Source organism: Myripristis murdjan, chromosome 11, assembly GCF_902150065.1.
Source record: "Myripristis murdjan chromosome 11, fMyrMur1.1, whole genome shotgun sequence".
Classification (NCBI taxonomy): Eukaryota; Metazoa; Chordata; class Actinopteri; order Holocentriformes; family Holocentridae; genus Myripristis; species Myripristis murdjan.
Window position 1 is genome coordinate 25,357,230 of NC_043990.1, and position 288,358 is coordinate 25,645,587.

At 40.8% G+C, this 288,358-nt stretch overlaps 7 protein-coding genes across 17 annotated transcripts; 2 read left to right on the plus strand and 5 right to left on the minus strand.

Moving 5' to 3' along the window:
* The first annotated feature begins 2,943 nt into the window (after positions 1–2,943).
* slc66a2 (solute carrier family 66 member 2) lies at positions 2,944–38,334 on the plus strand. 3 transcript variants are annotated; one of them, XM_030063739.1, is made up of 6 exons: positions 2,944–3,203; positions 7,344–7,501; positions 9,699–9,832; positions 15,549–15,599; positions 26,254–26,470; positions 37,472–38,334. In XM_030063739.1, exons 2-6 carry the CDS (start codon positions 7,371–7,373, stop codon positions 37,680–37,682), a joined length of 744 nt encoding a protein of 247 aa, XP_029919599.1. In that variant the 5' UTR covers positions 2,944–3,203; positions 7,344–7,370; the 3' UTR covers positions 37,683–38,334. The 3 variants fall into 3 exon arrangements, with proteins under 3 accessions (XP_029919599.1, XP_029919597.1, XP_029919598.1); XM_030063737.1 differs by lacking the exon at positions 2,944–3,203 and having other exon boundaries at positions 6,674–7,501; XM_030063738.1 differs by lacking the exons at positions 2,944–3,203; positions 15,549–15,599 and having other exon boundaries at positions 6,674–7,501; positions 37,472–37,682.
* A 7,337-nt stretch (positions 38,335–45,671) lies between these two features.
* On the minus strand, positions 45,672–69,999 carry kcng2 (potassium voltage-gated channel, subfamily G, member 2). Its single transcript, XM_030063220.1, has 3 exons — positions 69,969–69,999; positions 62,209–63,109; positions 45,672–46,499 (listed from the first exon to the last, which is right to left on the minus strand). Exons 2-3 carry the CDS (start codon positions 62,995–62,997, stop codon positions 45,672–45,674), a joined length of 1,617 nt encoding a protein of 538 aa, XP_029919080.1. The 5' UTR covers positions 62,998–63,109; positions 69,969–69,999.
* A 13,212-nt stretch (positions 70,000–83,211) lies between these two features.
* ctdp1 (CTD (carboxy-terminal domain, RNA polymerase II, polypeptide A) phosphatase, subunit 1) lies at positions 83,212–168,613 on the minus strand. 4 transcript variants are annotated; one of them, XM_030063217.1, is made up of 13 exons: positions 168,284–168,613; positions 164,547–164,630; positions 162,078–162,171; positions 161,362–161,490; positions 160,135–160,285; positions 158,680–158,770; positions 158,077–158,243; positions 153,020–154,072; positions 145,593–145,734; positions 144,314–144,544; positions 141,714–141,867; positions 122,944–123,152; positions 83,212–83,449 (listed from the first exon to the last, which is right to left on the minus strand). In XM_030063217.1, the coding sequence occupies exons 1-13, from the start codon at positions 168,580–168,582 to the stop codon at positions 83,440–83,442; spliced, it is 2,814 nt and encodes a 937-aa protein (XP_029919077.1). In that variant the 5' UTR covers positions 168,583–168,613; the 3' UTR covers positions 83,212–83,439. The 4 variants fall into 4 exon arrangements, with proteins under 4 accessions (XP_029919077.1, XP_029919076.1, XP_029919075.1 ...); XM_030063216.1 differs by lacking the exon at positions 83,212–83,449 and adding an exon at positions 89,988–91,154 and having other exon boundaries at positions 153,020–154,069; XM_030063215.1 differs by lacking the exon at positions 83,212–83,449 and adding an exon at positions 89,988–91,154.
* Positions 168,614–171,734: 3,121 nt separating this feature from the next.
* On the plus strand, positions 171,735–178,937 carry adck5 (aarF domain containing kinase 5). Of its 4 annotated transcripts, none has more exons than XM_030063348.1 (15): positions 171,735–171,945; positions 172,734–172,825; positions 172,941–173,090; positions 173,183–173,258; positions 174,112–174,312; positions 174,392–174,532; positions 174,807–174,920; positions 174,997–175,128; positions 175,220–175,303; positions 175,403–175,484; positions 176,098–176,176; positions 176,271–176,362; positions 176,754–177,006; positions 177,479–177,595; positions 177,699–178,937. In XM_030063348.1, the coding sequence occupies exons 1-15, from the start codon at positions 171,916–171,918 to the stop codon at positions 177,799–177,801; spliced, it is 1,746 nt and encodes a 581-aa protein (XP_029919208.1). In that variant the 5' UTR covers positions 171,735–171,915; the 3' UTR covers positions 177,802–178,937. The 4 variants fall into 4 exon arrangements, with proteins under 4 accessions (XP_029919208.1, XP_029919209.1, XP_029919210.1 ...); XM_030063349.1 differs by having other exon boundaries at positions 171,736–171,939; XM_030063350.1 differs by lacking the exon at positions 171,735–171,945 and adding an exon at positions 172,389–172,427.
* Positions 178,938–179,001: 64 nt separating this feature from the next.
* cpsf1 (cleavage and polyadenylation specific factor 1) lies at positions 179,002–197,962 on the minus strand. Of its 2 annotated transcripts, none has more exons than XM_030063346.1 (38): positions 197,794–197,962; positions 196,590–196,755; positions 196,462–196,489; positions 196,235–196,368; positions 196,046–196,126; positions 195,327–195,478; positions 195,088–195,234; positions 194,750–194,889; positions 194,525–194,635; positions 194,296–194,389; positions 194,109–194,196; positions 192,371–192,526; positions 192,041–192,092; positions 191,864–191,937; positions 191,694–191,768; positions 190,919–190,999; positions 190,160–190,255; positions 189,858–190,037; positions 189,108–189,249; positions 188,774–188,952; positions 188,309–188,448; positions 188,001–188,181; positions 187,694–187,900; positions 187,165–187,254; positions 186,768–186,911; positions 186,495–186,647; positions 185,724–185,840; positions 185,311–185,401; positions 185,046–185,130; positions 184,092–184,233; positions 183,645–183,797; positions 182,814–182,990; positions 181,888–181,954; positions 181,740–181,787; positions 181,469–181,624; positions 180,913–181,042; positions 179,302–179,440; positions 179,002–179,218 (listed from the first exon to the last, which is right to left on the minus strand). In XM_030063346.1, the coding sequence occupies exons 2-38, from the start codon at positions 196,731–196,733 to the stop codon at positions 179,171–179,173; spliced, it is 4,422 nt and encodes a 1,473-aa protein (XP_029919206.1). In that variant the 5' UTR covers positions 196,734–196,755; positions 197,794–197,962; the 3' UTR covers positions 179,002–179,170. The 2 variants fall into 2 exon arrangements, with proteins under 2 accessions (XP_029919206.1, XP_029919207.1); XM_030063347.1 differs by having other exon boundaries at positions 197,888–197,931.
* Positions 197,963–200,494: 2,532 nt separating this feature from the next.
* parp10 (poly(ADP-ribose) polymerase family member 10) lies at positions 200,495–209,462 on the minus strand. 2 transcript variants are annotated; one of them, XM_030064019.1, is made up of 11 exons: positions 209,361–209,462; positions 207,929–208,104; positions 206,103–206,345; positions 205,747–205,977; positions 204,585–205,612; positions 204,210–204,422; positions 202,854–202,989; positions 201,789–202,772; positions 201,509–201,642; positions 201,242–201,416; positions 200,495–201,100 (listed from the first exon to the last, which is right to left on the minus strand). In XM_030064019.1, exons 2-11 carry the CDS (start codon positions 208,101–208,103, stop codon positions 200,802–200,804), a joined length of 3,618 nt encoding a protein of 1,205 aa, XP_029919879.1. In that variant the 5' UTR covers position 208,104; positions 209,361–209,462; the 3' UTR covers positions 200,495–200,801. The 2 variants fall into 2 exon arrangements, with proteins under 2 accessions (XP_029919879.1, XP_029919880.1); XM_030064020.1 differs by lacking the exon at positions 209,361–209,462 and adding an exon at positions 208,991–209,222.
* Positions 209,463–213,754: 4,292 nt separating this feature from the next.
* LOC115367634 (CMP-N-acetylneuraminate-beta-galactosamide-alpha-2,3-sialyltransferase 1) lies at positions 213,755–258,518 on the minus strand. The gene is made up of 7 exons (XM_030063476.1): positions 258,272–258,518; positions 233,983–234,689; positions 230,366–230,559; positions 217,500–217,679; positions 215,793–215,838; positions 214,816–214,935; positions 213,755–214,613 (listed from the first exon to the last, which is right to left on the minus strand). Exons 2-7 carry the CDS (start codon positions 234,271–234,273, stop codon positions 214,440–214,442), a joined length of 1,005 nt encoding a protein of 334 aa, XP_029919336.1. The 5' UTR covers positions 234,274–234,689; positions 258,272–258,518; the 3' UTR covers positions 213,755–214,439.
* Between the last annotated feature and the right edge of the window lie 29,840 nt (positions 258,519–288,358).

Below are 288,358 nucleotides of genomic sequence, written 5' to 3' on the forward strand. Positions count from 1 at the left end.
CACCTACTTTTCCAGTAGAATTTCTAATTTGGCATTTATAGATCTGGCTTTTCACACACTGACAGTGAATTGTATGTATATTTCTAATAAGAGTGTTGTACACTTGCATGGCAAGAATAACTTCCATCCATCCATCCATTTTCTATCCTCACTTAACCTAGTTAGGGTTGAGAGTGGGCTGGAGCCTATCCCAGCATGCACAGGGTGAAAGGCCCAAGAATAACCCAGTATACTAAAATTTTCATCAACCTTCTTTTGTTATTCTATCTTACAGGAACATAAAAAAGATAACTATATCAAGGTTGAACTATACACCAATAAATGGGAACACAGTATATACAATCTATCTACTTATACACTCAGTGGCCACTTCATTAGGTCCACCAGCACAACCTAATCCAATCCAATCCAGCTGTTGTGCCATAAAGTTTCCTTTCCTGCTGCCTATAATGCTCAGCTTTTCCTTTTGTCCCAATAATACAGTTCATTCACATCTATGTTTGGCACTGAGCTCATAGTTAGTGCTGCAATTTATTAAGAGCTGTTTCCACTATTCTGTCCCCCTCATGTATATAAATAGGGAGGACAAAAAAATTAGAAACACCTCTCAATATAATGTAGTCCAGTACAAGACCTTCGCAAACTACAGCCTCAATTAAAAAAACAAAACAAAATTACAAATTACAAATTCTCCAGAATGTCAGCAAAAAGTAAACACTGTAAACTTTCTTAGAAGGTAGAATTTATGGCAGAGCTGTTGCCTTGAACTGCATTAGAATGTACAGGAGGACCTGATAAAGTTACAGATAAGCTAGTAGCCCTATATGTCAAGAAAATTCTTGCCAATAATTTTGGAGTAAAGGACATACATTCTTCTAAAGACAAATATAAAAAAAACAAAAACAAAGAATAAAAAAAATCAAGATGAACTGAAATCATTTAGAAGCTTTTATTTATTAGTGCTTGGGCCAAATACCCAATAACAGCAGTGCGCATGTGCTTGCTAGGCTGTTCATGTGATACTTTTCAAGGCACATCACTTAGTGACGGTAAGGAAGAAGCCCTAAAGTGACTCTAGATGGGGTCATATATACACTGGAAACATATAAACCTCTAACACGGCTGTGTGGCTATTGCATATTGCAAATTTTAAAATGTGCCAAGGGCAACATGGCTTTACCAGGGTGATAAACAGAGATGAGTAAGTGTGAGGGGAGGAGACACACTGGTGCCAGTACAAAGAATAAAAAGGAAAAATATGAATACATAGAATAGAATACACGTCCCTTTTAGCACAACAAACTATAAAGACGGTCTATGTACAGCATGATGCATGATGTCAAGTTGCTCATTCATTTATATAACACACAATGAGACATAAAAACCTGCAAAGATTTAGTCTGTATCCATACAGAAATGGAAAGAAGTCAGTGTTGTTATTCAAATCAAGGAATCTTGTGGCCTTCAGTTTGCAAATGCACATTATTCCACTGTGATACACAGAACCCCCTGTTGGCCCACCTCTGGGTGCTTTGCACCACTTTCAGCGTACTCATTTCAATGCCATTGATTAGTTCTTTCATTGATTGTTTGGATTTCATTTTATGCAATCTTTAGCCTTCCATTAGGCTTCTTTTTGAGCAGCTGATATAGGAACAGCCATAAAGGACCTCAAATCTGTTGATAAAGCAGTGCTACAAAAGCTAAAACACTGCATCTGTCAGGTTGTGTTTCTCGCCATATGAGCATTTCAGAAAACCACACTGCCTTCAATAATGAATTATTCTGATAAAAGGATAAGTCCACGCTTAATTGCAAAATGATTTGTGTGGGGCTGTGCTGCCCTCTGGCTGCATTTTAACAATATTCCAAAGCTTCTATACCTGTGGACAGTATTTGTGTAAATCAGACTCAGATCCACTAATCCCCAGCTAAGCCAAATTGGTTTAGAGTGTGGGTAATGTCTTGCAAAAAAGATGCAAATTTGGGTAAACATGAGCATTGCAGTATAAACTTTAGAGCTACAGTGACATCAGATCAGTGTTCCTGTTTCAACGATGAGGGCACGCTCTGGGAGGTTGCGGTCAACAGCTGCCAAAGTTTACACACAATTTCATTTTATTGCGCAGAGCCAGTTCATCTGTTCCACGAAACAGAGGCCTGCTGTCCCATGATGCAGAGCAGCCGGTCACTTTGAAATGGGCTGCTCTTCCATCCCAGCTTGTGTCATGAGATGAGCGACATTCTTCTCCAGGTCATCGATGCGCACTCCCATCTCATCTAGTGAGAGAGTTAGGGAAAATCTGACAGTACACACTGCCATAGTTTATTGCACCTCTACCTGAAGACTTTAATTTAGCCTAGATGTCAGCAAAAAACAATCTGAACACAGAAGCAGTTAGCAGTTGCAACAGTGGCAGAAGTGTCTAAGTGTGTGAGTGTTCTTAGCCCATCTAAACCTTAAAGATAATCATACAACATCAGAGGTGCATTAATAAAACAATAAAATAAAATAACCACCTCTTTATTGCGGTCATGCTGATCAGTTCCACCATTTCACATCCTGTAGCTAGGGACAACATGGTGCTGACAATGCTCCCGCCTCTCTCAATATACAGACATAATCAGTGGGACTTTCGCAACCAGGATATTTTCAAAAGAACAGGAATACATGTTTTTGCCTTTATAAATAAAATAAAAAAATAAAATAACTTACACTGTGACCCATGGTCTAAGTGAATGTACTTAAAAATGTGCAAATAACTATTCTACCTCGATGCTGTCAGACACATAAATTATAACAATAATGTAATATCACTTGCTATCATCAAATTAACCGATATGCGGACACAGGTGCGTGCGAACTGGTAATTAATAACGTCGTATGTGTGAGCCAATCAGAGTTCAGAATCAGGGGCAGAAGTACAAAAACACTTTGAAACAACGTATTAGCTCATTTATTCAAATTAAATCACGGCAGGGAGTTAAATATGTCATGACGAGCATATTTCAAGTTGGGACATAGCCTACACTTGACAACAAAAGGATATGTTTGGACTCTAACTGTTCGGAGATGGCTTGAAATCTTCCCTCAAGACGCTGCATGGTTTTCTCCATCTAAAGAGAGAGTCAAAACCGTAGTGAAGGGGCGTTTGTGTCCTTGGTGTGACCTTTAGGGATGTGGAGCAGCCTCGACATCACAGGTATGTCCAAACTTACCGTCTCCGTCATGTCTTTGGCAGCCTTGCAGTCTGTTTGGGACATCGTTGCTCCTCCACCACAAACCCCTCGCTGTGTTTTCAGGCAGTGTGGGAATTAATTTGAGACGTGTGGCATGCCGCCTGACTGTAACTACGTTTGGAATCGAATGACTTAAGGCAATAGCTTCGGGCCACAATGTGAAAAATCCTCAACTCAGTTTTTCCCACGAAGGTGCTGTGACTCCCCTAACTTTGGAGTGAGCTGTGTCTAACCAGCCACTATGAGAACAATTGCACTTCCGGTTGCCAATAGTCATTCTTTTCGAAATAAATGCATTTTCCCCTGCGGGCGTAATGCAAAAACTTCAAAGAGAAAGTTAAGAAGATAAATAAAATAAAATAAAAATATTCATAAAACTGATCAAGTACTATTAGTTATGCTAAGTACTTTTAGTTAGTTAGTTATTAGTTGTACTGATTGAACAATGTAATTATGTATTAATTGATTAATTATAAGTTGAATTATATATTATGTTAAATGTTTTCCATGAAGCTGGACCAAGAATGACAGTACAGTAATTATACATTATGAGTATACATCTATTTTTTTTGGATCCATCCATATTCTACTCTATAGATATTTTGCAGATGTATATCATTATACATAGTCTATGCAAAGGTTCAAATGTGAAATATCTATGGTTAGTCTATAAATATATTTTGTATATTATATTTTTATTACTCTTATAGGATATGCATAGATTTTTTTTTCTTATATTATTTGTGTTTATCCACTTTTACTATTTATTTGGTTACTTGTGTTTAATTCGTCTAAAGATATGTATTTCTCCTAGTGATGAAGTATGTTTCGTGTAGACTGCTGGTATTTTCTGTGCAAAATTTGTGATCAATAAAGTATATCTATCTATCTATCTATCTACTGAAAGTAGCCTAGCTCTGGAAAATAGAATTACCTCAATTGCTAATGCAAAATATAAATTTCCCCCCACTCTTACATGCTCTTTCATCTATAAATAAAACACAAAGATCAAATGCATTTTTTTCCTGTTTTTATTTGTTTTATTGTTTTTATTGCTCTTACTGTTTTGTCGTTTTATGGTCATTTATGTACAGCACTTTGTTTCAGCTGTGGTTGTTTTTAAAGTGCTCTATAAATAAAGTTGAGTTGAGTCTTTTAATCCATTGTTCATTGGTGTGAAGACTACTTATTTATTTCCCCTAAGCGACATGTAGGCTTTATTGTGGAGGTGACTAGTCTGACTTCTGGTCTTATTGTGGCTGCCTCTGACTGACTTCACTTCGACTTCCATCACTTGGGAGTGTGCATGCTTGCATGGCCACACCTATTTCTGTAGTGGTTAACCCTTTGTAAACCGGTTTTGCTTGTTTAACCGCAATGGTCTGCACTCTCATTTCCACACTGTGATGATGATGGTGATGATGAGCAGGAGCAAATGGCTGCAGTGCACTGTTTGACGTGGAAGCACTGGTTTTTACATAAGAGATTATCCTGGCTCTCAGAGATGGGTGAGAGGCTGTCTGCCACAAAGGTTATATAACTTTTAGTAAGCTCTTTTTACCAGTGGTTATAATCTGGATTTTGTCAGTCATCTGCTCTATTTCTTTTGAATTAGTTGAATTTTGCATTATTGTATTATCTTGTGTGGAGTTTGACATGGAAAAGACAGGTATGCAGCAAAACACCTGAGGACAACCATGGTTACATTTAGGACCTTGCAGCTACTTTAAAATATTGGATCCAAGTTGAAAATATGCAGTCGAGATTTGTCACTACCTCAGTGTTCCTTAAATCCTCTTTGGGACACCAGACAAGGTCTTTCCTCTGTGGATGGGGCGTAATATGATGGCTTTTTTTAGATGGTTATTTGATTTTGCCAAACAGTGTAATCCTCATGGTCCTGATAAATTACTGAGAACATGAGAGGTCGAGACATCTTTACAGTGGAACAAAAGCAGGTTCTGCTGTTTCCGGCTACACTATCAGTGTTCATGAGGGTTTATGCATAAATTAGCTACTGTATGCATAATGAATGTGGCAGAGACCGTGTAGTCAAATGACGTGATTGCACCTGAAATAGCTGCTGTTGGTCACATTAGAATCGTTTGAAGTTGTGTGTCACTGTTTGAAAGAGTGCAGTCATGCATTCTTGTATTCAGAATGCAAAGGATGCCTCTGCTGAAGACTAGCTGGGTGAGACTTGTGTGCTATTTCCGTCTCTGACTAGCAGGTTTCCATTGGCTGGAATGCCTTGAATTTGATCCACAAATCTCCCTCTTTCAGGTGTTGACAGCACAGTGCAAGCAGAGATCATCTATATAGGAAGATATTCCACATTCAGATTATTTGAGGCCACCTCCAGGGAGCGATGTAGAGCAATGAAAGTGTGCTAAATAGAATAAAATGAACAGCGGTCAGTAAGTCTGCCTACATGAATGAAAATATTTTCCTCTCTGGGGGGAAAAAGACTATATAACCTCAATACTAGTTGAAATCCTCTGCAACTGCCATAATTTTACAACCAACAATGCCTCGTCAGCTTATAATTATGCTGATGAGGCATAATTATGACCCCCTCCTAACCCTAACCTGATTTAAACTAACCAGCAGAGGCAACAAGTACTAGCCAATCAGAGGCAGACTTCGTAAAGTGCAGGTGGGAAAAATAAGGCATCTCAACTGATGCATTGTGGTGTGTCGGTTCATGTGTGTTCTGTGTTAATGATACAATGTGTCTGTTCATGCAGAGGCCATATGGAGAGAAAACCCAACCAAGGCCACTGACAGCTGTGAGACAGAGGAAAAGTGCCATACCACATTGTCTCATCCCCCTTCAACAGGTCCACAGGTTCCCACACACTATGCTGTGTTCATCTGAACTCAGACATTGGCAATTTTTTTTTTTTAAGATTGCCCAAACTGGAGTGGTATGGCCTTTTTTTTAGGGTGCCAGCTGCCCTTAGATCCACCACTGATTTAGCCTCACTGACCGCCATATATTCCACCTTGTTTGGCAAATGCTCAGCACTGCCCCTGATGCTCAAAAGACTTTACTGCACTCTTTTTCTCTATCTCACAGCAGTCAGTGGCAATGGGTAGGCCTTTTCTCCTCATAGGCTTTGGTACTAGCTAGTTCAATCAAACATAATGCTCAGGTAGCTGAGGAGCAAACCTTGTGTAAACACAAATTCATCAGACATATGAAATGGTCAGTGCCTAGTCAAAAAAGTCACATAAATTAACCATGTTCAGTCCACACTGTTGTAACTCCAGGTTATAAGCAGAGTGCTGAGCCACCAGATGTGGCCACCAGAGGGCGCATCACGCTAGTGAAAACTTCCTACAGGATGTGCAGTATCTTTTTCAAGTGCAGGATCTTTGAGGAAGGCGTGACTTCTGACGTATCAGGAAGTATTGCTGTGCCTCTGTTTTGTGTGGCCAGTCAGTCAACTGGAATACAGGCGCCTTGGTGTAGATTAAGTGCACGTTTCCCGTTTTCCTCCGGTCTCCTCCAGTCGATTTTAAGGGCTTTTTTTTTACTGTATCGGAAATCTTGAATGTTTTCTGCTGCTGAGTTATGTTTTGCAACCGCTCAAACCGCGTAGACAGCATCAAGCAAAGTGCTGGATGAGAAAATGGGACGCAGTTGGTAAAGAGCGGCTAGGTATTAAGCCACGGCTGTCCCCTTCGTTGCCAGTAATGTACCGCTGCCTTTGTCGAGCATCGCTGTGGTAATTCATGCTCGGACAGTTTGGACCATTGTTCTCTGCCGTTACTGTATCATTTGCCTGGCTCGTCATTTCCGATCCACTGCCCGACTTGTGATGGCGTGGCACTAGCTGCTTTTTATCCGCATCCGTGCTAAGATAATGAACACGAATTCTCGGAGATTACTCTGTTTACTATGCCAAAGTCAACACGGGAAACCACAAGAAGCTAAATAGCTCTCAATACCCTCACAAGAACAACCGAGTGGCTTCACTCCCCAACTTCTCGTCGAATAAGTGTCGCTGTCAGTTGTTGCTCCAGGCAGAGTGGATGAGCACCTGAGCTGAGCCATGGAAGATGAGGTGTTTGACCAGGTCGTGTATGTGTTTAACCAGCTGGTGTCGTGGGTCGCGGCTGGTGCCATGGTGTTTGGCGGAGTTGTGCCATACATTCCCCAGTACAGAGACATCCGCCGGACCCAGAATGCGGAGGGCTTCTCCACCTATGTGTGTTTGGTCCTCCTGGTGGCCAATATCTTAAGAATACTCTTCAGGTAAGACCTTTGTAATACCTCCAGGAACCCAGCCTAGCCCTTCATGTTCGGAGAGGAGTGCATCCAGAAATCAGTCAATATAATGCCTCCTTGCTTATCGTCGCAGGTGAATACCAAGAAGAGCATGGCTGAGAATGTGTTAAGTTTTGCTGGGTGGTGATCCATAAATCAATCCTTGTTTAAATGAAATGTTAACTCTTAGAACTGATACCCCCTTCTCGTGACTGCTGCCATGGTGTGTGTTTTTGATGGGGACAATTTTGGGAATAAACGAAGAAACAGCGATATAAGTGAATGCATGCCGAATTGAACAGTTGCTCCCAACAATCTAGAAAAAGGTCTTCAGTCATGCTCTGCCAGAAGTGTACATTTGCCCACAAGTCAGGCAGCATGTTGCGACATGTTTGAATAAAGAGTTTGGTTTGACATCTTTTACATAATGAGGCCTGACAGAGCTATGCAAGGTTACATGGCCTTACATGGCCCTTGGAAGTTGATGACAATTTGTAATTTATGTAATTTAATCTCTTTTAGAGGCTGTTTACAGGCAAGTATTTGTTGGCAGATGAAATCTCATTATGGATGCAGGGCTGCCCTCTTTTTTCCTCATATTTATTTGCTGTCTAAGCCCCTACTGTCTTCTTTCTGTTATTTTAGTTTAAATGAATGTTATTTTCCCTGGTACTTACAGACAGGAAATGAGTGTTAGCGATGGACTGGTGGAAAGGAGCAGTAGCCCGACATGCTGAAGGTCCAAAATACACTGGCTAACTTCTTGTGTGCCCATTTTCCATGTGTTTTGCATAAAAGTGAGAAAGTTGGGTACAGTGATGCCCAAATATCACGAAAAATGGATTTATTCATTATTTTTAAGTATTTGTAGGCCATAAATTAGTACTTGAGGAAATACATTTTCCTCTAATTAATGTGTGTGAAATTAGTGATAATTGTAATAATAAGGCAATAGGTGCATGTTGTTAATTTGCTTATCAGTAGTAGTAACAGTGACCTTCCATGTGCAAGGAGGGAACCAAATGTTCACCTTATACAGCAAATGAAAAAAAAAAAAAAATCTAATGTATAACGTGTGTGTGCTCAGTGGAGCCATACAGCGTGCAGACCTTTGTCCTGTCCCAGCACTATCCCGCCTGTCACTGCTCTCCACTGGGATTATATTGGTTTAAGTTGTTAGGATATTGTCCTGTTGGCTTCTGTACCTGTAAAATGATGAGAACAGACACCAAGGACACCCATGTGTCTCCAGTAGATCATTGGCTCTAGTGACGCTTTAGTGTGACATATTGTTAGTTGTAGCACTCAGTCTACAATCACTCAACATAGTCTGTACTTAAAGAACCATACAGTGGTTCAGCATGTTTAGCGTAACATCAACAAAATGTATACACTTCATGTTTCTGCTAATTGTTTCCCAAATCAAGCAGTTGTATTTTACAATTCCATATCATTTCCCCCCTTTTATCCAGACACTGGTTTCCTTTCAGTCCACAAGGATATCAGAATTAATTTTCAGAGACTTAAAACTTTCTTCAAGTGTTCCATCACCATAATAAAGTCGTCCACATTAGTTTTCCTAAAAGCAGCAGCTCTGTTGGGTTTTGATGACTTGAAATTGGGTGGAGTGAAACATTTTGTCTCTCGGGGAAACGTTTGCTTTACACAGCTGTTGTGGTTCATGAATGATGATGACTTTGTTAGTCACAGAAGCAAGGCATTGTAAGTTGGGTGTTTCAACCAAAAAATCTAATTTGAAAATGGTGGGATTTTGGTTTTATGTTATGAAATATAGTACGCCCTGCATGATTTGCAAAATGGTTTGCTGTAATGTAAAATGTAGGTGAATTGTAGTAAATGGGCCAAATATTCAAAATCACTGTGTTAGCATGGAGCTGCAGAGACAATGATTTACTGGAGTCACATGGATAGATCTTTTTGGTGTCTAACATGTTCTCATCACTTAATGGGTAAGATGTATTCCTTTGACTAAATGTGAACCCAGATGCAAATTTTTGCCGTGCGCATTAGAGAACGTGTCATTTCATTGAGTGCTGCAGAACATGCTCATGCTCACCAGAAAACCAAGCATGCATGGTTTTCCCCATTGGAGAGGCTGGATATTGCATTTCATATGTGCTACATTTTACATGGGTTAATACATACTGTTTGCTTCCTCTGACAGATTTGGACGCTACTTTGAGACGCCGCTGCTGTGGCAGAGCATCATCATGATTGCTACCATGCTGATCATGCTGAACCTCTGCACCAACGTCCGTATGGCCACTGAACTCAACACCAAGCGACGCTCTTTCACAGGTTAGAAACCCTCCGCAGGGTCCCTTTACTGTCCTACTGACATCAGTCTGATAAAGCTCAGTTACACCACCACTATGAGTGTGTGTGTGCTTTAGCTGTAAATGTTGTATGCCTGTACAAACTTGCTGTTCTTGTGTACCTTTTGAATTAATGGTATTAATATTCACTAGTGTTTTGGCAACAGAAGAGAGTGTTTGTGTAGGGGAATATAGTGTGAGAGCTGTGTTGGTATGTTAAGAGTGTTTGAGAGGGTGAGTGAGAGACATATAATGTGAGTGAATGCATGTGTATGAGAATGACTATGAGTGTGACTTACTGCAAGTGCATGTAAATGTGTTTGAGATTTAGTGTGTGTGTGAGTGTGTTCAGAGCATGTGTGAAAGTGAGTGTAGGCGTTGGGACAGTTCAGATAAACCTGTTTACACATTTTACACAACCACTGAAAACCCTTCCAGGAATGAAATGTATTGGACTTCCACTATTATAACTGAATGAGGAATATGTGGATGAGAGAAACTCCCAGCTAAGTTCCTAAATTTTACATGGAACACGTATATTAGTTATATTTTGTTGCTAATTTAAGATGAATCTAATGACTGGCAAAAATAAACCATCAGGTTATAGAGCAAAGTTGACTACATCTGAAACGTATCCTACGCAGCAGAAACAAGCTACAACAGTGGGCAAGCAGCTACATAATACAGCGGATGGGCTAACTGTATCGTCTCTACAAATTAAACTGAAGCAAACACTCACAGCTGTCTTGTCAGAAATTATAGCAAGCCTAGAACCTACACAAGCCTCACTGGAAGCTGTACATGTTGAGGTGGAAAAGTAAGGACTTTGACTGCAGGCTCTGAAAAAGGCGCCAACTAGCCACAGTGATCCTTTGAACACACTTGTATCCGCATTGGATGCATGTGATACAAGACTGAACAGCAAGCTAAGATGGATGATCTTGAAAACCAGCCCTGTCAAAATAATCTGCAGATCATGGGGATTCCTTACAACTCTGAAGAATGATCTGAAAAGTGGGTTCATGGCCAAATTACATTCTCAGAAGTACCAGAGTTGGACAGAGCACACCATACCCTGACAGAGACCAAAAGAGGGCAAATGGCTGTGGCCTATGCCAGCATACTTTCTCCACTTCCAAGAGAGGGAGATGGAACTGTCAAGGAAGCATGGACAACTCTACTTCCAGGGGGCGAAGGTCTTCATCTTTCCCGTCATGAACACCCAACTTGCCAAGAAAAAAGCAACTTTCAAGAAAATTAAGGCCAAGCTTTTTTTTGGACACTATTAAATTTTTTCTATGCTACCCAGCTGTGCTACATGTTTGTTACAAAGACGTGAACCATACTTTCAAAACACTCTCGAGGAGGTGCAGTGAACTTTTCCACATTTTGTTACAACTACAAATTTAAATGTATTTTATTGGGGTTTTATGTAATGGACCAACACAAAATGGTGCATCATTTTGAAGCGGGTGGGAAATATTACATGGTTTGCAAAATTATTTACAAACAAAAACCTGAAAAGTGTTGAGTGCATATATATTCAGCCCCTGTTACTGTGAAACCCCTAAGTAAAATCTAGTGCAACCAACTGCCTTCAGAAGTCTCATAATTAGTAAATACAGTCCACCTGTGTGCAGTTTAATCTCTGTATAAATACAGCTGTTCTACAAAGGCCTCAGAGGTTTGTTAGAGAACATTACCAAACAAACAGCATCATAAAGACCGAGGAGCTGTGGGAAAATGGAAAAAGTATGGCACAACTGCAAACCTACCAAGACAAAGCTGTTCTTCAGCAGGGACAGGAAAGCTGCTCAGAGTTGATGGGAAAATGGATGGAGCCAAATATAGGGCAATCCTTGAAGAAAACCTGTTACAGTCTGAAAAGACTTGAGACTGGGGCCGAGGTTTACCTTCCAGCAGGACAACAAGCCTAAACATAGAGCCAGAGGTACAATGGAATGGTTTAGATCAAAGCATATTAATTTGTTAGAATAGCCCAGTCAAAAGCCCAGACCTAAATCCAGCCGAGAATCTGTGGCAAGACTTGAATTGCTGTTCACAGGCAGTTTCCATCTAATTTGACTGAGCTAGAGCTATTTTGCAAAGAATGAGCAAAAATTTCACTCTCTAGATGTTCAAAGCTGGTAGAGACACACCCCCAAAAGACTTGTAGCTGTAATCGCAGCAAAAGGTGGTTCTACAAAGTATTGACTCAGGGGGATGAATACTAATGCATCCAAGAGATGACTGTTGTCCTAAATATTATTTGTGTCACAATAAAATGTATTTTGCACCTACAAAGCACTATGCATTTTGTGTTGATCAAATGGTAAAAAGACCATTTAAGTCAATCTGAATTCCAGCTGGTAACACTACAAAATGTTTGAAAAGTCAGTCCCCAGACCTCAACCCAACTGAGCTGCTTTTCACCTGCTGAAGACCAAAATGAAGGCCAAAAGACCCACAAACGAGCCACAACTGAAGGCAGCAGCACTAAAAGCCTTGACAGAGCGTCTCAAGGGAGGAAACTCAGAATTTGGTGAATAAATCCTGGAGTCCATATCGAATATAATTCTTATAATTATAGTTATGTATGTTATGTATGGTTTGTCCAATTAGTTTTGAGCCTCTGAAAATGGGCTGAAAGTGTATAAAACTGGCTGTAATCCTTAAAAGGTTAATTCCGTGTTTTTGTTCAACTCCTTAATTTAAAGCTGAAAAGCTGCACTTCAATCACGTCTTCATTACTCCATTTCAAATCCACTGTGGTGGTGTACAATGCCAAAATTATGAATATTGTGTCACTGTCCAAATACTTATGGACCTAACTGTATGTGTGTATGTAGGGTAGAGGGTTGGTAGGGCTGGAAAGAAGGCGATACTGATCATAGAACAAATGAAAATATTTGTAAATGCTGATGATACACATTGGTCAAGATTTTCACAATAAAGTATTGTTTAAAAAATGAGATGCCATATCATTTAACAGTGAACAGGTTTTGTTTATGGCATGTTGAACAGATCAGAATGTTACTGTTTGGCTAAAGGGTGTTTTTGTTGATTCTAAATCTCAATCCTCTGAAAAACCTCACTGGTGAGGCCATGTTGTAACTTAGTGCTTCTTATAACAGCACAACCCACAAGATTTCCTGCTGTGTTCATGATTCATAACATCCTGTTACTGTACATCATAGACTAATGCATTTGCTGATCATGCTTAATATGATCTTATCGCTCTTAGGTTCAAAACAGAAAGCATCCATTTTTTTTACCTAATAAGGAGTTTAGAAGTTCAAGAGAAATTTATTTTTTATTATTATTACAGTTTTCAGATGTATAATCAAATATTATAGTTTGTTAAAAACATCTTCAGCCCTGCTGGTCTCATTGTGTTCAAGCTGTGCTCAAACCCATAGAACTTTATTTCAAATTCTAGTGGAGATTTGAATGTTTCCAAAGATCCCAAATATGTTGTGCTAAATTACAGTGATTTAGCTTCAGTGAAGAGCTGCAACCAGCAGATACAGAATATGTATGTGACATTGTTGTACCATGTGGAAAAAAAATGTTTTTTCTAACTTTGAAGATACTTGAGGAGAAATGAATGGGAAAATCAGAGTTCAAACCATCACCAGTAAAATTTTAAAGTTGTTAGGATGGTGACTCCAATCATAACTTTTCTGCAGACTGCAGAGAGAGGACAAACTTGCATACAGAACAAGTGACATGAAGATATTATTATGCAAGCTGAATAATGGGGTAGGAATAAGCTTGCTGTTAGTCACATGGCAAACTGTGTTCATCAGGAGACAAATTACACTCAGTCAGCCTCATACTGAGTGATGCTCACTTGCCTGGTATGAGGTGAAGCTTTGCAACTGCAGTTACTAATTTGTCACAAAAAATATTTTTGCTGAAGATGGTTTAAATTACAATTAGACTGAAGTAAAAAGCAATTTTTGCTTAACAGATTGTGCTTTTATTAGCTTTGCCTAAAATTAATGAAACTAAAACTGTACTAAAATTAATGAGATCATCTCATACTGACTGAAGCTCAGCTGTTTAATGTTGATATCAGTGTGTGTTTGTGACTGCAGTGACTGATTTCAGCCTCAGAGCAATTAACTAGTTTACATCAAGATAATCAAATTTTTCTACAGTCATCATACTTTCTAAATTAACTACAGACACCCTCCAATTAGAGTTAGTAACTTAATATACTCCTGAGTTACTGATCCAGAAGCCTTGTTGTGGTCATTGTGTCGCCAACTCTTATAGTATAAAACAAACTGAAACAGTGACAAATTATTCAAAGGCAGTGACTTTGTCAAAGTCCAAAACCTGCTACTACCTGCAGTAAAGTCTTCTGATAGTCAAATGCATCCTGTTAAGTCACCTGATCCCTTAGACAGAGGCAAAACAGTTTTGTACTGACATTATGCCCTTTTGGTTTTCTAAAGTTGTAACTTTAGATATTAGATATTTAGATATTGCAGTCAGACTCTCATTGTTTCGTGTACATCTGTTCCAAAGCCCACTGTGGCTTGACAAATCTGTCTTGTGTTTATAGATTATACTGTGACAGAATTCTACTGTGCTCTGTATTTGTAGTTTCCATGGTTGAATGTTCACTCATGCGTTGACCTGAAGGCAGGCTGAGGTCAGGGCATTTGACCGTGGGTGCTAATGTCTGCAGGTCATAATGTCGGTTAGATGTCACATGATAATCCAGGAATGCAGGAAAACACCAGTCCTCCCTTTCATTTGAATGGGTGTAGTGTGTTAAGGCTGCAGGATTTTATATCGCATGGGATTTAACAAAAAACAAAACAAAACAAAACAAAAATACGCAGCCCTCTGGCAAGACGTTGAACCAGAATCAACTTTTGCCCAAACATAATCCAGCATCACAGTGTGGTGGCCAATCATGCTGGCAGTCCGAAGGAAGACACCCAGGAGAAGAAACGTGTTTACGATGTACCATTGTATCATATCATATCATTGTATCAGACAAAAATGCTATTTTCTGATTGTTTCACAACAGTTACATCATAGAGCGCAAATAAACACACCCATAGCGCTCCACAACCCTACGGATTTTGTCTGAATGCAGCCTAAAGGCATGGGGTCTGAAAAGTGTAGAATCCCAAGCTTGTCACAAGAAGGTTCAAGCCTTAGCCTCCATTCAGAGACAGGAAGCCCTTGTCCCAGGAGCAAAACCCATTATGCAATATTTTACTCACAGAGCCAACAAAGATGAAACCCAACCAACATCAGCATTCCTGTACAGACATTGATTCAAAATTGTCCAAGTCACTAACTCGGCTTCATGTTTTCTTATTTTGCATGGTAGTAATATCAGTTATCATAAATATTAAACTTAATATTGGTATTGAGGTCAAAATTTTGGTATCATGACAATATGTCAAAGATACTTTAACTAGTCGTTTTCTATTGGAAACTTTGTAATTGGTGATTACACTGACCAGGGCATTGACGAATCCATTTTTTTTTTTTTTTTTTTTTGCGGTATCAGTGATACCAGCTCGAACCATTTAGTATGTTTTGCTCAGAATGAATTAATCTGTGAGAGACTGAGAATGCGTTTCACACAGACCAGGGACTTTACAGAAGAGAAACCAAGCTCTCTCTGTCTCTTTTCCTTTCCCTGTTATTTTGTTTTCTTGTGTCTGTAGCAACAGACAGTAAGGACGAGGAGGTCAAAGTCCCTAAGAGGCATTTTCTGGGTATGTACAGTACTTAATGTATCTGCCATGAAGTTGTAGTTCATCTGCCTCCCCCCCATCTCTGTGTCTTGTGCATGACTTAGTGTGGCTGTCCCTCTAGCCCAGTCACAACTAACAGATGACTAACACCACTAGATCATGCTTTGATGAAGCATGACTCCATTTTACTCGCATGCAATCCTGTTGTATCCAAGTGATTCACAATGATATTGAAATACCCTCATTGCATGTTACCCACCACAAATGGAGCATAAGCCTGTCTTACAAAACTACTATGTAGGTGTGATTTTGCATGTAACATCCATGCATAATTCTCTCATTCATATCCATCTATGTATTTATTTAATTTCCAGAAAAAAAAGAGCACCCATGTATTCCAGAATAGTGGAATGTGACCTAGACTAATCTGTATTAACCATAGGCTATTAGAGATGTGGAATTTATTTGTTTGTTTATTTGTTGTCTCTTACTCACCTCATGTTGTTCTTGACAATCTGAGTTCATGCTTAAATTTTGTTGGTTTAAAATGTAATCACTGAATTGTTCAATATTAACTCTTGTGTAATATATTTTTGTGTGTGAGTTACAGGAACCTGAAAGTGGTGCATGTTGGTGCCTAATCTGCTTGCTTTATTCTACAGCCCTGCAATGTGAATGGAGGCCTGTTCTATGCCAGCTTTCTGATGCCTTAAATTTAAGCCAATTCAAATGCTAACAAATTTGTCTTTTCCTTCTAACACTTTAACTATTTTTTGGCACACTTTGAACTTTGTTTCAGCACATTTCATAGACCCTGTTTACACTTGATTTTAACATGCATTTCGGGTGATTGGCTCACAAATGAACAGAAGTAAAAGTGGAAATGACCACATTTTGTGATCTGGGTCACTCAAACCTCTTGCTGAGGTGGTCTGTGATACATTTGTCCACATATCATTGGTAAAGTAAATGCTAATGCATCATGACACATCAGTGTTCAGACAGGTCTGAACATTCACTTGTCCCGGATGTACACTTGTGTTCGGAGCACCAAGACAAATGTTAAAACTAAGTGTAGACAAAGTTTAATAACCCTTTAATATGGAATAAGTGAGACATTAAAAGCACAGTTAGACTACCACTGTTAAGACATCAACTCTGGTCAGGATCAAGGTTGAAACCTTGGACAAAAACATGCTGCCTTGACTCGCTTCCTAGCAATAAAGTGCGATTTAAAAGGATCTAAAGGTGGGCAGTATAGAGTCGGTGATAAGCTGAGTCAGTGGTGACAGTAGAAAAGCTAACACTGTAGGTCTACTTCATGTACAGGGTGATGAAAAGGGCTGCCAGTCTCTGTCATCATGTTGTCATCATTTTCCACAATGCACTGGCCAAGAAGATGGATTAGGTTTTTCCCCTTCGAAAATGTTAATTTAGTTTTTTCAGCAGTTTGATTTTCAACTCTTATCCCTTCTATCCCTTATCATCTTAAACTTTTTAAAGCTGTCTGATTTGTTATAGTATCAGTTTCAGTAGGTTTGAACATTACAGGCTCACAGTCTGTTTAGCCTGTTAGTTTGCTATGTAGCCAATAGATTTGCATATTATATGATCAGGAGAACTGTATGACATCACACCAAATGGGGAAAATGTACTGTATCAAGTAATTGCCCATGGTCTAATCCAATGTTACATTCTTTAGTACAGCTGTTGTGCCTTGTTCAAACACTAGATGGTGCTCGGAAACAACATTTGCATGATGTGAAATAGTGAACACTTGACTCCTTCCAGTACAATATATTGTAGATAATCTTCTTAGCACCGAGTGATATTGAAGTGTTATTGTGTAACCTTGTGTTGGTTATGTTCTATCAATTTTATAATATAGTTACAGAAAAGCATGACAAAATGCTCATGAAGGCTGTGGCATTCTGTGATTGAGTGGGTTTGTATTTCTGACATTTCTTTGGGTTGTCAGTAGGCTCAACAGAGCGGGAGCAGGTTAAATTTGCTTGTCTCTAGTGCCCAGGCATGATACTGCTACCTTTGATAGCCCAAATCTTGAAGCTGCTTGCCCTGTGCCAGAGGTTTGAACTAAGCATCTATAGATGATCATCAATCACAGAGCTTTGCCAAGCATCATTAACACTGACACAAAGCCATGTTCTTCGATTGCAGCTTTGCTGGTGTGTGCCTGCTCATTGATCTGGTAGTCATAATATGAATGCAGTGCATGGTTGTAATCCAGTATTGATGGAGAGAATGAAAGTACCCAGGTGGATGGAGGAAGAAAAAAAAAATGAATTAGATTGGTAGCCTCACACAGGGGCCTTGACCAGCAGTGGTCAATATCAGGCCCATAGGATGGGATTGGAATAGGAGATTTTACAGAGGAAAACAAGTCACTGAGAAAGTGTCAGGTGGAAACACTACACATTGCAGACCACTTTCTACAACTGACCATAATGCTGTTTAGTCACCAGGTCAAAGCCTGAACTTGAAGGCTATATTTCTCCAATTGTGGAGTTCATTCTCTTTGTTTGTTCTAAATCATTCAAGCATGTATTCTTTCCCTCACAATGGCACAGAGGCTTGGCATTATTATCACAGCAAGCGCTCACATCAAACTTAATTACAGGCTGACGTTTGTACCAAGGAAAAATAACCATCACATACTGTTAATAGTGCTTCCTAGGATGCCTGAATAGGACATTGGCTGTACTAAGTACAACTAAAAGCAAATTTTCAAGGAGAGGCTTCAGACTTTCTAATGTGTACTTGGTACCCAAGATCCAAACATGCAGTTGAGGATATATGTAGGTTTAAGGAGTGTGCCCACGTGTCAGCCAAATTGCAAATTGCAATTGCAGTTTAAAGTAACAGAGAGAATTAAGCTGCACACCTCCCATCTGCATTAGACACATCTCCTTAAGTACCATCACACCTCTGGACACATCTGGGCTGTATATCTGTGTCATAGCCAGGGTAGTTTTCAGACAAGGGAGAAATCGTAGTTGTTTGGTCTAATAGTAGCTCAGTGTAGTTTATGTGAGAGACTGCTGGCTATAAGCCTTTAAGGGGATTAAAAGATCAGATCATTTGGCCATGTCAGAGTTAGAAATGTTGATTCAGGTGAGGGTAAATTAGTTTTCAAGGAAAACATCAACAGAGATAAACTGAAAAGGCAAATGGAAAAAAAAAAAGTTTAATATGTGCATGAATGCTTGAATGCACCTAAAGCTGATTCAGGCTTTACTTTTTGTCTTTTCAAAGAGCCTAGAGAGAAGCAGTAAACCATAAATGGATTTTTACAAATACAACAAACCACGTGAGAAATGGTGATATTAGAATTTGGTATAGCCAAGGTGCCCTTCAACCAATTAGCTTCCCTGTGACTGAAAACCCTGGGAAGAAAACTTCTTGGTCACCGGATCCTAAATAAGTGGCCCGTTTTTCCCCTCAGATGGCAGCTGTTCAAATTACCAACAAAATCTCGTTCACTCTGAGCTCTGTTCACTCCTAAAATATTTTTGTCATTGCCAGATAGTCTTTGAATGGAAATGGCTGCGGCCTTTGCATTCTATTTAATCAGCACATCTGAACAACTATAATTCTTGAATACACCTCAAAGATGTAAAAATGCTTTTTGAATAACCAGACTGCTTGTGGCTGGCTCAAAGATAATCAGCTTCCTAGAATATATGTTGAATATGGTTGTATTACAGTGATTGAGCAATCCACTGCCGCATAGGTGCTGGCTTAATGTTACAGAGTCATATGGCCACAAAATATTTCCATTTTATTTTTTCATCTGTTTTAAACTCATTCTTCCTTCTGGTCCCCTGACATCTGTACTTGTACCTTCATTTTGTTTGATAGCTTACAATAAATCACCTCTTTAGTCTGCAAATGCAGTTATCCCCTCCCTGGGGCAAGTAGACCTAACTTCCAGCTTTGCACATTTCAGTCCTGTTATAGAAGAGACAGAATTTAGGCTAGGAAGTAATACAGTTGCAGTGTTTCAGCTTGGCTGAGAAAGCCTATTTGTCATTTTGAAAAAGTTCCACATCTGAATTTCAGAAAATGAGGCTTGTTGAAATCCAAGATTCAATTTCCTTGGCTATTTTAACTGTCTCCAGAATAATGTTTTTGTTTTCTCCCACAAGGGCTTTTGAGTGACAGTAAGCCATTATTTCAGCTACCTCCATAGACTTTCCAACTTCTAACTAAAACTGGCAGGGAGCAGTTGGTAAACAAGCGATTGAAATCTCCAACTCTGACCCATGTCTGCCTACACATGTACCACAGTTCTGTGTGACTTCGAGCTGAGCTGTGCACAGGAGGTTAGGCCACCACAGGGAGCCTATTGTATGCACCTTCAGTCTGTTCCCACACAAAGCTGCTGTGGCTGCCACACAGCTGAGGATAAAAGAGGAAGATGAGGATGCCCCAAGGTAAACGAGTGGCACAGTTAGAGAGGCTATGTGGCAGGGTATGGTAGAGGTTCAGTACTGTGATAAACACAACTTAGTAGTCCATTTGAAATGGTGCTGCTGTTAGACCTCTGTGTGATACATAGCTCTGCCTACAAGATGTTGTTTTTAACTGTTCTGTGTTGGAGGCATATCAGATTTGTTTCCACTCATATCTTCAGCCTTTCCCCAGGTATAGAATTGAGAGATGATGACAAAATAGCACTATTGAAACAGGTATCTGTGGCAACGGCTCCACAGTTGATTGAAAAAAAAAATGGGAATAAAACATCTCAGTGTTGACCACAACAATTTACAATTTACAAAGGCTGCAGTTTTTGGTTTGCTTCTATGCAGCTTCATAAGCAAGATATTTTTGTTCTTTGCAGAATTCCTGGCAGCCAAACTTAATGATAAGATATCTTTCATTGCCCTCACCACACAGAACAAATCTCCTCTAATCTCCATCACCTCCATCATATTTTTACAACTTGGTTCTACTGAAAAATTGGCCATTCACTATGATCAGATATATAGCAATGATCTGAGGTGGTGTGGGTGTTGGTCCATTCAGTGACATAAGTGAAAATAAAAGGGTGAATTGTTTCCAATTTTGAGTTGAAGTTTGAGAAGAGTCAGCTCAATTACTAGTTGAACAAACACTGGGACTGTATTAAAACTATGTTTTAGGAATGAAGAAAAGTAGTTTCTTACACATGCATATAAGATGCCTCTGGCAGCACTGCTGAGTAAGGAGAGTGTTTGTGCTCCAAATATATCAACACATGGTGGCCCATAGGATGGACAACAGTTGGGCAGATGGATACCTTCTAACTTAAGCATATTCCTGTGGAAATATTCCTGCCCTCCCCCAGGACCAGTTATTGTGTACACAATGACCCACATTAGTCCTTATGGAAAATTCTGAGTTATCCACAGCGAGCAATTGTCTGCCATGGTTGTCAGACTCTGACAGTAACAGTACATTTTCACAAGCCTATGGTCACTATCTCTCAGGTTATGAATTAATTGATGAAAAATTAGTTGCATAGCACGCATAGCAGGCCCATTGGTACCACCACGAATGCTGGAGTCACTGGTCCAAGCTTCCTTTTACAGTGCTACACTGAGGCCATAGGGCTTTGGCACAGTTAGAGAGTCTATGCAAGGGCCCCTTGCATTGACAGAGAATTCCATTCTAGCCCCCCATAGGAATGAAGACTGCCTATGTCCCCATAGCTTTATCCAACAGATTGCACAGGAAGAACTTTTTTCAGGCCTGGAAAATCAAGATAGGTTGTAAATCATGGCCTTCACCTGGCCTGCAGCTGTGTAAGACTTCTCACTAAGTGAAGCAGTGAGCTGGCAAGCCTTGAATGGGAGCTTAGGTAGGTGACATGGCTAAATAACTCAGCTTTGGCTCAAATACAAATGAGGGACCACCCTGTGAGTGGAGAGGACAATAGAAGTTGTTGAACGGCTTGACAGCATGGCGGCTGCCTAGGTGGGTTGAGAGTTGTTGGCTGAACAGGTGAACCCTAGAAATATGCCATTCTAAGCATAGATCAGGGCCAAGCAGGAGGTCAGGCTATGAAATGTTGGATTTGGTTATTATCATGTACATGTAATTGTGGAATGGTTCCTTTGATGTTGGCCCAAATGCAGCTCCCTCAGCTCTGTCAGTCTTTCCTCTCCATTGCTATCACTGTCCTCACCTGTCGTGATCAACCATTGGTGAGTGTGGATCTTCCTGAGCTCCTCATGCTGTGGCGATGCCTCATGCTATGGGTAGAAGGTGGGAAATCGTACTTTGTGCATGGGCTAGAAGGCTTGGGCAGAGCTGTGCTGCACATGGGGGAAAAATTGGTGCCATGGTGTAGCATGGTGAAGGGGAAACTGGAGCATGAAACACAGAAAAAGGGATTGGCAAGTGCCAACTCCCCATTCCCTTGTCCTAGACATAAAGCACTCTGCATGGGTGTCCTGTTAGGCATGTGCCTCCCACACTGGAAGCACTGTTTCCTCTCAATATCCAACATGTTCTGTCAACAAACAAGAGAGCGCCTAGCCTAAGCTGCAAAATTGTGGTTGATTGGTAGAACAACCAGCTGACTCAAACCAACACAATGGGGAAAGTTTAGGGAGAGCTGAGAGAAAATCTGGACATGCATTTGTCATTGCTTAGAGCAAATGTTTGGCTGTGCAGTATAAATAACAAGAAGCACTGAGGCTGAGAACCAATTACCTGTCATTTGTCTAAGACATGACTTTATTTACTTATCCTTTATTTAGCCAGGAAGGTTCCATTGAGATACAAAATCTCTTCTTCCAGGGAGTCCTGGTAAAGACGGCAGCAGAATTAGTTTCACATAAAAAAAAAAAAAAACACACACACACATAATGCATAAAAGCAACACAGGGGAAATGGTTAAAGAAGAGAGGTATGCAGGCTATACCAGTGATATCTAAACACAGTCCACCTCATGTCAAGGAAGTTATGTAAAACAGCAGCATGTTTCCTTCACAGCAGTTTGTAAAAGACCTTTAAAAATATTTAAAGAAGGGAGTACTTCCCAGGTAATGATATTTTGCAGCTCATTCCATGCCCAAGTTGCATAAAAGGAGAAAGCAGCTTTACCCATCTCTTGAGTGCACCCTGGGGACATTTAGAAGAATCCAATTAGTAGATCTAGTTCTATAGTTGCTTGTATGAAAGGATAAAAAGCTTGAGATATAAGTAGGTAGTTTACCTAACAATGCCTTTGCAGTAAATAGCAATGTGTATTTTTATCCTTTGGTATAGAGATGACCATCCTTGGCTGGTGCTATAATGCTACTTGAGAGAAACTTAAACATGAATAAGAACTCACTTCACCAAGAGTACCAACTAGTAGCCACATAAGAGTAGCTACTATGTAAATCAGTCGTGTAAACTACAAAAGGATGACTGCAAGCAAGGGTGGACTTAGTGTTTTGGGAGCCCCAGGCCAAATGGGGGAGTGGGGACTCTCAGCCCTTTTTAATGCATTAAACAGTACATTACCTACAACTTGGAGCTGAACAAACTATGCATGCAAGAGAAGCTGTTTTTCAGTCAGGACATTTCTTTTAAATTGATTGTCAGATTACTTCTGTTCCTGTCTTTTTTGGGCCCCTATAGCTGTACACTGCAAAAAGTCAAAATCTTACCAAGATTATTTGTCTTATTTCAAGTAAAAATGTCTTATTTCTAGTCAAAATATCTCATTACACTTAAAATAAGACATAATCAGCTCAGACATTACTTGTCTTTAGACAATTTTGACTTGTTTCAAGTGAAAATTTACTTGAAACAAGTCAAAATTAGCTTGAAACAAGAAACAAATTTTGCCAATGGAACAAGCAAATTTTTACTTGTTCACTTGTGTCTAACCCTAACCCTAACAAGTGAAAATTGTCTAAAGACAAGTAATTTCTGAGCTGATCATGTCTTATTTTAAGTGTAATGAGATATTTTGACTAGAAATAAGACATTTTTACTTGAAATAAGACAAATAATCTTGGTAAGATTTTGACTTTTTACAGTGTAGCTTATATTTCTTTCTTAGTGGTGGGAGAAATGGGAGCACCCAGAGGAAACCCACACAAACACGGGGAGAATAAGCAAACTTCACACAGAAAGGCACTGTCCCAGCCAAGATTTGAATCAAGGACCTTCTTGAGACAGCAATGTTAACCACTGAACTACCTTGCTGCCATTGATATGGTTTTCTTAGCCAAGAGAATACGTTTTTTTCAGTATTGTGCTGTTCAAGTTGTGCTGTTCGAGTTGTGTATAATAGCTACTTGCAGAATCTTACATTTCATTGAATCCACAACATGTACAGTTTTGAGCGTAAAGCTGTGCATGACTTTGGTGGCTCAGTTGGTTTTGAACAAAGTACTCTCTTGCCCCAGATTGTTCCTTACTTCTGTGCTTGGCTGTTATCAGCAAGGGCCAGGCTGGCTCTAGTTGGACCAGATCCATGCTACCCTTGTCCAGCTGCCAGAAGGGGTCTACAGCCACATTAGGCTTCTCCATCCATAGCACTTGTGATCTGGAAGTGCTGTACATTTACCACCGCTCTCAGAGGTATTCTCAATGCTGATCACATTCTAGAGAAAGAGATGCCATAGCAGACCTATTCAGCTCTTCTGATTTATGTAGCGTGCCACATTATGTTGGTGTAAAGAACTGGGTTTCAAGGTTACGCCATTGGACATTCTTTGTGTGGTGGATTGCTACGTGTTCTGACACTCTAGTATGTCCATATAGAATCGAAACACCTTTGAATGTTTTTTTCTTTTATGTAATTGTTACATTCATACAATTTACTGAACATGTCTGTCACAAAAGAACCATTGAATTGGCTCAATACTGCAAAACCAGCATACCTTGCTCTCATACGTGCCTGCCATGCATATTCACTTAGAAATGCCAACTAAATGTCACAATCTATAACCAGCAATTCTCGAATGAAACAATATTTCAACAAATCATAAACTCAAATGTCATAAACCTTTATGTTGCTTCACTTTTGATTTTGCTCAACCTCTTAGAAGTGCTACTTTTTATTATTCAGGTATATATATTGTTGGTCTGGTTAAGCCAAACTTTGCTTAGACAAGTGCTTCTGTATGTTCATAATCTCCTCACGAACCCTGGTCCTTCATACATAGGCCACCAAGAAAAGCATGATAGATGTGTCTTTCAGATGAAGAAAGTCTCATTTAAACATTATTAAATTAATAGGCTTTTATTGCATTTAAGGCTTGTCGAAATACCATCCAAGATACAGCACCATGGCAACATCTTCCCCATTCACTTATTATTAGATTTTCAGATTTTATTCTCTTCAACCCCCCACCCCGTTCCGACTGGGGCAGTAGCATTATGTGCATTGTTATCACTGCCCCTCCACCACAATGTACAGTCCTTATGTTTTATCATAGAGGTTACACAGGTAAAAGGTTGGCAAGGAGGACATTGAATTAAATTTTTTAATTCATTTATTTCTTACACTATTAACATCGATGTCTAGTTATTGCATCGTAAAGTGCCATAAGTGATCAACATTGTGCTGTTGTGCAGCCTTTAGATTTTATCAATATAATCAGTATTGGCTCTGCTGTTTGTTATACAAATCCAGTTTTGCTTTGCACAGAATTTTTATTTAATCAGTTGCTTCAGAAGAACAGGGTGAAAGCCCACAAGAGACATTAAGGCAGAAAACAAGGTTTAAATCATTAATCATTGACGAGAGTCCCACCCAGCCCATTACTACTGTGCCCTATGTGGAGAGGGCTGTAGCCTGTGCCAGCTGTCTTCCTTTCTCCAGGCTTTTCATCACATTTGATTGCTTTCTATTGGTGTACTGAGATTTTAGATAAAGCTTCCTCCCAGAAGACCTGGAGTCTAAAGCTTCTGTTTTGCAGCCATCTGAATGAGAACCAGTCCAGATTGTGTGTACAGTCCTTTAGTGTATTTGTGGCAATGACGTATAGTTCTTTCTGAATACGAGATGATTGTGGGAGTTGTGAAAATTCGCAATGAAAGTGTGAAGATTCAAAGTTAGTTAATTTTTTTTCCTCAATAATACAACTTTTAACTCCATTTACTAGTTTGTAGTATTGCTTCATAAGGAACATACATAAGTTTGATTATGGCCAGGTGTGGATCCAGTGGGGTGTTTCCCCCCTGACTGACTGATCTCATCCTTCTTTGAATCATGCATTGCCTCTTAATGGAAGGAGAAACAACCACAAATTACTCATTTGTTGTGATGATTGAAGTGAGGAGTAGGATCCCAAAAAGGAATCTGTAGAAACTGTGAAAATGATGAGAGTCAAAATCATTATCAAATATTATTGACAGTACTATTTTGATGTTGAAAAATGTTTTAAATATTGATTTACAAATGTCAACTAACAGTCTGTCACCAAACTGGATATTTAGCAATTTGAAAATCTTCATCTGTAATATGTCTAACAAAATACTTTTTGTTTTGTTTGTTTGTTCCTGATTTTAGTTTTGCAGGGACAGTGCACATTAATCAGCATTTCTGTAACTGTGCCAGTATCAGCAAGCTGGCTAGTTTTCCACTCTTGTCCCTGTAGAGGCATAATGCTAATAACTGTTCTTCTCTCTGGACTCATCTCTTGTGTCCCTGTATTTTGCGTCCTAGACTTTGACTGGAGCTACTTCTGGTCGTGGAGTCGCTTCGTGGACTACCTGCAGTGTGTGCTGGCCTTCACGCTGCTGGCAGCCTACATCACCTATGTGCTGCTGGACTCGGCGCTGTTTGTGGAGTCCCTGGGCTTCCTGGCCGTCTTCACAGAGGCCATGCTGGGGACGCCACAGCTCTACTGCAATTACCAGAACAAGTCCACAGAGGGCATGAGGTACAGATTACATACTGAACCTATTCACTTACTGACTTCATTTACTCACATGAAGGATTCTTATGTTTTTAGATGATTTTTTTTTTGCATTTTTCTGTCATTGGAGAGATGACAGGAGGGAGAGGCAGGAAAGACTGGACTAGGTATATTAGGATGATGTGACAGAAGTCCTGAGCTGCATTTGAACCCAGCACACAGCAGGTACATGTTATGTTCCTAAGCCAACTAAGCCACAAGGATGCACTGAGAATTTCATGTCAATGCACAGCATGAGAACAAGCAGAACTTTCTTTTGGGATCATCTTTTCTTTCCTTTGTATTAGAAATAACCTACTGTTTGGACTAATATGGAGGGAGTATATTCTGTTAACTAGTTTAATTCATAGGAAAAGGGAGTCTCAATCAGGCTGTCAAAAGTTCACATAAACCTTTAGGCCTAAATAAGACATATAGCCAGTAGCTGTCAGTGTGATACATCCACTCACATATATGAATTAAGAAACATTTGAAGTCTAACGTAATTGTCCACTCATCTACCATATTTTCCTGTGTATATTCATCATTTTAACAGAGGCTAGTTATTTTAATGCTCCGTTGCATGTAGAATGATTCTAGAGTGTAGTCTTAATTTTTTTCCCAGAGCAGAGCCTGCTTTCATGAGTCACATTTTATTCACAGACAAGTTGTTTGTTTCTGTATGCTTTTGTTAATTTGGAGGTTCTTTTGTTAAAGCTTCAGCTGGCGGGTATGCAACAGACAAACTTATGTTGCTAAATTTTTAGTCGAGTCAAACGACATCACTTAGATGAAACTGCTTCTTTTGACTCATTTGAACGCAGAAACAGCGAGGTTATTTGCTTTTACTTTAATCTCTCCAACCTTTTGTGCCTTAAGTATAATTTACAAAGCCTCGGTTGGATGAAGATAAAAATAAAGACTTTAGTATTGTATCCTTGTCTAATGATAATGTTCCTATTCTGGTGATTATGTACTGTTTTATTTATGAGTGCTACTTCCATTATTGTCTTCAGAGGCTCCTGTGAGGGTGTTTTAGTATGTGTTTCTGAGTAATGGCTTCAGATTATGTTGTTGCACACACATATACACTTACTCTAACACATGCCCGCAGACACACTCAGCTTTTCCACGTAAAAGAGACACCTTTCACCCAGCCCGCACCAATGTGGCTCCTGTTGGCCTCCCCTCAGCACGCTGCCTGTTGCTGTGAGGGTCTCCAGCAGCACACCACATCACATTAACGGAATGGATGAGGTGTGTGTGTTGGGTTGAGGGGAGGGGGCATTGGCATCTAATTCTTGACAGGTCATTAAAAGAGAAAGTGAGAAACAACAGTGCACCGCATCATTAACACTGACATGTACTTATTAACTATTTCTGGCACCTGTCTAGCTGTACACATGTGCTGTAAGGACATGACTCCTGACAACTACTTGTTATGCTAACATGATAAATGCCCTCTTAAGTTTCTTTGAAAATCAATATGGTAATGAGGCACTTTGTCTTGCTGTATCTTTCGCTAATGTATCATTTTGGCCTATTAATGTTGATTTGTGTCAAGTTGGAGAGCACATTAATTAGAGGCCCAGGCATACAATTGATTTTTAAAGAATAGTCAGTTTCATAATCAGTCTTACTGACATGTAAGCTACAAGGCTGGAAATATCTTTCCATAAAAAAAATAAAATAAATACACAGCTGAATTTGTGTATCATTTTTTAAAAACCATTTAAGTCCTGTAGCAGTCGAATAAAAGCAATGATGCATAAGTACCCAAAAACCATGATGACACCACATGATAACAAGATGAGAATAGAAGATGAAATCAGTATAATGAGACATCAAACAATCTTTAAACAAATTTTAAGAGCAGATTTCAAAAATTTGAAACTGATACCATATACATATCTACAAAGTTGTGCGAGCATGTGATTTCCCACAGAACTTAACAGGCCTTATTTAAAAAAAATCATTTGCCAGTGTGTGTCCTACCCCTCTCAGCAGAGTGTACCCGTCTCTGCTGGTTGGATTTCTGCAGCAGCCAGATAACAGAGCTCCAGCAGGGCTGCCTCTCCTCTTAACCAGCCATGACAGCTCCCACGCTGGGCCTTTTCCTACCCTTCCTGTCCCGTGCTTTATTCTGCTGTGACTTCCCACCGACCCGACACTTTGTCCACCGAGCTGTCTCCGCTCTTAAAGGCAAACTCCACCCTCACATGCTCTTACACTGTTAGACATCATTAATCTGTGATGTTCAGTGCATTCAAAGAGTTATTTAGTGATGAAGTGTGGTAATTTCCCTTTTTGCCGCACATCAGTCGGCCTCATCTGCCTCTGCTTAGGTTAGTTAGGGGTTGTGAAAGGGTGTGAACTTGTTTCTTTCGTCAAGTTTGGAGCTCATGGGCATATGAATATACCCGGTTCGCCAGCTAGTTTGTCAGCACTGGTCTATGTCTGTGTTTGCAGATACACCCTTACTCAATGCATGTTTTATGGCTGCATTGCATCCTGGTCTGTTGAGGCTGCTGCCAGTGCAGAAGGTGATATCTGCCTCTTCAAGGCTGGATTTCTCGATGTATGATCGTTGAATGTCGGTATTAAATGGTGAGTCTAGAAAGAAGCCTGTGCTCTGTGATTCTAAGGCAGTGACACCAGTCTGCTATCAAATGCTTTTGTAGCTGCGCTGGAAATATCTCAACGTTATCTGTTTTCTATGTTTGGCCAGATATCAGTGGAAATAAGGAAAATGTGCCAAATAAAAAATTGGATCCAGAAATGTAAGGTGCATCGCCAGTAGTTGTTTGTACAGGTGTTAGTGTTCAGGATGGATCTTTCCTTCAGTGCTCTCTACCCAGCTGGTGTGAAACATGAAGGCCTGCCGACTCTGCTTGTCAGTTCTTTGCTGCCTGCCCACCTCTCTCTCTGCCATCAGCCGGTCCAGATAAATCTGCCATAGAAAGGAGAGGATATTGTCATTTCCAGCTCTGTTTATTGTTTGTGTCCTGTCCTCCCCTCTGTGCACAACCTGTTGAGTCTGTATATGCCAGGCTGTTGCTAGGTTACTTTACCTCGGCACTGTGTTCAAGGTTTCTGTGTGTGTGTGTGTGTGTGTGTGTGTGTGTGTGTGTGTGTGTGTATTTCTATTCTTACATGGATAGAAAAATCTTTCTGGGCTTTGTTGGGTGTCTTTTAGACAGCTATTATAGGGTTATAAAGTGAGTTTAGGTGGAAGATTAGAGTTAGAATTAGGTTTGGGTTTCATTAAGGGTTGTTGGTAGGCGGAGAGAGGGGTTAGGGAGTGAATGCAGTCAGTGATAATCCTCACACTACAGTATAGTAATACAGATGTTCATGTATGTGAGACAGTGTGAATGAGTAAATGTGCGCACGTCACATGCACATGCACAAGAGATAAAAAAACAAAAAAAAAAAAAACAAAAAAACAAAGGCAGGAGAGGTAAAACAGAGTGCCTTGAACAGAGAACAAACAGATCCCAGCACATCCTCATGGAAAGGCATCAAGCTCACTTCCTCCTAATTACACGCAGGCCCATATGCTCCTGATTTGAGTGGAACAGCGTATTAAATGTCTGCGCTCCTCTAGCATATTCAGGGATGCAGTAGGGAGTGTTCCCACCCTCCCAAATAGGCAGAGGATGAACTCGGAGTGGGATTTAAGTTGCCAGAAGAGCAAATCATGTTGGATGGCCTCTCCGTGTTCCTAGACCACCACCATCCCATCACACACAGCTAACCAGGCAGCAGCAAATCCATTTTGAATAGAGAAAAATTGATGGATAATTCACCCCAGGCTTCTGCATTAACCTCACTGATGCTGTTTGACATCAGCAACTGTGCTGTTATCATAACGGGTCCTTAGAGGTTTGCTATAGTATCACTCATATATAGGTGATGTAGTACGACTCTCCATCTGATCCCCAAATCTCTTTCATTCGATGTGTTAACTTTTTCCACTTGTGCTAGCTAGATATATAGATATATACATGCATACATACAGATATAGATATAGAGATATGTGTGTGTGTGTGTGTGTGTGTGTGTGTATATATATATATATGTGTGTGTGTGTGTGTGTGTGTATGTGTGTATATAGATATATAGATATAGATATAGATATAGATATATAGATCGATAAATAAATAGATATATAGAGATATATATAGAGAGAGAGAGAGATAGAAATATATATTATAGATCAGTGTTTCAAACAGCTGAGTCGAGTTCCCGCTGAATACCGAAAATCTTCAATTAAAAACCACGTCAATCACATCAAAACAGTCATGCATCAGGCTGTTTAACTAACCTATTTTAATCCTTGCCTGGTGACACATTATATCAGCCTCTGACACTTTTTAAGTTTTTCTCTTGCAAGCAGCAGGCGGCTGTCCTCCGTTTAGCCTGCGGGGGAAAAAAAATGACCGACTGCTGCTGCATCGGTAGCTGCTATGAGGAGATTGTTTTCCTGTCACGTTACTGGTATTTTGTTTGTAAAACTGTGCACACGAAGCATTCAAGGGTTAGATACTTTATTCTCCACAAATACTGATGAGAGCTTGCACCCATTTGTACGCCTTTGCCTTTGCTGTTTGCATTGTTTTCCCATTTGTAAGTTTTGTTAGACAGTTTAATAAACTGAGTGCAGCTCTGCACAGTGTGGACTGTGACATCTGATGATGCACCTCGCTACGTTTTTGCATCATGAAGTAATACATTTTAAGACTTCTACTCTGTAGATTATCCATCCTAAAACTCTCACTTGTAGCATTTTAAACGCCACATTAATTGCAAACCCTTTTCATAGTTACTGTAAACAAATGAGACAATGGTTAAAACTATTTGTTGCCTCCATCTCACATCAGTGATTTTGCTAGTGTTAGTGCTTCTCAGAATTAAGACCAGAAATCTTATCATTTCCTGGCACAAAGAGGATGCTGCTACTTTCCCTGCTTGAGCCCACAGAGCAGTGTGATAAGGCTCAATTTTAATTAATGATCTTCACTGTACTATAGAAGTCACAAAACCATATTTACAGCCCAGAAAATACAAATTAAGGGCTGATTTGCTGTTTAAGGAAAGCAAGATTTTAAATTGAATTGACTCACGTTAATGGTTTTCAGGCTGCTACCATTAGATGGCCCTGAGCCTGTGGAGCAGGAAGAGCCGGCCGACACTGACCGGCCTGCCATGAAGCACATGAAATACACCGATGCACAGGCCACACACACACAAAACAGGGGAGACAGGGTGTGCAGACCGCCGACTGTGCCCTTATAAGGCCTCTGGTCTTGAGCTGCATCCCACTACTCTAGATAACAGTGGCAGAGCTTTATTTAGCCTGCAGGCTGCTATCCACACTCACACAGACACAGGCAGCCACGTGCTGGGAAAGATGTGTACTGACTACTGATGCTGGCGGGCCGTAACCTCTGCGGCCGAGTGCATGGTGATGCTGCTGCTGCTGTGTGGAACGGCTACAGAATAGATCAGCTACATCTCTCTGCTGTGGTTCAGCTTTTCATCACCCGTCTGGCCCGTCCAAACTGTCCACCTTCTATCCACTCAGACAGCTCAGAGGGATGACTTCCTTTCCTGTCTTTGAACAAGATGAATCCCACAGTTTTTCCTCTATTTCAAAGTGCAAAGTGTTTTAAGATGTAGCAGTGCAAGTAAAGTGAAACAACAGTCTCAGCAACATTTTATATGCTGTATATATTCCGCTCACCATATGAGATTATTTACCATTCAGCAATGGTTTGAACAAGCAGTACAGATGATTAAGGCAGCAAAGTGATGAAAAGTTTTCCAAAAAGTGACACTTGCACCTTCAAAATGTTTTATTGCAATTAAAAAGGAAAAAACACATGGGTGCTTTTGAAACCTTTTGTGCTTATTTCAGGACTATTGCATGATGAATTACAGCAAGTTACACATGCACGGTTTGTGTACATGTGATTGTCTGTTTCGTTCCATTGCCGTGGATGTGGATTGCCCACAGGGTTAACGTGCAGCTTTAATTTTCAAGAATTTTGGTGTCTGTTGACCTCAAAGGTAATTATCCAGATTGATGCCTTGTCACAGGTCCTTAATGATTCAAAGCTGCATTGATATGTCCGACTTCTGTGTAGTCGCTCTCCTTTACACTCAACTGTCTCACTTTATTCAGCCATTTACTCAGTGTTCCCTCAGAGTAGCTTTGAGAACCAGGTTTAGTAACAGCTGAATTCTCAGAGATTAAATACCAAAAGGAAAGAAATAGAAAGAAATGATAACAGTAAGAGTGTTCAGGGTGTGATGTGTAGAGGTCACAGACATTTGGAATTTTCTGCATTTAGATTATGTGTTTACATGTGAAAAATGACTGCATAATTAAATGTACTATTTAAATGTATAATGTTTAATTAAATGTATACCAAAGTAGTTGGAGCACACTGAAATGGGGGTTGGGGTTCAAAATAGGTTGTATTTCTTTACATCCATCCATTTTTTTTTTTTTTTTTTTCATCTAAAATGGCTGAAATACGCTGTCCACAACCAAAGTAGACAGCCTGCGTTTTAACCTTGTGGTCATTGTGTCATTTTGTACACATAAGAATCTAAAGCGAAAAACAGTTTGCTGCTGTGTAATACTTTTTGAGCTCACCATAGACATTGCCTAATTCAGTGCATCTCTACCTGCCCAGCCCTGTCATTGCAACTTTGCGTTAGTTCAGCCATGGTTGTTAAATCCTGGATGCCATGCCAGCTGATCATCAGCTGATACAAGCAAACAGCAACCACGTTTGGCACTTTAAATAAGGTCAAGCAGGGTCAATTTAAGCTGTCAGTTCCTTACTCATCCATGCGGTTCCTACCTGCCACACTGATGTTGCTGCCCCAGACTCCTGTCTGCTTCTTTTTTAATCAAATATACTTGCAATGGTATGTTTCTGCAGGCTTTGTCTCTTGAAATTATGTATATTCCATTAACTCAGTGATATGAGTCTGCTGAGTTTTGTTATGTACCCCTGGGAGGATTGACTCTGCTCCATGCTGAATTTCAAGCATGCTGCTTAGATCCATACAGGGAGGACCCTGGACAGCACAGTCCGTACCACCAGTACACCTTTATAACCATTCATGCTTCATGACAAGACTGACATATCAATGTGTCAAAATACGTTTTGCACCCCCAAGAGGTGTATGTGGGTCAAAAAATGGCTATATCCCCTTTGCTTATTCATCCAACATGTCTAAAAATGTCCTAAACAATTAAAGCAGACACTCTGAGCTTTAACTTCATGGTCATTGTGTCGCTTCATACTCAAAACAATATGAATACCAAAGAAGTATTACTGTACAATACTTGTGGAGCTCACTGTAGATTGTTTAGTCAGTGCAGCTACATGCCTCCGCCCTTGTCAAATCAGCCTGGAGCTTACCGTGCTTTCCCTCCTCCCGACTCTATATGTCTCAGCAAGGTGACAAATAAGTAGCCAGGCATGTTCTCACCCTGTCCCTGGCCCTCTTATTAGGGAACCAGCAGAGAAATCGATCAAACCCGATCGCTGCCTCTCATCATTACCCACTGGTACACATCGTCATAACTCAGACAGCAGCCACTGAGGAATGGGGAGGAGATGTTTCTCTTTCCACAGAGCTAACAAGCTCCTTACTGAGAGAGAGAGAGAGGAGCGGGGAAGGTGGAGGGAGGTGGGCGCAAACAGGTAGAGAGTGGAAAGACAAAGATGGAAAGAGTTGGTGGGAAGATGAATGGACGGGGAGAAAGAGAGAAGTAGAGAGTGGGCTTATGGTGGCTGGAAAAAAATAAGACAAAGTATGTGAAGGCGGGAGAGAGGGAAGCCAGTAGGGACATTTGGAGAGGCTGCAGTAGGAAGAGCTGGTGCAAGTAAGAAAAGAGTGTGAGAAAAACCGGTTGCAAGCTTTGCACAAACTGGCCTTGCAAATGAAAAGGGCCAAGGTGAAGCTGGAGTCATGAATAATGCAGGAGGGGATTTGACAAGCCCCGGCAACAAGCTTTGCCCCAGCAAGGCTGACAGACAGACAGGGACACAGTTGGGGTTAAGGTTGGACCTCTCCCGCACAATCAGCCTGGCTGGGAGGAGAAACACCAGGTTACCTTCCATCCTACCTTTACATCTGTTTAAGAGGCTCAGGTGAAGGAAGGGAGTCTGCTAACACGAGGATTCTAGATTCATTGTCAGTTATTTGCTTTATCAAATTTGCACTTTCCTGCTATTGAAATTCAAATCTTTGTTCTGTGATGTCTCATTTCATAACAGCATGTTCCTTTTAAACAATTCATAGATAGAAGAAGGATGGAGTTAGGGCACATGACAAATCACAGTTCTGCTTTCATTGGCGCCACTTGACTCTACTGTTATATAATGGTTTTGACCCCATTATAGGCTTGGAGCACAACCCTGTCCCCAGAAATGTCAGCCCAAATTATTTACCAGTAAGTATAAAATGTGTTCAGCTATAGGGCAACAGGCCTTAGCATGAAACAAATTAGAAAGGCCTTTGCTACACTTGCCATCATTGTGTAACCCAAATTCAGTTTAGCTTTTGGCTCTGTGACAAGATGATCTCCTGCAAGGCTTATTCAGATCGGCAGTGCTGACCAGCCAAATGGACATGCTCCCAACACAAAGCAGCTCGCTGTGAAAGGACCAGATTTCAAATGTCTCATTGTGTATTCATGTTGGTTTAGTAAGCACATTTGAAGACCCCTGCATGCATGTGTGTGTGTGTGTGTGTGTGTGTGTGTGTGTGTGTGTGTGTGTATGTGTGTGTACCCATACACATACATTGCTTTGTGCTGGCCTGTGTGCTTTGTTTATGCCGTGCCGACTCAGTTCCTCCTTTGTCAGCATTGCCTACATGCAGTCCTGTCTTAAGCTGAAAGTTTCTGGGAGAACAGCTCTCCCAGCAAGAGCAAGCTTTGAGGAAACAAAAGTCAATAGTTGTATGGATCCCGACATGACCTGATAGCCCAGCAACACTTTAATGAAACCTAAGCAGAGTTTAGAGGAAATGCCTCCACATTCCTGACTGCAGCCATGTGCTGTGCATCTTTCCATTTTTGGAAAATGATAAGTATATAAAGGTGTGTGTGTGTGTGTGTGTGTGTGTGTGTGTGTGTGTGTGTGTGTGTGTGTGTGTGTGTGTGTGTGTGTGTGTGTGTGTGTGTGTGTGTGTGTGTGTGTGTGTGTGGACCCTGAGGCTCAGTTCTTTTCCAATTTCTCTTCCACTCTCATTAAACTTCCTTTTCCATCTCATTAGTTGAGTTCACAGTGCTTCCCAGTGCCAGTGAAAGGACAAAGAATATGCTTAAAGGCACTCTGCTGTCACAAATCACAAGGGTTCTTTTCTGCAGTTGCTAAAACAATAGTTCTTTTGTTAGGCTGTAACTCATCCCATGATGGCCTCACATGAGCGCCCTATGAACAGCCAGAGTTGTGCACCGGAAGCGCCTTTACAAGTTTTCCAGTTGGAGATGTGACAGGATGTGGAGTTGATAAGCTGCCTGTACCCTGAGGAGGTTTCATTATTTCAATTTCACATGGCTGTTATTGGGCCAGATTTGCTAAGTCATTTTCCATTCCTCTCTTGCCTCCCCGCCACAACTGATATTGCGTTTCTCCGGCCTCCTTTCACCTGGCATTAACATGCATGCTCGGTGATCAGATTGCGATCATATTGAGCAAAAACAAATCAAATCGAGTTGAAAATGCATCTAAAGCCTGATTTCTCGAACCACACACAGACTTTATCAGAAAGAGTACGTGGCCACATGAACGACAGAGTGAATGCAATGCGTCTCCAATGCACATAGCAAATACAGAAACAGATTTTAGCACACAGGTTGAACAAGCAATCAGGTTGAACATTCAATCAAACAAGTGGCCGGCAGCTTTAGGGTGTATTCACACCTGCCTTATTTGGGGCAGTTGTTTCAAAACTGGGAGCATTTCCCCCCAGAGACCAGTTCATTGAAGCATATGCCAACACAGCAATCACACTTGGATGTGGGACCAATCCCCCAGTGGAACCCTAGAGCAGTTAGGTTACAGTGAGAATGCAGTCTGACCAAACAGACTCTCTATAGCCTCGAAACAACTTGTGTTGAGATGATAAACACGTCCAGGCCTATGATATCACCTCACCGAGCTTACCTGATGTATCTTCTGCAAAGGAACTGTTGAGAGAATATCACTGTATGTTTTAAGAGCTCACTACCTTCTGCTGGGGTATCCTGATGCAGCTCATCTTCATAAGATATTTAAGTAGATTATTTCCAAGATGGAGAATTGATCCATGTTGAAAGTGAATGTTCCACTGACCAAAAAAAACAAATCAACTTGCATAACAACCAGAGAATCACAACTGTTGCGATGATGGATCCACATTGATGATGCTAGTTACACAGATGCTCCATTTTCACTGGTTAACGACTCCTCTCTCAGTTGCTGACTCTTTATTTACTTCCATGAGTTTGCCTGCATGGAAATTCTGATTACAGAGCAGTTTCCTTGCACAAAGCTTTTTTTTTTTTTATCATAAATTTTGCTCTGCTTGTACATGCTTCCGTGTGAAAACAACTGCTTGTAACAAATTGGCCCCTGTTTCGGGGCATCGCAAATGAACTACAAGAAAATGCCCTTAGATAAGCAGACCTGACATACTTTCTTTCAGGATTCTGGTTGATATGGAACAAGCTAGACAAAACCTTTACTGTCAGCTTTTAAGGATGTGAATATTACAAAAGGAAGCAATGCGCTTAGCAATCATCAAGGTAAAGGTAAAGAGAAAAATGATTTCAGTCTAGAGGCTAGCTTTAACTTGAGTCAGGAGAAAGGAGGGGCTGTGTCTCTGCTGAGGTCCGGTATGACTCAGTCTACCAAGTACAAAATTGTATCGCTCTTCTTGTTCATCTTTCCCTCTCCCACTCTTCTCCTCTAGCATTAAGATGGTGCTGATGTGGACCAGCGGCGACACCTTCAAGACAGGCTACTTCCTGCTGACCCAGGCTCCTGTGCAGTTCTGGACATGTGGCCTGCTGCAGGTTGTCGTGGACTTCACCATCCTGTTCCAGGTTTACTACTACAGCCGCTACCCACAGAAACCAGTGTCCCACACCGTGTCCCATACCACCAGTGCCAAGGCCCTCTGAAGGCATCTGCACGGCCTGGGAAGAGGACTTCTACGCATGTTAACACACACATACATCACTGAGGAGGCACTTTAACAGGCGCCACACTGAAACTGCGGACATGCAGAAACACTCACCAGTGCCAGAGCACCTTTTGGAGGATGCAGTCTGCTCACGCTTGCCTCCATATATACACAACTACCCATACACACTCATAAATAAGGCATGAACATACACAAACACTAGGCAGTGTTGGTGTCTGTTGCACTGCCTGGAGTATACTGAAGGACACTTGTTACATTTAAACAAACAGGACCTTTTGTTATTTATTATCCTACTGACTTTTCTGTATGCGACAGTGTGCTTATGGGTCGATATGCAGACCGCTAAAAAAAAAAAGATTATGTCCTTGCATATACCTGTGCATGTAGGGAATATTATGCACATGCAATGAATATATGCAGTGTATGTTAACTGCAGATGTATGCACTAAAAATCTGCTGATGCTCAAGGAAACGTGGACCGACTTTTCTGGTCCACACACACCGATGATTGTTGCATGGACCCTCTGCCTTAACAGATGCTCAAACACGGCTGGCTGCTTTACCAGCAATATAAATACGTACAAATCAATCAAACTGCGTAATACACAACTTTACTGAATGTACAAAAATAGCGTTATTTTTCTGGCTCTTTGTCTGACACAGTGGAGAAATGCTGGTCAGTCTACCACTGGTTGGACAGATGGTTGCTGTGTGCTGTGACACAGAAGAATAATAGACAAAAGAACTAAATGAACCTCGAGGCAAGTCAACAGCAGCTGTACCAAAAAAAGGAAAATCCCAAAGGCTTGGATATCCAGTGTATTGGCTGAGTCTGGCTGCAGTGTGTCGACATTCCTCTTGGCCTAAATATTGGCATTCAGACTGACGGAGAGCAGGAGAAGGACAGCTAACAGAGATATGAGGGTAGTCCTCCTGTTTGAAGCCAGCACTGCTCTAAGATGCTGAGAAGAGGCCAGCATACTAAAATGACAGTGGAAACACTCATGACAAGGGTTCGACCAATATGAGGTATTGAAGGCCAAGATTTTTTGGACTGAGGCTGCTGAAAGTTGATATTTTTGTATAATTTTAACAGTTTTCATGGAAAATACTACCAAAAACTACAAGAATCATCATCATTCCCAAAATTGTATTCTTGTCAGAGTTGAAAACCTCTGACTCTGGCATTTAGACTATCACAGTACACTGTAACTCTCCTCTCTCAAAGCCTTACTGATGAAAAATTTTTTAGGACTAGCAGCTCCTTAAATGACCATACTGGCGGTTTCAAATGTTTAGCCCATTTACTACAATTTGATCCACATCATACATTTAACCAAAGCATTTGCCAAATAATGCAAAGGTATGAAAGATTTCACAACATAATCAAATATAATGTTTTGGTTTAAACACCCACCTTAGAATGTTCCGTTTCTGTGGCTAACAAAGTCGTAAACATTCATGAACCACAGAGCTGATAACTGGCTGTGCGAGCATTTCACCCAGGGTCTATTTTCCCCAGTGGAGGGACCATTTCACTCCGCCTCAATTTCAAGCCATCAAAACACAACAGTGCTGCTGCTTTTAGGAAAACTAATGTGGAAGACTTCATTATGGTGATGGAATACTGGTGTGAAGAAAGTTTGAAGTCTCTGAAAGTTCATTCTCATATCGTAGTGGAATGAATGGACACCAATGGCTGGAAAAAAGGGAGGAAAAGTGATATTGGAGTTCTAAAACATGGCTGCGTGCTTTGGATTAGCAGAAATATGACGTTTGTACATTTTGTAGATTTTATGCTAAACATGCAGAATCACTGGTATGGTCCTCTAAGGTTGGGTGAGGTAGATTTTACCAACCAAGACCCCTGAAGCTGATGAGGAAAATCATAAACTCACCTCCATCATATCAGCACAGCAGTGGCCAATATCCAGTTTTTATTGAAAGGCCAGTATCAGCTCAATATGTACCGCAGGTCTAAAAGAAACATTCATTTCCTTTCCAGAAGTAATAGCAGCCATGCAGTGTACCCACACTGGTCATTTTTTATTTTTTTATTTTTTATTTTTTTGGTTGATGTTTTGTAATCTTTCCTTGGGGAGGCAAAAATACTGCACCAGGAAGAAGAGGACTGCCAGATATTCAGTGGAAATATGTACCAGTTTGACAGTAGACGGACCAGACCTGATACAGCTCTCCTCTTCTAAGCCTCAAGCAATAGAAACTTCCTTTTTGTTCAACTGGGATAGGAATGGGTTTTCTATTAATATTTCTTTCTTTTCCGTTTAATATTTCAACTGGTCGTCAGAAGAACTGATTTGATGGAATGAGTCCATTGCTTCTTTAACAGAGAAGGTGCACGCCATTTACCATGAATATTTATTTTGTTATCCTTTTTATAATCTTAAAAGGCCTGTATAATCAGATAGTGTATGCCTGCCCTTTATCTTTATATTGATGTACATGGTGGTGTCGATGATGATGATGTGCTGTGTGCCAGTTGTAGTGTATGGATGAGGTGAGATACCTGATACCTAGCACCAAATGACCTCAGAGTTTCCACATAGATTATGACTGTTTCATTCTGTATATCTGATATTACTTTGTTGTATTCTTTGGTTTATTTGTTACATGGTGTGCACCAACCAAATATTTTCCCATAGAAACAGCCAATTCTTATGTTCTTAGTTTTTCTATGTACCAAAAATGTGTTTCTGTTATGTTTTTCTTTTATTTTACATTGTAACTCTTCTAGGTTTTTATTTTATATTTCTGTGAAGCCAGTTCTCCACTGACACTTAAAGCAGTTTTATCACCAAGAAAAGGGCAAAAGCAGAGGTGGCAGTGTCACCCAATAAAGAGGTAACGTAAAGACTGAATGTTCTTGTCCCGTTTGTCAAGATGCTTGTGTCAGTTGTATTTTACGTCAGGACAGCCGCTGTTGCTCCCTTCAGCACCGCAGGTCTGGCTGACATCACTTGTCAGAGAAAGAATAAGCCCACCAGCCGTGGTCCTTCTTTGTAATGTTTTGTAATGCACTGTGCTTTTACATCAAGCATTCCCCTGGTACAGAGAGGGAACATTGCTCTGATGGCTACAGAATGGTTGCACCAGCCAAAAAGAGAGGAAGAAAGAATAACAAAGCCACATCATAATTTTCTCTTTTAGAGCATTTAGGTTTAAATCTGTCAAAATGTTGACCATTTGAATGCATTGGATTTTGATTTTGTATTCATGTGTGTGGCTGCTTGATTGCAGTCTGCAAAGCAAAATAATCAGTACTTTCCTGGGGAAAAAAATGCAACCATACAAAATATGACCGGTTTGAACAGGAACCACTGCCCCACAGTTAAAATGCAGACAAAATGAGCTCCTTTTACAGAAATGTACTTGAACTTCACTTGCAACTAATTCTCAGGGTCATTTTAAAAATGTTCTATGCATCTGATTCATAAAGAGAAACGCCACAATAAAGCTGTGCATTCTGATGCAATTTGAAATCTCAAGTGCCTCAGGAATTTGAGTGGGTGTAAATGAGCTTCAGCTCCATGTGAGATAAACATCCTACATGGGCTGTCACCAGTCAAGGCTTTTCCATTTCTGCAGTGCACTGCAGTGTGCACAAACGGCTGATGACGACTCAAACCTCTCCAAATGTGCATCGCCGGGATGTGGTGCATCTTTCACATCAGGTTGCAAGTTTACATGCAACACTGTCAACGCAGTTTCTTAATTATGCTCATTTCTGAGATTAAACAACACTAAACCTCTGCACCTACATCTTTAGAAAATTACCCTTGGACTATATGTGTCCAAGAACACTATCTTCCATGTGCTGCCAGCTTCGAAAAAATAGCTAGATCTATCATAGACATGATAGATTAGACCTTTGGTATTCTTTTTGGTGGCTTTGGGAAAGATGCTCTGAGGTGCACTAATGTAAACAACATGAAGTTATGGCCGTCCTGTGAATTGCTTAGCTTCCATTTTGCTTGAGCAAGCAGTGCTGAAAGTGTGACTGTTGGTATTTATTAAATTTGCAGTTCCAGTGGCGCTGTTAGGCCTGGGCATCCGGGGATCGAGTCCTCAACTGCCAGCCAAAATAAAGCAGTGCACACAAAAGCAATAAGAGTGGTCCCGCTGGCACAGCAGCTTCAAGATCAGAGGAAGGATGAAGAAACAAGCAAGTCTTCTCCACGTTTTTAAGGAGAAAAATAAAGGTAGCCACACAGTTTAACCAGTCAACACTGTGAGTTCAAAAAGGGATTAACTTAGTCTTAGAAAGGACAGAGAATAAGGGTATTTGTGTGAGTGAAGGTGGCCATCCAAAGCTTTTTAGTAAGGCTTTGGTTTCTGATAGAGCAAAATGCCTCATTTTCAGTGTTTCTATTTGCTGTGATATGCCTCACACAGTAAAACAGTCAAAAAATACACATATAGACATCCCAAACAAAAATTTGCAATAATTTGCAAATTTTCTCTTTTCCCAATTTCCACAAATCTTGTTTCATTATAAAGGTTCGAAATTGCATGATAAAGATTTTTCTGAATAAAATGCAATGATTTAATTGTAGTTATTTTTTAGCAAAATAAACAATGTATAGGCACAATGACTGATAACTACATATTTTAGTAACATTTTATTTTTGATAAATAATAAGGCAATGTCTGATGGAATTTCGTTTTTTGTTTTGTTTTGTTTTGTTTTGGTTTGGTTTTTTTAGCCTAATTGATCTCCAAATGAATTGTGTGTATGTGCAAGTTTTTTGCAGTGCAGAAATCTAGGCAATAAGAACGATAATAATTGTACTAGGAAACAATAAAACACACACTGTGCTGTAGGGGCAATCTTAATTAAAAGTCATCATGACATGAAAGTGAAGCAAGGTTGTTGGCAGCAGCCAGCGGTTCACCGGGCTAAGCCCCTGGTGTCTCCAGATCCTAGCAACGCCCCTGTGCAGAGCCAACATCGCTCCTGGAAACATAATCCATTCATTATTAATAACAGACGTGGAAGAAGCTGCAGACGGAAATTCATTTATGATGGCAGACATGGAAATTTATGAACTAGCCAACACAGTCTTGCAAAGTCGGTGAGCTCTTGTGTAAAATAAATTGCTAAATCATATGTTTTAGTACGCTGGTGGTTATGTTCAGTATTACTTCCATTACATTTACCAGGAAGAGCTGATTCAGAGTCAGTGGATTTTAGACACAAAGCATACAAAAATCAGTGAAAGCTGGATTTATATTCAAATAATATTTTTATTGCACTATCCACTCCTCAGCAAAAGAATGACATTTCCAGAGGGATTTCTTAAGCCTTAAATATTGTTGCTATAATCATAATATTTTTGAGAAAAGAGTGCTCTCTTGTAGGGTAATGCTTCCATGCTTTTTAAAGGGTTAATTGATGCAGTGACTGCGATTCAGAGTTGGCCAACTTTACGATGTACAATGCACAGTCTTTGAAGTGACATGAACATTAAAAAAAAAAAAAAAAACAAGAACACACTTGAGATGTGCTAAAACCTCAGCTGCACTTTTCTAGCACTTTCTCCTGGCTCTGAAAGCTTCCAACATGACAACAATTTGGCGGAATGAGTTTGTCTGTGCATCTTGTGCATACCCTTTAATATAAAAGGCAATCACCTTAAAATCTAAAAACATACAAAAAAATAATAAATAAATAAAAATAAAAATAAATGTTTATGTGCCATTACCTGAAGGATGTGTGTAAGCCTGTATAAATTGCTTGGAATATCCGAACTGTTATTACACTTGTTTCAGACCTATTGTTTTATTGTTTTTAAATTGTGTTAGATCTATGTATCACTGCCTGACGCTGGATCCAGGGTGTTTGTCAGGATCACTTTAATCAATAAGCCCTTTTGAAAGGAATGAACATAATTAGACTGTAGATAAATGTGTTGGCTTGCTGGATCGGTACCATTTGGTTTAAATGACTAATCTGACTTTTTCAAGATTTCAGATTCAAGCTGTGTCTGCTGCACATGTTAACACTTAAGCATATTGTAAGCAGTTGTAATGTGACTGGCATTATCAAACAAGCACTTGCAGAAGCTGGCTGGATGGTTGGCTTGTAAAATAGACATTAAATGTGCACGTCCAGTGACAGCTAAAGGTTTGGATTTGTCAGTTGCTGATTTGTAAAAGACTTCACTAATGCTTATGTGTTGCAAATCTACTAGCGACAGAAGAAAAATCAATCCCAATTTTTATTTTCATCCTTATATTGTTATTGTTTAGCGGTTACGTAAAGATAAAGGGCCACACCTGTCCTGTTTTGACATGTCATTCACAGTTGTGATTGTGTGTCTGTCATAAATATGAGTTGTATGCACAGATGTTTTGTTAGGTTATTTACTCAAATTCACTCCTGATAAAGTTTGTAAAAAAAAAAAAATAAACTGCTCCATAGAGGCTACTATAAAAAAAAAAAAAAAAAAATCCTTGTCAATACCTGGCCAGCAAGAACATTTATTACAATGACTGTTTTAGGTGCATTTATGTTAACGCTGCGATCTATTGTACTCAGAACTCAGGAATAAAAACGACGCCCGACACAGAATGGTGCAATGAAACAATCATTCAAGTCGGAACTCCAACTCAGAAACTCGGGTACGATCCACCCAAGTAAACACATGATGTCACAGTAAATACTGTGGTGCACACGGTGAACCCTTTATATAGCGTTTGTGTTGTGAAGTGTGCTGTAACAACCATTTAGTTGACTTGTGCTTGACAGAAAGCTATGTGAGCATGTGGTACTCTTCCTGTCTCATACCAATCTGTATAAACGAGCATCAGTTTGCTGCAGGCGTCCATGTTTTCCCGGGCTGATGCAGTGGGACGCATTTAGATCGGAAGTCAGAAATACCAACGCAGAAGTATCTACTTCCGACTTGCAATGGAACTGCCAAGTCGGTTAGCTGGAGCTAGCTGCTTAGTTTAGGCATACGCTGGGCTTGCTCTGGTTCTATTTTACATGAAAGGAACATGTTTCCTTGTTCCATGTTGCAACTTGTAGCCAATCGTTTGCCTCCAATATGAGCTACTTGAGTTTTGTCCTCTGAGAGTTGTTCAAGTGTGCAATTTTCTTCTATGGATTTACACTCATTTTAGCTAAATAATATGCTGGCAAAGTATGCATTACCTTTCAAGTTTGCAACTGATATTTGTGATGAGCTGGTATGGTTTAATATAGCCTACTGAAGAGTTAGGTTAAGTGTTAGCATGTGCACTGAACAGAGCAATGTACTGTAGACACCAACATGACTGTGGTGCCAGTACTTATTATGTAAGGAGAAGAGAAACTCCCCCCCTTTGTCTATTGTCTATTGTGTTGTCGAGGAATGGGGTCAACCTCATAGCACATAAATGTGCTGACATCCTCACCTATGGGATGTTTATATAACAGGACCCAGTTTAGCTAAAAGGTCTGACATCTGACAATTTTAAACAGGCCCCTCCCATCAAAATGCAGCTACATGAGGAACATGAACTATTAGTCTGAGGTCTGAATAACACCGTGTGATGTTTTGGTCTCAAATTCCCTCTGTACGGATGGATTTCAAGTCTGAATCGCAGCCAGTGATTGCAGTGTCTTGATCAGTTTTTTTTAATCTCAGTTGACTGGAGGTTTGATTTCAACTATTTAATCATAAATATCATATTCTACCCATCTTTTGCAGTCAAATATGTAAAAAAAGACTTTTGCAGTTCCTCTAAAAAAAAGAAAAAAGAAAAAGCGTAGGAAACTTGGATACACTCTGGTGCACAAGCGCTACACACGATCAAAGCAGTGAACCCAAGCACCAGAAAAGAAAATCTCATCCCTGTTCCCAATCCTGCAGCTTGTCAACTTTGAAGTCCCAACGCTGCACGTCGCAGCCTCCCAGGCTCGCCACTTGAACACAGACAAGCAAATAGTCAGACAGAGCATTTAAGTTTGCATGGACCTTCTGCTCTCGACAGCCTTGTGAGCGGCCATGGACTTCCTTCTCTGTGCGGCGGCGATGGCAGCTTCGGTGATTCCATGGTAGCTGTCCATATCCTGCGAGTCCTCGCTGTTCTGGGACTTGGTGCTGTCCTGGGAGTCCGGCTTCTGCCTGAGTGCCCGGATCTGCTCCTCCTTCAGCTCCAGATAGGAGCGAGAGAAGGTGTGAAAGATGGACGTGACAGGGAACGCCATAAGCAGGATGCCACTCAGGATGCTGCTGAGCGCCACCACCTGGCCCGGGATGCTTCTTGGCACCATGTCTCCGTAGCCCACCGTGGTCATGGAGATGACCGCCCACCAGTAGCTGCCGGGGATGCTGGTGAATTCCTGCTTGGCGCCCATCTCGCTCTCAGCTAGGAACACCAACGGGGAAAAAAGGGCCATGGCCACGCACAGGAACAGCAACAGCAGGCCGAACTCACGTGTACAGCGCCTGACCGTCAGGCCGAGCGTCTGCAGGCCCAGGGAGTGACGGGCCAACCTCATCACGTAGAAGATCCGCAAAGCCCGGAGGACACGCAGGACCAGCCCCACCTTCTCCAGGTAATTGTTCCCTGACCCCGCAGGCTTATCTCCCACCGATAGAGAGTCCACAATGAGGGTGATGTAGTAGGGCAGGATGGCCACCGCGTCGATGACATTGAGAGGCGTGCGCAGGAACATGCACTTGCTTTGTGTCTGGATGAAGCGCAGCAGGAACTCCAGAGAGAACCAGCCAACACACACCGTCTCCAGCACAAAGATGTTGTAGCATCTCTGGGAGCATTCGCCCTGCAAAAGAAAAAGCACATAAATACACAGACAGTCATTGATGAGTGTGTTGTGTCACTCAGCAGCACCAGTGCCTTTTAAATATGCGAAATGCTGATATGCACAGAAAAAGATCACCGAGGTTTGAGTAAGGGTGATGTGAAAGCACAGAATAGAGTCAGCAATTTAGAACTCATTTCAAAGGCTGCTATTTGAATCATGGATTCAACATCGGAAGAAAAGGCTGGCATCTTGGATCTCACAACAAAAAGTTGATTCTGTTTTGACAAAAACACATAAAACCCAGCATAAAATGGTGTTGGGGGACTGAAATGCTGTTCAAAGCTTATAAAAATGGCTGAGATCATCTCATCTAGCACAATTTATCAGTGAGGGGAAACATAAATCAAGCCTGAGCAATCAAGAGGAATCAGTCATGCCTGAGTCTACTATAGTATGAATTCTTAAACTTGAGCTGAAATATTCTCCCTTTTGATATTTTTTTCAAGACTGCTTGAATAGATTTCATAAATATTTGAAAGTATAATTACAAGTGATTGCTTGGTTATTAAATGAATGTCGCCCCCGAAGGAGAATGGAAGTAGAAATGAAAATGTATGAGTAAGTTTCACATCTTTGCAGATTTATCTAAGTGTTATAAATGACTGAGCAATTTTTCCATTTTATTTTGCCCTGTTCACAGGGGGAACTCAGTTAAGCCCACAGTAATCAGAATTATCTGGGGACAACTGAGCGGCAAGGAAAAGCAAAACGCTCTGGTGGCGGCCTCAAAGCCCTCAAGGAACACCCACTTCATCAACACCCACCAACACTCATCCTCCTCAGGATGTGAAATTGTTAAGTTTAGGCATTAGGTTACAGATGGTTAAGTAAAGGCATAGATGAGAGTTAGTTATGGTTGGCAACAGTTTTGTTAGGGTTAGGGTTAGGGTTAGGGTTAGGATTATTGTCAGAGTTATGGTTAGAGTAAGGATGAGGGGGGTATTCCAAGAGATTTTGAGGTCTTGGGTGTACAGCTGGACCAGTCTCAAGAAGAGTCCAAATTTCAATAACTTCACTCTTCAAAATAAATAAATAAATGAATAAAATACACTGCACACTGCATTCTTGCACAAAGGACATAATTTTTATCTACTTAATAATGTTTCAGTCCCAACGGACCTTCGTCAGAATTTTCAAAAAAAGACATAAAGAAATAGAGCCACAAGAGGCAATGAGCCAAGTCAAAGCACAAAGACAGTCTCCGACTTACCATGACCTTTAGAAGCAGTGGGAAACATGCCACATGAATAAACTGCCACACTATTGGCAAGTAGGACCGGGCCACTGGGGGATTCAAACCCTGAACCTCTGTAGCTCCAGAGAAGGAGACTTACTGACTGCACCCTCCGGGGAGACACGTTTTCCATACACCTTCATACAACTTGAGGCAATGGCATCGCATGCCAGACTGAGGTATTTTTGTCTTTTCAACATTTCCAACGACCAAAATGTTGATGATAAAATTCTGAAAAAAAAAAAAAAAAAAAAAAAAAAAAAACTGAATTCTGCTGGTTTCAGGTGTATTGCCAAATACTTTGACATTTTGTTCCAACACTGAGCCAAAAAGAAAATGTGGTGCATCCAGTAGAACACACTGAATATCACTGCAGACTCAATATTTGACTTAACACCATCTGAAACCCTTGATATCTACCATCACCACCATTTTGGAAGCATTTCAAAGAACCGTTTTGGAGATGTAGATGTTAACTGTTGCATAAATGTTGCATATTTTAAAAAATATCGAGACAGACTTATGAATTGACCATATTTTACAATATAGAAATATTTTATAACACATCAGTGGATGTTCTGAAAAACAAATCCAGCTCTCCAGAACCTACTGCGTAATTTTGAAAAATGATTGTGTGAAAAACAAGAATTGTCCTGGTAAGCCATGCCCGCTTGTGTAAAAAATATTTATATTCCACCAGCTCTAGTTAGAAGTTCAGACAACCAGCGCTGATGTCTCATGATTGAGTCAGGAGGCCAGTGATCAAGAGAAAACTCACATCTAAAGCAGCATTAAAGATGGGATGAGGAGAGGTTTTCAGCTGATGAGTGTATGCAGCAGGTAAGTGTGGCTTACAGGCCGGGGGTCAGGAGATGAAGGTTAGCTGAGGCAGATAATGGAGAGGGCACAGTGCTGGCAGTGGCAGTGCACTGAATCTAGCAAGCCAGGCAGGTAAATAGAGGCCCAGGATAATCCCAGCAAAAAAAAAAAATACATGCAGGTAGCAGTCAGACTGAGAGAAGGAAACAAAGATGACAGACAAATGGAGCAAGTTCAACAGTGTGGCAGAAAAGGAGTGGGGAGCAGGGCTTGTATACTGGGCTGACTGGGGATGAGCAGCAGCTGGCAGCTCCTCGTGCAGACAGACTACCTCTGTCCTGCCAGGGAAGGTAGAGACAGAGGAGGAGAGGAACCCAAACGTTTGAATAGACAAATATTTACAGTTATAAATTTAGATAATATTCAGAAGCAGTGGAAAACATGCCCCATGTATAAACTGCCACATTGTTGGCAAGTAGGACTTGGACCACTTGGGGATTCAAACCCTCAACCTTTGTAGCTCCAGAGAAAAAGACTTACTGACTGCACCACTAAAAAAAAATTCAACTCTATAGAATTTACAGTATAATTTTTTTTTTTTTTTTTTTTTTGAAGTTTGGAGTGTGAAATCTATGAAAAACAAGAATTGCTTTTTTCACTAGCATCACCCACTTGGATAAGTCATAACCAAATTTTATGCATTGACTGAGCCATGATCTTAGATTGTGTAAATCAAATCGATTGCGCTGTTTACGCGATGTAAAATTTTTGCATTTGCAGCGCCCCCTAGTGTAAAATGCCTGAATGCTTGGATGCATGCGCTTAGTGAGCGCTCCTGATCAAAGTGTCTCAATTTTCAGATCGATATCTTAATGCATTCATGAGTTATGGCAAGTTTCGTAAAATTGGCGTTGCCTTCAAATTTCTAAAAGCACAATTTGGGGAAACAGTGTCATGTATCAAAAACCTGAAAAAGTAGTTTTTGTGTGAACTGGTCAAGATATGGTCTGTGCAAAATTTGGTGAAATTTGAAATTTGTTGGAGGAGTAGATAAGAAACTGTTTTGAAAAAGTATTATGTGAAATGTTCCCAGTGGCACAATGTTTTTTTTTTTTTTGTTTGTTTGTTTTTTTTTAAGTAGATCCAAGTGTATTGAACCAGGGAATCCAGGCAAAAAAAAAAATGTTGCCAGCACTTACAGTTCAGGACTTTGAGCCGAAACTTAAATATTATTACTGTGCCACCGTCAGACCCAATAGGTAAAAGTTTTGTTGCCTGAGTAGTGGGTGAGATTTCCAACCTGTCTGCAAAGTTTGGTGACGTTTGCTGCCATGGTTTCGGAGATGCAGACACTTCTAGTGGAGAATGGAAAGAAAGAATCAATCATTTTCGGCAGCTCCTGCGGTGTGTGGGAACTCTTTCTTTAATGAGTCCACGTCCAAGTGTCCTACGCGCCTGCACACAAGACCAAAATCTGGATGTGTGAGATACTCTCAATCAATAACCTGTGTTTACAATCACATCATCGAGACCTCTTCCTTCTTGCCACCTTTAGAATTGCATATGTGCTTACAAGTCTGCCATCATGGATGAAACATATTGTACAAGGCATTCCAATAGATAATTAAAGCATATACACTCTCATATACTAATAATACACCATAATGAATACACTTTATTACTTTACTTGGTATAAGGAGTTTATGGATGGAATGAAGCGTGGAAACCAAGGAGCTGTGAGGTCATTCTCTTGCTGCTCTGCCAGTAACCAAGGACAACACAGTCACTCTCAGGTGGGAAAATGCATATGATGTGACTATATGTGTGAGTTAGGCATCCTTTGCTCAGCCAACATAACACCTTCAGCATTAATATGTCATGTCCCCAAATAGGCCACATGGCAGGAAATAATAATAAAATAGGCTTCCTTTCATATTGTTGCCTTTGCATTTTTTAGAAGTACACCCTGGGTTTTGCATACACCGAGGCATTTCACCTTGAGTCATGAAACTTGCTCAGCCTATTAAGGGCCATATAATTCTCTGCCTCAAGTAAGAAAACTGGGGTGATTTTCACTCAACGGCAGCAATACTCTCGGTAAATAAAGTTTGGAAAATAAACTGAGATAATAATGAAATGGAATAAGAATAATGTTGTGTTTAACTAACAGCCGTCTTGTTGTAAAGAGGTATAACTGTGCAGACTGGGCGTATAAAGTAAGTTATCTGCATGCTGAGGGGGAAGACTGAAAACACAGCATGAGGATGTCTTTTTTCAACACATTTAAATGTGATTTAGCCCGAGTCGCTTCACAGAGGCTCCTCTGGCAGACGTCTGGAGTGAAATTAAAATTCACAATAGGGAGTCAGGTATCTGCTCCAACGCAGCAGCAGCAGCCTGCTACACTGAGCTCCATAGGCATCTGGACAGCAGCTAACAAGCGCGAGGCCTGGCTTCATACTCTTGCCATTGTGAAATATGAAATGATACAATATGAGGTTAAAGCACAGACTGTCAACTTCAATATGAGGCGATTTTCAGCCAAATTGGATGAGGGGTTTACAAACTAGAGCACGTTTTTGCTCATAGCCTCCAATTTCAGGATGCCAAAACTATTTGGACATATTCGACTAGCCTCTTCCTCTGTGAAGTAAAGAAATCTCACTGTGTAATAACTATTTTCAGTATCTTATTTCTGGTTCTTTTTCCAGCCTTTGCGCACTTTGATCTCTGATAATTCAGCAGAAACTCCATGTGACTACAAATTACTGTGCAGCACATAGTTGTGGCCTGACTTATCAATCCCGCTTTGAATCATCACGCTCCAGGGATCCAGTCTTGGAATTGAGATGTACAAATGTAGCATTTTTCCCCCCCCCCACTTCCTGCCAATTTTCCTGTGATGTTAAATAGACAGAATTGAAGGGAGATTAAACCGCAGCTGCACATGGCAACGTCGAGGCTCTGTCGTCGCTGCGTGATGATTCAAATCGAAGTTGAAAATCTGCCCTGTAACCACACGGCTGTCATTCCGCATCCCAAGAAACAAGAGTATGAAGACAAAACAAATTAAAAAAAATGTGTTATTGCCCAAATGCTTACGGCGCTCACCCGTTCCTGCAACCTGCGAACCATTATGTTTTACTGGTGCTCTGTTATCCTGCTCCAGTAGAGGCTGCATATCTGACTGTGACACATTTGCAACAGATGCTGGCCTTTCTCTCAAATTTGCCCAGCGTATTTGTGTTGGTGTTGGTGGGCAGCTTTCTAGCTGAGTGCATTTTCCACTCCCGCCGCCCATCTCCATATTGAATGGCCTCTGATGCACGCAGCACCACCGAGGATCAAATTAAAAACACACAATTATCCGTTTCACTGCTCATGGGACTATGACCTTATCACAGCTGAAGACAAGCGTACAAACCAAACAACACGGGACGCCGCCGCTAACCTCTGATCCCACATGCGCGTCTGAGCGGGTGTGATTTACAAACAGGCTTACTTCAAGTGCTGAGCTGGCTCCGACTTCAAGCACACCGGGGCTTTTAATGGATTTACTCCATTTATTTACCACTCTCGTTCAGCTCACCTCACTGGGTTTTACTGGGCCGGATGAAAATGGATGGTGACGCCGCTGCCCGTATTGAGTTTCTCCCTGAGAACATGTCTGCCTCTTCGCATAACAGGAATCCCATTACTGAAATGATGCGGACTCCACCAACAATGCGATGAACGGTGTGCGTATCCTCAGGATTTCTGAGGTCAAGACATCCAACAGCATGCATAGAAAATATTCACACCCTCCAGTATGGATGGTGGAAATGATGAAGCCTTGAAGATTCATGACCTCATGAAGGCCGTATGAACAGTCTCCATTATAGGCTTTTTCCCATACAAAAATAATTACCTTTTGAACTACAAGCTGCTGAAAAGACTTCTGTCAGCTTGCCAGACCGAAAAAAAAAAAAATCTGAAAATGCACCTTCTGTTGGAAAAAGACTACTTACATCCTGTCTGCAACACTGAACTTCCTGAATAAAACAAAAAAAAAATGGGGGAGGGGGAGAAAAAAGCCACATTTGTCAAAAGTATCTGTTTTTTTCTATCTTGTGGTTCACATAATTGGATGTTCTAGCGCATGAAGTGATTAGCTGCCAGGCAAGTTGTGCTCATTCATGATAACTGGGTTGAAACCAATTAGACATGAGCTGAGAATGGCTCTATTACCAACAGTTAGGAGGTGCTAATGAAATCAAAGCTGGTGTATGGAAGGAAAAAAAAAAAAAGGAGCTCTTTTTACTGTTACCAGGCCTTCAGTCTTTATTGTCTCTATGCTTGAGAGGTTAAGCCAATATTTAGTAAAGACTGTCCCATGGATTCACATACTGTACCTGTGAAGTGATGGAAATATATAATGCATAACACCAAAATCATCCATGTGTCCGCAGAAGCTCTTTAGCTCTTGAGTGATAAAATGAAAATGTCCTCTACAACAGTTTTTTTTTTTTTTTTTTTTTTTGCATTTTTATACAATTTACATAAACTATTACTCAAAATTAACATAATTTGTTTTGATAGGAAATGAAAGGGGTGGTTGATGGGAAACTGCGTACAGCTACAAATCACTGCACGGTGGATGAAGACATGGTTGCTCACCTGAAACAGTTCCAAAAATAAATGTGGCTACCTCAGGGGTGTTATATCATAACATATTTCAATTTTAAAAATAATAAGAATACAGTTGATACACTGAAAAAAATGGCCCCAAAAACACTGTTCTTACTTTGGATAGTGCTGGTTGCCGACTATCAAACAACACAATCTGTACATGAATAATTTTAGTGTCTATTTTCTAGTGAAATGAGCAGTGGGCCATCTCCTCCCAAAACTGACATATTCCTGCACATTTTATCGGCACATTGTTTCCTCACACCTGTGCACTGCATTTCTTTGCAATTAAAATGAAATGTTCTATCCTTCCCCCAACTCATCTCCCACAGCACACACCATAAACACAACTTCTGTTGAACATAAAGTCTGTGAAATTGAATATTGGATTTCAGATTAACGCTGCCTGGTAAAACAAATCTGAGGAATGGGATGGTGCAGAAATAAAGGGCGAAAACAGACAGAAGTTTTTATCATTATAATGAAAAGCAAAGGTTTTTTAAAAAAACAATCAAAGTCTAAATTTAAAAAATCCTAAAAAAAAAAATAATTGTATCCCATCAGCCATTAGTCAAAAATGTATATAAGAAGGTTTGAAAGTTTGAAAGTTGTGGTGTATATGATATTAGATGCAGGGACTTTGCCATAGTTTAGGGATCAGTGAACTCTCTTGTCAAGTAAAATTACATACTACTGTGTTTAAAAAGAAATGTGGAGAAATGTAGTGACATTCATGTACCAAATCTTTCAACACATCAAGCAGATAGAAGAAAGGCTTCCTGGAGATCAAGGCTTTCCTAAGCAGCACCATTCTTTAATAATTTCTCTCTGTGTGAGAAACAGAGACTGAAGAGAGGCGAGACAGAGAGAGAGAAATTCCAGGTCTGGGGCACAAACACAAAATCAATTAACACATAATTATAGGTCAAAGATTTAAAAATTATTGAGATTTTCTTTGGCAAAATTGTTGAATGCACCACTGCCAAGCGGATGAATCGATCCAATTTTTCAAATCATGTGACACATTTATTTATTTTTCAATAGCCTCAAATAACAGCTATAACTCACACACACTATAAAACAGGCCGCTGGTCTCGAGCCAAGCAGCTTTGCTGCTCGTCAATATTTATTTATTAGGGCCGGCTCTCTGGAAGGGCCAGCAGAACTTCATGGCCAGCTTCCTGCTCTCTGCTGGCACCAGAGCCTGGTGACCTGGACACATCTCTGCACGTGCTCTACTTCCACTGTCCAACCTCCAACTCCATTTATTCATGTTACCTCCATCTGTCAATCTCCTCATGGCTTGCAAGGCATTTTTACACATCCAGACACATTTCTATATATCTCCTCTGCCATCTGCAGATTATTTATACGTAGTTATTTATATCCAATTCTCTGCTGCCGTGACGGCACAAATTCCCCATGGAGGTCATTAAAGTTTCATCTAATCCGATCTAATTGACCTTAACCTGAGGTGCCAACGATTACCAACATATTGATGTTTGTTATCCTGACGTTTTTGTTCTCTCTCTCTCTCTCTGCCCCCTCTGCTCTCTCTCTCTTTCTCTCTCTCTCTCTGTCGCTATGTTAAGATGCATCAATCCCCCAGTGCACTGCTGCTCCAGCCAACCCTGACTGACACAGAGGGAAGGAGTAGGAGAGAGTGTGTGTGAGTGAGTGAGTAACAGCGGTCTAGTCTAAGGTTCTACTTTTGGGCTTTATCGCTCAGTTTTGTGCAAAGCTTTTTCCATTTATTTTGATTTAGCACGATGTCAACTCCTCTGATCCCTAAGCACTTAAAAGCTCTCATTACCCAGACATGAGAGGCAGAGTGTATAAACAGTAGCATTTATTAGCATTTATTTGATTTCATTAGCAACGCTGATAGAAGTCAATAAGGCTGAAAGACATTTCCTCCGTAATCTTGTTTAAAGTGTTGCCATTAAGCTCGGATTTTAACTTTTTGGTGCATGAAACCGTGTAGAAGTTGAAGGCTCCACCACCGGGGCCTGCCATGCCTGGACTGGATGATGGTGTAGTGCAGCCATCCCAGGAGGACCACAGGTCACCATCCGCACCCATCCTCTCTGCATGTAGCAGATCAATGACTCAGTTCGTCTCATGGGCTGCCTTCAAACCTCATCTCTCTAGAAATCAGAAAAATTCTGCCTCTGAAGTGAGAAAATAAAAGTCCACTCGTTTCAGATGCCGCCTCTCTCTTGAAACTCTTGCAGTGTCTCTTGTATTGCCACTGCAGCCACATCGCTTCAATAATATCACTAAATGACACTTGATTCAGTTCTTTCAGTTCTAGAAACAAGTCGATTTTATCTTTTCATTCAGTAGCAGAATTTCCCCCTACTTGTTAAGGGGTGGAAAAAAAGCATTTTAATACCTGGCTAGATTACAAGGATGGATAAGATGGGTACTGTTTACGGTTGAGTCTCAGTGCCGTTTCCTGTCAGTTGTTGGTGTTGTTGAGAGTGTGTTCAGCAGATTGTCCTCACACATCCACCGGGACGAGCCATTACAGAAAACACAACCCTTCTTCAAGCATTTTGCAATTACCAGTAAGTAACCGCGGTGGGTATCAAATTACATTTCCTCTCCTGTTTCGGTAGGCCCTCTATTAATATTACATGAGAAACTGGCCAGCTGGAAATGACATCTGTATAAAACCTGCTGCAACATGTGGAGGACAGGTTACCATTGACATGATGCTCAGTTGTAAGGCAACATCAGCCACACAGCGGCCCAACTTTTACTCCAAGTACTTTTGAAAAGTGATACTTTTTAACTCTTATTTACATAGTACAGTAACACTTTGTTGTAAGTAGCTCATTAACAGTCTTAATCACATTTATGACAGAGAAGCTGAACTTGGTTACCAAAGCCTTAACTTAAAGATATTCTTATATAATTCATATAAGGGATAGTTTGAATGAAGCCCTCAAACATAAGTGCATAGTGACCTTTTTGTGCTTGATGGTATCTTATCACCTAGGGTGCAGTATCAATGAAATATCCCAGGTAAAAAATAGCATAGCTGTAATATTTCTACAGCATCCTCAAAAAAATGACTCTAGGCTCACTATAGATCTGTCCAGTCTAACTCATGCGAGAAGCACTGGGGGAGCAAACACGCTGAAAAACATAATTTAAGCACAAATCGCCTTGATGTGATGGATGGCACATCTCACAGAGCACGAACGCCGATACTCCGCAGTCACAGATGCGAGGTATGAGTGATGTGCATCTTATCTAAAGGACCGAGACAGAATTCTCTGTACGTCCCGCTGTAATCGGGCATTTTCTCGCTCGTCCATCCGCACGGTCTGAGCTCACTTCAGGGCTGATATATAGCCTTAGCAGGGGTGTCCTTTAAAGCAGCTGCGATTTACGAGTATGGATCAGAAGGGAGCGTATGGGCAAGAGCAGAGCCACTGAGAGGTTAGATCTACAGCCGCGGGGGCTCCTGCCGGAGATAAATGAAACAAGACCGGAGCTTCCAAAGATGCTTATGCGGACAAAGTAAGCAATTTTGTTGGGGAGAAAACACAGAAATTGACAAAACACTTGAGAGCTTTAATCCCCTATTCATCTAGAGAGTGTGGAAGCAGGGCCATCAAGTCTGAAATGCAATATAGCATTTTTCCTTGTGTGTGTGTGTGTGTGTGTGTGTGTTTTGTCTGGAGAGCGAGAATGGGTTTTTTGCCGCTGAATCCCTCCCAGAGAGCTACATTAGATCAGACAAAGTGCTTTCCACTGCAGACAGCCCCTTACTTTTTGAGAGGAAAAACAGGCTTTTGTTTCAGCGGCTGATGCAGCGATAGTGACCAAGTGTACAAAGACAAAGACGGCAGCTTTCTCAGCTTATGCCACATTACCCCTCTGCTCCATGGCGTAATACACAATTTGGACCTAGATCTTCATACCTGACAGCCTCACATTATGACAGTTTCTGCTGTGCCTCCACAGTATTGATAGCAATCTAGGCATCTGAATAACTGAGAGTCTTACAAATAACAAATATGAAACATTAAAATCAAGAAATGGGCATCTGAGGAAAGTTAATTTCATTAAGTTCATTAGCACTGGAAGGACCTTTCGCAGATGTAAATGGGTGGCTATCAACGCCTTCCTCTAATGGATATTAGGATCCTCCATAATGGAGGAAGATGAGTGGGTGGACTCAATTGAAAGAGCCGCTGTAATTAGTGCGAGCAATTCACTCAGTTGAGCCTGAATTTCATTGAAGTGTTTAGCCACATAATTGCCACGGTCGACATTACCGCAAATGAGGAAATGAGGCCCACTCACAGAGCACCTACGTAGCTTCGCAGAGCCGGGCTCCGAGCTCCTCTCCTAACATGGTCACGAAAGGAGAGGACATTCCACAGCCGATTCTGTCTGACACCTCGGTACACACCATGGCTGCTGATCAAGTGCTCCTGTGTCGCTCTGTAATACCACAGCAGCACATCCGAGGGTCACATCACACCTCCATTTGGTCTTCTTGGGTCCGAACCATAGTGTATAAAGGTCACGTTGACGTATTTTCCCATTTGGTGAAGCACGGCTTGTAAATAAAAGCCACGTGACTCACAACTAGCTGGGTTATTGGAGTTTTGATGAATTGTCTTCCTCCCAGGTTAGAGATTTCGGTGTGGGGTGGAGCTGAACCAAATGATTCCAGTGTAACTTTAACAAAGCATGATGGACTTCTCTGTGTTCTTTGCTCTAATTTACTTTCTCGCTGACTACAGGCATCCAAACTATAGTTCATTTTGCTATACTAGACTTCCCGAGCATCACTTCCAGATAGTGATATTCATCTTACACCCATAACACTTTGCATTCTGTGGTTGTATCCAGAATAATAAATGTGATTTCATCCATGCCGGAGAAGTTATTTGATACCACGCTGGTTCACCCAAATGAACTGACCTGCACGTGTAAGTGCTGCAGAGATAACACTCATGCTGGTGTGAGCGTGCCCCTAGTCACACTTGTTGCTCTGGTGCAAATTACAGCACGCTCAGTCAGGGCTGTGGATTCCTACAAGTGTATAATTACAGATGGCAGTTCATATTCGGTAATTAAAGATAAGATGAGACTCGCACAGGTCATGGTTCTGCTTTCCCTCGCTTTGTTTTCCTGATTGATTTCCCCTTTGAAGCCGGAGCTCTTCACCGGCAGCACCTCCCTCCCTCGCAGCCGGCACATGCAGATATCCCTTTGATAGCGGCAGAAGCCGCGGGGCTTTGCTTTAATCATTCTGGGCTTTAGCGATGTCATTCGAGAGGTGATTTAGTCGGTCACAAAGACACTCTGCAGCGCAAACTCTGAGGTCTCTCAAGTCTGAGAGGCAAAACCAGACATGAAAAGGCTCAGAGGGAGACATCATCAGCTTTAATTTGGTTTTTCTCCACTTGTCACCCGACGTGACAACATGTGGATTTAGTGGGATTGAGAGCCTTGGGTAGTAATATTTCAGTCCCTGAGAGACAAACACTCAACTCAGCAACAAGTGGATGCGCTATCACTTTTAGACCTAATTAAGGACCAGAGGCTACAAATTCAATGAATCATTATTTTATTATTCCATTTCTACTTAATAGGTTCTTGCACTGGCATTGTTGGCTTAACTACCCCCCTCTTTCTATATTCATGTTAACATTCTGCTTTTCTCTAGGGTTATATTTATTTTATTCTTTTTTTTTTTTCTTTTTTTTTTTGCTGTGTTGTCCAAATTTTCGTATGAGAAAAAAATACAGTTTCTGCCTAATGCAAATGTTTTTCTTTGGCAAATTGAGTTTGCATGTGAGCTTGCAATATACACTATATTGCCAAAAGTATTCGCTCATCTATCCAAATCATTGAATTCAGGTGTTCCAATCACTTCCATGACCACAGGTGTATAAAATCAAGCACCTAGGCATGCAGACTACTTCTACAAACATTTGTGAAAGAATGGGTCGCTCTCAGGAGCTCAGTGAATTCCAGCATGGTGCTGTAATAGTAATGTAATAGGATGCCACCTGTGCAGTAAGTCCAGTTGTGAAACTTCCTCGCTACTAAATATTCCACAATCAACTGTTAGTGGTACTATAACAAAGTAGAAGCGATTGGGAACGACAGCAACTCAGCCACGGAGTGGTAGGCCACATAAAGAAAGAGAGAACACCTTTGGGATGAATTAGAGCGGAGACTGAGAGCCAGGCCTTCTTGTCCAACATCAGTGTTTGACCTCACAAATGCACTTCTGGAAGAATGGTCAAAATTTCCCATAAACACACTCCTAAACCTTGTGGAAAGCCTTCCTAGAAGAGTTGAAGCTGTTCTAGCTGCAAAGGATGGGCCCACATCATATTAAATCCTATGGTTTAAGAATGGGATGTCACTCATGTTCATATGTGTGTGAAGGCAGCCGAGCGAATACTTTTGGCAATATAGTGTATGTGAAAGCTAAGCATACATTTCATTTGAGGCTGGAAAAAGTCTTAATGATATTTACATTGTTTGATAATGCCACTGTTATGGATGCTGTTGATGGGATTTGAAAGTACTGATGTTCTGCTTCCTTTGTACCGGAACTGATATGTTTGCTAATCTGCAGCCACGGCACTGAAATAAACATCACACTGAACACACCTTAATCCAGTACTGAGCCTTAAAATCAAACTTTTCATCCACTCTTTTCAATGTAAATCAACTTTTATCAGGGACTTTCTTGAATTTAGTGTCATTCCCTTTACACCAGTGGTGTGATCTATTTTTTTCCACAAAATGCACACATGCATCTAAAGAAATCCTGAAATGAAATAAAATTATGGCACTTATAATAATGAAGGAACGAGACAAGGTACCGCTAGCCTGGTTGAAATGTCACCTATTAAATAAGGAATCACTAACTCAGCATCCACTACTTGTTTGCCTGCGTGCAATTATTATAATGGAAACAGATTTTTGGGAGAGTGGGAATGAGAGTGGGCTGGAGTGTGTAAAAACATAATTGAAATACAATTTGTATAACTGGGTACACAAAATAATTGGACCAAAATATCAAAGGTGCATTCCAAAATGCTATTTAAAGTCTAATTTGAGGCAAAAATCCATCTCTTTGAACATAGCATCAAAGAGATCACTGACACCCAGTGTAAATGAATGTATGTTTTATTTAGAGCACCTGCCTTGCTAACTGGTCAGCTTGGGTAAACAAGCTGTAACTGTACTCAAAGCGGATTAAGGCTTCATGGCTACAATTTGAATAATTATCATGTTATGTAACAATAATGAGGTTTTATCCATATTCATTTTTGGAAGCAGGTCCAGCGAAATGAATGGCGCTGGGAAAATGTCATCCTTGGGATTTTGCAAATTTGGAATTGAAGTGCAAATTTGGAGATAATCTAGAAGAGACTACGCACTCACGAGAAGATAAGCGCATCATCTTTCGCCTGTCGTCGCGTTCTATATGCTCTGTCAATTATTAAATGCATTTTAGGGAGCATGGATTTCATATTGTCATGAAGGGAGGCTTGCTGCAGCAACAGTGAGCAGAGATACCGAATAATCTGCTCTTCAAGTGAATGGAGAGGAAGCCTTGTTGTCCCTGAGCCATCGCCTCTGTCTCTGTCACGATGATTTATCGTAAGGCCCTGAAAGACTGTGCATGCGAGATGTTGCATCAACATAATCTGACTTCCTCTGTAGCTTATGTAAAGCTCTACAATTAATGCCTACTAATTGTGTTATGATGTGATTTGAATGAGAAGAGAGGGTTTTTTTCTTTCTTATGTCATGTTTTACCGCTGTGATAATCACCATAAAAATCTGCTCTTTTCTGTATGTAATGATTTAAATTACCATATTGCAGTTATAAGCCACTGACACCATATGAACTGCAACAGCAAACAAGACGCAGTGTGGGGCTTCTTCTTCCTCAAAAAAAAAAAAAAGCAATGTTTCACTTATTATTTGCTCATTTCAAAACTATTACTTGACTTTTTACTCAGTGGGAGCAGTGATTCATTGCAGCACTTATTGGGCACTCTGCAAAATTGTCAGCTGCATCCGCTCTGAAGCCAGTCGCCGTGCCTCTTTGCCTCTGTATGAATGACCATGGTAACCAAATAGTGGCGATGCCCAAAGTTGTTCTCATGTCTTTGCTCGATAAAACCAAAGCAGTGAGAGGATTTCCACCCATAAACCGCTGCATAATGGTCTTTCTGAGTCTTGGTCTTCCCAAGGATAATCGCCGCAGCACTTGAAGGACGATCTATATCGGTTACATTCTATAAACAAGAGTCAAGGAGGAAACGTGCACCACTTTCACTACATTTACTTGCACTAACAAGAGGAAGGCAGCTGGAATAGAAACGGAAAGAGAGAGAGAGAGAGACGGGGCCATGCTAAAGATACCTAATCGGTAGCTTTGAAAGAGACTCTGAACACCTGTGAGCGCCATGCTGGAGTAAAAAGGAGTTTTGTAGGGGAAGATGAAGAAGCTCTGAGATAAAAAAAAAAAAAAAGGAAAGCGAATGGACCCAAAGGCCTTCCTTGACCACGGGAAAGAGATTTGTGTTTGAGATCTTGTCTGTGTTTATATGTAAAAAACCAAATGAACAGTCAGTGAGAGACTGCACCAGAGGGACGTGCTACCCAGTGTGCTGGGGTATCCTGCTCAGGAGAGGCAGTGCAGTGGGACAAGCTAACCATCTCCTTCCCTAACCTGACAGCCAAACTCCTCGTCATCCCATCGTTTCTGTATATGCACAGTGACCTGGTCCTGGAAGCTCTAGACCACGGTGGACATTACAAGCTACCGCATCATCCAAACTGGCTAACTAGGGACCTTCTTCCAGGCTGTGTATGGAGGAGAAAGCCTGGAGCAAGATTAGTCACTGCCCAGCTCTGATGGGAAGTAAGGCAGAGTGAACTCACCCTCTCCTCCTCCTCTCTGAGGTCCGGCATGGTGCTGACACACAGCGTCACGGCGGTGATAGCTACAAACAACACCGACAGACAGGCAAAGATCTTCCCGGGCAGGCCGGAATGGGGATTCTCCACCATGTCCCTCAGTCTCCGCATGCAGCCCGCCATACGTCCCTCATCCTGGCCCCCCACCCCGGGGGGCTGCTGGGACTCCTCGCAGGACTGCGGCGAGGTGAGCTCCACCTCCTCGTCCTCCAGCCTCTGCTGCTCCTTGTACTCCTCCTGCCTGAGCCGCAGCTTCCTGAGGCAGCACCACTCCAGGTTGTTCTCCTCCACCCCCCAGTAGAGCAGCTCCTCCTGGAAGGACAGGGCGCACATCTCCCTCAGCAGCCGCAGCTTCCCCGCCGCCAGGAAGGTGACGATGGTGCGGAAGGCCAACGGGCTGCGGTCGAAGAAGTACTCATTGCGGCTGCCGTCGTAATCGTCACACACGTCCATGATCTCCGCCTCGTTGCTGCAGCTGCGCAGCTTGCCCAGCCGCGTCAGCGGGAACTCATCCAGCGTGGACCAAGGGATGCGGTACTTGATGCCCCCCACGTTGATGATGGCCGCCCCATCAGCCAGGCCCAGCTCGTCGCTGTCCAGCTGGCGGGGCTGGGGCTGGAGCAGGAGCTGCGCCCGCTTGTAGAACAGGCCCTTCTTGGAGCTGACCTCCTGCGGGTTCTCCAGAGGATTGAAGTGGAAGGTGGTGAACTGGTGCTCGGTGCTGCCCGCCAGGAAGGCCACCTCCTGGTACATCCCTGCCTCTCTCCAGGGGGACCCTGTCCTGCACAATGCGACGGAAAGGGGGCTTCACCGGGTCTGTGAGGTGGCTGGGACCTTGTCACCCATTCAACAACACAGCAGGTCTCTGTGGGAGGGAAAAGACAGGTCAGCAACTGCACTGATTCATTTTCTTGCCCTGCTCTTTCCATTTTAGAGAGATTATAGGCTGGAGCCAGTGCCAGCATTCAGTGGGCAGAAGGCAGGGAAATATCCTGCCTCATTCAAGCCTGTGGGCAATTCAAAGGCTCAAATGCACCTGATTTGCATGCCTTTGGGCTGTGGGAGGAAACTCAGGTCAACATAGCGAGAAGATGCAAACTCCATTAACACTTAACATGACATTGATGATAAATTAGTTGCATATTATATGGATTTGACATCCAGAGTTCTATGTGTAGTTACTTTAGACCACCTTCCAGGCATACTAATTAGGAAATCAATAGATAAACACAATCTGCTAAACAAATCCCACGAGCCAAAACAATTTGGATTTTCAGACATCTGTCCAAAAAGAAAAAAAAAATCCTCTCAAGTCTAATTGCTATGGAATCGTGAGGGAGAAGCAAACCGATGTCAAACTGTGGCCTGAACCCCATGCAGAGGAATTAATATTGTTGTTTTTCCTATTTAACGCACCACCAGACCCTGGAGTGAGACAATTTACAGCACTGTTCAGTAAAGTTCACTTATTTGAAATAAATTGCCAACAGAATGCAGACCTAATTCGAGCCAGTGTGCTGGGTTGGACGTGAACGAAAGGAATTTATGAACTAAAGGAATTTATAATTTGCCACACAACACATGTGTACACCGAGTAAACAGAGGCTAAATGGGTCATCCAAGCTGTAAAGTTTCACTTATCTCAAAGCTGTGAATGAAAATAGAAAAATCGTTTGGATTAACGAATATTCAAAAGGAAATTCAAACACACCGCAGAGCATACAAAACAAAAAGATCAAAACTGCAACTCCACATTACTGAAAGTGAGATATTCAAACTGCTCAGATACAAGAGACAATTTTTTTTTTTTTTCTCAAAAAGGTTCAATGATACATAAAAACACATCGACCATCAAAACAGACAAAGCATGTACCGCTTCATGTCATTTCTTATGCGTCTTGATGCTCCAATACGTGGTGCTATTTATGTGGAGAAACACTTCTGATCCTTCTGGAAGGCAGCAGCATGTAAAGTATTCAGTGTGATTTCTGAACTCATGTTGTATTGTGGGTGGTGAAAATGTTTCAACCACATCAACAGCGACTACAAGGAAGCGCTTTAGAAGAACTAACGGCACTGGGCAGTAGCTCACCTGGTCGTGTGCATGCCACTTGTTAAGGCAGCGTCCGGGGTTCGAATCTGACCTCAGGTCATTTGCTGCATGTCATCCCCTCTCTCTCTCTCTCTCTCCCCTGCCTTTCCTGTCTCATACTGTGACTGTCGAACAAAGCAGAAAATGCTTTGGAAAAAAAGGAACTAATGGCACAAAATAACAGGCCACCTGGAAGAAAGGCTCAAAACTTCACAGGAGAATGATGCATTTCGCCTTGGATGCAGTTTAGGGCACGGCGGAGAGGAAGAGAGGGAACGGCAGGCATGCATTTATTTTATATTGTTGTCACATTAAAAAAAAACTCAAATTTTGCTGATTTTTAGATTTTAACTTCATCAAAGGTATTACATGTCACTCTATGGGCTGAGAAAATACTCAAATTTTTTAATCTTTTCAAACCCCATTGGATAACTCTAAAAGAGACAGCGGTGAAGGTAAAAACAAGACTTGCTTTCTTTGTTCCTGAAAAAACGGACACTTTGGAGACACAGAATTTTTACCCGGCAGCAACAGACTGCGCAACTGTCTTCGCTCTCTGATTAAGCAGGAAGAATGTGTCAGACTGTGTGGATTGGCTGGGTAAGGCTCTTCTCACATCTTTTGAAACAAGCGCTTCAGATCCAATTACACGTTTGTGACGCCGCGCTCTCTTTACCAGGCGGGACATTCCTCTGTTTTATTTAGCACGGGGAATCGGGATGCAGAAAGCCTGCAGAGGGGAACAGTGGTCACTGCATGAGGCATGAGCATGTGACATCAGGCAAGCAATCCCTTTCTTCCCAAGGATGACTGTGCTGGACCTGAGGCACTGGGGCTGATGGGAGAAGGGTAGGCACATCATCAGCAAATGAAAGGTAGGACCCTGCGAGCTGGCAGCGACATTTCTTGTTGTACTGGCGGGGCCAATCAGTCTGAGACAGGCCGGTTTCTCCAGGGGAGGAGGGGGGTCGCAAAGTGGCGTCTCCATAACAACTCACCCAAACGCTCCTGACAGGCGCAGTTCACTGAGAATGACACTGCAGCCAGGGGTGACCTCAGGAGCAACGAAAAAATGAATTCAGCTCGTGTGGGATCTTGTGTGGAGCGCACCCATTGTGCTGAAGATCACCATCATTTAAAATGAAGCTGAATGGGACATGAAAATCGTACATTTAGAATAATCAAATGAATGCATGAGCGAGGCGTTTGATGGAAACGCCGGCATATACAGAGCCCTCCAGAATTATTGGCACCTTTGATGAGGATGAACTAGTCACCAGAGGTGCAATCAAGACAAATGTCCCCGCCAGGGCTAATTATTGGACTTCAAGGTAATTATGTGAACCTTTCTCAGAGCCAAAAAGGTACATGTATGTTCCCAAGCAGTAAAAGCTACATACATGCACTGTTTCCTCTAAATGTTAAGGTACAATATCTGGAGACAGTGCTTGTTAGGCTCTATACCATGAATTAATACATAAATAAATGACTGAATATCTATAGGTAATACAATTATCCAGTCAGTAGCTATGATAGAATATCATAGTTATAATATTGGAACAAGACTGGTGTCTGTAAGGTACAAACCACAAGGGGATAAATAAGTTCCCAATGTCAAGGGTACAAAAGCTGCACCTCAGAGGGTCCTGCCCCGGTGACAATTTTCTGAGAGTGTAAATAATACAGTCTCTAGCAGAAAATTTGAAAAAATCACAGTATATAAAGCACTGTTGGACTGCAGTTTGTGAATATGTTTCTTTACACTGTCTGAATTATTCAATCTTCAAAAGACGGCTTTTATTATTGTAATTACTGGCAGCCTTGGTTGTACAATCACGGCTACAGTCTCTCACAAGTTTGCAGTTGCTTAAAAATCCACTAACTTCCAGTTCCCCTTCATCCAGGCATTACTTCGGCGTGCTGTGTCAGTGTTACACCACAAATACAGCTTCTCGCCTTTGAAAATCGTCCTCTTTGGCTTTCAGCGATAGATAAGCTGTTCTATTTTTCACTGTCTCATTGTCTGACCTTATGCTCCACCGTGTAAAAGCAAGGTAATGAGTCTCGCCAGCCTAAAACTGTGAATGTTCGAGCACCGTGTATCAGAATAGTCGTACTTTGGGTAGTTTCTGCCAGTGCTCTCCTACTGATCTCGGTTGGCAGGATTTGCGAGGGAGAAAGTTTGAATGTACACATGATCCTTATGCACAGTCAGATGATTATTTTAGATTACTGTGCTCCCTCAGAGCCTCATTAAAAAAAGAAAAGCGCACCGATACATTAAACAAGAGGCGAAGTGTGTGGTTATAAAATGGTGGTTAAAATGTGGCGGCTAAGAGCAGGCGGCACAGGCACACACGTCACTGTATGATGGGATTATGCCCATAACTTGACTTGGTATCTGTCATACTTGATTTCCTCTTCAATCTCAAGATCCACGGCTTCCAGTGAACATTAATGGTTAATACGCTGCTTTCAGTGGGGACGTTAGGTGCTGCCATGAAGCAAATGTCATCTCATGATTGAATATGCCACCCAGTATTTCTAATACTGCTCATATGAAGATAAGATTTGCCTTTATTGCACAAAATGTATCTGTTTGCATGTACAATCAAACTACAGTTAACATGCAGTATCACACACACAGATCCATATACACCACACCATACACACCGAGAATACTGCACACTACCAAATCAATATTGCACATTCCCTTAGTATCCAATGTGATGTTATTGCTGCACTAAGAATATTTGCATGACTTCGGCTTATGAGAAAAAATTCAATATTCACTCTATTATTTAAACTGCATAAGCTCAGCAACAAAATCTGTTGATTTGGGGAAAAAAAAGTCCACACTGTATTGTGCCTTCGTTTAGTCCTCATGGCGTGAGGTGAATATGATGTTACATTTTGTCCTTTAATCCTTACATGTGCCTTTTGCCTGTTGCTGCTAGATTGCTCATACGGATTTAAAAAGAAACAGTAAATTGCAAGAGACCCTGGACTTCTATTTCCTCCCATTAGCCTTGATGCTCGAGAGGCTGGTTTGTGACTCAGAGGTCTCCAGTTCACATCCTGGGACCGGCTGGGAAAATGTGAGTGTGTGCTGTGGATTGAAGTGAGCAGCTCTCTCCTCCCTCGACAATCACTATCAAAGTGCCTTTGAGCAAAACCCTTTACCTGCGACTTCTCTGCAACGACTGTGCGAAGGTGTCGGTGTGACGGAGTCAATTTTCTCTGCATGACTCGAGGGCGAGAGAGACAAGAAAACCTGATAGGGTCACCACCTGAGCTCGGGATGATTCTTTTACCGCCAGCTGCTCACTGCAAATGTAATTTGCATCAATCTTTGCATACACCCTCACCTCATGCACAATTGCTACATCCACCCTCCCACCCTAACTAAATCTACAGCCTCTCCAGTGATGGAACAAGGATGAGGATGATGTTTTAGGATGTTAAGGCCTGTCTGGAATAAAACCGAGCTGTCATCCCACTTGCTGCGAAGTCAGATTGATGGGTCTCCTTACTATGTCTTTCTGTCTGTGACATTCAATACTGAAAGATAAGCGGACCGCTCAGATTTTTTTTTTTCTTGTGAAATCAGCACGGCAATCAGTGGAGAGTGAACAGTCTCATAACGTGACGTAAAATGTCTGCCTTGAATCGCGGTAATCACAGAGAGAGGAGTTTTCAGAGCATAATCACCGGCCAACGAGTCTGAGAGGCAGCTTTTGTTTATGATTAAAAGTATCTGTCAATTTCTGCAGCCACGTTCCTCCTCACAAAAGAAGCTCTCATTTTAATACTGATCTGATAAAGCTCCTCACTGTCCTTATCGAAAGTGGTAAAACATAATAGTACAATGTAAAAACTGCATCTAATAACGTCATGACCCACTTTCACAAGTCTAATTTTGAGGTGGGTTAATGAAGTTAGGCGAGACGTGATATCCCCACGTCCCAGCTAATTTACTCCAAATTAAAAAGTATATATGTACAAAAAGCTGCTCAAAAAATGATGGAATATAGAGCGAGCCTTTGCCCTTGGGATTGTATATAATGAGTCTTCTGACTCATAGACTTTAGTGCTGCATATCTGTGACCTATTTGGAGACTGAGGCTTCCCTATACAAAAAGTTGTTACAAAACACAGCAAGGGAAAGTCAAAGCCTTCAGAACACACTTTCAAACGGGGAAGTTAGGTAATAGTTGGTGCTTAGCGGTAGATACAGCTGAAAGGTAGATTTATCTCTTGATGAGAATGAAAGCATGGTGATGTTCCTGTACGAGCGCCGTTATTAGGACAGAGATAGAGTTTAGAGATCGCAGCAGAATACAAATAACAGAGCAACAGCCGCCCACCCACAAAACACATGGAGAGTGTGTGGCATCTCTCCCTCGCTCGCTTCCCCTTCCTCTCTGTCTCTGTGTCTCTCGGTAAATGTGATGGAGCAGAGCAGTGGTTTCCAACGTGCACCGTCGTGACTGAGGAGTCTGCAGGCTCACCGGCTGCTGCAGGGTCCGGTTGGAAGGCAAACCTGCAGGCTTTTGGGCCACAACGGTGCATGTTGAACACCAAGAACAGATTGTCATACCTTGTGCAATCTGTTCTCATTAGACTGTCATATCTGGCTGCAGGGGCCAATGCAACAGCAGTGTGCGCTTTCATACATGAATTACTGCACCGGAGCAACACAAGCGTGTGTCCGCACACACATCAACAAGTTAATGATGCAGTGACATATACATGAACAATCTATATAAGTGAGGGGGAGATGCCTCTGAAAGCACAATGAGAGGGTTTCTCAGCGAGGTCCCACATACTCAAATATTGACAAGGCTTGCCAGTAAATCCCATTAAGTCTCGGGGCATCATTCAGAAAAGGCTATGGCTCGGCTAATGGGACGCAGCTTCACGTCTGCTGCACAACAGGGCTGCCCTTGCACAAATTTGATCAAACTTGAAGGAGAATATTGTTCTGAGTCAAAAGCATGGGTATGAAAAACAAAGCTGGCACTCATAGTCAAGGGAAGGTCTTGCCTGTAGCAAAATGATGGTTACTATAAAAACATAGCAAGCATATCATATTCTCTGTAACACTTGAAAAATGACACCACGGGAGATACATCATATCATGAAGTACCATAAGATCACTACTGAGCATCCCAGCACGGCATAGGTCCCTGTAGGAATATTACAGTGACAACACAGGAGCTTAGAAAATACCACCAAGTACCATCAACTCCTTTTTTGACTGCTTTAGACGCACTATAGCAACATTAGAGCATTTTATTAACTTTGTCAAATAGTTAGGGACATTTTGAACCCCACAAAAAAAAAGAAAAAAAAAAAAAGAAAAGAAAACAAAGACCAGGCAATCTGCACTTGCTGTGAGCCACTGTGCGAGTTCCATCTCTGTTTACCATAATGCATGAGCGACTATGAGAACATACAACACCTATTGAGCACTCAGTCACTGGGTCATTACAGTTTCATGCACATCTGGTCAAGCCGCGGACATAAACCATGCCGAGACCTCTGTGGCTCTATGGAAAAGGAACAAGATTATGAGATATATATGTATGTCTTGCAAAATGAAAATAATTCTCACTGTAGTCCGACTTACCCGCTGTGATGGGTTCGCGTCCATCTGCTTCAGCTCGCTCGCATGTTTGCACCCCTCAATATGAAGCATGCCTTGAAGTTTTCCACGCAGATGCACTGGGACACTGTAATGCAATTAATGCCGGCCGAGCTCAATTTGCAGGTGTGAGTCGGCTATCACATTGTGCGCCACACTTGGGGGGGGGGAACCCGCACAGAGTTTCAGGGCTTGATAAAGTCGCGCATCACTGGATTAAACAACATTAGAATGAGCTCATAAGCGCCGGGAAACCAATCAAAAAAAGGTCCATCTGAGACGCCAAAGGGGGAAATCATTATTCCACAGCAAGGTCTCCGTCAGGTTTCACCCCCTCTGCATCAGAGCCGACGTGGCAGGTACTGGGAGAAGTGCAGCTTTCATGAGATTTGTCAGTGAAAAGGGTGTTTCCAGTCCAGTGGCCGGAGCACCGCTCGGACTGCTCAGGCGCGTCCTGGCGCTGCGCTCCGCCGTGCGCTGCGCTGCGCTGCGCTCTGGCAAACTGTCGTGAAGCCACGACTGCCTCAGCAATGATTAACGGCTTCAGGGGGAGTGTTGCTCGTGTATTTTTATGCTCTCTAATAGGCATTAACCGTTTTCTTCCCTGCTACTGTTATTTGGCTCGGTGCGCGTGGGGTTTTATTTTAAATTTATACGGTGAGAAATTTGGCATGTCACCAAACCCTCTGGTAAACTCCTTGCATTTGATTATCATCTGGCACCAAAACTTCCAAACGTGCTTGTGCAAATAGGTTCAGTTTCAGTGTGCTAAAGCGGAGTAATGACTGATAACTGACAAGATGAGATTATCTGGTCAGGGAGCACTGGTTCCAAATGCTCCTCTGACTTTTATAATGACACAAACAAACAAACAAAAACATATTGTATAATAATTTATTGGTGCATAAGTGGGATATGCGCCAGATTTATACTAGCAATTGAGAACCACAATGGAAATAAATGTTTTATTTAATATTTTACTGTGCTATACACTGTCAGATGGGTTTTTCTGAGTATTTTCTGACTCCCTTGTCCCATCACTCATTATCGTACAGTATTTGTGGACACTGTAACACTGCAGCAAACACTCCCATCCACCTTGCAGGGCCGTACACACAGAAACCTGAGGCCAGGCTGATACAGTGGGTATGGCTTTTGCATATAAGTTTGCAAATGATGGGGAACAGTAGGCTGCTGAGCTAAAAGCCTGTCATTCTGCCTGGCTGTTGCCTTTAATTTCAGCTCAGTCTCTCAACAGCGTTAGTTAAAGTGAGCATATTCCAGAGGAGAAACAGCAGAGCGACAATATTTGCATGCGTTTGATTGATTCCAAAGTACACACCGGTGATGGCAGTAGAAATATCCATTTGCAGCAGCTTTCTAAACACCTGCTAACAGCTCAGGGTTAAAGCCGGGAATGCAGCGACATAAGAGTGACACTAATTCAACAGCAGCTTCTAAATCTAGACAGACACTGCTTTCAAATGACTGCAAAAAGTCAAGGCCAGTGATTAATCTTTTATACATACATATATATATATATATATATATATATATATATATATATATATATATATGTGTGTGTGTGTGTATGTATGTATATATATATATTTAAATATATAAAAGGGAAGACAGGTTGGCTTAGAGGCAGTTCTGTGGTGGTGGGGGAGGTAACCTTCACCCCCGCCTTCCTCTCCCTAAGAGGCAGCCCGCAATTTTTGTCTTTTCTTGAAGTTTAATACGAGACAAATCATGTCTGGCCATAACAAATAAAATGAAAATTGCAGCCGGAAATAAGAAAATTGTCCTGCCCCCAGTGATTGCTATGACACCTAATCTCAGGGTGGCACACCCTCAGATTTACACTAAAATTATGTGCAATCTGCAAATATTCTACTTCTTATTATTTGTGACACTATTTAAGGTAACTGCATACAAACACAAACACAAAAAAGGGAGACTTGACGTCACATCAGCCATATTCAAAGATCAAACTTCAAAACATGAACTGTTTATGTTCCAGCACTCGTTCTGTATTTTCTTTCCTTTTATTATTCTTAATTGAACAAGCCGATTCATCATAGATCAAGTAAAGACCACAAGACCCTGACTCGCTACTGGTATGTCACACTGACCTTTGACCTCCGTATGCGTTGGGCAAGAGAGGAGACAGTTTTTACAGAAATACCTCAGGCACCACATCATCAACCACTGAGTTTATGTCTGTGTCATGTTTCAGTGCAAAGAATGAGCAAATCCTCAAAACTTCACTACAAACCAGTCTCCATGTCATGTGAGGAAGTGTCTCCATGCCACCAGGGGGCATTGAAGAGGCTTAGTGAGCGTGGCTGAACATGATGACGTACAGGTCACTGAAATGAGTAAAGCAGCTAGTGTATTAATGAGGTGTTAGGAGTGGGCTAATTGCATTTTCCTTTAAGCAGGAACATTATTCCTCTTGGATGAGAGGCTCTCACTTTTAAGACTGCGTCCAGCAATCACCCCGGGATAATGAGCCATACTGGTCACATCCATTTGAAAAAAAAAAAAAAAAAAAAAGCCATTTAGAAATGCATGAATTAAGTAGGTATGCATTATGTAGGCTTGTCACACTTTTGGTATTCTATCAAGCACAGACCTTGTAGAGAAAGGTAGCACAGAGGGAGAGAGAGAACATGGATCGAGGACAATCTAAGGTTATCCTGAATGGAAAATGCTAACATCCCTAAATGCACTGATTTGAGATGACAGATTATGGAGGGGGAAAAGCCACAAAGGTTTTGTTAGAAGACGCTGATTAAATTTTGAAGACAAATGAATTGGGTTTCTTTTTTTTTAATCAGATTAGAAAAGCTCAAACAGTCAGCCAAAAAGCACTTGAGAAGTCACCTGTCGGAGTGACAAGGTGTGGTGAGAAATCGGCGAGTCCGCGTCTCTCTTTGTTTGCGTGTCTTAGTTAAGTTGCCGTGCTTCCACAGAAATAATTCTAGTTCAGATAGAAGGAAAAAAGATTCTCTCAAGCCTTTTGTGTGCTGACAGACATTATTACTCGTCCTTCCGTTCCCTTGTATTCATCTGTCTCTCATGCTGAAAAGCCTTTTCCAGACTTTTCCTGCACTATTGCACTTGTTATTCATAGTGTTCTCAATTCACTCTACCTCAGAGGTAGGGATGGACTTGATTTTCTGCCTGTCCACCTCAATGAAACGGAGGTTTGCCGTTGGATTAGATCATATTTAACTTCACCATTCTGAGTCTGTCAGACACTCCAGCTTTTTCATTCAATACATGTAAAACGATTACCTATTCATGGCGGATGAAAAAAGCAAATCTGCACAATTTGTAGTTTCTGAGATGGGTAAATATGAATTGCACTGATACAGCTATTTATCCCGCACCACATGACTCTGACACTGATGAATTACCATGCAAGGAATATGCTGCATTAGCCACGGAGGTACATGCAGCAACAAACTTTTATTTCATCATCTCAGCTTCTGCCCCATACCTCTGCAGGGGAGTGAAGTGAATAACGAGCAGCAAAACTTGCGATTAAATGAACACGTTTCCAAACTTGTGTCTTGCCAGGGCCGGCGACTACCGCTTGTGCAGGAGACACAAACAAAAATGAGTCAGGAACAGACGAGGCTCCTTTTCTTTCGGACAAAACGGGACTAAGAAGTGGGAAGTCGGGGTTTGCAGTAGGTTAATGATGCTTGCTCTCGGCAGCAAATGTGCATCAAAAGAGTCTTTCTTCCGTCTTTAGGGATCATTAGGCTTGTTTATGCTTCACAGCAAAAGAGGGCTGGACGGGTGGAGCTCATTAAATAGCCTATGTAATATAACGTGACACAAAACAAAGTATACATGATTCCCTTGTTATTCTGTTGCCAGGTGATTTGTTAAAAGCGTTGTAAGTGAAATAATGGGCTTTTAGCATTATAAGGAAGAGAATATTGTTTTCCACGACTGCGATTGTCTCCTCTTTATGTGTGTGAGTGAAGAGGGCTCTGCATGTTGTGTTGGACAGGCTCTTTGAGTCGGCCCTGGCAAGCAGCTGCCGCCCTGCTGGGGGTAGTGATTCACAGGAGGAGCCCATTTTTCAGTCTCCAGAGACGAGAGCTCGCAACAGGTTGTCTTTCAAGTGTGTGCTGGCCACACTGGCTTTGTATACAGCCCTCGCTGGCGGAACATACACAGCCTCGCCGTATGATGTAAATTATGAATCAGCTAATAGCAGGTTCAGCCTTATGATTATGACCTACTGGTGTAATAAGACTCCCGTTTTGTACACAATCTCATTACGATCCAAGGTCAATAGATGGGGCTTCATTATTAATGACGCAACCCGCTGATGAATTCCCAGTGTCTGTGCAATTATAGCTTGGCGCACTGGGGTTGGGCTGGCAGCTCGCTGACATCAATCCGTGCGGATACCTTCTTGCCTTTGAGAGGACACATCCTGTTGCCTGTCTGGAGCACAGCTGCAGTCATGAGCAAGACATTATCCAAACTTTGCTGACTTTGTAGGCCCATTAAAGGCCCACTCACACCAAACATGCAGTTTATTCAAACCAGAGTATTTACCTTGGTTCACTTGGCCAGATGAGAAAAATATTATTCTAGCCCAGCTGGTACCAAATAACCCCTGTGAGACAACTCCAAATGCAGGGGCGTGACTATGATCTAAAAGGCATGGAGTCATTTAAATTTCAGTCATTTAAAATCAATTTCCTGCTTTTTTGCTTAGCCTCACATGTATCTTATATTGATGTGGGTAGATGTCAACATTCAACTTGGTGCCGTCTTTATACTTGCATGTTAGCTCAGTGCTCGCTATCCAGCCTTGAGATCCATTGATTTGGTTGAATCATTAAGGCTTTATCCTGTCACAGGGGTTTTCGGCCCAGCGCTCACGGAACCAAAGACTTTCAACGCAGCTGTTCAGTTCCTCAGTTAGCACATCCGATTCAATTATTCAATGCTGATTAGTCAATGCTAAGTAGTTGACTAATTATGGTGTGGTAGCCCAAGAAAGAACAAATACATGGAATTTGTGGGGGTCCCTGAGGACTGGGGTGACTGATGACCAATGACGCCTCCGCTATAGAAATGCTATATATAGATCTTAGTGATCTCTTTTAGAGGTTTTACAGTGAGCACACACTCCTTGCTCTGCCGGCGTGTTTGGGAGGGAACTGTGGTGCAGTTTGTTAGGAAGAAGAACAAAAGCTGAACCAACTGTAGGAAACTGCCTCCAAACACAAAGTTTTATGGGTGTAAGAAAATATTTTTTGACAAATTACAAAAAGAATTACGGTCTGGGCTGACTTTTTTGGGGGGTATTTCTTCACCATTTTGCTGGGGCTGGGATGGGATTTGTTTTGGCTGAAATGTTCTTAACCTGGATAGTACAGGTTAATAAAATTGTCCAGTAAACAAACTACGTGCATGTCACTACTTGTCTTTTCCGGCCAACAAACACACCTGTTCAAAACATACAAAAAAGCATTAAATTTAGATTACATCACGCTTATATTGTAATTACAGTTATGTTATACCATACTAACACCGTCTCATGTTAGTGTGTCGTGGTGCGGTTAACCAGTGTAAGCTGACACACATGATTACTTGGGAAATGTTTAAGCTTTTGTCTTGGGACAGATTTATAGTTTCATTGTACCTATTTTCACTTGCTCACACAAGCATGAGCAGATTACAGCGGTAAACACACACACACACACACACACACATGTGCACATGCATTTTGTAGAGCATAATGAAATAGAGCTGCTCCATTATTCTTTCATTTTGCCAGGAAGACGAGTCGCCACTGAAGCATCAGCTAACAGGCATCCAAATAAAGAATAAAGACAAAGAGTAAAGTAAAAGTAAATAGTTGCCAATACATAAATAAAGACAAATATCAGCATAAATGCGATTTATTTCCACATCAGCCTCTTTGCTGTTTGTCTTTCTTAACTGCATTTCCTTTTATGTGAGAAAACACAATAAATTCCTTTTTTGCGGAGAAGCTCTGACTTATAAGACTGCATTCAGTAATCACCCGGGCATAATGAGCCATAATGGTCACATCCATTTGGGAAAAAAAAGAGGCAATTTAGAGATGAATGCATTATGTAGGTATGAATCATTGTGGGCACTTTCTGCTTTTTATTGGCTCGTCTTTGAAATGTCACTCTCGTCTTGACTTTAAGCAGGAAGTGGGTTCATGAAGTATCTGTCGAGAGCACACTTTGCGGAGAAGGCGGTGGGGAGAGAGAGAGGGGGGGATGATGAATGCGCTGTAGCCAAGGTTGTCCTCGACGGAAAATGCTAAAGACAAACACATATGGTGATTGACGTGCACTTAGTCATGCATATTTATTATCTAAACCTTTTTCCCTTGAAGCAGTAAAATGGAGAAAGGGTAGATCAGGAGGATTATATTATCTGCAAGACTGTTAAAAGCCATTGTGACATTATAACTCTCTTCAAAAGACCTGCCATAAAGCAGATGGTCAGTGTGATGATAAGTGTCGGGCTTTAAACAGATGAACACTCAAAAAAAAAAAAAAAAAAAAAAAAAAAAAAATCCACCTTAAAGGGTGTTTTCCAATGTGCCTGGCAAGCCAACCCGCCATCATCCTGGAAGTAGCATGCAACATTTACCAGCACCCGCATGAATCTGCCTGTGATAGCGAGCAGCTTTTATACTAAATGCACACTATCCAAGATGTGTACACAGCGACAGGGAAGTGAGGCATTTGATCATTTCCTTCTAGGGAAACAATGCGGGCTGCGGAGCTGACCGGAGGCTCCACAGACAAAGAAAAAGTTGTTTATTGTTTGTTTGTTCGCTGGGAGAGAAGCGAGCGTGTTTGAGATCTAGAGAGGTGTAGCAAAGCTCGCAGTAATCTCAGTGCAGTGGATTTTTGTCGGCAGCTGCGCAGACATGAGGGTGTTGGAGAGAGTAAATAATGTATAATCTCCTGGCAAGCCTTTTCCAAGGTATCACATCCCATCAGTGAGAAAGTCTTTCTTTCTCTTTATTGGGCCCATCAGTTTGACAAGTGCTCTGGTTGCTGTTGTGCAATATTGAAGAGGAGCGAAGATAAGAGCGGGGGAGAAATCTCCTGCTCATCGGCATGCGAAATAGAGGAAGACACATCATCCGACGGTACTGTAAGTAATATATTTTTCTCTTTCATCTTACTGTCATTTGTTCCTTGGATGGGAAAAAAAATCACATCTTGTCAAACCACAAATTGAGGTGAGTGAGGTATGAGGGGCCCTTTAATTTGAATGATGTGGAATTTTGCACGATGATGTTTAACAATAAAACTCTAACAGCGATCTTTTGAAAATTGGAGAAAATGGCCTCAATAGTTAATTTTCCATCATTATGCAAAAAGAGCTACTACTATAATACCAGTGGTTTTCCAACTGGGGGTCTGAGGACCTCCAGGGGTCCTTGAGAGGGTTCCAGTGGGGCCTCAGCAAAATGAGGCCTTAAAATTGACTATAATTTAGCTCCTTAGAATTTATGAACTTATGTGTGAATGGTTATTTTAACTTGATGTGTCAATCTCACCACTTTGAATCTATTTGCCAGTCTCCATGTATGACATTGGAACAATTTAATACTCGTGTGTTTTCATATCAGGGTCCCTGGGGTAAAATGTCTTCAAATGGTGTCTGGTTGGTTTAATGCAAGTCGACTTGGGTGTCCACAAAATTAAAGGGTTTGAAAACTCTTTAATTTTGAAAACCCTGCACAGGTAATTTGAAGAGAAAGTGCGGAAAGAAAAATGTCAAAGTGACCACCAATCAGTTGACACAGTGACGTAAAACTTGTGCAACATGGTGCTTAGAGCGATTCCCAAATGATTTCTACAGATGCATATAATGCAGCACCAGCTGGACGAAGATACCTGCACTGATCATGTGAGTCATGTAAGCTCCATCTGAAGAATAAAATATGTGAAGAGGATGGTGTGGTTGAGAAAAACTGCATCCTTTTATCTAAAATGTTTGCATGGAGCGCTGGAGGAAATGATCCACCGAGGCCACATAAATAACATCAGCGTCTATCTTCACATCACTTAAGTTGACCAACGGCGCCATTCCCCCAAAACCTTTACAGACACACCGACACAACAAGGCGATATTAAATGTCACTCGCACCAATTCTCTGAGGGCGCTCTGAAGATCACAGTGGCCGAGAGTGAATTATGTGGTTTAAAGTCCAAATGCTAGAAATCTCAAAGTCACAGGGAGTGGCGGTTTTATCTCCAAGGCTGTCAGCGCATCTGTCATTTCTGCCCTTCACTGTCAGGACGGTCCCAGCGCTGCACACAGTAACCACGCAGTCAGAGAGAGGCGGCGGTGGGATTCACGAGACGGCATTATCTGCCACATTTGTTAGCGCTGTCACCAGCTTTACGGGAGATCTCATAAATAGAGTGGGCTGAGGATGTCGGAGGACGTCTGTGTGGTGTCCCAGTGCCATCCAGCTGTCTGTGTCCTCCTCCAGCCGCCCTCTCGCTCCTGTCTCTCCGCCCAACCACTGGCATGGTATGACACTGACAGAGGGTCAGAATTGCACAGAACGCCGTGCAGTGACATGCAAACGCAGGCAGAGCTGAGCAGAGGCTTCCGATAGCAAATCAATTCAATTTCAGCCCTCATGAAGATTTTATTCTGTTTCAGTAATTCTGTTTTCTATATTAAGTGGATTCATGCGATGTATAATGAATGACCATGAGGCTCCAGAGCTCTCAGGTAGATGCTAAGCAGTTGGTTAGGTGAATGCTCTCTCATGCACAAGCAGCAAAGTTACCTTACAAGTGCACTTTAGCATTAAAGGGATAGTTCACTCATTTTGAAAAAAAAAAAAAAAAAAAAAAATTCTTCACATTACCCCTAGCTGATATGTAGTGGTGCTATTTTGTTACTGAGTGCTGGATACTGACTGGATGCTACAAATGCTAACTGTTAGCTTCCTGCCATTGAGGTGGATCCCACCAGATTGGCCATTTGGAGAACGGGGATTTTTCTGGTGGCCTGGCCTGCTGGTTGGCCTGCAAAGTCAGGCCATTGTTCAAAGCAAAATAAACAGCTGGCCTGGAAGCCTCATTCGTGTTTACAATGAATAGAAATGTCTAATTTTACTGCCATAACATAATCAGCACAACAGTGCTGCCAAAGAAGAAGAAAACCCATTTACCAGCCTGTCCAACAGACTGTACCTCTAGGCTAACTCAGACTTACCAAAGAAATAGATGCTGCAGTGAAAGAGTGAGATAGACTCATCACACAGGTGAATCCTAATTTCTTTTGCACCAAAGCAACTTCATACATTTTAATAACTCCAAATTATATGATGTGAGTTTCCACCCAGTGAGTTTTCCAAGTCACAGCAAAGGATGTTTTCAACTTTGCAAACGTAACCGTAGAATCACAGGCTCTTTTCAAAGAAGCTGGAGAGATGAAACGCAGCGAAACATGTAGAATGATAAGCCAGGCGTCCGCTCCCTCTCAGAGTGAGGTGGGAAGCTGCACAGGCAGGAGATAGCTGCTGCACGGAGATATGGCTGTATGGCTGTACTTACACTACCATTAGTATTTTAAATAATGCGCCTTCTGCGATTAAAAAAAAAAAAAAATCGTAAGTTTTAATAATAACCAAATAACCAAATGCAGAGTTATAAAAACCTATTTGAGCAATTAAAATCTATCAAATTCATTACGACAGCTGCATAAAGATTTTAATTGCCGGCCATGAAGTATCCTACTCTGCAGCTTTGTGTGAATAATGAGACAGCACACCAATATGTCTGCTTAAAAAAACACTTGTAAATGCAAATAAATTATTAAACCGCTTAGACCCAAATAAACCTAAATTCAAGGCGCTTTCAGTGTTTTCCCGAGACGCTACAGAATTAGCCTACTGTAGAGTTGAGATGGTGGTGGTGTGTGTGTGTGTGTGTGTGTGTGTGTGTGTGTGTGTGTGTGTGGCAGCCAGTGCTGAAATAGTAAAAATAATGGAACTGAGTTGTGTGAGTGCACACATGGAAACAACAGTGAAAACAGAGATGCAGAGTGTATTTTTTTTCTGTAATCTGGAGGTAGTGCCAGCTCCTCAGAGGGAGCAGAGCTTCACGGGGAGCAGCCCAGCACGAGCGCCGATGAAATGACAGGCAAAGCAAGACAGACACCAGGCACAAGAATTAAACACATGAATATGTCATAAAATATAGTTTTTATTTTAGCAGCACAATTGGCCAGCTCTTGACACCTTATCCACTTTTGGCTGCAGTGTTAAATAGTAATTATGGATATTTTTTGTGCAAAACCATTTCATGAACCTTAGTAAAACCAAAAAAAATATTGGATTAAATATTGTATATGTACACTGGGCACCATCTTATTTTTCGCAGGTATGAATATTGTGCATCCCTTTTTCTCCTCGTCTGTAACAGGGTAATAAGGTGAGAGAGATGCATGTCTTCTCTCAGACATTATTTTCTTATTCCAGAATCACAGAAGGGTGTCTTGTGAGTCTGCTTCGGCCTCTGTCGCCTGCTCCTGCTGTGCCGCTGACTCAAATGTTATTCTGCTTGTAGCTTCATATGATGATTTCAGCCAGTTTGATTTTGGAGTTGTGGCGTTACACTGCTGTGATTGGGAGATGAAATGAGAGCAGCTTTGTGGTGCGCTTTGATAATTTTTCTGTGTAGAAGCTCAACTGTGTGCGTGCTTATTCAAAAGGTAGTCTTAATTTGAAGAGTTGCTGTCATTTCCTGCATAGGAGCCAGGGGGAAATGAAATATATTTTTCAAAATGGGTGAACTACCCCTTTAAATGAACTTCAAGAATGCATAACAAAAGCACCAGCTAACCAAACCACTTGTTGCCATTGAATTCAAGAAGCGTACCTATTGGTTTACAGCAAACCAGTAGCTTACCCAGCCATGAGGCCTGGGACGCATTAACATATTCAGGGCTGAGCTCTGAGTGTGACTCTCCAGTTGCTCTGGTTTTATACAGGCCTGCTAAAGTATGACACAACAGCGAGGTGCAGCTCCTATCACAGCTATGCAGTAACCTTGAATTACCCAGGTCTCAAGCCTTTCCTATCCTTGGCCAAGACAAGAGAGGGCCCACAACGCTCACACTGAGGCCTGGGGCCACTGGCTTTATGAAGGCTGCAAATCAAACTGACATGGATATGTAATTTTTTAGTTACAGTATAAAATTCCTCATGAAGTTTGCATTGCTTCCATTTTTTATTGGGAAAAAAAGCGCGGATGAATTACTCTGACGGCCTGCCTGCCTCTTTCTTCGGGTACAATGAATAAAATATAAACTTGCCTGTATATCACCGGTGGTGTGGATGACATAATGCACCGTGTTATGAGGGTTGGCATCCCAGATGCTGTGTGAAATAGTAATTAGTAATATACTTCCCTCAATATGAATATCAAATTAAATGTCAGCCGCCTGATCAAATCATAATGATGTTTATGTCATCGAGGAGAGTGCTGTTAACTCATAAGCTGTGCAAATGAACTCTCCTGGTACCATCAAGAGGCTTTAAATATGGAGATGATGAAAAAACTCAAAAAAAAATAAAGGTTTTGCACATGTTTTATTGTGTATCTGCTTGTTCGGAGTCTTTTTGGAAAAGCATACAAGGCATAAAGAGACACGGGTGTGAGCATGATTGGAATAATATGACTGGTGATATCGCTCATCTTCCCGCTGCAGGCCGTGTTTCTAAAGGTCATTTTGAAAGGGCTCATAAAAGCGCTGGCCTCTGAAGAAGCCGCGAGGCACGGATCCTGCCCTGCAAAGGCTGCAGCACCGGGGAGGCACAGGTTGAGCTCTAGATTCATTTGATGGAAAAGGCTAGGGAGATACAATTGGCTCATCATGAAACTGCCCGGCGACCCAATCATCTACATCAGTGAGCACTGTCACATTTCGGTGTCACAAATAACAAGCCTGCCATTAATAAATCCAAGGAGATAGTGGAGCCGAGATCAGCTTCCATTTTTTGCCATGTCACTGAGAGTGATTTCTCTGAAAACCAGGCCCATCATTTCCCTCAGCTGAATCTTTTTTTTTTTTTGAATGGCTGACAAGACTTGCATTTCAAGACACATGGTCAGATAATTTACCTCCAAATAATATTGATTTCTCTTTATTGTGAAATGACTGCTATTGCAATCCTTTTGTGCTGACAGCTTCCAGAAATGTATGAGCAGCAAAATTTGACTAAACTGTTATTTTTGGCTCTATTTGTCATTCACTGCAAAATATTCCATCTGAATATGCTGTTTAGTGTTGAGTCTTATAATCTTGTTTTACTGAAAGGGAATGGGAAAACATCTGTTAGTGAGATGATGCATTATCGTTGACAAATGACATCATCTTGTAATAAGGTTGATTATTCCACCAACATCAAGGCAAGACAATGTCATGGGATTCAAGAAAGCTCCTGAAAACATGGATTCTTTCACCTTCTGTGCATGAAAATAAGATTTTGAGACTCAATACTAAATCATTGGCAAGGGTGGATATTTTTATGCACCAACGGAGCTGCTTCTTGTGATGCTCCAGTGCTGTTCTCCTGAAAATCCCCATTACATAAACAATGCATATAGGCACAGTTATAATGCAGTCTGGCAGTATGTAAAAATACATGCAGCTCTTCTTTGATGTTTTCAAAGAGAAGCTGCAAAAATCAACCATGGCAATGGACAGAAATATCCTGGGCATTAGTGAGGGCTGTATTTCTGGAGGAGCGGAAATTGGCTGAGCTGTGGTATTTTGATTAATATTCTCAGTCTCTAATGACTGGCACACCAGGCCAGCTATTGGCTGATGAAAGATAGGTGACCCTGCGAGAGGCATATATATGAGCTTGATGTGGTGAGAAGCAGTTATTGAATATTCACTGGTATTGTGACTTACAGGGTATCTGTTCTCTCTGTGGCACTCAGAATATAATAAAGCCTTCAAGGGAAAGATGACCCATTTTGAAAAATTTGATGTTATTTCAATACTGGCTGAATGCTTCAAACTCTTACCGTTAGCCTCCTGCCATTGAGATGGACTTTTCCCCGACTAAAGGAAGGAAGGAAGGAAGGAAGGTAGATAGGTAGGTAGGTAGGTAGAGTACTTTATTGATCCCCAGACGGGGGATTATGCTCTTGCAGCAGCTACAATATCACAAAGACAATATCATCCAATAAGTAGAAGACTAGGGGTAAGAAGGCCCTACAGCTCTGCTCAGTGGTACACTGTGGGAGTCTGAGAGTCTCCTGCAGAACGTGTTCCTGTGCCTCTCCATAGTGCTGTGCAGGGGACAAGTGGGACTGTCCACAATGGCCAGAGCCTGGACAGTGTCCTCCATCACAGGCTGACCGCTCTCTGTCCACCTGCCCGGTCAGAAAGTCCTGTAACGGTGAACACAGTAACAAATCCTGAAAGAATTAAAAGCAAACAATAGACACTGGCCACAACAGGCTAACCGCCTTAATTGATTCAAATTGGCAAATACAAAACGTTTGATTTCATGGTGTGAAGTAGAATTTTCACAGCATGAAATTGTGTAAAGAAGAGGTTATTAAAAAAAAAAAAAAAAAAAAAAAACTCAACAGTGAAGCTATTTTCTTGGTGGCCCTTGATTACAACGGCTGGCAGGTGCCTAGAAGCTACATGAAATATGTGTGATAGATGGGAGCAGAGGAAAAGAAGATACTAGCCACAGCATAACTTGTTAGTTATATTTTAGTGCTCCTTAGAAAGTTGTTATGTATGTCCTCCAACATATGTACATGTATTCAAAGAAGAAAACAAACAAGCATACTACTTCTGTCTCTGTGATGGCTGTTAAACCATCTTTGAATGGATTATGGTGATTATTTTTCAGAATATTAGCTGGGGGGAAGTCCACCTTAATGGCAGGAGGCTAACAGTTAAGATTTGGAGCATCCAGCCAGTATCCAGCACTCAGTAACAATGAGAGGAAGATAGAGACACTACTGTCCTACATAATAACAATCTGGGTAGTGAAATAAAATCTCATATTTCAAAATGGGTTAACTATCCCTTTAAACCCACTATTCAGGGAAATTAGCTACACTTTTTTTTTTTTTTTTTTTAAGCTGGACTTGGCTTTGGCACACAAGGGAATTTGACACCTACTGTTCAACTGGCCCAGTGATCACACAGCTCTTTGTCTATTAGAACACTTAAACAGCTTATTGAAATAGTGTCCCATTTATTTCTGGAATCTACTCTGAGCCAGAGAGCGCAGAGTTATACCAGCGCCCTTTTTTATAAGCTGGTTTCAGTCTGCCTCAGCTGGAGGCCTGAGGAGAGATTGCTGAGGAAGCTGCCGAGAAACCCACTTACAGGATGACGAGCCTAACAAAACTCTAAATCCAAACTTTCAAAGCAACGCATAAATTATTCCGAGTGTGTCTGCAAGCGGTTCGATCCCCCATCTGAACTGATTTACCGTCTTTCATCATGCACTTTTGAACTCATGCACCATCTATCTCGTGGTGGGTAAACAGGACTAATTTGCATTGGGCTTGACTGATCACCAGGTTTTTATGTTTCTGTAAGGAATTGCTGCTTAATGTGTCTCGAACATTTGAGGGATTACATGGCTGCAAACACAGGCATCAGAGTATGGAAGGATGGAATACGGAAGGATGCAGTCAAGCTGCTAATGCTGTGAGACTGTGACAGTCCCAGTTTTATTACTGAATACGCCACAAGCTTCACTATCATTCACTAGAACATGAATTCAAGAGACAAACTAAGACAGGACTGTATTGATGATTTAAAATACAGATGAATGATGCTCTAATCACGCAAGCATATGCCAAGGTTTCTGTCATATATTTTCATGAAAAGCCAGGCTTGTTTAATGGATTAAAGAAATAACTTTGGATGCTCCTGTAATAGGTCGCTAAACTTGGAGTAATCAGTCCCTTTCATTCTCTTATTAATGGAAGCTCCCAGGATGAATCTCTTCCACTTACAGCTGCTTCCACTTCCCTCCGCTGCCCTACATACACCAAAACCTGGGGCTACTGAATCCCTGAAGCCCCGTACCCAACTCTCTGAGAAAATATTTGGCTACCTTTGATCTAAAAACCTCTTTCACTTTGTATAATTCATACTTGCACATGATCTTCCGTGATTCAAGATCTGACTAAAAAAATCCCCCCATAACACATATTTTTGGCCAAACATTTGATGTTAACCTGATGAGTCATATAGTTTGTTACACAGAACCATCTGAGAAGTCATCATTGGAAACTGCCAGGCAAAAGATACTAAGCAGGTGATTGGATGAACCATCTGTCTATCACTGTCTATCATGGGCTAAGTTCAACCAATCATAGCAACAAACAGGAAACAACAGCATGCCGCAGTTGCAGGAACTTTGTCAGCAAGCAGTCAAGTTGGTGTAGCTACCTATGAATTCAACGAATATTCAACGAAAAAATACTCACCAGCTAACTGCGCTAACCTCTTGAGAGCCACGATTGTTGACTTTCCTCGCCATCATCACTCATAAACCATGGCCATGGCCGCCAGTAGGACACTGATCAGTCCAAACCGCTGTGGTTCAGCACATCTCTTGAAGCCTGGCATTCTCAGGTAATTGTGATTTGACAAATCCGGCTGCCTTGCAAGGTAGATTTGATGTCACATCCCATTAAGATGATTCTACTGCAGCTAGTTAGAGAGCAGAAATCATTTCAGTGGTAAACATTATATGTTTTGGTGTCAGTCCATCAGATTCAAAGAGTAAGTTCCTATCTCTGGACTAACCCTAACCCTATTTTGCACATAAGTTCATCAATCATTCAGGAAGATGTCCAACCTAGAAGAGCCTAAGATACCAATTTCTCCACTGGCAGAAGCCTCAATAGACCAGAAAGCAATGTAGCCACAAAACAGGCAGTTTTGCAACTTTTTCCTCAACTAACTCTTACATTCACACAGCACAGAGAATGTCCTGCTCTGGTCCAAAGTCAGTCTAAGAAATGGAGCACATCAGTGACTGAAATAGAAGTGGACGGTGCAGTAGAAATGGCTGAAAATCTCACAGTGGTCAACTGTAAAGCACGCACCAGTGTACGCCACAGACTGAAATGGTATAATACAACTACCATGTTGTATCTGACAGGAGGGATCCAGCAGAAGGTCAGGTAAATGGCTGACAGACCCCAAGGGTTATTTCCCTCCTTGTGTCAGTGAAAGACAACATGAGCATCTGTGTTTTCCTCCCAGGTCGTCTCTCAACGGTAGTGCAACCTCTCCAGCCACCTACCCTGAGCACAACGACATGCCGAGATAGCTGGAAAAGATCTGACCTTCCGGTGCGAAAACAGGCCAGAGCTCCTCACTGGATTGAATGTCTGTCAATCACGTCGCACCTTCAGGGAGAAGACAAAGGACGAAAAGCATGGCAGGAATATGATGAGACAGATTAAAGGATTGTTGAGAGAGCACCAGTGGGGCTAGCTGTCACTCATCAGTGAAAGAAACCTTTAATGCCATTTTATCTGACCTTTGGGGGAGGAGGCCTGGGGAAAAGATCATGGAGTCATCTGCCAGAGCGCAGAACCGCATTTGTTTGACTGATCTCCCACTGCATTCCCAGTCTTGTCAAGGGAGCAGGAGCTTTATAGGTAGCTCTCAAACCCTAGGTAGCTCCCCTGACCCTAAAGGACACATGTTGGACTGTTTCAGTGTGGTATTGGGCCCACAGATACACATTAGAAACAGACGAATGTGGTTCCATTTCTAAAGTTGCTTCTTTTAACTACATCCGTGAGTGTACCCTTACACAGCCATTTTGTGTTAAGGCATTTGTGTTGTGTCGGTAATCAGTGAGAGTCTTTGGTGCTAAATCTTATGTTGCACGGTTTCGTGTTTCTGCACTGCACTTCCCAAATATTGAATGTCAGTCAAACAGTCTCTGGTGCCTTTTTCATTGGATTTTCTATTGATGAAGTTTGTTTCTCAAGAGATGGGTCTTTACCTCAGTTTCATCCCAGGGAAGAAAATCACCAAATCATTTAGATTTTTGAGAAGTGTTTTCCTATTGCTAGCTTTTCTAAAGGTAAAGAATTTGGCAAATCATTACAAAGTTGACAGTTTAAGTATCCTACTGAAAATAACCTGCCTAGCTGTCTCCTAATGGGCAAAAATCATACTGTAAGAAGATGTTTTTTGTTGTTGTTGTTGTTTTGTCCTGCCATGATTGAAGATCAGGGAAAGGGCTATGGATTGGTCTCCATCCATCTGTCACATGTGACATCTGAACCTTTGCAGATGAATGTGTTACAATAATATGTGTAAGTAGCTTGACTTTCTTTGGTCCGCAAAGACTTTCCCTTCAGGGACAATACAGTTTCTTCAAAACAATTACTTTCAACCAGTATCCACAAACAAAAACAATTCCACCCAGGGTGACAGGGGGCCATCATTGTCACTGCTGACTTGTTAGGGATACAAATGCATAAAACATCTCTTCCTGTCTGAATGGAGATTCTTCCAGGAAAGAGCCGCTAGACACAGCAGCAACTGTAAAAGCTTTCATGAACTGGCTATAGGTCATACCATTATGGTGATGAGTTAGCAACAGACAGCAGTGAAGTAGACATTCATTTATAAGGAACTGCTGTTCAGACCATTCATTGACCGCTAATGTCCTGTGGATGGGAGCAAATTTATCCGAGACGAGACACTCCCATTAGGGTAGAAATGCTTCACCACAGATGAGCTTCTCTCTGTTTATTGGTGTTTACCTTGGCTTCTAATGTGGTCGATGGTGATAAGCCATGCTGGGAAAAAAAACACCCAGCATCATACCAGAGCCAGATTCATGGTCATAACAGACTTTATATGACCCTGCAGCTGATTCCTGTGTTTACCTGTGCTAAACCATAACCAGCGCTGTCCCTGAGGACCCATTATCTCGACTAAATGAGAGGAAATAAAGCGGCAATGCCTGATTTAGTACAAAGACACATCCTCCTCATTTTTTTTTATTTATTTGTAATGGAACATAATTCCCTGGCAAAATATATAGGATCTTGGCAGCCCTATTGCAGAGAATAAATGTAATGAACAAGCCATTGTAATTAAACATTGGAGATATGTTGCATTAAATATGCTGCATTATCACCAAACACCCATCAAAAGAGAAATGAGATATAAATGCCATGCTTTTATCAGGCAGAAATAATTCTTTGAGGCTAGTCAACTGAGATGACTGACGTACCTTCCAGTAATGACAGTTTGTCTCAGTGGAATAACAAGCAGGGGAAAATAAAGATTGTTCTCCAGGTACACACATTTTCCTCACATGTATCAATCTGAGGAGCGAGATGAATTTATCTTGCATGACGCCTAATGATTCTGTTATGGATTTCATAACACAGATTTCCACCACTTCCATTAATGGAGTAGTTGTCCACAAAGTATCATTAAAAGTAAAGCACTAGTGGTATTTCCATAATAACATGCACATTATGATTAAAATGTTAAATCTTGGCAGCTCTACTGCAGAAAAACCATTAGCAGCCAAAGGTTAATGTATTTTTTCATTTTAAAGTATGCACATATCCATGTGGTGATCATATTCAGGGAACGCTGGGTTAAGCAGAACATTTTAAACATCTGATGGAAGATACTAAATTCTCCCATACAGAGCATCATCTTCAAAGTTTCTTGGGATGCAAAAAACTGACTCAAGTTGAATGCATTACTTATAAAACACATCTTTATTAAATGAAAAGTATCTTCTCTCAGGGTCAAGTAGGAAATAGACTTTACAAATATTTTACATTAGTTTTTGATTTTTTTTTTTTTTTTTTTCGATTGAAACTAGGACAAAACCACCACAAACAAGAAAACATCAAGAAAGAAAGGTGATACTGGACAGTGGTATTTAATGGTGAAACAGACACGGGCAGTGTGGGACAGGAATCACAGTGGCCTACACCCAAATGGATATCTGAGATTACCAAAACAAACTGAAATTACCACTACATATGAAAAAAAAAACAAAACAAAAAAAAAAACCAGACAAACAAAAAAAAAAAAAACACCTAGGCTTTACTGTCCAGACATCTGTGTTGAAATGGATTGAATTCAAAGAAATGGATCTGTCGAGGGCTGACTACAGAATGTAGACCACAGTCTTCCCTACATCAATGCAAATGGAAAAACAACGAGCAACCCATACGGTGTCATAATCATCTAATAATAAAATATACAGGGATGCAATGTGCTCCATTCAAGCTTCACTAGGCGACTTTTTTCACGCTGGTGCCGCCAAATTGCAACGAGAAGTGACAATGTGAAAAATTGGATCTTCAGTGGAACGAAATCCTTTAATGTGACATCAATTAACTGCACACAGCTCGCTCATGATTACCAAGCCAGCCGCTCTGCGATGCCTCCCACCAAAGGACACCAAAGAGATGACAGAGGCAAAAGATCTAACAGTGGTGTGTCCAACTTTCTCTGGACAAATTGCGCACTCACCGCTGCCCAAGAAACTGCTCTGACACCGGAATTTAATTTGGGCCAGTGAAGCGAATCCGCTGCATCTCAACTAGTGAGAATAGCACCGTCTTCTCTGTCGGAACTCCACTGGTAAGACAAGTTTATTTGCCTAGTGCAGCTTCGGGGTAATAGGGCACAACCTGTTAACAGCTGCAGTATGCAGGGGCAGTGGGCTGATTAAAGTGGCTTCACTTCACAGTACCAAATGGTATCGGCCTGATGAGGGAGAAGCAATCAGCACTAAAGAGATACTTCACCCATTTTGAAAAATATGACATTATTTCACTCCCCTCTTCGCTGTTCTGCGGGACAGTAGTGGTGCTATCTTCCTTTCACCATTACTGAGAGCTGGATACTGGCTGGATGCTCCAAATGCTCACCAGTTATTTTTCAGAAAGTTAGCTGGGGGGAAGTCAATCTCAATGGCAGGAGGCTAACAGTTAGCATTTGGAGCATCCAGCCAGTATCCAGCACTCAGTAACAATGAGAGGAAGATAGCACCACTAAGGGGCTACATAACAACTAGCGGGGATGTAACATCACATTTTTCAAAATAGTTGCACCATCCCTTTAACAGCTCATTATTGTCACCCTACATGTCACTTATGACCTGTCTGATGTGTCCTGCTGCTGTATGAAAATAAACATTGACTGGGCAGGAAGTTCAGTTCACAGTGGAGGTGCACCAAGGGGCTGTACTTCACAAAAAAGCTGAGAACTACCTACCATTACCGTATCAAATGTACAAACATGATGTGGAGGAAGAAAACAACTCAAGACTCAAGAAAACACATTCAAACGTCTAGATCTGCTGGTTGCAATATTTACCCCTAAAAACTGTTAAGGAGGCAAAAAATAAAATAAAAATGGAATTCAAAAGTAAAATGTTTAGCTGCAGGCTTGGCAAACCTATTTCAAACTCTTTGGCATGTAAGACCAATAATTTTCATATTTTTTTTTATAGTTTTATTTAACCTTATTATCGGTATAAAAAATTCAAATAGAAAAGAAAAAAACAAACAAAAAAAGTATCAAATTTCATGTCATCTATGTTATCTCACAATAAAATGTTAACATCAAAGTCTTTGATGCCAAAAAGGCTCTAAATCAACCCTAAAAAAATTTCTCTAAGCCTTTATTTACACAGCAACATGTCGTAGTAGACTAATTTCTGTACATAACATTCATTTTTTATTACAGCACACATTCATGGCTCACGCATCCTAAGTACACACAGACTCCAAAGAACAGAAAAATAGGATATTTAGGTACCACTTGTGTGTGAGTGTGTGTGTGTGTAGGGGGGGGGGGGGTTCTTGGGGTGGTGGGGCTGCTTTTTGATGTCATGTCCCTGTGACTGAGTCCTGTCGTTTTCCAGGTCACATAAAGTCATTGAGCTCTGCTTCCAAGGCGGCAGCCATCTCGTCTGCCTCCGAGCTGCTGCCTTCCTCTTCCTCATTGGAGTCCTTGGACGACTCGTCGGCAGAGACCTCCGCCTCCTCCTTCTCCTCCCCATCTTCCTCTTCCTTGGCTTCATCAAGCTTGCGTTTGTGCCCCCTGGAGAAATGAGACAGGACGATTTAGAAAATGGAACTGTAAATCTTTCATCTCGGGGACTCCCATACTGTACTTGCCGTTGCCTCAAACCCGCATTTGCATTATGCCATCTGCATTTCCAGATTACAGGCGCATGCAGAGACTGTCTGGTCTTGCAAATACACAGTGGCAGTGCCGCGTTGTTTCTGATGTAATCTGCAAAGCAAGTTATGTAATTTTTTTTTTTTTTCTTCCACAGCGAGCGACCCAGAGAAAAGGTGGTCCTTGATGTCTCTGTGAACACAACCACTGAGGAGGCTTGAGTAAAAGATTAAAGCCTGGAACAGACTGACGCTTTTAAAATCTTGGAAATTTCTCCTAAATGTGCAATGACTTGGAGTGACAGCAATTTAGAGTTTGGAGATATTTTCTTGTCAAACTTTTTTTTTCTTTAGAATGAGATATGCAATCAGCAAAAAGATAAGGAATGGAATAATCTGCCATGTAGCATACGGCTTGCTCACAACAGCGTGGCCCCTTGAGAATGACATAATGTAATAAACAAGGGTCTGTGTTCCCCATCCAGACTGTACGGGTGCGCTGTGTAGTCTAACTCCCCTCCAGCTGATGGCATTCACAAAGGATCGAGAGAGGCTGAGAGCAGATGTGCAGCCCCTCTCATGTTTAAGAGTCAAACAGTGCTGGGGTGACGAGGGATTCGGAACAATGAGCGCCGAACGAGCCAGATATGAACTGAGGAGGAAGGAGCAGAGCAGGAGGGGGGAGCAGAGGATGGTTCGTAAGAGGAATGAGAATGCGATGAGACATTGATCGCTTTTCCGCCCGGCATTAACACAGGTACTGTCTGGGGCGGACAGAGCAAAAACGTGTAGACGGTGTGTGTAAATACGCCGATGATGCACTGAAGATCGAATACTACAGGGACAAACTTCCAGAACTGAAGCAAATGCAAGTCAAACAGGCATCAGGCAGCCAGTAACATACTTGTCAAAATGGACTGTCAGGATACTGGTGGATAGGGAACAGGAGAGAAGTGTGTATTGTTACTTTAAAGGATGTTAATATTACTAGAGAAAGAGATTGTGGCAATCTCTGAGGGGAGGAAAATGATTCAATTTAGACGTGTGTGCTGGACTTGCATTTTTACAATCCAGATATCAGATGAATTTGAGTGCTAATCCTTGTTTGTTTTGATTTTGACATCTTTAGTGAGAAGAGGTCTGGATTATCTGTTGATGAAGTTTGTTTCTACAGGTGATGCTTTTGTGCTTGGTTTGCTTATCACTGCTTATACTCACTACCCACTTCTTGTAATTATTAAAAACAAACTCCTGTTGCCAGAAATGTAAAATGCATCCCTTCCTGTGTGCTGGAGGATTTTTCTGCAGGAAAGAGTTACCACACACTGGGTGTTTAGAGCTTCCTGGACTGGCTACAGGTTGTGTTACTATCCTGGTTCATCAGTCAGTGATAGTCTTTTATTTATATGGAAAGAGAAGAGATTAATACTTGAGTGCCAGGTGGAGAAGGAGCCTCTGAGACTAGAATCACTGAGTTCAAGAAGAAAAAAACAAAACTGAATCTACTGCCATGTGGTGAAAAGGGCTGTGTAACATGGCTGTAAACATGCCACCCCCTCTCTCCATCTCTGCTCTGGCTTCTGTGTGACATCTCCTCTGCAGACGGGCTTGTTAGCATGACGCTAATGAGGCAGGTAGGGGTCTTGTGTGATTGCGGCGGAGGCCTGACACGGGTCCTGCCGAGGGGACCTCTCTCATTAGACCACGCCGCTGTCAGAGGACCTCGCTTACCTCCCCCAGCAGCAAAGCTCTCATTGCGGTGTTATTTAAAGGTTAGATGTCAGCTAACATTGGTGGAGAAGATTGGTGAAATGACAGTTACAGTGGACCCCTGCAGATCGCTTGGTGTGTGTGTGTGTGTGTGTGGCACTGCTGCACAGCTCTGATCCTCCAACTGAACGAGCGCTTTCATTTTCAAAGCCATAAAACCAGGGCTCCATGGTCAGAGGGTAATGGTGAGGCTGAGCAGTAATGGCTCAGAGACGAGCGATTAATGACGTCTATTTTGCAAAGGAGAAAATGAGACAGTTGGCAATTCCTGATGTACCACCATCAGTGATACTGTTTTTGCAACCTGAGTCGATTGGTGACACTATATGAGTCACTGTTGAGTGTGTGTGTGTGTGTGTGTGAGAGAGAGAGAGAGTGAGTGAGTGAGAGAGGGACTGCAACTGAGTGTGCATGTTTGTACTTGTGTACCCCTCCATCCCTCTCCCATCTCCAAATATTAACAGTGGAGACAGCAGGGGGGGAGTTCCTTCATTGCTTTCTGCTTCACATCATTACACCCAATCTGAAGCCTCGTCTATTAATCCCACCACCCACAGACCCAGACTGTACAGAAACACCTCAAAACTCCCATGGCGCTCCAATTGACTCTATAACAGGTTTCAGCAGCCATCCACTTAGACTTCACCTGTCTTTGTGGGTTATCCTAACTACACTGCTAAAAAGAGCTTCTTTCAGGGTAATTCAGGGCAACTGGTAATGTCTTGACTTTAAATTTCATTTGATGTATTATTTTGTCATGATGATATTCAACGGACAGGCTTTACGCAGTCTAAAAATCACATTTGTCAGTGTCACTTTGAAAGATAACAACCGTTGTACTGTTTAGGTTCCTACTCAAAAGCGAGTTATAAAAATTGGTACTAAATTTGTTATTCAGCATATTCACACGGTGGCCACTATATTGTTACGTCACACACAGGTTGGGAAGCTCAAATTCTGTACACAAAAAAGACTGTACTACTGTGGAGCACGGTGCACATCTTACAAACATCTGAAGTCTGACAAAAATATATATACAGTATTTTACTGCCTGTCCACTGAACAAAAACAAAGAAAAATTGGAGTGTGAAAATTAGAAAAGGGGAGGTAAAAAAAGCATATTTGGTCATCTATTGGTTATCATTAGGAAAAATCAGGCAACAGCATTGAACCATATAATAACTATAGTTAGAATGATGAAGGGCTGAAACGGCTCCTTGAGGGTTAGAGTTAGGGTTAAGCCTCAAAGCTTCATTTCATCTACAGAACTCTATACGGCGGGCTGTGGAGCGCTCAGACAACAATCACTGTGACACGAATGCATGTGATTTGACTGCGAGTTGCAAACTATGGCAGCAAGACGGAGGAAGGGAGAGAAAGCACGAGAACAGGCAGGCTCGTCTAGAACAGTCTCAGACTTTTGACACTTTTGACATTTCAAACTTAAATAAAAAGAAAATGCAGCTCAGCTATCCATTGTACGATGGAACTTGCGCACTACAAAAGCATATCAATGCTACGGTATCCCAACAGGAAACATCCTGTCTACCAAGGCCTGATCAGGTCACGGGGCACTTCCGTGATGAAAGGGGAATTTGAGGATTTTATTATCATTATTAGAATTGACCTATCACTTAGAAAAAGACAAATTGGATCGACTCTGAATCCATTATCCTGCTGTTATGAAGGGCTTCAACTTGCACGAGTGTTTACGATGCTGTTAAAATGGATGGGCAGGCACACACATTCTGTAATGCTGTGTGTGATGGATGACAATGTTAATCTTTTATCTTCCTACTAAACAATTAACCCACCTCTTCTCATTTCCTGCCGTCTTACCTTTGTCTCTAGGGTAATCATTACCATCTCACCTTTCCAGAGGCCTGAGGGGCTTGCCTTTCAAAGACGTCAGTAGTGTCTAACACACAGTCTATTCTGCTTGCCTCTAAAAGAATTAGAGCTCCACTGGAAAAGTCAAGAGCGCAGATGAACGGCATCACAGCAGTGAACCACAGGAACTCACGGATGTGACGCGGAATTTGTCTCTTCATCTTTAAAATTACACACCACAGCAACTCTGAACATAAGGTAATGAAAGAGAGTGAAGTCTGAAGTTAGATGGAGGCATGGGAAAACACACCCAATTTAAGGGCCAATTCATACGCCCCCCTCCCCCAAATCCCATTTCTTCTTAAGCAGATGACTAATTAGACAGTTCCATTATTAAGAAGCTCCAAGGCTCCTTTTCAGAGAGAGCAAAAGGTGAGGCTAATCTAGATAAGGAGAGAGTTAGAGACAAAACCATACAGGGAGAGATGAAAGCATTAGGGTTCCCCAGGTAAGGGAACTAAATGAGAAAAAGATGAAACAATGTGGGTTCCAAAGTGTCAGGCTAGCTTGCTAATTGAGAGTTTCCCCATTATTCACTTTCATATGTTTCATATGGCGAGGCTGCTCAGATAATCCGACCTCAGGAAACATTTCCTTCATTTAAATTTCCTCATTACTGGCTCTCACCTCGGCCAATAATGCCTCGCTGCTGCCCTTATGGGAATGTGACACCCAGCCAGCTCCAACAAGGAAGAAGCTGTGAGAGAAATGACGTTCACACCAGCACAACTTGGAAAAGAAAGTCGCTATCCGATGTTGCAGAGCTGCACATGTAGTTTTATACCTTCCAGCAAGAAGAGTATCCACTACAGAGGTTATGGCGTGTAGTTGTGGAAAGCTGACAAGTGAATGGGACTGCTCAGGGCCTGGAGTGTCACTGGCTCTAAGCCCAGAGAGAGAATTTAACATGAAGCTCTCATCACTGACATCAGAGCCAATGCAGGCCTGATCTGTCAAATAGTATTCATCACGTATAGCTCCTGTCACTTATACAACTATTAAAGGGGTATTTTACGGCTGAAAAGATGGTCTCTTCATAAAACTGGGCTGTCTATCCAGTAGAAAGGTGCCAGTATTTTTGAAACTGGTGATACATGACCAGAGACGAGGGAGAAAAAGGGCCGTGGTGCTCCCTTTTGCTCAAAAGAGAAATCCTACAACAACCACAATGTATTGGGCTTGTTGTCTTCCAAGGTGATGAGACAGCAAAGCCTTACCTTGCTGGAGCAGGAAAAAGTTATTTTAAACAATATCTGTTGGTTCACAAAAACCTTTGATTTGCAATGGTGTTGATCTACATTGCTCCTGGGTGCAAAGACTCAAAGAGGAAATGGCGTGCTCTCTTGACTGGACTGTCCACAAACTGTAGTTTGAACATCCCTACAGCTAGCACATGAGTGGACAGCTGTGGGTGAAGGCAACATGGGGGTGAGGTAGACATTGGCCATTTGTTTATACTACCCACACTGTAATGATACAAAGCTGGTTGAAATGTGCAAAGTATTCCTTTAATACCTCATTCCAAGATGGGAACGTTCAATTTGGAACCGTAACAACAAAACCATTTGGCACATCAAGTACCCTGCAGAAGTTTTTGGAACCAGTACTCATGCATGGAGCAAAATCCATCCCCAAAATCCCTGCTTGTTCAATTGAATGTGGCCTACTCATCTTGCACTGTCAGAAATATCACATTTGTGCGTAAAACAAAAAGATTAGCAGTGGACACAGGTGTTGTGGTCATTACTTTCTAATTCTATTATCTCTATGTACTTTGGAGGAACATGATTGAATTTGAGGCGTCAAGAGGACATGCTACATAGCACCCAGCAGTGAATAAATGGCCTGGAGCTACAGCTGCTTCAATAAAACATTATTAGCGATACATAAATGATATAAAATGACTAATATTGCTCGGGAAAACTGTATGCGCTCCCAGTCGAACCACATTTATGAGATTGTGTGCTTCTGTCACACAATCCAGACAGTGCTCACGCTGCCCTGGGGAGCATTCAGAAGGGCTAAGTTGGGGAAGAGTTTATAGAAATGGCTGGGCTAAAGTTTAATCTTGTGATGCAGTGCACACAGCATGGCAGGGTAACTACTCCCACTGATAAAGCAGCAGCACAGACAGGCTCTTCCTTCAGTCCAAAGCTCTCAACTTTACCTACAGCGTTCCAGTCTAGGGCTGGAGAGGAAGTAGGGAGGGGGTTGCAGAAAAAAAAATTAGGAGAGAACGAGAGACAGGAATTGTGGGGGAAGCCCTGTAAAAGCAGAGACTTCAAAGCTTGTCACAGCTCTGTGGAGCTCTGCTTAGAGCAAGGAAAGAGTCGGGGAAGGAGGGGCTGAGCGAAAAGGGGATCTACAGCAAAAAGGCAATTGGAGGAAAGAAAGTGTGAAGTGGAAGGAACAGATATTGGGACAGGAGAGAGAGAGAGATAGAGAGAGAGAGAGAGTGAAACGGCAAAATAAAGAACTAGCTAAACCGTGAGGAGATAAACCCAAGTCCTCCTGGCTTCTGGACTTTCACCTGTGTAGGAGGTGTGGAAAAAGACTGCAAGGTGAACTATGAGGTCTCAAGCTGCTCGAGTTAAGAACCAGATAACCAAACAGCAATAAAACCAACGTGGTATCCATCCTCACTCCTTCATGTGGCTCAATCCATAGGATTCAATTACATAAGGTAACAGCTGTGCTTTTTCTCAGCACCAGCCACCTACAAATGAGTCTGCAAGAGAGTTAACAAGGGCAGAGGGGATACTACTCAACAGTGTCAGTTATTTCTATCTGTATAGTATGCTTACAATGTAGCAATTCTTGATTCCTATTTACAGTAGATCTGCCATTTGTAGACAGCATATCCACGCCACTGTTTGTGACATTCTAAACTCACAAACAAAGCACTGATGTGGGGGTGGGCAGGACTTTGAGGGGACGATGGGAACTTTGCTTAGTGATCAAACACAAACAGACTTTCACTGATGTCCAAGACCTGTGCGACCGGACCAAAGGACCCACATAGTAACACCATTCGAGAACTCACATGCTCTTAAAGCCCCTCTTGTGAAAAACACATTTTTGTATGGATGGCCGAATTTATCTCTTTACAAAGTTTGACAAGACTTATACACACAGAGGCAAAAAATAAATAAAGAAATAAATAAAAAATAAAAACCCACTGACGCCGACATCCCAGAACTAACAGTCTGAGGAAGGTGTGATGTGGTGTGTCAGCTGTGTGAATCACTGTCACTGTCATTTATATCTTCACAGTCCCCCGTGTCTGCATCAGCCCCCCTCTCCACCCCCTCCCATCTCGCGCTCAGCCACGGGCTGAAAAATCAGATTAAAGCCCCGCAGCTTTCTTTCATATGAGTTACCATCTTTTCTCTGTCTGTTCATTGGCAGCAGCAGCTTTGACAAGGCTGCAGGGTTCCCTTCACGGCAGCTTGAGAAGGATTTGGACCCAGAGCTTTGGACCCGGCAGCTGGCTCAAGAGCAGGGAAAAAGAATACATTGGTACATGAAATTCTGACTTCTTTATCTTCAATGGCGGAACAGCCATTTTGTCCATCAAGCCTGATCCTGTAAGTGTCCCTGAACCTCCTGCCTGCTAAATCATTTTAAGAGTGTCAACTGAACTGCTAAAATCTACAACATACACAGCAAATATCGATTGATTTAGCCACACACCTCCTCTACGACAGTGAGAGGCCCAGCTGTGTGATTTTCTTTTCTTACAGTGCAGTTGAGTATCCAGCAGTTCCAAAGCCATTTAATTCATTTATAAGCTTTAAGTGTCCACGTTCATAAAATATCTGAGTCTAGTTTTTGCTGAGGTTTTCAGAGGTTTTCACACCTACTCTACGAAAAATATGTAAGCACTCCTGCTGCCACTTACATTTGCTTTCTCTCCAGTCTCTCACAAATAGTAAAACCTATTCAAGCACAGTGACAATGACAGGTGACACAAGGTCTGGGTGATAATTCTGTATGCAGTAAAATGAAAAAAATTGGTGGGTGCCTTTACTTAAAGTACTAAAAAGTGAAAACTGCACATTTTTAGCATGGGTTGTCCTAAGATGGCAGTATAGTAGAAACTAACCTGACATTTGCCTTGCGTTCACTGTAAAACGGCCGGTTTGCAACCAAACCAAGCATCACATTGACTTCATTGCTATGTGTGCCGGCTCGCCAGCCTAACAAGACAACATTTTCTCATTGCACCCAATCATCTGCTGCAACTGGTCGAGAATGTTGCATGATTGGCTGCATTTTTTTTCCCCCATGTATGTCCTTTGGTCCATGTGTTTCTGGTGTCTTTGTTTATATTGTGCTCTTGCAGCCTCGCTGAAGTTATGACTGGATAAGTGATAGCAAACTCAACTGATAGCAAACTCAAAAAGAAATCTCAAACAAACTGAGCACCAATGATCCCAGCTTTTGACAGGAAGGGGAAAGCTGCATGACGAATTGGGGTTAACTGCTACAAGGCTATCCCCCCCCCATGTGTTCTTGTCTCCTCCTATCTCATGCTTCACCCTGTGATATGCAAGTCCCCAATCTGGTGTGGAGCGTCATAAAAAGGAAAAACTTGTAGAGGGTATATAGACATTTTCCCCACAGTGCCATGTTTGACAGCAGTGCAAAATCAATTTTGTTTCTACTCTGCTGCTGCCTTAACACAGGCAGTGTGAGTGTCATGCTCTACCGACTGAGTAGGTAGATCCATGTTCACTAGGAACGTGGTTCACTTGGTTCACCTCTTTATACCATTTTTCCAAGCACGGGAAGAGCCAAGCCAATCACCACAGATGTGTTTGCTGTAGGTATGTTACAAAACGTTAATGGTGCTGGGATCACACAAATACACAAAATGTATTTGTGTTCATAGACAGCTATGGAAGGATTCTGTGTCTCAAAAACGTTGAAATGAAACTGATAAGGCATTGTTATCGATTGCACAGCAATATAAACCTTTGTTGCAACTCTGATTCACTGACAAAATGAAAACATCACAAAGAGCTATAGAAAAATGCAGCAAAAGATTATTTTAGCTTATGCATCGATATTCAACACTTAAGCACAAGAGCGCTAGTACTTTCTAGGTACTCAGATGTAGAATTGGATAGGGTGGGGGTGGATAGGGAGGGAGCTCCTTCGTACATGGATGTACAGTGCACCAGCCTCCAGTTGGCTGCTGCTTATATTATTTAACAGTATGCTGTTACTATAAGTAAGCTGTGCTCGACCGTTTTCACTATCATAAAAGAGTGGTGTTGTTTTGGTGAAACAAGTAAGTCAAGCTGACAAACCATCACCATACCACAATTATGCAAATTTTTTTTGTACCATACTGGACATAAAGACCCACACATGTATAACAGGTTAAAGGGAAATTATGTAACCAGTGATTTCCATAGAACCAACAAGAACTGCAGAATCAGCAAGACTCATCTCCTCCTACACAAGTCTCTGACACAGCTCACCTCTCCAGCCATTTATGATGGGCAGCAACTGGCTCATACAATACAGTCACAGGCTCACAACACTGATGAGTGAGCTGGCTATGATCGTAAGCACAAAGTGATCATGATCACTTTTTGCTATGGGCCAGAAAAAGTCTTCCTTTTTTTGTTTTTGTTTTCTTACCATATCAAAGTGTGCAAGTGAGAAGGCAACACCAAGGGTATGGAATAAGGTCTACACAAGCAAGGCCAATTACATACTAGGGACCAGGCTAAGACACACTATGTACACCAGCAACAAAGGTCTTTCCATATGCTGGAAAAAATGGCTAAATTAAATACTGTGGGAGAAAAAAACCCTCCACACTCTGCCCTTGAATATTCATGCTAGCCTTGACAAAGATCCTCTATTTGCTTGGAGTTCAGGTTGTATCAGATGGAGAGTATTTTTGGGTTTTCATTTCCAGATTATATTTCCCCAAGGAAACTGTGAAGGGAAAAAACAACTGGTTGGAGAAATATGGAGCTCTTGGAGGCAATATTCAATTATACTACTGTGGAGACCTGTTGGGAAGATTGACGAGTTGCGTTTTCCTACTCAAATTCATATGGACACCTCAAAAAATGGATGAGAGCATAGAGGGTGGGTCTTATTAGTTTCCTTCAGTGTTACATAATTATAAGGGATGTTATTCCAGGCTTTTCTACTCTGAATGAAATAGAAAGCCTGGAAAAGAGGTTACTGATATGCCAGAAAACTAGAAGTACTTTGGATGTATTGGATTACCCTCTGAAATATATTTATTGTCATATCAGTCTAACTGTAATAGTTGTGTTGCTCAAACAGGAGAGCATTAACATGAGGACCACTCTATGACAGTTCAGCCTCAGCTCGCATCTGGATGACAGGATGAAAGCTCAGCACCATTCCAGTTGGCTTGGGGACACGACAGAAACCGTGCTCTTAATGAAAGCATGGCAAAAGTCAGCAGAGCCTTGCAGGAGCAGTCATGTCAGCGGGGCAGATATGATAAAACCATTGCTCCCATCTTCCCACTCTCCAGCCTTCACTTGATCAGTCCATCCAGTGGGCACGGGCGATAAATGAGCAATGTCTTAGCTCAAAGTGTTTCCGCTACAGCCGGGCTAATTGCCCCTGTGTGACAGGGTGGCTCCTAATGAGGTACTCCTCTCTCTACACCTCTAGTGCTGGCAGCCTTTTGCTGGGGAACAGAACAGGCATCTCCTTCTTACTGTGTGGCCCCAAGCAGAGACCACACTTTGGTTCTCCAATCAGTAATGGTGAAAGTGTATGTGAGAGCAGAAACATGTACTTGTTTCACAAGCCTTTGGAGAAACAAATTAAATTTTAGACATCTGGACTGAAGACATGTCTTTAAAATAAACCAATCAATGAATTATGTAAGGAGAAATCCATTGTGGAAGCCTCAGCAGACCAGAAAGCACTACAGATACAAGACATGTTGTGTTTTGAGTAAGCGGTGCAACTCTCAGGGTGTCATCGGCTTTTTCTTGTCTGGAAAAAAAGACTTTTTTGCTGTTGCTATTATCGTCACTATTGCTCTCTGTGTGCACACAGAAGCTACTGCTGAATGCAAGACAAATTCATACATTTTCTCTGGAGGGCCCCTATAGTCATTTTGGGAGATGCTTGAAATCTCTAACTGAAGGTGACTGGTTGAGGGAAACTGAGCACACCAGGAAAGTAAATCACAACACTACATCATAAAATAATGGACTGCACTGAATCTCTAAAACTGATCATAACATTGTAAGATGATCTGAGGGAGGATTTTTCAGTTCCTCATTTTCTGAGACCAACTGTGCCAGGACAAGTTTTAGGAATAACTGAAGTCACAAGGTCAGTGGAAGATCAGATATGGTATGATGATGCTTTAGGTTGAAGTTGAGAGTTAGAGAATGAATGAAGTGAGTGGAAGTAGAAGTCTAAACACTCCCATTTTTTCAAGACTGCAGCCACTGCTTTGTGTGCACATTTCAGTGTTGCAGCAGAGAACCTGTACCATCTAACGTGTCTGTCTGCCAGATCGTGGCTGCTTCTCAAAGTCCAAGCTGCAGCTGAGATAGGGGGCATTTCTCGGCTGCTATGGCATCGAGGGCTGTCCATTTGGAAAGATCCTTTGAATACAGTCGAGAAATGCAGTAAAATATGTTTTCTCCAGTTGTATGTATTCCACAATCCTATGTGTACACAGTAAGTTCATTTGAGAGAGAAAGAGAGAAAAAAAGATCATGCGGCTCCGGTGGAATTAGTCCCTAGACGTAATTTAAAATGCATATTATTAAGTAACATTAGTCTAATCTTCCTCCATCTCCTTAAAAAGCCCTTAAAAAAGGAAAAGAGTCTTCTCCATTGCACACTGCAGATATGAGAGCGTGATGTCAACACTGACATTTCCAGCAGCGTATGTGACGCACAAGTTAGGTCTTTATTGACAGTTTCAAAGGAGAAGCCTTCGTAGCGTTCATAATGCAATGTTACTGAGGACCCGTCCTTCCCTGGCTGCAGCCTGGACTTTGAGAAGCAGCTCATATCTGGGCTCTAACGAAAACCTTTCTGCTACTAGTGGCTAACTTCCAGTTGTTTGGACACCAATCAAGGCCAATCAATGCTTAAAACCAGAACACTCCACCTCACAATGAAGCCCAGCCACATTAGACAAATGCACAACCTAATGACAGGCAGAGGTAATTTAATATGAGTGGCAGGGCTGACAGATTGTGATGTAAAAAGCCTTTGAAAAGTGTTGAAAGTGCCTGACCATAGCCTGAGGTAAAGAATGCCAAGGATGCAGACCTCTACCTGGAAGCTTCTCAGAAGTACTGAGAGGCAATTGTGCATGTTGGTATGTATGAAGAAGAGTCTCAGTGTGTGCACAGTGTGTGGCTAGTTGTGTGAGTATGGGTGGTGATAAACAATGAGCTTGCCCCCAGATGCCCCTCCTCACTTCATAGTTAGATCAATCACACCCAAGCATATAAACAGAAAAAACGCCTGCATCACTGGCTCAGAGCTGAGAGCTGAGAGCTAAAACTAGGTCAGACTACTTGCAGTTTTATTTTTTCCTATTTATGTATTCCTTCTTCCTCCTCATTTTTTATATACAGTATGTGAAAAGCCTGAGTAAGCACTCATACTCCTCACAGTCTACCACCTATCCCACACTACTGAGCTCTGTTTATCAGGAATAGGTGGTGCTGGGGTCATCTCACTAGTTCTCCCTGCTGCTCCACTGAGAAAAACATGCTGTCTTTTGGATTTGGTGCACCTGCGGGGGCAGCCAAACAAGGCAGAGGTTCTGTCAGTGTCCCTTAAACCCATGCCACATTTATAATCTGCTTTTTTTTCTGCCTGTGGCAACTTTCACAGCATCTCTGGGATTCAGGTGTCAGACTTCAGTGTCAGACTAACAGGACACCTGTGTGCCAAATGTCAAAATGGCCCATGAGCCAGGTTGCTTGTCACTATTGGACTCCACATGAGATGAGATAAGGCATTCAAGTGGTCCCACATACAAGCACACACAAGCATGTCTTTATTAGTATACTTGTGAGGAAGTGCCTTTGTGCCCCCCACCCAATAAAAAACTGGCTACTTTGGCTACTGAATTCACTGGTTCACTTCAGTTCCGTTCAGGTAGGCCTCCCGACTGAAGCTAAACTACATAAAGAAATAGGAGCCACAGCCAATCACAATCAACTGGTGGTGTAACTCCAGATCAAGTGGATAAAAAGGTGGGTTTGAGCTGCACTGCTCCTCTTCGTGCTGTGACTGACAACGGAAATGCTGTCAGCTGTTTGCATAGTTGAAACAACAACTGGTGATCACATCACCTTATCTCTGGTTAGGTCACTCAACCGTATTATATTGGCTATAGAGTTGTCTAAGAAACATACAGTAAGGAAAACAAAACATGCAGAGCTTCCGATGCATCCACCACCACTTAATACTCTTCTGGGGGACATAAACTTCCCTTTCATCTCTTCAAGCTAAACCTTAGTCATTACCCTAACCTATGTCTAATTCTAATTCTAACCTTCACCCAAAGTTTCAATCACTAATTCATCTCCTTGCAAAATGTTCTTACTTTGGAGCATCTCATCCAGGGTTCTCCACTTGGCCCTGGCCTAATATTCAGTGATTTTCCATAATTGAGAGCACTTCCTTCCTTGTTAATGTTATTTTTCTAAAGGGGTGAACAGTCTGATTTCCACTTCACTGGGACTGAGAACTATCATCTACTGAAATGAATATGTAAATCAAGTCCTAAAAACCATTATGCTACATTTCTGTGAAGACACCCCTTTGTAAAATTCCCTTGTACTCCTTTAGCTCCCCAGATAATTTATGACATTCCTTGACTTTCCCCGTCTGAAATACACCCCTCTAAATCCCATAATGCTCCCCAAACCTCATTCTGCTTATTCACCTCGCCTCCTTGTTTGATTAACTGACGTAACTGGGGGGGATTAGACACGGAAGTGACATAGACTCTGATGTCAAAACTCCATTATAAAAATACCATTTCAAGAGTAGGACTGAATGAGATGACATCGATATCATGTATAATTTTAAAATGCTTATTAAAACAGTTCAAATGTGTTTAAACATTGTGGTTTGTATGATATAAAACTAATAAAGATGAATGGCTGCTGTGCTGATTGACTTTCATTAACTCAGTCATTAACATAACTCAGCCATAGGAAATGTTTTATTGTAGCTATGGAGACGATCTCCAGCTGTGAAGGTGATTAATCCTACTCTTGAAGTAGAATTTTTATAGCAATGTTTAAACACTGCAGTCTACGGCACTTCCATGTCTAATCCCCACAACGATGTCGGTTAACCAAACATGGTGGAAAGGTGAGTAAGGCAAATGGACAGTGGAAACCTTGTTCATCTTGTCGCTCTATGTCACAAACCATAGAAGTACACACCCAAGTATAACATCTCACTCTAACACACAAATCTTCTCACTCCCGTTTGTACAACTAATCTGACAGCTGACCTTATAACCTCGACAAACTCATCCTCACCTCCCCTGCAGTCATTCGTCTGAATACAAACTCGGGAAAGAGCTGTCTCAGTACGGGAAATGGAGGCTTTGTTCGCTGAATCAACACCACCATGAAATCAACTGTGCCTGCAAGGGCTGCCAAGGAGTATTTGCACCTGACAAATCACATAATTGTGGAGCCTAGACAAACAGAAATGGCTCTGGCTATGTGTCACAAAAAAAAAAAAAAACGGAACAGATTGAATACAGTCTGCCGCATGTAGTTGTGTACATGGTGCTGAGGCAGAGCTGTTTTAAGCAACAAGCAAAATTCAATTAGTTTGTTTGTTTTCTCATTTCACTTGGAATGTCAGACACCTGCATAAATTCCAGCTTTAATGGTAGACATTTAATTAATCTGCACCCGGCATCAATGTGCCCTGCAGCAGAGGATAGATAATGAAAGCTTACCTTTAAAGAGACAGGCAAACAAACAAAACACACACAAAAGAAAAAAATAACAATTTTGTTTTGCAACAAACAACAGTACTCTGTATATTTGTGGATAAAAAAACTGATTTCATAAATGCTACCAGAGTAATTTCAGCATTTATTGGAGAAGTAAAGTGCCATTATGGCTGTCTTCAGGGAAATGGTCTGTCCTTAAAAACATTTACCCACAACAGGTTGGAGAACCATTGGGGACAAAAGCTCTAATTGGAAAGCTTGTATGTATTGCAACTTTAAGTACACATATGGTGATAATAGTTCTGTGATCCCATTTCTACTGCATCAACTCCTCTCTTAGAGGATAAGGAGTACACTGCTCCAATCAGTCCCATTCAGTCAAGTGTTTAATGGTAACTTCTTAACATTCGGTGCTGAGCTCAGAAACAGTGCAGTGCAATGAACAGTGGAAAGAACTAGTCCATTCTTCAGGCAACAGCCTCCAAAGCTTTAGAGATGACCTACACATCCCCTGGGAAGGACCGGAGTAGCACATAAGAAATAGTGGCTACCACTAATTACATAACACAAAACCCTGTGAGGGAATTGAGGTTTCATACTGAATGACTGAAAGCAGGGAAACAAGGACAGAAATAAAATAAAGATCCTTGGTTTAGTAATATTTCATGAGAACATGCAGTCCATATACAGGGCTTCTGGTAATCTGCAAAATAAGGGCAAGGTGCCAGACAAGAAAGCCAGCTACCAATGCTCAAGAAGAATAAAAGCTACTGGGAGGGAGGGAGAGCAAGACAAGACAGAGAAGGAGTGAAAAGAAGAAAAGGAGAGGGAGTCCAATTTACAGTATGCCAAGATGGTCTATATTTTTATTTTTCCCTTTCATCTCAGTCAATGCACAAATTGAACAAAAGATGGCAAATGCTGATGAGATGCAGAACCAGCCCGACTGTGTTGTTTTAGCAGTGCTCTTGGCAGGAGTGTAAGGCAAGCGGCGGGATTTAAATAATCGGGTTCTTCAGCTGTCCCACTGTATTCCGCTCTAAAAGCAGGGCCACGAATGCAGAACAGTTCATCATCAAGAGACAAAGCCCGATTCCCCATTAATCAATATGCTCCGACTGCGCTCTTGAAAATCTGCCCTGCCACTGACGTAATTGTAAATGCTTGCATACAAATGTGGAGAAATAACCAGGGAGCCCATAAAATCTAAGTACTGTGTACCATATTATGTAACCCAGCCATTCCTAAATAAGGCCGAGGTTGTTTCACCAAGTAATGGCTGTAAAAAGGCATGAATACATTATGAAAATCATGTTTTGTGTGTTTGTATGCGTGTGTATGTCTCACCATTCCTGCAAACATCCTTTTTCAAATAAATTCTCTTGCACCGAATGTGGGAAGCTCATTCCATCTTATGCTTCTAAGTATCATTTATGCACAGGGAATAAGAGAATATCAAGTGAATTCATATCTGCGCAGCCAGGAGGGGATACTTACACTGCAGTTTCATCAAGTGATGAATGTCAGACATGGTTATTTGGCTCCTCAAACTGTTTAGTGAGCGAAGTCAACACTAATGTTTTATATGAAAGCATCTATTATTTTATCTGAAAATTTTCAGCCATGGTTGGCAGTCTGGGTTCACTGCAGACAAATTAACCATCACCGACACATCACATTTTATGCTAAGAGGTTTAGAAACTACAAGACGACACTGAGGTACTGGGACTGGGTATCAAATGGTGGGAAAGAGTGGCAAATGAAGTGTAAAATCCACGTGCTGCAATGTCTGGTCAACATGTGCCAGAGGTGTAATGAAGTCATTAAGAAGAAATACTTTGTTACAGTACTTAAGTTTTAGTGTATGTTTTTAATTTTGGAAATGAAGCGGCTTGTCCTGTTGTCCAGGGCGTAAATCCGACACTGAGAGCAATACATGATTTGGGTAGATGGTGCAAAAACCAGCCATTTGCACCATCGCCTTGCTTATCATGTTGACACTTTACACTGAAATAGTGCTTTTTTTATTCCCCCCTTCGGGCCCAGTGTCTCCTTCTTTGCTTTCTGTGATGCAAAACCTCTCTTTTTTATCTGTCTGCTGACCATTTAACTCTAACAATATGCTGGTATAATCTTTCCGCTTTCCGGATCTAGCCTCAGGATAAATAAACTAAACTCATGTAGTAGTGAGTGAGGCAGCCATATTTAGCATTTTTCTTAGTGATGAGATTTCATGTCAAAATGATTTCAGAGGCCTCCAGTAATATTCATTCATTAGTGACTGAACAATATCAAAAAATGTAGGGCTTACTTTGAGCTACAATTTGTCACAAAAGCCGCCCAAATGGTACTTGCACCAATTTGGTTGCAGCAAATGGCATGCTTGTTTTTGTGCAAAACTGCACAAGGTACAATTTTAACAAAATGCACATCATATTTTACCCCTTACACTGTAAATTTGCCCAATTTGCCTAAATTAAATTCTGGTGTTGGGCTATGCACACCTCTCTGTGCGCAGGGATTGTCAAATCAAAACTGAAGAGCAACACAGAAACTGTTCATCCAGAGAAAGCTGGACTCAACAAACGTTACATCTTTCATCTCTCGTGAGTTTGGTGGCCTTAAGTATAAAGCGATCACAGACCTGTTTTTATGGTAAACATAGAGCACACTGTATGCAGCTGGCTGACATTTATCATGCATGATTTTTGGGCATTGAAGTTAAAAATTTCCAAATAGTTCGCTTTTGCTGCCCGGTGCAGCTTGAAACTCGGCAAATGGATTTTGTGGCTTGTGCGGTGAAATGACCAGACAAAACAACGGCACAATCTGTCAGGCGGCTTGCATCAACACAGGTGTTAAAGTTCACAAGGGCAGAGATGTGCAGTCTGAATACAGTGAGTGGTCTGAGGAAGCAGCGGTCGTATTGTGCTTCATCCCCCAGGAAAAAAAAAAACAGCTCTGCCTTCTGAAAGAAACAACAAAAGGGAAGTGGTGGCAAGTGATGACAGCTGAATCCACTGCTGTTCTCTGGATGTCCTAAAGCAATGCTGAAGCATGATGGATGGTGGATTCTGGCGTTAAATGAGCTTACAAACGTGTGGATGAGCAGATACTACGTTATCTGCTTCTCTGGGGGAGGACGCGCGTTTTACATTTAAACAAATGTGAAAATGAAGGATCTTCGATGGTAAGGCCAGCCATCAATCGAGGGGAAGAAGATGAAAAATATTCAGACAATTCTCTGTTTACAGTAAATGAAGCAATAGAAAAAAGACAGAGTCAAGTGACTGATGAAGAATAATGTGTGTATTTTGCCTTGCTGACAAACTATAAATGTACAACTGTCATTATGTTCTAACACTTTTTTTCTTGTAATAAAGGACTGGAAATATTTGCATAATACTTGTGTGTACAATATGAATTAGAAATGTTTTATAAATGTATTGGATACTTTCATGTACTTTAACTGTATTATTGTGGACTTTGGACTGATTATTACACAGGCTAATGCACTGGAACAATGGCACTGTAAAAATATAGTGCTGCTTTGATTTGACTTTGCTTTTGCTTCATGACCATAAGAAAAGTGAAATCAGTGTTATGTGACTGCTTTCACAGTGATGGATATATCAGTGAGCAGAAAAGGCGTATCCCTACTGGACAAAGAAGAAGTAGCTAGTAAACAGACTGGAGACAGCCTCCTCAGGGAAAAGATGCCAGCTTCTCCCTCTCTCTTCGACTGAGCAACAGCTACTTACTTGCAAAACAGGGGAAAGAACTGATTCCAGCAGTAATCTCAGTGATTTTCTAGCCGCTCCTGACAAACTGCGCGATGATACAGGCGGTTATACTTTTCACTGTAATGAATCACAGATGCCAAGAACAGCGGGTTGTAGTTGCTGCTGGAAACGCACTTACCTGTGGAAATGTGACGGTGGTGCGTGGAACATCTGACAATTATTGATGAAAGTCGGAAAGCAGGAACAATATGAAAAGGATGATTATGCCAGATTTTACAAATGTAGGGTGGAAAGGTATCATTATGGACTCCATACTGCAGCCTTGCAATTCCACTGTGTGCACACTTCTCGTACACAAGCTGCTATGGGAGATTTCTTGTATAAGTTAGGGAGCTGCGGGGAACATTGAGTCTGATGATGTACATTAGACGTAGAATGGACAAGTAGTGAAATTTACACTGTGTTATAGTATAACAGAGAAACAAGAAAAAAGTTCCTCTATGCTATACAGCATCCTTTGTTGGATTACAAAGTAACTACATAGAGCTGTAAAGATTCATTATCTCAATTAAAGTGTAGCCTATTAAAAAATAGGCTACACTTTAAATTGAGTTTCAGCAGTAGCATTCTAAGCCTTGTTATTATTTTATATTTCCTTTGTAGCATCAAGCTCCTTGAACTTTATTTTGTCCTGCTTTTTCATTTCTCAGACTCTTTTGCATTTTAAAAAGCCATGTATTTCTTAGGGTTTCATTCAGTTTTCAGACTTAGGAATGTATACCCTCTGAGGTGCTGACAGACGGTTAATTGTAGAAAATTCACTTCCTCTGTTTTATTGGGTATTTGTTTAATCACCACATGTTTTCAGCCCTTCAGGGTTATGATATCACTTCCATGTATCACACTGAGGGCCAAAGTGCCAAAGACACCTGGGGACAAAACGAGCATCCATCAAAACAGAGGACTGTTTGAATGGAATTTTATTTCATTATATTGTCAAGCACCTTTTTCAGACAGTCTTGTGATTTCTGATTGGGAAATCTTTGAACAAATATGACCTAAAGTTCTGACTTTGTTCTGGCAGCATACACCATACTTCTATTGGGAAAACAATAAAATACAATCCAACATCTAATCTCTAACACACTTGGTCATAAGACAAAAGGCATGATTAGACATGCTCATTAATGTGGGTCAGTCTGTAATGATAAAAAGCCTACATGCAGTTGCTGAAAGAAACCAATAAATGATAAAAAGCTGATTTGCCTAAACTGTAGCTGACAGCCTTCAGTCAGAATGGCAGCTTATGGCCCAGGAGTAATTATTCCCCACTTTCATAGTCCTGATGTAGAACTCAGCTAAGAGGAGTGCTGCCGTAGCAGAAAAAAATCTGTGCTGTGCAGCCCTGCTTGAAAACCTAAAATCAGTCTCTCCAAAATCTTGATGCAAAAACACACAGGTGAAGCTCCTATACAAGCAGACGGAATAGAAGATTATCTGAGAGGACATTACAGGCCTAACACTAAATCATGAGGTCTCAGGAGGCATGCATGTAACCTTTCAAGAAGGAGATGAGAGAGGGAGAGAGAGAGAGAGAGAGAGAGAGAGAGAGAGAGAGAGACAGACAGACAGAGAGACAGACAGAGAGAGAGAGAGAGAGACATCCATACTGTTAAACAGAGTGCTGTGTATTAGACCTAGACATACACAGAAACATGTATTCAGAAGAACATAAAAACTGTGCAGTACCACTTGGTCTGCTACAGGCTATAAGAAATCTCATGATGACTAAAATCAATATCTGACTGTTAAGTAAGGCATTTCATTTTTATTTATCACTGCATAAGGTAAATCAATATGGACACAAAATTGATGTGAATGCTTTAATAATTAATGTACACCTATAATGAATGCTATTGAATCAGCACAAATCTTAGTACTGCTTGAAGTCTGCTGGTTCAGATGCCAGAGGCAAAATACTTCTCATGTCGTGCTGTGTGCTCCCTGAGGTTTAACACGAGTGGCCCATCTGGGCGAACCCATTTCCAAAATGTGCCTCGGCTTTATTGCTGAGGCACCAACAACATCAACTGTGGAGCAGCGGATACACACCATTTCGTGAAACACGTCCCTTGGCACTTGTTACTTAAACACAGCATGTTACTTAAGATCAGGCTGCACGTTTACTTGTGCCGGCACATGCTGACGAAGCACTTAAAAGGACTTTTACAACAGTGGATTGTACATACGGTCCCTCAGAACTGTGGTCTCTGCAAAAACCTCGGCTTTCTTTTGATTTTATGGAGCAGAAAGCCTGCCTGCGAATCAAATTCATGAGCATGAAATGATGGTGTCAATATTCATGAATGCAAAACAATAACAGTCATTCTATAAAAACCCACAGAGGGGAGAAAAGAGGGCAGTTAAATAATATGCAAGCGTGGCAGTTGTGAGCGGCGCGAAATGACAGTGGAAATTCTCTGCTGTGATTGAATAATCAGCGAGCGTGCATCTCATGCTATAAGCTAAATGGAACATCTATACTGAAAAGAGTGAGAGGGCGAAACAGGTCGCATTCCCCGGCTCCACCACATGACCACAGCTTACAAAACAAACCACTATTTGGGTCATGATCACGCTGAGCCCCTCATCCCTCGCTGCATGTGCCAGGCCAATCTGCAGAGAATTTGTGGGACTATTTCACATAAGATGAAATTCATTGATTCTTGAAGCAGCAGCAGAAAAAAAAGTAAAATGAAAATAATGAGAGATGCTGCAATAGGTGGCCAATTGCAGAGTGCCACTTTGCTTGCGATGGCAAGGTGGAGGCTTGCTTCATTATCAGTAGCCTTCATAAAGACCTGTCCATCAACCTGTAGGGTGAGGCTATTCTTAATGATCTCGGAGACCAAAATAATACACAGTAAAATTCTCTTATACGCAGGTGGCTATTTAAAGCCTGCACCCCATAGGAATTACCTGCACATATCCCTGCAATGCCAACCCAAAGCTTTCAATTTTAACTTTACAGTGGAGAGAGACAGGAAGATATAAAAAAAAAAGAGGGGGATCTCTCATGGGCAATTTGACTTACTGGTCTTTGAACTGCAGGAACAAAAGAGTCTCAGTCTCAACATTTACTGCAGTCAAAAAAAAGAAAAAAAAATTAAACCTGAGAATGTTTCTCCAAACAGATGCAGGTAGGAGTAAACTGTCTGGAAAAGAGGAGTATAAATGAATAAATATGAGATTCTGATTGTAGCTCCTTCTTGATATCAAACAAACGGTTGGTGCAGTCAAAAAAGACGATGACTTCAAGCACCGCGGCCCGGCAGCACATCTATCTCCTGGCTAATGAGAGTGCACAATTTGAAGACGCAGAAGCGGTGTATGCAATAAGACAGCTGCAATAACACCCTGGATGCAAAATAGGAGATTAAATCATAATGAAGATATTACACAAATATGCAAACAGAAAACAGAACCCTGCTGTTAATAAAAGCCTTTGAGGAGTTACGCTCAGTTTTCCCTTTTCCTTTTTAGTCTCTTGCCGATTCCTGTCTAGAATCTAAAAGGGTGGATTAGAGAGGACCTGAGATGCACAACTTTATGGAGAATTATGCATTTATTTTGTTTGATTTTGGGACAAAGTTGGCTGAATGAGATACTCGTCTTTCTCCAGGCTGCAAACAGAGCAGCCTGCCACTTCTAACGCAATTAGACTACCATCGAGTCACAGCAGCACTGCTCCTACGGGGGTGCAGAAGATCTCCCCAAGGTCAGTCCTTCTCAAACTAAGTACCATTGTTTCTGAGTTTTGCTGAACGCATTTTATTATTTTTATCCAGACCCATGTACAAGTAGTGCTTCATGAAAATTTGATCTTGCTGTCAACAACAGTTTAGAAAAAAGTTCCTCCAAATCCCTGTGATATATGAAAAGTGGAAATCACATTGCTGCCACATGTTACAAAGAAGGTAATGTTGTAGCCACTGTTTTTAGAGTTTTTAAATCGTGTTTTCTGAATCTTTGACAAAAACAAGGATGATTTTAGTGCAAACATTTGAACAGACACATTGCAAAAAATTATGATTTTGATATGTGCCATCATATTCTGCACAGTGACTATTAGACTGCATGAACCATATGTTGGCTGAGAGCGTGATGATTTTGATGGTGCATGAAGATTTTGTGTAAATCCATGACAGGAACTGGTAGACAGCGGAAAGAGAGGAAGGTCTGTTTTGTATGACAGTGGTGCAATGATAAAAGAGTAAAAAAAAAAAAAAAGCACAGCCAGCATGGACTCACCACCACACATGTATACTGACACATAAATGAAGACACTTACTTACATATTCTTAAAAATGCCAGACCTCCACAGTAAAATCATTACCCCTGCTCCTTGACAAGCACAGGGAATGAGGCATAACCAATCCATATAAATTCATGGCTTTGATCAAGTTTATGGGTAGAGCCTTCCTCTAATTCTCTAATGTACGTTGAGCACCTGTGCACACATAGGAAATGCATGATGAACAAAGTGCATAAAGCGAGAAATGCAACATTAGAGGAAGAATGATGCAAGAAAACATCATCAAAGGATGAAAGCATGCGGTCCAATTCAATCAAAATTCTCACTGGTTGTGGATGTTATATAATCTTGTTTACAGCAAACAATCCATCACTGAGTACTGTATTCATGTACATTCATGTTGCAATTTTTGAGTTTTTGTGAGCAACAGGACCGTGGCCGGCCACTTAGTCCTTCGATGAAACTCGAGCAGCATTTTCACTCAGTGTGTGCTGGTTGTTCCAGTGCCTCGATTCTCGACCATGAATGGCCAATAGCAGCAAAGCTTGCAACGACTAAAGGCTAGCATGCTCGCGGCAACAAAAACATGACACGCATTTTGCAGGCCACATACTAATGCAGGATGCAGCCTCCTCTTTTAACACATTGTATGATGCAGTGACAGGGCGGCTTCAAAACAAACAACATTCTGCCTCGATCACACTGCACAATCTCACATTAAAACAACAAAACAAAACACAAAAGACAGATGAAATGATGTACATGGTGCTTAATATAAAAGGTAAAAAAATAACCACTTCATTCTCTCTTGGAGGTGAACTCAGTGCTGCACCGAACCGCGAAGCTACCACAGCACCCTTGGGTTCAAAAGTAGCATCGAGTTCAACAAAGGCGGTAAGAAACAAAATAACAAACACATTCTGCTTTTTCCTACTGTGGTGCCTGACAACCTGAATGGAATCCCCTCTGTCCCATTTGCCTCCTCTATCACCTCCATTCTGGCAATGTTATAATAACACACTCGCTCAAGCTGACAATTTGCTACTTTCATTTTCACTCGTAAATACACTCCAGGAATACATGGTGAGGGGGTGAGGGCGCATCTGAATGATCTCACATCACCTAGTGAGACAGGAAATTAAAAATGACGAGATGCAGACAACAGCCTGTGTGTTTGAGCAGTGGAGTGGAATTAATTGCTAGAAAAGTCACGAGCCAAAAATATGTGTGAGGTAATACATTAAACAATAGGAAGAGAAAGCATTGGGTGAAAAAGCAAGAGGTGCCATGGGAGGATATTGAGGTGAGGCATGGAAGACTAACTCTATAATGTACTTGTGAACTTGAACATTCATACATAATTGACAAGGAATAAGTAGACCGGATGAGCTGGAACGCAAATGTTGTGCTGGAATCGAAAAGGTAACTGACTGATCCACCTTTTAGTCGCCACGGCACTGTGGTAAAAATACTTCAGCCGGTGGAGACACAAAATGACAAAGGGATGTACTTAAGGGTTCCTTATGTGGAAAAATATGCCAGAAATCTTCTTAATTCAGGGATGGATTCTAACAGTAGTCAGCCATGGAGGCACTATACAAGTAAGAGAGATTATGCAAAAACTGGGCATACCACGAGGTGCTGTGTTGTAGCAGATGTGATCAATAAGGGCTCTACAGACTGAACAGGGAGGTGAAGAGCTAATTCTATGAATCAAATTAACTGGCCTGTTGGTTCACACTAGGGCTAAAGGCAGAGTGGACACAGAGTGCGCTGCATGATATATTGTTTAAGCAATGACACTGAAGGAAGTGCAATGTCATGGCAAAGTAACTCATGCTACAACTTTTTTTGCTGATTGATACAAAAGGCAACCTCGCAAGGTTCCCATTTTCTGTGACTAATGTTAAATCTATAAAGTCTGTCCATCTGATTTAAGGGTTCTTGGATGCACAGAATTTGCTGCTATTGACAGGAATGCTCTGTTCCCAATGTGCTCTGGCGGAGGGGGTGCACTTGATCACTTTATCAAACGACCAGCAACATAGTGAACTAATTGCTGTGTATGCAGAGCCTGTGTGTCGTCTGCCTGTAAAAATGCACAAGACACAGCTTCTGTCACAGATAATGTCACCCAGATGCTTGAGGCAGGCGTTCAGTTACGCAAGATGGCTTTTGAGTGTGTGTACTCCCAATATCAGCAGCATCTCGTCCCGGTGCTGGTTAGAAGTCAAAAAGTTAGTGTCAGGGCGGCTGGTGTGCAGCGTAATGTAAGAAACGCTTGGAAAAGACAAATCTTCACAGGATGCGGATCTATCTGTGATTCCATCTTGCCGGCATATGGATAAATCTGTTTCTTTCTTAGGTGTGAGTTTTACCATCCTCAGCCGCACCGGGAGGCCTGTGTGTACCAACTGTTTAGCTGGATAAGGTGCGCGTTTGTGTGCAACAGCGATGTGGATGCCATGCACTTCAAGACTCACCCCTCCTGAGACAAAAAACTATTTACAGGCCTGCGCAGGCTGCACCGAGCCTTCCTGATTTTTGCTGTTTGTGTGCTTACCCAAGATGACTGGCATGACTAAAAATTGTGTTTGTAGAATTGTACTAAATGCAATTGGCTTTGAAATTTTAAGTTATTACACTGGTCAGCTTCACAAACAAAACAGCTACCGAGTGTGAAACTAGGACTTTTTTTTTTTTTTGCTTAATAAAGCCTACTCTCCTCCAGCTCTGCTGAAAATTACACAGCCCACACTGAACACTTCTCTCTAGTCATGGTTTACCCAAATGCTCTAGTTGTGTTTACTTTTTTTCATGCTGGATTGTGTGAGTTGTGGCACATAAGTCCTGACATGAGTGATGGATCAAACATCAGCAAGATAATCTCAATTATATTTCATTTACTATGACTTTTTCATATAGCATGAGAAAATTTATGACAAACAAAATCTGCAGAAATCATAAGGTACAAGTCTGGCATGTAACTGTCTCCATAGATTGACTTCACTTTTAACAGTAGCACCTTTCTTCTGCCTCGAAGCCGAAAAAAAAAAAAAAAAATCTGTGAAATCCCTTGTTATGGATGTGAAGCAATGTATTTTCAAAATGTGCTGGGATTTTAAAGGTTGTGCAGTATGTCCCCAGTAGCAGAGAGCTGGTAGAGGTCATAGGGAAATAAAAACAAGACAACTACACCAGTGACTACCAGTGCATACACTATAAGTCTAGACAGGTTTGCTCATCTTATTAGTAAAATCCTCAGATATATATCTCAGCTGGCACTAGAAGAGCCAGTCAATAATCCCCACCTGGATGCAAGTCTCTGTGTTTGTTGTTTGGCTTTGTGATCAGCCCACTGTGTGCAGGCTCAGAGTTTTCTTCTGTGAAACTGGGTGTAGCCTCCAAGAATCCCTCATGATAAAGAACTAGCCTGTGCATAACATGCCCAAAGAAAAAAGGGAAGCACTGGAGCCAAAGAGATTGAATTGAACTAATGGAATGAACACACGAACCTGATTGCGGTATAAATGTCAACACAAATAAACTGCTTCAGTTACCCACCCCAGCTGAGACCCAAGTTTAAGTGACATTTTGAACCACTTAAAAATAAATCCCTTGACTAGAGAAAGACAGTCAGCTCTCAGTGAAATAATTTTAATATTCAGTGTACCAACAGAAAAGTACTTACTGCTGCAGTGTATCCGAGTAATACTTGCTCTGTGCCTATTGTACCACTGCTTGATGAAGCCTATTATAATACAAACTATTTCCATTAAGCATTTGATGTACATTACACCAAATGAATTAGACCACTCTATGCTAAATATAACACTGTACTAGGACAGCTATTATGTTATGAACTGTTACACTTCTTGACCCAAATATTGCTAACAATGAGTAGCACAGCGGTTACCATAGATCCTTTTCGTTTTCTGCCACTGAATTCCTTCGAAAGAATGGGCTGAATGAAAACTATAATCACTATTTTTTAATCACTCTAAAACATGTCCTTGTGCAGAAAGCTGTGCATGTCCGAGATACGTCCGAGTGCACATCTGGACATGTCTGCCACAGCTCTTGATAAAGGAAGAAAAAACTAACCTGTGATTGAAGAGTGTTTTGATGTTGGCGAACCCATGGTAATGCGGTGATTTCGTCATAAAATTTGGGATCAGTGGATATCCACATTGTCAATTCAACAAAATATCCTTCTAATACTTTGCACTGCCTCAAGGTGGGGTGCAATCACATCAAAACTGAACTTGCTCTTGACAACATGCATGCCTCTTTCCTCAATCCTTTCTTTGTGTATTCAAATGCGCAATATGGACTTAGTCATAGGAAAGCGAGCACAATTCATGCCTAAGTATTTAAAATGCAGGGTTTAAGCCCCCAAAGAGAGCCCTGAGGAACACCACTGACCAACACCTGCACATAGATGTATGAGACATTGTAAGATTAAGCAAAACAAAAGTTCATGAGGAGACCTCTTGAATTTGTGTGCCTCCTAGAACCTGGACCTGTGCCTGGATGCCTGGAGCTGTGACTGCATCCCTGTAATCTTGTGGATGTGATGAGATGGTTTCAGTGAGCTGGTGGGAGAGGAGTGGCTTTGGAAGAAATATTCAACAACCTCTAATATATAGCCTAACCTCCAACCTCCTTTATCCTTAAATCCATCGCTGCTCTTTTAAGGAGCCTTAAGTGCCGCTGGCTGCTCATCATAAATCTACCATATCCGTCTCTCAACACTAACAGCTAATGACCACCGACGCATCCATCAGTGGGCTGAAACAGTAGCTTTCAGGAGTTTCACTCCCTGCTCAGGCCTTAAGACATGCATGTCTGACTTGCATTAATGACTTCAATGTCAAGCTGAGAGCTCCGAAGCAACCACAGACAGACGGGAACTTCAGGAGGTTGGGGTTAAGCCGGTTCAAGGCTGATTTTGATTGCACAAGGTCAGCATTTGAATTCTGCCTTTTGCTCAGCAGGTAATTAGAGGAGAAAGTAATGGAAGGGTGTACTAGTCTGCACAGGTGGTTCCCATGGAAACTGGCCATATCCAGAAGTTAAATAAATAAATAAATAATAAAGAGTGATTGATTGATTGATTAAAGACATGAAGATGGAGGAACGTCAAAAACCTACAGTACGGTAAATGGTGTTAAGAAGAACTAGAACTTTTGATGAGTGCTACCATTTTATCATTGTGCCAAAAATATATCACCTTTGGTTGATCTTTGTTAAATTATTTTCAATCACATAAAGCGTCTTTGTTCCTCAAAAGGACCTACAGCCTGTTTTCGGTTTCATCAAGTAATTATTTGAATTAACCTGGAGGTAATTGGATGGCTAGATAGACATTAGCTGACCTGTGGGTCCCGAGCACCAGAGCACCTGTCACCTAAAAGCTAATGGCAGATTTACACAAGAAGACAAAGGCTTCCTCTAAATGTGCATATGTCGGTGATGTGTGATCCAGTGTTTGCTTTTGTGTTGGTGGATGAATAGACCACAGTAGAGCTGTCAAGGAGCGCTAGAAGGAAAGCAAAGACTATTTGTTTTTTTGTGGCCAAAATTGCTGTAGATTTGTTGGAGCGAACAGGAAAGGAAGGCGGGAGGGCAGTAGCAGGTATTAAATGACGGCAGGAACAACAGACATTTTCATCACTCCTGTATCTTAGCAACGGTACTGTGTATATTTTGTGCTGAGTGTGAGGAAGTGGTGAGGGCATGGAGAACGACAGAAAGCCTGCTATTAGGCCAACTCCCCGAGGAGTTCAGGTCCCACAGAGTCAGGTCTAAATCGGGAAGCCACCATATGAATTATTCTGCAATCCATAAATTGCCACTAATGGCCTATTTGGGCCACAACACAGTCAAATTCTTTTCTCTGTCAGACAAGAGAATTACATTAACTCAGTCTGGCAGACTTAAAAAGGTGGATTTCACATTATATGGTTTTCTGTGCCACTATCAGACCAACAATGAGGCTTAAAAATGTCCTGTAATGTTTGTACATGGGAAAATTGATGTTGTGATCTCAAAAATACTCTTACAGCCAATATACATTACTGTGTCCCAATTAGAAAAATAATGTGTTACACTGAAACTAGTTTAAAAAAAAAAAAAAAAAGTATGAAGAAAAGGACAAAAACAAACACTTTGAACAAACAAGACAGCGATATTGGTGGCAGTGTTTCAGAGACAGATATAGGCTAAGATCTTGTTTTTAGTACTGATTAGTTCTAAGAGGCAAACCATATTTAGGGGAATAAATTAAAAATAAAGTACACTGACACCTAAACCTAGTTTCTCTTAAAAGAGAACAAGAGAATAATTTTGAGAAAACTATTTGATCCTGTTAGCGGAAACTTTATATTATGTCTATCTGAAAGCCCAGCTATCTTTCCATTTTTCTCTCGTTTCCCTTGTGTGACAAGCTTCCTAATCACTTGACACTGCTTTGCACCGTTGCACTGATACCAGAGCTCGGGCTTCCAGAGGTTTTTGCAGCGATTAAGCAACACAACTCTGACAGTGTGTCTACTTGGGGAAATGAGTCTGACAAGACCAGGTGCCCAACAGACAACAGACTGATGTGTCCAAGAAGAACAAATCCATCAAGCGTGCTAAGGATCAGGCAGCCATGGATATCAAGCCAGAGCCCAGACTCTCCGGACCAAAAAACCTGACAGGGGAGTAAACACTCCTCTCCTCTGATGTCTTGCATCTTTCGACAACTTAACAGAATTCACCCAAGAGAAACACACACGGAAGAGGAGAACAAATGAGGGCCGTTTTTAAGAGTGAATACCTGCGCAGAAAGATACCACAAACAAGGTAACTATCTCCTTTCTGCAGCTTTGACAATCAAAGCACGGAGTCTGAACATGGACGTACAGACAGGTAATTCATCTGGAGAAAGAGGTGTGGTGGTCTGACATTAGGGCTGTTGTCAGACAAGTTAGACCTGGTGGGTGTTATTGTTTGTTAGGCCCAGCAGTCTGCAACAGCTCCAGTCCTTCATCTGCACATTCATAACCTGATGTCAAACCACTGAGACTCACTCGACAACTCTCTGTTTGGATTACTGGAGGCAAACATAGCTACATTCACAGATTCATAGCCACAGTTCACATCATTGTTTCCTTTTCTCTATTTTACCTTACATTTAGCTTCGCATTACTTTTCCCTCTAAAACTGATACTATCATAGACATAATTTTAGGTAGGGACAGCTGGGACATGGCCCAGCAATTCTGAATCTTGTAAACTACTGGTCCTATTGTACACAGTTATGACTGTATGATGAACAATCTCTCGTAAAACCTGGTCAATTCTACTTTTGCAAATGGTCAAATAAGTAGATTAGTTTATATTAGCAGGTTTGACAGGATTCTTATTTTTTCTAATCTGCATTAGAAGCAGCTTGCAAAGGGGCAAAGTCTCTCGATGGCTAAAAATATTACCGAGGGATCACCGAGGGAGTCATCAAGTTTCAAATCCTGCTGGTACTAGCTTTAATTAACAGATAACCAACAGACTAACAGATAACAAAATAATTACAACTTGCGACTCTGGTGTTAGCTAGGGAACCAGGCAGCAACAACTCAATCCTGGCAGTCTCTCAGCCCGGCTCAGCCCTGTCCTACAGCAGTAAGAGACATTCATGTCCAGATCGCTCCGTCTGTCTGCTGTCTGCTTGGAAACGTCTCCATGGAGATCAACTAGGCTGTCTGGCTTCACTATAAATGAAGCATGGGAATACTGCTGAAGTAGTGTTACAATAACAGATATGAGAAAAGGAAAATGAGCTGTTGGGTGGATTTTTCTTAAACAGGGTCACTCAGTGAATTGAAAGATTTTAGAGTAGAGAGTAGCCAGCTGGCTGGGAAAAGTAGCCTGCTGGGTGGCGGGTCTGGAAGTATGGCCACCAGGGAAATATCTTTGTACCACAGGATCAATTATGGTGCTCTCTCGTAAATTTTGAGGGCTATATTAATCCTCTAATCAGCAGAACTGTCATGGAACAGCAGAGCTCTTTAAGTCGTAATAATACATAGAAGGTGCATCATTATTATTTATTAACAGCCGTCTCTACATGAGAACCTCTGCTATTTTGAATAGTACATACATACAATAGGTTTTAGTTAATTATATAAGTCACTAATTTTCAAGAGTTATTATTACCTTGAAAATTGATCATAAATATGTTTTTTTTAATAACATGAATATCACCAAGACCAAATTTATAAACTGGAAGATAAGCCTGTATGAACATGAAATACATTAAATGAAATCATTTCTTCAGCCTTTTGGGTCAGGGCACATGTGTATTTTGTTGAACATCATTTTGTTGCAATAATGAAACATACTAAAGGAAGTATGGCATAAGCATAAAAATAGTATTGGACTTTGGGCTTTTATTGCTAAAAGGGGGGCTTGCCTTGCGCTTACAGGATAGGTTTGGGTTTTTTGAAGTCTATTCACTTTATCCCAGTCATGGGCAATGCTGAGAAATGGAGGTTGCATTTTCACCTTGGTCCATCCAGTGCGGCGTACTGGAGACTGCACCTAAACTCTTTACAAAATCAAGTTGTTGTTTTTTTTTGGGCCACTGTTGCTAAATTCACTCTTTGTTAGGACTGCTCGACATAGCCCTTGACTGGAACAAAGGCCACAGACTTCAAAAAACCTGAACCTATCCTTTAACACTCGGCTTGGTGCTGTCACTTAGCAGCGTGGAAATTAAGTTTTATGTGATGGATAGATCATACAGCAGATCACTGACGATGTGGATACAAGCTCATCACGACTGAATGAAAGTGCAACAGATGCCAGAGAGGCAAACAATTAAGACTAAAGAGCTGAGTAAAAATGCAGCAAAGTTGAAAACACTTATTACTATTTTTTTTTTTTTTTTAAAGTATCCAACCATAAAGGCCTTGCTGTTGGGCTATCTGGCTGCTGGCTGGCAGATGCGGAACACCTAGCCGTGTGTGTCTCACCTTGGCACACTACCCGTCAGACTGGCCTCACTGGCTGGTGTCTGGATCCTCTCCTCCATGCTCAGTGCCTGAGGACCAAGACTTCCTCCTGTGATCTGCCCAGCTCCTAACTGCTGCTCCTCTTCATCCTCCACCTCCTCCTCCCCTGGTTTCTCCTTCCCTCGCCCCTCACTCTCGTTGTCGCTCTCCTCACCTAGGATGTCGTCCACCTATATGAAAAGAGCTTTGGTGAGCTATGGCCTTGAATCTGTCAGGACAGGGTCAGAGGGCTTCAGTTTCCAACAGGAACTAACCAATCAGTTAATTCTTTTATATATCTGCAAACTATAACATGTATACATGCCATGAATGCTAGATATGTAGATATAAATACATCCATATCCAAAAGTACATATATACTATACTATATATACTATACTTTTGGATATGGATCATTCTTTTTGCTTATGGAGTCTACACTGAGTCTACTTAATTACTTTCCTTCCCTCCATTGAACACCAATCAGATGCCATTTGCCCCCCATTATTTTGTGCAGGAAATTAAGTAAATCAGAGCCTGTGAAAATAAGCCAAAGCTAATTGTATGCACATGACACAGACATACAAAATGTCAGTGCAAAAGTTTTGAGATTAATCACAAAGTTAAAACTTGAAAAAAATCATTTCTACTGGGAGTATCATAAAGATGAAGCAAATATATCTTGGAGATATAGCAAATTCCCTTGATGTATTACAGAGCAGATTCTAATTATGGATCTAATTATATCAGGAAAATGGTCCTCTCTCTGTAAACTACTGGGTTATATAAGCCTGGGAAGGTGATTATTTGTGAACTGCTAGCTCGATGTATGCGGAATATTTAATTTGAGGAGTGAGAAACGGTGTTTCCCAACAATGGAATGGTGACAGTATCCACAGCACAGCAAACATCTGTTCCGAGGCAAAATCCTGTTGAAAGGTCAGCATCCCTTCAAGAGCCCATATTTCACAATGCCCCGGGGTTATTACTCTACTTTCAGCAGGTTAGCCATTTGACAGTCACCAGATCAATGTAGATGGGGATGGAGGGAACCTGAGCTGAATCCTGCCACACTCAACATGTAGCCCCTCATCCATTGACTCATTAGCAGCACATAATACTTTGCCAGCAGCTGAGGGAAACCTGGGATAAATGTAGTGGGACATTTCTCTTGAGGCTAGAACTAGGATCATTATTGGTATCAGGCCAGGCTCATTAAAACAATGTTGTTGGTTATTTGGACAGCCACAGAGTGTCTTGGTAATGGTAACAATGCCCGAGGCGACGCTGATCTGGAAACACAAACGGAATAAATAAATAAATAAATAAAAACTCTAAACATATTAGGTCAGTATTGTTTGGCCCCCGATTCCATTGCTCGAGTCAAATTCAAATTACATTGACCCCACAGGGCAACAACAAATTACTCGGCGAGAAACAAACAAGACAGCAAAGTGTTTTTTGTCTGTTCCGCACTGACAACAAAAACACACAATCTACGGTTTCATTTTGACACAAATTGCTTTTTTTCTCCATAGAAGAGTTACCCTTCCAAGAACGCTACCAGGGAGAATTAAGCAGGCCTTGTCTTTGCAGCCATTTGTGATTAATAAAAAGTTTGGGTCTGTTTTCTATATATGGACATACACATTTATTTGTAAGCACTGACATTTGGAAAATATTCATAGTACAGATTTTTGTTATTTATAACCGATGCGTTACAAAGTGTGTACTGGACATTGAAAACATATCATCATGTGAATTTCATGTTTACCCGGTAGTACCCATTACATTAGGAAAACCCATTAAATATGAAGCAAAAAAAATGATGTTAATCATTTATTTAGAGACATTAACAATTGGCTGGAGTCAAATTGACCCCAAACATAATGGGAGGGTTAATATGTGTAACAGTCGAGGGCAGCATGGGTTTTAATGATGATGCTTCCACTTGCATGTTTGGGCAAAAGTGTCCTCAAGGGTCCATAAGATCAATCCAAATGTTCAGGATGGACCAGGGGATGCAAGAGCATGGGGGGAAATTGTAGGTATGGACTGTTTATTCCATATTATTGTCCTTGTGGCTACCTGTGTCACATGAAGTTGCCATTTTCTACCTGAGTCTGCTCTCCCGTACACCTCTACTTCACTTCAGCCGCTCCGTGGTCCTCACACTGCATTGTTTCCACTGACTGCTGTCTCATAGCACAGAGGAAGATGGACTGTGGAGCTGTGCTTGGCCCTGATCACTACTCTCTAAAAAACCAATTCACAGCCCAAAATATAAGTAAGAGTCTGCAACCCTTAGCAGAGACAGAGGGCTACACAATTGCCAGAAACAGCATGGCCATCTTCACACACCATCTTTTTCCTGGCAGTAATAAGAGGCCAAGCAGAGAGCTCGCCATGAAACCTTCCAAGACACAGCATGGCAGTACCTCAAAGCTTGCTCAGAACCAATCTACTGATCTAGTCATCGTGAGCACAAAGTAAAGTTCGTACAAGCCTGATTTTGTTAAGTGAGGCTGTACAATGTTTTGGCTAAATGGCTGAGTAGCTACCCAATTACGGAGAGCGGCACCATTTATGACTGCCCTGTAGTCTACTGGAGCGATTTATCTGCTCAGAGAAAGATGGAGTCCTTCAAGCAAGAAATTCAGTGTGAGTAGTTTTTAGAGCACTTAAAAACATATTGTTTGATCATCTGCCATCAATGCACAAAATAAAAGAACACATACTTTTAGAAAACCTGATGATCTCACCATTTATATGACCTATTTGAGTTGCATTTCCATTTTTATTCAATACATGACTGTAACATACAGAGGCTGAGCAGGAGGGCAGTCGAAGATGAAAATTGACAGCATATCATAAAATGCAGGATGAATAATGCCACAGCTCATTCCTTTAATGCCCTAAATAACTGCTCTCTTTGAATCACTTCACTATATTATGTGTCCCTTCAAATGAAAAATGCAGATGTACACAAATGAAACATCAGCAGACCAGTCTGGTAGAAAAAAAACCAAATCAAAACACCAGATGTGGAGTCAATTTGACTCCACCGTGAGGAATAATAATAATAATGTCTGGTGTGATTATTTGAGCAAAAACCTGTCATGAAAAACACTTTTTGGTGATGGGTCAAAGGGCGTGCCAATCAGTTACTGACAGACAAAGCCAGCTTGTCCAGCAAAGCCATGGGAGTTCACTTTTTAACACTGTGCATGCATATTTCTGTTTCACATCACAACAGGCCTAAAGCATTTGGTTTAAATCAGGATGCAAATCAAATCTATTATGCACCTGCAGAGTCTAACAGACTGCTACTGTGCCTTGCAGAGGGCATGACATGCTATCACCCTGAGCTATGGGACGTAATACAATGTGAACATTATCCATATACCACAGTAAAAAAAAAAAAAAAAAAAAAAAACAATCATTAAACTAGATTGTAGGTAAGGTGTAGATGGGAAGATGTTTTTTGGCTCAGACTTGTACTGATTGTGGATGAACATGACTGTCTAGAGTTACCGTGGCTGAAAACCAGTGAAATACAACTTCAATGTCATCGTTGTAATGATTCATTACAATGACGATTCATTATAATAATGACTCATTACAACTTTGACACTGAAGTTATAGTTCATGGCTCATGGTTAAGTGGTGAATTGTTAAAATGACTTGTGAGAGACAAGTCTGGTCTGGTTATCTCAGAACAGGAATCAAATACTATTTCTCATTATTCTCTGTCCTGGACAGACACAATTTTCACATAGGCCTTTTCTTTTGAAAAGCAAATTCTTCTGGAATACATTTTTGAGGTGAAAGTTTGAACAAAAATCTGTCATGTCAGATAAAAATGTTCAGTGACTGGTCAAAAAACAAAATAATCATGGTGACTGACAGACAAAAGCCAGCTTGAATAGCTTTGCTTGAATAAAATACTTGAATACTTTACTTGAATCAAAAATAAATTCGCAACAGGGTTGCAGCAGTATATTATAAACTGCCTGAAAAAGAGGTGGGTATACTCCATGCACTTGTATATACAGTGGTATAACAAATGGATTACTTTATGAGTAACTTCAAAACTGAGAATTTGAGTCTATCTACACTGAGCTCAAGACAAAGTCCAAGTTAACCAAGTTCAATTCAAGGTCTAAGTGGGAAAAGGTTGTAAAGCATGTTTCTATTAGAGTAGCCTGTTATTGTCAGATGACTTATCTGTTCACTGGCTAAGCAGTGGAAAACTTCACCTATTTTGAAGACAGGAATCAACAGCAAAGCCTCTTGTAAACAGCTGTCCTTGGAGTTGAAAATAACTTGTTTAGAGGCAAATAGAGGATGAAGTCTAAAGAGCAAAAGTTCGCCTGAGTTCTGACTCTGAGGGGGAAAAAATTCATCTCTCAGTACATTAGCATACAGTATGTATTATGGACTCACTCTTAGAGGATGCACAATAACATACTTGTGAGAAGATGTCAACAGAAGTAGCAGTAAGGCAGAGGCTGATAGTGAGAGTGTGACAGACATTTCCATGAATCCAGTCAATTAGCATCCTAGCCAAATGCTGTTTACTCTGGATTATTGGAGCAGCGGATGTCCTCATCACAAAGAGGCCTGCTAGGATATAAATTTACATGTCAAAACTCACTGAGGGAGGATTACACACCCTTTACTTCTAGCAAAATTTACTCGCTTCAGCTGTGAAAATATACCACAGGGGAAGATAGCTGATAGGACCTTTAAAGTGGAAACAGTGGAAGATAAGGGCTTTGCATTTGTAGAGGTGGGCTGACTTAATGGCCCTGGGAAATTAAACCGGGGAACAGGAAATTAATACAAACGTATAAGCAGACAGAAAGACACGAGGACCATACAGGTAAATCAAGCCACAATAAAGTTTGCTGTGACAAGACTGATCTACTTAATCAATGTGCATGATCAATGACTTTTCATGCAAAGAAGAGACCCAATAAAACAGCTCCAATACATTGTTTTATCCCCGCCTACAGATCATGTCTAAATTGCTACAGGGAAGGGAAAAGCTTCTGCACTTCTAAAACTACTCATCTAATGACTCTAAGCACAAGTTAACCTCAACAGACGAGGGAGAAGAAACGAAGAAAGGCTGAGGGTGCTGAAAAGGAAAAGCGGTAAAGAAGAAGCAGAGTAGACCTCTGGTGCCACTCGGCTCATAGCTGTATTCATCTCAGTTGTTTGCTAAACCAGAGCAAGATCAAAGGCCATATGTTATCCACCTTTCAGAGCTAAGGGCCAGCCCCATTCTGTTAGGCGCAACTACAAGAAAGAAAGTGAAAGTCTTTATTATATCTTCAAAGTCACTAAGTCACTTCAAAACCACTAAGCCACTCTCATCAGAGAAAGCTCTCACACTCATTCATATATGGAGAATATAAGAACCTAAGTCAAAGGACATGTAATGATACCTTGCTGTCTGCTATCATTTTCTTAACAGCCTCGGTAAACAGGAAGATACTGGCTCTTTTCCCCATCATCTCAGCAAGACAGGGCCAACAACGATGTACCTGATGTTAGTCAAGGACAGCTACACAAGACTAAGCTGAAAAACACTGCTCCTTAATAGAACATACTTAAATGTTCAATGACAGAATTTCAATGGGCACTCCACTTTGAATATATCGTATTAAGACAATGGACATTTTTCAAGAAGCGACAGATGGATCAAGAGATGACTATTCCCAAATGAGATTACTCTTAACAGAGTGGATCCTAATCTTTTAAGCAAGAACAAAGCTGGAATCCTTCCAGTGGTCCTCTCTGACATATAAAGGTGAGGATCAAACTGAGAGACTAAACTCCAGACAGTCGTGTCGTTCTGGCAAGTTAGCCTGACAGTTCTCTGTCAGACGACTGAAGATATTTCTGTCAGGCTGCCAAGGACTGTGTGCAAATGGGAAGCTGATCAGAGGGAATATTCATGGCGCTCCAGGTTTGGGGACAGATGATGGAGTCAGGTCTGGATGATGGAACGACTTGCCCGGGGGCAGTAATTTGCTGGCTGTCAGCATCATGGCTGACTGCAACTGACCCGTTAGTACAGGCCTGACCTTTTGTAACTTACTGTTCTGAAAATATAGAGGCTGAAAAGAGCTATTAAATGCATGGCCATTTTCTGAACCACGGACAGCATCACACACCACTTAGGAGAACAGTTCTGCTGATGATTCTGCCATGACACTATGAGTGACCCTGTTTGGAAAGATGTGAATGTTCTTGACAGTCTAAGTTTACCTTCACTAGCAGAGGAAAGATGAAGACGAAGTGTCACCTGTATATTCCAGAGATTTTGTCGACTGTGGTTGTCCCTTATTCAGTCAAAAAATTCACTTACATTATGACAGAGCATTAGCAAAAAGTCTAATTAGGTACCATGACAGCAAAGACGCTGGCATCCCTTTGAACTCACTAAGTAGATCTAGTAAGCTGCCTGTTGAGTCATATGTATTTGACCACACAGTCTAAAGCGATGAACTGTGTGGCAATTAAATGACAATTACAGCCTAAACTTCTCTGGTATTTCATGAGCTGCTGTACTCTGCCTCTCACTGGGAATTCTGCTCAATGCCAAGCTTCAACTTCATGTACAGATTATATTAAATTCGGATGGACCAAGCATCTAAAGTTAACAGTGCCTCAGTGTAGTCCAAATGATATCAAGGGATCAGGTTATCACACCTAGTACGTATGTACCAAGCTTGGACAACAAAAAGCATCAGTTGCTATGTCTTATCCCTATGGACTCCATGCCGAAAGAATGCACCTGTAGCCCAGGGATGTTTGCATTCCATAGCCTTCACATCCTATTAGAGCTTGTGCCTTTTTATTGAAATAGCCTGTAGAATTAGAAGCTGATAGACAACACTCTTATCGGGCTTGGGCAGCTTGGTCAGCCTAAGAGGAGTGTGATGCACCAGGGAGAGTAAACTTGGGTCCTTATTGCAGAGAATTAAATAGAGGCTCTAATTCAACAACAGCTACATCATCACCACGGGCAACCGCTCTGGCCCATCTGTTATTTTGGATGGAGGGAAGCTCCACTGGAATGGCTGTGATTCTTCACACTATGGCTGCAACTGGAGTCAAAGTCAGATTCCCCGGGCAGGCTATAAACACAAGACCAATAGGTCCAATCATGAAACCAATTCATATCATTGGACGTTACTACGCTGGAGGAAAAAGACAATCAATCATGTTTGATTGTAAACGCTGCGCAAAAGTTGGAAAGAATAGATTTTCAATCACTAGTTCCCTAGTAAAACTATCCAAGACCCATACCATGATTACTTTCCTTCCCCATATGTAACAGAGTTAAGTGACATTTTCTTCATTGCCCTGTCTACTGGTAGAAGACACCAAGGGGAAGGTGGTAACGAGCAGATGGGCTTCTCACTTTATGCAGTCTGTAGGAGGAACAACACAAATCACTGACAACCTTTTTTTTCAGGTGCACAAGAAAGGTAAATCAAACATAAAGGCATATGCACACATGCAGAAACACTGTGGCTATTTCACTGCTTCTCTCTAGCTAGACTGTATGCAGAGGGGGAAAACTTTTGAATGCCTTCACAACAAAGAGAGAGCATACAAATTTAACTATAAGCTCACGCAAAGTTGTTTTCTTTGAAAGTTGCAGTGCTTTGCAGACCTTTGAGGGACAGCGCTTTAGTGACAACATAATGTTTCTCCTGCTAGGTTTTTTGCAGACGTTTTCGAACGGGTAGCACTGTAAGGAATACTCAGTCATCAACTGCCATATGGATGAAAGTAAAAATAGTCTTTACCACATCTAGTTGTGTAACCACATAATATCAAACAGAGTAACTTTTTTCCTGGCAAAACATAAGACAAGATACAGAAAGAAAGTTAGTAAACAGAAGCACAGAATAAGCAGTACGACAACATTAAGGCATACTGACTATAGTACCAACCTTAACACAAATGGAATCAATTTTTAATTTAAAACGACAGCATTCAACATAATTGTATCTGTACTTGTGTGTGCAAAGTACATGAGTTTGTCTGTTTTTGCTATCACCAATTTTCCAACCCGACAACACAACCCCCTCCAAAAAAACATTTAAATATTTGACAGTGACAAAACATCTGCAATACTTAGATAAATTGTGCTTCCATATTGACAATGTGAGAAAGAATTCCCTAAGCAGCTGGTATATTCTGCAAAGTCATGTGGAAGCGTGTCCTCCGCAGTCCCAAGGATTATATCTCACAATGGATGCATGAGATCGATACCTGCAGGCACAGGGAGAGCAAGGATCACTGTGACTGATGACTTAGCTAAGATCCCCTGTGATCTAAGGCTTAATGAGCTATGTCTCTGAGAGCACACATGGCATCACACTATGTCACACTAACAATGACTGTGCCTAAGTCATGTCCTTATTCATGGTTGTCAATTCCTGTGCTTGGGATAGAGGACAAAAAAAATTCAACCACTACATCAATTCAGCAATATGTAGGTTACGAACATTGAACTTGCATGCCTGCCAACCAATTGAGGCTTCTCCTTCCAGAAAATCAAGCAAGCAAAAGCAAGCAAAGGGATCAGTGAACATGCCACAGGAAATTGTACCCTGAACAAGGATGATTCCGAACTCTGTATCACAAAGGTGTTACTATAATCCTCCTTTACTGGTGGAATATCTGGCAAAATGCAGTCAAGCGTAGCCAGTCCTTTCTCCTCAGTATATAATTTCATACTGTTTTGCTGTTGTGCGACCACATTGGAAAGGTCTGGCTGACCCTCTGTCATATGGGAATAAAGGCAGGGAAAACCTCTCAGGGGAAAAAGAAAAACCTATTGCTCTCCAATAGCCAATAACACCACAGCAATGTGTTCAAAAAATAAAGGTAGAGTTGTGTATGTGCTTGTGAGTGCATTTTTGTGTGAGTGTGCACATCAGATAATGCCATCTCTCGGCTGTTGAACAGATAAAAGATTCATTATCACCCTGTAAAACATCTGCTGAGCCAGAGTAAGAAACCCATCATAACTGCATTCAGGTGCTACAATATTTGGGCAAAACAAAGTTGCATCCCACATAAATTTAAACATACAGCCAATTTTACATTCACCTGAAACACAATGTTACACACATGACTGTGACAGGACTGCCCTAGTTTTAAACTAAAATATTGCGTTGACTGAAAATGGGACTGCAGAGAAGACCAGGATAAAGAATAAGAAAAACCTCAGTTATTTACATATTTAAAGCATCTGTCACCGATTCTATAAATCTTTGGAGTGTTGACTTTAATGCTGCCCAGTCAGGGAGCGCAGTGAGAGCTATGGGGAGCCAAGCAAATTCACATTCCTTAGTTCTCCCTTTTATCCTTTATTCAAGATGAGATTTCTGTGGCATGATGAGGAGGCTTGTGATGGGGCGGGGGGCAAAATGAAAGGAAATGCTTCTCCAGTGGCAGAAAATTCCCCACATAACAGGTGGTATAGAGCCTTACTAATATCTGCCAAGATATGAAAGGTCAGATAGAGCCATGTAAATGAGAAGCCACTAACCAAGACAGAGGGCAGAAAACCCTGTGTCATTTCTCTGTCTTTGCATGGTTGAGCCACATTTCTCATTATGAACTACATCGCACAAGGTGGGATTAAAGGAAGCCTGTGATACATGATCAACTGACATCGAGCGCTGACCCACGTTCACGTTCATTTTTTTCTTACTGTCTTATCTATCTAGGAATAGAACTAATGAGCACTTGGTAGTATCACACTGTAGTGAAGCCTCAATATGCCTACAGCTGGATGTTCCCAGTGCAACATTGTGTGAGCTCAGGTAAAAAAAAAAAAAAAAAAAATACATGCATTTAAAAGCATAGTCAAATGTATGGTTATGTATTTTTCTTTTTCCTACAGGTAATGTTTGATAGTGGGACAATTTCATCTTCGTAAAACATAAATGCAACGTTGATTTTTCTCGACAGGATAAATTCTCTTTATGGGAATGCAATGTCATTCAGAGTGTTTGGAAAGAGGTAGCAGGCATGAATTGCCAGTACAGCTGAATCTCCCTTGCACAACAAGGATGTGCATACTAGGTTTATATCCTCTGGCTAGAAAAAGTGATTAAGTACTAATTAAGTACTAAGTAGTAATATGTGTCTACTGCAAGCTGAGAGAGTGATAGCTCTAACTTGGAAGAAGGTCAATAGACCAAATATGAATTAATATATCAAGGAGCATTCATTCTGTGTTGCTTTAGAAAAACTGACAAATTACTAAGGAAACGGCAGGTCCATTAATGGAGTTTTTACAAAGCAATGTTCATAATGATCAACTATTACAAGATTTTAGGACAATGGCTGGATTTTTTTTTTTTTTTTTTTTTTTTTTTTTTTTTTTTTTTACAATTTTTTGTAAAAAATTTTTTCTTCATCTACACATAGTAAAATTCAAAAGGTGCATGTATATTCTCTGGAAGTTACTTTAAGTCATTCTGGGAAATGTTGAAAATTATTATTGGGAAGATAAAGAGGGTGCAGGGAGACAAGGTATGACATAAAGTAAATATAACAAATCTTCAAAATACTTTGTGGAATGCACTGAACACCAGATAGATAATATGCAACACTGTATGGGTATCTAATGATGGATTGTTCCTTTAACTGGGTAGTCAGCCTTTGGTTCATTGTTCTTTATGTTTGCATACATTTTGTGTGATTTTTTTTTACAGCTAATATCACCAAACTTGAAAGCTGACTAAGCAGGCCTACCAAACGTTCATTCAGACCTAAGCCAAAGAGCACAAGAAGACATTTTGCTGTATAGACCTTATCAGTGTTTACAGCTGTTGCCTCCACTGAACCTATTAAAGATTTAGTTTTACCGGGGAACGCCGACTGAGACATGGAGTGCAGGTAAAGACCAAACAACCAAACAACCAAGGGCTCAAAGCTGACTTTTTTTTTTTTTTTTAAATAGAGCACATATGCTCCTAAGTTAAATTTTTTAGGACTGCGGTCAAAAATTTAGGAGCACAGACAAATTACATATCTGTATGTGTGAGTGTGTGTGTGTGTGTGTGTGTGTGTGTGTGTGTGTGTGTGTAGCCCTATAACTTGGAGTGGTTATTTCCAAACTGTGGGTCCTGATGCTCTGGTGAGTCCCAGCATGGAGACAGGAGGATGCTGGAGTGGCTGCATCAACATTTTCTCAATGACAGAGTATGGAAAATTGTAAATCATGCCACGCAGACACGACTTCTACACCCATCAGGCTCCCTGAAGCACCACAGGCTATGATGCCCTTGGAAAACCACAAGGACTGGAGAACGTTGGCAGCCTTCTTAATTAGCTTACAGGTTAGATAATTTTTTTAAACCCAAGAGCCTTGCCTTAGAACAACCATAAAAAAATTGTGTAAAGACACCACATAGAACGCATAATGAATCATACTGTATTTTGATTATAGTTCTGTAACACCTGATGGTCTGTTCTTTGCCTGTAAAAGTTTTGTCATTTGGCAACACAGCATTCATCCATGTAAATAAATAAATGTTATTGATTGACTCATACTCAATGTCACACAATGTTTGGCAACAAAATATAGAAAAAATATTACCCTATTTCTAGTAGGTTATTTCTTATTTCATCATTTTAATTTTATTTCGTTTTCCACGTTATTTTAGTATTTACTCACAAACAACTTCAATCAGCTCTCCTTCCTTTTACCCCTAAATTCTCTATCCCACAATCTCGCACACACACCTCGCTTCTCTGTGCCTAAGCTTGCCCCGCCCCGCCTCTCTGTGTCTGTTGCTCTCTGTCTGCTCTAATGACTCTCTTGGTTGGCAAAGTCACCCATTTAACTCACATTTGGATTTTTTCACCTGCGATTCCGTTTCCACAACAGCAGGAGAGCTGCGTATGGAGGTGGCTTGTTGTTAATGATGTATTTTAATGATCAAAACCAATGTGGTACTGACTGACACTTCCTATATCCAATACTCTGTAGACTCCAGTACTGTGGTGACGATTTAATAGCAGTGATGCTTAAATAGCACTGAACTTCTCATTTGTTCTCTCCTGCCATAGTCACTATTCTCTTAGCTACTACTATATGGAAGGAGGAGGGGCTGGTTCTGTTTCATCTGCACCAGCAAGATAAGTTGTGTGGGTCCGTGGGAATTTCAGAAATTTAACTTTCAGGGAAAAAAATATGTTTTGACGGGCCGCCCATATAAGCTCTATGTATTGGAAACACTGCGCTCGTACAGGGGTCCATCATTTCTTTATTCATTTGCACACATGAATTTTTATTTGTATTTGCGAGTGAAATGTTTGCCCTGTTGTGCCCTTCAACCTTTTAGCCCTTATGGTGCAGGTAATGTGTGTGCCTGCCAGAGGTAGAGATAAGCGAATGCAGACAAACCCAGTTATCAGACAGCCAACAAGGTGAAAGGAATTTCAAAGAAAGGTCACCCAGTTGGTGGACTGCCGTGATTCTTTGCTGGGCAGCTCTGCACATGTTGCTCCAAGTAAATTGACACATACCACCGTGTAACCACTGGTGACATTTAAATGTGAGACTGTCTACCTGACTCAGATGTGTACCTAGCTCCAGCCAATTAAGACTGGTTCTTTCCTTTTGCCCTGAAGATCTCGAGTGTTTAAGAATGTCACTGACCGCCCTTTAGCTCAGGCGGGATGCGGAGGATGACATTTCAGATACACTGTATCTACAAGGAACCCTTCCTGTGAGCCAATTTCTTTACTGTTCTACTATATTATACAGCGCAAAAGAGGTTGAGGAAGGATGTACTGTAGCTTGTGCAAAATCAATGTTGCTTCCAAATTAGGGCAGCCAGGCGGTAATTTCTAAAATCTTAGTGGTTCAGACTTACCAGTTTTAAATCACTTAAGTTAAGATCCAGCTAAGGCTACATAAAAGTCATCTGAGAAAAAATGTTCACCAACTGAAATATGTACAGGTTAATACATAGGTTAATATATTATTGTAATAGGTTAAATTAAAGAAAGAACATCAGACCATTCAATTACGAAGACTAACTGCTAAGCCATAAAAAGTCAAGAGAGCATATTTCACCTTTTCCACATACGGCCCTCTGAAGTAAGCTTCACACAACTAAATCAGCTAAACTCCCACGAAGAACTTATGAACTCTCTCTCAGTTGTGTGTTCAGTTAATTCAAATGTCACATTTACACAACAAGTGGTGCTTGTCTTTTGGGAACAATGCCCGATGTAACCACAGCACCTCACTGGCTATATCCAGCTTGATCTTTAACCCTGATGCTAGTGCATGAGTAAGAGGCTGACCTTTGAGAAAATGAAAGTCAATCCAGGGTCAATGCTGTAATGAGGCTGTTTTAAGTACATGGTGGTATTGATTTGTGTCAAAAAAAATCTTTTTTTTTTTTTTTTTTTCATGACTATCATATGTGGCTTCAAGTTCTTTGAAATAACCTATGCTACACATGTAAGGGTCAACCTCTGTGCCCCCAAGATGAATTAAATGAAGTGGACACAGAATTGCCTGATGCCTTTCTGCAGTCGTCCCCATGTTGCAAGCTGTAAACCTCCTACTTTGCTGTGTGATTGATGATGGAGGATTGATAGATCTGTCTTCTCTCTGTAGGAGTCCACTGAAGATGAGTAATTACCACATTAGCAGGTTCATTTCTCAGCGTGTCCGTAACTGGGCACCCATGGCATGTCCTCAGAACAGGCTATTAAACAACCCTAACCCTAACACGGTTAAGCTACAGACATCCATAACTCCACCGTGACTACAGCATGCCCGCATCGTCCTGATAAGTGGCGATGAATCCATTAGAGATCCATCCTCTTGGTTCAATACAGTGTTGGCTGAAAATCAAGGTAAGAAATGTCTAACACTTTCATTCAGCCGTATTACAGACAGTAAATCAGAGAAGGCCTTTACTCAGCTTTTGCCTAGGATTCACTAATATAATGTCATTAGTTCCAACCTTGATTATGAACTATGTATTTTTCAAATGCCCTGTTATCTAAGAAAGGAAAGCAAGAAAACCTTTTCTTGGTCTAACCCACCACCATTCTTCACCCACTCAACTGCGCACACACATGTACACCTCAGACACAATCATGCTAACCCAACTGAAGACACAATGTACAATTTCCAGATTAATAATAGAAACACAATTTCCAGCTCGCTTCCTGCTGAAGTCGTGATGATGTCTAACAGGCAAAAAACACAATCTTTGAAAATATGCCCTGCCTTGACAAAAGCTATATGGAGGGCAAATTGAGCTGTATCAGGAAGAAAAATGCTTGGAATTACTACTGGACGATGACTAGCGAGATAGGGAAGGATCACATATATCCGACGCCATGGTAAACGACGACAGCCTCAGTTGAAGCTTTGTTAAGGGAGTGTTAGGCGAGCTTGATGAAAACATAAAAGAACAATCCAAAAACCTGAAAAGGTGGTTGAAGATGCTCAGTAATGACTCAAGGATTATGACAGGTATCACAACGAGATCAACAAGAAAAAAAAATCATTCATGGGCCATTAAAATCATGAATATTTTTTTTAGATATTACAAAACGCATTGCCCTCCATTTTGTAAGTTAGAATATTTGCAAATCCATTTTAGTATATCTAAGCTGTATTTTAGACCTTGAAACACTTAGAGCTTAGAAACGTCATACACTACCTTGAAAGGTGGGCAATACTGAGGTAAAGTGAAAAGGCAAGTGTTAAAGAGCAGTAGGCTTTGGCAGTATTTCTAGGTCAGTGATTTTTAGAGGGCATGCGGTGGAAACACGTTAAAGTAAAGATGGGGAAGAAAGTCTATTTACAGAAATGCATGGCACAGCACTTTTTGACTGAGCCATGGAGCTGTCCCCCACAGCTAGAAAGTTACTTAACTTTAGCATTCATTCAAAGTAATAACCGAACAGACCGTTAGCACCCAAGTAACAGAAGTCACGTCATCATTCACAGCATGACCAATCATACTGACATCTGAATAATTTAATTAATTTTTTGCCTAAATCATTTAGGACGCACGAGCTGTAGTCAATCTCAAGGTTAGAAGAGACTGAGCCACTCAGCCACTGTGTCATGAGAACAAGATCCTAAAAGTGCCAATACACTGCACTGCAAATATAAAAGCTAGCTGTGAAATAAAATGGAAACTAAAGATAGATTTCAACTACAAGTGCCACTTTTTATCATCTTGACACAAGAGGATTTTCTTTTCATGAATTTCAGACACGTTGACCAAACCAGAAAAATATTACACATGATTAAAAAAAAAAAAAAAAAAAAAAGTAACCTCACTATTACCTACCAACATTTGCTCTAGGGCTGTGAATGCTTTAATTGCACATTTATTGTGGAGGGAAAAAAAATCTCTTTACAAAATAACAGCAAAGGTAATTGTTACAGTGTTGCCCTCCCTAATGTTGTCTCCTCAGATTATTAAGAGGGCAACAAGCAGGACTTTTTTGTTATACTAATATGCCAATCGGAATCAAAAAAAGCAAGGGACACATTACTGAGGCAGCCTAATTAGCTCATCTCTGTTAAAAGCTTTAAGACTCTCTATCAAGACAGATGTGGCAAGGCACAAAGTTTATCTGCCTTGTGAATTAATGTGCCACTATCATAAACAGAAAAATTCACTTCATTGCATTCCTGAAGCCAATGGCTCTCCTGTGGCAGGGACTGCTCACGTTTATTCAGAGGGAGTACCCTCTGAATAAAACAGGCAGCATGCAGTTTTCACAACTGCTGGACTGGAACCAGCTCTCCTGTTAAAGACCCCTCCAGGCATTGATATTAAACCCCTAAAAACTCATCTCTGTTCATTAATATTACATATTTAGAAGTTTGTCCATGAAAACACACCCCTTCATGCCTTAAAACAGTTTTGTTTTTCAGCAAAACTCTTAGCTACACTAATATTGTTCATATGAAGCAGCCATTTCGAGTTAAAACACTCCAGCAACCGCCGGGGCTGGCGCTAATGACACAGAAAGCCCCACCCCGTCAGCTGATGGGACTGGTTCCTTAGGTTTATGACATCATTAACCTGGCCTGTCTGATTCTGTCTTTTTGAGCTTGTCCTAGGTATGCTGCAGTTTTAAAGTGAAAAAGCTCAGCCATGGTGTTGACTGCTTATTTCACTCTTGATATGTCTTATAGAATATGAAAAAATATCACATTGGCATGTTAAAAACTTCAGAGGGTCTTTAAGAAATCTGTTCCTCAGATGTGTCTTCCTAGTCAGAGATATCCTCTTATATAAAAAGAGTCAATATGGCCACCAAAAGTCAACATTGAGATCACTTCATAGATGGCTTGTCACATGTTGTATTACACAGGTGAACGAGCCTCAAAGCACTTTTTTTCCAGCCAAACATGGCCATCAAGTGCTGAGATTCCCTGCACAGATCCTGAGGATCTGATCTACATGTTTTCCCTTGCTAATGCATTAGCAGAACTCAGACTCCATTAAAGAGCATTATCGAAGCTGAAAGTGCATAGCTCTTAGACATGAGCAATCATCTCACCTGCCTAGCTGAAATGGCGAAAACATAATTTTAGAATGCAGAGTGTAGATGGGCTACGATGATAGCGTAAGTAGGGATTTAGGCTGCAGAATGGGTGTCTTGAATGAGAGAGAAGGAACATCAAAAGATGTGCTGCTCTGATGTTTTCCCTGCTGTGTATACATTTTCTGTATACCTCTGTCAGCCACTAATGAATGCCAAGTGCTTCAGCAGCGGGTGCCCTGAATAGGGCATACAGTATGTGCCAGTAATCCCACCACATAATATCCCCTGCAGGAAGCAGAGCTTATGCCACAGTGGGTACATGAAAATCCACATATCAAAAGTGCAGCATAATGCTGACTGGGTGTGAGCATGTAACATATATTACTGTTAATCAGGCTGCTAATTTAACATCCATCAAACACCACACCAATCAATTACTTGTTTTAGTAAATTTTCAAGTAAAAATACAAAAAAAAGGTTATTGCTTCACAAATTCTAAGGATTAGTGCTAATCTCAGGTTCACATCATTACAAAAGGCAAATGAACAACTTCTACACACTCGAGCTGACTTTCTGCAGGTGTGTGGGAACAAAAATAAACCGAGTGTAGAAAGCAAGTCAGCCTGCACACTGCTGAAACCTGCCACTGATCTGCTGTTTGACATCCAGCATGATGATGACACAGCACGGTAACAGCCGTGTTGTCATGTCTCAGTTTATGACTGTTTGATTGGCTGTGCCATATTTTATATCTCAATGTGTCCATCGGTTTTCATAAATTCAAGCATGAAGAAATTCTACACACCTGAAGATCTCTCACTGAAACATTGCAGTTCTTTTGTGAATAGCAAGCTAGAGAAGTGTGCGGGACTTCATATGTATCTACTTTCTATATGTCATACGTTTTTCTGGCTTTTTTTTGGATTAAAAAAAAAAAAAAAAAGAATCAACAGATTAATCCACAATGAAAATATGTGTTAGTTGCAGTCGTATATGAACGCCAAGAGTATATAAAGACTTTGGCATTTGCCTGTTACCAAACCTTGTATTGATCCGTATTGATCACTCTGTAACCTTTGGCCAATGAAATCAAAGCAAAATAATGGCTCTGTATTAAACAAGTCCCTGACTGGCAGCCTGTTGCACTGCTAGATGTCGGATCTAAACTAGCAATTTTTCCTACTTTTAACTAATTTTCCTAACTAACTAAGGTAGGAGTAGGGGTTTACTTCAAAATGCTCTCTTGCGATTTTGAATTCTGTTAATTCAAATTAATTTAAACAGCAGAGTGTAGGTGCCATTGCTGGAGAGAAATGACACCATTGCACTTAAAACTGGTTAATTCTGAGTGTGTACTGTACAAGTACAACCCCCCAATTTGGTGCAAAGTGTACTGGATTGACTTCCTATAATCAATACAGACCAAGGTTTCCCTTTGACCTGCAGTATTTATGGGTACAGAAACACATAGGTACAGATGCTGCACAATTCCACAGCACGTAGTTGGGTCTGGAAGAGAAAATATTGCTATGTACTGGTTTCATTTTCTGCACACTGAATGTATGAGCATTTGTCATTACCCTTGGTATATAAACCTTTATAGGTCTAACGTTAACCCTCATGAGCCAGCCGAGCCTTGTGAGTAGACTCAGCAGCCCAAGACTGCTTGATTTAAGTTTTTTTACTTCAGTTATGGGTGTGTGTGTGTGTGTGTGTGTGTGTGTCTGTCTGTCTGTCGATCTGTCTGCAGCTAATATCTCAAACTACTGGGCCTGTCAGTCTAATTTTTTGTGCAGTTATGCCTCTATGATAAATAACCTCTTGTGGCTGCAGTGATTTAAAGCCCTTGCAAGATGTTTGTTTTGCTACTTGTGCTCTCTCTTCTTTAACTGTCTAGCTTGCTCAACCTCTCTCTCTCTTTTTTTCTTTTTCTTTCTTTCTTTTTTTTTATCCTCTTGTGGTGGTGTTCACTCTGATCTCGAGGGGGGGAAATTCTAGGACGTGTGTTGCGTTTTTTTGGGCGAGTTTATCAAACACACTGCTGACAAGGAAGTCAACAGAACACCGAAGAGACACATGGAAAAAAAAAAACACTGTAAAGAGTGTGAGAGCGTAAAACAGTTCTACATGTTAGATAGCATGTGTGCTTCAGCCTCCCTTACTTCTTTGTCCATGCTTTCCAGATCCTCCTTGCAGAGTGTGTATAGAGGCATGGTCTCCGACATGCTGGGCTGTCGTTTCCGGCGGGACGGTCCCGGCTGCTCATCATCTTGGCTGGGCCCTGCTGTTTCATCCTGCTGATTGTTTTGAGTTCCCCTGAAGCAAATCAACAAGGAGAAACACCTCATAAAACACTATAAACCTGTTATTTTTAATAAAAATGTCTAAATTTGACTATATTAAGGACATTGGCTTATTCTGATGGATCACAAAGTCAATATCAACCGAAAAAAATTAGGAATGTAATTCTCCATTTGGCGTTCAATACTCTAAGACCCGTACTGCAATTTAAAGGCCCTAGTGAATAAGTGATGCAATAAGTGAACTATATTTAACCTATCCCTTCGCACATTGTTTTTTTTCTTGAGTTAAAGCTAACAGAAGAAAAAGTCAAGGGAAACTTTTGAGATTTATTGTACAATGTGGGACAACTCCAGCCGCAGAACATATACCAAACTATGACACTGTGGAGATGCAAAGTGAAGGGTAAAAGACTGAGGTGGAGACTGGGGACCAATGACTGAGATTCAGTGAGCGGCTTTCTCTTTAACAAGGGCCCATCAGATGTAAATCTAGTGCAAACGGGAATATGCTTCCATGCTTCCTTTTGGCAGTCTTTAATTGGAGAGAACGTCTTTGATGATTCAAGTACAAACCAAGTTTATGCAACTCCCTGAAAACTCCATTGTGCCTCTAATGCATCAATAATGTAGGGCAATTTTATGCTTGTGATTTTAATTACAGTATGATGTACAGATAGGACCAGTTCAAAGCTTTTTAAGCCACCAGCTATTGTCCAGGAAATAGAAGGCTGCCAAAAACATCAAATTAACAAGAATTTATAAGATGAAGACTAAAGATAAAATATGATAAGGTGAAAAAACAAAGAGTGAAAGTGATTCAAATGATGTTACGGGATAGATCCAGGGCTGGAACACACTGACATGGGACACGAGCTGATGGGCCTAGTTATCTTCCATCTCAACTGCCTCACCACGGTAACCACATTCTAATGGTGACGCCAATTTGAAATGAAGCTCGACTGAATAGGCAGCTTGGTGAACTTTCCCCTCTTGTTCTTGGTACAAAATTCTACAATATATTTGCAAAGTTATGTTTTCCTTGGAGATTTTAGCTGCCACAGGGTGCAACCACACTCTCTAAATGGGAATAGTTGTCAGAAAACAAGTTCAGGGGTAGAAACTGGGCTGGAAAGACACAGAGCAAAGTAGAGCTGGGCAATATACTGATATCATATTAATGTGGATAAGACTGATCAGGTTAGAAAAAGCCTGGCAATTTCCTTCCCAACTATAACTACTTCATGGTGTAGTTTTTCCTCAGTGTTGTGTCACATGTCTTATGAATTAAATTTCTGTCTTGGCTGAGATGTACCAGCCAAATCTATAGATGTAAGCAGTGATTCATAAACATAAACTGAGGACTGTAACTGCAGATTGTGAGATATGACCCTGTTCATTGACTTACAGCACTGGTTTTCAAATGACACTTAAATCACATCTGTCTTGACTTTACATACTTTACATACAGAATTTAGTATTTGTTCTGGGGGAAATACACCTCCATAAAACTGTGGGTAGTAATAAAAATCAAAAGAAAGAAAATCCCTTATTGGAATAGGAAGCTTTATTCTTGTGTGGTGACGCTCAAACATTTCTTTTAAAGATAAGGGTCTTAAACTGCTGAATACAGAATTTTATTCCACATCAATTAAACTGGCATGTCAATTTTAGCGTCGACATATTTTCTCTGCAGCTGTCTAGAAAGATAAAAATTAATTTCTTTAGAGCAACTCCAAAGCTGAGCTGCCTACATAAGCTACTTTATAATGCTGTTTTTTAATGGTGCCTTGATTTAGAACCCAAGATCCAGGTAATAATGGATTACAGAAGAAATTCTAATCTGGCTAGAAAGAAAAAAAGGCGCAGACAGCAAATCTGACAAAGTTATGGGCTTCTCAGGCCACAGTGTATGTTCTTTCTCCCTGTTGGTTGTCTAAATGAAAGTATTTGGCATCCTGTTTGCTAAACATGTGAAACGTGAATGAATCAGAAAAGCTCGGCTGGGAGCTAGAGACTACACACCAGAAGGTTGACAGTTTGCCCCGGCCACAAAATGCTATAAACAAACCAGACGGTAAAGTGTGGAGTTTTATTGAATTTCATCCGATAGCTGGAGACACTGCATTTCTCCACTGGGGGTTGTCAATAAAAAGACATGAGGCTAACAGCCATTAGTTTATGGAGAGAGGAGAGAGGGAAAAGAGAACCTGTGGGCAAATTTGTGCATTCAAGATCAGTTATGAGCAATTTTGCAGTCAATACAATGCACAGAGAAATATCAGTAGCATATTGTACAAGCTTGCTGCAATGTTGTTCCTGTGCAGTGCCTCTGGGTCAGGTAGGCCTCAGAGACACTGCTGCCAAACAGATACAGTTTAGGGGTACGTTCACAATGTGAGAGACCATAAATCCAAATTGAGAAACAGTGAGGAAAATAGTGAAATCTGTTTACACAGTACCTGAGAGAAGACTGCTCTCTGTGATCAGAGAGAGACAAAGAACCTGAAGACTGGAGGTAAGACGGTGGCCGTGAGGCCTGAGGACCCCTGCGGATCAGCTTCCCCGTGACAGGGTCGTAGGTCCGCAGCTCAGGGGCCGCAGGTGGAACTTTGTGGTGGATGGGAGCCGGGTGGAAGATGGGCTTCTGGAGGGCCCCCTGATTATCGGGGAAAGTGGCCGGACTGTTGCTCCTTTAAACAGACAAGGAAAAGGTTAAAAGATGTGAAAAAGCTTTTCTTGCTATAAAAGGGAAATACCAGGCACTCACAGTTGTATAGAAGTAAACTAAAGGTAAATGTAAGGTGCTCTTGAAGTCAAAAAGGTCAACTATAGCCAGCTACGCCTTAAGGAAGATCCAGTGTGGGTCAAAACCAGTCTGCGTTTCCTGACCTTCTTTTTGTGATTTTTTTTTTTTTTTTAATTTGATATGCCCTAAACTAATAAAGACATTTAAGTACATCCTTGGCTTGGTGCGAGTGTGCCTGAACTAAGCCCAGGGGTTCCTCTTTTCTACAGTTGACTCTTTTCTTGTCATAATTTGGCTACTCATGGGAGCATTCTATTATAAAGCATTTAATTCGTAGACATAATACAGGTTTTAAAAGTGCACAGGCAGTATGTCTGCAGTTTTAGGATCAGTGCCAATACAGTTCCCAAGTGCCTGAACTTAAACTGGTAAATGCTGCTGTTCATATATTCATGCTTACATAAAATTAAGAAATACTGCCAGCTGTAAACCACAAAGGTACAGTAAATGATATTTAGAAGAGGGGCTGGGAATTAATGTCATTATTTTACAGGTCTAACCTAATGTTATTTATCTGTAAACTATTCTAATAAAGAATATGTTTTTGAGATTCTGTCAAAAAAAGCACATTTAACCAGAGTTAAAAAAAAAAAAGAAAACAGGTGTGATATAATCTACCCTTTCTCTATCATTGCTTTTTCTATTTGATTCAAGATTACTATACAAAGGTCACTGCATAATTTGATCAACTGAATTAAGTATTCACTGCCGATATACTTGTCCCTGTAATTGTTGCATAACACAAATACTAGACAGCATGAATATTTGCAAATTGAGCATCACTTCAGCTTGTACTAAAACCAGCTGATCAACTTCATATTTTACTTGACATTTTTAGTTGTTTTGCAAAAAAAAAAAAAAAAAATAGTATCAGAGCACTTCTGCTGGTGTGAAGAGCCCTGTGGATCCACTGTATTGATCAGTGCTGTTACCGTGGTGTCTTGGAATAATCGTCCTTGAGCGGGTAGAGCTGCTCCTCCACACGCTCCCAGCGCTCCAGACAGCTCCACAGCCAGTCGGGGTTGACCACATGGAGGTGCTTGCAGCCTTGTGCTTGACGGACCTTCTCAGTGCCTGGGTGACAGCAGCGAGGGGTGAAAAGGTGAAAACGATGATACATTTTGACCTTCCAATCAACAACTACATACAGACACGATTGGCACAGCCTTGTTGGACACTTGGGATCAATGATGAGAATATCCATGCTGGAAGAGAAAACAATTGCCTAAACTGAGAGTCAGAAGTATCAATACTGACACAAAGACAGAATGGAAGATGTGTCACTTGGAGCCACTGAGGCAGTTATTTATCTTTTAGCCAACCCAATGGTTCCCTTAGAAAATAAAGAAACAAAAGAGAAGTCTCTGTTTTGTTTGACCAGGTCCACAGAGAGCTGTGTTTTCTGGTTGAATTATATTTATTGATCTTCGATGCAAAGGCACCAAATTGCATCTCTGAGTGCAGTACCTCATTAAGTCTGGCTTATTTTACACAGGCAGGCCTAACAATCACACACTTGTTCAGACAATGACTGGCTGTTTTCTTTGGACACATTTCTTGCTTGATTGCCATACACTATGTAATATCCAGTGTTGTGCTGCGGAGTCAAGAGACGGCTAAACTAATTCTGAAACCGTAGAAGACCACCAAGTTTGTTATTTGTGAAATGCTGATGAGGGAAGAAGGCTCAAACATTGCCTGCTAGTCCCGGCTCATAAAACCTCACCTCTCGCCAATGAATTGCTTTGAAAAATTGCAGGAGCTGGTTGCTTGTTTGGACACAACTCCCCTACACCCTACAAGAGAATAGAACAGGAAAGACGGAAGACAAGAACTGCAGCCGAGGAAGGATTTAATAAGGTAAAGTCCCTCCTTGTTGTGATGTGGCTGAGTTAGAATTTGTAGGAGAAAAACAGCTAATGGGCTGCCATGAGACCAGAGCGCTGCAGAACCATAGAGGAAGTGAGGCCTCAGGGCGGGTCACCAAACCTCCACAAGGAGACATGACGGTCTACTAAAACATTGATATATATATATATAAATATATATATAAGGGTATCTGCTCACATATGAAAAATCTTGGTAATATAATGTATAATACATCTTGAGAGATTTTTATTATTTTCTTTTAATGATTAATGTAGAGAACAGATTTGATAATCATAACAGCTCAATATCCTTGTTTCATCCTGACATGAATCTTCTGAAAGATAATAAATGATAATATTTTGCTACTGCCCTGCTCTAACTGATTATCTTTAAACCTTGCGGCTGGCTCATGGCGTACAGATGAAAGGGGTGAATGTTTTTGGCGAAGACTGAAGGAGATTTTAAGATATCACAGGGTATCTTCTGTTTATCCTCGCTGTGTGGATCTTAATCACTGTAATTTATCACCCATAGAAACACATTAGAAGGTAGAGCTGAACACATGAAACTCATACAGGTATTGCAATATCAAGGGGAACAATTGCCACAGCTGCAAAATGGGCACAATTAAATAAATCTGCACAATATGCACAATCAGCGAGTGCAGCACTGAGGATGCAGTTTAAATTAAGGTTGTAGCTGTATACCAAGGAATAAAACAGGAAATTATGATTGGAACTTCATAAATCAGAAATACAAAATGAAAACTAGAGTTTTTAGCTGCTGCTGCTTTAAGACATACGTTATTGCACTGAAATGAAAACATATGTCTAAGTGCAAAAGTAAGCTTTGTTTCATTAAACTGAGACAAATAACTCTCCTTAATGAAAACCTGATCGAAATATAATATTGGGTTTAATATTTCTGCAATAATTGTGCAGATCTATTTCTTATAGGTATCAACATCATGATTATGGTAGTCTGATAGTACAAACATGTACTGACAAGCCATGGGATGGAAAAACACACCAATGTTAAGACTATTAATCTTTATGTGTTTCAAGGTGTCTACAGTTATCAGAGTTCAATTTAACACTTTTTTTTAACTTTTGAAAAATCTTCTTTTTCTTATTCAAATGAGCATTGCAGGTAAGTGTAGAGGTAAGTGCTATGTACTGGGTCTTGTGCTGAAGTCAGTGTTCAGTGGGAATATGGTCTGTTATTGACTGTATGATTCTAGCAGAGTCTTTATCTACATAGCAGCTGCTGCTGGAGTAAATCTAACCAAGACCTTGGGACAGGCAAATCCAAGGATATTGTGGATTTCTCTCTAGAGATGGTAAAATGAATAGTCTGGTTTCCATGTGCATGTAAATATATTATTTGAGAGTAAGTATAAAGTGAGTTAGTTTAATCAACAGGCATCTCCCCAACAGATTAAGGGCAGCATATCATTTTAAAGACAGTATTAGGTTCAGTGGTAGGTTAGGAGTTGTGTAACAGACATGTTGATTTTATGCAAAAAAAAAAAAAAAAAAGCTTGAAATTAGAATCATTAAGTCCTCATGAAATCAAAATTAAAGCTCCCTGCCTAATAATTACAAAATTGGATTTAAGACTTTTAAAGAACCTGCAGACACCTTGGGTTTGATATTTTGCCAACAGAGCGCCTGTTGCCATGCCGCTAGTTTTGCTTTGAGAGAAGCCGACTCCGTGGAGCATGGTGAGCAGAGGGAAGCATTTGCCAGCCAGATGCAAGAGCACAGCAGTTTCCAAACACACAGGTCCTGACAGCCATCTTGTTAAAACATGTAATTAAATAATCAATTTCCCCTTTGAAATGGACATGATGAATGCCTGTCAAACATGCTGTTCTAACTGCTGGCGTAACAGGCATGTTCAGCAGTTCTCAGTAGACTTAAGTGGGGTACTGCTGACTTTACCCTGTGCCCTCTCTGTGGCTGATTTTCTCCCCTTCTGACATACACGGTGGCTGATTGCTAAGTGCTGCTCTCAGTGAGGCTGGCTCCCAAGGCAACAAAGCCCCTTCCTGTGCTTGATTTCAGATGGTACACTGGATTGTGATCAACACAAGCATAGGCTAGGCTTTTTTTTTTGTCCTTTTACCGACCACCGCCAAGCTGATGAATCCACTTTAGCTGAGAAAAGTCTTTTATAAGCAGGAAGATGCCACTTATGTGAGATTCGGAGGGTCACAAAGCTGCTTCTAAAAATACTGCTTCCCTGCAGAGACTGTATATGCTTCATTGTAATCATTACCAACAGTGCACGTGTCATGTCTTAGCTTAATGCCTTTAACTGAAAACAGAAAACCACATCAGCAAAATAAGAATTCATTATTTGAGGCTGTCTTACATTTGGGAAGTTGAGAAATAACACCAGTTACTGTTGGTGTCTCAATCCAGATTCTGCCTTGCACTTAACTACAGTGATCACCGCATTAATCAGTCATCTAAATTTTAGAAACAGCATGATGTTGGCTGAGGACAGATACTACACTTCACCAAGCCCACAACAACACTGAGATTAACAGATAAACAGGCGTTTATCTCCAAGAGGGAATTTAATCTATAGCGTGGGTGCCTGTGGCTTGAGATTCACTTTAAGCATGAAAATTATATTCATAATTCAGACCACCAGAGACCTCATAATCTTGATTTACAATGGAGGAAATCCTCTTAGTCTTTTTAAGAGGAAAAGTCAAGTATAGTATCACTTCTTCCATCCCATTAAACCGCCATCTGTGGGGGAATGGTCGTTTAATACAATCTGTTGGGATCACTGGATTGTAGACGTCAGTGATGCTCTCCTCTTGTTTCAGTTTGTTCACCATCTCTGCTCTGTGGACATCACGATTACTCAGACAGCTCGAGCTTCCTACTAGAAACAAAGTACTATAGGCAAGATTCTTGGGTAAATATTTTCTAACCCTATTATGTTTTTGATTGGCCCATCTGGGCGGATCAGCACTCATTATCATCAGCACAGCAGGGCATTTCGCAGCAAATAGGTCTACACAAGATGGGCCCCTCTAAGCAAGACACAATCACATACACACACACTCTCTCTCTCTTGCACGCGCACACGCACACACACGCACATACACACACAACTTATGTTCTCTGCATAAGATTCTCAACACATGCTTGATTTCTTCCTTAAAATCTTGGAGAAAAGGATTATAAGCATAGCCTCCAACATGAGCAAACCCAAATCAAGGCCTGTCTCTGTCAAGTGAACTTAAAATAAAAAGGCCCCAAATAAGGAAATCAATTTCAAGGACAATTTCAAAGCATTATGATTAGCATTATCCAAGGACAGATTCTCAAAAATTACTACTTACTGTGAATTTCATTCAGCTGCACCAATTGAGAAACAAGCAGAGAACAGTGTAGCTATGGGCCCTGGATGCCCTGTAAACACTGCCACCCCAAATGAAATGTGGTTAGGTGCTCTTTAAAGTGTACTTGTGCAACGCAGTGAGTCTACAGCTAATGGTTAGGCTTATAAACCACACTAAAGTACATTAGCTGATAGGGATGACATGCTTATCGCACAACACAATTAGATATGGTGTTCAAGATCTGACACAACCACAGTACATAATTTAACCCTTTGATAGGAATCTGTTTAGGCCCTACTGTATGATTACTTGTGCACATCGCTCTCATCATAACCTTGGTCACTTTCTCTAACATTTTTCTTTTCACAGTAGCAGTGCTAGTATTTCATGTAGTGATTAACTTTGACTGTTTCATTTTTAATTGCAGTCAGTTTCTAAATTCCTATGTATATTACAGCCCACATAAAAGACCTGCTGACTCTCACATTTGAAAACCTCAGCTTCTCCCAGTTCCAGTGAATTGAATCAGGTCATGTCTGAAAATCAGCTACAGTGTGTGGATAACACCATATGTTTTATGTTTTACCAAACAGCTAAACTTTTTTTTCATAAACCAACTTCAAAATCATGTAATGGACCAAAAGGTTTGAAAAGAGGCATTTGTAAGCTTAAATGACAGCATAAAAGGTTGGTTAGTAACTCCCCAAATAAATATACAATTATGAATCCTTTACCTTCATCCACGGTCAAAAACAACAACATACAGTTTACCTGAACCTCAATGAAAACTTATGCCTGGTACAGGGAAGGTCCAGGGGAATGATAATGACCCCAGGGAGTAGACCTTGAAAGACAGTTTTAAAGCAGTAATTCCTGCTGATTTATGGCCAAAGGATCCTTTAAGTCCTGAATTTTCAAACAATATCTTATAGTTTTAAATGCTATGCAGGGTGGCACTCAATTTATTCAATCACACATCTGCCATGACCTCTGAGACTTCTGAACTGCGTTGATGGTCAATCTAAATTATTATCCATCTCAGTGTTTCATCACAGCACTAAAAAATCCATTTGTGATCAGTAAATTGAGTGTTTAAACACAACTCAAATGACCTCTTTTAACCCCCCCGTCTCATTACCAAAACACATTACTTACATCAATCACAAATTACATCCTCATGAATAATCCCTAAACTGTAGCCGTCTAAATTGAGCTGTTTTGCAATAAGATAAATAACAAGGCTATAATTGCACAAAACACTCAAGAGTTATATTTTAGGATTTTTTCAACTCACAAGTACAATACCATGATGGATTTGAAAAATATCCTTCTATTTCAAGGACTAAGGATTCATTTTAAAATGGAAGATAAATCCTCTTTTTAAATCAATTGCTCAACAATAGAGGAAAAATCAGTTCCTTATCACATTATTCCATAGCAAATGGGGATAACATCAGAAACACCATGACTCTGATATGCATATTTATTTGTTTTTGATCTAACCAACCAAGAACTACTCATATGGTTGTTGATGGAGAGATTAGAATTCAATCTAACAAACATAAGCAAAAGGACGCTTTTGAATTTTAATTGAACAAAGCTCCAAACCATGGCTAATATCCAGGTCCTTACAAACACCACAATCACTATATTGCCCAATACTGGATCCTGACTGACCAATAATACTGTACCAGCTCATCCATTTCAAAGGATTCTTTGATATACACAATATGCATATAAATAGAGAAATATAATTCTATAATGGGGAACCTTTAACCTACACCAATACTGCTTTTCAATCAAAACTAAAGCCAAAGTTTCTGGGTCTTTCTTTTCACCTTTTTGCCATTAGCACTGCATCCCAAGAGCAGCAAAATATATGCAAAAGGAGGAGGTATCTAGTCATTCTGTACACAACTGACAACAACAAAGCATTAAACAGGGAAGATGTTGAAGCTGTCTTTATATTCCTCATCATTTCTTGTAGCGCCTCTTTCATGTCACATTTGGTTTTGGAGAAAAGAAATGTGGAACTTGCAAATGAACCGTGACAGCCGTAACATGGACAGCAGCTATAAACAAAGGCAATGGTTTGAATTTTTTCTAACTGGTGTTTGCATTCACTTGTTCTTGTTTATAAAAAGTGGGGTGATACTTTCATGTTGCTTGCATCATACATTTAACCAATCTGGGATGTTCAGTGCTAAAACTCCACACCGACTGCCCCCAGGAACTCGGAGAGTACTACCTCCCATGCACGGGAACTCAACCTCTGGGAAAAAAGAAGAACTACTTCTTACAGTAGAAATGGGTTAGGGTTCCTGATACCTAAAGAGGCTTCCTATGTTACAGGGACCATTCATGCAATAGAAAACAGGTATAAGAGCACACTTGCTCCAATTAAATGGCAATAAATGTGAGTTTGTTTTGTTTCGGAAACCTAATTCTGTCAAGCTGCTGTCAAGCCTGATGCCATAGGTCTGGGCGTAATATTTGATTCTGACCTAAACTTAAGAGGGTGGTTCAGTATCACCTCTTCTGATTTAAATGCATTTGCTAGATGAGGTATTTTTTCTTTTAATTAATTAGTGCAAAATACAGCCACTGCCTTTTTAACTAAACACAAGCTGGGACGTTAAACCTATTTTAGCCACGCTTCACCGGTTGGCTACAAATGTTGGAACTGATTTTAAAATGTGACTGATCTCTTTGAGGTACTGCATGATGTGGTTCCCAACTACATATCAGAACTTTAAAGGCCCATGAGAGCCAGTGTGCAGCCTCAGATCCTCAGTAAAAAGGGGATTGTTCCTCATTGTTCCAAAGTTTAAGCTAAAAACAAAAGGCATCTGAGCTTTTGCAGTCAGAAACTGGGGGCTTTGAATTCCCTCCCTGAGGAGATCAGGACAGCAAAAACAGTTTACTCTTTAAAATATCTGCTAAATAACATTTGTTAAGAACATGGATTTTTGTAAGTTGTCATTTTCTTTTTAAAAAAATATATATGTACCTTGACTTTATGCACTTGAATTTGCATTTCATTTTTTATTTGTTCTGAAAAAAGTTATATAAGTAAAGCTTATGTATTACTGAGATAGACTGTACTCTTGTTCAGTAGAAACATACCAGCTCTTGCTGCAATGAGATGCGTCGTCCGACTGGGATCTTTGTAGCTGAGAACCAGATTCTTGCCTATCTTGGCCCCCAATGCCTTGGCATGGTAGCACTCCCGGGTCCTCTCCATGGGATAGTTGGTAGGATACAGACCACTAAACACAATAGTGGTTCCCTCTAGGGTCTTGCCTTTCAGCTCTGGGACAATCTTGCGGATGTCTGGTGTTTCAGAGGCCTCCTTCCTCAGGTATGCCTCGTAACGAGCATAGTACTCAGCATGGATTCTTTCTAACACTTCCTCCAGGTAGATCAGGTGATCGTCTTGGTCATTGTCAGCTTCCTCCTCCTCCTCTTCATCCTCCATACTCTGGTCCAGGGACTCCTCTCCCATGGTGACCCCAGATTGTTCGCTATTCTGCGACTCTGTTTCTGGCTCTCTCCTGTCTGAGCAGCCATTCCCCAGATCTGGATCTGGGAGAAGAACTCCTGAGGACTCTCCTAAGTCAGAACTGTTCTCTCCTTCTCCCTTTTCTTTACCGTCCCCTTCCCTGGCTCCATCCCCAACACTACACTCCTGCGTCTGGCCTTCCTGCCTGGACTTCCTCATCCGGCAAGACTTGCCCTCACCGTCACTCTCTGATGAGTGAGGCTTTTCTGTAAGTGAGTCACTGTCACTGTCACTGGACAGATCAAAGTCCAGGTTGTTGGCCTCGTGGCCAGGTGTAGAGTTTGCCCCACCCTGTGGGTCTCTTGTCCCCAGTGTCCTGCCGCTATCCTCTTCCTTAACATTTGTTTTGTCACCCCCCTGAGTATCTCCTGACCCCATCCCAGACACATGTTCAGTCTCTTGCCCCGTACCCTGACCCTGCTCATTCTCTCCAACCCTTGTGGGATGTGTCCGTTCATTTGTTGTTACTTCCTGAGTAGATGGGGATGCTGTGGACTCCTCCCTTCCACCATTGTTGTGGTCCTTTGCTCTTTTCCTGAGGCCGTTGTTCTGCTCATCAGCTCCAGACACCCCAACTGGTTCTGCACCCTCTGCAGGCCGACTTGGTGGCCCTCCTGCTGGAACAAAACAAGTTAATCACCTAGTAAACTGTGAACATTCAAAGATATAAGTATAAGAAATGTATTGCTTCACTGGTAAGATAGTAGGAAGTGCCAAAAAACACACACTAAAAAAAAAAACACTAAAAATAATAGTAGAGGTTCCCAAACCTTTCAGCCCAGGTACCAGTATGTACCAAACCAATTTGTAAAGTAGCACTTCCTACTACAAATACCAAAAATATAGCAATGAAAGAGGCACCTTGCCTATTGAAGTTGACCCCTGACCACGACTACTACTACTGCTAATATTACTACTGATACTACCACTCAGGCCTGGCACCAGAGTGAAGTGATAGAGGAGGCCCCTAAAAATTGCCAGAGGGCGATTTTTTGCCAACTCTGATTCCTCTTCAGAATTGAAGGGTTTGTCTAACCTGTCAGAGCCAATGTTGTCACTTTCCTCTCAAATGTTTTTTTTTTTTTTTTTTGACTTTTGACTTTTGACATCTCAAAATACCACTCATTCTGCTTGCTAAAAATAACAATTGAGGAGTGTGAATCCAACTGCGTCAAGCTAATGGCAACATTAAGAGTTCATGCAGTTGGCTGTGATGTCATGTCACTTTACACAGCTAACTACAGGCAAATTTCTAAAATATTTAAATGAGTAACACCAAATTTTGTGTAAAGTGATGTAAACTGTAAACTGTAAAATGATGTGTATTTGCAATATGTGCATGACATTGTAATAAAATGGAATTAAAGGCCAATTTTGGGGTTTTAATTTAGGGACTTATGTACCACCTGGTGAGGCCTCACGTACCACAAGTGGTGCACATACCACGGTTTGGGAATCACTGCCCTAGAGCATTAACAACACTATTTACAAAACACTTGCCCATTCCAATTATTTATTATTTCTGACCAAAATCAGTCAGGACTAAGGGGCTTGGCTGGGACTGACAGTGTGCAAAGATTATTTTGTAAGGTGAGGGATTTACAGATTAAATCTTAACTAACCTGGGCCTGATCCAAGCCATGCTGAAAATATCAAACTGATTTTTAAAACTCATTTCATCCAGCACAAAAATGGATTTCAGAGATTCAAGTAAAATGTAAAGTGAGGTGAGGCAGAGCAAGCCATGTTTGGGTGCCTGCCTCAAACATTGTTTTGACTGCTGTTATGCTGAATGGCACAAATTCCTGTGAGATGAGAGTTTATGACATCTGTAATGTCCTATCAGGAGTCATCACGATAATCATAGTCATGTGTGTGATACTGTGTCCTTACCTGTCTAATGTCTGGAAGAAAAGAAAACATCCATTGTTTCCCACTGAAATATACTGTTATGTGTATGATGCAAAGAGTTTTCAAAATCTTCCAATGTGTCTTTACTATCAGAAAATATGCAGCTTTTGAAACCTTGTAACTTATTTAGTGCCTTTTTCACCCCGTACTTAGCCCTGATACACCCTTGAAGCTCTATAGCCCTGGGCTTACAGAGCTTTCAACCACAGGCTAACTAAATTTTGACACAGGGACCCTAAATTTAGGTCAGGACAAGTTGATCACAAGAAGGAGAAGATTATGCATAAGTTAAAGTGCTGTGTATGTTAGCCCTAGAATAATTAAGGAGTATGAAAGGGGATTTCATTTACCCATGGGCTTTTTAATGTAACTATGGGCTTAAGACGCACAGCGTTAAAACCAGTTACGAATTGTACCAATAAAAATGAACAAGGTTCACTGGATACACCACATGCTTCAACCAAGGTTTAAACTGATGCTCCATGATGAACTCTCCTCTCCTAATAGTAATTTATTGACAATAAAAAGGGCCATCAGGCCTGGCAGCTGCTGTAGCATTACATCAGTACAACCTGGAGCCATCAGCTAATTGACAGACTGAGAGTGGGTGTGAATGAGGAGAGCCCTGCAACAGTCCCTAAGGAGACACATGGGCTGGCTTTGAGTGGCTTGTCCAGGTCTCCTGTTGTACTAATCAAGAGAATAATTTGACCTTTTTAAGAGGATTTTCTTTATGAGGGAGCATCAATGAGTTGTTCAGCGCAAAGGGACTAACAAAGGTGAATATATCACAATCCTCATTCATTGACAGGTGTCTTTTATTCTTAATGAGGTTTAGGAATAAACGTGTGTAGAATCATTATGGGCATTCAGGATGGTGGCTGAGCATGAATGCAGCAGGGAGGATTATCTGTTGTCTGGGTCAGGCCTCTGTGATCCTCTATATCAAAAGGACCTGACCTGGGAACCAGACTAGTCATTAAGTTGGCCATCAGTAAATTGAACAAATACAAATTAAGGATCTGCTCAATTTCAAAATGGTCTGGAACATGAAAAACACTACGTCACAACAAAGCATACGGCTGGACCACAACTACATGTTATGACCTTGGTTTTCCACCGCTTGATACGGCTCAGCTTGGCTTTACTTGCCTGTTTTGGTTTTCCATCAGGCAAAAGTGCATAGTGCCTGATACTTATTTTGGTATAACCTCTGTTGAGGTTCAAAGCAAGCTGAGACGATACTAAAAGGATGTGGAAACATTGCAGGCCACTGCCTGGTCAAAGAGTTATTGAAGAGCTTTGTGTACAACCAGGAAATAGTGATGAGAATTCAGGCTCTTTTCAATGAGACTGACAATTTTTGTTGCTTTTCCAGTTATTAAAGACCAAAATTAACAATATTTTGGCCTATGATTGGTGTGTCTGCACATCAATCACTTATATAGATTCAGTAAGATACCATTGAATAATTTATCTATATAAAAAAAAATATATTCTAAAGCAAAGTTAGAATAAAATAAAAAATGACATTTGCCTCTATAGTGTGGCCCTGCTGTGGTCCAACCAAAAAATGGCATGAGATTTCCACACTATACATATTGAAGCATTTTCAATGTGCATTTTCAAGCTTTTCTAGCATCTTACAGCAGTTTACGGCTCCTAAAATGATTATTTCACATCTTCATCACATTAAAACAGATGAATAACCAAAATTATGTTTTGTGAGAACATTATACAGAAATGACGTGAATTAAAAAGAAAACACAATAAAGTTTCAAGTTCCAAAATGAGTCACTGACACATCCATTTACTATGAAAGCAAAGCAATAACAATTTCAAGCAGTTAATTTAAAATCTAAGCACTTTTCAAACTTTGAAACTACCACATTAAAATTCAAGCATTTTCAAGGATTCCCAGCATCTGTACAAACCCTGCATATTGGTTCTGCTGTGTTTGGATTGTTTCTGTTCACCTGCCGAGGGACTGCACACAGAAAGTAGCTAGTGGCTACATCTGGTACAAAACATATAATCTCTTTTTTGAGATTAATGCATTTTGTACATGGTCCCTGACATAGATAAACTGAATTGACTGAAACTAAAACACTGTTTAAGCTCATGAAGAGTTGAAAGAGAAGAGCAGTGGTCTGACAGACACACAGTCCTGATTAAGGCAGGGAAGTAAAAAATGACACTAGAATGCTGACTAGCTTTGTACTCAACAGTACTGTACTGATTTTGGTCTAGTTATTGACATTACAAGAAATTAATAAACTCAAATAGCATAATTTTTGGTGGCAGGTACTAATCTATAAGATTATTTCTTATATTTTTTTTAAATATATATTCTATATTCATTATGTATCATTGCTGTGGTGTTTCTGCACTGTACTTGGCCAGTACAGTTAGATCTTTTTGTTTGGTTTAAGTTCTCTGCTACTTCATGTCTACTGAATTTAGTGCCTAGCCAGTGCAAATTCTGATTATAGAAAAATAATCCCAAATATAAGCGCCATACAAAAATCTAACAAAAATGACCTTTAATTCAGCTTGGAGAGTTATCAAACATTTCAAATCGACAATTTAGATTGTAGGGAGTAATATCACAGGATTAAGCCCCCCTAACGTTTAAGCCAGCTACGATGTTAGCCTTTCATGTGCTGTAAAGTGTGTGTGAGTTTGTGTGTATAAACTGTATGCACTGTACCTTTCCTGGCCATCTGCGCTTCACGTGACCCTGGTGGAGCATTGATGTCCCCTGTGCCCTGGAAGTAGATGTATTTCTTCACAGTGATGAGGTTCGGTGCAAATTTCCACACGTCCTCTCGGTCATCAATAATGCAGACCATCGAATCGCCACACGGGAAAAGATTCCTGTCAGCAGAACAATACAAAAGACACTATGGGGCCTCTTGGAAGATTTCTACACCGTAGGGTAAAACTTGCCAATTGTGGCACAATACAGTGCACACATTATTGATGTCTCTTCAGTCCCAATGCATTCTAATGTCTGTAATAATTTTATAATAAAAAACAGGGACAAAGTTCAGTTCCAGGTATTACACTTTAACTTTCTTATTATTTGAGACACATCATTGGCATCCATTAACAAGAGCTGATCAAGAAAAACACTATTAGATCTCTATCCCCTGCGCTTTTCTACCAGCTCTGGACTGGACAGGTCCGTGGCCCAAATGGCAATGTAGTCCAAAAAACATCTGCAAGTAAACGCTGCCAAAAGTCAAGACTGATAATGAACTGTGTGGTGGCTGTGATTCAGTAATCATCTGTAACAGAGTGCAATTCGCACCTAAGATTCCCAGTCTTGGAGAAAGGATCGATGCATTCATCTCGAGAAAGGATGCGATGAGAGAAGAGCTTCTTTTCAGGATCCAGAAAGCCTTGGAAAAGGGAGAATACAAGAATATATTAGGAATATATGAGCAGAAAATAGAGGTGCTTTCTACAAATCCTGCTGCCTTACACATTGATGACGTGCAGTGGGTGGTCAACCAATTTCTTCACAAAGGCCACAAGGCATTTGCAGTTCTTCTGACTACTGCAGGTAGAAGTACTCTATTCACAGAACATACAATAATAAAAAATGCTGTTCTACCAAAAGTTGTATCTCAGTTTCATTTCTGTTGCACATAAAAAGCAGTCCTCCAACAGATAAAAACCTTTTCTTTCATTTTGAGGCATTTCCTCTGCCTTTTTTTCTTACTCCCTATTTTTTTTTTTTTAAATCATTTCTTGTGATTTTGTTGCACACGTCTGTCTGAGACGTGTATGTCAGATTCTGCATCTATGTCTTTGATGCTCTTTGTGCATTCGTCTCATAAGATCATTGGCAGAAAAAAAAAAAAATTAATAAATCATTGCAGCCTCTTTTTGGCTCCTCTCTTGAAAAGATTATCAAATCCTTTGGCTGAGAAGCCACATGTGGTCTTTGATGAAACGCTGAACAGATTCTTTCCCTGGATGAAGAACACGGTTCGGCTACGACCTCCTTAAACCACAACAAAACCCCTCAATCGCTGGAGAACTGCTCTAAAACAGACTGCCCTCTGTGCACCAGGCCCAGGAGTAGAATCCAATTCAAACTGCATTAAACATTCATCATAGAGAGAAGAATTGTACTGTACTGGGGCTGCTGCTTTTATATATGATGAAAGTCTGCGGTCTGAATACCAAAAAGACAGCATATAAACACAGTGCTGGACTTGAATATGTTCCCAGTTGATATCTTCAGGAAGGTACTCAGAACCCTGTTTTAATCTATTCATGTAGGTGGCAACCAGTGTGGGGGATATAATACCAGTAAGCTATCAAATACTCCCTGTAGAGATTAGGTGGTCAGGTAACCAAACAACATGGAGGTCATATATCATTCCAAAAGTTTGGCTGGGCTTTACTACACTTAAACTAATTAGTGCAATTTTTTTTAAATCTTCCATCCCCTCCTTCCTGTAAATAAGTTTGTTTCCTGACTTTGTGGTAACTGTGACAGCTACAAAAAGTAGCTAAATAACTGACAAAACGAGTCACTATGGACTCAACTGGAACATAAAACTTGGGCAGACACTTCCCCCTTATGGACACAAAGAGGCAATACAAGAACAAGAATAAAACTTTTTCAAGTATATTCACTTCTACATTACACATTATACATTTCAGGTTATGCCACCAAAGCAGACAAAGCCATTTGTGACAGTGACTTAAGTCTGGAAAGGTGCCGGAGAGAGTAAAAGAGTGAGTCCAATACCAGCGATAGTGTGTGCATAAAGGCGGCTCCCAAATGTGAAGACATGTAACTCATAGAGTTTGGCAATTTTCTCCAGGAATTCCTTGCAGTGTGGGCGTAGTCGTGTATGGAGCATGGGCTCTCCCCGCCCAAGCTGGAAGTGGAAAATCCCCTGAGGAGCACAGTAAGACCAGTGAGGAACACAGTGACACAAGATCTAGAAATACAAAATGATTTAGGTCTCTACATTTGCTCTCACACTCAACAATGTAAAATATTTCACAAAAGGCTTTTTTAAGAAATCAGAAGGCGATCTTGTATGCTATGATGCAGAGAAACACTGCAATATTATTAGTGAATCTTAATTATATCGTAGTTCTTTTAATTGCAGGTTTGTGTTTATGTTCCCAGACAGCACTTCACCCTCACTCAGGACACCAATGAATTCTGAATTCATTCATCTCCTTACATGAACTCAGGCCTGTGTAAACAGTAGACCACTAATAGCAGCACTAAAAATTAGGCTGATGGCAGGCTTAGGTAGGTACATACACTTGGCATCCCACAAGCCTTATTTTTGAAGATACTGAAATGATGCTTATTGTTTAAGTACACTTCATAGTTTGAATTTTTACATGACTGTGTATGGCATGTTCAAATTATTTATTGTCCCTAAAAGAATTCACATTAGTGCCCAACCGAAACAGGATTTTTGAGACCTATACCGGTTTAGGAGGGGGAAATATTCCCAATACGGCAGCTGATATAGTGAACTTTTGAGCTGGAATGAAAACAGAAAAAAGACTTTTTCTATGTGGATTGTGCACCGATTTTGCACTGATCTGACGATGCTACTCAGAAGGCTGTTTTCTTGAACAAATAACTATATAAAAAATATTCCACATTATTATACATTGCCAATCAATTCTAGAAATGAACACTGAGAAAATAATACAATAAATAAAAATGATAGGCCAATATTAGCCAACTGATATATTGGCTGGGCACTATGCTCCTTACAGGCAAGCACTGGAAATGAAATATTTAAACTTTCATTTGATTATCAAGAAATATTTTCAGGTAAAGCACTGAACCGTAGAAAACAACATCATTAAACCAGGAAAGGCCAACTAAGCTAAACACCTTCAATATGAATCACAAATGGACTAAAACTTAAAATATCCCCTTAGATGACATGAAGCACGTGCCACAGTCAGGAGAGTGGAGGGTGTTTTGGTGAGGGAGTACCTTATTGGACATGCGCTGGCAGTGCTGCTCAGTGGTGTGGATCAGAGTCTGGTCCAGATCCACCATCAGGACCAGCTTCTTGTTCCTGTGGAGCCTCTGCTGGTCCTCTCTGCCCAGCTGCTCTGCTTGCTATAAGGGTGAGATGAGGATAGCAGCACGGAATAATCATAAAACAAGTCCAGAAATTAAAATCAATGTGAAGGTTAGACAGATACATTGGCCTTAGAATAAAATCACTGCATATCAACTAGTCATAGGCATCCACCTCTGATATGATGTACGATCTGAAATTTATTTGTTAACACATTCATTGTATGACTGATCAATATTACACTGGTTGTCTGTGTCAACCTTTAACGTGAATTGATTCTGTGACATTTTGATCGGATCATACACATACTCCACGTGTATGCGTGAGTATGTTATTGTTATTGATTATAATAATCTCTAAATGCTTTTTCAGAGGTTTTTCCACACTGACAAAAATGAAAAGAGGAAAAACTGAACATTAGTTCTTTTTGAACGATTTAGGCATAATAATGCTCACATTATAAGGCTGTGAATATCAGCACAATCCCAAAAAAACATTCCACAGCAAAAGCAGAGCAGTCTGCATTCAAGAGCGATATATACACAAAGACACAGTGAAAGCCTGACTGTGAGGTTCTGCTGCCCTACGAGCCCAGGCCTCCAGGTGTCTCCAGCATGTGGCTCACCTCCGAGCTGACCATCAACTCGGGGACACTGTGCACCATGGAGACGGTTGCCGTGGAGATGGGAGCTTGCTGATTCCCATTTGTGCTCTGCAGCCTGAGAGGGAGAGAAGGAGTGGGAGTCATGCATTTTGTGGTTTGTGTATCTCTGAGGTCCTTGAACATATTGTGACTGAGAAGAAAAGCAGCATCTCACAAACATGCAAATTAAATTTGTAAGGCATATCATTCTGTGGTTCCACTCAGAGGAAATGTCTGCAGCGACTCGCCTACACCTGTGTTCATTAATGTTATCCGAAGGAAATACTGAAGTTATGCAGGTTAGTGATTTAGCCAATCCCCACAAAACTCTCAGGTTTGACAGATGTCCACTGCACTCAGTGTGTCATCCTATAATTTGCAAAACTGCATTATCCTCTGCTGGTTAAAGCATTCCAACAACATTTTAATGCCAGCATACACAAATATCTGAATCTCTCACATGTGCTTTATGCAATCTGTCACATGAGCTTGCATTGCAATTGACAGCTTTGAATATTACACACACCTCCTGTGGTAGAGGTGAGAAATGTTTTTAATTTGTGGGACATTAAGAGTTTTTCCTGCAGTATATGTACCAACTAAGAAAATAGTCGGAGTAGCTTGTGAGAGGACTCATCTCTGACTATGCCATCTCTGGTGCCACCTGGTGGTGATAAATTAATGCACACTACCACAAGTGCTGGCAATGAGATGGTTAAACAATAACAGGGCAATTGGTACCAAAGCCAAGATAAACAGATCCAACATTTTCTGGAAGTTTTGAAGCCACGGGAATGTAACATCCTCAAACATAATAAATCATTTTAAAAGCGCTGCCTTTCTGAACAACTTTCAAACATGTCAGTATGACACAATCAGTATTATCTGTCACATTCACATAACAGAAATATTTTGGCACCCAGCTTGGTACACTTGAGAATGCCAAAGTATCTGTTGAGAAGAACTGTCAAACACATTTTCCCTGGAAAGAATCAGAAAATGAAAAACACACAGGCTTCCCCTATTTGTAAGAGGGCTGTCAAGTTAACACATGCAATTAACCTGAATGCATTGTTAAAAAAAAATAAATAAATAAGGCAAATTAACACAATGTTGAACTTTGACTCACTTGGATGGTTTAGGTTTAAGTAGTTTTCTTATTTTGCACAGTGGAATGTGTACATTTTGGAAAGCATTGTAATTTTATGCCTGCATCTGCCAGTAGGCCTTCACAATAAGAGCATGCATGATAAAATGTTAATTCCACTGCAGGAGAAACTTGATTTTCTCTGCAATTAGTTGGAAAAAAATGTGCACATATCAGTATCAGCACCGGCATCGGATATTAGCAAATAATCCGGTATTGTGCATCCCTGGGTTCCAGGAGTAGTGATGTTAGTAACACCAATAGCAGCGGTGCTGTCAAACCACACTTGCGGAGTGTGTAAGGGTCAAATCTGTCAACACAGCAGAATTGAGTGATGCAGCGGCTAAATGGATTTCTATGAACTGTCAGCCCAACAGCTTTATTGAAGACGGGCTGAAAAACACAGATTGGAATCCATCATATAAACTCTGCAATACAACTGTTTCCAAAATACACTATACAACAGTGACAAGGTAAGCAAACAAGTAATTTAATTTTACTTTACTTTTGATGGCCTTGATGGTTTTATTGCAAATCTGTAGTTCACAAGCGAGAATCTGTTCAAAGTTTTAAAAAATGCCATTAAACAATACTATTTGAATTTCATGTATTTTCATTACAAGTTTCAGTCTTGAGAAGAAAAGTGATCATTATTAATCATAGAAATTACTTTTGTCAATTGATGGACAGCCCTACAATATGTATGTCACAACATATATAGAGAGAGAGATAGTTAGGTTATAATTGTGTCTCTGCTTAATACACTCATTTTTTTACATATAGATGATGCACATTTATTCTGGTGGTAATCAACTTGTTTGTTTCTTTTCATGATATAGGTCCAGTCAAATAATGTTTGCTTGTGAAGCAATTTCATCCATAGAAGGAAAGTAGTTTGTTACTATCGGTAAAAGAAATATATTATACCGAGACTGTAAGTGAGAGTTGTCATTGTGCACAACACAGAGTAGCATCTCAATGATTTTGTGGATAGTAGCACAGAACACCGCTAAGAAAACAGATGCAGTGTAGCTTTCAGTGAGTCATGTGGCAGGATTTGATGATACATTTGTGCATGCAGTGATATAACCGATGGTTTAAGTTGAGATACTGGCAAACTAGCTGGCTTGCAGCAGACACACAGCTCTGGAGAGTTCAAGTGTTACAAAGTCAACTGTACAGACATACAGTGTAGCCCTAGCAAACATTAACTGTCTAGTCCTTTCCTTTGCACAGAGAAAGTGGTTTCCAACAGGGGTTAAGAGAAAAGCTTGACAGTAACTGGAGTGTGTGTATTTCCTTACTGAGTCAGGTCCTGGCCACATTCAGCACACAGACCCTTCATTACAATCGGATGGCTGCATTCCTCTATCCTGACGATGACACCTCTGGAAAAAGAAAAAGACACGTTAGTTGAAACTGTTACTTCAAAGTAATCAGGTACACCAGCTACCTCAGACCTTCTTGCCTTTAGAAAGGATCCCTGTTTGGATAAGCTGTGCATGTGCTTTGTGGTAAGTGATGCCCAGGTAAAAACACAGTATACTACACTACACACACTTTAGCTGTAAGCCTCTAGACTGTCTCTTTTCAAAAATGATTTGCCTTTGTCTGCCTGGAAAACATTGGTTCATCACCAGGGGAAGCTCATGGTACATCGAGTTAGCTGGCCTTGTGTGTATTTACAATTATGGGTGGGACAATAAATCAATAATGCAATATATCACGACACTTCCTCTTGTGATGTATTATCTATACACTTGTACCAATTATTGTACATTAATTTGCACATACAGCACATCTGAGTTCCTCTAAGGTGTATTTGTTCCCCGTTTTAGGTATTTTAACTGTAACTGTTCTGTCATTTTTATTTTTTGTTTGTTTGTTTATTTAACAGGGACAGTGCACATTAATAAACATTGCTGTAAATGCGCCAGAGTTAATCAAGAGGCTATTTTTCATCTGTAGTCCCTGGACAGATGTTACAGAGTCACCCTCATGGTCATGTTGCAGTCACTGTGCATATTAAAACACAAAAAAAAAAAAAACTGCAAATTGAAAAATCATTTTGTCTTTAACACGTTATCATAACTGATAATCTTATTGTGGGTAAGATACTGTGATAGTGTATCGCCAGTTACCCGGTGATTCCCGCCCCTATTTACGATACTGAATCACATGGCATAACAGTCATGGCCATGGCTTTGTAATCAAGACACTGTGGTAGACATGTGCACGGACATCATGCCACTCCAGACCATAATATTACGTGGGCTGCTTAGTGACAGTGTGGCAGCAAACATTTCAGAACAGACTCATTCTGCCTTCATGCACTGTTATTAATTTTACAAGTACAAGCTGAATGCAAGGGAAAATGCAACAAAGTAAAGATAAGTAGGGATGAGGGCATTTTCTATGATGCCCCATTTCGAAGATAACATTTAGAGGGCACAGATCATAAAGTCATGCGATTACAGTGAACAACTGATGGAGAGAGTGATGCATTCTATTATGACACTGTAAATAATTTGCACTGATGTATGCTTTTATTTTTGCTCTTTGGTCAAATTTGTGGTTTCTCCTCTTCATCTTGCTGTGCTCTAAAGCAGCACAACATGCACTCAGACTACTTTTGGTGCGTTTTGTTTCAGGAGTTGGAGCTGACAGGGAGCACTGGAGGGCAGCAGCAGTCCTCACTTAAACCATTCAGAAGTTCTGAAGAAAAGTTGTCAAAGTTCTCCCATACCAAGGCAGTGATTATAGAGCACATTAGCAAATGCCTCTCTACTTAACCCCCAGGTACAGAAGCAGTTTTTAATGTAGTCCACACAGCTCTGTCTGGCAGTGGTGATGCTCCAGACGCCCTCTTTTTCAGAAGACTTTTATCGCCTGTATATAATGAAGACAGGGTCTGATCAGTAGAGTCATGTTTTCTCCTCATCCTGGCACTGACACCTGTCGCTTCATCTTGTTTGGGAGAAAATGGCATTGAAACGTGTAGAGATGTAATGCCGTCTTATTGTAAAACACAAACACGACTTAAGGCAACTGAACTCTGAGGCATTGGGATCATCTGGTAATTTCGGCAACACAAGCAGCACAAACAAACAGCACTTCATTTCCGTAAAACCTCAACTTGTGTGGCTGCTTGACACGGCTCGATGCCCACCACCACGTGTTTTAGTAGAAAACAGACTGGGGAAACAGGTGGCTCTATTCTAACAGTTGAAATTTTATTGGAACAAATACTGCTTGGTAGAGTGGATTAGAGTGAATATAGTAGAGTGAATATACCCTAAGACTTGGCAAAAGCTGGCGAGTTGATGTTATGCCAGCTACTGCTGTTGAACAGGTTTTTAACCCTACTGTTCCCTACCTTCACATATACCAACAGCTTTAATCAACTGGGGTCAATTTAAACCTCAAGAAAATTACTATAATCAAAATTGTTATCCAAGTTTATGGTTCAGGTACTTTATGTGTCTTGCTGACTATCTAAACAGCCCTTTAAATAAATCACAATCGCCTCCACTCAACCCTCCGTATACATAAAAGTTCCTGTGGTAATCAGATTTTTGCTTCCCTAATGTCACATTAACTAGCAGTGGTACTCACACTGCTACAGGTGTGGTTATGTTAGGTGAGGGAACTAAAGCAGAGACAAGTTTTTGAAGATTATAAATACTTCCTCAGTGTCATCCAAAATAACTAGAACAAATTTGTGTAAAATGTTAATAGTCTTTATTGGAGTAAAACTGCCCCCACTGAAACACCAATGTGTGCAAAATGTGTCCAGGACTTTGAAAACATAATCATGTTAATATTATGTTTATCCACTTGCCTGCATTAAATCGGGAAAAGTCATGAAACATGAAGCAAAAAACTAAAAGAATAAAATGGGCTGCAGGAGTTTATTTGAAGGGAATAAAATGGGTTTAAATGTGAAACCGAACTGAGGAAGACCTGGAGCCCCATCAAGGCTTTTAGCCGCAGTTTGACAACCACGCACCTTGTCAAACTGACGGCTGCGTGTTTGTTATGACGACGGATAATAACCGAGTAGCGACTCCAGCTCAGCCCCGCTCGGAGCGCACACCGCCGAGTCACACTCACAGGGCTAACATCACCCTGCGGGCCGACAGGCGCTGCCTCCCATCCGCAGCTGCTACAGATCTGAGGGGCTCTGCCAACGCGAGCGGAGCTGCGTCAAGCCAACCGGAATGACGCCGGAAGTCACGCACTTTCCCTTCAAAATTAACGTAACGAAAATCATGCCATCTTAATCCAAGCATATGTATTTACACGTACAGCCAACAGAACGTATAGGAAAATTCAATTGTGGAAAAACATATGTCTTATTTAGGTTTTTGTTTTGTTTTACATATTTTTCACATCAGCAATGTGACTGACTGAAAATCATAGCTACGTACGTTTTGACAATTCAACAGTGCAATATCCTTGTATATATATGAATACACTTTCTGTTTAACATATGCTAAATTATTTCTGTATTTGTTGTTCTAATATTTTGCAGAATTCATGCGCGTATTTAAAGATAATGGACACCCTTTTTTACAGCTTTATACATAATGTGCATTCTTTGTACAAAATGCACATACTTTTTTACAGCTTTATAAGGCACATATCTTTATATTTCTTATTTGTCTTACTGTTTCTTCTAATTTAATAATTTTCTTGATAATTTGTGCATTTTCGATTGAGCCAATTTCCACCCAAGGATAAGGAATAAGGTATTAAGGTATTTCTGATTCTAATGTTTGTCAAACGCTGGTTTTATTTTTTAAAGTGCAAACCGGAAACCTGGCTGTTTCAAATACCTTGACGCTCCTGCGATCAACATGGTTTGACTAGCAAACGAGCTAACTTAGCCCTGTTAGCCTGGTAGCTGGCTAACATAATATTGCAGGTGGTGTAAATAGCGGGCACGGTGTTGACGAAACTACCGCTGACATGCTGCGGTTATCCTCGCCAGGCGTCCGCAGTTCGGCTTATGTTGGCTAAACCGGGCGGAGTGACTCACCCAGGAGGTATGACTTGTCCAAGTTGACAGCAAAGCTCCTTGACTACTCCAGCACGGTCCGATTTCACCTTCTTCTCCGGCAGCCTGGCAGCCTCGGCCCCCTTCTCCTGGGTAATGGGAGCGCATAACGCCAGCACGGAGTCCATGTTAACCAGAGACCCGGGTTTGACTTTCCACTCCAGGAGCCGCAGAGGGAGAGCCCCGGCGGGCCAGCAGATATCCGCCACCTGCACCGCCGGGCCCTCCGCCGCTGCACCGCCGCCGCCGCCGCCGCCAGAATCCGCAGGAGGATCCTCCATCTGTATCGCACTCCGCAAAACCCCTTCAACTTTTAGATACGCTCCGCCTCAAAGGTTGCCCGCAGGTCACGCAGTGCCGTGTCTATCATTAAAATATGCAAATATCCAGTTGTGTGGTCGATAAAAACAAATGTGCAGCTGCTTTACACACAGTACGACGGTCAGCTTCGTTCGCTCTTCCCGCCCGTAAACAGGAAAGCGCAACACTGCAGCGACACGGTCGGCACAGCATCCGGTGCACTCACGCTAAGTCAGCTGCAATGAACAATAAAGCACTTCCGCTGTCGTTTTCAAAATAATCATGGAACTGTCACGCGGTGATGCAACTTTATAAGCGTTTATTTAACAGCTATAGTCACTGTAATAGTCACTGATGATTCCACGGTATTTTGTCAAACAATTTGTAGCAGTACAGCACCCGTTAAATATGAACACATTTGTTATTCGCGCTGAAAATTGAAGAAATTGATAAACTTTGTACTTTTATATTGAAGTTAAAATCACATAGTTTCCGGTTTCCTTCCTAACTGTGGTCGACTTGACGCAGCTGTCCTGAGCCTGATGTCAGAGGTTTACAATCCGCTGTGTGACAGCAATAGGGATAACAAAATCAAAGTTTATTGTACAGTATATCGATGCTATGTTAATAAAGCATAGGTCCAATAAAATACGTCTAATAACGAAACCTCCTTGTCGTTTCGTGTTTTTTTCCAGTTGTTTTCTTCCAACTAGTTTCCATAAAGCTTGGGGGACAGCTGAGGGCCACTGGGACCCAGTCAGGGCTAAGTGATGTAACATGATGTAACACAGTTTAATACTTGTTCCCCTTGCTCTCATGGGGCACAGTTGCTGGCAGTAGCAGGATGAGTGTATATGGTTGCACGTAGATGGTCTTTATATTCAATATCTTAAACAAAATTAGGCCTGCTACAAGCCTGATACCAAACTCCAGTTAAAAATGTGGATAATTATTTTGTCCTTGTTTAACGAGATGGATATGCATCACAAAAACGACTCAGGACCTTAAAACAAACTGACGCATTTGTGACCCATAGCAGTGAATGCAAACAAATCAGAAAGATGGGATTTTATCAGAATAAAGTTCTCCCTCTTTGATTGTGCTTTTATCAAAATTGTCCCTAAAAGTTCAGAAAAGGCTGTTAGATGTAGTTTATGCGCCGTTTATGTGTTGCTGCTGATAAGCAAGGTCAATTTAAAATGCCAGATTTGTGAACTGAATTGGGCATTTTTTGTATATAATTTTTCATGTATTTTTCCCCATGTACTTTTGCTGGAAAGCTTGGTCAAATTAAATAGCCAGATTTGTGAATGGAAATGGGCGTGACTCTGTGCGCATCAGTGCCGTACCTATAGTTGCAAACTTGATGTATGCACTTTAGAGGAAAAGCCTCTAAGTTTTTTTTTTGTTTGTTTGTTTTTTTTTCCCTCATTTTCTTTTGGAAATCTCAGATCAGTGGGCGTATTTACATGTGTGTGGTGTGGGTATTAATAATTCACCTTAAGTAATAAAATTATACTGCACCATGGTGGTACAACCTAACGGGGAGTACATGAACGAGACGTAAACAAGAAAAAATGGGATGCGGCCAGGCGTCGAACCATTTCACATGATCTGTGACGAAACAAATGTTCCCTCCCATTCCTTTTATGTTACACCAAAGATAATATAATATCAAGATAAATCAATGCAGCCTATGAAAACCCCGTGGTCTGCAGGGTAGCCAAGGTATAGATACTAAATATAGCCTACATAATTTGGCGTTAATCATAATATTTTTTAAATGGCCGTATATTTGTGTGGTATACTTTGTCACCATGACCTTCCTATGTGCAGTTTGGGCTCATTCTCCATTCATGTTGATAAGCGCCTGCACTTACTAATCTGAAATAGATGCCCAAAAGGCACTGGCCAGTTGTGGCCTGTTCAATAGAATAGAAAAGTTCCAATTCAATATTTTATTGTTCCACTATAGTACTATAGGCTAGTATGACTGGTGCAGCCAAGTAATTTGACATATCTGAACAATTTTTTAAAAAGTAACGTAATAGTGAGTTTTCCTGGTAATTAATTACTTTGACAATGATGTAACTCAGTTACTAACTCAGTTACTTTTTAGTAGAAGTAACTAGTAACTACACACATGCAGACCATGCGTCATTTTTATGCGGCCCACCACTGTCATATAATAAAAATATTATTATTCTATCTAATTATTGACTTTCAGTCTGTGGACAATTCATTTCTATCACTAACATTTTGTGAATGAATCCTGTTTATTTTATAATCCAAGGGAGTGTGATATGGCCTAATTTCAGTATTAACCTCTGAGCAAGCTGCCCATTCGGTTCACATTTTGGGAATGAAGCCTCATTTTGTTGTAACTTGATCATTTCATCATTAATCATTGCAGGACAATCTTTTATTCAGTGAGGTTTGGCCTTGGATGGAAATGTAGCTGTTTTCTGTATGTTTCATTAATTTTTACACTATTCATGTAGCCTGTGACATTTGTGATGCAGACAGTCTGATTGGATTTTTATGGAACTCAATATGGATATGAAATAAGAAACATTTCAGTCAAGGTGCACCTTATAAGACTTATTTAACTTGAGCTTTTATTTAACAGTCACGATTAGAAAGTGGAGAGAGCCAAGAGATATATATGAGCCAAATTAGTCTGACCCGAATATTTTTTTTTTATTATTGTTCTATTTTAATATTACTTTAATTCATGTAATTTAGTATTAATAAATTGTGCTTGCGCCCTATGTTTGTTCACATCCTGTGCATCTCCTGGGGGCTAAGCCCCACCTGTCCTTAAAACCTAGTGACGCCCCTGGCCATATTCATTAGGAACAGGTGCCGGGCCAATAAATTAACTGTATAATGAGAAAAAAGTGTGCAAACTGCTCCGACCACCTTTAATTGGTGGCTCAGACGGATCAGCTAATAATTAAAGGTGTCACTGTTATTTGACATCTATCATCACCACATTACGCATATTGGTGATATTTGCACACATTTCGTGCAAATACACACAAGCGCACTTTGCATTTCCCAGTCCAAAAGAACTGGTTTTAATCTGTTCAACAGGATTTAAGCGAAGACGGATCTAGGCGGGAGTGAGTCCTCTTATCTTGCGTGTGCACTCTTTGGCTTAACCAACTAGTAGGTAGTAGCTGAGCGATATCTACGCTAGTGTGGAGAAGTGAGGAGGTTGTTCAAGTCCAAGGTTACGTTGAAAACAGGAAGGATACCCCACGTATTTATTCATTTGCCGTGACAAGAGCCGTGTGGTGAATCGAGGGAGCATGACAGGGGAGGCGTCCACAGTGGTAAATGTACAATGTTTAACTATATGCCAAGTTATTTGCAGCTCGGTTTGACGGCAGCGTCAGCTAATGTTAGCTAATAGACCAATAGCTAATAAGCCGGTCATATTAGCAGAAGACATCCAAGCACAGATGTCAGGAAACACAGAGAGACGGAATATATATGTATAGTTTCTGGTAAATGTAAATGACAGCTGGATATGTGAGCATGGTGACGTGTGCCATTTTAAAGCAATAAGGCTTGTTAAGCTGCATTTTTATTACGGTCGGCAACTGCAGCTAGTTTTAGGGTATGGAGTTAAACGGTGATGTGCAGTTTAAAATTTGACCCAGCAGCTCCGTGTTGTTAAGAGTATCGCTCCACATCAGATCAGACAAAACATTTGCGAATCGTCCCCATTTCTACTCATTCGTAGTGGTGATGGGAAAGTGTCCTCTTGCCAAAGTCATGTCGTCCTGCTCAGTGTGGAAGTGACAGAGAGTCGGAGCTGGTTTGTGTCAGGTCCCTGACATCAGTGCTATCTGCATATCCATTTGTCAGTGCTGGAGACGTTCTGTCCCCCTCGGTTGCAATGTGCAGATAAACATCAAAGTGTCTAGGCTGATTGCACTGGCCTTGATCTCGACAGCTCCCATCCTCCCTCTACCCTCCAACAAGCACACATTTGTTCCTGTGTTGCCAGTCAAACAGACACACATGATTCAAAGCAACTGAAGAAATGCCTTGTTAGTTGATTATTTTCTTTAATAATGTATGTGACAAGTCTGATTCTCATGTCCTTTCTCACTTGTTGCAGTTAAGGTTGTGTATGCATCACATGGCCCTGCTCCGTAGGTGTCCGCGTCCTGGCTCCCGGCTCCAGATGACCAGATCCTTCAGCTCACTCAGGTGCCAAATGAAGGCTGGCAGCACACAGATTAACCTCCATTCCACAGCGGCGGTGTTGTCTTGGTTTCAAAATGGGATAATCACCTGTTCTTTTTTTTTTTTTTTTTTTTGTCAGGGAAGGGAAGCGCCGAGGGCTGTTATGGAAGACATTTGTTGGCATCTCTGTTGGCGTGCCCGTGGTGGTGGGAGTCAAGTACGCTGTGTCAGAGCCTCGAGAGAGGAGGAAGATGAGGATTGTGTTCGAAGGATTCGGCCGGTTCTTTAGGCATGTCTGTGTAATTGTCATTATCGTTGCTGCAGGTAACGAAACTGTGACCTTTGTGAGTTAAATGGAGCGTCTTATCTCTGTGTCCTCAGATCTCTCTCTGTCGGACTCTTAATCTCAGTAGATTATTGGTGGACCACAAATGTGGCACTGCGCAGCCTAGATGAGGTAAGTTTTGTTTTGTTTTGTTCCATGTGCTGCAATCAGTCAGTCCAATCATCACAACAAAAGGTATCAGTCCAACAAGTGTAACAAAAATGATAACACATGAATGAACACACACATTCTATAAAGATTGCATTCCATAACACACTAGCATTGAGAAACACCTCTTTCAATGATTAGCCCAGACACTGACTGTCATGCATGGGGACTGATGTGTGTTTACTGCGAGTACATTTGTCATGAAGCTCACGTGTCAACTTTAAATCTGTTTTTATGAGTCTATATTCCAACATACATCATGCTATTGACATCTACTTTTTTAGAGTGGAGATGCATCCTGACCACTAGTATGTTAAGTTTGAGAGCTCTCTGACCTTCTGCTCTGAATCTGCATGAGTTTACATCTAAGCAGTCCCATACAGATTGGCTTTGTTTTTCATCTCCGTTTGTTAAGGTAATGCATGTAGTGAAATATGGACCAGTTTACCCAATTTTGCAGTAAAACATTTTTAAACAAGAATCCATATCATTTATGGGAGACATTAGGGATGCTAAAACATTGTTGCATTTTGATCCAGCTCTGGAAGGAGTATCTCAAAATTTTGTGGTCCTTCCCACTAGCCCAGAGGCAAGCAACCATGTACCACGGAGAGCCGAGAGTCTGCAGGTTTTCTTTCCAACCAAAAACTCCACCAGGTGATGTCACTGATTAGTTCTTCCTCTCTGCTTGAAAGTGAGGTAACCAGTGAAATCACCTGGTGTGGCTCTTGGCTGGAATGAAAACCTTCAGACTCTCGGTTCTCCATGGCATATGGTTGCCTACCCCTACACTATCCTATTCTGTCCCCCCTGCTAGAGCAGCCCATCCTATTTGGCTGGGATGTCAGCTTGCCACCAGAGGGCAGCAGAGCACATGGTGGAAGGAGCTGTGAGGAACGGAGGAATATACATCAAACTCGGCCAGGGTCTGTGTTCCTTCAACCACCTGCTACCCCCAGAGTACATCCACACTCTGCAGGTCCTGGAGGACCAGGCCTTGAACAGGAGGTACAAAGAGGTGAGAGTCACAGTCATGGCACAGGATTTTAGCAAAAGTACACGATGAAAGTTCTGAGATCGTGTTTGTTGTCTGACAGGTGGATGCTCTTTTCCAAGAAGACTTCAACAAAACTCCAGAGCAGCTATTCAAAACGTTTGACTACGAGCCCATAGCTGCTGCCAGCTTGGCCCAGGTTCACAAGGCAGAGTTGTTTGATGGGACCCCTGTTGCAGTGAAGGTGAGCAATAGAGCCCGAAATCAGCATTTTGATTCCCATAGAATTTCATTGTCGACTGTTGCACTTTTTAGGGTTTCTCTGAAGCATAAGCTGTTTGATACTGGCCTTTAATTTAAATTGGATATGCACTGGTCTGGACCTCTGATCAATTTGATGGATATGACTCCGTTTGATTGATTACATATTCAGCCTTTTTGACTGAGCATCATCACAAACTTGACTCTCAGCAGCTACAGTGCAAAAGTGAATAGAATTGTATTCTCCATTGTCACAGGTGCAGTACATTGACCTCAGGGATCGGTTTGATGGCGACATCAGGACGTTGGAGATCCTCCTGGATATTGTTAAGCTGATGCACCCCAGTTTTGGATTCCGATGGGTCCTCAAGGTCAGGAAAAAGATTGATTAGAATTTTGTGAGCTACTTAAAGGAAGCTGCTTTGCCTGAAACTGTAACTGTTGTAGGACTTGAAGGGGACACTGGCTCAAGAGCTGGACTTTGAGAATGAAGCCAGGAACTCTGAGAGGTGCGCGGAAGACCTGAAACATTTCAGATTCATTGTTGTGCCCAAAGTCTTCTGGGAACAAACCAGTAAGGTGAGCGAATATGAATGATAGGGAACAACTTGATAGATTTCTCTTCCAGCCTTGACTAAAACCATCTTCCATTTGCTTGTTTCGATTCAAGAGAGTGCTGACAGCCGAGTTTTGCGAAGGTTGCAAAATCAATAATGTGGAAGAAATTAAAAGACAAGGACTAAGTTTTAAAGATGTAAGTTGATGCTGTCGACACCGTGAATGATACTAGCAGAATTACGATTGACACTGGACACTCTGATGTAAAACGTGCCGTTTGATGTGTGGTTCTCAGATTGCTGACAAACTGATCCGGACATTTGCTGAGCAGATATTCTACACTGGCTTCATTCATGCTGACCCCCACCCTGGCAATGGTGGGTACATTTCTGTGAGTGTGTGTGTTACTAAGCGAATGAGTATCCCCTGACTTGGAGCCAGCTTTAATTACAAATGAACATGGTCACACTCATAGTTTCTCTCATCCTGTATCAGCAAGCTGGATGGTTGGAATGACATCACAGATCTCTAGTACAATCTCCAACCCACTGAACTTAAATGGAAGAGTTTGCTGTAGTCATCTGGCTGGTGTGATTGTGGTTAGTTGATAAAGTGACAACAGACATATGGGGCTGTAAAGTGTGTCACAGATTATTATGAACTCGCTGCTCTATTGCAGAGTTTAAAAAAAAAAAAAAATCTTGTTGCCCCTGTAACCTGCAGCGCTGAAATGCTGATGTGAGCCGATCATTATTCAAGTGTTAGATGACCAACAAGTATCTGAGCAGAGGGAGTAAAATGAGAATTGTTATTTCCTGGCATAATTCTGAAAATCTAACAATGGTTTATTATAGAAAGATGGTTTCAACAAAGTCATAGGCGAGGGACATTTTGAAATGTGAGCTACATCTAGGCTAAAATTTTACTTGGCAGCTGATTCTTTGTTGAATCGACTGGGTAATGCTTATTCACAAATATCATGTTCTGCAGTTCTCGTGAGAAGAGGTGCTGATAACAAGGCAGAGTTGGTGCTGTTGGATCACGGCTTGTATGAATACCTAAGCCAAAGGTACTGTGTGTATTTATTTTAGTACACACAGACTTTATGTCAGTTTGAATATTACACCAACAGCTCTGATGTGTGATGTTTTTGGATCTTGCAGGGACAGAGTGTCCCTCTGTAAACTGTGGCGGTCCATCGTCCTGCGCGATGAAGCGGCCATGGAAAAGTACTCCAACGCCCTCGGGGTCAAACGTGAGGACTGTTTATTATTTATTTTCGACAGAGTGCCTTTGACTCTAGCAAGTCACAAAATTAATCCAAAATACATGCAACGTGGTGTTTTCTATTTCAGTTGGATGGAAACGCTGATGATTGTCTCAATATTGAAGTCCAGTATAAGAAAAATATAGTTGTCCCTTTCAATAAAATCAGTGAATATGACAGAAAACACGGATTGGATTTTTGGGTACTCTACAGTTTAATATTTGCACAGTTTCTACCCCAATCTGCAATGATAGAGAAGTAATTTTCCTTGATTTCTTATTGTCATTTATATGATGCACATTACCGCTTCCAGTTTAAGTTTCAGAAAACTCCAGAAACAGGGAACCCTGAATGATTTCGTGGCCTGTTTCCTCTGCAGAGTACTTCCTTTTCTGCGAGATGCTGCTGCAGCGACCAATCAACATGCGGGAGCTGGGTCTGTCCAACATCCTGAGTCGAGAGGAGACGACCTACATGCGCGACATGGCCATCAACCGTTTCGAAAGCATCATGAAGGTGCTGAAGTCTATGCCTCGGCCCATGCTGCTCGTCTTCCGCAACATCAACACCGTCCGGAGCATCAACATCACACTGGGAGCGCCGGTGGACCGCTACTTTATCATGGCTAAGAGGTTAGTACAGCTCAGTCTGAGCCTCTGCAGGGAGCACAGTCACTCTCGCTGTGGCAATAAATAAGAGTTTCACTGGCGCATTAGCACTAAATTATCTTATTAAATTATCTGTTATCTTTAATTTTACAATTCTGAATGTAATCTCAGAGTAATGACTTTATTGTCAGATTTGAGATTACCTTATACTGTGGGAAAAAAATCCACTTCAGGTGAGAATGCAAAAGTGCACCAGTATACAATGATTCTTGTATACTGGTGCACTTTTGAGAGAGGATGCTTCAATTCATTTTCCCCCATTATATCCCTCTATCAAGTGACATTAATGTACTGTTATTGGTCTGTGTGGATAGGATTGTTGATCAGTGCCAGTGGCTGTGCACCCAACTAATTATGTCAGTGCCGTCAAGAACAAAGTGTAATACTTGATGTTATGTTGCCCCAATCCTGAAACACTTTGTCCCTCGTTTTGCAGTGCGGTCCGAGGCTGGGGGAAGATCCAGGCAGATCGACCGGGGATTCTGCCAAAACTCTGGGTTTCCCGCTGGATGTGGACAGCCTGGGAAAGCCTCAAGTTTGAGCTGGCTCTGAGGTAAGACAGGTTGGAATTATGACAGTTCAGTTGCTGTTTATTTTGAGCATGCCTGTGTGTCTGCAGCTGCTGGAAATGAATTAATAATCTGACTCCTTCACAGATCAGAGATGGCATTGATGTCTCTGACACGGACATTTGTGAGCATGCTGTCTTACTTTGGTCTTATATCTCTGGACGCCGAGATGTACGAGTACCTGAGATAGACAACAGCCCACTGTCCTCCACCTTAAAAGGACCAGAAGTTAAGGACCTATTTAAAGCACGAGTGAATGTAACTCAAAAAATGGAAAGAAAACACTGAGGACATTTTCGTTACCGCTGCAGTTTGACTGCTAGTAATGGTGCTACTTGAGTTTCCACTGTTTCCACACCAAATCATGTCCTGGACTGTGGTATGGCAAATTGGATCTTGAAAATGGAAAATGAGAATGTAGATGCTAAATCGCAGGACTTCACAGCACCAAAACCAACGCAGTTTCACACAAAACCAGGCTACCAGTGCCACTGTGTAGTCTCAGTGCTGGAGACAAATGTTTTTACATTTAACACACCATTTTAAGTTCAGTTGGATTACATTTATTTAACATGTTTTTCTATGATTTTAAGTCATTTAAGATGTGGTAGTATGACTTTAAAAGCAACTTCTTTTAAAAACCAAATTTTGAAGATGTTTTAAGTAGCAGTTTTTACATTTTCAGAAATTTGGTGACTCTGGAAGACATTTACTTGGCCATGTATTCCCTCGGGAATTCTTCGTAGCAACTATTATCATCTGGCTTGGTAATACAGAAGAGCGGTTGTATTCAGTGAGAATTTTTATTGATACCCTGGCTGCAAACAAGCAAGCTGCAACTAAGTTAAGAAGTCATGATTAACGCCATCCCTATGGGAGTGGGTTTAAATCTTGAAAAGAATTTGTGGTGATATGAAAAGTATTAGAGTGTTTCATTGAGAAGCAGCAATCTCTCCATTCACGCTGGCCTTTGAAATATTTCAGATCTAAAAGTGCAGCATCAGTGAAAGCAATACAAACTGGTAATGTTCGTCTGTATGAAGTATGCTGATGTAAGAATTAGCATGTAATAACCTTTGTGTTAGATAAACCATTTCAGGGTTGTGTGTCTTAGATGAAAGCCATTACAAACAGGAGGCTGCTGGTGTGTTTGTGCTGTAAGTCAGGTCAATATTTTACTTGTTTAATTTACTTCACCTCCAGACAGCTTTGTGTAATCAAGTTTGCACATGTTCAGAAAACAATCCAACTCCCGCCAGCCAAATGTTTTTAAATTAAATGATTTTAACAAAATGTTACTAATAAAATGTCCTACCTCCTTTTCTATGGCATGTTTGTCTTTAACACTTTGAGCTCAATGTGGTCAGATTTAAGAGACAAACCACGGTGGGGTTATGTAATTATTTTTAATTTTGTGTACAAAATATTCTAGGAAAACATGAGGTCTAACGTATAACAAAAACAATTCAAGTTTCCATGAGGATGGCCATAACAAAGCATTTTCCCCATGCACTATAAAACAGCATTCAGTGGATGATGAAGACATGAGAATGTGGGGCTCAGAAATGAGCCGTTACTCTGTCAATCTCCAGAAGGTCGTCCAGGATCTAGAGAGGAAAAAGAAACATCAGAGGCAAGAGAAAATAAGTGTGACTGCAGCAGGCTAACTTGACTCTCTCCATGTACTTACGATGTCTTGCGTGGTGCCGATCTTCTTGGCCAGCTCGCTGCGCTCCATGGTGCTCAGGTACAGGTACTTATTGAGGAGGTCTCCATCCAGAATGTTCCGCACGGCATTCTGCAGCGTTCGTCTGTCGCTGTGCAGCATTCTGGACACAAGATACACATGTGTTGATGAATCATTCACCTGAGACATCCAAACGTTAGCATGTCAACCTGCACCCACAGGATCACGCTCAGTGTAGTTTGTGAGCAATGGTGGCACTGGAGTGCACACTTAGAAAAGCTGCTCCCCATTTGTTTACATCACGTTCTTCTACACACCAGAGTAAATGTTATAAATACTCCACTCCTTTTTGGGAGACAGGAAATGCATTCAATGTGTTAATTAGGCTTCAACAACAGACACAATGGGTCTCATTTATCAAGTCACCTGAGTGATTTTTTTTTTTTTTTCATACAAAAGTTTACACTTGAAAATTGGGATTTATCAAACTTTTCAGGAGCGCTACTTGTTCCATGACGGAAATTTATAACAACCAGAGATCCCACATAAAATATGTATAGCTTGTCCTTTACCTGGATTTTTTTTTTTCAATTTCAATTTGATATTTCAACATAAAATGTAGAGAAGTCAGCAAGATATAACCTATGAGTTCTATTAAACGGGTGTAGCTAACTTTGTCTTTATCTGCCAAATAAGGCTAACTGATGGTAACAAACATAACTGAGGAGGCCAAAGCCCTGTCAATCCAACTTTGTGCAGAGTGTGGTACGAGTGTCTGATGACTGGTTCTAATCCTCCAGTGCCCGATACAACAAGCCTGTCAACACCCGCCTACTGGTTTTTTAGATCATGAAGGCTGTGCATCAACTGCATGCTGGGATTACAAGGCATGTCATTAAAAAATTAAACAATGTATTTAAAAAATATTAATTCTAGAGGTCTCTTAAAAAATAAACTTTTCCCCTATTCTGCTTTAATGCAGTTCATTAATAATAAAAATGCAGCAGTTTTAGTTTGCCCTCATATAGGAGGAAACCTACACAAATATACTGATAAACAAGGCCCAATGTGTTTTGGTGAGAAATTTTGGATGCAAAACTGTGTGTCTACAAGGAAATCTACACTGAGTACCTATTAAGCTGTAGTTTGCTGGGAAAAAACAAAAACCAAAGCGCTCCTCCCAACTTTGACCTGGTGCTCTGCTACCGTTTCCCTCAGGGTAACTGCTGAATCCATACAACATTTGTGTTTGTGCAAGCTACAGAGATCTATGCACAGATATCATGGCTCATAGGTATCACCTGGAATTAAACTGGCACTTATGATTGATTATAGTATAACAATTTTCTTGCAACCCTATTTCACAGACAAAATATTTTCATCACAAAATCTTCCCAGTGACCATTTCACCAACCCAACTCATGCAAGTTTTAGTTGAAATAAATGAGACTCCATTAGAGAGACAGGCACTCGGCGCATAAACTGTAATCCAGAATGAACAGTGACCATCAATGTGTGAAACACAACATGAAAAAACACTGATCTATTTTAGTCCCTCAGTATAGAAAGGAAACAATATTTCAAAGAGGTGAGCAAACGCAGGCAGATTCAAACCTGAAGGCCTTTGGATTTAAGCCGGCATGATGAGGCAGCATGGTGTTGAGAGCGTTCTGCAACATCAGCAGTCGGCGGTAGGTCTTCTCCTGCATGGGGAGGAGCAACCCAATCCCTCCGTCCAGTGTGGCTGTGGGAGCACACAGAGGAGACAGGGCTTAGTCATCCTCAAAAACATGGCTGCTCACAGATCCGGCCTTCTCACAGCATCAGGAAGGAGCTGCTGTTTGACACTCTGGAAAACCTTTTTGGGACTTAAGCTGAATTTCATTACAATTCAATTCATGTAAACTAGACAAACTGTAAGGAAATGGCTACTTTCGAATTTACCCAATTTTGCAAAAGCAAACTCATTACAAGTACAAAGTTTATGGAAAAGAAACTGTGCAGTAACTAGCTAAGATAAAGGTAAACAAGTAAATAATTGCATAGCCTTGGTTTTGGCTTACTACACAACATGAAAGCAGCTGTGGATGTTCGGGAAGGGGCTAATCTAATGAGGATGTTTGTCTATCAGCAATAACACCAGAGGCAGTTGAGGGTCCTGGTTGCTTACCAAACCAGGTGATGTGCTTGTTATCCCAGGTCAGAGCCTTCTTGCTGCCAGTGTCCAGAGCTCCCCTGCAGGGCATCCTCCAGAAGGTGTTAATGTGAGCTCCAGCGTTGAAATCAGCTCGCCTCAACAGGCGCATACCACCAAAGCTCTCTTTGGCTGTAACAGTAAACCACATATAGCATGGCTCATGAATCAAGATGCATTTGATACTGTATGTCATGTTGATTTATATGACACATCTAACTAGCTCCCCTTAAGCCTCTATACTTACCCTCAGGTAAATACATGTATACGGAGAGATTCTTGTCTCGATCTGACACTAAAAGTAAAGGGAGTAAAATGTTAATAAGAACACAAAGCAGCATTTTTGCAATTAATTATTGTGAAGTTAATTTGCCAAAGGGCATTATTAACATTACCCAAGAATCCAAGCTGATTGTTATCCACCATGAATTCGATGCTGTAAACTTCCAAGGGCTTTGCATCCTGTGTTACCAAAACAACAAGAAAAATAGGAATCCCTTAGGATTTGGAGGGTATGGGTGTCGAAGACAACTACAGTCAGTAAATTATCTCCAGCTGCCAGCACTGCTCTCTTGAAGATAAACTCCACTAAATCCAAACTCCCACAGGAGCCACAGAAGAAAACAAAGGGAGAGTTATCACCATGAATGCTCAGCTGGGTTGTTCTGTTCAATCAATAAACACTAAACTTCATGTACTACAGCCCACAGACAATAGATAATCTCCATGGTCATGCAGATACAACACTTAAGCCTCATTGTTTGAATCTCCCTGGCCCCGGGAACTCAAAGGAGGAAAATTAAATGCTCCCAATTATCAAGAAACCTCCTTATTTATGGGCACATGTATTAAATGCTTTATCCCAAATCCCAAACCGATGGGATGTCTTATTCTAAGACCCTACATCTCAGTTTCTTGAGAACTTCTTTTGATGGACTCTTTATCAAAGCCTTTTAATCAGCAGTTGGGTTTCCAACCAATCATTTTTATTTAAACTGCAATGAGCTGAATCAGAAAAAAATAATGAAAAATTGTTTATGCTGATAAAATTTCCCCTGATAAGCACACCTTAGGCAGTAAGGCTTTTTAGTGTATGATAATAATTATAAGATAAATAGTGGTAGAAACAGCCAAATAAACAATGATCAGCAAAGTGAATGGCTCGAATTGGAAAGCATTTCAAAAGTGTCTTTGGACATAAACATGACCTGACTTAACATCACTTCTCTTGCTTGAATAGTCTCAATGCTAACACTACTTCAGCTTGCATCAGCAAAGTGTGAGCTGTTTCAGGGTTGTTCAGAGCCTGTTACATCCGTACCCTGCTGACGAGCGACAGCGTCTTGCTCTCCTCCTGGTAGCGAAGCAGTGAGATGCTTTTCATAAGGTCGGCAGCCAAGATAAAATTCTTGATGCTGTACATCTGGTGGATGTAGAGCTGGGTGTCGATGAAGGCCATGCCAGTCAGGTCATTGTCCTTCAGGCTCCAAAGGAAAATCTACAAAAACATTGATGGTGTCAGAGATGAAAAGCTGTGGGCAACTACAGGAAACTTCAACAGAGTAAGAGACAGATGTGCTGTACAAGTATGTATGAACACAAACTAAATGGCTATTTGAGTATTCACACCCTCTTCACTTTTTCCACTATTTCCTGTGGTAAGAAATTAGATCAAAATATAGGTGGCCAGGGCTTTTGGTACAGCATCAGTGTGGGGTAGAAATTCATGAAATTAATGTGCAAGTATCAAAAGACTGTCCAAGTGACTTTAGTAACAGGAAAGAAAGGAAAATGCTCTGATATTCCATCCTCTGCACTGAAATGCAAAGTCAGAAAAACGATGTTGGTTGTGCTAACTTCAATCAAATGTTATCCACACATTACAGACAGGAATAACACACTTTGGTCCTGCATTGTGAAGCATTAAACCCATATCATATGAGCAAAATACCTTTATGAGGGACTAAACTTGTGTCAGACTTCCTAGCAAGAGAAGTCAAATAAGAGCAATTATGAAAGGATAATGTGCTTAAAATTAAATTTGTAACATAAGGATAAGCAAAATATCAAGAGAGGATGAATATATAGCCACAGTACATCAAATTGCTACAAGTGTGAGATGTATTTAGTGAGTGGCATGTATGGCTGAGACCTTCTGGCCAATGGCTGAAACCAGGTATCCGTTGCAGTGACACAGAGCTGTGACTGGTCCCTTCTGTTCCTTCTCATAAAGGACTTTGAACTTATTCTTGGTGAGGGGCTGGCCTGGCTCTGGCACCACTTCAATTACATCCAGGATCAGAATCTGAACAAAGAAAGCAAATACATTAAACAGTCAGAGAATGATGGAAGTAAAACCTGAACCAAGCTTAATAACTGTAGATCTATCGGAATATAGGAGGAAAAACACACCAAGAAGCGAAGATTTCAAGTAATATTTCAACTCTCTATCACCAGTGGCTATAATGCAATAGTGATTCAATCTGTATCCAGTTTATGAAAGCTTTTCCATTCTGCTGTTCTAAACACGGTGGATACAAACAAGCTACGGCTCTAAAAGCTAAACCAAAGTGTGGTGATATTGATGGCTGCCCCTCACCCGGCCCCTACAGGTGACCTCCTCCCCCTGCATCAGGCAGGTCCCTGCTGCTATGTAACCCTTCAGTCCAGACACCGTCTCCTGGCTCTTGAGGGCCACCGTCTTCATACAGGTCACATGTTCCCACTCCTCCAAGTCGATCCTTTTAGAGACAGAAAAAAGTAAGAATGAGACAATTATGAGACATGATAAATTTGGACACCATCATCCTCCATCACAATGTTATAAGAAATAATTTTCTACAAATCTTGTGTATTCTATAAAGAGCACTATTTGATTACTTAAATTTGCTTTCCCTGATATTTTTTGTTAGCAAATAAAGTTGAACAGAATGGCTTGGTCCCTCAACTACTACTTTATAAGGGCTGCTGTCTTTCAGTGATGTATGGTATACTATGACATTTTTCAGTACAGCACATTTTTGTATTATTAAGGCAGCTAATCAGCAGGGAGTCATAGAGCAGAAATCACTTCTGAATATGCTGATCATTAATTAAGTTTATGCATCATGGCTTAAAATGTGCTGCGGGACTATACAGAATCTGTAACTGTTTGCAACTGTCAGAGCCTTTATTACATTCATGTCCACAGGGACGGGCTGTGAGGCAGATGTGAAGTCTCACATGTAATCTGAGTTGCTTTAAAGCAGAGTGGAAAAAAGTTAACATTTTTTTTAAAGAGACCTTTTGAAGCTGACTGCAGTTTTTCTGAGTTGATCATTCACAATAAATAAAAGGTAGGAGGTAGGGTTTCACTGTAAATAAGCAGCTGGCAGTTTTGTGAAATGAAAATGAAAGAAATAGCGTTAGTAAACAGTAGTAACTGCGTGTGAGAGTTTATGGAAACAGAGGTTGAAATCTGAACCTTCGCATATCCAAAACAGATACGATATTTAAACACGATATATAATTGTGTCATTTTTCCAGTGCAGAAGACAGATTATAGGTCTGTTACCGTGTGTTGGGGATGGCCTCCCAGCTGACAGGAGAGATGAGTTGGATAGAAAACTTCTCCTGCTGAGGGTTGATGTAGCGTTCATCTGCAGGTCCAAAGAGGAAAACCAACATTCATGGCCAGACAAAAAAAAAAAAAAAAAAAGCCTTTTGTGTCACACTCAGTGTCACAACATGTCAGTAATACAGAATCTGATGCACCATCTTTTGAAATGTGGACTGAAGTTAAATATAAAATCTGTGTACATGCTTTGTTCACATCTGACCTCTGTCTATGACCTCAAACTCCTTCTCCTCTCCAGTCATCCTGGGGATGCGAGTGCAAGGCTCTTTCACACTGGTGCAGACGGCATACACCTGAGAGAGAAAACACAAAATCACACAGGAGAACCTGAGATCAAAGAGTAATACCTTGAAAGTTATTCTCATTGATTTTTTTCTGTCTGTGTCAAAAATACAAAAAAAAGGTGGCCAGACTGCTTTCATCACAAACTTTGAAAGAAACATGGTCAAGATGCCTTTGTTTTGCATCACCACCACATGAAAAGCATTGCTACAGCTCAGTCCAAGTGATGCAAGTGTAGGTGTGTAGGTTCAGTCAATGTGTTTCAACTGCAATGTGTCAACTAGCTGATCCATGGCCTCTGGCACTGTGTGGGCTGAGCAAAAGGGGCCTTGCCTTGGATTCAACATGGTAGGAGACATAGTGCACAGTACATCTCAGGGGGATCTTCCTAACTGGCCAAGGGGCATCATAGGACAGGTAGGTGGGCAGGACGCTGATCCGCAACTCTCCCTGTGGAAAAATATGAACACAAACAGACACAAAGTTTAATACACCAACACTCGAAGAGCATGGCTTGGAAACAGTTCAAGGAACCAGCTAGGTGACTGAAAAAGTGGAAAACAACAGAAGATTATAATGAATAAAAACAAAGAGATGATCCAAATTATTGCGAAATTCTCTTACTATTAAACATCACTAACACTGCTTTTGTCTTGTTATTTATGTGTTTGACAAAGGCCACCAATAGCTTTCAATATGCTTGTCAAACACCATGAAGTGGAGACAAGCAAAATTAATCTGTACTTGTGTAGAATCTCATCAAGTCACATTAGAGCCATTATCAGGTTTGTTAAGGGCCAATGTAGTAAGGATTCATTTTACAACAAATATATAAATCACACAACAGCACCATAACACCAAATATATTAGGGTCAGCCTACTTTGGAGAATAGTGAAAATAAACTGCATTTTATATTTCGTTCATAACCAGAAAGGAGTGGACTGAAAGAACAAACACATACATTTCTGTCCTAATCCAGCACAGAGCAACTAGAAAATTATTTGTATTCAAGGCCTGCCAGTAAGGAGACTCTTTTCAAGTTGAGAATAATACAAACACCCACACTAACATCACCAAAGTGAGAATGTGTCCTAAGTGTGTACCTGTTTGTTGAAGTAGAGGAAACCTTTGGGGCAATTGATGTTATGGAAAGGTGAGAAAGACTCGATGGAGCCATCGATAGTCATGGGGTGAAGCCTCATGGCTCCCCGAGAGGTGACCAGCATCCAATGAGGAGACGGTCCACAAATGAAAACCTGTGGCAATGAGAAAATGTGGAAAATGACCTGGGTCATCAAAGAATACTTGATGAATACTTGTTTGTACCATGGATGTTGCTGTTGCAATCCTCAAATTAGCAACAAATTCCCCTTTACCCCTGAGTAGCCAGAGATGTCCTCGAAGTATCTGAACCTGGCAACCCGGCTTTTCAGAGCTGCGCTCTCTTCGATGCCACCCTCTGCTTTCTTATCTTTTTTGAGCTTTGATTTCTTCTCTCTGAAGTTGATGTTATGTGGCATCTGCGAAGAGCATGGCAAAGCTTCATTTCATCAAAAGTTGCTGACATGATTTGGCAAAATACAGAAAACCAAATAGAATATTCCAGTGCACACCAGGATACTAGGGTTGACTCTATTTATTAATAGATTACATTAAAACAGAAGGAGCAAACTACACATTTTGCATATTGCTTCTTCAGATTTGCTCTGTGAAGATACCCCATCCGCTCCTTGTTTTTTTTATGATTTGGTTTATCAGTGTTTTTGCACTTACTTTCTTGAAGCGCACTTTCAAGTTGCTTTGAGCCTGCTGCTGATCATAGGGGAAAGCCTCATAGATCAGAAGCTCTTGCTCCACGTGAACCTAGAAAACAAGAAAACATTTTGTCATATCCTGTTTTCTTTACATATAAGGGTTTGGCAGTTTTTCCTCTGATGCACCGATCCATTGAACAACTGAAACTGAATTTTACTTATTCAAGAGTTTACTGGGTTTTAAGGGTGTGATAGACTGTTGCACAGTTTTACACAGACATTTGGCATTTTCATTGTATTAGCTTACTGATGTCCAATTAATGGCTCTAACTATTCAAATTTCTAAATCACACACACATCTCCTGTGCTACTCATGTTGTGTTACGATTAATCAGATGCCATTTTTTACATTAACTAATATGTATGTTTTATGCTTTGCTGGAATAAGTTTCCACACATCAACATGAAAGAGAAGGTGTTTGCTATTTTACTGCTGTGGCCAACAAATGTCTGAATATATGTCTGAGTTTGCAATTTTGAAAACTCACAAGAAGGTATGGTCTGCTGTGATTGCTGCCAAGTGAAACCAAAGCCACCTCTTTGACCAATGGGATCTCTCCCTGTCGTGTTACTTCCTCTTTTTTACCCTCCCCCTGTGTTGCTGATTGGCCAGAGGAGCTGTCAACAAGCACTCTCTGGCCAACGGGGAAGTTCTTCACCAGGAACACCAATCGCCAATCTGGGAGCTGATAAATCTGCAATAAAAGAAGAGTGAATAAAGCGAAACTATTGACATGTATTACAACTGCTCTATAGAATACATACAGTGTACACAGTGCTGTATAGAAGCTATACCTCCATCACACCGTTCTCCCTCGCTATCATGCACCAGTGGGTGGGGTCTGCTTTGCCTGAGCCTCCCTCACTCTCAGAGGGCATTGGTCCAGCAGAGCTGCGGCCCACATCGTCCTTTGTAGATGTTGCACTGGTGTTAGAGTCTCCATACAGCATTTCCTCCTCATCGTCCACTGTGTTACTATACACACACACACACACACACACATTTAATGCCTTCTCCAAATCCTTTATGGTTATATTCACAGCAACCTTCTGGGTTGGTGACTGGTCATTACGTTCAGTATTGGAGCACTATATATTCTCACCTCATATCTTGGATGATGGTCTCCGTCTCAGACTGGGTTCTGGCGAGCATGTCCTCTTTAACCGAGCAACTCACTTTGTTTTCTGTGGTGAACATCCCACTGACATCGCGGTATGCACACAGTGTGATCACACGAGATTGCTGTCGGAAGAAAGGCAGTCCTGATCTGTTAAGTGCCAGCTACTCGAGTCATTTGTGCCAGCTAGGTTGTACAGAAACACCCTAAAGCTTTATATTTGGGTCAAAAATCTCTCAATGACTACAACTGGTTCCTCCATAGAGGTCTAATAGATAATGAGCCAAACACAAATACTGCCAAGTAATGAACCAAGTAATAAATATGTAATAAGGTTTTTTGAGCTATTGTTGCCAAAGAGCTGCGCACCCCCAATATGGCCACCAGAGGGTGCATTACTCCATTTAAAAGCTGTCAGTACAATAGCACTGTTAAGTAGGGTTCACTCACACTGGAGATCTGTGGTTTCTGCAGGGCCAGCCGGTGTGTCTTCCCCATGTACGAGTCACTTTTCAGTACAAACATGGTGACCACTCCCTCTGCGGTCATGATGACGACAAAGGGGTCCGCCACGGAGCACTGCACTATGGGAGAGCCCAGGTCCACCGGGATGAAGTGGATCTGTGTCACTGAAAGCAGGGTTGGTGAAAGAGTACATGCATTCTGTTATAGTCTCATTCATAGTCTACGTTTTCCACGCTGCATCCTTTTACTAGTGCCTACTGTAACAATTAACTTTCCCCACTGGGATTGCTTAAGTTTCATGTTTTTCCTCTTTACTTACCTCCTTCCAGCAGCCGTATGCCCATGGGCGAAACCTGGATAATGTACTTGTTGTCACCAATGTTTCCAGCAAAGACAGTGGGTCCCTGGGTGGCAAATCCACTGGTGTCCAGTTCCATGATCTCCTGCCCTGTCTGAAGAATCTACAGGAAAACACAGGTTCACAGGTTAAACTCCAAAAAAATACAACCTCATCACTGTATTAGATGAAAACCAAATTATATAACTGATATTTCCAAAACTCAGCTCTGACCGGCTGAGACACACTCAAGAAGAGTCCAAGAGGAGTCATACATTCCGCACGCATTTAAACACACTGATGTATGTAAACATTATTGACATAATATGTAAACACACACCTTTGACCATACACAGTAACTGCTAATCATCACCCACCACAATGTGTTTTAGCAGCCACTTAAGCTTTTATTCAAGAATTACAAAAAAGTCAACTTTTCATTATTTTTTTTAATCTATCTATCTATAAATCTGTATCTATATCTATATCTATCTATCTATATATATATATATATATAGAGAGAGAGAGAGAGAGAGAGAGAGAGAGAGAGATAGATATAGATATCTATATCTATAATATGAACCTACACATTCATGTGCTTCTTTTTAAAAGTGCTGTTTTAGAGGCGATAAGCTACTTGACGGTTTAACCCTAATATTACAATAGCTAAGAAGCATTATTTAGCCTTTTGCGGCACTTCTTGTGTGTGTGTGCGCATGTTTGTGTTTCTACCATGGTTGAGTCCTCTCTGCTCAGAATGAGGAAGCCATGCATCTTCTTATCATCCTCCATGGAAGGCTCCGTCTTCTCCTTGTCCTCCACCACCTTCTCCTCCTTCTCCTTATCTTCCTCATCACCATCCTCAGTGGTCTCAGTCTCAACACTGTCCTCTGACTCTTCTGCTTTTACAGCCTATATAAAATGAAAATAAAGCATCCAACAAATGTCTGGTTGAGAAAAAAAAACATTATACAAAACAGCAAAATTCTAAAATACATTGAAAACTTTGTTTGTTAAGGAGAAATACTCTGTACTTTTTTGTCTTCTTTGACCTCACTTGAGATCACAGTCCACATATCATGGCAACCTGGCAGCTCAAAGGTAGTGACGACTTGGGGTCGGATGCTTCGCTGGAGACACAGTAGAGAGGAAGCAAATCAAAGCAAGCAAAGGAAACTTAGAGAGAAATCTGAATAATTATGACCATTTGAGCTTAAGTCTGAAGTCAACTGATTCTATATCGCTGCTCTCACAGAAATGCCATTTAACTGCAGCTTTGAGGGTTTCTTTTCTGGACCTGAATTTAAAGTTCACATAGTCATGTCTAATAATGGCCCATCATTCCACAGATCACTGCTCTTCACAGGGAGAAATATAAAATATGTGCGATGAGATTTGTGCTGTTTCTTAAATTATAAAAACCTGGAAATGATCATCTTTTCTATTCACGTCCATGCTTTCTAGACTTGTGTAGGAAACCTAACAATAAACTGATGTACAGATATTAACAAACTGGTGGAACAACAAAATCACACAAATATCTACGGTACATCTCCGTCTATGCATGTAATAGTGAAGCATGCCAGCCTGTGTCTGGGGTGTTTACAGGCTACTCCATTGATCTCTGAGGCAGCCCTGGTAAACCCAGACTTCACTGTAGCACCATCACTGAACCTGTGGCAGACGTTCCTCACGACCACAGGTATTAGATTAGTGCATTCATTATCACACATAACATTTATCTGTATTAACATTCATACAACAACAAAAAAAGGATCAGTGCATGGAATTACCTGAAGTACAGAGAGTGCACCATTTTTGCCATACCCAGAGCATACCACAACCTCCAGGTCAGGCTCAGGGGTGCTCTGGAACTGTGGGTGAGGCCAAAATCAAAGTCAACAACTTCAAAAGACAATTCTTAAGATGGCAACTGCATCACAACTCAAGCGCCTTCGGCATGCAAAATCTTGAAAGATGATGCCGAAGCTGAAAGGAGGATGAGACAGTAGCACTGATAAAATATATATATATATAAGGCAGCAGTAAACAAGCTGCTAAATACGATACAATCTCTCTATGGGCCAATTAGTAAGATGCTCTACACAAAGGTTAAAGAGCTCAAAGCTTCAAGTCCTTTATGTTACAGTGTAAAAACAATTTGTAGGGCCATTTCTTCCATGTGTTGTAATTTTGTCTGGCTTTTCTGTGACCCATTTTGGGCAGTTGTACAAATGATACATCCCTCCTGGGGCAAATCAACGAATCAATGAAAATATGTTGATGTGAGTGTCAACTATGGTAAACAAATTTGCAGAGAGAAGCAAGCTGTGAAATTTCATTCCATCGACATACCATGTGGAAAATTAAACTTGTTTTTAGATTTTTTCTTCAGAATCCAATCTATATTATTTGAGATATCATGCGATGGAAGACCAATCAAACATAGAAGAAACAGACAGAGACCAATCAATGGACAAACTGGACAAAAATCCATCACTAGATCGTATTCAGAACACTGTAACTGTGTTCCACAAACACACTCAAGTGAGTTATAAGTTAGTTTACCTCTTCAGACAAGAAAGCGGGTTCACCCATGGAGGCACTGGCACAAGGTCCAATGTTCAATATACTGTCACACACCTGCAGGAAAACCCAGGAAAGACTTATCACACTTCACAAACCTAAAACAGATACTTAAATACATAATGACTGAGGAATCTGCTTGGGTTTTGTACCTCAAAGGAATAAGTGGCCAGCTGAGTGCCTGACTGGGCTTCACTACCATATACTTCAATCTCATCCACCTCATCTAATAAAACAAAGGCATCGTTATCACATGTAACACATGATATACAGTTGATAGATACTACAGATACTTTTAATCCACATGAAAATTAAAAGAGTTAACTTACCAGTCCAATTAGTGGAAGAATCCATTCTTTTCTTTTTGCTTGGCGGTTCCTCCTGAAAGGTAATTAGGGATGTTTCAGTATAAAGAGCCTTATGGACACAAGAATCCTTTCAAACACTGACAACATGATATGTACGTACTGTGTGCTGAAATAACATTATAGGAGCAGTGTCTTGTTTCAACCAATGGCTGAAACCTTTTTTTTTTTTTTTTTTTTTTTTTAATTTAACTAGCAGAAACTGAGGTAAAAATCAAGATGATAGTTAAGCCCCCACTCTAATGTACACCTTTGCATAACAGTAAATTCAAATTTAGATGTTAATAAATGTACCTGCTTCTCTTTATCCCTATCTTTCTCCTTGTCCCTGTCTTGCTTTTCTTTCCCCTCCTCTGGTGGCGTCTCCTGCAGCTTCTCTGTATACTTCAGAAGCAGCGAGTTTCCGAGGCGAGAACCCAGGAAAAGGTAGCCAGGCTCCATGGTCATCATCTAGAAGAGAACAGCCCAGGATGAGAATTTATTTTAACACATTCAAGGCTTGACATCCTGCTTATGATATGTGTGTACAGATAAAAGAATGTAAAGTGATGAAGTGTGTCTTGACTCAAGATCACTCTGATGCTCCCCTAATCATTCTAACCAATATATTGGTTAAATCTTATTAGGGGTAGAAGCCTATGCATGAAAATCAAACACTAAACATGTAGTAAAAAACTATTAAAAAAAAAAAAAAAACTCTTTAAATACAGCATTCCAATAAACATCTATAAGTTATTTTAGAAAAGGGCATCGGAGTACAAGATATCATGGAGGAAGACCATAGCCTCCAGGGTGGAGAAAATGTATTACGACTGTGCAGCCATTGTGCTGCAAACCAGAGCAAGTGGACTACCATGAAACTTCAAGTAAAAACCCCAACTAAACACGTCTCTTTTGTTGGCAGAGTATGGCTGCATGTATTGACGAATAAACGCCTGTGCCTATTAGAACCGAGCTTACATCATATATTCACATCAAATCTCAACACTGTTGTGGTGCCTCAGGCTGTTTAACCAGCGCTTGCTGACAAACTACGCAGCAGAGGCCAGCCTCTCCTGCCGAGGAAAACCTCCATTCTCTGGACAGCAGCTTCGGGTTTTCCTGTCACGTCCTGCTCACTGCCCCGGGACACAATAGGCACACTGGATAAGGTACTGGTATGATTTAGAGTTTATAATTCTCAAACCAATCTCTATCCAGGTCATATTCTATAATTATTCCAACAGCTGTGATCAGGTCAGACTCTGTGCTGGCATGCGGGGTCATGTGCTTCCACAGTATGATAGTCTGATGTGTGTAATAAATGAAATAGATACAGAGGAGAACAAGAAAAAAGCTATGCTCTAGACTTTTTCTATATCCTTCCAGGTATCTTAATCATGTTTTCTAGTTTTTGCTGTGCAAGAATTTTGTGCAAAAAGAAACATAGGTCAGGAACAGACTCAGGTCCTGAATACAGATCGGTTACTTTGGTGATGAAAGCCCAGGCTACAACTGGACCTCCAAATGCCCTACATATCCATGACACGCCATTACACTGATCCAAATTGGGAATTTATGTGAATTTATTGAATTTATGTGTACACATGTAGGAATTTTCCCAACCTCTAAATCTGATACCAACCCGTCTGCGCTATCCACCTCTGATAAGATAAGCATGATGCAGTTTGACTTTTGATATATTTACTGGAGAATGTATCAGTGATGAGGGGAAACCCTTAACCTAAACTGATTGGAACATTTGATAAAACTGCACAAAAGTATGCAAGTAGGCCTGCAAGTAACAGAAGTAGTCCTAGTATCCTGTCTTTCCGTGCAGAGCTTTAGTTTACTATGAGTTAAATGCTGTTTCAAAAGCTTTTACACCTTGCTTGCAAGGACCTTTTTTTTAGTGGAAAGGGTAGTATTGTTTATTATCAATATCAGCCTTCAACTATACATCAGTCAAACCCCTACTGTGTTTGTCTATAGAAACTGTGAGGTAAGGGCTGGCATCAGCGCCTCTTGCGTATGTAGAAAGAGGATTACTTACACAGGTGGTAAGGACACTGGCAGCTGCCTTGTCAAAGTGGAAAGCCCGGACACTCCTCATGCCATCAGTTATCAAGGTTAACACGTAACTACGGAGAAGGCAAGACAACAGTCAGTACAGGGAGATTAACTTCTATCATGATCAATGTACTGTATGATGGCTGTCACAAAAACTGCATTCCACTCACATTTCTCCTCCTTTCAAAGAAATAACCATCTTATCATAGGCGATAAAGGCAGACTGGGAGCAGTCTAGTGTGATCTTCACTTCATCCTGTACACCTGGATGAGAAAACACATCACCCAGTGATGAGTATCAACATATACCACATGGTATAGACAGTAAAAAGAACAAAACAGGCATATGCAGTAAAAAGAACAGTGTAAATGTGAGCATTTTCAGATGATAATACTCACGCAGTGGGAAGGCAGTGGTCCCAGTTGTTTGTGAATTGAGAGAGACCCCATATGGAGGAACACTCTGATTTAAGTACAGCAATGAATTCACAGCAAACACCACTACACCACCTAGAAAGGTTTGATATGTCATCAGCATTCAAACTTTTAAGCTTTAACTATAAACAAAACCATGGAAAAGGAGACCAGTGACTTAAGGATAATCTCTGTAAACAGTGAGCTCACCGATGGGCTTGGGAACAGCCATGACCTGTGTACAGTCAAAGGGCAAATTGCTCAGGGACCAGATGACGGGATGGACCTTCTGCATGATGTTGAGGGAGATGGCAACGATGCTACAAGTGTCCTGCCGCACAGCCACACGCCTATCAGAGTGATCAGACAACAATCGTAGGACTAAATGTTAGTATGCTAAGAAACACATTATACAGAATTTCTACTGCATACAACGAAACAATGTATACAGACTATACATCATCTTTTATGTTGAATCTTTTACATCATAAAAGATTTAACGTATAGATTCAAAGGGGCTGCTATAGATGATGTTATGGTGGACTGACCCCGGCCATGTCTGGTTGGGCTCATACAGGATGAGCAATGTGGGTTCATAGTAGCCATGGAGGAACTTCATATCAATGATGTTCAGGAGCTTCTCATCTAGCTCACGGACATCAATGATGTAGCTGGGTAGAAAGCTGGATTTGGGTCTGCAGGCCAAGATAAGAGACAGTTTAAATCAAAAAATGTCACCCAGATAAGAAAATGAAGTTAATGAGCAGTGTGTGGACTGTGCACATACCCTTCCCCAACGACCCCTTCCTGCTCATCAGTGAGAGTGTCCTTTCTGAATGGCAGCACCACAAGTTTGGTGCCATAAACCAGCATTACAGCACAGCGATTCTCTGGATCCACACGAACTATGGGAATGTGTACATTCTGTACGAATCCATCCTGAAAATTGCAAAAGACGGGCTAGTTAAAGATTGGTTATTGTAATAATACAAAAGCAATAGGCTTTTTAGTTCATAAAACTTTATCAGTGATGGTGTTAATAGGGCTAATTTCATTAGATTAACCAACCTCATTCATAAAAATGAATGAAAACTCAAAGTGGGGCTGAGTGAATAATCAGTTCATTTGAATTTATGTTTTAAATCGATGCAAAAAATGACTGAATAGTAAAATAGAGATTTTGACTTTGTATAACATTACAACAACCACTGAGCGCTCTGTCAAACAAGCCTCAATTTCCTCACCAGTCACATAATCATGCCCACAAAGATCAGTTAGTAGTGGTAGTTAGTGCTACAAAAACAAAAATGTAGATTAAAATTATTAATCTTTAAAAGTTTGAAAAAAAAAAAAAAAAAAAAAAATCAAAGCTTTTGTTTTATGGTCATGTCACACAGCCCTACCTCAAAGTGATTTGCTTATGCACTTAAACCTTCAACAGAGTTTAGTAGTAAAACTACATATCAGTTGTACAGGATAAATAATGCAGTTCTTGTTGTAACATACTCTGAGCTCTGGCTCCTCAAAGAAATGAAGTGAGAGTGTTTTGAGGTCATGTGTTCCTGGGTCATACTCCACCACTGACAACTGAAAAGAGAAAAACCTATGCGTAAGTTTGCAGAATAACTTCTGGGTAGGTAAGTACAGTTCCAACAAGACGGGAGTAGGACTGTGTAACTGGTCAGATGCAGATACCTTTGCATCTTTGAAACTGAGCAGGAGAGCATCTCTGCTGGCTCCCACAAGCTGCACACTGGCCATGGACATAACATTGCCAAAGAGAGAGAAGGCTGCCACCTGCTCCAGCTTCTCCTTACGAGACTTGGAATCTGCACAAGATCACAAGAGTGAGGTCTGAACACATATAGAACCAATCTAATCTGACAAAAATGTGCAATTTGAGAAAAGAGATTTGGACAAACCTGAAGACTTGTCAGTCTTTGAGGTACTCTGAAATAAAAATGAAGTAAATGTTACACACCTTGAAACTGACCTTAAAATTGTATGCATGCAAATCAAGAAAGATGCTCAGTAGTGGCATCTCCATTACCTCCACATCGTGGATTATCCTGTAGACATAGAGCTGAGACGTTCCAGCAACGACCAAATTCTTCTCCTTGTTGGATATGAAGTTACAGTAGACAGAGAACTCTACCGCAGTGGGGGTATGGGCTTGTCTGTACACAGCATACATCCTGACAGGTCTCCCTCAGCATCTGAAAGGTTGAAAAATAATGTCACTATCTGCAGCAATGACTCTTCGTGTCACTCTCTCTTGTTTGAAGAGCACATTATGTACATTGTGTGAAATCACTTTTCTTTTCTTTTTTTTTTTTTTTTTAAATAAAGGTCAGTATATCGTGGCATAATGGCATACAAAGTAGAACATCACAGAAGTTTAACTAACAACTCTTCATTTCGACATAAGTCAAATACACCAAGCATTTACACCAATAATGTATTTTAACAAAATATGGACCATTGCTTCACCAGTTCAACCAATCCTAACCCCATCAAAGTAAATCACAACCATTCTGAAAATGAAGGGTAGTGAGCACAGCACCAACCAATTCTGCTCATAAACATAATTAAAGAAGTGCTGTTTGATGGATAGGCTATATATGCCAACTTTAACCCCAGATCTTCAGGATTCGTTAAACTGTTTTATGCCAGTTCTTTGGGGTCTGTATGTTTCCAGATAAGCAAGGTCAAATGAAATTGTCAGTTTTTCGTTTAGAGGCTGGCACAACTTTAAGTCATGTCGTACAGCTAACTAAAATACATAGCAAACAAAATAATTATTACAGCCGACATCTTAATAACAAGTGAAAATTGGCATTACGCCTAACTGTGTGGCGAAAATTAGTGTTTCAATAAAAGATAACTTAAGGACTACTTTATGATAACAACTTATGCCATGGATGCGAAACGATGCTCCCTGCTATCATATAACACGATGTAGCAAATAAGTTAGCTGCCTGAGGTTAGCCTTCCTAACTATTAGCTTTCAACCTGGCTATAAACATTGTTTTGCGAAATATACAACGAAAATTAGCCACATGCCCGGTAAATGACTTGAGCTACAGACACCCGGTGGTAGCTTTGTTAGCAACACGGCTAACAGTCAAGCTGCTCAACATGACAGTGGTAACGTTATGATAACATGATAGTAGCATCGCACCACAACATCTTCCACTTTGCTGTGGTTTCTCCGATACATTTTGGCCAAACGTACATAAGGTTTGTCAACATACCTATAGTTAAGACGTTATTAGGGCGTCCAGTTTTGTTTTTATCTTTCAGGTTTACATCTAGTGTGTCATTTTCATACGCAGCTAACTTAGCTACCTTCCGATAGTCAGGTAGGCTAGCTGCTCTGCTGCAGTTGGAGCTGTTGATGCGTTCACGTCCTCGTCGGATTCGTGGGACACGGTACCTCCCACTTTGAAAAATAGCACTGTGCTTTGTAACTCGATGTAGAAAGGCGGATGTATTAGCTTAATTAGATAATGACAAGAAGAACTCTAGCTTTAGCCAACAAGCGTAGGTTTTCCTCTGTTTTATTAAAACCACAATTGCGGAAAACGAAGCATTTGGGGGCTAGATATATAAAACCTGACTTTATCAAATTTAAAATTCTAATATAAAATTAATTTATTTTTAGCTGTAGCTCACTAATATACGGTGTTATCAGATTAAATTTCTCTCCATTAAACCAAATCTCCGTATAGTGAGTTGACCATTTTAAATGTCACAACTGTTTGATTTGTGTGGCGTCCATGTGCACTTCCTGCTCGCAAACCGAACATACCATAAACACATCACTGGGCTAACAAGTTTTCTCAGCAAAACGAGGTGGCCTTTTTACATTTTCAGTGGTCAGTTGGCCTTATTTATCAGGATTAAGCATATGCCGTGTATGGCTAACACGACAGAAAGGCTGTAGAGATGAATGAAAGTCCATTTATTTATTTATTTATTTTTTAATCGCCTCTCAATGCTGGAATTAAAAAACTCGCGGACGGAATACGAAACTCGCTCGCGTTTCCCGGCTGTCGTACTTTTCAAAATAAAAGTTCCGATGACGCTTGAATTCTCATAGAACTTGAACAGCGGTACCATATAGAAACGTTTCTATATCTATGTGCGGTACAACGTACTTTCCCATTCAAATCAACGTAGTTGAATCGCTGCCACTGCAAAGATTTTTATTGAGTAACCTAAATTCAGTTCATTAAATAGACTAAGTATATGTTCAAAACAATTTTTCATTGCAAATGTAAATATACTATACATATATTTCACTGTATAAAATAACATAATAAAGTAAACAACCAATACCAAAACAAAAGTAGTAAAAACAAAACAAAAGCCGCCAGGGTCTGCTAAATAACTGGATAGTTTTTTTTTTTTTCCCAATATGTAATTTTAAGTTTTAAATAGCAGTCAAATATTCTTCAAAATCAGTATCCTATCTTTAAAAACTAATAGGAAGCAAATTGTTTATGCCATATAATTTTATAGATATAATATTTGACCAATATATTAATCAATCAGTGCCCTCCTTCTTATAGGCTTGCTCCAATGCAAGAAAGAGGGATAGATAGGTCGGGGTTGCGGTCTTTAGGATCGAATGGTCTGGCATAAATGTTTTCTTACTGAAGTTGCTTAAAGATTTCAAACCCAAGACCCCAATGTAGAATTACCTCAGCAGCTTGTGCATTCACCATATGAATGATGTGAACGGCAATTCAGTTTTTTGCAGATGGATTCAGCCAGAGCTGTAGTTAAACACTGACAAAATTGGCTGATGTTTGTATGAAAATATGTAACCACTGAGATGTTATCTGTAACGCTCAGATGAAATGCACAATTGAACGGACTCTACAGCATGAACACATGAAGGGCCCTTGTTTACAGTTAATATTATTATTAGATTTAAATCTGTTCACAAACATTTGGCTAAGATAACACCTGTGAAACAGTTTATATATCAAATCTTTATCAAGGATTCCAACTTTGATGTCCAGACAGGAGAGCTTAGGAAGTTAGGAAGACCTAACAATGTGTGTTAGTGAGGTTAGTGAACAGCTTCATTGAGAGTTGAGTTGCACTGATTTGGAGTTGCTAGTCAAAATATAACGAATCATAAAATGCTACAAAAAGGAAAAGGGCCCTCATGGAATGTTTTCTGCACTGCATGTACAGGATATCAAGGGCCGAAGCACTGACGAAGTGACTCCAAGTAGGCCACATGCCATTATTGCTCTTTGATTTCCCACATTTCCCAAAGCCAGCCAGGTACGGAAGGCAAAATGGAGGAAAATATAATACTGTCTGTGTCTAAATTCTTTAAACTGTACAACAGAAGTTTACATTTGTATCAAAGAAAAACCCTATCTTGGAAATACATTGCCAACCAAGTAGGCATAACAAATAAAACAAAAAAATGACGAATATGTCCTGTTATATCTTTTGAAAACTCTGCCTGTCCTCTACAGCTTCCCTAAACACCAGTCAGATGTGCGCTGAACCAAACAAGCACAGCTCAATCATGTTGTTTCAAACGACCTTTACACTTTCACTTCAATCACAATTCTGACCTATGGACGCAATGGACGGGATGATAAATAGGAGTGCTTTTCTGATGATCCCTTCAAACAAAAACCCTTTCCCAAGAAATCATGTTGGTTTTAAGTGGGCTAATTCAGTTTAAGCACTTTGCCCTCAAAAACAGACAATTACGATCTTCCCAGATGGTAAATTCATAAATTCCCAATTGTTGTTTTTTCCCAGAAATAAAACTAAGATCACAAAATTTCATTTGTGCTTCAGTAATGAAGAATATGAATAGTTATGTGCATATGCTTCCAAAGGCAGCAGCACAGTGCACTTAGAGAAGAGGCATCAGAACCTAAGGATGACAACAGAGAATGATCACATCTTTACACATGGCACATTTGGCTTTAGTCACATCTGACTGATTTATTAAAAGAAACAATATACATATGCAATTAGAATTAAGTGCACAGTGGATGTGATATGCAAGGTAGCAGTGCAGTTCGTCCAGTAGGTAGCTCAAAACTAAAACAGCATAATCACATAAAAAATAGGATAAATGATGAAATTTAAACAAAAATACACGGACAATTTAGCCCTTCTCGTAGCAATTGCACTTTTTCCATTGCTGCAGAAAAATCATGGCAAAAGCAGTTCTTTCTCAAAATTTTATAGCGATGATCGAATCTACAACCCCATTTCCTCAGCGGTGGATTCTCTGGCATGTGATGAGGTATTCTGGATAAGCCTGTGTATCATTGAAGATGACAAACATTGAAGGTTTGGTAATGTTGTCTGTTACACTGTCGTATCTGAGGGGAATGCCAGCAGTCTCCTTCAGAGGGGCTGTCTTCATGGAGTGACAGCCGGTGGTGTAGTCCCCTGTTAACACTTTTGACACAAATACATACTTGTGTCCATCTGAATTTGGAGGGGAGTACTGATCCTGGACAGACAGCGCTGAGTTCACGGCAAAATACACCCCCTGTCCATAAACAGTGGCTGTGGGAAGAAAACGTTATGTCAGAAAAAGTTATGTCAGAAAAAGTTATGTCAGAAATAGTTAAAGTTACCAAGATTTAGACAAAACAGACAAGCACAGAACAATTCAAACAAGAGAACAGAAGCATTCAACAGCCATACCGTTCTTTCCACAAAAGCTTCTGTTGAATCCGTGGACGCATATCTCTTTGACACTCGCCTCGCTTGTGCCATGGTAAAGAGTCCGTTCAACTTCTGGATATGTGGCATTCTGCAATACGCTTGCCTTCTTCAGCCTGTACTGATTGTACAACAGCCGATTCATCAGCTTCTCCACCTGAGAAAACAACATCTGTGTTATTGCAAGCAAAACAAATCATATATTCAACAATTTTATGTATTTATTTTGTTTTTGTTTTTTTCTTTCACCTGTATGATTCTTATTTTGCTGTGGTACTCTTGAATGGTGTCATAAAAATTCTTCACCACATCCTGAAATTCATCAGAATCCTCATCCACCTTGGATGCTTCTGGCAGATTTGCCAGTACAGAGTATTCCTCTTCTGTTAAACATGTTTCATTTTTAAATTAGTAATATATAAATACACAAAGAGCAAACAGCAAAATCATTCACATGAATGTGTACACTTTAACAAATAACATATCTTAAAAGTGCATTTTTTTTACATTCCGACATAGTTCCTTTTACCTGGGACATCTGCAAGCAAGTCCTCTGAACTGATCATTTTCCTGGAGATTTTCACAGATCCCCCTGAGGCTATGTTGTATTCCTGCATCTTTTCAAAGTTAATGATGTGGGGCTGATTGTTCAGCAAGATGTCAACCTTCTTCTGTTTCATCCTCCAGGCACTCTCTAGGAAAACTATAATATCTTGTGGGTAAGGTGTTGTGGCTGCTGAGGCTGGATCATGCTGCACCCATTGGACTGTCTTTAGGATTTCGCTATCAGACACAGTGGTGGACATCTTATCCAGCAGCAGCTTCACATCAGGCATGGCTTCAGCCACATAGTCCTTGAGCCCAGAAACGGTGATTATGGTGCCCTGGATCTGAATCTCAACTGCATGCTTCCTCTTGATTACGTCTATACACCTCTTGTGGAACTCTGACACTCTCCTCAGGCACCTATGCTCCAAGCTCTCTTTAGTCTTTCTCATAGTAATCTTCTTCCCAAGAGCTATATCCACTCGTATAAGGTCACAGGTGTAACCTGCAAACACAAATATCTGGACTGTGTTGGCTGCCTTGATGGCGTCCTCTAGCGAAGTATGAATACCCTTGTCCAGTCGGGAGCTGTCACTGCTGTGATCAGAGGGACCTTCATGTTGAATAATCTTGGACAGCTCCAGGACTTTTTGCAACTCGTCTTCCTCGTCAACAACAGATCTATTCGTTGACTCCATGGAGTACTGGATGGCTAGAGATAGCTGGGCCTCTTCTTCCAGATCACTGGGAGGAAAGCCCGGAGCTCCATCACTTGCAGCACTGCCTTCAGCTGAGGCCTGAGGTGTAACTACAATTACATCAGCGTCTTGGTCTGACAGGCTGCTAGGTTCCCCCGTCGTATAGAGATCCTCTTCCTCCATGTCAGTGTGTCTGTCTGAACTGGACTGGCTTACCTCCATTGTTTCATCAATGGCTGAAACAATTCTCTTTGCCTCCTCTAAAAGGCCTGTGAAGAGGGAGATATATTGTTTGAAATGCACTGCAGAGCAATAAGGGATAAAGTCGTGAAAGTCAAGAAAAACACTACCTTTGTCAGGAGCCCCTTTATGGTTGAAGCTCTGAGTTTGGATCATATCAGTCTTTATGTTCGGTGCAGAACCATTCAAAGAGACTTTCTGAAAGTTTTGGTGGGACACCATTTTCCATGCAGCTTCAAATATGTCCTTGAAACAAAATAAGACATTTCTAAGATTAAAATAATGAATTACGCTTTTCTATGAATACTGAATGTTGCTGGCCAGGGTATGTTGCTGGCCAGGAAGCTTGAAATAGTGGAAAGGTGTTTTGTCATTTCATTTTAACTGGCTGATCTGACTTTGATTTGATGTTAAAATAATAGGATATATTACACTATACCTGTGTGCTCATGTCTAATCCTCTGTTTGCATACCATTGGTGTTTCAATGATGTTGTGGACATTTTGGGCCATATATCATCTGCTTTAGGAAATATGATGTTGTTGGCTCGATTTTACCTATCAAGGTAAGCCTAGCAGTAAAAAATCAGGTTATGGTTCTATCAGTAACTAGAATAGCACCCAGAGAGATGCCACACCTGCACTACAAGCATGTAATATAACTGTAGGTATCACACATAGCAGCCAAGTTTTACAATGGAAATGGACTGATTAAGTCTGACATATTGTTTGAATGGTGGAAGTCATTTAGGTGTGGCCTGTAGTCTACAAGTCAAATGCATTAGTTTGCTGCCAAATGCTTTCCCAGTGAAAACATGGAGAGCCAGAAACGCCTTGTTCTGTCCTAAAACATTTTTCCCTATTCATCTGCATATGAGAGATAAGAGATGAATATTGCTCAATATTTTACAAAAACAAATACATATATATGTATGTGTGTGTGTGTGTGTATACACACACACACACTTGTGTAATGCAAACACACAGTTGCCATTTCTTCTGTATTGCCAATATTTTTCCAAAGGCCCTTCCTTGATATGTATTTTAAGCCTTGAAATCTCACTAGCTTTAGAAAAACCTGCCAGTCGCCTCTGAGCAGAAATGTGTACATCACAGAGGATTACTTGGGTTTAATGGTGTAAGACAGCAGTAAGAAAAGAAGGAACAGTGAAGCTTAACATGCAGCAGATACGAAAAACATGGTGAACTTTGTTTTATTGCAGACTGGCTGTGTTCACTGTCTTCTTGTAAAGCCTGTTGAGGGTTTACAGATGCTGGTTACCTCAGCCTCAGGCTAAATGCTGTTTCAAGGTAAACAACTCATCATGATGAGTGACAAGATTTGGGGTAGGAGGATGGGGACTAACAGTATACATCCTGTCTTGAGGCAAAAAGTTTCATACTGTAGCTTTAAAAACACAAAAGTATGTGGAGGATAACAAAACTTATGCTCTTTCCCACCATTACCTCATTCTGTAGAGGTTTCCAGTGCACCTTGTCTAGACTGATGAAGACCTGGAATTTTGTCTCCATTTCTTTCAGGATACCTTTGCACTCTTCTCCAAGCAGGAACCGTGCAATTCCCGGCTCACTGATTGTGAGGGTTCTGGTACAGATTGAGGCGACCACACCTTGCAACAGTTCCTCAGCGATTTGGCAAGCCACAACATTACCGTGGATCTGTCGATAACAAAAGGTAAAGGTGAAATGAAGTGATGAGTTTTAGAATTTCAAAAAATACACTGATAAAATAATGACAACAAAGATGGGGGAACTGCAAGCTTCATGAGTGAAATATAGCCTAATGCATGCATCAATATACTTCACTAATACACAACATACCTTTAAACCGCAAACCTCCTCCCCCTCTAATGGAAAAATAGATACTTCTTCCATGTCTGCCAGCAACTGATGGCAATGGATCTGGATGTATTTCAGCATTCCTGGCTCCATGGAAATTATGGTTTCCCTTTCAATTGGTGTACTGACAAACGTTTTGATTTTGGTCTGCTTCTCATTCTCCATCCCTTTCAGAGTCAGAACATCAACCTTTCCTCCTCTCTCTGGTACCCTTACCAAGGAGAAACTTAGAGTCTGAAGGAACTCGGACCACTCCTTGGTATACAGCACAAACTCATATTCTGTAGCCACTGGTATGCTGAAGTCCGAAAGCTGGGATTTCAAAACTTCACACACCTTGCTAACCGCGTCGGGAGACAGTGATGTTACCACGACAACGCAGTCTGTCACAGTGTATATAGTGGGCAGCCCCAGCTGATTCAGAGTTTTCTGTAGCCTTTCTCTGACCTCCTTCTTCGCCAGGAACTGAGCCTTGTCTGGGTCAAAGGTCAAATGTTTCTGAGCAACACTGCCAAGAAACTGCAAAATGGTGTTCTTAAGTTGCTCCATTTTAGGTTTGTCAGGTCCTGTAATGTGTATGCCATCATCTTTGATTTGGATGTTGAAGTCTGAGTGGGCCTGTTCAATATCATGTAGGAGAGTACTGAGTTTACACAAGGCAAGTTTCTCTGGTTCAGTGATCGCAATGTGGCTTGAAAGAGTCTCTGTGTACTCTGCGACGTCCTCCATGACTTCTTCCGCCTCTTCTTCGACTACTGCTTCCTGGGCAGCGACAGGTTCTGAGGCAGTCTGATGGGAGGGCTGGTTGCTGGCACTAACCACTGTGGGAGAACTGGGCTGCATTTCAACAGGACCTGGACTCTGTAGGTTATCTGTGCTGTTATCTAAACATCCATTTTCAGAGCCCTGTGATGTGGAGCTTTCTGTGGGTTCAAGAAAATCAAAGTACGGCCTCACAACTAGGTCAGTATTCTCCAGTCTGTGTGGTCGATCCAGGACAGTGGCCACAGCTATTAAAAAAACACAAACATAAACACATTTCATTCATTTAAACATAAACTATAATGAAGTAGCAAAAGGGATGAGTTTGGAAAAGGAATGTCAAATGGTGGTCTGTAAGCATACAGCAGCATGAACAACTTACATTCAAACTCGACAAAAGCCACCCTGGCTATGCTCTCTGACATCATGACGATCTCCTTCACCTTCTGATCCCCTCCTCGCCTGCTCTCAAAGTACAACATCATCATGTCCCTTGTGATGCCGGGGTGCAGGTTTTCCACTAAGATGGAGTCGGTCTGCTCAATTTGCTCAAGCGTTATCTTGGTTCCATCTAGTGTCTTCTTGGAGATCTTTGCTTGAAGGTTTTGGAAATCTATAGCATAAATGATATAGTGCATTAATAATTAAGTTCAATATGCCAGAGTTCTCTAACAATACCATGAAATAAATGTTATTCAGACATTTGGCAACGATGGAATGTGAAATGTGCATTTGGACCTTGAGAGAAGGGTTGACGGCAGTGGATGAGGACGAGATCTTGCCCTGGTGAACGAGACAAGGTGTAGTCTTCCTCATCCAGCTCCATCATGTTCTCCACATAGAGCTCAATCAGCTCCATGTTGGTGTTGGGGCTGACCCCCCGCAGCAGGAGCCTGCAGTTGTCCTTTGAGGCAGGCTTTCTCACAGTCAGTTCAGCATTATGCAGAACATGGTGCCCCTTAGACAGTACTCGTGCCGCATCTGTAAAAAATAATGCTTTAATTATCAAATCAAATTATTAAATCAAATTATTAGTGGTGTCAAATTATCGCGTTAATTGAGATTAATTAATTACAGTCATATTTAGCGCGTTATGTTTTTTAATCGAGTTAATCTAATTTTTAATCTCTAATTTTACTTTTTATAAAATCGGTTTGTAGGCGTTGGGCTTCCTGTGCTTAAGTTGTTGGGGGTGGAAAACAATGGTCAGTCACACCCTGAAGTGGACATTGATTGGCTGTCATTGTGTTTGTGCCGGCCTGTCACTGGCCCGGTGGTCTGCCTGTCTTTTTTTTTTTTTTTTTTTTTTTTAAACAGGTCGCCGGCCAGGCCAATCAGCTGTCGGTCCGGTCCGGCTGGCCTCACCAGTCTGATCTTTTTTTTTTTTTTTTAAGTCAGAGAGACAGGCCAGGCCAATCAGAGGCCAGCAACCTGTGAAGAGGTCAAGACATGATTGGTTTGTTTTGATTAACACCCGCCCCAACAGTCCGAGTCCGTTGTAAACAGGCAGCGCATGTTGAGGAGGGGGTGTCGCGACTCGTGTGTGTGTGTCTGACTGTGGAGGAGAAGAGAGGAGGTGGAAGAAAAGGTTGCGTGATCGAAGTTAATACATTACCGTATTCATCCGAATATAAGACGATATTTTTTCCATTGAAAATGCCCTGAAAAAACGCCCTCGTCTAATATTGGGGGTCTAAGCAAATATACATGTATTGTGCATATGTAAACCAGTAGGTAGGCTCGCCTGATGCCGCGATTACCGGCGAATGGCCGCATTGCGCAGTCATTGCAGCCGCGTATGAACAAAAATTGATATGGCAGTAGGCTATGTGTGCGCCGCTCACCTGTCAGATCCGGCAGACCAGACCCGGTGCCGCGGCCGGCTCGCCTGATGCCGACCGGTGGCTTTTTTATTCAAACAAGATTTTGTCCATATAATTTTTTTTTTTATTTTTTTTTTTCCCAAAAAAGGGTCTTGAAAAAGAGGGGTCGTCCCCCCGACCCGCATCGGACTGATCTGCTACAATAATGTAATGAATTTAAAGGGAAATACCTCAAGTTCAGGGCTTTTCTCAGCAATTTTAGGTGAGATTAAAAAAGAGATTAATTAGATCAATTAATTACAGATCATAATTAATTAATCTCTCAATTTTTTTAATCTCTTGACACCACTACAAATTATTATTCCATTCATTATCTTGAAAGAACTTTTTGCTTTAAGCATAGACTTTGGGGAGTCTGGCGAGTGTTCAGAAGAATCAAGTTCAACAATGTGTTAGCATCCTTAAGTATTGACCTGCAATTAATGAAAGCGAGGTGAACACCATTGTGGGTAGTTAGCCTTGGAGTTAAGGTGGTCTGGGTCACTTTAATGAGAAAATTTAGTCTTTAATCTCCAAGCAACTGCACTTCACTGCAACATGCAATATATCTGGGCTCGCTGCAGCACACAAAGTAAATTATTTCAATGTTTTTCTGTCTCTTCTGTCTCACAAAACCAAGGCAACCAAGCCAGTACATATACTGTCTGTGGCCTTTCATTGTAATCTTGTAACAATACTTGCCATTTGGCTCCTCGAACACTAACACGGCACGGTCACCATGTTTATCCACGGAGCTGAGTGGACCTCCCCCCGAGCGCCTTTTATTCTCAAAGTAGAGGTAGAGGAGCTCCTCGTCCACTGCTTGAGGCAACCCCAGCACCTCCACTGTCCTCTCCTCTTGGTTTTCAACAGGCATCCTGACACACACAGACACGTCGGGTTTGAAGCCAGCCATGAAGATTCAAAAACATCCTAAGTGAGTGTTTTTGATTTAAAAAAAAAACTGAAAGAAATGAAATCCAGCCTGAACTGCATGATTCTGCAAACTAGAGCTGAGCAATATATCAATATCATATCAATATGGTGATATGTGACTTGATAACATCTGGAATTTTGGATATGGAAGTATTGTGCTATGACATGAGTGCTGTCTTTTACTGGTTTTAGAGGCTGAAATATATGAGGATGCAGTTTGCTGAACGTAGTCTTCTGTTCTAGGTGTTCTGTCTTTCTGTTTCTACCTACTTAGTCATCATTTCTACCTTCTATTATATTTTATTTTGTCTGTATTACCTAGCCTACTACAAACCACACATTCTGCTCTTTTGATGTTCAAGCTTGTGATTAAAGGGTAAATGTGTAAGTAAGGTATTACAGGTATATTAGTTACTGTAACAGACACGGTAGCTCTTTTGTCTCCTTGAATCCGTCATTTTACTTTCAATATGCACTTTATCAGAGACTGACCAGCTGTACTTGAACCATGCTGCTGAGCCACTGCCCTATTTAGTTATTTAAAAAAAAAAAAAAAAAAAAAAATCCAATGACAAATGATGGAAAAACTCTTCACAATGCTCTAATGTTGTCTTTTACTGTAATAAAGCCGTAACTGAGTACATTTATTCTGTAGCTTTTTCATTTATACTTTGGTCAAATTTCAGCACAATAATATTTCTAGTTATCAGTCTGATTTAGGAGCTGACTGAGTTATGTATAAGACACACTACAAACTGCTGTAATGTAATAGGCCAACATTAGGATGTAAATATATATGAAAAAAACAAAACCTGTCCAGTGACATACCTGGCAGGTAGGCCTTCACTCCTCAGCTTTACCGTAGCTCATAGCAGCAGAGAGGGTAGTGGTGTGGAAGACACAGGAAACACCTTTGCAACTACAAATTAGCCTTTTACAAAAGCTCTGAGCTGCTGTAATGCTGGTTTGGTAGTTAGCTGGTAGTTTTAACTTCTAAGGCTCGACTACTTGAGCTAATGTTGCTGTTCCTGCTGCCATTTGCGACAAGTAGAAAGTGAAACCACTCCTAACAAATGTGTCAGGACTCGTCTTTGTTGCGGCTGTAGCTAGCAGCGATACCTCTGCTGGCGAACATAAACGGGTCGAATATGTTTTTTAAAATGTTATAAGATATTTTGACTCGGTTACATTCACTTACCTGCGCTATTGGCGACACATTTCCTCATAAAGTCATCCTGACGGAGGCGATAGTTGAAGTGACGTGTTTTCCCTCTGACTTCCTTGTTGTGCTGCGTGTTCGCCAGCCGGTGGCGTCCGCGCAATATCACTCACATCATCATTCAGCACTGAACATCTTTAGAGCATAACAACAACAACAACAACAACAACAACAACAACAACAATAATGATAATAATGAATAAGCTGTCAGAGAAATGATAATAATAATGGAGCTGATTGAGAGTGTGCAAAGCAGTTGTCAAAGCAAAAAGTGGCTCCTCTGAAAAATCTTAGATATAAAACATAATCTGGCTTGTTTACCACTTTTTTGTTCACTTCATAATTCCACATCTGTTCTGTCGTAGTTTTGATGTCTTCAGTATTAATCTGCAATGCACAAAATAATAAAAATAAATTAAAAAAAAAAAAAAAAAAAAAAAAAAAAAACATTGAATGAGAAGGTGTGGCCAAACTTTTAACTGGCGCTGTGCCCCATAGAAACTGAATTTCTATGGTCATCACACTAATGTGCTTCTAATGGCTATGTGATTACTTTAGTGAATTAATGTAGTTGTGTTATACTTTGTCAACGCAGTATGTCATTTTGTATTGCAATGCATTCTCCATAATGAAAGGGGGAAAAAAAACCAATAAAAATTTGGTCACAAAAACAACAACAACTACAATAACAGGCGTTATTTATTTATTTAATTTACTTATTATCAGTAATCTTTTTAAAATAAAACAAAAATGTGTGTAATAATGTCACATATAAATAAAATGAAATGAAATAAAATAAAAACAAAATAAAATAACGTGTGTGATGCTATGTACTTTCATGGTGTAGGACAGCGTCTCCCAGAGCAGCGAGAAAACAGCTGTGATGTGAAGTCAAGCTGTGAAAATCTGAGCTGCTTCATAATGAATGAGAGGAGAGAGAGAGAGAGAGAGAGAGAGAGAGAGAGAGAGAAGCGACGGTATAGGTGTTGCAGCACCCAGGGCCATTTTCTGGGCATAACAGCTTCACTTGTCATCACATTTGGGTATAAAAACCCAGACAAACTTTGATCATGCAGGATTTCGATGTGTTCTTACAGCCTCATGACATCACATCACAGGTTTGAGTCTCGGGATCTGTGGTGTCTGATGTTAGGAGCTGGGTTGCTTGCACTCACAGATATTGATTGGCCTTTTCTGTGATCAGAAGAATCATCATTTTCTGTGGTATATTCAAAAGATAGTTTGAGCTGTTCGTCTCGCATTCAAAGAACTCTTGGACTGTCAAAAAGTCAGACTTATAGGGCAAAAAACTTGGAACAACCACAGAAAAAAGCTCACTAGAATGAACATACCCATAATAATTAAGGCTGACAAGGCTGGCTTTTGCTTTAAAGGGAAATACCACTCAATTAAAAAAAAAAAAAAAAAAAAAAAAAAAAAAAAACACTCACAAAGACAAAATCAAGACTAAGATTCAAAGTTTTTGTCACTGAAATGTCTTTTTACAAATGTTCATTGGACTGTCTTGGACCATAAAAATATTATATGGCATATAGTTTTTTTTTTGTTTTTTTTTTTTTTTTTTTTTTATAAGATATAAATTAGGGACACATTTTAAAGATATTCATTTGATTTGCTGACACTTCATTGCAATCAAATGGAAATCAATCAGTGTGCCGTCACTGTGCAATAATCCAACATGCACAACAGAAAGAGCTCTCCCTGTCTTTTTGCAGGCAGCGGGGGACTTGCAGTACAAAGTGCACAAGCTGTGTGTTTTGGGATGCATTTCTCTTGCTTCCCACAAGATAGGTCTGTTTTGCATCAGTGTAGTATAGCGCGACAGGTCTGCACAAAGCAGAATCCATGCAACATAAAGCTTGCACGCTCAAAAAGTTGCAGAGAGTCAGGAAGTCTGTGCATTGAGATCATTTATTATTAATAAACTTGTTGGCTTCAGACGTTTCAGAGAAAACTTACCCAACTTTATTTTCAAGAACTGTGGGAGTCCACACCATAGCCAAATACACAGAATAATGGACGGCTGCCATTGCGCTCATCATCCATTTCTCCCACACAGACTAGTATCAGTGACCTATTATGTAACGCTTCCAAATTCTCCAGGGTCCTGATAGAAAAACAATAATTCAAAACTCCAAAAGCATAGTGTGCAATCAGAGCCCAGGATTTGAAAAACTTGAAGACTGTGACAACACCCCCTCCAGACACACACAAAGTCAGGACTGTCAGCTTTATGAAAATGACTTGGAACTCCAAGCTGGTTGGCAGTAGTATCTTTCTGATCTTCCCTGTTACAAGCTGGGCTGAACACACTGATATTGATAACATTAAAATAAAACTAAACACTAAAACAAACAACATTATCCTGCGAAGCTGTTTAAATGAGATCAAAATCAAATATTTATTCAACAATACAGACATAACTCATCTGGATGTCCACTAAACACAGATGAATAATGTCATTTTAAATTACTTTGACCATTGAGTAATGAGGCAAGATTTTAATGTCATCAGTAAACAGCAATAAGTCATCAATTCACTGTCATTATGGATAGATGAGGTGATGTTTATGTGGATTCAGGTGACATGCAGTTATTCACTTTTACTGTCCACTAGGTGACAGTGTCCTCAATGGCACAGCTCCACTCCCCTTCTGCCCCTCTGAGACAACAGCTTAGCCATGCAAGGTGGAAAACAAAGCTTTATTCAACAAATAAAGGCCGTTGCTCAGCTCTCAAAATAAATAACCGCTAAATGCAACCTACTTTTAAACCGAGAAAGAAAAGAACATGAAGACACCAACTGGGCAAAAGCGAAAGCACATCTCCCATCATATTTCAAGGCACACGGAGCAAATCATATTAGATTAAGCACCAACAAGCTTAACTCCCTACAAACATGACATAATCTTTTACACTGAGAACATTTTAGATGAAGTATTTGTGGGTGAAATAATAAATGTGAGGACAGAGTGAAGCGGTTCTTTGCTGCTTGCAGTCATAAAACATTCAATATACTACAATCCCTTGCAGTGCAAGGACTCTACTGCATTTGTAAGCAAGTACACCTAATTATTTAAGCCTGGAGAAAAAATAGCTCTATCTGGTCATGGGGCTGCAGAACTGAATCTGTTGGCAGAATTGTGAGCACCAGTTTTCGTCCCTCTCTGTTTACTGTGGCGTATTCAACAACGAATTTTACTGATTCCTCACAAAGACAAACACTTTAAATGTATCATGCATATGATTTTTCTTTAAATTCACATTTTATAGACAGCAACAGTATAAGACTGGTAAATGTAACTGACAAATACAGCAATAATAACAACAACGACAATAATAATGGTAATAACAATAATGACAGTAATACATTTAAGTTCAAAGGCAATATACATCAAATTATTTTGTCTTAAAAAAGTTTAATCAAAGGCACTTCACAACTACTTTGCAAGTATTAAAAAACGCACGTCACTTTAAGGCACACTTGATATGCATGGTATAGGCTGTAAAACATCTCAGTTGTGACTGTATATGGAGTTACAAACTGGTCCATCTAACAGTTTCTCACACTGAACTTAAAGCAGAACTCTGGCCATTTTCAGCCTGAACTTTATTTCCCATCTTTTTCCATCATGCAGATTGATTCTGACCCAACTCCCATCAGGAGCTTACACAGCTTTGTGCGTCTTCAATACAGTCCTATAAAGTCAAAAAACTGACCTCAGAAGCACATTAATTATTTGCATGTAAGAAGTTATGTTGGTAAAAAGATCTAAATGAAAAGTATGTCACGCCTTGCTCTTACAGTTTTGATGTGACATACATAGTAAAAGTTGCCAGGTCATGCACAAACTTAGAATTACGTATTATTACAGAGTGACTGGTCAATGTGTTGAGAGATATGTGTGTTGGGTGCTTCAAGTCCTCACTGCATTGAACAATATTTACGCAAGCATGACACAAGTGGCTGTGTGGTGAAGTGACTGTTGAGACTTCAGTTAGAAATGATTGGCAAGATGGAAAAAGATGGGAGAAAAGTGGTATATTTTGAAAATGGGGTCAATTTTGCTTTATTAACAATGCCAGGATTAACATTATCCTCTGCATCTTCCTTGATCATAAAACAGATGTGGTACATACAGTACGGCGCATGGCAGCTCTACTGCTGCATCAGTGGCCATTCAAGATGCTGGTATGTTATAATGACAGGATAAAGTGAAATGAAATTTACAGCAAAGTCTCTCTGCTGCGAGGGTAATTAAATTCCCCCTAAGCTTGATACAGTAAAAATGTCATTTTGGATTCAAAAAGCTCTCAATTTGCCCTACATAGATTGGGGGATTTTTGATACGAGATATTCTCATCTCTCAGCTGTGACGTCCTGCATAGAGGCCAGCCATGAACTTTGCGCAGAATCACTCTCTGTGCGTCCATACACAGGCTATAAATTGAAAGATTATGGCATCTTGTCTATTAATGTCAACAAAATGAGCTTTTTTATGTCTGTGGCATGTTCACAAACATAAAATGTTATTAAAAGAACAGATGGAATATACACACATGACATAATAGTACCAAAGTGACCAATAGCTGGTTATTGATGTGGCTAGGTGACAGGGTGTCCTTTCCTCCACACCTTGGTTAAACACCGTGCAGGGGGGTGGCAAACCTTCCTATATGCATTCATGTTTTGGGTTACCGGAGATGAATCCACACACTGTTTGTTTTGCTGGTCTGTCCTGACATGGGAATGTGAACGGTTACACATCCAGAGACAAAAGCTCTGTTGTTTTTGTGAGTAAAAACCACACTGCTGGAATAGCAGCGTAAATGTAGTTAACAACAAGCTTGATGATCTAGTTCTTCTGTGTGGGTTGGTTTTTCTTGTTCCGTGGTGTTTAAAGCTCTGGATAGCCCGAGAAAAGTTATGAGATAGTCTTTGGAAATCATGACCCCAGTGCGGGGAAAAAAGAAGAAGAAGAAGAGAAGGCTGATAAAAGTTAATTCGGTTCTCATTAAGCTACACACATACTTGGCATCATCTTCCTTTAAACATTCTGATTTTGTGCTTGTCTGCCAGCAGCAGCGTGACATTATACTCATAATCTCCATCATGGACTCCTGTGTGTCGGAAAGCTCCAGCCAAATGGTTCTCTTCCCAGTAGTGATGCCAGTTTCCATACTGGTCTGCACCGAATCCAAACACGCTGACCTTGAGAATACACAGAACAACAGCAGTGTGTCACTTAAACTGTGTGCAATGCAAATCTCTGATTTTATCCAAACCAAAGATAGACGATCAGTTTTCATTGCCAATTCACATTAAGTATTAATAAAACTTGAATATTAATACTGTGTAGCTACAGCTCATTTACATTAAACAAAGTAAAGTTAAGGAAGCTTAATATGCTGACCTCATCACATATGTGAATAGCAAACAATAAGCTGAGGAAGCCGGTGGAGGGATATCGGCCGTGACCCTCAAGCCAGCTCTCATAGACGTACTTGAAAAAGGTAGGACTGTAAATCAGCACCTGCAAACAGTCACAATCACAAGAGATTCTGCATCACTGAAAATAATTTTGCCTAGGACTCGCATAAGAAAAGCTTTGAGGCGGACTATGTGGTTTCAAGGAGGAGGCCACACCACTTTGTTATGATGTAGTAAAAAATTATGAATGACAATTAATTCCCAAAGAATTTAACTGCTGAGTTTAGCACAACTCTTTTACCCCACCATAACCCAAAATACAAGTGCATTTAGCTCCATTTTTGTTTTTTATGCAAAGAGCAAAAGAGCAAAAAAAGAGCAAAACTATTGACACTGCAATCACATTTTTTTTTTTTTTTTTTTTACTGAAAGTAAAGTATATTTGCTGTTAAAATACAAATCCAAAAGTTTACTTTGCAAATCCAAATGTTTTGTTTGCAAACCCAAAAAGTTTTGTTGGCAAATGCAATTTTTTTGTTTGTGAGTCCAAAAGTTTTATTTGCGAATCCAACAGTTTACATTGCAAATCCAAAATCCAAAAGTTTTCTTTGCAAATCCAAAAGTTTTCTTTGCAAATCCAAATCCAAAAGTTTTGCTTGCTGCTGAGCTGACTCTAGCTGAACAGAAACATGTCTTATATTTTTCAGTGCAGGTCCCGCCCATGAGGTTCAGTTCAGCAGCAAGCAAAACTTTTGGATCACAAACAAAAGTTTTTGATTCACATTTTAATCACAAATTTATTGGACTTGCAAGAAAAGATTTTTTGACTGCAACGTCAGCAGTTTTGCTCTCAGATCTGTTTTTTGATTGCAGGTCCATTAGGTCTGATTGCATAAAAGCATAACAAAAAAACACTCAACAAAACGGAAACATGCATACGATGAAGACTTGTTGACTCACCTTTTCTTTGTTTGCCTTTATTCTTGATATAACAGGTATGTATGTGCTGCAACGATAGAACAGTAGACTTTGTTCACTGCATTTACAATAGTAACATAATTGTGCTTACATTTATGTCTACAAGAGTATCACATCCTTATCACAGGATAAGCAGACATGCATATTGTTTTAATTATTGGCATACCTTTGATGGATGATATTGGAAAACATATGTCAAGTGTTTCTTTCTCACCAAAATGAAGAAAAAGGAGGCAATTAAATATGGGCACATTTACAATTCATCATACAGTAGCATATGCTCACTGTCAAATTTTTCCAGTCATTCATCATATGACAGCAAGTGGTGTTGATATGTTCATCATCTTTGCATAGCAATGAGAAACGCAAATGAAAACCATGCCAGTCGAGAAACTGTTTGAATAAACATGAACTGGGCACCCACTTCGAAGCAATACAGCACATGCAAAAATTGTGTGCATGCCGCTAGCCATGAAAATGAAAAGGAGCAAAAAATCCCGTTGAACTAAGAAAGTACTTAAGAGTGGCTGTGACGTTAAAGTGGCGATGCAGAGTGGTGAGCCATAATCCACAAAAACGTTTCTAATTACAAGGTAAGGTTTATGAAGACTGCAGCCGCAGTAATGGCTGTCATTACACTGTGGGTCATTAAAATTCAAAGATTACAATGATTGGTCAGTTGTCTCTTCCATATTCATCATTTCCTTCAGACATGTTGGCTGCCGTTTAATATATTGTCACGAGGATGGAGCTGGAAATGTGTTCGGCGCAGTATAACGCTCCAAGGTCTCCTCTATCTTGTGGTGGATGAATATGAGAATTATCTACGGTACGTCTGGCTGGCTACATCATAAACCCTGAATGTCACATAAGCTACAAGCATTTAAAATACCGTTTAAATTGAGGATCACTCCCGTCTTTAGCTTTCTGCCTCGCTTATTCCAACTTTCCACCCACTTTCCTTTAACACACGCATCAGTACGGCGCTCTTGCAAAGTGAGGGACTTCTTAAGCATCAAATCTCAGGGAATTATTCATGTTTAAAGACGGCACTGCAAAATCACCTTGTGAATTGGGATTAACGCAGTCACACCGGTGTCCCTGTCCCCATCAGCTGAGGGTCTCATTCTTTACCATGTTTTAACAAGGCTCCAACATGCACAAAGTTAATTCACCACACCGAATGAAGACCTAATGCTTGCTAGTGGCAATACTGAAATTCCCACCACTAAAAGAGACTTGTGATGTTTAATGATGTGGAATTATTGCTTTAGCACTGTTGGAACACAATTGCAAACTTAGATGAAAAAGTTTATTTAGAGATCAAGCCGTTTCCCAGCCCTTGCCATCATTTCTTACCATTTAACACATTTTCCTGGATTTGTTTTATTTGTAATGCCATTACTAATGCCAGCGCCAATGCATTCTAATTTTCTGGATCGCCAGTAATCATCAACTTGACAGCCTTATCCAGAAGGAATGAGCTGAATGTGAAATTAACTGGAAGGTGATTACGGAGGGATAATGTTTGTTATGACAAGACAAATGTGTGCTTGTGGTATCTGAGGAATTTTAATGAATCTGGGAGAAGGGAAAAATAAACGCTACACATGCACAGTTGTATCAAAAGTGGAGAAATGTCTAAGGAAAAAGTAGACATTCACACCTCCACTTTTTTATTACACTCACTGTTTAATGGAGCCTGTGGTCAGGGCACTAATGACCCACTGAAGGTCCAGAGTCTTGAAAGGGATCAACACGAGACTTGTGGTGTTGTCCAGGTCTATGGCACTTTCTGGGTACATGACATGATGAGTTGTTCTGGCACCCACATCCTCTTCAAACCCAGTGGTGGGAGCCTGGTTCATCCTGCAGGGAAAAGCAGCGAGTCATTAAAAAAAAAAAAAAAAGATATCACACCTTCTCCTTTTTTGTTGTGTTATTTTGACATTTTCAAAAAGAAGGGAAAAAACTGATTGCCTTGCCTTCATGAGTTTTACATATACTCGAAATTGGCCACATAATAGAACGTTAAGCCAAAAAAACAGGCTTTGACAAGCACATTATGAGGAAAAAAAAAATCCACATAATAATTATAGGAATAAAAAAATGCCCCATTTAATGATGTGTTGAAAATCCAAAACAGACATTCAAAACAGTCCACTGTCCATTTAGAGTGGTGGGCATGGCAATTTCAGCTTGGCAAGCTAGGTGTCCCTATTATTATGTCCAACAGCAGCCGCTCAAGCTGGAGCAGTAATTGGCTGTTAAACGGCAGCTGGCTGCGGTCAGTACGAGGAGGTGACACACACAAGCAATAGAAACGAGCTGACCACGTTTGACTGACATCACCTGTTGTGTTGCTGCAGTCGGAGCGCTATCAACCTCCTCATTACCCACTTTGACTTAACAGGCATGTAAGAGTTTGACATTTTCTGCCAAAGCCTGACAGGACCCAGCATGACCTCCTCCAAAAAAGTATTTTTGACTATGCGCAAGGTTGTCTTACAGGTGCTGCAAGCTTTTTGCTATTCTGTGTTCAAGACAGAGAATACAGCTGCTTGGATTTCAAACACTGACCAAAAGTGACTAACTCTTTGATAGTAATTCCAAACCGACAATTAAAGATCATTCTTGGACAAATAAAAATCAAATGGGCATGAATATGTATAGTCAGAATGAAGAGGATTTAAGTAAAAAAACAAACAAACAAAAAAACAAATTTATAGACTAAAAATAATCCCTCCCAGCCATCAATCACCAGTGTGTGTTGGTGTGTGTATCTGCAGTGACCCTGCCCTCTGGCTGTTTTGCTGAGTTCAGGACACTTCTGGGCCTCAGGCTTTGGATGTATATATATATATATAGGGGGGTGTGTAGAGGCACCACTACTGCCACTATTTGTATTTGTATAATAATTTATATTCGGATTTTGGAAAAAAGTGGATGTGGAGTGAAACTGGAAGTGATTTTAATCATTGGATGACCCAATATTCCTGCTTATTAAAACTATATAGGTTTAGGAAACTAAACCTAATGACCATTCTGCAAATTAAAGGCAATCTAGCTGTGAAACAATGTGGAAGACTTCTGTCTCTCTTGGGGACCGACATCTGAATGAACACCAGTCAGTGGGGTTTCCCAGCATGCTTTTGGGCAACGGATGTGTACTGAGCCCAGTTCATTGCTATTGTTTATCATGTGCTCTTTGTGTTGTCTTACTAAGTTTAAGGTTGCTTTTACATTATTTTGTACCGTGACTGCTATTGTGTATTCTTGTGGTGAACCCCCATCTGCTATACACTTTATTATTTGATATCTGAGTTTATGCTGCTTCAAGGTAAAAGATTGGATGATTAAGTTGGCCGAAGAGGTGTTTTTCCCACAAGTAAACCAAGACAGCGAAGATATTATATGAATTATCTAAAGCCGAATATCTAGGGAAGTCTTTGGAAGGCCTTATCAGTGAATATAGTTAGGAAAAGAAAACTTTGTGGGATGTGGCGCAGTCAGTACAGTCAGAGGTGTCAGTGTGGCATGTGTGATAGTGTATCTGTGGCAGGGTGTTGGACGAGACAAACCAAACATAACGCCAAACAAAAAGCCAAGAGCTCAAATGAGGAGAGCTCCCACGATAAACTGGGAACAGCCTGTTTTAAAGCCTGGGAGCACCGGGCCCAGGCGCTTCCAGTTGGCACCGACGAACCCCTGCCCCGCGCCCATCTGCAAGACAGACTACATATATCTATCTATATCTACATCTATATCTATGGATAAATAGATATATAGATATGCATTCTTTATTCAAATGGTCAGCAGTTGACTAATATTGAACAGTACTGATGTTTACTTAGCTACTGATTTATTATTTTCTCAGTCTTCATTTCTAGAATTGGTTGACAATGTTGACAATAATATTCTTTAATAAAGGTATTTGCTCAAGGGAGCAGCCTTCTGAGTACCCTTGCATTGTCATATTGATGCAAAGTCAGTGCACAGTCCTCATGGAAAAGGCCTTTTTCATTTCAGCTAAAAAAAAATCATTATATCAGCACCTGGTGAATTTTTCCCCTCTAGTATCAGTCTCAAAAATCCCATATCAGCCGGGCTCTAGTCAATAATGAGAGCAGACATTAAAATCATTCATGGGTCCCCAGTATATTGCTGGTGCTCTGGTTTCTCATGCTGTCATACATCATGTGGAGTGATAGTGGGCCTCTATGCTGAGAAACTGAGAACTTTTGCAACAGCACTACAGCTAAATAGCCATAACAGTCATCTTAAGCTATATGATGGTGCTAACATCATCATACTAACATCAAATATGTCTTATCCAGCACTTCTCGGGGCCCAGAAATGGAACCGTCAGCCGCTGAAGGTTAGAGAGAGCACAGACCTGCTCAAGAAAACACCTAAGCTGACATGTTTCAGAAAACCAGATGGCCAAAATAACAATGCAGTTGGTGTGGAGACAGAGACAGACCTCGCAGTGCCAATTAGAATGCCAGCTAGGCCGGGCATTCCTGTGGACATGGCGGGAAAGTCTGTTAGCCCCGGAGAAAGGGAGTGGAGCATCACTGAGAGTTTGGCAGAAGGCAGTCTTTCATTTTGAGATGCCTTCCTAGTCTCATAAAAAGTGTGGCAACAAGGGCCGAGGAATCCCATCCTTATTATCTGCAGGAATATGTGAAAAATTCAACACTGTAATGGGCCAGTGTGAATTACCCGGCAGGTACAGAAGACTTTCTCATTGTCAATTCTATTCCTGATCCAGAATGGCGGTGCTAACTTGTCAACTGTTGTGCATTACAGGAGGTATCTTCCTTGAATTTTCTTGACTTTGTCTTTATTTTTTATTTGTTTATCTATATATTTATTTGTTTATTTATTTGTCCATTTTTCCTAAATGCTGGTGTCAATGGTGCAATAATGCAAGTATCATGACGGGAGTCGGGAATGCATTCATGCAAAGTGGCCAACAAAATGATGTGTTTTGAAGCCAAAGTGGCTGAGACGCAATTGTGTCTCCCACTGTCAATTTTCAGGGTAATTGTGATAATGAGAGGATATAATAGATATATGACTGGGCTAATTTCAGTTTTGTCTGCCTTGTGATTGACATGTCGCCTATCCAGTGACCGGCAGGTTGTCATTACATCACCGTTTAAGGTAAGATGTCCATTACGTGGCAACAAACATGCTTTTATTCTCCAGAAATGAGTGAGACTGTAGGAGTGTGTTCTTTTGAGCCTTTAATTTTTCTTAGTATATAGCTCATCACCTATGCCATTTCAGCTCGCCTGTCCTAACAAACCCTCCAAGGATTATACCCTCCACCTTGACTCCACCCTTTGCCTCATTATGGCTGCTCCAGCTGTAAACAATGACAACATGGTGGCGTGTACATGTAAATACAATCTCCAGGATTTAAAACTTCCCTTCATAAGCTGGAGGGTCACTAAGTCCATTTGTTTTTACATTTTACGGTTCACACACCCAAAAAGTTTTCTCTTATTCTCCTGCTGACTGGATTCCATGCACAGTGCCTTCTCTTGATCTCACCGGTTCAGTCAGTGTTTAATGTCTGCTCTAATTCCCTCCAGTGCTTGGAAACCATAATCGATGGACTTGAAAGGAACTAAAACAAACTTATTGAGGTCTGAAAACCCTGCCTGACACATGAGTCTCAGTTCATGCACAGGTGACTGAGGCCCTCAGTTGCAAAAATATTCAAGAGACTGAGTAAAACACCATGAGATGAAGCATGCCCTGGAGTTATCGAGATATATAACATTTCAATGCATCTTTTGAAATACATTCCTGCAGAGATTTCACTTCTCAGTCAGCGAAGCCCTGCATGAAGTGGATTGCAACTTTGTAACAGGCGTGCAGTTGATTAGCTCGCTTAAAGATTTCGCTGTGGTTCTCCGTGATAAATTTGGGGAATTTCAAGCCAGAGAAAAAGAAATATGAGCAGCTACAGAATACAGGTCTGTAACACCACTTCAGGCAAAGCGCAAAACCAGGTCAGATGATTCAGACACACCAGGCCACATTCTCACTGGAGGAGAGAAATTCTGAGTTGAGGTCTTTTCACTGATGATAAATAACCTGACCAGTGCATTAAAGCAGAGAAATGAAGCCTACAAGGAGGCCTGCCAGAACTTCTAACAGGATTTCTTTCCCATCTTGGGCAACTCTGAAAAAAATGAAACATACAAGTCGGGGTTACAATCTACAACGATACAGATGAGGAATTTCGAGATAAAATCACACAGTTCCTGCAAACTTTCTCTGCAAAATCAGTGCCGTCGCAAAGAACTGACGAGAAGGAGCTGCATAAAGTTTTCCCCAGAGGTGGATTTTGCCCTCTTCCATCTGACATGTGACAAGGTGCTGGCGGGGAAAGATCTGATCAAAACGAAACTTTGGGCCAGCAACTTGACCACTCTGATTTCTCTGACGTGACTTGGTGTGTCAGATGTACTTTAAAGAGATAATTGGAGACTTTGCTCTGAAAAAGAACAGGAGGAAGAGCCAGTAATGAAGGATCATCGATTACAGTTCACACCAATGTTCAGCTGGACGTGACATTTATTGGTTCGGTTCCCACTCTTGTCTAATAGCCTTGTAACACTGCGGCGTGCTTGCCAATGTGGATTATCGACGTCCGTGGCGATGTGTGTTTGTGTGTGTTAGAGCGCTGGTGGTCTGCTTGTGTTTCTGATGTGCTTAAATAAGCCAATTTGAACCTTTGTGAATGTCTTATGCATGCTATTGTGGTTTTCTTTGCTGTTTGAAAACTGAAATACAGCATGCAAACACCTCATGATTCCACCATGTCAATATGTCAAAGCTAGTGTTTCGATTAGTTATTCTTAGTTTGTCCTTAGTTTGTAGTATGTGGTCCAGGCAAAAGAGGAGCCAATTTGTGCAGCTGTCCTGAATCCCTGAGTGGACACCAACTGTGGTTGCTTTCAAGGTTGGAGGGAATTTCCTTTTCTCCTTTTTTTGATTTTTAGTTATTGCCTAGATGTTAAGTTTGTACAGATTATGTAGTACTGTAAGTTACTTAGTATTTTCTGTATTATTTTCCTAAGCCTGGCCGTTTGTTTAATGTACTTTGTTCAGTTTAGTTTGTCTTTATCTACCCCCTTTATGTGTAATGGTCAGCTAGTCTTTAGGTCCCCTGTGTGTCTTGCAGTTAGGTCAGTGTCTCAGTTCAGGTTAGGTTCTCATTTTCTTGAGTTCTGTTCAGCTGACCTCATTTTTTGGCCTAGAACTTTTGTTAAGTGTCTTTGCTTTGGATTATATATGGATTTTTTTATTTATTTATTTATTTTTTTTTTTTTGCATTTGGATGAATAAAAGAAGTTTTTTTTTTTTTTTTTTTTTTTTTTCTAACTAAATCCTGCGATTTCTTGTGCCAGTTTGCTTGGTCCCTCACAGTGAAACCAGGCCAGAAGTCAACTGCCTGAGGATTTTTGACACCATGGACGAAGAGAGGATCATCTTGGAGGTGGAGAAATACAAGAAATTAATAAAATCTGAGCAGGTCAACAAAGTCAAGGAGGCAAAATGCTCTGGTTTCGGTGAGGCATGAGGGCGTTGCGGAGGATGAAACAAACACGTTGCGAAGTCATAGAACGGCACCCAGGGGAATCATTACTGTGATGCTGATGAATGAGTGTTGGTGGTATCTTTAATGTCAAGTCCACACGTCTACCAGGAACATGTAGGATGTTATCTTCTGTTTTAGACCACCATCACCATCTCATTGTTTATTTGTCTCTATGGGGTCTCAATATGCTCATATCCTTGGGCTGCAATATTCCATAACACAGCCCAGTGCTTAAATCTACCATATTCAGACAAACTCACATAGCATGTAATGCCCACACATCAAAAGGTCAGTGGTTTCTTTTCAGCACTATTTCATTTCTTAGTGCGTGACCACTTCACTAATTTAGCTGCTGTTAGCCATACACCCCTTTTACATACCTCACGGTTGTGTGTGCACGCGCGTGTGTGTGTGTGTGTGTGTGTGTGTGTCATAGCTCTATGAAAAAGGCAGGCAGATGTATCTTCTCCAAATGCCTGTTCAGGCTGAGCTGATTAACAATCAGAATGAAGGATGAACACTGTACTCATCATTATCAGATAAGTGAAGCCGTGCGGGCGGGAGGGAACAAGACCAGAGGAGATGGAACTCTCAGGTGAGGTGTTAGAGCTTGTGGCCTTATAATTAGCAGGATTAATGTTGACCCTGGTCTCAGTGATGAGATAGATTGTGTGGGAAGAGCGAGGTAGTGTGCTTGTGCAGCTATAGAGGCCTTGCAGTTGAGTCACAAGTGCAAATAACGCTGACCAGATATGAAAAAGAAATACATCTGAAAAAGATTACTGAGGTGTGGGTGTATGTAGATTGCTATGAGTACAAAGGAAACGTAAGCCTCCCCCCAAAAATTGTTTTGTGTCAAATTTAGGGTTTAGGATGCCCCCCTGCTCTATTATTCCTGCAGATATCTGCACTCGGCACTTGGCATAGCTTGAGATGTCAAGTCTTATTTCCTCCCTTCAAAGGAAGCCATTCTCCACCGCTCACTCTTACACAGTAGGAGAACAACCTCCCCACGCTTGAAAATTGCCTGAGCTAGACAATCCATCACAGCAAACACAAAGCCTTAATTTGGTTTTGGCAAAGTTTCCGCTTAATTGTTATTTCACTGTGCTGCGAGTTGAGTGCTTCCACGGCCGTGCGCTGCGTTACATTCTGCTTACTGTCACTCAGCTACAGCGAGAAGTCTTAAACAAAAGCTCCCTGAAAAACACTTCACCGGCTTCACTGTCACATCCGTGCCTTTTTTTTTAATGTTTTATTTTGGGTGTCTGTCAGACAACAGCTGTTTATTTCGAGCTAGATTTTAAACGTGACAAAATATGACCGAATGTTGAAAAAAAATCTAATTGCACATGGCATACATTGCAGAATGATTGAAGGAAATGTAAATTAGGGGATGTGGAGCCTGCTGGTGAAACTCTCGGGTGGAGGCATAAATTAGACTTGTGTCACAGTAAATGGGATAAAATTCTAAATGACACAGCTAGCCTTAGAACCTGCAGATTAACTAGATGGGTTTATAAAAAGACAGTGCAGGCCTGACCAGGTATTGATTTTTAAGCTGCTATTTTCTAAACTCGCACCAGGTTACATTCACCAGCGGCAAACTCATCAGATCCCAGCCAAACTCAGCATACAAATGACGGTGAACACTGCCAAAGTGTTCGTTTACAAATGCAATCAGAGCCGCAAATGATGCCCAAAAGTGAAGGACGTCCAGAATGGCCACCGGTAACCAGATGGTGAGTGGGGTCTGAACTGGAAACTCTCTGTTCCCAGCAGCAGAAGTTTTCGATAACATCACTTGCACTTATACAGTACGACAGCTCTGTATTTAAATGACATGCTCCTGCCAGCACACATTTTTAGCGTGGGTAACCCAAGTGGGAATTAAAGCACTGAACCTGGCATTGTTCTGTGTGCCATTGAACTACAGAGCGCCACGATGACAGGTGCTGCCACTACACAGAGCAGGCTCATGAAGCAACAGGGCGCAGAGCTTAGACCTACACAATGGCTCAAGCGGAGAAATGAAAATGATGTCTTCCTCGGAAATTTCAGAAATTACCAGCCTTTGAAAGCATTTTTCAAGGTGCGCTGTAATTGTAATAATAATAATAATAATAATACAGCTGCCAGGTTTGAGAGCACAAGCGCTGTTACCCTCCTTTATCTGCCTGCAATCAGAGGTTGCCGATAATTTCGGATCTCTCTTGTCGCCGATGTGCCCTCGGTGGCGTTGGGAATCTTGCCAGGCTGTTTAAAGAATTATTAGTGCTTGACAAAACTCAGAATAGAGCCATAGCTAGAAAGCTTACGTCGGGTGCCTGCTGTTAGCTGTGTGAAAAGCCCTGTTTGGAAACCAATTTCAAACAGGGATTTGGAGCCGCGACTGTGATGTGCCAACCTAGTGCATCTGCTGCGTTTAAGATCCGACTTGATGAAGTTATTTACCAAGGCTTAAGCCGCCATGTACAATATAAGCTCGACTGATGTTCCACCCAACATAGTAAATACGAATTAGAAGACAATCTCCCATCCAAGACAGCCTAATTAAGTCCAAATAAAATATACTGGTGCAGTGATAGTACATACAGTAATACTGTTCTTACAGAATGTCATTAAATGTGATGTGAGTGATTCTATTTGGTTTGGTTTGAAAGAAGAATGTGTGAAGGACAATTGTCACTGGAAAAGTAAAAGAAAAAGGAACATAATATAGCATAACACTTGGGCAACAGTGCATCCCATTAATACCCATCTATTACACATGTATAATGAATTAGGTCGTAGTCAGAAGACACTCATACACACATGCACACATACACACACACATCAACAACACACCCTGTCATTTATAGTCATTAATTATAATGATGTGGCTTACAGTTTCCATAAGACAATACAGATAAAAGAATGTAAACACAAATAATTTAAAAAAAAAGAAAGAAAAAAAAGGAAAAAAAAAACAAAAAACAGGCGGTATTCATAATAAGCCTTTGAACTTGGATATATTGGAAATTCTGGTTTGACCAAGCTTTAATAAGCAGTTCATATAGAAAATATTAGTTGGTTAGGAGGAGTGATTTCAGTGCTCCTTTAAACCGCTGTGGAGACAAATTCAAGAAACAGAAAGGCAGTTAAATTTATATTTTGGACCCTGGGTAAAATATACCAAATTGAGATGGGAAAATATGAGAATGAAGGGGCATCTAAGGAGACAAGAGCTACGTGCGGAGTAAATCTGAAATTACTAATTGTATACAAATATGCAATGAAAAATTGGGGGAATGCTTTTTCGTAAGGAGCAATGAACAAATAAACCAATCTGGAGATGGTCCACTTGTTATTGGAATGTTATTTCTTTTTAAATACGAAGTTATGTGGAAGTTGAGGGGAACAATAATTATATCCTGGCAGAGCTTGAGCTGCCCTCAAGCCTGTTGCCCAAGTCCTATAAAATATTCTAATGAAGATAACATTTTTGTCGAGTGGGATGGCTTGCAATCAAGCACGACTCCGCTCCAGATGTGACGCTCTGGCCAGCGCACAGCACAAACCCAACATAAGTTCTATCATAGAGAAATATTCTGCTAACAGCAAAGCAATGACTCTTGTCTTGGTGCTGTCCCTGTCACCTGATAATTGAATTGGTAGGCAATGCCATGGTGCTGTCACAGCGGGGACTGGCAAAGAAGATAAGTGCCGTAATGTGGCTTTATACAGAGGCGACATGTCACAGCAGGCTGACAAAGCCCACGCGGTGATAAATTAAGAGCCATGCAAGAATACGGCATGAAATTTGCTGTGGAATATTTAAGTTACTTTCCTGATAAGATCATCATGTCGGCTGCGTCGCCGTGCAGCCACCAGAAGGCTCATTTCGCCAAGGAAATTAGTTAGGTTAGCAATCTTCTCCAAATCCTCCTCGCATCTATTCCACAGGTTGAAAACGATCAATTTTCACCGTCAAAACATCCCATTCTTGTCAACACTTTGCAGTGAAGTCGACATTGTGCGTGCAATACAAATAACTTACATAAGGTGCATGGCCTGTTCCCCATTTTCAGAGGATGGAAATACTGCCATAAAATATTTCAGAAAATCCTCCACCGGCCTTTTTGATGAGCCAAACAATTTCAATATTTGATCGCTCTATAGGCCTCCCTGCAACCGCAAAACCTCACACACACACACACACACACACACACACAATCTTATGGATTCATTCCCTCTGAATGGTTTCTCAGTTTTGTTTTAATGTAACCTCCTTATGTTGCATTATTTAATTGAGTCTAATTGGTTTCTGTTGTATTATTCATTCTGCAGTAGTATATAAACATAGTTATACTTTTATTATTTCCCTCACCTGCGCTATTTGCAGCATTTATCATCATTACTATACGCTCAGTTATAATGATTTCATGCAAGCGTGCTCAGCACAACCAGCTTTGTTTGGTGTTTGGCCCAGGTTGGTCTTCCTTATCTGCCCCATGTGTCACTGCTACAGGGGGGATGCACCGTGATGCCGCTATCTCTGTGTGTCCTCAACTCCTAAAGCTACTGTATCTGCACTTATATCTACTTTTCTGTTCCCTTGAATTTATACCGGAAGTCTAAAATGTAAATGTTTATCAGTAATCAAATACAAACTGGAAACGGGCATGGTTTGCACTTGAAATTGCCCTCAAGTGGCGAAAAAACGGCTTTCTAGATTTTTTTTTTCTATATTGGCATATCAATTAATTTGCCTTCAAAGAATTTAAGCTCCGGTTTAAACCCTAATTTAGCATTTATCATCAGTTATTAGTGCTTCAAATAGCCTATCCTTTATAAAATTACATTATTTATAGGCCACGGAGCTCACTTTTTTATCAAAGGAGGAAGCAAAGGCTTTTTTTTTACGACTCAAGTCTATTTCATCGCTGCAATCTGCTGAGCAAACAAGAAGCTTTAGGCAAGGGGCCTGTAAAGTTCAATATTCATAATAGTCTATAAAGGAGGCTTTAGAGGATCTGGGTGGATTGCATGGTGGATATCCAAAAAGCGCTGGTTTTCAGTCTCTGCCCTGCTCAAAATACGTCCACAGTGATTTCTGTGAACTGTAGTTTCTGCACTTCCATATCCTATCAGTATCTTTGGTTAAAAAATATGAGCTAGCTGCAGTCATCGATCAGGACCAAGCTACTGTATCACTCCACTAGCCAAATCAATCATATCCATACAAAAACTATGCAAGATACGGATTAAATTTCTCCAAGTTAGATTATACATGTAGTATCTAATGATAAGTTATGGCTTTGACCCATCCCACCCAGGAGAATTAACCCTATAAAGCCATTTGTATCATATATGATACACGTTTTCAATTCCATTTTTCATTTTCAGTTTAATCAATACTTGACCAAAATACTGTTGTATACCTTTGAACACTTCCCCTGTTCACCCTGGACCATACCATTGGCACTTCAAGTACATATCATATATCATACACTGTTATAGGACTAAATATTTTCAATTTCAAAAAATTGGAATTTTCTGCCAATTCTTTCATAGTTCAGGCTTTATAGGGTTAACCTAACATACATGGTGTTTCTGTTTTTTTATGGAGGAGCACATGCAACTTCCACTCAGAAAGACTCTGTTCCAGCTGAGATCTGAATGCAGAGCCTTGCTGCTATGAGGCAACAGGGCTAACCACTGAGCCACCGTGCTCCCATACTATAAAAGTTGCACTAGGCTATAACATTATTCAATCTCTGCATAATTTTCAATAAGAATTCCAGTGGATACCTCTCAGCTGACTTTACATATTCCACCCTTGCAGTACTCTGGAGCATGAAAAGCTCTCCTAGCTCCAGAAACATAAAAAAAAATGTACAAGTGTCAAATCTGTGATGTGAAAAAGATGTCCAGCCTGGAGCTGTTGCACAGACAACAAATGGAGGGCTGAGTCAGAATAATTGCTTGGCCTTTGACGTCCAAATGAGCTTACAGTTCTGCACCACAAAACATAGCCGCATCCCCCAGAAAATCTTCTTGTTGTGTTTTCCATCTGCCGCCATTCTTTCTCTGCAGAGCTGCAATTGGTGTGAGATTAAAGGGCACGACAAACTCCTCTCTTGTTTCTGGCTGCCGATGAAAACTCTATTGTTTTCATCGGCTGTTTGGTTAAGATAACTTTCTCAAACGCTTCTTGGAAAAACAGGAACAAGGATGTGCGAACTGAACGGAATCTGGGAAAACTTCAACCGCACCTCTGAGCTGGGTGCCATCAGAGGTGTGGCAGAAATACTGTATCTGTATGTGTGTGTGTGTGTGTGAGAGAGAGAGAGCGGCTCCCTGAACAATGTGCAAAACTGCTTTTGTGTCACAGTGAATTAACTGATTTTAAAACAAAACAACTGAACAATTAAAAATCAAAGACAGAGAAAAGATGAGAAAAACTCGAGTTATTGCCCAAAGCACCACAGCTGCATCAAATTACAGAGGAAACACTGTGGCAGCATGTCTTTTCGGAAATATTCACACAAAGCAAGGCACCTGCGCACTGCCGTCTCTCACTCAATATTATTTATTCATATAATACACAGCGTTTTGGTCGGTGACCTTGGTCAGGCATTACCTCATTCATACTTGATTTTGCTTGGCTTTTTTATTCAGGTGTGCAGGGAATCTTCAGCTATTGAAAAATATGCTTATTTGGCTTCTTTTTCAAGAGGAGTTTGCTTATTTGTCTTGCAGAAGTGCAGACAGTTCGAAATAATAAACTGTGGCAATAGAAATAGTCAAAACCTCTCTTCCTCACCTTTGCTGTGGCATTTATTTCCTTCATACTAAATTGGGTAAAATAAATATCACAGCAGATGTATGGGGAAGTGTGTGCCTACTTTTCCCCCTCCTGATCTTTACGCAGAAGTGAGAGCTAAATCACCTTATGATGAGGTCACTGGAGTCGATGAGGCTGCCGTACTGGGATCCCTTGAGGTTCCCAGAGTTCCCCACCACAGCGCAGGTCCTGCAGCGTTCGGGGCTGGCGTCCATGTAAAGCACCTCATCAGGAATGACTTGGAACAGCTCCTCCACCACTTCAGTGAAGTTGGCTGGATGCCTCTCTGACTGCAACCACTGGTGACACAGCAGATACAAGCCTCAGTGTAAGCTCCGGCTCTAGGGCCACTTTAAGCAGAAGTGATTGAACAAGGGCAGTGGAGCTGGCATTGGGCTCAAGACACCGAGCACATTTTCTGAAATAACCTCAGGGGCGGCTTAACTCCGTATGCAGGACCTCGCCCTCTTCTTGTGGCAGCGCTTTGCACTCAGAGAGGGAGAGAGCAGATGAATGCAGTCTAAGGTCTATGTACTGTGCACTGTTACATATTGTATGGTGTCAGCTGGCAAAAAAAAAAAAAAAAAAAAAAAAAAAAAACATACAGAGCATAAAAAGATAGATGGTCAGCACAGTCAGATTTCACACATTACACAAACACACACACAAATGTGCAAAGAAAAACACACATACTCAGGCATCTGGCAGACTGGTGTAAAATAATGATAGTAATGATGATGCTGATGCGAATAATAGTAATAATAATAATAACAACAACAACAACAACAACAATAATAATAATAATAATAATAACAATAATAACAACAACAACAACAACAATAATAATAATAATAATAATAATAATAACAACAACAACAACAACAACAATAATAATAATGATGATGATAGCTATTATTTTTTTTTTTTTATCGCTGTTGTTGTTGTCCTGGTTTTCAGTGGAGAGTTTTAGTGTCTCATGGTTTAAATAGTATTTCAGAAGATTTTCCACCCTGCCAGAATAATTCTGAGGAAACCACTGAATATGTTTTTGGAAGGTTTTTGGCATGAAATGGCCAAAATTAAGGGTATTGAAAATGGGCACAAAATATTGCCTCAATGCACCTTCAATCCAAGGATATCAGTTTCGGTATATCGGTTAAGCCTGGGCTGGAATTACCGTACTTTATAACCCTGATGGCATTTTCGATGGGAAACTGATGAGAAAGCCGAAGCCGATTTACAGAAATTAAATGTTGGCCATGTGGCCACACAAGCTTCGTCCCATCTGCAAGAACACAGGAACACCTGGAGGTCACCCCCTTGCCTTGTAGCCCGAACCATCTGGCTGGGCTACTGTTATATGTGACATTTGCCTCATCAAGCTCCCTGTGAGAAGCATATCCTTAAATGAGTAGTGACAGGAGGCAACCTTGCAGTAATTTTTCTATTCTTGCCTCTAATTGGACATGGTGTGAGGTGAATGTGATAACAACCAAGGCACTGGACTCATTCCAGACTAAGAGAGGGTAACTGTGTCACATAAATTTTGTGAATGGGCCTTTTTCATTCTCCATGCCACTCTGATGATAGTATATAGGCTGCATTTTGGTTTAAAACAATGACGTCAAGCCTTGTTCATCATCAGTAATATAGTCAAGGCATGACTTCTGCTGAATAAGAAAGTGATCTTAAAAGAAACAAGCACAAGCTTTCTGCCGCTGGTGCCCCGTTGGCCTGGTACGTGCCAGGGGAATGAATGTAGAGGGCAAATGAGGTTTCTTTATTTTGGCCTGAGGGTGGAGCTACAGGAAAGCTCATGAGGTCACCAAAGTTGACGGGGTTCATCCTCTGGGGAGCATGGGTGTGCTTTCCAAATTTCTTGGCAATCTGACCAACAGATTTTGAGATATGAGATTTGACATTTTGGCCTGAGGGCGAAACTAGAGGAAAGGTAATGGGGTCATGAAAATCAAGAGGGATCTTCTTTTGGGAAGCATGAATGCACTCAAATATCAAGCTAATTACGCACATTTTGAGACATCTTGTGTGGAGAGTTGACATTGTGGCCTGAGGGTGGTGCAAGAGGAAAGGTCAAGAGGTAACTGAAAGTGACAGGGCTCATCCTCTGGGGCGATTATGTGATGATGAGGTGCTCATCAAATTTGATGGCATGGATGGACATGCTTGGGCCTCGTCTGTGCTCATCTCTTATTTGTTACCATTTTCATGACTTCCAGGTCAAAAAATCAATCTTCTGATCGAAATAATTGATGAAATTTGGACGTTGTTTATATGAAATAGGAAACTAATTCACACATTTTACTAATCTGATCACAATCAGTGCAGCTGTTTTGTGAAAACCTCCAAGTAAAATAGGCTAATGATGGATATTTGATGGATATATGTAATGTTTTCAATCCTGGATAATTGGCAAAACAAACAGAAAAAAGCACATTCATGAATACATTTGTGATTACTGCGAGAGAAAGAACGATTTATAACCACTGGTTTCAATGTTTCAATGTCAGAAAATATATCAAAGGTTATCAAATATCCACTAATATGCTATCTCTACTCAGGTCACGTAATGTAACCCATAGCTAAATGCAAGAAGTTTACATCTCAGCATTAAGCTGACAACTCAGGGTTGTCAGGAGGCATCTTGGGAAACAGAGGAAATCACTAACTTAAGTAGAAGCAGACACGGGCAGTCGAGAAAAACCGGGAACATCAAAAGCCCTCATCACAAAATAACTATTGGAATGCACTGAACATTATAAATTGATGATGTAAAACAGTGTAACATTATCTGAGGGTGGATTTTTTTTCCACCCCCCATTTCAGTCCCTCTCTGTCTACCTCAACTAGACTGCAAACTGCACTCGGCAAAGACAGGAGCAGCAGAGAGGGAGGAGCAGCTAGGAAAGAAATCTGATCACGAAAAGTCAAACTGAGGTACAACATGTCTTTTAGTTTTTTAACCCCAGAATAAAGACAGTTGTTGATTTAGCGCCGAATACATAAACAGTTCAACATACATATTTATAACCTCCTTGTATGTGGAGTATGTTACAGATGACCTACAATATAAACATTGACAACCAACACTTCAAGAAAATATGGCGTAGTGTTGCCAATCCCTTTAATGAAATCTACACTACATTTCATTATGAATGAAAGGCACCAGCATACTATCATGTTAATACTAAATGATTGCACTAAGTTGGACATAATTCAAAGGCTAATTAAAGTTATTGTATATATCTGGAATGAGCATGTTTACATCACTGTGCTCAGTGTATCTGCTGATGTTTGTAGAAGCATAACGGATAACAGATGGCAAAGATTGTAAGTGTATGAAGGGGTATGGTATTGCATATTAAGGAAAAATTACAGAATGCATTCCTCTTTTCATCTATGGATTAGGAACGCGTTTTGAGAGAAAGCAACAAATTACAATTTCAATGTGAACAAACTGTGCGTGGGAGTTTGCTTCACAATTCGATCCTGGTGAGGATCCCTTGGATTCAGAACGATCAATGTGGCAAAAGCAAACACCTCTCGAGAGCTCTACAGCAGCGTGTGATCTCTGTTTTTTTATTCATGATTTTTTTTTTTTTTTTTTGGTGCCTCATCTGCTCACAGAGGCTGAATGTGCAATTTTTTTTTATCCTCTGCAGCATGGCATCATAAATCCCCTAAGCACACCCTCTGAATCTTACCTGCCACCACCTGAAGGTTTCATCAGACAGGACGCTGTTCTCTCTTGTCATTAATGGGTGAATGGACTGGTTGAAGTGCTCAGTGAACCAGGGGTCATCCTCCACCTCCGTCATACACTGGTGGCAGGCGCACAGACCTTTGGAGAAAAAGTTGTCCGAAAGGCGGAACGCGTACTTGAAGAAGTAGAGCGACGGGTCACGGAACGTGTAACTGAACAGAAATGTTGTAAATGTGATGATGCAAAACAGCAGCACCAAAGTCCTGATTTTCCTCCGCCTGGGTAGAGACATGGCGTCGCGGTCAAAATCAGTTATCCGAGAACTTGGGGAGCACAACAGACAAAAATAGAGTCAGTGATAAGTCAAGAGTCCAGGAGGTGTGAGGAGAAATGCGTCCCTGTTGACCGCATGCTGCAAATGGTTCAAATCTGTCACTGACATCAAATGAGCATACCCTGTTGTTCTTATTTTGCAGATAAAAGAGCATTTTGTTCACGAGGGTCCTTAATAAAATCCATCTATGTGGTTCCCATGTGGACGCGCTGCTCTCATCTAAACCAAAGGCTGGCTGTTCCACTGTGGAGGACGACCCAGCGTGCTTCTGTCAGCTTGATGGTTCCTGGTTAAGCAGATTCACTCGTTTTCCCAGTGTTGACTCTGTGGGGTCAGTGACTGATATGCCATCCATTCTATGTATAATGATCCACCTAAAAAGCAAACAGGGCATTTTGTGAGAACACACACTGGGAAAATTGAGGATAATGACAGCCTGTGAAACTGTAATAGCATTTAACTTTAAGTATCAAAAGAGCTGGAAACTGTACTGTAATGTTCCTGTAATTTCACAATGCTGAGGGCTCCAGTGTTACACTGTCACCGTGTATACATGATCATGCTGCCATTTTCTATGCGCGTTTGCAGAAAATGTCATATTTGCAATGTTTTGGTAAAATGTTACATTGCCCTGTTTTTCAGTGAAACTGCACAAGGTGACTCACAAATGCATAGCTTTCCGGAGAGAATGTCAAACAGCAAAAGATGACTTTGTGGCGAGACACCCAAGTGGCAAGAGGTGCTCAAATGACTGTGAAAGTTATTTCTGTGTTCCTGGAAACAGATAAGCAGGCACCTTCAAATAATTTGCCCGTGTGTTTAATGACTCACATATCCCACTGGCAGGAATATTTAATGTAAGCTGATGCATACAGAGGTAACTTTTTTTTTTTTTTTTTTTTATAAATAAACTAAAAACTGTAAACAGAACATGCCTTAGTTTTCTGAGACAAAAATGAAAAGGCTAACGTGAAGAGATGCTGGTTCAAATGTACATTCACAATCTTCACATGTATTCAGAGGTATCCTGTGTTGTGCAGCTGTTTTGCCCTTTGCTTGATTGACTCATCCAATCTGCCATATTAAACGGATCCAATTCAAAGTTTTAAAGTGTGTGTACATCAAGAGGTGACATCACACAGCATGAAAAAGATGTTCCACCTACTATAGCCCCTATATACACTACTGATTTACTCTCCATAGAAACATGCTGGAGTCAAAATTGCCAGAAATGTAGTGCTCAATAGTGGGTAGACACTTAAAGATTTCACAGGAGTCATTTCTGAGTCTTCTCTTGAAGATAAAGCAGGTAGACCGCCCGGGGTTTCATTTTTGACATGAAAAGACCACCTCTGCCTTCACACGGGGCCTGGATTTCATTTTGACACGCAGCTGTGCTTAGGATTCCACAAATACTTCCTATATTTAGCTAATACCAGATCCACATTCAAGATAAAGCACTATCATCACAACACAGGACGGGAAATATATTACAAAAACGAACCCAGAGATATACGCGACCTGCCCTTTGGTCTTAACAATTTTTGAGTGAGCAATCTATATAGAAGATTTGTGCAAAACTCTATTACTAAAGGAGAAAGGCTGCATGTCGTTCCTGATTAGAAATTGATCAGGTCATTCAGATTCCACCCTGGAGGGAAGGAAAGCGGATTGGGTTTAGGGCCGACGGAGCAAGAATATTCAGAGGCACGGCTTGTCTGTTGATTTCATTCTCACAATCAGAGCAGAAAAACAAACTCTGCAGCCGTTTATCAGCAGCGTGGCCGATGTGAGGAAGGCTGAGAAGCCGTCGTCTGTTGCTCAGAGCTCTGTGCCTCATAGTAGACGGTACATTTGCATACAACAAGAGGTTGCCGATTGTTTAAGGCAGCAAGTTTGACAAGGATATCTGGGGACACTTAATAATGGACACTTCAGTGAACACTTGTATGAGAGAGGCTGTTGACTGCACTCGGTTTGAAGGCCTTGGCGCTGAGCGAGGGGCCAGGTAGACGAGAGAACGAGCCGGATGTATCGGCAAACAGATGGCGACTCCCCATGTTTGACAACACACAAACCATCATCTCGTTCCCTGACCTTGTCCTACTGAAGGTTGGCAACTCTGCGCTGATCAAAGTTCGCCGAGCTGAGACAGCAAAGCGTCTGTTCAGACTTCAGAGAGCAGCAGAGAGACAGAGAGAGAGAGAGAGAGAGAGAGAGAGAAAGGGAGAGAGAGAACGAGGGGGTGGCTAGCAGTAAGGGGAAAAAAAGTGTGAGCTGTGATTTTCACCCTAATCTTCAGTTTTGAGAAGTCATCAACTTTGCGGGATGTAGTTACAGTAAAGTGTTTTTAGTTTGTGTTCTGTGGAAATTGTTTTTCTGTCTGGCTTACCTCTGCTTCTTGCAAGCAATTTCAGAGATCAAAACTCTGCAGTTGTGAAACCCCTCCTTTTGTATTACATGCTGGGTAAAATGTGCCTTTGCTGAGCCGAGGCAGTATCCTAGCTAAGCTGAACCCAGGTTTCCAGTTTCAGTGCAGCTTAACCCTCCATGAAATAATACCTTGAATCTGAGTATAATAATTCATATCGTTTTTTTCATGTTTTGTGATTGTCCAATCCATAGTTGTGACCATGAGTAATGTAATGCCAATACCAGCAACCAGAAAACTAACACCTGATCCTCTGCTATTATCAACATCCAATATCTCAAACTGTGTGGTGCAGAATGAATAGCAGAAGATGTTAAAGGCAACGGAGAGGAAGCCCCGAGGGATTTTGTGTGAAATTTCTGTTTCATGTTTTTTTAACTAATGATATCACTAAAGAATAGCAGATGAAACAGCACCAGGTTTTGGGTTTGATGGTATCACAGCTTCCAGTCTTTGTGCTCTACATTTCAGCTTCAGTGGAGAGGTTTTTTTTTTTTTCAATTTCCCAAACATTGACTTTCAGTCAGTCAGTGCAGTTGTTCTCCACTTAAATGAAAAGCAGCACATGAATGTGTTTCCCATTCAAGCACATCAGGAGGATTCTGGGGGCATTCGTAACTTGAAAGGTCACCTAGACAGATTGAAGGTAAAGGTATTAATTTTTCACCATTTTTTCAAATACATCATGATCCAAGGTAAGAATTTTGAAAATAAATGCAGGTTCGTTAAAGCTGAATTAAATATGAATGGCCCTATTTCTGTTCAGCATGGCCACCAGTGCAGGGGAAATTTTGGTGAGGCCCAGTGATTGCTTCTCCTTGCCTGGGTGCATTTGGTGCTTTGGTTATATGCCATGCACCGAGGTGGGTGGAGCGGTGCAGGAGCGGGTTGTTATCTATTCAGTGGCTCACTGCAATTTTGGTGCCATGGAAGTGCGATTTGCACCCACCAGTGCCTGCCTGCGTACCAGGTCAGCAATGCTGCACACCCAGGTTGTTTGTTATTTTCATCACTTTGGTTGTCAGCGGCACGTCTGACTGCACATCTCCAAAATCATGTGTTATGCTTGTCTGTTTTACCTTGATAGGTATCTATGGAGATGGAAAAAAAATGCAATATATGGTTATGCATTCTAAAGTACCCGTGGAGGTGGGTAAATGATCACATAAACAAAACTGCTGTGTCATGGTCCACAAGGAAATCATATCAACCCAAATTTATCCGTACCCAGGAACTCAGAGATTGTATCTGCACTACGTTCAAGGGTGATTCAGTTTGATTTGGAAAATGCTGGAGAGACACATATGACGAGCTAATGTGGAACTTTTCATGCAATTCCAGCAAGTCTACACAATCTAACAGAGCACTTTCTTGAACACAATAAAGGTAAATTGGCTAATTTAATATATATGACCGCTGTGGATGCAAACATCACTTGGCTGTGATACATTATTTGTCTATGACTATTTTAAAAGCTAAATGATGGCTTAGCAATTAGCAGTAAATAACTATATTGTTTATTCTATTGAGGGAAAAGCGAGCATAATGGCTTTTTTATTCCATGATATTGATTTATCCATGTATTCATTTACAGAAGACAGGGACAAGGAGGGTGGAGAAAATAGTTTGCAGATGTACCACCCTCTCTCTCTCTCTCTCTCTCTCTCTCTCTCTCCCTCTCTGAGTCACTCACTCACTTAAAGAGTCATCACCAAAATGGCACTGCACCGTGCAATCTCCTTAAAGGGAAGGATAAGAGGGTAACTGATTGGTGGAGTCAATCCCAGCCCTGAACACAACCACTGATAACATATTCATCTCCATCCCAGCCCACTGCCACATGCACCACACATCTTGTCAAAATGACGACCTCCGTGCACTGGGCATTTAGTTCAAATGCTGCAAATTAGCCCGATAAGATGGATTTCAACCATTCTTTAGTGAGGGGAGCCAATCAGGATCAAGTCCAGTTGTGATGTACTTCCTGGAGTTAGCCTGAAAAAACAATGGACTTTTGAAAACTTTTAATGAAACTTAAGTAAAATCCAAATTTAACTTTCCTCATTTAGTATCTTTAACCTTTTGCATCTACAAATACAGAAACAACTGGCTTCCTATAACAATGAACAACTTAATTGGCTGCAATGCCATTTCACAGATGCAGACGTACTGGATCAGTTTGTCAGATCTAGTTAATTTAACCGAAGGTGGAAGTTATGACAAAACATGAATTGCAGTGATGCTAAATAAATCCCCTGTGTGCAAAATTAGGTTATAGTCCAACCTCAGCCGTCAAACTCTTCTTCCTAAAACAATTTTCTTTGCTCTGTGTCCAGCGTCTCGAAGTAATTTGGATAAAAATAAAGATATCAAGGCACTGGTGCACTGACAGAACAAGTTGTGTTAGACGTGCATTAGACTACACTACAGGTAAGTGCACTGCATAATACTTGGACACACTGCACGCATGGGTGATAATGATTTTAATGTAGTGTCCAGCGCTGGTCTGGCCTACAAAATGCTGGGACAGAATACTGCGTGTGGACATCATAGACTCACAGACCCACACAAACCAAACATTCACTGGCAGCGACACAACAGCACTGCTTGACCACATACACACCCACTGGCTCGCCTCCTGTGCCATCAGGTCTGCTCGTAGCACGTGCAAGAGCGGACATGGGGCATGAGCATGAAAAATGAGAGGATGGGTGCCCCAGAATCTCAGCAATAACTGAATTCATCCACTGTGTGTGTGTGTGTGTGTGTGTGTGTGTGTGTGTGTGTGTGTGTGTGCACCAAATGCTGCAGTGTTTGCATTTTTCTTTCTATTGCTTTTTGCACGTCCTGATTTTGTTATGCGGTCCAGGCTCTCATACTTTGCATGACACCCCAAAGAAACTGTCTCCCATGTCCAATCAGCATCAAGAAAAAAAAAAGTGGTTAAATTCATATTTCAGTCTCAAGGTAAGGTGTCACATTTTTATAAATAACTACACATTATGTTAATCAATATTAATCATACAGCTTGCTGTTTGTAATAGAACTTTACTGCAGAGGCAAAATTAGAAGGATTTGCACAGATAGTAGTGTTGGCACTGTGCTGTGACATTGAAGCAGCTGGTAACCACAGCCAAATAAATCATCTTAGCCACTAGCCAAACTTTATCCCACCCTATATAACTGTCACGACTTTGGTTTTTGATAATAAATCACATGTTTTTGGGTTGCTTTGTGGGGTTAGTGATCTATAAAGGTATTTGGAGAGGTTGTTGGGTGTTTCCTGTGGCATTTGCAATATTTCAAATATTGCAAACCACATTCAGGACAAATAGAGGGAGCAATGCATTTCACTACTGCTCTGTGAAATTTCCAAAAACCCCACTGATCGGCCTGAGACGGACGCTGCATTACTCATTTGTTCGTCCATGTCCTGTGGCATCTGTCCTATTTCAGCCGCTGCTGATTGGATTTGGATGAAACTTGAGAAAATGGTGCATCTCACCACTGCACTCCTGCATTTTTCTACATGACACAGACTGGCAGGGGGGCTACATTTACCTATGAGAACATGGTGACATATTTGCTACTGATGGGCTGTGAGGGGGCACTGCATCATTTGAGGGGGGCTGTGGCTCCTTTGTGGATCTGGTTGAAGTACTTTGTGTGAATCACTGCGGTGATTGCTATTGTTGTCTGCAGTTTATACTCATCACTGATCTTGCCATTTGCACTTACCAGACATTATATCCCTACCTCTGGAATCTCCTTGTTATTGCCCTTAGGGTTTACTGTTATTACTGTTGATGCATGTAAAAACACTTAATTAATTTGCAAGGGCACGGCAGCTGATTGTATCTCTAATTTTAATATTGCAAAACCCCCATTTACTGCATTTCTACTCATTACTGCAGAGTCACAGCCATTACTTCGTTCATACCCATCTATATACCTGCAGTTGCCGGGAGCAATAAAGTTTCCCCTGTGTGTTCAGTCCCTGTGAGACTGCCTCATTCACCTCGGCCTGGTGTTACTGAGCACAAGCCCAGGCCAGTGCAGGGTGAGATTTTTCCCTCACGCTGGGATGAGAGGCAGGCTCCCCCATGCCACGATACAGTCTGTAAGGCTGACAAAAACATCTTGTGCCCATGCTTCCCGTTTTGAACTGTAGTATCAAGGCCATAAAATATGATAATTTATCATTTCGTGTTTAAGTAATGCAATTCCAGAATCCAGTTGGCAGTTTGCGGGGTGAATCAGCAACATTTAATTGCCACTGCTACACAAAACTGATATCAATGACTTCACTGTTGTACCACCACAGCTTTTCAATTTGGCATATTTTGTAACAGTGCCAGTCTAATTATGAAATATGCTGCTGATCAATAAATGACAGATAAACTTGCTGATTATTTGTGTGGGAGCTGCCTTATGAGATTAAAGTGAAATGAGGCGAAATGGGGCGGGAAAAAAAATAGGGCTCCGCTTTCTTCTGACATGTAAATCAGGAACAGGGTGGATGAATTGCTAAATTCGATGGAAACAACTGAAATGTGTAGCAGCACAGATATGGTAAATATTTCATGGTATCTACACAAATACTGCTATCAATAAAAGGGAAATGAGGTAAATTCAAGGAAAAGGCGCAAGCAAAAATAAATGAATATGGTAATGATATATTACAAATATCAGTTTAACAAGTAGTTATCAGGCCGCTATTTGTCAGAACTTTTTTGTTAAGCTAATATCAAATGCATATTGCATATCAAGAGGTAGTGTTTATACAACGATGGATCCCATACTGGGAAAGCAGCAGTCGTCTGCAGCGCAACAAAACCAAGGTGACGGTAAAATCTCCATCATTTGATGAGACCATTTTGCATGCAGTCAACTATTTTTTTTCCCCTGCTCTTCCACTGATAGCGAGATGTAGCCAGGGAGAGAATGTAAAGCAGCTCTCACTATTGATGCATTTTGTCAAGGAATTTCTCCTTCCAAAATGAGACGTCTGCCCCATTAATCATGAGCATGGAGGAAAGCGTGGCGTGCCTCAACAGTCCAATTGCACTTCTGTCAATACACAGTTCCTTGTGTGTCCCATGGCACTAAGGATTTTTTCCCCCTATGTTTCTGATCTCTTTTAACAGTCTTTCCAACATCCCTTTAAACTAGTACTGTTTTATTCCAGTTTAAAAACTTCCCAGTCTTATATAATTATAAAATATGAACTAGAAAAGGAGCTAAGCAGGCATGGTAGAGCCTTTGTAATATGTTATAGAATATTTACTGATGTTAATAAATCATATGATAATAAAATGGTTTAAAGTGTGGGACAATCTTAGCTATAAAACCTGTTTCAAACACCGTTTCTCAAACAGTGCCAGCAGTCCTATCCTACTGCATCTTACAAGGGCACTTGCTTTGTTATATTTGTGGCAGCCTTTATTCAGACATCAGGCAGTTTGGCAGGTCTGTCATTACAGTGCTGACATCACTTGGGTGGAAAAGGGAAAAAGTTTACAGTGGCAGTGCAGAGTAGAGTGTGTTTTCTATTGGGTTTCTTTTTTTTACAGGCTGTCAGTCAGATGTCAGATCCACTGAGGAATTCAATCTTTCCCTGTTTGCTTTCCTGAACTGCTTTTGCAGTTTGAAAAAAGAAAGGGAAAAAAAGAGGTTCTGTCAAAAAGTGTGAAGGTGAACATCTTAAAGCTTGATGTGTTCCACTGACGCACAGCCAGTGGGTAAGAGTTTTACTGCCCCACTGCACAAAATGACCATAACATATCAGCAGGGGTTGATAGGGTCAATGATCATCACCATTGACTCGACAATGACTTCACCAGGTGCTGAGATTTTTCTGGCTTTCAAAACTTTAATATGCGTGCCAATTAAAGGGCATCATAACTGCAGTGGATGAGCAGCAGCTGTGCCAGAGACCCGCGGAGGAGGAGACCAGCTCCATCAACGCTGTTGCAACCAGCAGAGGCAGGTGAAGGTCATAGATCACTCAATGTCCGTTTAAATGAAGACGACGATAATGCTGGATGTTAAGAGCGTTCACTTCCAAAATTAATTTCATTTCATTATGATGTTATTCATCTCAATGGAAATATAAAAACTCCTACACTCCTACTGTCAGCGTCCTATTCAAAGTCAATGAAGAGGCTTGCTGCTTTTGTGTGAGGTCATAGGAATATCATAAGAAGTCTGTTAAAGGCTGGAATTTCCCTCTAAAACTGTCTTCCTGGATGTATCGTTCTAGATTAGTTTACTTAGCTGACGCCCCCTTCTCTCATCCAACTATGACTGTCTACCACATCAAAGAGCCCAGTCCTTTTCACATTTTCACACAATTGCAAAGCCTGTATGCTGTGAACAGATGGATTTCTTGGGAGACTTCTCAGATACAGTTTGTGGGATTAAGACAGGGTGTATTAACAAACCTGAGCTTCCTCAGGAAGAACAGCCAGCTCTGTCCTTTAATCTACTGCCACGGTGTTATCGGACCATTGCAGGTTGTTATTAATGTGAGACCACAAGGAGATGGAACTGGGCTGCCATGTGAACAGTGACTTGGCCTCCTGGTTCTGTCAGAAATTTTGTTTTTTTAGCCATCACACCACAGAGTCCGTTTGTATCAGCTGGTCTATCAGGCAGTCAAACACTTTCATTTTCTCAATCAATAAATTAAAAAAAAAAAAATAAATAAAAATCAGTGGTACAACTGGACACAAGTCTTTGGCACAAACAAACCCCTATCCCATTCCCTGTTATGTATGGTGGCCTGTAAGTGGCAGAAATTACAAAGCTGCATTTTCATGAGAGGGCTGGCTAATTTGAGCTTTGAGATTCTTCTTGCGCAGAGGTAACTAAGCAAAATAATGCTACTGCTTTGACCTTTGCTGTTTTCCTCTTTGCTGCTGAATTGAGAACCTGCTTTTCATCTTATGTCTTGCAATGCTGGTGACTCATAGCACTGCCTTCCAATGTTGAACAGTTGAAAATGCCAATAAGTAAGGTGGAGAGATTGAGAGCATCTTGAAACGTTACAAGGCAGGAAGATTATGCTCAAACCTGATTGTCTGTGTTTGTCTAAATATCTTACGGATATTTAGGGGAGTTTTGTAGGACGCCAGTCTAGGAAACCTGCACAAAAAGCCCCAATCACATAAGAGATTGTGTGCCTAGAAGTGGAAATGTTACCCAGAATTGGATATGGTTCTGTGAACTTAAAAATAATTTCCTGGTGTAGTATGCTGTGATAGTATATCTCGCTAAACAAAATAAGGACTCTACAATAGTATATGCCACATTTGGTACTTGTTGATGTTGAGCTGCAGGTTGTTCTCCTTGCCTCCTGGCTGCTCACCAGGCTCCTAAACCCATCTTTGCTCTCATCAATGATACATCCTGTTATTGAGGTGTCATCAGCGTCCTTCTTCTAGGTGGGATGACATGAAGCTGAAATCTAAGATAAGAAGACAAACAGGGGAGATAACAGGATGGCGCCTTGGGGTGCCCCATGGAATCACACCAAGCATGGCCTGTCGGTGAGATAGTCTGTAATCTGGGACACCATAGGGGCACCCACCCACATTGCCCAGGGCTTATCGCCCTGCAAGAAGGGCTGTATGCTGTTAAAAGCACTGGGATAAAAAAAGATCCTCGCAGTCCTATCAGAGTCATCTAAATAGCAGTGAGCCCTGTGGAGCAGCTAGATGATGGCATCGTCCACCCGGCAGTGACACTGGAAGGCAAATTGAAGGGGCTCCAGCAAATGTCACGTAAGGCTTTTGGGTCGAGGGCCAACCTGGCAAAGGTCTTACGAATGGGAAATGTACCACTGCTCCAAGTACATTTGCATCTGGGTAAAATGCAAAGGGGATTTTTTTCTTGCTCACTTGATCTGATTTTAAATTTTTATTGAACCATGAAAAATACATTTGCATTTCATGTTGGCAAATAAACATTCAACTTGCACCACTGAGATTTGTTTTTAACTGGGAACTTGTTGCATGCCTTCCGGAAAAGGATGGTGCCATTCCCCTCTCTGCCGCTAACCAGTCCATTTTCCACAAGTCAGTTGCTGAGAATTTTTTTTTACACTGGTGCCAATATTTTCTACTGAACCAGGGTGTGCACACGGTTGGTTTCTGATCAAAAACCACTCCCTTTTCTGCTTTTTTTTTTTTTTTTTTTTCAACCCGGAAAGCATCAGAAATAAAACTCCCTGGATATCATTTCTCATAAATCACCTTTTTGCAGCTGATAAGGACAATATATTCACATTCATCAGTGAATATTTGACAAGTCAATGAAAATAAGACGAGGGTGAAATGCAAAAAAGAGTCCTAATTACTTCGCCCCGCATTTTTAATTTCATGGGCATTTTCTGAACTTTCAAGGGCATTTTTGCCCGAAGCTCCTATTAATTTTTTTGCATTACATGTATGCAAATAATTTGATCTTGACCCCATTAACCCCAATATTCTGACTACAGAAATTGCTATATAAACACCTTTATCAAATCATGCAGGAACTGCCTTTCTGATCAAAGTATGGAAGTATGGAGTATGTAAACACTTCATTTTACTTTTGTTTTTTTCAGACTGTGGTAAAGTCAGCTGGCACATACCCTGAGGGCCCTTGCTCATACACTTCAGTGCATTGGGTATTTCTGTTTTAAATGGATGATGTAGAATAACCACAGACTGTTTATATTATAATGCGTATGCATGTCCCTTGATTGAATACATTTTCACCTATTTGATTTCTCTGCAGCTCCTTTTGACAACAGCATCCTTCATGAAATAAGGGATCAATGCAGGGAAGACAGAGCCGATATCTGAGAGGGCAGACATCTAAAATGTGTATGTGTCAAAGGGCCTTTGTGCTTCTTATATGTTTTGAACTGCAGAGCTTCAAAAGGCAATGTCTGCTTCTAATAACTCGACCATATTTCTGAGCATTTCTGTGTTACACACTGCATTTTCATATCACTCGAATGTGCCTTTACTTAGCATACAAAATTATTCATGACAAAAAGTGAGCATGTGTATGTTGCTTCACTTGGATTGAGTAATATTTGAACTTCTTCCTCTAATATACTTGTGGGAGTCTCGCCTCTAAAGTTTCCTTTAACATTTCAAAATGTTGGGTGGATACTGAAGTTGCAGGGGCTCATGATGATACTGTACACTTTTCGCTCTCCGAGGATACATGTTTGTCAGTGAGGCCTCCCTCATTACTTTGTCGATTCCCACATTACCAGCCTCACTCAGATTGCCAGGCTGTATGCTATGCTGATCAAAGCCGGCAAAACTGATGGTGCTAGCAGTTTTGCTCGATAAATTATGAAATACACTGAATTCTATTAATCTTTAAAAATGCATTGCTGTCTATGAAGCATACCATCTCATTTGCTCCTGCAGCCACTTGCCAGCTAAATATCAACTAAAATCTATAGGCAAAAAATGGCTAAAATCTATAAACCAATGCCATCTATGATCTTTAATAGAATCTGCTTTTTGGTAACTGGAAAGTCATAACGTTGGAACCATTATAAAAGCCCAAACTAGTTAAGAAAATCTGCCTGTGCCATTTTACAACTACTGTATGTCTTTGTGGGAGTGCGCTGAGCAACTTTCCTATCAAATGGACAGAAAACACATTTCCAGAAGCACCTCAGCTCTAATCCCTCTAAATAACTGCCTCTTTTGGGTACAACATTTATGAGCATTTTGTGCACATGGCACACTGTGGACTAACTGTAATTTTGTTGGAGTAAAAGGATCAAAATTGCTATCCAACATGCAGTCCCAGCTGTAGCTCTGTACTATGTTTATAGATACAGCTGTAGCTGCAACACAGTCAATATGCAGTATTTTCTTATAAGAACTTCTTTTTTTTTATATGTTGTATTTTACAGCGCTTTGGGGAATGGGTGGAGGCTGTTTTTGTCTTTGTTATGATTTAGATTTGTCTCCCTGAAACCGAATTTCTGGGGAATTTCTTTTAATTATGAGATATCAGCTGGAAGGGTAAGTCATAGCCACTAGAGAAGCACGGAATGTATTTTCTCCCAGTTTGGCAGCACCTCTGTTTTTGGCATGCCTTACCTTCCCGGAGTTCATATACTCCGAATAAAAGTATCCATCAACAATGTACTCTTAATAAGCACGGTGCTTTAAGGTTGCATCAAAGGTTTGTTTGAGGACTGTAGAGGTTCCAACAGAAACCCTCAGAGGCTGTTTTCCAGCCGTTTGAAGAATGGTTTGCCAGCCTACTTACCTTTCTACTCAAATTAACTTTTTATACAGCTCCAAAAGGCTTATGAAACACTTTTAAGTCTGCGGTCTGCAGTTTGTTTGCTCGAGTTTCACGCCCAGGCCCAGTTCTGTTGTGGTATGAGGTGGTGTATGGCATCCTCAGATAGTGTTTGCATCTTCTTGGTTTAAATTTTTTTTGTTTTTATTTTACAATGCAGCTCATACAGCCACTGTCAAACATACAAAATGACCGGTGATATGGTGGTAAACAGAAGGTGGGTAAATTCTAATGTCTTTTCAGTGATCATCCCAAGGCAAACAAAAACCTATTCAAACCTATTTTTCTCCTTAAACTACCCTATCCTCATATAACTTTCACCAGTTTGACTCTATGCGCAGTGATGTGTACTATGAGTTAGGTGTTTAGATCCACTACATCGCTGCAATCAGTTTTATATAATACACCCAGTGACAAAAATTCAGACTACTCTGAAGTGCAGCCATGCCCATCCCATGAGCCCACCATGGGTTAGAAAGTAGTCGTGGGCAACGGGGAGTCTCTGACGCGCTTTGATCTGGTGACAGTACATCTGATCATGTCCTATGTGTGAAAGTAGGCGATCAAAACAGCAGAGTCTCTAAGTGCCGTTAACAATTGACCACACCAGTGATCATGTGCTACAAACTTGCCCAAACTTAGAGATTAAAAGCTTTGGTTGCTTTTATTCAAATGTTCAATTTTCTTTTAATCACACTTCAAGCATGCCTCGTCTCAAGTCCAGTTAGGCTCCACTGGACATTCCCATGCACTGTCACAACCATTTGTGTGAGGGGAAAAGTAGGCCATGGCCAGTGAGTGATGTGTATTTTTTAACCGGTTCTCTCCATAGCAAAAGATTTGATGACTGAGGCCGAATCTGGGGACGCAACATTGGATTGAGGCCCAAGAAAAAACGGCACACAAAATAGTTCTGCTATCTTTTCTGTAGACTAAAAGACATACCAACTGTGAATCGTGTGAGAAATGTATATTGTGTTTTTCTCGAGGAGAAAAAATCCCATGTGTCCATGTGTAGATGTTTCATTGACAACGGTGCATGTCTACAGTTTATGCTTTGGAAAGGGTTTGCAGCCAGTAATGTGAAATCAACACAATTTGTAGCTAACAAGGTTAAAACAGAATTGTGAAAACTATATATTGAGGAGTTCAGCCTCTTTGACATTGTTCAAGCTTAGCTGTGCGCTTCTTGACCATGACCCTGTTGCACGTTCTATTGATTGGTATCATAATGGTGTTTTATGTTGCATTCACCATCCTTCAGATAAGACACATCACTTTATCTGACCCATGAGGTACAACAAAGTAACCATTGCAATGATGACAAAATCTGACACGCAAGCCAAACACAATGTGCGAGATGCCTAGTTGCCATGGAACCATTCCGACCTCGAAGCTCGAAGCCAATGGGGCACCGTTTTACATTTCTTAAAAGCAAATTACTGGGTGATATATGGTGATTTAAGACTGTATTGAATTCGGACCAAATATAATACATGCATTTCATCATGTCACCTAAACTCGACATGGGCCACCAGAAATGTTTCCAAGGGCCGCCATTGGCCCACGGGCCACACTTTAACGGTGCCTGTTCTACCACAATGCAGCTTATGACACAGTACGTTTTGTGCCTCCAGTGCATATTTTTTGGACTTTATGGGTGATGCTGACTCTAATATTAAGAGTGGATTCTTTTTTTGATAATAGTAGATATGCCAATATGCCAGTTTTATAGAGCATGGTGCAGCAGCTCACACTCAGCTTATGTTTATAGGGGAAACATCTTGAGGCTGTGAGAAAAGCAGCACTGAAAAGGCTGGACTGCTTGGTAATTTTCACTTTGTTCACTTTCATCACATCCACACTGACGGATAACTAGAACAGGCACAATGTTAAAACATGAAAGAGTCTTGCTATGCACTCAGGAGGCAGTGGGAGCAATGAAGTCAGTCGATTTCAATTTTAAATTTTCGGACAGCAAAGTAATGTTGGTGGGGTTGGATACAAAGTGATCACTAGCCAATGGAGATAAGGAAAAAACTCAATAATGCTGGCATTCTACTTTAAGCTGATTACTGGCCCCTGTGAGACGGATAGGCCTAATCTGGCATGGAGGTCGTGTGTGTTTGCTTTGGAGATGAGAAAGTTATTGGTTTGATCCACATCTTTATTGGATGCAAGATTATCAGGGGCTTCTAAGAAGAAACTTTTCTCTTTGACGCGGGTCATTTGTTTAGACGAATGAAAGGTGAAGTTGGGTCCGTTTGATCTCCCTCACCGCCTGTGTTATTCTGCAGCTCATCTTTGATAACAGTATCTGTGACACTAGCAAGTCACCAGCAGAAAATTTACCGTTTGATCAGAGCAAATGAAAACTACATAAACACAGTCTGAGAGCCATATTGGCACAAGGTTGTGCTTCCATTTGTACAAAATATGATGAAGCCTGTCATGCTGTGAGGCTCAGTGGGTGAAATCATCACAACAGTAAATCAAAGGTGCAGCACTACCACCATCTGAACATTTTTATTCCTTCCCTTACTGGATACAAGTTTTATCCTAACAGTGGAATGCCACCAACATTTTCAACATATTGTTTCGTGTGTGTCAAGCCTGCGCTGGCTAAGCCAGAGGGATTCTCAAGATACACAGTGGATAACAAAAGTCTACACACTATTCTCCAATTTTCTGCTTGTAATGGCCTTGAGGTCTAAAATAAATAAGTTTAATCAGACTATTTTTCACTTTCTTTTGGTTATAAAAACAGAAAAACAAAATGATACTCATATCTGAGCATGCATTAAAAATGCAAAACTGAAACTCCAGTTGATTCTAAGCAGCTTAATTACAACCAGGATTTTAATGAAGTGTTTTTCCTTGTGTATGTATGTCAGTGGGCAGTGACAAGCATGGGCAACAAGGAGCTAACACGACAGAGGGATATAAAAAGATTGCCAAGTCCTCAAATATACCCTGGAATGGAGCGAAGACTATAATCAAGACGTAGAGGAAGTATGGCAGCAGGAACTCGCCTACATCAGGATGTTCCTCAGAGATAGATGCAGGATGAAGCCTATCATTGACGCAAAGAGAACACCAGCTAAACAACTGCAGCGCTGGGTGTGACAGTCTTCGCACTCCATGCATATAACAGCTAATTTGCATGGCCTCCACATTCCTAGTCTGCGGGGTCATGTGGCAAGAAAGACACCACCTCTCCCTAAAAAGAACAAGCACTTCATTTTAATTATGCAAAGCGACATGGTCAGCCTCCCAAAATAATGTGGAAAATGTCTCAGGGCCTTACAAAACCAAAGCTGAATTTTTTTGGTCCTCATTCTTTGGAGCAGAGCCACGGCAGCCCACTGCCTAAAGACCCAGAGGTCAGTTTTAAAGTATACCAGTGTTTATAGGCTTGTTTTAACGGTATATCGCCCCTATTCCCCATTATTCCTCCCAGTGTTGTGTGTTAACAGTCATCATAGCTGGAGATATCAGGGTTCCTTTTCTTTTTTTCCTGCATTTCGAAAAAGCCATTTCCTGCCATTCATTTTTGCGCAGGATGAAAAACAACCTCCACAGAGCGAGATAATCCATTACAGTAAGCATGAAGGTTTCATTTGGTTTTGCCAAAGTTTCTGTTTTATTGTTGTTTCATTGTGCCAGAGTTGTGGGTTTCAAACCAGTGCAGCATAATTCGAAGCTCTGCTTCCTGTCAATCACCTGACAGCCACAGGAGGCAATTGAAGCCTCTGCCAGGAAATAATCCCTAAAAAACATATCAACTTTCAAACTTTGTCACATCCATGTCTTCTTAGTTGGGGCTTCAACTCATTTATTTCAAACTGGTTCTGACACCATGAGGTTTGTATCTCAAATGCTGAGTGGAATGTAAACCGAATGTAAAGAGTAATAAACAGACTATTGTCCTTTTGCATGGTAGTGCAGCAACATGAGGCTGGATGGGGCTCTGGTCAGGATGGGGGCACAGATGGAGAATTGCTGACTTACAGAGATATTTTGGGGAAAGATCTGCTGCCCTAAAAAAAAAAAAAAAGTCAGAGAACAATTTCATCTTTAAACTTGACAAAGAACCAAAGCACACAGCCAAATGATCCAAGGAATGGCAAAGAAAAAAAAAAAGGCAGATCAGTATCCTGGAGCAGCCCAGTCAGACCTCGGACCATAATCTCACAGAAAATCTGAGGGCTGACCCAAAGCGGAGTGTGCTGTTTCAATGATATTGAACTCTTCTGCAAAGAAAAAATGGGACGTTGTTGGCACAGCAAAAAGGGCTGCTGCTAAATATTAACTGAAGAGTGCATAGTTACTATATATGTACAATTATGCAACCAGGTGATTTAGTTTTCCATTTGTAATCCACTGTCAGAATGAGTAGTTTGTAGGTTGTACCTTCAATTTGTTAGTTGCTACAGTATACCCAAATGAAACTAGAAAAAAGTGATTAAATGAATTTTCATTTAAAGCCTTAAGGCAATGCAAAACAAGGACATTTGAAAGAGCCTGTAGACTTTTGATATCCACTGTGTATCCAACTGCAAAACAGCCACATGCATCTGCACACTGATTACAGATAATTACAGATTGTAGAGAATCCCTAATCCAGCCATCAGCCATTGTAAAAGCTTTGCCAGGCATCATGTTCTCTATGTAATGATCATTGCCCAAATGCATAAGAATGACATAGCCCTGACTAAATGTCAGGTAAAACTGAGGTCAGCTTTACTGCAGTGCTGCCACTCTCATTGCTTTGTTTTTTTCTGAAATCAGATTTTAACTCTGGGTCGTGTGCCTCGAGCCTGGCACAGCCATATATTGATTTCATTTCCATTATTTACTAGATGAAAGAATGTCTGTGCGCTATTGGGTTCAAGCCATTTGGAAAAAGGGGCTGCAGCGCTCACTAAAATACGTAGCAGATGACTGGATCGACCATCGCTGTACCATTAAAGGGACAGTTCACCCCTTTTGGAAAATGTGATATCATTTCACTTCCCCTCGCTGTTATCTTCTTTGGGTGGATTAAGGTGGTAATTTTTGATAAAGTTAGCTGGGGGGAAGTCCAGATCAGTGGCAGGAGGCTAACAGTTAGCATTTGGAGCATCCAACCAGTATCCAGCATTCAGTAACAATGAGAGGAAGATAGCACCACTACTGTCCTACAGAACAACAACCGGGGGAGTGAGATAATATGAAATTGTTCAAAATGGGTGGGCTAAACCTTTTACTAACTTGTCTAAACAAACGAATGAATCATATGATGTAGTGTGACATTGCCTAAACAAAACCAAACTAAATAAATAAATCAATAAAAAAAAAAAATACATAAAAAACTTGAGGTGCATATGGGTAGGAACTAATCCATCTGGTGCAAAGATTGATTTAATTAGTGACTTCTTGTTGAATCTTAAATTGATATTCATGTTGTACATCAACTTCAACGGGCAGCTTCAAAGGGCCTTTTCCTGGCATTTTCTTTAAACTGCTGGCAGAAAAAAAAAAAAAAAAAAAAAACGCAGATCATAATTTTGCCATTTCAAAACTGTGTGAAATATCCCATTCTGTACACGCACGCATCATTCACTGGACTGGCAAACCCACAACGCCGCTCAAGACCTCACTGATGAAAACTATGATTTCTTTTTACGAGGCACACAAGGCTCCTTTTCATTATAATATCCTCCCAGCATATATTTCTACCTTACTAAAATATACAGCAGCTCATTATGTGGCTAAATCTCAAGATTGCCTTGTTTTAGATATTCCAAGTGCCCTGGCGGTTAGGCGGAGAACGGTATTTACATTTCTCCAGCTCATTATTCCTGGAATGACCTCCAGAGCAGAGCTGAACTAGAATCTGTAACTCTGTGGGCCAGCTCAAGGATATTTTGAGTCCTTTACCACGAAAGGAGTTGATGTTTTGAGTAGTATGTCTTATTAATGAGCCATTATTAATGATGGTGCTGGTGGAAGCAATAGTGTCAGTGACTGCAGCAGGAATAGTGACAGTGTATTGCTGATTCCCTGTTAATTATTATGATGATTCTGTATGTGGTGGTATTTATTATTATTATTTTTTTGTTTATTGTGTTCAATGCAGTTTTTTGCTTGTCTTTTATTATTACCTATGCTTTGTCATTACTGTTGCTGCTGCACACATGTTCTTGTAAATTCTGAGATGTTCTGGATAAATTAAGGCAACAGCTGTTTGGTTTGAGTGGTTAAACCTGTGAAGTCCCACTGGCTCATGCCATCAGAATAACACCCCACAAGAAAAAAAAAAAAAAAAAAAAAAAAAATGTTCTCTTGCCCGAGCTGCTAACGTGCAGGGATGTCTGCATGTGTTATATGTAGACTTAAATGAAGAAAACCCGTGCTGTCACAGCTCTAGGCCCAAACACAACATTTCTGGGAAAATAAACGGCAACAACAACAAATCACAAAGATCCAGATAATCCCTTGCTCCGCTGTACGACATTAACACATTCAGCCTGAGGCCTCCTGCACAACTCTGCTGAAATCTCCTAGCATCTCCCCCCACCCCCACCCCCCCCAACCGCTTCAACCAGCCCGTCACCATATACGTTGCACAAACCTGCTCTATATTCCAAATTCCATTGTAACCAAAGAACAAAGGGGAGACACAATTGTGAATTTGTTTGAATTTCGGATGCTGGGACAGCTAGACAAAACACCCTATTGACTTCTGCGTGTGGTAAGACAAAGGTCTGCTGTCTCTGGGAGAACAGTGACTCAAAACAAAATGTTATCAGCCGTTTGTTTGTGCCACATAAGCAGCACACCTGCCAGGCCATCTGATATGACATAATGAAGATTATTCTCATCCTGTTAGACAATTAGGTCAAGATTTCTGTGAATAGGTAACATCTCTCCCACCGCCTAAACAAAGCACCCAGAAACCAGACAGATCAGTTATGTCAACAGCACAGACATCCTGGAAGACCTCCATCAACAGTGAATGAGAAACTGGCTTTACGGACAAACTGACAGCACCAGAGGCAATTCAAGAGGCCCCCACTGTAAAGAGGAATGTGCTCTTAATGACTCGCTTGGTTACGTAAAGGTTAAATAAATAAATAAAGAGATACGTGCAGCTCTTCTGCTTCAAATCTGTAGACAATACAAGGAAAAAAAAGCTCATTTAAACATAGAGGATCACTAGCTATTCTTCGACAATTTCCAATTCATTTTAAATTGAGCAGCTCCATTATCTCTTGATTAAATCACCGCCTCGCCTCTGTGGTCTCCAGATTTGGTGTGGATTTTTTCTCATTTTCATGAATATTGTAAGGGGATCGGAGCGAAGGAATTAAAGAGAATTCCGTTTCCGGGTGAGTATCTTTCGCGTCAATTGACTTAATAGTCGTCTTTCTCAAGAAGTGACCTCCTTTCCTCATGAGCAAGAGGAGAAATGACAGGTAATACAAGGTTAATGGACTTGATTACATAATTGTTCCATATGCATTCTTTTCCCATATGTATGCTGTAATAAAACATGAAAAACTCGCAATGGCAGCTATTACTGGTATTTATGGGGCACATTTATTTTCCCCCACAAAAGACTGGCAAACAAATGCATGCAAGCTGTGTAGGGTGCTGGTGCACTGCCATCTCACCTCTTCTGCAGTTTGAGAAACAAAGAGGTTCGATGATGTGTGCATCAAAAGATTGCACTGATTTTTTTTTTTTTTTTTCACTCTGAACCTTTTGCACTGGCTCTAAAAGACTGATTTGACTACAAAGCATGAAATAACTTTTACCCGCCTGCCATTTTGGCAAAGTTTGGCAGACATGTTTATCTATAACCCTTACCCTAACCCTGCCTCCTCTCTCCCTCCTTTTGTTTTGTCCTCTTTTTCTCTCTCTATTTCTCTCTCGCCCGCTCCCTGACTGTCTTGTTTTAAGAGGCCATATCCACTTAATGCCAAGGCTGACGGTTTTGCTGGCAGCACCTGGAGTGTTAAAGGCTAGGCCAGGTGGCACACAGCTTTGACTGCCAATTAGAGTGGTGACCATGTGAGAGCTCCCCGAGACACCTTCTAATTAACAGTGGACCTCAAAGGCATAACAATTAGCCTTTTCTTCAAATAAAACCACAAAAATGCCAGATGCGTGTGAAGACTGCCGACATAACTGTTTTTTTTCCTCACTTATTTCAGCTGCAAAATAATATGTTACTGATTATAACTGTGTTCTAAACAAGAAAAGCAGCTGAAAAAAAATTGGTAAGAAGCTAGACTGGGGCAAAGCCAAGGAAAGTGGAGGTCTTACAGACAGCTTTCACACTGGAGAAGCAGGCCACTATTAAATGGAAAAATTGAAGGATTGTAATGCTTGCTGGCAAGGTCATGGACGCTGCCATCCTGTCAACATGAATTCAAGGAGACTAAAAGGTCTCGAAGAAGCTCCGCGCTTGCTGTGACACTTGAACATACTTCACTGGAGGAATGACGTGCGTTCCCAACATAAGCGATCGCAGCGGGGAACGACAAAAGGCAGCAATTACAAGTTAGCTTTCATGGCCGTGCGCGGGAGTGATTTCTGGAGAATGGCGCAGATAGTCAACAAAATGATGAAAGTCAAGGACGGCACATCTGTCCATCGAAATGGGCTGTGGGGGGAAATAAAAGGAAAGGGGGAAAAAAGAGAAAAGCTCCTGAGGATGTGATATGGAGATCTATGGCTTGTGAAGCCAAGCTAGCCATCAGAAGGGTGGAACATATGCTGCAGACTATGGTTTTACATAATGCATCTATCCCACTTGAAACACACCAGCTGTGGATTCCCTCACTCCGTCTCCAAAGGCACCTGCCTACAAGCATTATCAAATGAGCAGCCGCAGATAAAAGTTGCACAGTAATTCGACAAGCCTAATTGCGGGAGCGATGTGGAGCTTCGACATTGCTGATTGCACCAGGGAAAGATTAAGACAGCCATCACAGGATCAGTGTCTTTGTTGTGGAGGCAATCATGTTTGAATCGTCATTTTGTAATCACTTGTAATAGCCCCTGAAACAGAAATCACATAGCCCAGATGAGACATCATGTTGCAAAAGCTTACACGAATGCATTGTATTCTCCATGTGGGCCCAGAATGTCAAAGGCTCGAGCATGCTCGTGCATAGAAAAAAACATGGTGCTGAGGTGTTTCTTGGAAAATAGCCAGGACTGTTAAGTGGAAACAGAGGGCAAATCAAAAACCCAGGGAGAAGTCCAAGGGGAACAGTGTGAGGGAAAAAGACTGTCTGTCAGTGATCCAAAGGGCCTGAACAAGAGACACAAATTATTCACATGCTGCAGACCACTTCAGAAAACATGCAGACCACCACTTGAGTGCTCAGGGGACGGTAATAATTTTTTCCATGGCTGCTGCAGTTTTGGTACCAGACCCTGTTGTAAAGCCATGCACTGAATGGGTCTGATTGGGTCTGTGGTGAGCCACGGGGATTCCTGTGTCTGGGGCTCAGAAAGCGAATGCAAGAGCTGAATAACTGATTACAGTAAAGCCTGGGCTGACTTAACTCAGCCTTCGCTCCACAGCGGCTAAAGCTACAGGAAATACCTTGCAGGAAAAGATCTTAAAGCTCAAAGTTGGATCGTGGAGGAAACTCGCTCAAACTTTGAATCTGTTAGATGTTACGTGCCCTCATGGAATGCCGTGCATTTCTATTCAGAGACGCATGTGTGGCGCACTTTGATGTGGAAACAGCAGCACAACTATGACTGCAGTTTCATCAGACGCTTCCTTACAGCATGTCTTCATCTGGTTGACAGTTGGTGAGAGTTGCCATGATTCACAGTGACTCATTGTCTCTGCCATGCTCTATTGTTAAAAGAAACCCACCGAGGATTTTCCTTTCAGGAAAATCATGCAGATTTTTTAAATTACAATATACGCAGTAGACAAAGCCCGCACTAAGGACTGTCTTGAGCGAGCATTATCAATGTAAAACACCATGCACTCAATACAGGTCCTCTACATTACAGGATAATCAATGGCAATTGCTTATGGCAACTACTATTTCCAGATGTAATTGGGTTCCCTGATAATGGATGCCACCAATGCACCCCCATCTCCATCTCTGCCACCCCTCTCTCTAAATACTGCAGAGCGGTCCCCCAAGGTCACGCCAGCCAATCTGATTGGAGACGTGAAGAGGAGCCGGCTGAGCTAATGTATTCTACTTGCTTATTATTTATAATGGCGAGGAGAGGTTTTAGTGGAAAATTAACCAGCATGCAGCAGACACCTTCATTAGTAAATGAGGTGACATCTCATATGTAACACACTAAAAGGGATCATTCCCAAACTCATAAGCCGTAAACCTGTATCTTATTCTCAATCAGGCATAGCAGTCAGAACAACTCCCAGCAATTTAGACAGATTCATCTTCACAACTGATTGGAATCTTTTTTTTTCCTTTTTCTCTTTCATCTAATGAGCCCGTTTCCAGCCAAGAGAGCAGCCTATTGTCTTCAGCAACGCATCTAACACTGCCTCACATAGCACATAGATGTATTCCATCTGCACATCTATATTCAACAGTTGCTAAGCCCGGGTCCACCACTGAACAGAGTGGATGGTATAGTCTTATAGAGCTGAGCCGTGCACCAGGGTTAGCCAGCAGCCCCACTACAAAGAGAAGAGCTGGAGAAATCAGCCAAAAAGGAAGTATGAGTTGCTTTTTAAAAAACACAACTGACCACCTCACACTACAGAGTGGTGGCTTAATTCTAAACATCATGACATGAAATGAAACATATGCTCACGGTGCCAAAAACATACTCACATTGACGTGATGAACGCAGAAATCTTAATGATGAAATCAGGTAAAAGCACAATAAAGACTACACTTCAAAAATATGCACGGCTGACTCAAACTGTAACAGTTTCTCTGAGGGAAGTAAAACATGCAGATTGATCTAATATATCTATATATACATTGTTTTTGCTTCCGTGTAGTAACATTTGCATATGCTTTTTTCATATCTGTTTCCTGCAGAAAGTTACAGTGTAACGCACTGCTGCACCTGGACTTTTAAGCCTTGCGTGCGCTATTCTGTTCAACGCGCCGAGATTAACAGCTATAATTAGAATAAACGGTGAAACTCGCCGTGTCAAGTGGGGTTAAACAAGCCTGGTGTTGCGATACTCACTTAAAAGTCAAGCCCGGGCTGCCACTGGAGTCCCGTTATATCCGCAGCGCACGGCAGCAGCCCCAAGGAGAAGGCATGCAAGCAAATCTCCCCAGTCAGAGCCTGAAGGTCTGATGTGAAAGAGAGAGCCCGCTCCGATCTGACAAGCTCACATCGCCGCCTTTTACCTCCCTGCGTTCACGTCCAGGAGACATGGAGAATGAGAAATTGCGAGGGGGAGTTTTCCTGTCCTGAAATAGCACATCCATGCGTTCCCGCGGAGGCTGCGAACAGTTTCTTGCGTACCGCTACTCGCTCCCAGGCAATGAGAGGCATGCATTTTAATTGCTGAGCGCTGACCATGTGGCTGCTAGGGACACAACATTGCAACGCCCCTCTGCATCCTGACACACTCGCATCAAGCTTTTGACATGCATGCCCAAGTCCCAGTGTCACCTCTCCAACTTACTGCTGTAGTTGTGAAAGAGTAGCACAATTAAAACAGGCAATGGGAATTCAAAATGTATAAACTGACATCTCAAATTGACTCATTTGATCGCCTGGTTCACACAAACTGGAACAAATGTTATCAGTGATGAATGCCAGCAGCCTCCTCTAAGGGGAAAAAAACCCTTGTAATATTGCTATAATATTTATAGAAAAGAGACTTACTGTGTTCCTGTGATACTGAGCAGTGAATCTCTAATAGCTTTTTTATTCACCTTTTAATTTAACTCTGAAAGTGTTAAGATTACACTTACAACTTTACACTTGCAACTTTAAAATGAAATTTCCACAATCCAGTTTTTGCTGTGATGGGGTAATTGTTTTTTTTTTTTGTTTTGTTTTGTTTTACCTTCTAAAGTATCATAGTCACTCTCTATATATACTACAATCACTATATATTCTATACAGACTTTAAAGTGCATCTGCGGCACTCAGCATTGAGATATTTGCCGGCTAGAGTTGCTCTCTAAAGTTACTTAGAGGATCATTCCGGCTCTTTTCCAGGTGCTACTATCAACCAGTGAAAACTAATAGGATAGCAGGGGTGACTGGTAGCTTAACTGCAGTGGTTAGATTGTAAGCAGGGTGAAAGTAAAGTTCAGGTTGCCATAATACCCTCAGGCCTGCTGAGTGCACTTGGTTAGATTTGTGCCCTTACCTTTTCCCCTGAGGCCACGCAGAAGCTTTTAGCCTAACCTATAGTGCTTTATTCTATTTATAACCAAGCTGCTTGATTTCAGCTGGGAACATTTACTCTATCATCGAGATTTTTTGCTCCAGGATCAACAGCAGTTTGCCACTTTGTTTGAGAATGTCAGTAACTGGATCCAAACCTGGCGCTTGAAGCAAAATGATTCACCTTATAAGTCATTAATGATGTAGTAAATAATATTCAATACTTTTGAAAGTTCAAAACCGGTTGAAATATTTTAGGGTTTCAGTGATGGAAAGAAGCGTTTCATACATAAAATAGGACGTTACATGAAGACTATTGAGCAGTGTGGAAAGAAAAACAAAAATCAAAGTTGCCCCACGTTGCCTGCTGGTGGCGCTATAGGGAAGGTCATGGGATCACCAAAAGTTGCCAGGTTTTTTTAACAAAAAATGTGTGTTTTTGACCAAATTTCATGGCACTCCACCAAACAGATGCTTCTCTGGACCTGACTGTTCACCAGTTGATTGACTGGCATGGTGACATTTCAGCCCGTGCTTCCCAGTGGTCCAAAAACATTTCATAATACTGTATTTTTCAACTTGAATAGCCACATTTTTGAGAAAATAAAAGCACGCCCCCCAGTTACCAAGATATTTAGCAAATGTAAAACAGCTAATATCCATATGAAGTTCTAATCACCTTTGAGATACCTTCCAAACTAGTCCCTGTGTGAAAAACAAACCTGCAGCAGGTGCCGTGAATGATTCAGGGAAAAATGAATGAATCGTTATCAGTCAATCAGTCGGTTCAGCTTCCCTAAAAAGTATAATTACAATGTGATTAGTTTGTGTCAGACAGGAAAGGCCAACTGATATCAAGTCTATGTAATTTTGTGTTAAAGGAGAATGTCCCCTGCTGCATTATTACAGTTTGCCCCGGGGCCCAGACTCCCAGAGGCCCTGAAGGGACATGGCTTGCATGCAGATAAACGCATCATTTGATTTTGAAAAACCTCCGCCGTGGGAAAGTCAGTCTGTTTAAAGTCACAATAAAAAGGCATTTTGAAAGTGCCTTGCTCATGTGATGTATTTCCTGTTGAAACAGGAAACTGGTGTGGGACATAAAGTGTAAACCAGTGGGAGTAAGCCAATTTTATGTGAGGTGGGGGCATGTTCCAACATCTATATCTGGTTTTATTTGATTTTTTGTAGATTTCAAAATTTTCCAAGAATTAAATTTACTGCCTTTAATTCTTTCTTTGTTTTTGCCATAATTTTTCAGGTATGACTCTAGTGTGACAAAATGAGCTAAAAAGGTGAAAAAGTCATTTTACATTTCATTGTGCCTTTAAGGTGATCATCCGCACTGTTTTTGTCATGTCACTGGTGTTTTTCTCTCATCACATAGGCACCAGCCCAACATACCGTATAATAATCACACTCAGTGTATGTAAAACAAAGCAAACTAAATAAAGCTGCAGTTTCCATTAACATTCACTACAGCAATTGAATGAATATGCTATCTATCAATATACAGAGAATCAAATTGAATGTTTATTCATATGAGAATGTTACAGAGCCTTACTTTTTCAGAAACTTCTTAGGGATGGGGGCAAACTGGATGATTTGTCATTTCTGTGTTACTTCATTTTTTCAGTGCCACATTTTTGTCCCTGGATTATGAGATTTAGAGTGGGGTATAGGGCTTAACCTTATTACTAAAACACAGGAAAGGCTGGAATTGTGCTATCTCTGCAGCAGTGGTTATGTTATTCTCAAGGCCTAGCGTAGTCCAATCAATACTGTAAACATTAATGATTCTCTTCAAATACTAGCCTGGAGATGTTCAGTTAACTATGAACACAACATAACTTTTGGGAACTCAAAATTTGTCAGGATTTCATCTTTCATTTAAATATTACATCTATCAGTGAACCAGGAAATCTACCTGATTGTCTCATCTCACTAATTCCAGTCATGCACACTTCTCCACCGTGACACAGCAGCAGCTGGCAACCGCTGGAGAAGGAAACTTATCGATGTTCCTTTTTAGTTATGAAGTCGACTTTTTGAGGAACAGCGAAACACCAAAACCAAACCACATATAAAGATAAAAAAACATAATGCTAGAGCTGCCATCTGCTTTTGGCCAGACAGTGTCACCTATTGATTACTATCACCAGAAGTCAGCCAGTAGAGGCAACATTTTTTCAGTAATAGTTAGCACCCTTTAGACTCAACAGACAAAATCTGCAATAAACTATCAAGGCCAAATTATGCGCTTATACCGTGTTTTTATCACTTGGTTTTAAAGCGTCCTCACTTCAATCAGCCCACAGCCATCTTGCATAGTGCACCTTTAACATAACATGTTTGGCTTTACAGTTATTTGATATTTTTTTGGAATCACTTTTTTTTTTTTTTTTAACCCAGCACCTGACCTAAACCGAAAGTTGAAAACATTATTTCAGATATTCAAAGGCATTAAAATATGATTTACTTTATCTTGGATCAGTAACATACCTCTAAGGCAGGTTGTGTTCATCCAGCACTTTGACTGCGGTACATTTAAGGTGCTGTAGCCAAGCCTGAGGAACACAATGGCTGGCTGCATTATGAATTCTATAAGGTGTTTGATATCTTTTTGCCTTGCAAATGGTGTGTCCAAGCCTGAAATTGGTTTCAAGTGTCTCTGGTATGTTAAACAAACCATAAGTCGATTAATTTGAATATACAGGGTTATATAACTTTGCCCGAGATGGAAAACATGGTGAGCCAGTGACTAAAATGTTTGATAAGCTAGTTTGTGCTCAGAGTGAGAGAAAAATGTTATCCTTTTTCACCATGTCTTTTCTACACAAAGATGAGTGAAGGAAAATCCTCATTACACACAGACAGCAGGACTGATCAGGTAAAAGCACTAAAACAAATGAATCATACATGCTAAGTTCTGTATCCAATGTAGACACAATGTACTGTATACCACAATAAAGGATTCTGACAAGAATGTGTCTTTTTTCCTAAACACACAGTAGTATGCATGCTGGGCTTCAGCTGCAGTATCTGTGTGCCAAATAGCATTGTCTCCCAGCATGAAGCGTACAGCCCTCTGGCAGTATCCTTCTCACATAGAGCCAAGGTCACTTGGCTAACTACAATATCTCATCTCACAATGCAAAAGGATTAACAGTTTTTTTTGGACTCTTCTCCGGTGGGAGGCTTCGTCACTATCACTGTTCTTCAACACTCCTTTCCATGATGAAGGCTGTTGACTCTGAGGTTTTTATGCCCACCATTATTTGGTGTGCGCTCTGGCACTCACCCCTCCCTTGTTTCCAGTAGTACACCTAATTAGACCTCTACAGAAAATGGACCAGGCCTTGTTCTGGCAGTTTTCCAAGGATGGATCTTTTACCTCCGCCCACTCATTCTACTCTGTTTCTCCTTCACTTCTCCAGCACTCTGTATGTTAAATTCATATCTATGCCCATGCTATTGGGATGCACAAACAAAACAACCCATGGTAAGCACATTTTCTGCCGGCGCAAATGTAGATGCTGAAATGCTCAAACTGGGCGCTGCCTCCAGCACAATCAAATTAAATGATCACTTGTGCGGCTGGAATGATACAAATGGTCTGTAAGGGGAGAATTGGAGTGGCAACCTTTTGCATGCCATTTGAAAACAGCTGAGATTATTGTGGGGGCGAGTGAGCTTTGTTGTCATGGCAGTGCAGCACTGCATCAGTGGCACGGGGAGAGAAGCCCACAGATTATAAAATATGAAACTTTTTGAGGTTTCATCTCAATCAACCTTACAGTGAGGAAATACTAACAGATTTGTGGATACGGTAACAAATAAATCAAACTCCACACAAGGTAATTAATCACATTATTGACCTGTTGCTGTTTTGTGCTTCTGCTACCGGGAGCAATTAGGATTAGATGATGTGAGATAGAGAACAGAGTGTTGTGGCCCCGTATATTGCCTCCGCCAATTCGGCAGCAGCCCCACATGAGAGTGCGGACCCCAGGAGTATTTTAAAGAGCGGATTATCAATTCACCGCTGCCAGGAGAAAAACTATCTCTCCTCTGGGAGATGCTGTTATTTCAAATCTTTGTCCAATTATATTAAGCTTGCAGGGGGAGTGTGCATATGTGTGTGTGACTGTGTGTGTGTATGTGTGTGTGTGTGTGTGTGTGTTTGTGTGTGTGTGTGTGTGTGTGTGTGTGTGTGTGTACATGCAAGACATGCAGGAGATTGGGGAAGCTTGAGAGTAGTGAGTGCTAGGGATATAATCAAAAGTTGTAAGTGCTCAAAAAAAGAGCTGGAGAGCTCTGTGGCATCTGAGGAGAAATGACAAGCCGAGTCTCTGAGGACGGCAGCAGAATCTGTGGACAACTTCACTGATGTGTCTAGTTAATGTAAAACCACAATCAAAAGCACTGAATGCCTTGGGGGTTGAAAATGATGCAGCCGACAGAGTCCATCTAAAAGTTCAGGACTCTCCATGCCTCCTTGTGAAGTCTTATCCAAGAATACCCTCACATTTGATCTCCGAGCGCAACTTAGTGCAAACCTTATGCTTTTGATTTGTGCGGCATTTAGTTACAGCACAGGTGGCGAAACTTATCGTACCTTAGCTTCAGCGAGTCCAAACTGATTCTGCAGTTTTTGTTATTAAAATGGAGAGCAAAGATCAAGCAAAATTTGCCAGACACCTATTTGGAAGAGATACAGAAATAAAATCACATCATTAGGGCATTTAAGACATTGTTCATTGTTTAATCTCTAATGCCTACTAATTTAATCTTGTCAGTCATCAGCCATTGCTCCAGTGTGAGCCCGTGAGCAAGTTTCAGTGTTTTGGTGGTAAATGATGTTACAACTGTTCTGAAGGGTTTAATGAATTGATGCCTTGAGGTTACAGGTGCAAATTACTTTGTGGATGCTGCAATGTTTGCCAAATCTGAATATAGAAAAACAACATCTTATTAAGACAGCTGCCGCCAAGTGGCCTACCAAACTGTTATTTTAATAAAGTCTCAAACCCTGAGACGTCTGATGTGTGCTAGCACTTTGCAGGACAAGTAAGAAAAATGGAAGGATGTCATCATGGAAAAATACCATTATGCAAGTTTCACTGTCTAAGGAGATATGAGATGATTCAAATGCCCACCCGGGCTTCCACCCACCTTTGAATCCTGAGAGGACAAAAACAACCTCATGTTTATTTGAGCATAACTACGACCAGACTCCCCTCGACATACCTCTGAAGGCCCAGACACACCAAACCAACATCAAAGAACTAGTGGTGGCCGAGGATGACTCTTGGGTCGCCTCAAGTTGCCTGTGCTGGGGCCAAAAAGTTGCATTTGAACACACCACAAAGACTACAGCCCATGGCCAACTAGCAGGCACATTCTGCACCTGTGTAAGAGGAAATAATTCTTCACACCAGCAGGGGGCGATAGCCTGTTTTTGTCATTCAAAAAGGGAACTTGGAGGACCCAGGAATGCCAATATACAAACTGTAAATGAAGCAGTGTTTGCTTACCATTTTCACACTACTCTCACTCACTGCACATGGTTTTGTAATATAGCCCGTCGTCTTTTAGTTGTGGAAGAAGAAAGGAAGAGGTGTTTCTCTTCTTATGCACTGATTCACTAGGCTGAACGGCCAATCAAAGTCATCCCTTTCATCGACCAGCTCCGCTGCTGATTCAACATGGTCAGCTGGCTGAAAAGCTGCCGACAGGGGTCCAACTAGTGCCAGCAGTGCAGAACACACCACAAAAACTGGAGCCACAGACGCTCACTGACAGCCAAACACTGCCCAACGGGTGGCTGACCAGCAGCTTGGTGTGTCGTCGCATTGAGTATTTTTTTCAAGAAATTAAAAAAAAAAAAAAAGAAAAAAGAAAAAAAAGAAAAACAGCCCCTTGGTGTTGTCTTTGTCTTTTTCCCACCCTACTTTTCTTTCCGACTCTCTGAGGAGCAAGTTCTAAGTTGAAGTGCTGTGGTATTGCTGAAGTACTAACAGGCTCTTTTGCCAGATTGCTAAGAACTTCAAAGTGTGTTTGACATGTACACTTGGGAGGCCCGCACTGGGAGTGAGTAGGTCTCACGCTGAGACCTCAGGACGAGTCTTAAAAGCACCGTGTGTATCTACCCGATTAACATTCAAAGGAGCTAGCACTTTGCCAGCTCTTACATGCATCCTTTGAATTAAATATGTGTCATCTCTGTCTCAGCAGCTCCAGTAATGTAGGTTACACCAAAGTGGCTGACTGTTACAGAAATGTAAAGACAAAGGCCGTGTGCGTATGACAACCTAACTATCAATTAAGCAACTCTGTCTGACATGGAAGTTGACATTTGTGACACTGCAGACACCTTTTTGGCCCTGCTGTTGTGTTTGTGTCTGTCTTATACTTGAAATGCACTTTCTTTTGGGAGAAGCGTTACGAAAGCAGGCTTTAATTTTTCCTGGCGGTGGAAATTTGAGAGGGAAATGCCTTTTCAGTGTTTAATTTAGCGCTTCTCCCACAGAACATGACAAGTCTGCAACGAAAAAAAAAGCCTCCAGTCCTTTCTTGGTACGTTTGAGATCTTTTCATTTCATTGTGACTTGCTCAAGCTTTTTCTCTCTTGTCCGTTTATCTTCACAGCCCCTGACACTGACTGGTCACGGCATTCAATTTATAGCAGGGCTCAAGAGGACTTGAAAATATGAAAAGCACATAGAAATGTATTAAAATGCCAGAGAAAGAATGAATGAGTAATGGATTCACAAAACACTGTGATACTACTTAACTTTGAAAAAAAAAATCTCTCCTGTAATTTCAATTTTGTTTCTTCAGTGCATACCACAGAGAGAGAGAGAGAGCGATGAAAGCGGGAGAGAGTGAGCCAGAGATTGACTATTACACTGAATTTTTCATCTGAAAATATTCTGTACATTGCTTGAGGATTAGAAGAAAGTGGCTGAAAATCTAAGTGTGTACTAGAACAAGCAATCAACAGCAATCCAACTGAAAGAGGTAAAGACTGCAGGGGGATTGCAGACATGCCAAATTCAAGGTGTGTTGATTGCTAACTGTCAGGTAGTTTTCTAAAGCAGAGTTTGGACAATTTTTCTGAAGTTAAAAAAAAATTAATCGGATCCAATACTAATCTTCACAACTGAAATATGAAAACATCCAATTAAAAAAAAAGGAAGCCTTGTACTCCATGTACCCAGTGCACAGAGGATGTGAGGGTTCAGTGGTGGAATTATTTGGTGAAGTAAAACAAACTCCCAAACAGCACAGTGCAAATTGGAAACACTGACTGTAACAGTGAATGAAAAATTACTTCTTCTTCTTTTTTTTTTTTTTTTTTTTTTTTTTACTGTGTTAGCTGAATTTCCATGGCATCATATACATACATTCAAAAGCTCACTATGCAAAACTGAGTAATGACTTATATAAGGCTTATTTACTACAACATTTACAACAAAAAATGTTAAATAAGCACATGAGTATGTGAGTTAAAGCAACCACAAAGAACTTTCAATTTGTGTTGATTTTGGCGACCCCTGTGGACAAAAAACGGTACTGTTTCCAGACCTAATTCCCCATGATGTTGATCTGTTCTTGTTGTGAAAGCGAGTGAAAGAAGGATGTCGACACAGCACGGGAGAAGAGACCCCTCTGTTTGCATCCTGGACCGTGGCTGACCGCAGCAAATGCTCAAAAGTTTGGCTTAGCTTCACTAAAAAAGATAAGGACACAGCAAAATGCAACACCTGCAGTACGGAGATCTCATGCAGGAGAGGAAGCAGGAAAAGCCAGCATTGGCCAGTCTTCTCGCTGATGGTCTCATTTGCTTATGAAGGTCATATAGAGCCATTAGTAATAAATTGAGACTGTTTCAAAACCAATTAGTCCTTGCATTAAGATGACAATGAGAACCGTGCAGACTCAAATATCAAATTCTGTGGTTATTCCATGAGTCTGAAGGGTCCTCACTTTAATATAATTTATAGGGTACCTTCAACAATAAATGCTGCAAAAAGCAAAATGTATTGTTTTGTATTCTTGCAAAACAACATGTCTTGGTCGGCCAGTTGGCATACCGTATTACACCAATTAATCGCCCGGCCGCAAATAGCCGCCTGGTTCTTATAAACGCCTTTTGCATATTAAACACCCACCTGAATAACCGCCGGGGCGATTATTTGCATTATATTGAGGTAACCCAAAATAAGGCTATTCACCTTATTTTTGCAGAAGTAAACAGTTAGCCGCACAATAACTGTGAGGCACTTCCATTTTCTGTCAAAATAAGAGAGTTAGCTAACGTTAGAAAAAAGGGTGCACCGTAATCTTAAATCGACCGACTGTAAATATGTTGGACAGTAACTGTCATCACAATAATGGCCTGGTGCAGGTCTGTGTAAAAATAAATAAAGGCCTGCAGCGAATAGCCGCCTGGTTCTTTTAAACGCCTGGGGTCCAAGTTGATTTTGTGTATTAAACGCTCGGGCGATTAATTGGGGAAATACGGTAAATAAAGATTCTGACCAACATCATGCCAGATTTTTGAATAATCCCACCCCTGTGCACCTCCATCAAATGAAACTTTCCATCCCTAATTGGCATCTCATTGGTTTACACTTGTCAGATGTCCCTCCCTGCATTATGCCCTGCCCAAGTATTCTGTTTTAATTGGAAAGCAATTTAATGACAAAAGGAAGATGCTCTCAAAATACAGTTTCATTGTGACTCATCAGCCAGGATTGTTCAACCTCAACCATGGTTCACCATTCAAAGTTTCCTAACAAAGGTGGCAGCGTAATGCACGGCATAATGCTCGGTGAAACATGAGGCTGCTTTGAATGGGTTTTGTGAATGGAGACTTCTAAGCATGTAGGTCATCATCCACGAGTCATTGTTCCTCATGCTGAGCACCTGACTCAACAGCACGACTACTGCTGGAAATACAGTTAATGTACCGCTTCACTTGATGAGCCTTTGTTCCTCTGAATGCAAACATAACATGAAACCTCTCTTCAATAAAGCGTTTCATGGTGAGACTGTTGCAGGTGTGGACTTGAAATGGCCAGAGCATTGTTGCTGAATTAAGACCCTCCAGTCACGTGTTGGAAATACTTTTACCGTTTAGCAGGCCCCCTGCAGTGCACATATGAATTGGATCTCAGAGACACACAGTCTCGACTGCTGAAATCACGATGCAGTGCTTGAAGATTCCTTTTGAAATCCGCTCGACAGCTTTCTGTTCTGAGAAGGATATCGCGAAACAGCTAGATGGAGAGATGTGAAGAATGGAGCGAATTGAAAGATGAAACAACAGCAGCAGTCAGTCAGTCAGTCAGTCAGTCAGTCAGAGCAGCCTGCCTGGTCTAAGTCTTTGCTTACCTTCCCGGAGGAAGGGATTTACATAGGAACTGATGGTGGCTGGAATCACCTCAGATGTCTCATGTTGTCCTGATAGCATTAGCGAGGGGATTGGACTGCTTGATGGCTGCTGACTGTGATTTGCATGGACCAGTGTGTTGACATGGTCGTCTTCCACCTGACAAGAAGTGAAATATCAGCGGTGGAGGGAGTTCACCGGGAGAGAGATGATGGACAGGTGACAGCAACAGCGGATAGGGAAGGGACATTGGGAGAACAGTTGAGCTGAGAACTCCAGAAGTTATTTTTATCTGAAAACAGAAAAAAAAACACATTTATACACAACTGAATGAACATAATTAATACATTTCAAATAAACAACACAGAAGTTAGCAACACGTAGTTTATCATTTGGCTCCAAACAAAGCAAAAGCTGCTTTTTTACTTTGTTGGATTCATATGTATTCCTCCACTACAGACCATTAATGCAAATAATATGCAGCATTATGTATAGATAAATATTATGGCCATGTTGCTACTTTCTATCACAAATTAATATAACACAGTACAGATTGGGAAGGACAGACGAAACAAAGAGTGCCATCTACAGAACCCCAACCTCATCAGCAGAAAATCCATGGGAAAAAAATGCCACATTAACTGATTGACAATGAATACTTGGTACCAAAGATGCAATGAGAGCACTTTAATCTTTTGCTAATAGTTAGCCTGGAGGTAAGAACTGCTGTCATATTCATTAAAAAGAAAAAAAAATCCATATTAGTGAGGTTTATTCCTGTAACTCACCTTGAAAGTGTTTTTATGCAAACAGCGCTTCACTGCTTCAGTAGTTAGAGGAGGCTTTCAGAGGATTCAAGGCACTTCCTCCTCAGATACTTTCATCATGGGCATGCCCATTAGAGGTAATTGGATTATTTCTACTCTGTTTATCTCTTAATTCCCCAAATCTGTAGTTAGAGGAAAGAAGATGCAATGAAGAACAAGTGGGGGAACTAACTCAAAGGGTTTATGGGAGTATTCCCAGGGTGGGATCTGATCCCTTCCTCTGGTCTCCAGGGGCCCAGGAGTGAACTCCTCATGAAACTAGGGCCAAGAAAAGGGAAAGGCGCTTATCCAGCCTCCATTATACACTGCAGTGGAAAAACACTGTTCTGCCTTAATGTGACAATTTGATCCCATTGACATTACACAAATTCTACCAGACACCATTGCCCTCTAATTTACCAAGAGAGTTTAATTCTGCTGTAATGGACATGAGGTACAGGTCTGTGGCAACACTGCACAATTCAAGACATTGATTTTTCTCAGTATTACATTGATCTGACACTCTAAAAATAGCTTTACCACCAGCATCTCCCAGAATCAAAATCAATTCATTTCTTATTTCTGCTGGGTATTTACACTGGTCCCATCCTCGATATGGGATAGAAATGCTAACACATTAATGCATTCCCTGCTTAAACCACTGTTTTGGTGGTTAGATACAGGTGGGATTTTGCTCCTCTGTTCTCCTCAAGTTGAGGAATGTACTCCTCAGTCTTTAAAGAAATCCCCCTCAAACTGCATAATCTTGTCACGCCACTTGAGTTTCCCTCTCACTATCACAGAAAACTATGAAGCGAGACCTTGACTGGCAAATAATTTGTGTCTTCCTTCCTTTCTGACAAAAACACGACCTCAGATGCTCTGCTGTCAGGATGCTCACCCTTCTCCTTTCTTGCTATATGAATTCTTTACTGTTTATATTCGTTGTTTCTCATCAGCTGAAATTTCCTCCAGAGCTTCAATGCCACTGATTAATTATGCATTTAGACACAACTCCACAAGCAGCCACTACATCACAATAATGAATTAATGATCTGCATTTGCAAGATTGTCATGTGCGACCTACATTTTACAATTATAGTTTCCTTCTATTTGAAGCCTGTGAGGATCATTATGCTTACAAGTGAGTTCTTGCATAAATTTGATCCTCGGCATGATGTGTTAAGAGTCTGCGATTAGCATCAGAGAAGGAAAAAAAATGTTTGGCTTACTGTGCTTTAACAGCTATGACATAAACAATATTCATCCTCTGTCCCCTCCCTCCTTTACTTCCATCCATTTCATTACTTAGCCCTGATGTCATTGTCACTTATAATAAAGGTCCAGGCTCGTGCTGAAGTGACCTTTCTCACTGTGTTCTGTGTGAGAAATTTGTGCAGTGCTGATCTGCCCTTTTGTAATAGGGAAATTAAAGGAGATTGCAAGGTTATACACACTGTCAGGTGCTAAAGAACCGCAAGAAAGCTTTCTGACATCAGCTGCATCTCTTGTTTTCAACCTTGGCAGACCTTGAAGTACAATCCGTCCATGACTGGCAGCAAGAAAATAGTCTTTGGTTAGGATGACAACTGAAAGAGAAGTGAAAGTGGGTGGTATTCCTTTGCACAGCTATTGCATTGTGGCGGAAAGCCTTGTGAGCCCGACGTTTTGGGCAAAGCTCAGGACAGACAGACCGTTCATTCAGGTGGAAATTGATTTGGGGTTTTATTCAGCACTCCATTTACAAACACAAACACAAATATCTTTGATAAGATATCAGCACCTCTGCCCAGAGTTACATCACTACATCCGGACGCAAACACACACACACATACACACAAAAATGCAACACCGTAGTGTCATTCTCACTTATTATAAATAGCATTTCCATGGGTTCATGAGTCATGTGATTGTATGAACTACAGTCCCAGGAGTAATGAAGTAATTTGCATCGCCCTGGTTTATACAGCCATGAAGTGGGGCGTCCATTTTTTTTTTTTTTTTTTTTTGCTGCTCTAGCAGTGAATTGCCTCAGCACCTCCCATCAGTTCCAGCACCATCCTCTGGTGCCACAGCTGTCCTGTCTCCACTCCCACTTTGTCATCACACTAATTCAACACCCAAAGTTGACATTTGGCTACAGTGGTCCATCTTCCCCTGCCTGATGAAATCTCATTAGCTGTCACAACACTCAATAAAACAATGTGAAAGTTAATCCAGTCCAATCCAACATGTAACTTTGGCTGTGGAAGAAGTTTTCTGTTTGCTCCTGAAATGGTTTTCACAGATGGAGAGCGCCAGGTGCATTACAAACTGTCTTTGCATTTTAACTCCACACTGATTTAGTATCAGTGCTGGAATAAATGTTCGACTGGAGGCACAGGTGAGCCAGACAACAAGAACTGTCAGCATATCCAATTTGATGTATAGTGTGTGTGTGTGTGTGTGTGTGTGTGTGTGTGTGTGTGTGTGTGTGTGTGTGAATGAAATCTATCATCCCAAGTACATATTTAGATGGGCCATCCCCTGGTTGTACTGGTTTTCTCTGTCTAAAAATAAACAGGATTCGTTGTCCATCCATTTCTCTTTTGTGTGTGTGCATATCCACATTTCAGAGCAGACTGTATAGTATCTGTGTCCAATTAGAAATCATAATGAAGAAAGTAAACTCACGGCATACCCTTTTCAAAATGTCTCTAGATGTAGAAGAAAATCGCTTTGCTTCATGTTTATTAATTACGGGCAAATATATCTTTGGGCTGTGAGTGAAGTGAAAAAAAAAAAAAACAATTTGCTGCACCACAGGAGAGGAAATTCATCCGTGGGTTCTGTGGGTTCAGCCCTGTTTGCGGATTCAGCGTGTGTCTTTCATTTTTACGGAGGGAACTCACCATCGGGGTGGGAGGGAGGAGGATCTGAGATTCAATTTACAGACAAGATAGAAAGCCAACACAGATGTCACTGGTGAAAAATAGTTTCAAATGACAAGTGAAAGAAGTTTTTGATGTTGGACTCAGATCATCCCAGCAGATGGCATTCTGTCCTTGCCACTGTGCTACAATTGGCTTAAAAGCCCTGGCTGGTAAAGTCTTGCATCTCAAGACAATTTATTGTGTGGATTTTGTGTGTGAAACCCCACAACACAATAGACTGCAAGGACAAGGCAAATAATTAATGTGCACCATGTGCATAATTTATTGCTTAGACATCATGATCAAAGCAGTCAACACCGTGCTGCTTTTGCATTGCAGCGCTGGGAAATTTCACTCTCTTTACCTGTAACCACAGATTTTCAGTCTGACACAGTAGCTGTAATCCATGTCTAGAATTACTGCCTGCAATTCACTGATACTGAAGGATACTGCATAATCAGAACCAGTTCAGCAGGAAATGAATAGTAAGGCATTTTCATTTGAGGGAAAATAAAAAGGCCTTGAACAATTTCCATAAATGAAACAAACATTCTTAAGCACACACTTTCTCTCTCAAATTTATATTCTTCTCCGTCAAGGTTTGTTTATTTTTAATCTCTTTTGTTATCCATCATTTTTAAAATCCCCATATCGGGCCGGAGGTGGGACATGTTTACCAGCCTTAATAACTCATTCCCTCACCTGAGAATACGATGAAGTGGCAGGCAGCATCAGCCGCCAGCTCTGAGTAATGCATAAAGATGAAGTAAGGCTCATGTTCTTTGAAGACAAAACCAATTACCTGAGCAATTTTCAAGTCAGACAATGGACACAGGTCATTTCATATCATTTCACGCCACTTTTCCTGTTCCACCTGGAAATGTACGCTGGTATACGGTATATGGGTACTGTAAGTCACTCTTGGTGAAGGCATCCACCAAATGGCAAATGTTATGGCAGAGAGAGAGAGAGAGAGAGAGAGAGAGAGAGGAAGGAGGAAACATGCAGCAGTATAATATGTGCCGATTTTTTAAAACAGATTATTACACATGTGAATGAATACAGCACACAGTGGCAGGACACCCACTCATCTTTTTTGATGATTTCCATGTTGGTCTTGGAAACAACATATGCTTGGTAGTGGGTTGGTTTTTACTACACACATACTTATATTTTCTGTTGATGGCTTTCTGCTGGTCGAGCTGCTGCCTCCTCTTCAATATTTTGTTTAATTTTGTCTCAGATGTTATCAATTTTTGGAAGGTTTTTACTCGGGTTTTAAGCTTTTATGTGGGAATTGGAGGAGTTCACACTTCAAAATAATGTGGAAGATGTCATTAATTTTAAGCTTCAGGATCATTTCAGAAATTTCAGAAAATGACTTTGATGAGAGTAATAACACTTCCATTAAAATCGAGTCCGGAACATCTGAAGACTCAAAACTCAAATGCAATCAGCTACGTCGTCCTGTTCAATCCTGTTTTAGAGTCGCAGGACTGAGCACATGGCTGACAACAAGGGATAGGGGATTTTCTTTTCAACATTACCTAAAATTCACTTTGCTTTACTGACTTTGGATTTCAATCCAAAATCACTACACTGTAAAACATTACCGTTAATTCTAAAAACGGTAAAATACTGTAAATGTTGATTCTTGTGATTCTTCTAATGTGTCGAATTATTTGATTTTCATAGCTACTTTGTTGAAGTTCCAAGCAATCAATTTGTTGTGGGACTATTTCAAGTAAAAAGGTTTTAAGGATATCATGTTGCTTCTCCACCTAGAGAGGGGAAACTTGCTTGTTATGTTGGTTGAAATTAGAGCCAAAAAGTTGATTGTAATGTGCACTCAAGTCATATAGCTAACAGTTAATGGGCTGCCCCTGTTTTGATGTAAAAATTGTATTAACCTGTGGGAGAGTAGCTTAAAAACTGTCTGTGTTGGATGAGCAAGAATATTTTGCTGTGAAGGCCTCTAGCTTGCAGTATAAACATGATAACTTGCAACATATGTGCTAAAATCTGTAGCAGCAACAGGACAACGCTGCAGTTCACAATGGCCGCCTGACAAAGGACTTCTTCCAGAGAAATAACACCACTCTTTTGAACCATCCTGTGTGTTCCCCTGATCCAAACCCAATTGAGAACATTTGGGATTGCATGGCAAGGGAAGTTTACAGAAATGGACACCAGTTCCAGACAGTGGATGCCCTCCGTGAAGACATCTTCACCACTTGGAGCAACATTCCCACTAGCCTCCTGGAAACACTAGCATCAAGCATGCCAAAACGAATTTTTGAGGTGACTAACAAGAAAGCTATTTTGCCTTTGCCATCAGGAGGTCATGACAGTGTGGATACCTGACAGAAAATGACACCACAAATGAATCCACATTTTTGCCAAGATTTGGGTTTTTAAAGGCAGTGGTCTTAAACTTTTGATCAGCTGATGAACGGCCTATTTCAGTTTAATGGTTGTTTGCAATAAATTGCTTACTCAATTTTTTTTTTTTTTTTGTCTTACTCCCATTTCTTATTTTTGCATTCTGAAGCTCTACTTAGAACCTTCTTAAGATCTAACAGTGCAAAATGTAAATTCTTGCAATTTCTCAACTGGTCTTAAGATTTTGATCGGGAGTGTATATAGCAATTGTCAGGGGTTTTTACTTTGAAATGTAACATTTTTCAATCATTAGCTTCTAGCAGTGTTACAGTAAAGATCACACTCAGGGGCGGACCGGGACAAAAAAACGGCCCGGGCATTTTGGACCAGACCGGCCCACCACATTCGATCACGCACACCTTTCCGGTCTTTTTGCTCGCTTAATGTGTAACTGTGCAACTCTTTAAAGCCGTAATGCCATGCAATTACTTAGCAGTGTTGGGCACGTTACTTTGAAAAAGTAATTAATTATAGTTACTAGTTACTTCTACTAAAAAGTAACTGAGTTACATCATTGTGACATCTGGGCTCTACAAACAAAGGCAGTGGGCAACCAGCGGCTCTTGCCTGCGGATGTCCCGGTTGCATCTGCTGACCCTGTTGTCCCCGGCTCGTCGGATGCTCACTCTCCCCCCTGGACGTCTGTGGTTAAGACGCGGAAACGTGTTTCTCTCCCCCTGTTCACGCCCGACACAGAAGATGATGATGGTCTCATCCCGCTGTCAAACTTCTTCGCCCCACTCGGGGAGCTAGCTAAGCTAACGCTACCGGCTTCATGCTCCAACACGCCGGAGCTTCCAGCCGCGCTTCACCCCCGGAGCAGAAAGCGCCGTACTCCTCCAACTACTCCACCGATGTCCCATAGCAAGCGGGCTCGAAGTTCACCACCTAAACCAGTATCCGACGCTGAATCCTGGCCTCTTCTCCCTGCCACACAGTCCTCGCTCCCTCCGGCAGTCGTGGAGTCGTTCACTGTGAGGGTGAGTGATGACGTCATCTGTGCAGGTGACTCTGATCCTTCTTCTACTACTCTGGATGCCCCAGTCATCACCGGTGTATCCCCTTCGCCTAGATTGTCTGTGTATAATAATGGCTGTAAAAATCAGCCTCCTGAAATTCTTGTAATTGGAGACTCCATTATTAGAAACGTGCATCTCCCAGGCTCCATCACTTACTGTCTCTCTGGTGGGAAAACCACTGACTTTATAGAGCTCATTCCTACCATTACTGATCTCCATCCCTCTGCTCATTATGTCCTGTTACACACGGGAACAAATGATGTTATGTCCAGACAGTCTGTTAAACTCCAACACGATCTGGAATCACTGGTCAACACAGTTGAAAGTCTTGGGAAGATTTGTGTTTTGTCTGGCCCAATACCCACACTGTTAAAGAGCTCAGAACGTTTCAGCCGTCTCTACAGTCTTCATCTCTGGATGCGTAACTTTGCCATTGCCACTGGACTTGGCTTCATAAGTAACTTTGATTATTTTTGGACTGAGCGTCACTTATTCAAATCAGATGGTCTACATCTGAATAAGATGGGGGCTGAAAAGTTGACTCGCAACTTTATAAACTTCATTGCCTTTAGTTCACAATGATGCTGTCTTCAGCAAGTCCCTGCCCAGTCCTCAATCTGCTCACCTCACAGCCCTGTCATGGGCAGTATGGGTCTTGCTGCTGCTGTTACAATTGGTGGCGCTCCTCTCATATCTATTCCTGACTCTTTCATTCCCGTAAGGATTTCAGAAAGGCCTGAGCTTGTTTCTACCCCTCTATCTACTTATGTTATTCCAGCTTCGAGCGCTAAGTGGGTTGGTAATCAATTGAATCAGATCCAGTTCAGAAACACTTCTAATTTAATTAAAATTAAAACTTTAACTATGCAGTGCTCTCATTCACAGCAGTCATTTCCGAAATATGTCCTTAAATCTCAGGCAGATATTAGATCACAAAAGGGATTGAGTTTTATTCATATCAGTGTGCGCAGTTTGATCTCTAAGATGGACTACATTAACATCTGGGCTCTACAAACAAAGGCTGATATTTTTGTATTTACTGAGACCTGGCTAAATGATCAAGTGTGTGAAAATGATGTTGCTCTTGATGGCTACAATGTTTTCAGAACTGATAGATGTAAGCCTACAAGAGGTGGTGGTGTGGCCATTTTTGTTAAGAAGAAATTTTCTGTAACTGTTGTTGACTCTGTGGCTATCCCAAAATGCTTTGAATACTTGGCCTTAAGTGTTTCTTTAAGCAACAGGGCTAACAGTGGAAAATTAACTGTTTTCGGTGTTTATCGCTCTCCGTCAGCGCCATCTACTGCCATTTCTGATTTAGCTCATCTGATCTCTTCTTACCTCTCCTCTGAAGTCTTATTAATGGGTGACCTAAACCTTGACTGGCTTAGTAATGTGTCTGATGGTCTTAAAGATCTGTGCATTGACCTAAATCTTTCTCAACTGATATCTGCTCCTACAAGACCTGACCCATTAAATCTTGGGAAATCTACATTATTGGATCTTATCCTAACAAATAGGCCACATAATTTTAAATCCTCTGGGGTTCTCCCGCTTGATTTTAGTGACCATTGTCCAATTGCTTGTATCAGAGATGTTAAACAAGTTAAATCAAAGCCTCGTTTAATTGTTAAGAGGAATTTTAAAAAGTTTGTGGAGCAGGATTTTCTAATTGACATTTCTTCTTTTGATACATTTTTCATAACTTCCGCCTCGGATCCTACCCTCGCTCTAAATAATTTTATTAAAGCTTTTAACTCAGTAGCGGATAGACATGCCCCTTTTAAGAAATTGAGAATAAAGAACAGATGCAACCCTTGGTTCTCACAGGAAATTGCGGAGTTGTTGCATTCCAGGGACACTGCTTGGAATAAGGCTCGTGCCTCAGGTTCAATTAGCGACTGGCAATATTTTCGTCACCTTCGTAATAAATGTCTTGTAACTATACGTAACGCTAAATCTCATTATTATGTCGCATCCTTATCTGATTGTTCTGGTAATTCATCTAAGTTCTGGAGAACAATTAAAACTCTTTCAAATAAGCCCTCCTCTTCCTTACCCACTCAGATTTCTCATGGCTCCATCTCCATTTCTGATAAATATGAACAATGTAATCTTTTTAACAGACATTTTATTGCTGCAGGTGATATCTCTCATACCACTAGGCCGCTCAGTAGTTCTAACCCTCTTACAAATACCAGTCCCCACAAGTTTTCCTTTAGACCCTTTACTAGACTTGAAGTTCTCAGCGCTCTTTACAGTCTGGATCCTAGGAAGCCTATTGGGGCTGATCAGTTGAACACTCGACTTCTGATACTAGCTGCACCCTTTATTGTTGATAGCCTTTTGCACATTTTTAATTTAACTCTTTTAACTGGTTGTATTCCTTATATATGGAAAACAGCTTTTGTAACTCCTCTGCACAAAGGTGGCCCCGCAAATGAACTGAATAACTATCGCCCAATCTCAAAATTACCCTGCTTGTCAAAAATTTTAGAACGTTTGATAAGCAATCAAATTAGATCCTTTTTATTTGAATTTTCAGTTTTAAATGTTTATCAGTCTGGTTTTAGGCCTGGGCATAGCACTGTGACAGCTACTGCTAAGGTTGTGAATGATATCGCTCAAGCACTAGACAGCAAACTTGATTGTGTTGCCCTCTTTATCGACCTCTCTAAGGCTTTTGATACGGTTGACCATACTATCCTCCTTGAGCGTTTGCATAATATTGGTTTTGATTACAGCTCTTGTAAATGGGTCGAGAATTATTTATCTGATCGATCCCAAGCTGTGATTGGTGATGGTTTCATATCAGAATTTTTAAATATATACAAAGGGGTACCGCAGGGTTCGGTTTTAGGACCTCTGCTTTTTTCTATTTATATCAATGATTTTAATTGTGGTATCACGAATAGCTCAATTCATTTATATGCTGACGACTCAATCATATATTCTTTTGCTCCATCTGTTGAATTAGCTCTACATAATCTTCAAGATGATTTTTGCATTATACAAAGAACTCTGTCTAATCTTAAATTGGTCCTAAATCCAGGAAAGTCAAAGTACATGATTTTTACAAAAAAACGTACTGTTGACTTAAATAAGTTTACCCTTGCCACAGCAGATGGGACTCCCTTGGAAAGGGTCTCTTGTTATAAGTATTTGGGTATTTGGATCGATGACAAATTGTCTTTTAATTTACATGTTGCAGAGCTTTTAAAAAAGCTGAAACCTTTACTGGCATTCTTTTATAGAAATAAATCATGTCTTCCTCAGCACTGTAGGAAGCAGATAGTACTTGCTACATTTTTATCAGTTTTAGACTATGGTGATTTTATTTACATGCATGCTTCTCCCTCTGTTCTTAAACCACTTGACACAATTTATCATTCTGCTATTAGATTTATTACTGGTGATGGGTTCATGACCCATCACTGCCTTCTTTACCAGAATGTAGGTTGGACTTCTCTGGCTTTGAGAAGGGAGCAACACTGTATATTGTTTATTTATAAGGCATTACTTAAGAAACTTCCTCTCTACTTAACAAGCCTACTGAGCTTCAGGTCTTTTAACTACCCCACCCGTGCACAAAACTCACTAGCTCTTAATATCCCAGCAATTAAAATGGAGGTAGGAAAGAGTGCCTTTAGTTATTTCGCTCCTTTTAAATGGAATAATCTGCTGTCTCAGCTTCAGTTGGATTCTCTGATTCCTTTTAATCACTTCAAATACATTCTTGCTGACTTCATGATTTCTGAATGTTCATGTGTTTGTTGATTTTACTATGTGCTTGTTGAGTGCATATTATTATTGATTGTATTGTAATGTGTATTGAATTGTTTTGTGCTGTAATCAGGGCGCCATTGGAAATGAGAGCTTGCTCTCAATTGGCCCTCCCTGAATAAATAAAGGTGAAATGAAATGAAAAAATGAAATGATTGTCAAAGTAATTAATTACCAGGAAAATCAACTATTACGTTACTTTTTAAAAAATTGTTCAAATATGTCAAATTACTTGGCTGCCCCAGTCATACTGGCCTATAGTACTATAGTGGAACAATAAAATACAATAGATGAATTGGAACTTTTTTATTCTATTGAACAAGCCACAACTGGCCAACGCCTTTTGGGCATCTACTTCAGGTTAATAAGTGCAGGTGCCTATCAGCATGAATGGAGAATGAGCCCAGACTGCACATAGGAAGGTCATGGTGACAAAGTATACCACACAAATCCGTGTTTAAATCTGAACCTGATTCGATTGGTATATAGATCTACCCATAAAGTTAGAACAAGGCATTAAAAAAGGAAAAAAAAAAAAAAGGCAAAATAATAACAATAATAATAATGATAATAATAATTTAGCACCTGGGTTACAAAACAAATTCACAAAGAGTCCAGAAATGAAAATTACAGAAACCCTAAATGCCACTGTGTGTCTCATCTAGCCAATGACAGGCAGAATAATAAGAATCACTTCACTCTCATGGTTAACAACAAAGTGAGGTACTAAAGTAAACATGCACTCTTGTCTGGGGGAATTGAACCCCTGAACTCCAGCATGGCAGACAGAAACACTATCCGCTCTGCCATCAGGATTATTGCCCCTTCATGTAGTTTGGGCTCATACTTTATTCATGCTGATAAATTACGAAAAACTCCGAAAGCACCGCTTTTTTTTCTCGCAGTTTCTCTGCGCCACCTTTGCGTTTCCTCTCCATCTCAGTAGATCCTATGAGATAACGTTCCGCCCGCGTTGCACTGCACACCGCCGCACCGAGCCACAGGCTCGTGATATGATTGGGCCAGCCCAGTGTCAGTGAAGAAAAATAACCAATGGGCCGCAGAGCAGCGTCTCAAGGGCCGGCCCGGTGGTTAGTAAACAAACTCTTGCAATGACTTTATTTGCCGAAATCATTATGCAGGCGGGACCAAACTACGCAAAAGGGGTTGTTTAGCAATGTGATTGGGCCAGCCCAGTGTCAATCGGGCCGCTGATCTACTGGTTGTATGGGCAGGTCAGCTATTTAAATAATAATTAAAAAAAAAAAAAAAAAAGTGTCGGGGGACTGTTGGCCCACGTAGCATATCGCCCCCCCGGGCAAATACCCGGTGGGCCCGATGGCCAGTCCACCATGATCACACTCTAAAGTACTTTAATGCCTTTACAGTAATAAACTGTTTTCTGGACAGTCCTACAGTAGGAACTGTAAATTAACTGTAACACATGTCCCCGTGAAATAAAGGTAAATTACTAGCAGCTACAGTTGCCTGCATATTACCATTAATTATCTACAACAACAGTATATTACTGTAAAAAAAAATCATGGTATCACAACGGTAATATGCTGGCAACTGTAGCTGCCAGTAATTTACCGTTATTTCACAGGGAAATATTTTACAGTGTAAGTCACATTGTGTGTGATGGACTAACAAATTGTCTTTAATGACTGTGTGTCACTGTTGTTTTCACACAGGCTTTGGTATCACAATAGCTCCAAACTGGCTGACAGGTTAGCACTCCTAGCCCCGTGATTAAAAACTGGTTAAACCAGTCACCAAGTCATACCATAAATGAACTGAATGGTAGGTGTGCCTTATTGTTTATTAACAGGCACCTGACAACGGGCCGATGCTAATTCCCTCTCCTTTGCCCTCACTATAGTGTCAGAGACCCCTCGACCGGGAAGGGGCACTTCATAACAGAGCTATAAGGGAGAGCGGTTGAAATCTTTAAATGGGACTCTATGTTATACGTCATCAGTGGCTACAATCCATACAGAGGTTCTACATTTATGAGTAAAGTAGAGGGGAAATGAGTCTGGGTAAAGACAAATTAGACAAAGATACTGTAATGCTTCATTACCAGGCTGCTGGACTTCTGTAGTCGACTGTATTACACACAAAACAGGACAGTGTTCCTGTAACCACTCACTGCCCTGCACTGACATCAGAGGAGGGCGAAGTGCATAAATTAAATTCACTGCTGGATTAAAATTTTCAGACCTCACTCTCAGGATGTGGAAATAGTAGTATCCAAAATGCTGGACCATCATGCACAAACTGTGATTAACAAAGTGAAGTGCTTGTGAAATGCTTGTCATACAGAACCAATTACATATTTCATTGCGTTTACATCAAACTTAGATATCCTGACTGATTTTACAATTTTCTGCATTGTAATTTGCGAATATCTACTATGTTTATGGACTTGCCCAGCACTTCTTCTGCATTTCTCCTACCCCTCCATTTGGAGTGGTCTCTGAAAAACCTACGTTTGGAGGGCCATGTGGCTCTGGCACTTCACCCCTCTGCCTCAACGAGAACTGGGACACCCAACCCTTATGAGAGAACATGCAAAACGAAGGGTTAGGGCTAAGTGGCAGGGCTAAGAGGTGAATTGGGATTGGCCCATAATGCCAAGTGAAGTGTTGGAAAGAGGACCCAAATGCAAGAACAGAGGCAGGGCAAGTGCTGAAGATGAGAATAATAAACAAGTGAAGGCAAAAAAAGGAAAAAGGAAAAAAGTGATTTTAAAAAACTTAAAAAAAAAAAAAAAAAAATCTAGAGACACTAAATACATTTTAAAATAAATAGAATCAGCATCTCTATAATCCTCATTAGGCCCTTTGTATTTGTCTATTTCTTTAGGCTATGAATATGAAGAATGATTATTTGACTGAAATATCCTCTGTAATGAGAAGAAAAATGAAGGAATTTACTGTGTTGAAAACATACTAGCTTGTATTAAAGCCAGTTTCATAACAGCGTATTATGAACATAACATCTAATGAAACAGTGACAGTGGAGTAGATTTATCTCCATCAAAATGTCAAGACTTTTTAATATATGTGATTATGAAATGCCTAAAAACCGACAAACATTTATTTAAAAAAACAGTGTGTTCTGTGTGTTTTCCACATAATGTTCAGATGAATGTTTTATAACTAGTATGGTTCAATCTAACTGTCTGTGTTTTAAAGGAATTATTTTATTTTTTTCTTGAATTGATGTTATTGTTTTTTTTTTTTTTTTTTTTAAGTTTCTAGTGTGCTTATTTCATTCATATTGCTTTTATTCTGCTATTTTGCTTCATCTTTCCCCTTTATGTCTTTCATTTTCTAGTGTTGGTTTATATTGCTTTTTACAAAGGCATATTCAGGCCATTTTAGGGGGAAAAAAAAAGCCACACACTGCACTGGATTTAGTAACAAGGAAATCCTGCTGATTTTAGCCCAGAATCATAATTTTGTTTTCTTCTTCAAGTCACAGTGTCTCTTCAAAGTCCAGATGCTGATGAGAATATTGAGATTCTGGGCTCAAATCACCAGGATTTCCTTCTGACTGAATCCCAGAGGAGAGGAAAGTTTTCAGATTTTTTTCTTGTAAATTTGTGACTTTATAATCTCAGAATTTTCTTTGTTTTCTCATGAATTTATGCCCTAATCTCAATTTTTCCCCCCACAATATTACCCTGCCTCTCCTGACTGTGTTATTTTTTTTTCTCCCTACAGTGGCAGTAACATGCCGTCATAGCTTTTATATTGCACCATATTTGTCTGTCATCATGGTGTCATTGAAAAAGTGCTCTCCATGGACTTCTCTGTTTACATAAAGGTTTAGTGAAGATGCTAATGAAACTCCAGCCAGTTGAACAGTACTTGTGACTGGAGCTCCTACCACCTTTGGCCCAATGATCCCCCGTTCAAAGTCGCATAGTCAGCTGAGCCTGCTCGGCTTTTTTATACATCTCACGCAACATGATAGGTTGTTCATGTCTTAATTGTATCATAAGAACTGTATGGAAGCATCCACACTTGTTATATTTCTCCCCTCATTTACTCAGGCTTTTCTTTTAATTTTTCACTTGTATGTACTATGTCTCCCCATGGATACATATAGATCTATGTCCCTAAACAAACACTCAAGTGCCATTCATGCAGTAATTGTTCTAGCGCCATGGAAACTAGACTTTACATTGACTTCAAAACACACAGAGTACGAACACCGCCTTTGTGCTATATTGTCTTGAAGATGATTGACGCACCGATTGTCACACTACAAATATGCAGCATGTGCCCTATAGAACAGCAAGACATACCTTCTTTTCAGTTTGTCTGTGGCTGTGCTCAGTTTGTCATCTGGTTTGCCCAGTTTGCCTGGTTTTCACTTAAGCCGGTGTAGGAGTGGTAAAGTCAGAGAACGGTCAGCCCACTCCTCAAGTCAGATCCCAGCTAAGACAAACATCAGACAGGCACGTTGGCGCAAAGTTCCTCCATCAAAGTGCCTCACAACATAACTACCTTACAGTGTAATTATGAAAAGTATGTGTGTGTGTGTGTGTGTGTGTGTGTTTCTGTTTAACATAGAATAACAAGTACAATTTTTCCCGCTGGTTATTCTAAAGACAGCATAGGAAATTACAGCAGTATTATCGTTCCAGCATTTTGCAAGGTGATATATTATGATTGTTTGTTTGTTGGTTTGTTTGCTTGTTTCCTTGCTGCTGAAAGACTCTGACACTGTAAGACCAAATGACCAAACCTGGCAGAAACTTAGCAGATAAGCTGGAAATCTAACCCACAAATCAGGTCATAAAAACTGCACCAAGAGGTAGGAACATGATTCTCAATAAATAAATGAATGAATGAATGAATAGATAGATAGATAGATAGATAGATAGATAGATAGATAGATAGATAAAAAGACACATCTTCAACTATATTTTAGATATCAAGTCACGGATGACTGAACACTTTCTACAGCTTAATCAAGACAAAACTGAAGTCGTGGTTGTTCAAGACTGAATTCATTGCAGCGGCAGTGGCATGAAACCCCTGTCAACAAGTAAAGGAGTTATCTTTGATTCAGGTCCTAGTTTTGAATCTCACACTAGAGGCATAAGTAAGAATGCCTTTTATCATCTGAAGCACATTGCCAGAGTGCGACCATTTCTCTCACAAGCCAGCACAGAGACACTAATGCACACCTTTATTACCTGCAGGATTGATTATTGTAACACTCTACTTTCCGGTCTCTCTAAAAAGAATACAGCTCAGCCACAGTTTCCTCAAAGCTCAGCTGCCTGTGCGCTGACTAGGACCAGAAACCAGAGCATGCATTACTCCAGTTTTAAAGCAGCAGCTATACCTGTTTGCTTCAGAATTTATTTTAAAATCATTTTATTGGTGTATAAAGCTCTTTATGGTCTTGGTTTTACCGATGTATCCGATTTGCTTTTAGCCTAAGAACCCTCTAGAACCCTCAGGTCTTCTGCTGGCAGCTTTTTAATTCTTCCTGAAGTCAGAACAAAAACTCACGGCGAGGCGTCGTTTTATTAATGTAGTTCAAGACTCTGGAGCAGCTTTCCAGAGGAGAATGTTGATGTTTTAAAAAGCAAAATCAACATCTCGCTTTTTAGCCTGGCTTTTACTTGACTTTTAGTTAGTCATTTTTATATTTGTTTATGTTTTTTTTTTAGCATGTTTGCCCTCTTGGTCTATGCTTTTATTTTCTAGACTGTTTTTCATTGAAAACCTTTTGTTTCTGGTTTTACACACTTCTCTACATGACCCTTCTTTTACTATTTTATTGTTTTGCCATTCATTTACTTTTTATCTACTGTTTGGATTTTTTGGCTGTTTGTGTGTTTGTTCATTTTATGACTACATTTATTTTCCTATTTTAATTTTAATCTATATCTTATCAGTCTTAACCCTGCCTCTGCGGTTTCCTCTTTGCAAACTGATGAGATTTAAGATAGTGTTTTCTCAGGGGTGGGGTGGTGGAGGTGGTTGGGTGTGTGTGTGTGCGAGGGTTATTATTTGAAGCAGTTTTGTGTTGCATGTATTTGTATGACACATGCACATTCAGAATCAAATTCAAATTGAAATCTGAAGAATTGTCAATATCATAGTGTGTCCTGTGGCTTTGTTAGTCACTACCTCCTGTTTGGATCTCTGCCCACAGTCATGAGGTCACATACAGTGCATTAGCTCTGCAAGAGGTAACATTAATCAAATATCTGCTACTGTCATAGTCCATGGCCCATACATTTTATTAGATCCTTTTACCTTTTTCAACCTGTGTTATTGGGCTTTGCCCTCCGCTGTCTTAAGTGATAGAGTCACTATGCAGATGGCCCCATTCTGGCAAAGCCACTAAGGGAATCATTAATCATCTATCAGAGGGGACTTGACTGGTGTATAAGGTTAAAAGAAAACAGCAGAACTTCAATAGCAGGTGGTGAGGTCCTGAATGACTAAAGGGTGCACAAAATCATTTCATTTCCTCAGAGCGGCACACAGGGGGAGCGGGGCTATTTCCATCTATTTCTTTGCTCTCAATATCACATTTTCAATGTGCTGCAGTTGTTTGGTTGTTTTCTGCTGTGCCGTGCAGCGCTGTACGTCGGTTACAACATTCAAAATTACATTGGACATGACATTTGTTTACTCTGACAGAAGGCCAGGTGCTTGTCTCTGGATGGGCAGATGCTGAGGCAGACAAAATGTATAGGATTCACAATATAGTGTACCTTGTGTTACAAAGTCTGCCATGAGGCCAACAACTCACAACAGAGATGTTTAGATATTCCCTTTCACTGGCTAGATAACCACTAAAACATCAGTGCCAGAAAATTAGACTGATTAATTCTTTGGTAAAATGAGTGGGTCTATGACTAAATGGTCTATGAGTAATCCTACTGGGAGGTAAACACAGTGATTTGACTTTGATCATGACTGACACTGTGAAGGCACATCCCAGGTGCATATCACGTCAGGGTGAGTTTAATGGATACTGTAAAGTTGAATGTCATCATAAAAAAGATATCTGACATGTAGCGTGGATAACGTGCAACAATCAGCTGTAAGGCTTAAGTCATAAATAATAGCCAGTAGTTACTCAGAAGTGCTAAGTGTCTTTTGGGCCAGGAAAAAAACTTCAGCCCAGTCAATAAACTGATGAGTAACACTTTCATGAGTCTTGCCTACAGGCTTCCTGGAAGCATAAAGACTGATTCATGACTTAAGTGTCAGCATCTTAAAGTGTAATCATCACTCTACCTACTTTCTTCAAGGTCTTTCTACCTTCTTTCTGGATTTTGAACTGATCTGTTCATGTAACCAAATTGTAAAGAGTATCCTTTTTCCGTTGAAGTTAACATTTAACTCTGTCTTTTATTTCGCTTCTCTTAATGTGACTTCTAAGGATTGTAATTAGTTACAAAATAGGAGGAAACCTGTTTTTTGCATGTAATCTCTGATACAGGTAATATAAGCAAATTCTTCTTTGGCCAGTTAGGTAAAACATAATTAAGGCTGATTTTGATCTTTCCTAAAATCATCCTAGAAAGCAAGCCATTTGGACATTTGGAATGTAATGACTGCATATGTCTTTACACTTAAATAGCAACCAGTCAAAGCCAGAATCAGTCAGAAAATTCCTTTCTGATGCTGCACTGGAAGAAATAAACTCAGCTAATTCATCATGAGCTCATGACTGAGCGGCTGAGAGGGTGAAAAAAATGTATTTGGAGGGCAGACTCCACATGTCATTAAAATAAACAGCAGTAGCTGTATGGGTGTCTATTATAAATGTGTCAACATGTGTCCCCTGTTAAATTTTTTTTTTTTAATGAAAACGACTAACTTCATAGTTACACACTGTACCTTGTCTATTAAATTTGTTTAAATTAGGTAAGTTTCCTCAGCGAGCAGAAACTGGCACGATGAACAAACTTTGAAGCTTGAATTAACTGGACACCTACATGCAAGTTCCCTTGATTACTTCCTAATACAATATCAAGACACTGCCTAATCTTTTTCCAAGTCTTTTTTTCTGCTGTTCATCACCCTGACAGGAGGGGAAAAAAAAGATTATAGAAACATTAGTGTGATGATTTCCTGACTGCCATTTAATTAAATGTATCCAGTGGTTAGCCGGGGAGTTGCACTTTAAATGGCAATAACAAAAGTCCCAGTGCTTTGTAATTCTTAGACAACATTATCAGTGCTGCTCCACACTATTTAATTGGAATTTTAACTGTTAGTTTGCCACAGGCGGGCTACCTGACTGCTAATAATGGCACCTTCCCCTACCAATCTGATTGTTTACGACAGAAGAGAAAGAAGCAGGGGGGAGACAATATCATCACCTCTAATTAGAAACGTTGTGTATCTTGTGTGTTCTGTGTGTTGTGCACCAATTCTCTATTTGACTGCAATGATACTGAGTTTTACTGACTTCCTACTGAGAAGCAGCTTAGAAGGCATGAAATAAGGAAGACAAGGGAGGGCTAGAGGGAAGGTGGTGAGAGCTGGAGAACAGTTGGACATCTAAGTACC

What these genes read in the sequence shown, in the direction of transcription:
- cpsf1 (XM_030063346.1), bottom strand. Translation starts at nt 196,733, where the DNA reads ATGTATGCTGTGTACAGACAAGCCCATACCCCCACTGCGGTAGAGTTC. An exon ending in AGAAACCACAGATCTCCAGT is followed by an intron (nt 188,449 to 188,773) that starts GTGAGTGAACCC and finishes TTCTTCCGACAG; the next exon opens with CAATCTCGTGTGATCACACT. An exon ending in TCGGCACCACGCAAGACATC is followed by an intron (nt 179,219 to 179,301) that starts GTAAGTACATGG and finishes TTTCCTCTCTAG; the next exon opens with ATCCTGGACGACCTTCTGGA.
- slc66a2 (XM_030063737.1), top strand. Translation starts at nt 7,299, where the DNA reads ATGGAAGATGAGGTGTTTGACCAGGTCGTGTATGTGTTTAACCAGCTG. An exon ending in ATCTTAAGAATACTCTTCAG is followed by an intron (nt 7,502 to 9,698) that starts GTAAGACCTTTG and finishes TTCCTCTGACAG; the next exon opens with ATTTGGACGCTACTTTGAGA. An exon ending in CCCTAAGAGGCATTTTCTGG is followed by an intron (nt 15,600 to 26,253) that starts GTATGTACAGTA and finishes TTTGCGTCCTAG; the next exon opens with ACTTTGACTGGAGCTACTTC.
- adck5 (XM_030063348.1), top strand. Translation starts at nt 171,916, where the DNA reads ATGACAGGGGAGGCGTCCACAGTGGTAAAT. An exon ending in AGGCGTCCACAGTGGTAAAT is followed by an intron (nt 171,946 to 172,733) that starts GTACAATGTTTA and finishes CACTTGTTGCAG; the next exon opens with TTAAGGTTGTGTATGCATCA. An exon ending in AAGTTTGAGCTGGCTCTGAG is followed by an intron (nt 177,596 to 177,698) that starts GTAAGACAGGTT and finishes ACTCCTTCACAG; the next exon opens with ATCAGAGATGGCATTGATGT.
- parp10 (XM_030064019.1), bottom strand. Translation starts at nt 208,103, where the DNA reads ATGCCTGTTGAAAACCAAGAGGAGAGGACAGTGGAGGTGCTGGGGTTG. An exon ending in AGGAGGTTTGCGGTTTAAAG is followed by an intron (nt 204,423 to 204,584) that starts GTATGTTGTGTA and finishes TGTTATCGACAG; the next exon opens with ATCCACGGTAATGTTGTGGC. An exon ending in TAAAGGGGCTCCTGACAAAG is followed by an intron (nt 202,773 to 202,853) that starts GTAGTGTTTTTC and finishes CCCTCTTCACAG; the next exon opens with GCCTTTTAGAGGAGGCAAAG.
- ctdp1 (XM_030063215.1), bottom strand. Translation starts at nt 168,582, where the DNA reads ATGGAGGATCCTCCTGCGGATTCTGGCGGCGGCGGCGGCGGCGGTGCA. An exon ending in AGCGCAGATGGCCAGGAAAG is followed by an intron (nt 154,073 to 158,076) that starts GTACAGTGCATA and finishes GTTTTGTTCCAG; the next exon opens with CAGGAGGGCCACCAAGTCGG. An exon ending in TCTCATTGCAGCAAGAGCTG is followed by an intron (nt 145,735 to 153,019) that starts GTATGTTTCTAC and finishes GCTGTCACCCAG; the next exon opens with GCACTGAGAAGGTCCGTCAA.
- kcng2 (XM_030063220.1), bottom strand. Translation starts at nt 62,997, where the DNA reads ATGTACCAGGAGGTGGCCTTCCTGGCGGGCAGCACCGAGCACCAGTTC. An exon ending in TCAGAGAGGAGGAGGAGAGG is followed by an intron (nt 46,500 to 62,208) that starts GTGAGTTCACTC and finishes TTTCTTTTGCAG; the next exon opens with GGCGAATGCTCCCAGAGATG.
- LOC115367634 (XM_030063476.1), bottom strand. Translation starts at nt 234,273, where the DNA reads ATGTCTCTACCCAGGCGGAGGAAAATCAGGACTTTGGTGCTGCTGTTT. An exon ending in TCCAGTGACCTCATCATAAG is followed by an intron (nt 217,680 to 230,365) that starts GTGATTTAGCTC and finishes TTTTCCCTGCAG; the next exon opens with GATGAACCAGGCTCCCACCA. An exon ending in TAAAGGCAAACAAAGAAAAG is followed by an intron (nt 214,936 to 215,792) that starts GTGAGTCAACAA and finishes GACTGTTTGCAG; the next exon opens with GTGCTGATTTACAGTCCTAC.